Here is a 288,358-nt window from a genome sequence, read left to right on the forward strand (position 1 = left end):
AAAAGTAATCCCCTCTGGAAGCTGGATACATATTCCAAGGCTGCTGCCTTATCCATGTTTTATATAACACAGTAAAAAAGAGAGTTACACACTCTCAGGTCAAAACTGAGATGTGCTGGCTATTAGAAAACAAGACTGTTTTTTGTTTTGGCGGGGGCAGGCAGGGGGTAGGCTTATTAAAGGATGCCGATGGCATCTCAAAAGCAGGAATTTCCAACACATGTGACAGTGACACCTTGTTGAAATGAGGTATAACCTCCCAGGACCACAGCCCTTATTAAGGTCTATGGAAATTCCTTTATGTTTACAACCTGTACTTAGACGTCAGAAGCCTTCGTAGGGGAGTGGGTGGCGCTCAGTGGGAGCCCCTGCTCCGCATGCCCAAGGCCCTGGGTTCAACCCCAGCACCTCTTAAAGAATAAAAATAAACAGAAGCCTTCATAAATCTAAAGTGGCCAAGAGGAGTTTGGACTTACTGCTCGAGATTGCATTTCTGCTTACAGGAGTGTGAGGCTGATGTTCGAAGCACGCTCTCTTTTCTTTCTATTAAGAGGAGAATCAACATGTTTTCCAAAATCGACCACTTTGTTACTGAAAAATCTCTTGAAGCAGGTAACTCTGTGCTTTTAGTTGCGGTGTCTGAAGCCACCAGAGTTCACTCATTTAATGTTGTGACGGAAACGCCCATGACTTGCGCTGCCTGAAGCTGCGTCACTTGTGCCGTCCCGTAGCCCAGGAACCTCTCCGGTTCCCAGCCTCTTCCTGACTTAGCATCGGAAGGCATTGCACCCTGGGTGGATCTTCCGGGCACTTGCCCGAAAGGGTCGCCAGTTTTCAAGTCACCCTTTCTCCTCTTGGACAGCTGTTGTCTGTGGTTTAAGCAGTTTTTTGGGTCATATATCGTTCTATGACTTCTTAGTCCATTAGAATGATTCCTTTTTCAAATTTATTCCGAACACATGTGCAACTTGAATGACTTTCTAAGCCAATTCCATCTTATTTCTCCTTGAAGTGACTGTATTTCATAACTCCAGGAAGCACTGTTTGCATTGTAGCTTATTTTGTTTCCAGACAGCCCCTTTCCATTTCAGAATCATTTTAATGGCTAAAAAAAAATTTCTTAATTTTTACCAGAAATCAACCTTGATCATATTGCTAACTCATACTCTATATACCTAACTGTACCTACATGTATTTGAATATAGCCATGTCTCCCTTCTCTCCACCACCAGCCCTCTGTCTATAGCAGGGGTTTTTAACCTTTTTTGTTCCACAGACCCCCTTCCAGGTGAAAACCACAGACCCCTTACCCGGTGTGCACTATGCGGTGTATTATGTAGTAAATATTTCACACCGACACCAGCACATCACTACAAGAATACAGTATTGGTTTTTTTGAATTTCAGTTCAAGCTACTGGACCCCTTGTGAAGAACCCCTGGTCTACAGGCTAAGCCTCCCCAAGTTCCACCTTGGCTTTCCCAGTCCCCACTTGAGTTTATCAGTCACCTTTTTAAAAGGTGTCAGAACTGGTGCTCATTCTGGATGTGTTCTCACTCCGACAGGGATACTGCATCCCGTTGGAAGCGCCCGAGCGCCAGCGCAGCACGGCAGGCGTGGCCTCTGCCTTGTGATGCGTGTAGTCTAACTGGGGAGACCAACTTTGAACTAGCAGTTAAGTGGGAGAAATTTCTCTCTCAATCTTTCTTTCAGTCTTTCTCACCCTGAGGATGTCTTTGAGGGAGGTTGAGGGAAAAGCCTCTCTGTGCAAAGTGATAATTAACCTGGGAATGAGTAATAAGCTGGGCGAGGGGGGTGACTGCATGAACGCATGTCTGCTGGGGGAAGGGTGGAAGGTTCCAGGCCGAGACTGGCATGAAATAATGGTGGAACTGGACACAGCGTAGCACTGTCAGCAGAGGGACAGTGGTCCATGATGAGGCAAAGAAGGGTGGCAGGGATAGGCTTCAGGGCCTTTCCACTTTCCCAAAAGGCCTGGGCCAGTCTCTGGAGAGATCCGCATTTTCTCAAATTTGAGTCATTTTTTTCTCTTCTTGGTCAGCTGTGGTCTGTATGTAGTAAGCAAAGTTCTTTTCACATACCTGTAGGTGACTTCTTAGTCCATTAGAATCATTCCTGTTTCAAAGTGATTTATTCCAAACACGTGTGCAATGATTTTTCTAACCACCTGTTTTACATTAATTTTATTTTACCCAATGAGTTAAGCTGGGCCTTCTGATGGTAATAAGCATGTTCTTTATCAGTGTGATGTTCAGCCATCAATTTAAAAAAATGGAAGTGATTGCTACACAACCTGAGAGACCCAGGTTGACATTACAATCAATTTATCAGCCCTCTGTTCTCCTAGGTTAAAAATCTACTGTTCATCCAATCCATACATCCTAATCTTCTCTATAAGACTGGCATGGTTCTGTCAAACAACCTTGTGAACATTCACATTCCCAGTTCTGGTAAACCATTGGAAAAGGCAAATGTGGTCAGCCTAATGTCATTCTTAGGGCATCTTTGTTGCCTGTCTCCTATCCATGACTGCTTTCTTTTATGTAACCAACCATTTAATAATCTGGTGAATGGGTGTAGCTCAGTGGTTGAATACCTGCTTCACATGTATTTAGTCCCTGGTTTAATTCCTAAAAAAAAAAAAGGTTAATCATCCATTCCAGAATGTTGTTGCAAAGCAGTCTATAAAATTTAGTCATCTTCCTTCTTTAAACTGCTTCCTCAAAGATCATCTCCCGAGAGCAGGGATTTCTTAACAAGGGGTCCATGAGCTTGAATTGAAATTCCAAAAAAAACTATTATTCTTGGTGTGGGTGTGATGTATTTATTAAATAATACACAATATAATGTGGGCTTAGGAAGGGGTCTGCGGTTTTTACCTGACTGGCAAAGGGGTCCATGAAACAAAAAAGGTTAAGAACTCCTGCCCTCGTGGCTCTCAATAATCTCCTGAGCTCTGGGCAAGAGTTGATACAGGTGAGAGACAAGAATTCACTCGGAGCAACTCACTACCTAGCCTAACTGTGTTTTTCCACCCTTTCCCAATTTTAGACCTCTTTCTTGATAGACAAAAGCAAAGAGGAGTTGTCCATCTATTATTATCTATGTCTGAGGCCTGTGCCAGCCTTGTTCTTTTTCCCTCAGATGCCGCTAAAGGGGACTAGTCATGGGGCACCCAGGTCATTCTCGTTGTTAACGCCACTTTTGCCCCCATTCTTACAAGAAACAGGGTTCTGCAGTTTTGTGACATAATTTTATATACCACCCTTCACTAGCTCCTCAACTTTGTCAACAATCTCCGTTTTCTTCCTCATCGTTTGCAAAGAATGGCGTTTCTGAGATTCCATTGATAACTTTTCTGACTTTCCTAGAATGTTTTGTAAACATCGAGGTAAACCTAGCACTATGGAGTATAAGAGAAAGTGCCATTTACATAATTCAGTTCATTTTAGAAATCCCAAGGAATTATTAAACCCTAACTTTGTGTTCATACTACCTATGATCTCCTTAAAATTCAACAGAATATCTTGTTACTCCAAAATATAAAGCAAGGCTATGCCTTTGTATAAAATAATAATAGGGGTTAAGATTATATGAGTCTTACTCAATGAAAAACAGTATTAAAACAGCTGTAGGGAATATCTTTTAGATGACCAAGTAGGTGCTTCATTAATTCACATCCTTAATACTGTGAGACCACAGGGCTAGGGGATATCTGGTTTGGAATCAGGTGGTTTGGAGCTGTGTACCACAGAAAAACATGTTCCTACATTTAATCTGTTCCTGTGGGTGTGAACCCAGTCCAGGTGTGACTTTCTGATGGGATTATTCCAGTGTCCTCAGGGCCCACCTCAGTCAGGATGGGCCTTCGTCCTGTTAATGGAGTCCCTTATGAGCAGAAAGAAATTCAGACAGAGAGAAAGCCACAGGAAGCAGGGGCTGAAGCTCAGTGGAACCCAGAAGAGAAGGGAGAGGCCAGGAGAAGCCGCCATGTGCGTTGCCATGTGACCGAGGCGCCCAGGACCAGGTGCCGCAGCCAGCTCCACAACAGCGGTCCTCGGGAAGAAAGCATCTCCTTGCCGACGCCTTGACTGGGACTTGCCCCTCGCCCCAAAACCGTGAGCTAATCATTTCTATTGTTTCAGCAAAACTGTTGCATGGTAGTTGCTTGAGCTGCCAAGAGGGCGAAAACAGAATCACACATCCTCTGCTGGAGGGAAGCGTTGATCTTTCTCCCTGCTAACAAACTTCAAAGGGTTGACAGACTAAGAGGTACTCTATATTGGTCTAATTATACTCAAGAAAAGGTTCTTATTTTTACTTCAGGAAAGGTACTGAAAAGACAGTTGAATTCACTTATTTATTACGGCACCTTCTAATAAGCATCCCCTTCCTTTAGTCACTTTATTGAGTGCCCCGGAGGACTAGGCAGGGTTGTGGGCAGCAGGACACAGCAGGGAGCCTGGGAGCCCATCCCTGCCCTCATCACGGTGAGATCCAGGTAACTAGATTAGACTCACGGTACTCTCTTGATTTTGATCAAACTAATGGTAATTTCACATGGTTGAATATAAAAACAGATAATATGCCAGCTGGAGACAAATGCTATGAATGGCATCAAAGTGCCACAGGCTTGGGGGGACAGTAATACTTCCTCAAGCCTCTGCCCTCTCTCAGCCTGCACCCACTGCTTTGAGAAAGCATTCAGGCACAGGCTTTATGTCACCACCCACTGTAGGGGGTCATAGTACCTCTAAACATCCGAAGTGCTTCGTTTTCATGTTAATTTGCCTAAACTGCAGAAAGCTCAAAACACAAGCCAGGGATGCCGGAGTGTGAGCTGCTGATGTGCGTCAGAGGAGTCGGGACTCTCCATCCACGCAGGGGCCAGACCGGTGTTGCCAGGCGCTCTTCTGGCCCAGGGCGCTCCGCCAACCTCGAGGGAGCTGCGGTTTCAGTGGGAAGAGGGCCGAGCACTTGGAAAGATTGCTTAGCTTTCTCTCTTGACTAGCTTATCTTGATGTATATGAAAAGGAATCTAGAAAAGAGGGAGTGAAGCAGCTAGCCAAGGCCCCTAAACAATTGCTGGCCAGAGGCAAACCATTCTGTAGTCTGGGCCCTGGGCGAGGGGGTGGGATGGGGTGAATTACCTCACAGTCTAGTGTGTCCCATCCAAAATCAGTTGTTTTAAGAGTCACTGACATGTCTTTCCATTTCACAGTGTAAGTGGTTAAAAACCTAATAGGAAGCAAAAAAAGCATGGGGTATAACTAATCTGAGATTTAAGACGCCACATCTTCACAATAACCCTGCCTACTGTGTACTTCGAGGGTTGGTATCTGAAGATGCCTAGTTCTCACTGAGGTAGGAAAGCCACCAAAGCTCCCCAAGCCTATAAATATTTTGTCAGCGGATGCAGGTGCCGTTTCTCATTTAAACCGTGACCCTGATAACCTTTTTCTGTTTGGAGTACGAGCATATCCGTAAACCTGAGCCGGGAGTAGCTCCCGGGTGGCTGACCCTGGTCTTTTGCCCATCACAGCTCTGTTTCTTCTACCCACTGAGCGGCTCCACGACCGAGCCTGGTAGGAAGCGACGTAGTGCCGACATCACTGAACACCTTGCATTGAAGTTGTCTTTATTTTGTTCTCTGTGAACAAAACTTAAGATCTGTTTTAGTTAAGGCATTATAAAACACTGCTGCTGATGGAGGGAGAACACCGACACCAAACAGGGCAATGTGAGTGACGTACTACACAGCAAGTTTATGGACATTTACATTTTGGCGGGTGCCTTTTCTAGAAGCTCTGAGGGAAGGATGCGGTGGCGGACGGTCAGCTACAGATAAGCGGAACTGTGGCAGATCTTACATTCGTGTTTGTAAAACAAATAGCAGGCTATGGTGGCACTACATAATCCTCCAGACAGCCCATAGCCCCCCTGTAACCTGCTAAATCAAGACAGCATTTTTCCCCCACTTGTCTTTAACCTAGCAAATATGTGAAAAGTCTGGAGCAATGCCTTAGACTCACTCTCCTGTTCTGAGCAGGCACCCTAGAGAACTTTCACTGAGTACCTTTTTTCACCGTCTTGTCCACATTTACGGGTAAGTCCTAAGGTTTCCGCAAAAGCCTAGATATTTTGCTTGAGGACTAACAAGACCACTGTCCCTCTCCACTGGTAGAAGTAAACGGGAGCTGCCTGGCCCCTCTTTCTATCTGTCACACCAGTCATGTCTAAGTTTTGGCTAGACAGTTGTTGGATTTTGCATTTAGATCATTATCTTTCAGATCCATTTATGGATATTATAGAAGTACACTAACATTTCAAAAAATTTTAAACATTACCAGCTACTTTGACAAGGTCGTACATGCATTTAGAGAAGACAGCATCCAAGGGATATTCCGGTATTACTATGCGATTGATCATATGAAAAACTTGCTCGTTTCTCTAGAAAAGCAAGTGAGGCAAGACTAAATCACAAAGTACACTTGTTCTTCCGTGGTAATCCTCTTAAGAACACTTAGCCATCATGAGTCAGTCTGCCTTCCCCAGACGCGAAGCTGCATCTTCAGATGGTTCGCGTCTTGTGGTCTTGGCGTCCTAAGAAGGAGTGCGCCACGTTCCCTGCCTTGAAGCTGCAGTACTCTAAATGTGGCCCGTAACATCCAGAGATGGCCCTGCACTGCTTTCCAGATTTCAGTGACATTTTCTTTTTTTCTCTGCACATGGAATTTTAGAACAGGTTCTTGGCAGAGTTGACCTAAGGTGTGATGAGATGGAAATGTTAGGATGTGAAGTTCCTACTCCATGTTGCTCAGGGTAAAACAACAGCAACGACAACAAAGAGACAACAACAACAAAAATGGTGGCTTAAGCCTTACGGGTTTTTAATTCTTAAAAAAATAAATACCCTGGAAGCCAAAGCAGTTCTTTACTGAAGAGATTGTGGCACTTGTGAGACCCAAACAAAGGTTAGGAGACACAGGAGGGATTGTTCGATTCTTTCCAGGGGCCGCCCAGTGCTTGACGCTGTACATTAAGGTATTAAGATAAAAGGAGAACCAGGTCCCCACAGCACACAATGAAATTTTCCTTCATGGAGGGGTCAGACACCTGGTGGATAAAGATGCCAGGATCTTGCCCTTGCATATCACATTCTTTTTTCTTTTTCTAAGACAGTTTCAAAAAATAGTGCCCAGCTAGTTATTTCATAGAATTATTTTGCCTGTCCTCCTTCCAGCTAGCTCTCTGCAATCTGTTGAGCAACCTTCTTCATCTGTGTTCTTGCTTGTTAGGTTTTGGTACCAGAGCCAATGCAAGGAGAAAAATAAATGTCTGTGGGTTGCTTTTAAGTCCCAGGTAGAAGGAGAGGACATGCATATATATATTTTTTTAATTTAAATGCCCACTATATTGAATGGAAGAATGACAATGAGAAATATTTAACAGATACATTTTTAGATGCCAAAAGTTCATTTCTGAGCATTTTTGAGAAGAACATGGAGGCAGCTTTCTTTGTTTAGTGCTGCAGGAATATTAAAAGTGTGTTCACATCTAGAGTTTCATTTTACTGTTGAAACAACCTCAGAGGTAGGTGTTATCCCCATTTTACAAGCGGGGAAACCAGGACTCCGAGAGGCAGATGCGTGTCCACCGTGAACTGCAGTGCTGCGCAGCACAGCTCCCTGTGGTGCAGCAGCTGCGTGAACTGCGCAGCGCGGAACAGCACCGGCGTGTGGGCGGCCTTAGCCGGGCCCGCTGCCAGGTCCCTCTGACTGCCTCGCTCGGGTCCCTGGGGGTGCTAGGGGCTCCCGCCTGAACAGCACACCAGGGCCACGGACTCACACCTGCGCTTCGCAGAGGCCCGCTTCTAAGATCTGCGGTGTTTGTCCCAAGCTTTTGCCCACCCATCCCCACGCTTCGTGCAAGCTGAAAGGCTGCCTTTGAAATCGGGACGCCAGTGCCCTGGCTTGACCAGCCTGGCTTAGCAGGGCACCATGGGTGTAAATTCAGGCCCAAGGGGGAATCCTGGGCTCACTGGTGTGTTCTTGTGAATAACCCAGAATCTATCCCTTTTAACGTAGGTGCTAAGATTTTAATTGATTTGTATCCACTAAGTATTGTCCCTTAAGCAGAGTTCCCTGGCTTAACTAACTAGTTAGGTTGTGCTTGGCAAACATTTATTGACTAAACAAGCAAACATCTGAAAACATGACTCTGAAGAGAATATGCCGTTAAATGATATTGGTCAAATTTTGTATGAAACTGTTCATCCCTTCTCATATAACAGCTGCGGCAAAATACCAGGTTTGTACTATGCAGAGTGTGAGAATGTAGATGTACATGATGAGAAGACATCTACTTAATACTCATGCTGAGAAATACGATGACACAGCGTCCAGTATTTAACTGTTCTCCTTTAAAAATATTAAATATTACTGCTTTCTTTTCCCTGCTTCTGTTCACTCACAGAGGCCTGCACAAGGCCTCCCGTTGCATACTACTCCCAAGGCCACTCGAGCTCCTAAAGAGCAGAGTTCTTTATGGTTCACAACGGGAGCCAGACAGGAGCAGAACAGGAACAAAAGAACGGGCTCCTCGTCCAGTAGGTGTTTGTTCCAGTGTGATTCCAGTCGAAGGGAGGACCCTGGCAGCTCACTGGGCCGCAAATGAAGGGGGCCACTTTGACGAAGTGATACTGCATATGTTTTGAGGGAATAGATGAAAGCTGTCTCAAACCATTACCGAATGCCCAGGCTCTATTTTGACATTTCTTATGTTCAATTTCAGCATAAAAAATTTCAAGGCAGCGGGACGTGTCGCTTCAAGACTTCCGCCGCGGGGACCTCCATTGCCGCGAGCTTGGGAGAACCCAAGGCTGGGGCAGCTGGGGCTGCTGTGCAAAGGGCCACTTTCTTGTGTCGCACACAAGCGCTCACCTCGGCTCCGAAGCCTGCCACCTTTCCCTTCACAGGCTCCTCCGTGCCGCCTGCCGGGGAGCAGTGATGACTTCGGAACACCCGCTGCCGCCTGAAATGTCGCCTGGCCTACCCCCCCGGCGGCCCTCTCCTGGTGGGCACTGCCTGCTCGCTCTCACCACAGACACCAAGACACACGGAGAGATGGCGAAATGGGATGATGGAAGCGGGCTGGGCAAACACACACCACAGATGAGCCGGACAAACGCTTTAATGTTTTTTGTTTTTAGGCATAATTTAGTCTTCTTACCTAAAGCACTTTCTTCCTTCTGTCTCTGGCAATCAAGGATTACAAAAAACTCGGCACCAAAGGATGAACGGGAACCCTCTCCCCCTCCGCTCCCCGTCCCGTCCCTCCTGCTGCAGCCTGAACACCTTTGGGTTGCCCCCAACAAGGCTCACACACAAGGCCCATCCGTTCTTGCTCCCACACGCACGCACCCACGCCCCCACGTGAAGGAAAACTCAAACTCGACGACGGCTCTCCCTGCCTCACGAGGTCTTCCCAGCAAAGGCTCACCCAGCCCGGTCACTGTCCCACCAACAGAATCGTGTGCAGAGTCACCCCGGTTCCCGGGGCTTCCCCCGCATCAGTCACTCTGTCTGTGTTTGCTGTCGATGTTGCCGTAGGTGGAGCCCTTGTCGATTTCCGTCACGCCGATCATCCATCGAACCCCCATGGAAGCTGCAGAAACGGGAAGAGGGGAGGGTGAGTAGGAAGCCACAGAGACTCCAGGCTGGTGGGCCCACAGGGAGCCGACCGCAAGGAGGCAGCCGTCCGCAAGTCTCGGACACCAGCTGAGAGCCGGCGACTTTTTGGGTGCCAACTCCTAATCCCAGCTTTATTATCTTTGAGCGTGGACATCAGGAGTCTTACTAGGCTAAGTGACATGAAAATTAACAGAGCAAGGCAGGTTCGTTGGGAGTTTTTAATCCTTTGACACTTGGAGGTGAAAGGAATTTGGCAAGGTGTATACAGGGGCTTACAAAATTCCTCTGCTTCCTATGCCAACCCCCAAAGCGCAGAGGATTCTCTGGTGGATGCAGGGGAGGAATTTATAGGGCACCTCTCAGTGCAGCCTAATAAAGGACGCACAGGAGCTTGGACGTGCAAGCGCTCAAACGCCTATTTAGTGCCTGTGTGTTCCAACGTTGATTTTGGTGCAAACACTAGAGCAGTGAGCAAAGGCCCTACTTCACCGAAAATCTTTTCTCCAGCAGCAGGATTTGGCCCACGACAGAGGAAGCTTCAGAATGTCATGAAAGCCCAATTTTAACACTTGGAAACTCGAAAACAGAGCCTAAAACCCAGGGCTTGCAGTTTAAGCTGTTCCCTCTGGAGAGAGTAGACTTGGGGAGCTCCTTGGGTGCAGGGACTGTGTCTTAATTGTCTTGATGTGCCCAGCACTGAACACAATGCCTGGCAGATAATCAGATGATAATCAGTGTTTACGAATGGAGAGATGGATAAATCAAACTACATCTCCGAAAGCACGGTGCGCATGCTTACAGAACGTTAGCATTGTGGTCTGTCAACCGTTACCCCAACGCGAGAAGGAGCAGAAGGAGATGGGAGAGCCCAGCCAGTACAAGGCACATGTACCTGAGGTCATTTAAAAAGGGACAGACTGCTGCTTGGGACCAGCGCGAACGAGGCTTGGACATGAGCTATCCCTGGAGCCTGTCGTTAGCAGCAGAGATGATGACATTGTTGAGGATAAAGAGGCAAGTAAAACACGGACTGCAGTCCCCGCGGAAGGAATGGGACACATTCCCAGTAAGTCGGGGCAAAACGCAGCAAGTCCTGGGCTCAAGGGCAGTGAGACATAGATACTGGGGCAGGAGAAACAGCGCGGCCAGTTCCTCCGACGCTTCTGGAGACTCCCATCTTTGTCTCCCATACAGTGTTTCAGCCTCTTGTTTGGAGACACTCTTTACACGCCTGGGACATGCCCTGACCCCAGCCTGTAAGGAGCTTTAGATTTTCTCACAGAGAGCACTGATCTCTGCTTGCCTTCCTGCCAGGGGCTACCGGGGAGGACCCGCCACGGACGACAGGCTGGTCAAAGCAGAAGGACCAAGTCCACCTGCCTCATCCCAGGACCCATCTTTGGGGAATGAAATTCCTGGATGGAAGTGTCTTCTTCTCTTTTCTATTCTTTCTGTACTTTTTTTTCCCCCTTCTATAACTTGCTTCCCATGTATGAGGTCCTGGGTTCATTCGTTGGTACCTCCTAAAAAAAAAAAAAGTACTGGTTGTTTCAATACTTTAATTTTTTAACATTAAAAGCTATGTTAAATGTATTTTAAAATGTAAGGTCTATTTTCGGGACATGGGCCAGTTTGCAGCCATATAATCTAGAGTTGGCTGGCTTGATCCAAAAGAACGAGATAGGTTCATGTGTTGCGACATGTTTAGGTGAAAAAATGAAAAAAGTAAGTTTGGGGACTCTCATGACGTGACTTCAGACACAGCCATGTGTTTGAGATGGACAAATGGGCCCCAACCTGATAATGACAGTTATTGCTAGGTAGCAGGCTCAAAAGGGGAATTTTGTTCTGAGACACTAAATTTTTTTCACTTTTGTATGGTTCCAGTTCCCTACAAAGAGCTTATATCATGTTTATGTTTTGTAAAAACAAAATATGTCCATTTTAAAATAAGCACACATATAACTGCGCAACTTGGACTTTCTGGTAGTTCCTGGAGTAAGTGTAGACTCAGCCCACGCTTTGCAAAGCCTCAGGAGAGGATGCCTTCCTCCTCTAGGGAACCCCCCCCACAGATGTCCCACGGGCTCCCAACAACACTGGGTCCCCCATTTGTTGGTCAGGAAGCAGGTGCACGGACACCTAGCTGCCCCCCTTGAGGAAAGGGGGAGAGGCGCAGGGCGGCTTGTATGCTCTAAAGAAATAGCAGTATGTCCGAAACCACTAGCCCGTGTGAATTAATGGAAAAATCACTTTACTGAGCACCTCCATTCAGTTGTCCGTATGCCAACAGAGGGGACCGGTGCAAAGCTTTACAAGGGCCCTCCCCCTGCTCCGAATGTGAAAGGGGCGCTTACGAGCTCCTGTTTGCATTTGATGAAATGGGTTTTTTCCCTAGCAGAGGGCCGAATCTGCCTCACAGCAAGGGGGAAGTGACTGTACAGAGAAGCGCCGCCTGATGAGGCCCAGGAAGGAGGAGACCACCGCCCGGATGGGTGGAAGCAGCATGCGCGCGACCCCGCAGCCAGGGGCAGGAGGGGACTGGAGCCCTGGCCGAGAGGGCGGAAGGGTGGGCCATGAACCCCCGCAGCCCTGCGGCTCCGCGTGTCACCGAACACGCGTCCCGAAGCCCACTTCTCCCGTCTGTCTAGACCCTTCCCCTCCCCACGGCCGAGCCCCTCACTGCCGCCCGGGCCGGGCACCCTCGTCTCCTCCGGCCGGCCCCCCGCCCTCCACTTACCCACGAAGAAGACGAGGACGAAGCTGGCCAGCGTGAGGGAGGAGCCGCTGCTGACCATGCTCACGAGGAACCGGAGGAAGGGGTAGAGCAGCAGCGAGGCCCAGAAGAGCCAGTTGAGCAGCGTCCAGGGCCGCCGGGGGGGCACCATCGGTGTGTCGGGGAAGACGCCCGACCTGTGGTACTGCTCCTGAAAGGCGTCCTGGGGGACAGAGAAGGACCTGAAGCGCCCCCGGGCCCCACGCCACCCGCGTGGACCGGCCCCGTCCCCGCTTCCCCGCTCTGGAGGTCGGAGGCGGGTGGGACCACTCGAGACCCAGCGGAGCCGATGCCGTTTGCAGCTACGGTGGGGCCCATGGCACCAGGGTGGGTCTTAGCCCTGCTCCCGGAGAAGGTCGCCTGGAGTTGCCGGAAGCTGCGACCCGGATCCCGGAAGAGAAGCCGTGGCCGCGTCCCGGGAAAGCCAAGGAACCCGAGCACGGCCGGCCGGCCAGAACGACCTTGGGAGGAAGCCGGCCTCCCGGCCCCTGAACTCGTGAGCCGATCAACTCCTGTCGTTCCGCCACCACCGTGTGGCATGTGAGCAGCCTGGCAAGCTGAGTCACCTTCCCAAAGTGGCACGTGGAGAGGGCAGGGAAGCCGAGAACAGAGCGGCGAGCAGGGCTGTCAGGTCCAGCCGGCCTTTAGTCCTTACACGGCTGTCCCTGAGGCTCGGGTTCCTGATTTATAAAACGGCCAGCAGGACCTCTCCCAAAATGAAATGAAATACACATATAGGTCTTTCAGCACCACACCGGTCCAATGGTGAAGAGAAGCCTGACCCTCCATCAGGAGAGGAGCTGGGACAGCAGGCGAGCTCTCCCTCCCAGCCCTATCCCAGGGGCAGTGGAAGTTAATACGGTTCCCATCTGGTACCCCAACGCCAGGCACTACCCCGCCTGCCACCACTGAGGCACCTTGGGGCTGCGCTGGTTGCCCAAAGGCAAAACAATTCATGACTTCACTTTTTGGATCAGATTCTTAGTACGCTCTGACTCCCTGTGGTAGTTTGAGGCTTTTATGGAACCCAAAAAAATCATGTCCTTAGAGCTAATCCATTCCTGGGGGTGTGACCCTGTTGTACGTGGGACCTTTTGCTTAGGTCACTTCAGTTGGGCATGACCTGGGGTGGATCTTTATCCTCTTACTGGACTCCTTTATAAATATGGAGAGAAAAAGAGCGAGAAAGCCAAAGGAAGCCAGACGCCGAAGCGGCAAACGTGGAAGAGAAGGGAGACGAGCAGAAGCCGCCACGTGCCTTGCCATACGACAGAGGGATCCAGGATCGCCGGCAGCTGCTCTTTGGGGAGGAAAGCACCGCCCGGTGAAGCCTTGGTTTGGGCAATTTTGTGGCCTCAGAACTGTAAGCTTGTAAGTTAATAAATCCCTATGGTAAAAGCCACCCCATTTCTGGTATACTGCATTCCAGTAGCCTAGCTAACTAAAACACTTCCCATTTGAAATGAAATGCCAGAGTCTACTCATCCCACTCTAAGTCTCCCGATTTGTGCACACTGCCGAGTAGCTTACAGGAAAGGTACCAACGTCAAGAACGAGGAAAGCCCTCCAGGCGCAACGTAAATCCACGGCTAAATAAGTGTCTCTTCAGTAGACTTCTGATGCAGCAGAGCTCCCGTTAAACTTGGACAAGGGGCTGGGTGCAACCCTGAAATGCTGCGGGTGCTGGGCAGTGCATGCCGGAGAAGAGCGCCGGTGGCCCCTCGGAAGCCCCTGCGAAGGGCGAGGGTGGGCAGCAGCTGGCTGTCGCAAGGCGAGCGTGGAGGGCAAGCATGAAGCCCGCGGGCCGGGGAGGCGGGGGCCCTGCTGAAGGTGGGTCCCCACACGGGGCGGGGGCCGGGAGCAGCACCGAACCTTCCTCAGGGTGGGAGCCTGCATAGGACCATCATGTGAAATCGCCCGTATTTTTAAATATCAGCCACTAAGTCAAAGACATTTAAAATGCAATGTGGCGGCGGACTTGGCCCAGTGGTTAGGGCGTCCGTCTACCACATGGGAGGTCCGCGGTTCAAACCCCGGGCCTCCATGACCCGTGTGCAGCTCGCCCATGTGCAGTGCTGATGCGCTCAAGGAGTGCCGTGCCACACAGGGGTGTCCCCACGTAGGGGAGCCCCACGCGCAAGGAGTGCGCCCTTAAGGAGAGCCGCCCAGTGTGAAAGAAAGTGCAGCCTGCCCAGGAATGGCGCCGTACACACGAGAGCTGACACAGCAAGATGATGCAACAAAGAGAAACACAGATTCCTGTGCCACTAACAACAACAGAAGCGGACAAAGAAGACAATGCAGCAAGCAGACACAGAGAACAGACAACTGGGGTGTGGGGGGTGTGGGGGAGAAATAAATCTTTAAAAAAAAATAAAATAAAATGCGATGTGGACTGCTAACGTCCACGTTGAACAAAACGCAGCGAAGGGGGCTCCCGAGCCGGCAGGCTGGGGCCCAGCAGCCTCCCGGGGCGCGAAGGCGTTGCCATTTCTGTAAGATGAGCAACCGTGTAACTGAAACCCATACCTAAAGTGCTGAACATTTTTTTTCTTTTAACAACCTCAGACAGAAATGTCCAAACATATCATACTTGTTCTTCTTTCCCAGTCAGGGCGAACCGAATAATGTGTACTTTTAATCAGTCAGGGTCATTACTACAATTAGTTGGCAAACGGGCCGCTTGGGTAGAAAAACCTTCTTACCCTTTCGCTAGGTGTTTCCAAGTGCCTCTGCTCGCCCCACCTCCCATATCCCCACCCTCACACCCCCACCCCACCATCTCTGCACCCCGCCCGGCTCTGCACCGCACCCCCGTCCTCGGCCCTACGAGCCCCTCCCAGGCTGGTACTCATCCTGGGTGTCTTTGCTCTCCCACCATGGCCAGGAAGAGCTGTGAAGCTTCCCAGGGTACATCAAATAACCCAGCAGTTAGAGAACGAGCAGTCTATGTGCAAGGCTCCGAGAGAGTTGAGAAGGACAAGATACAAACAGACAAGTAGCATACCAGGCAGCGCGAACAGCGACAGAGAAACCACGGACTGGGGGACGCCCAAAGAGTCAGTCCCCAACTCTGCAGAGAAGAAGTGCCATTTGCCTCTGTGCCAAAAACTGCTTAAGTTTTCTTTGTCCCAAGTTGAGGCCACCAGGGCCCAATAAGGAGCTAAATGAGGTGATACTCTAATGGCTTTTTTTAAGACACAGCTCTGTTTAGGTGTCACTTACGTATCATAAAATTCTCCCATTTTAACAGCGGACAAGTTTTTCTCTTCCTCAGTCATCTTGATGGGGCTTGTCTGTTCTAACAGTGCAAAGGGCAACCGATGCTGCTTTTTCTGCCTCCTCTCCAGAAAGACATTTGTTTTGCCAAGATTTTTTATTTGTACCTCTACCGAGAAGGAAAACCATTCCCTTTTCTAGAAGTCGGCACAATTCACAACTTCTCGTTTGCTCCAGAGTTGTCTTTTTCTCTAGTTCATTTAAAAAAACTAAATCTCTTTTGAAGTTGAAATAAAGTTGTTTTTTACATTTTTCTGTAAAGAGGTACTGGGGATCGAACCCAGGACCTCGTACGTGGGAAGCAGGCGCTCAACCACTGAGCCACATCTGCTCCCCAGCGAGAGTTTTTCTTGTTGGTTTGTTTTTAGGAGGTACCTGAGACCAAACCCAGAACCTTGTGGGTGGGAAGCAGGAGCTCAACCACTCAAGCTACATCCGTTCCCCTGGAATAAATTAATTACAACAACAGCACCAAAAAACAACTCTCGCCCAGTCCCCCTCATGTCTTTCCACTGACAAGACCGCCCGGGGACGTGCGCTGACCGCCCCGGCCCTGCTGCTGGGCTTTCCCAGGGTAGATGATGGAACAGCGGGCAGGCCGGCCTCGGCTACCGCGGCAGAGCAGCTACCGACCGTGGTAAAGGCCACCCAGCAGACTTCGCGCTCGTGACGCTTCCGCTTTCTTGTTTCCACGTGTTGTCGCGTGGCCTATTATGAACTGGGGCCTGGAAAGATGTTAGATGAAAGCAGGAGCACTGGTTTGTTCCCACAAAGAAATCTTCAAAAAGTCTAACGGAGGAGAGAATACCACAGATAAAATGAGGCACTTTCCCTGAACGCACAATATCTGTAGCCTGTCGTCAAAGAAGCAAGGGAAGAATAAAACAAAAGCAAACGTGGCTCAATGGATAGGGTGTCCCCCTACCATATGGAGGGTCCAGGGTTCAAACCCAGGGCCTCCTTGACCGGTATGCAGCTGGCCCACGCGCAGTGCTGATGCGCGCAAGGAGTGCCCTGCCATGCAGGGGTGTCCCCCGCGTAGGGGAGCCCCACGCGCAAGGAGTGTGCCCCGTAAGGAGAGCCGCCCAGCGCGAAAGAAAGCGCAGCCTGCCCGGGAATGGCGATGCACACCCAGAGAGCTGACACAGCAAGATGACGCAACAAAAAGAAACACAGATTCCTGGTGCCACCTGATAACACAAGCGGACACAGTAGAACACACAGCACAATGGACACAGAGCAGACAATGGGGGGGAAGGAGAGAGAAATAAGTAAAATAAAATAAAATGAAAAAGCAAGCATGATGCATGCACACGGCCAGACTGACTTCCTCCCAACTACTCCGCTCAGAAAAACCAAACGTCTCCGGGTACACGGCGGGAGCTCCATAGCCGGGCCGCTGAAGATCCCTGCGCTGCCCCTAGGAACCTGCCTGCACGTCAGCGGGGCCCGGGCTGCGGGGCGCTGTACCTCTGAGCCATCGCTGCCCTTCAGCGAAGTGACCCCTTATCGTCTAAAGTCAGGCAGGGAACAAGCCGGAAAATCCCCGGGAAGGCCCGCGCTCGGCAGAGCAAGCCCCGTCCTTGCCTCCGCCCCAGACGGCGCGAATGGCATTTTCTTTCACGCTTTTAAGAACTTTGCACAATTAATAGCTCATCTCTAATCCTTTCAGCTAACTTCAATGCTAGCTACAATCCAGGCAAGTACTTTAAGCTAGAACATGAATAGTGAGGATTTGTTCCGACCCTACAGTTGAGAGGTTATAACCTCATGGGGAACGCTGGTTCTGGCATGAGAAATTCAATCTCAGACTGAGTTCATTGGGGAACTTAAAAAAAAAAATTACCACTTATTTCTTTATTTTTAGGAGGTACCAGGGATTGAACCAAGGACCTTGTACATGGGAAGCAGGCGCTCAACTACCGAGCTACAACCAATCCCCATTTGGGAACTTTCTTTTTCACAAAGGAGATCTCATGGGGGGTGTGAATGGTTTATCAAAAACCTGCAAAAGTTGCAGAAGTTGATGTGTAACAAATATTGAACATTTTCCCTGAATCTGAATTTGTTCAATTTCAACGACGGTGCCTTTTCTGGTGGTGGTAGAGGGTAGCTCTCTTTTTACTTACACACTTGCTTGGACAGAATAAAATAATGACAAATCTCTATTGGCTGCCCACCACCCACTCCACATTTTTGAGAAAGCCATGTGGAACTTTCTGGAACGTTGTCCATGAAACTGAGAAGTCTGCAAATTTTTGGCCTAAAATCCAAAGCTCAGAGTCATCAGAATTGTCTTTCAGTGTATACCATGACATCTCAAAAAGCGATGATTAAAACGGAATCCTATTTCAATGAGTTTAATGGGGCATCAATATTCTGGGCATGTAAAGCCCCAGATCCAGTTAAAACTAAGTGAACAAAGCAATGCTAATATGATGCAGATTGTCCCTTGACATCTATTTACCTTTCCTCGTTTGAGGCACTGTTTATACACTTACCACCCAGTGATTTTTCCTGAAGGGGAAAAAAGGTCAGCCTAGCAAGCCTGCTCTCAAACACACAGAGAACTGTACAGTCCTTCCCAGCCCCACGTGGAGGAGAGAAAGGCCTTGAGTTCTAAACCTGCCTTCGATTAATGAGCCTGGAGACCTGGGAAAATTACATCATCTCTGGACTTCAATCTCCTCATCAGTAGCATTTGAGTTGTGCACTAAATGTCCCTTTTGAGAGCCCCTTCATGTTAATAAATAACCCAGTTAAGAGAAAAACATCATTAGAGACTTTAACGAGAAGGAACGATGCCTTTTATCGAAGAGCCCAGGTTGGCTCTGGTTTGCACAATGACCCAAAGACCACAGTTCTTTCGGAACACAGGAAAGAAAGGGCCGCTGGGGCAACCTTTGCTTTGGTGGGTCGTGGGGCCCACATTTATTGTAGACTTAGACGTGTGGCCCTTTACGACAAGATGCATTTCGTAGCACGTGTTTCTTTTTGCTGAAAGAGACATCATTTTTATGTTGCTTAAATGATTTAACCAGAAAACAATACAAGGAACATACTGCCTTGTGCATGAAACCAGAGAGGAAAAATTAATAATGCTTTGCGTTTCTCTGTCAGGGCACAGCATCATCGCCGAACCTCGGGAACTTAAAATTCTTGTTAATGAGCAGCAGGCAGTGCATTTCCAAAACTGAGTCCGCATGGGTTAAGGGATTTGAATAGACATTTCTCCAAAGAAGACATGCAAATGCTCGATAAGCACGTTAAAAGATGCTCAGCATCATTAGCCATCAGGGAAATGCAAATCAAAACCACAATAAATGAGATAGCATTTTACACCCAGTAGAATAACTACTATTAAGAAATGGAAAATAGCAAGTGTTGGAAGGGTTGTGGGGAAATAGGAATACTCATTCATTGCTAGTGGGAATGAAAAATGATGTAGCAGGTATGGAAAACAGTTTGGCATTTCCTCAGAAAGTACAGTACAGAATTGCCAAATGACGGGCAATCCCATTACTAGGTATATACCCCAAAGAATTGAAAGCAGAGACTTGAACAGATATTTGCACTCCGACAATCTGTAAACCTACAACATGAAAGTCTCATTTGATTGTAGGGGAGATCCCTTAAAATCCTGTGTGATTATCTTGCCTTGAGGAATGGGGAAATAAAAAACAGCAAATGTCAGCAAGACTGCCCTTATGGAATTTGGGAAAAGGAAAATCAGAATCACACAAAATATAATTGGTTTCTAAGGAATGAGTTTGTTTGGGTTTAAAATGTCTGATGGGGGAAGCAGATTTGGCTCAACAGACAGAGCATCTGCCTACCACCTGGGACATCCAGGGTTCAAACCCCGGGCCTCCTGACCTGTGTGGAGCTGGCCCACGCGCAGTGCTGATGTGCTCAAGGATTGCCGTGCCACGCAGGGGTGTCCTCCGCATAGGAGAGCCCCTCAGGCAAGGAATGCACCCCGTAAGGAGAGCCACCCAGCGCGAAAAAAGTGCAGCCTGCCCAGGAGTGAAGCCGCACACTCGGAGAGCTGATGCAGCAAGATGACGCAACAAAAAGAGACACAGATTCCCAGTGCTGCTGACAAGAATATAAGTGGACACAGAAGAACACACACGTGAATGGACACAGAGCGCAGACAATGGGGGGGAAAAGGGGAGAGAAATAAATAAATCTTTAAAAAATAAATAAAGTGTCTGATGGGAGAAGGGGATGTGGCCCAAGCAGTTGGGCACCTGCCTACCACACGGGAGGTCCTGGGTTTGGTTCCCGGTGCCCCCTAAAGAAGGTGAGCAAGACAGTGCTAGCTGACGTGATGGACTGGCACCGTGAGCTGAGGCAACAAGATGACACAGTGAGATTATGCAACCAAAAGAACACAGCAAGGAAACACGATGAGAGACACAACAAGGGGGGAGCAGGGGCGGCTCAAGTGATTGGGAGCCTCCTTCCCACATGGGAGGTCCCAGGTTTGGTTCCTGGTGCCTCCTAAAAAGAAAGAAGATGAACAGAGAGCAGACGGCGAGCACAAACAACGAGGAGGTGGCAGACAGAAAGAAAACAAATCTTTAAAAAGTAAATAAATAAAACGGATGATGAATCAGAAATCATTTTTTCCTGGTCCGGGAGACACGGCCATCAAAAATGCCTTCCTCATCAGGCGTTGGCTAATCTGTTCTCCCTCTGTAAAAACACCTAGTTAAGCAATGATAATTTGACTCCCCCTTCCCTGCATGCATCTTCGAAGGAGAGAAGCCAATGAAAGCTAAGTCCATACTCAGAGGAAGGAAAGAGAGGCGGGGGCCGCTGGGGAGCTGGGTCACGGGCCGGAAGCGGGGGGGAGGGGCCACGGTGGCAGATTTGGACCTGGCCAAGGTGCACCGGTGTGGAGCTTTGTCCTGCTTATTCTGGTGATGGCTTGAGACCAGACAGACAACCCAAATGTTGACCCAAAGCAGTCAAGACCATATCCATTGCTAGAACGAACACTGAAACCACAAAAGCCTCTGCTTAAGAGCACAGGCAGGAAAAGGAGACAGGGGCTGTTAGCGCCATTACTTCCCTTTTTTGTCCTCTGCCTGCACACGTTCCATCCCTTTTGCTAAGCTCCTCTAACAATATTTTGCCACGTTCTTTTCCCTATGGCCAAGTGGAGACGTTAACTCCAGGACCACTGACCACCGGCAGTATGAGATTTCTCCCAATGGACGAAGGGTCCCCACCACCGTAAAACCCCCACGGTGCGTCTGTCCACACAGCATGTCCACCCTTACAAGCTGGATGACTCATTTAAACCATGCGCAGCCAGCGCCCGTCCAGCGGCCTCCGCGCCGCGCACTGACCTTCTCCTGGTAGAGCTTGTGGAGCCAGGCGGAGCACTGGTCCTCCTCTTCAGGAACTTCCTCGAGTGGGATCCGTCTGCGAAGGCAGAAAGCAGTCAGTGGGGAGAGGGCAAATGCCCCGTGCGCCAAACCACCTTCTCCAACAGCCATGCCTGCCATCTTTCAACGTCCATTTATGTGGCCTTGACAATGTGGAGGGTATTTCAACTGATAGAAGGGTTTCCCCCTTTCCACATGCATTTTTTTTTGGAAGAATACAGGCCCAGATGCAATCATGGCATTGAAGGAATGACCAAGGGCCCAGCTCAAATCCAATGAGGCAGACAGACCTGCTCTCAGAAGGCAGGGCAGCGGCCACTCTCCCTCCTCCCTCCCATCTCAAGGAAGGGCTCCCCAAGCCTGATGTTCTCCTCCCCAAGAGTGGACGATACGGTTTCCGTTTCCACAGAAGACCAGGCAATGCACACAGGATATAGTGACAGGAGATGATCTGCTGATAATTTTCTCCCCCAGGCAATGACTTAGTGCTAATGGCAAAGTGTCTCCCATCAAACGATTCCTTTGGCCTTTTAGGCAACATCAGTGATGACTTTCTGCAATGGTTTTGAGACAAATAAAAGGATGTGTATCTTGGGGAACTATTGCTTCCCAGGATGGGCGACACCAGGTCATCTTCCCTGAGCTCCGTCTCTCACAGGGACGCCTGAGCCGTGTTGCTGATTCTTGGTAGACCAGATGTTCAAGGAGGGGCTTTGCAGGCTGGTGGCAATATAAGTTTATACTTCATCCATGCACTTGCAAACAGCCCAACCTGAATCCAGGGAGCTTTCATTCCGTGACGCTTCCTGTCCCATATATATTTCTCTTTGTCCTCAGAATGCCGGCTTTGTGATCTCAAGGAATGTACATTTATACCTGCCTTTGTCCATGTAAAATTCTGCATCTGTCACGATTTCCCAAGGGTCATTTACTCCCCACTGTGCCCCAGGAATATCTTAGTGAGCAGATACATTTTTAGAACTTATCCATCATGCTATATCCTGTTGAGAATTGAACTGCAGGCTTTAGTCTTCTAATAGATTATAAGGCGCATCTCCACGTTAATAATGGTTTCCTCTTAGAGGCATTATGGAACGTAAGCTGCAAAGTCTCCTAAAATTAAAACTTACCCTGTAAGCACCTCTGGCTTTATCCCTCCCCCTTTCTGTCCCGGCCCTTTCGCGTACACTCACTTCTCTGCTCTTTTTGATCTACTCTGGTTTGGAAACCGGGTTTCTAAATGTGTTTCTTGAAAAGCGTTAGAGCACGCATGGACTATTTCCTTCTTTGGATAGTAAGATTTTAGGGCCTCTGCTAACAACTTCTCTTTCCAGCTCTTGAAGTTGTCACTTCTGCTCTTGAAGTTTTAATACTTTTTATTGATGAAAAATGCCTCGGTAATTTTAACGGGTAACTACAACAACAAAGTGTGTTAAATTGCATAAATAATCTTGGAGGCTGTAAGAGGGACCTCGCATCAGTGGGCCAACTTGGCCATATCGGTTTGGGTCTGGTTGCTACCTGCTCCCCATATGTGCTCCAGAGAGTTGAAGCTACCTGGTTAAGTGACCTTGCTCGCTGCTCAGGGCTTCCCCAAATAACTCAGACCCAGCCGGCCATACAATGGATCCACTGCCAGGTGTCAAAGGGACTTGGGGAAAAATCACTTTGTTTCTTAGGGAAGGTAGGTAATTTTCCTTCTCTCATATGCCAAGTAATTGAGTAACAAGGCAGACTGCACTGTTAGAAAACAAAACAAGGGAGGCAGACGTGGCTCAACTGATAGAGCATCCGTCTACCATATGGAGGGTCCAGGGTTCGATCCCCAGGGCCTCCTGACCTGTGTGGAGCTGGCCCACGCACGGTGCTGTCGCACAAGGAGTGCCGTGCCACACAGGGGTGCCCTCGTGTAGGCGTGCCCCAGGCACAAGGAGTGCACCCCGCAAGGAGAGCTGCCCCGCGTGAAAAGAGCGCAGCCCGCCTAGGAGTGATGCAGCGCACACGGAGAGCTGATGCAGCAAGACGGCACAAAAACAACAATAACAAACAAAAATGATAATGATGCTTCTTTCCTAAATTTTGCGGAAGAGCCAGAAAAGACCCAGGTAAGAAGCTATTTAATTGAGGCCGACAGTCCACCAAAACATCTCTACGGGACGCTTCAAGCATTTAGCACAGTTAGTGGGAATGATCCACCATTGGCTTTCCAACGTGCTCTCCTAGACTTTGGCATCGTAAGGTCTTTAAAAGCAATCAGAAAGTTATACGGCTAGTTCTCCAGTAGGAGGCATTTCAAATGGTGAGCTTTAGCATGTGAGTCACTGTTTCGGTGCATGAATCACCATCATGTTTTACTCACTACAGCATCTTTAAATTTCCTACTGAGCTTCACAGTTTCCCACAGGACCAGGTGTTCAGTCCATTCTATGTAAGCAGATAAACTTCCTTATCTAATATCTTAGGAAAGGGCTTTCAAATAAAATCATGGATAGCCTGTTCTATAACATACGACACACTGAAAATGTTCTCCATTCACTTCTACTTCTACAGCGCAGACCCATCTTCTAAGAAAAGCAGTCAAGAAAGAAAGAAGTCTCTTCACACATAACCTTAAAATGATTACAAAGTATTTTCTTCCATTTGTATTATAAGAATGAGCCGGTGAAAGAAGTTCAGGAAGTAGCTGAGAGGAAAGGAGGCTCCTTCCACTTGTTTATTCACAGTAGTGGGATCTGCCTCTTGGCTTCGTAATGTAAATGACTCAACCCAGACTGGAAACAAGAAAACATTCACCAGATTTCCCTGGAAAAAGGTCTGCAGGTCGCTTGTGATTTATTTACTTTGAAATGAGCACCCTTTTTTTCTGGAAAGGAAATGGAGCCAACTTACCTAACATATAAATCTGCATGATATTTCTTTCCATTTAGGACTCCCAGGAGTGTTGGATTTTCATTATTTCTGAAATTGAGTGTACAGTCATATACAGCTGAAACTACAAAAAATAAAACAAATATAAAGCAGTATATAGCATGTGAACCCAATTTTGTTTTGTAGATATACACATTGGAAAGCAATAATCAGATTGCTAACTGGTTATCTCACAGTGGTGGCATGACAGATTTCTCCTTCATGCTCTTCTGAATTGTTCAAATGTTCTACACTGGACACAAATTGCCTCTTATAATCAAAAAACCACACAATGACTTAGTTACAGAAAAGAGTTACTGATCAGTTTTAAAGCAACACTGTAATGTCTAATCTAGATATTCTAGAATACTGATTTGCAGTTTTCTAATATGCACGGTCTATCTCAACAAATATTTATATTTAAACCAGTATTGGTAGGAAGACAAAGTAACCCAAAGCATACTGTCAAAGGATGAGACCCAAGTACAGCAGCACAGCCATTCTATGAGCTTTTCCCCCAAAATAAAGGGGAAGATACTGACCGCAAATCCCGTAAGGAAGTGAACTATATTTAACTGGAGCATGGCTGAGAAGCAAGCAAGACTTTCTACTAAGGGCTGAATCAACCTGTGAGCCTATCAAAAGTTACGTTGAAATCGCTGTCAAAGCCCCGGGACCCAGCCCTTGGGTAAATTCGGCAAATGCTTACTGAATGCAAGGTTGAAAACGCACGGATGAACAAATGCATGACGAGCAGTACAGAAATAAGCCGCGTAAACAGCTGGGCACCTGAGGAAATGGTAGCAGGCTACGACGGCGGAGTAGACAGAGCAGGAGTGTAAAGGGGCTGGGTGCAGGGTCGCCATGTTTTCTGTGGGTGACGTGCTGCTTAGTCTCTGAGACTAGCTCCTGTCCTGGAAAATGGGACCAACGGTATCTTCTTCACGTGGCCGCTGAGATGACAGGAGTCCAGCTATGTAGGATGTGCCCAGCACATTGTTTTGTGCTCAGTAAATTAAGCCCCTGACCCTTTCTCAAGTGCAATGCCTCCATGGATGGAAAACCAAGACTCAAAGACAAGAGAAGCACCCACTGTCTTACACCTGCCGCCTCGACCACACTGTGCGCCCGCGGGGAGCATCGGGGCAGCCCGGGTGGCTCCGGGCCAACGGGACGAGCCCTCCTGTAGCCTTGCGGACTCGAGGGGGCTGCCGGCAACTCCTCCCCGTCCTTGGGGCTGGAGGCAGGAGGCACCGCGCAAGGCCTGTCCTCCCTCCTGGAGAAAGAGCTGCCCGGTAGGGGCTGTTGGAAAAGAGTCTCAGTGTTTATTATGTTTATAGGCCTTTTTGGGTTTTTTTTTTTAGGGGGTACCGGGGAGTGAACCCAGGACCTCGTACGTGGGAAGCAGGTGCTCAACCATGTGAGCCTCATCCGCGCTCCATGTTTATAGGCCTTTTTCAGCAAGATATTATGTGTAGAGTGAAGGCCATGCAGGCTGCAGATGGGATTCGAGGGCAAACCCACTCCCCCAGGGAGCACAGGGCACAAAGCTGAGCTCGTGGGGCTTCCCCAGAGACCAGCCTAAAAACCAGTGAGCGGCTCCATTCCCTGGTTTCCGGGGGAGAAAGCCCAAAGGCAAGAAGTCCCGAAGCCATGGGGCTGGGACTGCCACCAAACCCCAAAGAAACCGTGGAACCCCCGACGACCCAGGCCTGAATCCCAGCTCGCCACATCCGGAAGCGGTTTTGGGTATGGAGCCCCCGACTTCCTTATCAGGAAGCGGAAAGAAAAAAGTAAAAAAAAAAAAAAAAAAAGGAAATATACACATCCTTCATCGGATTTAGAGTGTATCTAAAGTGCTGACAGGGGAATGGAGGCAGCTCAAGTGGTTGAGCGCCTGCTTCCCATGTACGAGGTCCCGGGTTCGATTCCCAGTAACCTCCCCCCCAAAAAAAGAATGCTTCCAATGCCAGGTATATCCTGAGCTACTCTGTCTCTGGGAATTATTATTCCCTCGGTTAAGTGGCAGCAGGGAATGGGGGCAGTTTGCAGAGGCTGGGAAGCCTTGCCCCACTGCTGCCTGCGGGCAAAAATCAGTCCAAGTGTCTCATTTGTCAGAGCCAGGGAAGGGTGGTGGCATCTGAACCGGGAAAACTAGGACTGGAAGCTGGCGGTCCCATCAGGGTGAGAAGGTGAGATTCACCCAGTGCAGCCACGTGTCCGCTCCCAGTAACAGCTGGCCTTTCAGTAAGTGTTCGTTATGTTTCTGACATTACGCTACACTCTTTACACGTTCTCACTGAATCCTCATCACAACCCTAAGAGGTTTTCCTGAAGATCAGAGAGGTGAGGAAACTCGCCCAGGGCCACACAGTTAGTAAAGGGTGGAAGAAGGATTCAAGGCTAAGTCCTGGGAAGCCCCACGATTCCGGACTCCGCTCTGCAGCCCAGAACGGAGGCAGCAGGTGTCTGGAAAGCGCGAGGCGGGGCCGGCGGCAGGTGGACATGCTTGCCCTGGTGGGGGGTGCCAGGCAGGGGACAGCGGGGAGCTCGGCTCCGGAGCCGGGCTCCAGCCCTGGGTTAAACAGGCGTGCGGGCGACCAGAAGTGCCCCTTTGCGACGTCTTCCCGTTACGAGGCAGGTGCAGAGGAGAAACAGGTATAAAAGGCAGTTACCTTCCAGAACAAGACATACTCAATTTTTGAACTAAAACAAAACAGACAAAAGCTGTCCCCTGGAGCTCCTCTTCCCACCGCTTCCCGGCAGTGAGAGCTGAGGGGCAGGGTGTCGTGAGAAGCAAAAGTGGCCCCGTGTGTATGGGAAGCTCGCAGCCCCGTGACAGCAAGGCGCAGACGATGAGGAGGTGGGGTGGGGCCAGAGGCAAGGGACAGATCTGGGCAGGAGGAGAGCAGGCAGCCCGCGGGGAGCGGGCAGTGCAGGTGCACGCGGGGAGCGAGAGATGGGCCGCCCATGCAGGGAGCCGCGTCTGGCCCCTTCTCCTCTAAGACAGAGCTCAGCCTTGATCTTGCCAGGGGAACACGAGAGCAGCCACAGAACTGCCCTGTCCAGAGCTTTCTTCCTTCTCCGTAACTCGAGGGGCCAGAAGGGGTATAAAGTCCCTTCCAGGTGGAACAGGAATTCAAACCTGCTTTAGAGACGAGCAACAAGGGGCGTGGGATGTGGGGGACAGGGGCCGCCACATGGGAGGATCGAGAGCAGAGTTTCTAAACTGAAGAGACTAGCACTTAAAAATCAGACAAAGAAAGTCATGACAAGCGGTAGGAGGCAAGTTGTATGACTGTGATCATCACGACAATTTTCATTCTTACCTGGAGTAATTTAGGGCTTCAAACTCGGAGGGTAAGTCATGGACTATACAGTTAATAGTACAATTATGAAAATGTTCTTTCATTGACCATGAGGTGCAGCGGTGCTCAGAGATGTATTCACCAAATGCAATGAATGTCTCATGATGATGGAGGAGGTTGTTGCTATGGGGGGAGGAGTGGGGTGAGGGGGGTGGGGGGTACATGGGGACCTCATATTTTTTGAATGTAATATTTTTTTAAAATGAATTATAAAAAATAAAAATACATGTTCTTTCATCAATAGTAACAAATGGACCACATCAACGCAAGGTGTGAAAGTGGAGGGGAATATGGGAAGACTGTATTTTGTGCATATTGTTCTGTAAACCCACAACTTCTCTAATAAAAACGAAACTTAAAAACAAACTCTTATCACTGATGTAAAGGCAGTGGCCACCAGAGGTTCTGAGAGATGGGAGAGGGAAGAACAGGCATAACACGGGGGCATTTCGGGACACTGGAGTCGTCCTGCATGACACTGCAGTGGCGGATACAGGCCATTGTGTATTTTGTCATAACTTAAACACTTGCGCGGGCCAGAGTGTAAATGATAATGTAAACTGTAGTACGCGGTTAGTAGCCATGCTTCAGTACAGGTCACCAATTGTAACAAACGTACCACTCAACGAAGGATGTTGTCAACGTGGGAAAGTGTGGGAGGGAGTGGGGCATACGGGAATCACTTATATTTTTTATCTAACATGTATGTCACCTAAAGCTTCTTTTAAAAAAAAAATAAAAAAAACAAAAAAACCCTCAGCAGGTCAGCCGTCACAGGGTGAAAGAGTTCATCATCTGGTGCCAACAGATAAGCAAAAATTAAAAAAAAAAACAAAGCAAGCTCCATCTGGCCCGCAGGTGCGGGCAGAGCAGGTGAGCAGGCACCAGGGACTCGAGCATGTTCGCCCGCAGCAGGGGGCAGTGTCGTCCCGGACAAGCCACAGAAGAAGAAGAGCGCGCGGTCAGGGACGCCTCCCGCGCCAGGTGCCCAGAGGCCCCGAGCCGTGCGTGGGGGATAATTGGTCTCCTGGCTCCAAAGCGCCCCTGAGACCCTACTTCAGCAGCCTCCCCCGGCCAGGCGCCGCGGGTGGGAAACAGCCGAGGAGAGGAGCTGTGCAGGGCAGAGGAGGGCTGCGGGGGGCCCCCCCGGGCCGGGGCGGGGAGCGGGACCCTGGCGTTTTCCTTACCTACATTTCTCAAACTCCTCACGGCGACGGCGAAGCCCTTGGTGCGCGGCAGCAGGTGGTACTTGAGGCTGGGCAGGCCCTTGGCTTTGGCCACCTGCATGCTGATCTGGTGTTTCTTCTCCGTGAACCGAGTGCCCTCGCAGTGAATGAGGAACTGCAAGGAAGAGGGGGACAGTCACACGCCGTCCTATGGGAGCCAGCGGCTTCCTACGTGGGACGCCCGGAGGCCCGGATCGCCCCCAGCTCAGGCTCAGGTCGCCCTGCCTTGTCCCATAAGGGACGTGGCCACCATTCTTGGGAGCTTTGTAGGTGTGGCTGATGCTTAGGAAGGGTGGGAATGAGAGAAGGAGCGAGCCAAGGGCATCCTGGGGGGTTGATTTTTAAGCCAATGAGTTTAGGAAGGAAGGAGGAAGGAAGGGCAGGCTCGGGGCAGGCCAGTCAAGTTCAGGTTGGTGGGGAAGATGCCAGGAAGACGTGCAGGTGTGGGGAGCAGGGGAGGGTGGCTGGGGCGTGCCCGGGTTGCTCCTGCTCTCGTGCCTCACGTACAAAATACTTCTCGGGGTAATCCCGGAGATTCAGCAAGCTCTTCAAGACCGTCTTCCGGTCCTCCTCCCACTTGCGAGTGCAGAAGACCATTTCCAAGAAGTACCACATCCAGCCGATGATCGGCACGTACGCCAACTCCTTCTTGGCCAGCACCTTGGAAGCCTGAAACAGAGGAAGGGCACGGGCGGTCTGTCCATAGGTGAGATGAACGGGGTCCCCTCCCTTGACCACTGGAGATCTTGCTAGAGAAAGAAGAGCAAGCAGTCGCTCCAAAGATCTAGGGGGACAGGTCCAGAATACATGGAAGCAATGGTCCCTTCCCTGGAGCCCCACCGGGTCTGTCAGAGGTCAAGTTACAGCTAGCTCTGCCTGGGGAGGGGGCGGGGAGGCACAGGGGAGGCACGGGGGAGGCACGGGGGAAGGCACGGGGGAGCCCAGTTCTCAAGGCCACAGAGCAGGCGGCCAGCGGGGGCACCAGTCAAGAACAGCTGAGGATATATGGGGACCTCATATTTTTTGAATGCAATATTAAAAAAATAAATAAAGACCGAAAAAAAAGGAGTTAAAAGAGCAGAAAACTCTTGAAATAGATGTTGCGTGGACACAACCATTCCAGGGTCCACAGGATGGAGGAATAGAGTATGGATGAGAGTGGACTTATTGATATTCTATTCATGAACTATTGTGATTAGTAATCAAAGAAAATGTGGCCTTGGTGTGGAGAAAGTGGCCATGGTGGCTGCTGGGGGTAGGGAGTGGGAGGAAGAGATGTGATGTGGGGGCGTTTTCAGGACTTGGAGCTGTCCTGGGTGGTGCTGCAGGGACAATTAGCGGACATTGTATGTCCTCCCATGGCCCACTGGGTGGAACGTGGGAGAGTGTGGGCTATGGTGTGGACCATTGACCATGAGGCGCAGTGGTGCTCAGAGATGTACTCACCAAATGCAATGAATGTATCGTGATGATGGAGGAGGTTGTTATTATGGGGGGAGGAGTGGGGTGGGGAGTGTGGTGGGTATATGGGGACCTCATATTTTTTTAATGTAACATTAAAAAAATAAAGACAAAAAAAAAAAAGAGCAGGAAAAAAAAAAAGAATGGCTGAGGGTCTTGGGGTGGCTCAGATCATTGTCCAGAAAGGTTTTCCGATGATCGTCCTCATTCATTCTCACTAAACCCATCGTGCAATTGCTGGACACCTGGTTTGTGAACTCCTTCCCACAGATTCTGCTTGATCCTCAGCACAAGTTGCTGAGCTCTGCAGCAGGGCAAACGCTATTCTCCTTTTACAGATAAAGAAAGAGCCCCGAGGTTCTCCAGGTCATACGACTGGGCTGAGCCTGCAATTAAAGTCGGATCACCCAATTAAGCCCACGTGCTTCCACCCACCCCTGTGCCAGCTCATCCCTGAGGCTGAAAATGGTGCTTTGGGCCTCCCTAGAGCAGACCCAAGAATCGGGCCCATTGGCAGTCTGTTGCCCCCAGACTCTCAGCCTGGTCCAGAGTCCTCAGGGACTTTGAAGCAGAGCCCTTGGCCTGGGTCGCTCACCACTGAGCCAAGCCCTGCACACCTAAGCCGGGCTGGAGAAGACGAGGGCCAGGGAGGAGGGAGGAGGAGCTGTTGATCTAGTGGATTTGGTTCGCCCTTCCGTGTTTGGGAACTGGCCGAGCTGCTCCTTGACGTGGCTGTCAGCAAGTGCTCAACCGGGACAGAAGACTGAGTGGGTGACGTGGACAGTTTCCAGGGTGACGGCTGACCAGTGAGGCCCTCGAAGATCTGGAGCAAGGAGAGGCGCTGTGTCCCTCTCCCCTCTCCTCCCCGGTCATCACTCCCACCGCTTCTAGCTCGACGTGAGCCACACCCACACATGCCACTTCCTTCCATTAAAGCAAAACAAAAAAACCACGCAATCTTCTTCCCCAATGGGAAAAAGCCCATATACCTTTCACGTTTACTGTGTGCATTTTTGAGAGGTTTTGTTTTTTGCCACAAACGCAATGCAGAAATTCTCTCAACGAGAACCTGGAGCCTGCCCCCAGGGGGTAGAAAAACTGCTGGGGGTACGCAGGCCTCGGGATATTTGGGGTCCTGGGCTCACACAGGCACCCCTGGCTTCCCAGGGCCTCTAAGGCAAGGCCAAGTGAGGCCGGGAAAGCAAGATGTTTCCTGGCTGGAGAATTTCACGATTCATTCCAATGCCTGCCCGTACTGGAGCGGTAATAATGATATTATCACAATCACGACTGTTTTTTTTTTTTTGAGTGCTTACCATGCACTGGGCGTATTTTATATAACTTACATTTTAATTCTAAACAGACAGGAGTGACTACTGCATTTTTACAGATGATGAAACAGAGGTGCAGTGAGGTTAAGTGACTTGCCCGAAACAGAACTAAGAGCTGGGGAAGCTGAGAATTAGCCCAGGTTCTCTGTCTGAGGCCAGAGTCAACCCTAAGCTGATAATGACCAGCGAGGCCCATCGCCATTGGAGTCTTTCTCTGTCATTTACAGATAACTGCATTTTGCTCCCAAAGCCACATGCTCGGGGAAAGAGGCCCACAAACCATGTGGTAAACCAATTCAAGTGCCCTTGCTGGTGATTAGCCTAAGTGCGGGCAGGTGGCCCAGTACTGGCCAAGGGGACACCAATGAGCTGTGCCAGGGGCATGGACGTGGTGAAGATTCTGGGAAAGATTTCGCTGCCTGATAAAAGGAAAGATGAGGGAGCGGATGTAGCTCAAGTAGTTGAGCGCCTGCTTCCTGTGTGCAAGGTCCTTCATTCCAAGTACCTCCTGGAAAAAAAAAAAAAAAGGTGGCTGGGAAGCTGGTGCCATCTGCCTGCCTCGAACACAGCTGTGCGGACGTGCTGGAAATGCAGCCATCGGACTGCTGCTCACCCCAGCGGCACCTGCCTCCCGCCTTTTTATTGTTTGAGATAACTACCTGTCCTTGGGGTTCCTGTACCCCCTAATCAGCACGGGGCCTGGAGGAAAGCTAAGACTGAGCCAACTGGCACGTGGTTACTGCAACTCATTCCTATATTCCAGCTTTTCTCTTTCCAACAAGGGATTAAAGTCTGAAAAAGGTGAACTAATTATCCTGGCTCCTCGAATTATTCCGCTTTCTCATGCTGCAAATGAGCTGGAAATGCCTATCACTCAAAAGCATGACAACAAATTGCCCTCAGGATCACCCACCAGCCCAGCAGAGCGATCTAAAAGCCCTGTCAACTCGCGTGTCTGCGTGGGCTCCAGGCTGTGGGAGGCTCCCCTCTGTCCCTGCCCTTAGCCTTCCCACTTCCATCAGCAAGGGGTACACCCCATGTTCTCTGCCTTCTTTTATTTCTGTCACTGCTCTACTAGTGGCTTTTAGGATGAAAACAAAACAAACAAAAAACCTTCAACAATAAATGAAATGCACCTCTGCTAGGAGGATGAGAAGTTTTTGAGTGGGAAGCACATGAAACTTTGCAGTCATTTTGCATCTACTGAAAACTTGGTCCATAGCTGTTTTTGTATTGTTTCTTCTTAGAGAACCGAGAAGCATCCAGATTCATTGAAGGCTGGCCCATGAAAGTTGGCAGATGAATAAAAGAGGCTAGGGTATACAGACATCTATGTTTTCCATCAACCATCTCATGTCGTTTTTAAAGTTCCTTTGAAAAACAGGTACTCCACCTTCTGCGGTAGACCAGATACTTCTTGGCATTTATTTGTTCACACATCAGGGGCTATGTGTAGTGCTGGGATAAAATCCAGTCCCAGTCCCTGCCTTCAACAAGCTCAGAATCCAGGGGACAACACATTGCCAGAGACATGGAACTAAAACCTAGCATGGAAAAAATCAACCAGGAGGTGGGGAATCCATAAACAGAACACCCACCATAAAAAATCAACCTAACCTTATTACAAATGACTCACATAACTACACTGATGGGGGTGGGAAAGAAAAGAACTAACAAGTTATTTGGAACAGGATTTTGACTAGATAATGTGAAGTAAAAGACAAAAGAACTTGAAACAAATTTTTAAAATTAAAATAAAAAGAACTTTAAACAAATTCTGTGTTAATAGTGATTTGTTTCTCACAGGGCTATGGGTATACTAAGATTGAACAAGTAAGTAAACATATTGTAACTACTGAGAGTCACATTTCTCACAGGTAGAGAAAGAAGTTACAGATAAGGAAAGGGGTAAGGCAAGATGAATAGCGTTGTGTTTGATTAAAGTATCACTATGAACGTATGGTATGTATGTGTGTGTAACATACACACAGGTAGATACAGAAATAATTATAGAATTGTGTGTATAACACTGATATATTTGAGTACTCTGTTCTCTAAGAGAATCGAGGAGCAATGAGCCCTGCAGCGATGAGCCCACCTAGAGTTCAGATCTTGGTTTCTAAATACCATCCTCCAAATTACAGGAACCAAGGCCCCTTGGAGTACATGCTGACTGTAGGGCTGAGGTTGAGAAAATACAAGATGAGCATGAAAAAAGCACCTTCTGGTGCCAGGAAATAAGAAAGTGCCCCAAAAAGAATGGGAGCATGTCAGAAGGGCACAAAAGCCAACGAAAGAGATACTAATGGCCAAAGCTGAAAATATTTGAGAAACAAAATAATGATATTATTAGATTATAACTTATTACAATAAAATAAATACCTATGAGTATATAGTACTATAAATATTTGAATGAATAAATAAGTTGGTTCTCTTTCTTACAGGAGAATTGCAATTACTAAATGTAGGAAGAAGGTGGGAAATAGAAAATCATCATTAGAACACCACAGTTAATAACAGCAATATCCACTGATAGATGCGAAAATTTGTGGGCAAAAAGGAGGGTGAATCTCAGCAACATAGACGCTTTCTTCACCTGAGCCCATTTGTAGAGCTTCGTGGTTCATGCACACGTCTCTAGGGTGAGGACATGCAGCGAGGCCCTGCCTAAGGATGAGTGTTTCTTCTTAATTATGACCTCAGTCCCCTGGCCCTCTTCTTTCCCCTCTCTCTCTTCAAGTCTCAAGTTCCTCAACTCTTTTGCCTTGGGGTTTTTAGAAACCTAATCTTCTTGGTAGGTTAAGGCTATTTTACAAAATGACATAGACCTGACCCCATCCCCAAATTAATTTGTGGCAATATGCACAAAGACTTATAAAAGATTATCTGTTGTATAGCCAAGAAGGGGGCTAATAGACTATAAAGCAGCAGCCACTGGTTCTGGCAAGGCAACTGGTCCAAGGCCATCGACCATGACCACCTGGTGGGGAAAATAGTCTCAGGTGTGTTTCTTATTAATGGTTCTATCCCACAAGATCTAAATGAGTCTTAGTGGTTGTCTTTGATTATTCTGCTGCTAAAAGGAAGTGGCCTCTTTCACAGTGGTATGGGCATCTAAGAATAGACTCAAGGCAGGTCTACCCTTAGATCAAGGTCAAGAGCCTACATGTCATCACTGTGTTAGATCACTGAAAATAGTTTTAATGATCCACAGTGGAGAGTTTGATAAATTGTGATATATGCCATATGATATTACATATATATATATATATAATACTATCAAGCAGGAATCTGCAGACTACAACCTGTAGGCCAAATCTGGTCCACCACTTGTTTTTTGGTGTGTTTTTTTTTTAAGATTTAATTTTTATGTATTTCTCTACCCTTCCACCCCATCCCCCATCTGCTTTCTGTGTTCATTCCCTGTGTATGTTCTTCTATGTCCGCTTGGATTCTTGTCAGTGGCACCGGAAATCTGTATCTTTTTTTATTGCATCATCTTGCTGGGTCAGCTCTCCGTGTGTGCGGCACCACACTTGGGCAGGCTGCACTTCTTTCACATGGGGCAGCTCTCCTTATGGGGCTCACTCCTTGCATGTGGGGCTCCCCTACGCAGGGGACACCACTGCATGGCAGGGCACTCCTTGCACACATCAGCACTGCGCATGGGCCAGCTCTACACGGGTCAGGAGGCCTGGGTTTGAACCCTGGACCTCCCACGTGGTAGGCAGATGCTCTATCAGTTGAGCCAAATCTGCTTCCCACCACCTGTTTTGATAAACAAAGTTTTATTGGAACACAAGCTCTCTCTTTCCCTTCCACATTGTTTATGATTGCTTCATACTACAATACTGAATAACAGAGACCATATGCGTCCTGTAAAACTTTAACAATTTACTATCTGGCCCATTACAGGAAAAGTCTGTCAATCCCTGGTTTAGAGCCACTAAAATGTGCTTTCTATGAATGGTTGGGGAGATGCTTATTGTATAATGCTAAATATTTAAAAGATCTGGAATCAAAGGTGGGTCCATAGTGTGATTTTAACTATATGGCAAAACTTAAACAGAGGAAAAATTAACAGTAGCTATTTGTGTTGGTTTGAGCCTCTTGTACACCCCAGAAAATTATGTTCTTAATCTAATCCATTCCTGTGGGTGTGGCACCCTTTGACTGCTTCAGTGAGCCATGACCCGGGGTGGGTCTTGGTCCTCTTGCAGGAGTCCTTTATAAATGGAGGACTGAAGGCACTGGATAGAGAGATGCCAGAAGAGATGAGCCAATGCCGCCATCACGCCCTGCCATGTGCCTGGTCACCCACAGCTGCAGCGTGGTGAGACCGCATCTCTTTTTTTATTTCTCTCCCCTTCCCCGCCCTCCCCCCCCAACACACACACCATTGTCTGCTCTCTGTGTCCATTCTCTGTGTGTTCTTCTGTGTCTGCTTGTATTCTTGTGAGTGGCACCAGGAATCTGTGTCTCTTTGTTGTGTCATCTTGCTGCATCAGGTCTCTGTGTGTGCGGCGCCACTCCTAGGCAGGCTGCACTTTCTTTCATGCTGGGCGGCTCTCCTTATGGGGTGTACTCTTTGGGCATGGGGCTCCCCTATGCGGGACACCCCTGCGTGGCACGGCACTCCTTGCGCTCATCAGCACTGCGTGTGGGCCAGTTCACCACATGGGTCAGGAGGCCCTGGGTTTGAACCCTGGACCTCCCATGTGGTAGGGAGACACTCTATCCATTGAGCCAAATCCACTTTCCCACATCTCTTAATGATGCCTTGATTAGGAGATGGAGATACAATTTGCAAATGTTTACGTTTGGTGGACACCAACCAAGCTTTCTAGCCAGATCACCATGGAGAATTAGCACATCAACCAACAGTTCAGTCTTTAGTTTTATGAGTGATAAGGGAATGCACCTGATTGAAATCTTTAACCTCAAAATACTTCTGTCCGTGCAGCAGGTATTTATTAAATACCTACTGTATGCCAGGCACTGTTGCCAAGTGCTGGGAACAGAAGAATGGATATGATTATTCACAGCCTTGAGGTACTAAAAAGTGGAAAGAGACATACAAAACTAGCAATTTCTATCTTGAAAATCTCTGCCACATGGCAGACAACATGGCCGACAGACAACATGGCCGACAGATAACATGGCTGACAGACAACATGGCCGACAGACAACATGGCTGACAGACAACATGGCTGACAGACAACATGACTGCAAGACCTTGCTGAGACCTTGGGTTTAATCTTGAGGTCCCAGTTCCTCTTTCTGGGACCTCCCCTTGGCCCCAGATATTCCAAACATGCCTCACCATTGGCCCCCACCACTGGTGGGGTAGCCAGCAATAGCTGGGGCCCATCCCCTTAGCACTTGCAAGGGGGAGGGATAATGAACAGCTTAAACACGCAAGGCAGAGCTTGCTCTCTGCCTAAAGGAGCCCGCACCAACCTTGGTGTGTGTTTCCCTCTTTCTCTCCCATGTCTCAGCAAGCCCTATTCTTTCCCCCATTTCCCAATAAATTCCTTTTACTGGCCTAATTAAAATTTAAAAAAAAAAAATCTCTGCCTTCAAACTCGGCAAATAAGTACTTGAACAGACATACTGTCTAGCAAAGGAGAGACAAGTACAAGAAAGTTTAGGATGGGACTAAGAGTGTGCCTCTAAAATGGATATTGCTAGTTCTAGTAAAAGCAGGAAGCCTGGAGCTGAAGAAAATAAATCAGGTGTGTGTATGTGTGTGTACGTATGTGTGAAAAGGCGAGCAACCCAATTTGTGCCAACTAGGGTCATACAAAGGGGGTTGAATTCTGATTATACTGCCTTCTTTTCTTTTGCTTTCTCCCTTCTCTGGTGCTACAGAGAAGAAAAAAAATGCAGTGGACATTAAACTACCAGAAAAAATCTCCAGAGATTCCTCCAACAAAATGAACACTGCTCTACAATTAGTCACAGCCACTAGGGAAATGCATAAAACAAACAAGAAACCACAGCGCTGTCTAAGAATTCATCTCTTGGACTGGAAATAAGCAGATAACATTTATCAAAGTCTAGCAGAATGCCCGATGCTCTTGGGCTCTTCATTACTCCTTCCCCACCGGCCTGTGGCTCTTCCCTTATCAAGCCCCCAAATGTTCTTGGTTTCACTGGTGGGCAGATGTGGAGTGGAGGAAGAGCACTTAGGCGATAAACAAGGAAGGACTTGGAACAGTAGGATATTTATCAAGTCTGAATCTACTCCATGGAATCAGGGTGTCAAGGTGACACACATGGAAGAATAGTTCTCTGGCAGAATGCCCCAGGGTCCCCCTTCCTGAGCTCTATCCCTCACAGCCTCTTCCCAATTTCTGTCTGAGCAGCCTGAGTCCTTCCTGAGATAGTCTTAGCCCTGAGTGGACAGCAGGGGAGAAGGGTGTGGGAAAGAGGATGGCTACTGGGGGTGTGTGGTGGGTTTAAGATGTCTGTACCCCAGAAAAGCATGTTCTTAAATCTGACCCATTCCCGTGGATGTAAACCCATTGTAAGTAGGACCTTCTGATTGGGTGACTTGAGTAAGGTGAGACCCATCTCATTCAGGATGGGTCTTAATCTCTCACTGGTCCTTAATAGACGGAATGAGCTCAGACACAAGAGAGAGAAAGCCAGGGAAGCAAGAAGCTGAAATCAAGGAAACCTGCAGAAGAAGGGAGAGACCAGCAGGCACCTCCGTGCACCATGCCAGGTGGCAGAGGTGTCCAGGAGGCAACCTTTCCCTTGACGATGCTGTCATGGGACGCCTTGATTTGGACATTTTCCCAGCCTCAAAACCACGAGTGAATAAATTCCCACTGTGTGAGCCCACCTATTTCATGGCACCTGCTTTGAGCAGCCTACAACACTGAAACGGGGTGGGGTGGCAGTCGGTTTGCAAAGCAAACCCCACAGGCTGTGCGATTTGCTGAGGGTTGAATGAAGAGGAGGTGAGAAGCCTCGTAGCGATTTCGGCTTGAAGCAATCCTGGACTTTCAAATGGTCGGTGTGACCAGACTTTGGCTTCGTGAAGACCTGCCATGGGGTTACTTTCAATGAGGAAAGAAACCCCGGGATGTCTAATGCTTGACTGCGCTTACTGAAAACAAGACGTGCACACTGGCATTTCCAGGCATGTGTCCGGCTATGAACGGCAGGGGTATCTGTATTGCACGACAGCTACTGATTCTTTCCCCGGCCAGTGACTCACCTGGCTGCTTTGCTTGGTAAGGGATCTCTCCCCATCATCATTCTCCCAGGTTCCAGATTGTGGCACGCTATAGCCCCGCATGCCTGTCTAAAGTGATGAGTAATCAGAGGCCAAATGTGGCATCCACGCCCACTCCCCACATAACAGGGGGTCCCTGAAGAGAAAGGCGGACACGGCTGCTGAGAAACCCGACGACGGGGGAGAGTCCTGCTCCCAATGCGCCCAGGTGACCCCAGCTTTAGAAAGATCCAGAACCACCCTAACAGCCCTCAAAACCATCTGCAGAAAAGGAAAACATAAAAACCCTTCTCGGGGAGCGGACGTGGCTCCAAGAGGTTGAGCGCCTGCTTCCCATGTACAGGGTCCTGAGTTCAATCCCCGGTACCCCCTTGAAAAAAAAAAAAAAAAAAACTTCCCCACACTTAGAAGCGCCTCATTTCCCTGCAACATATATGACATGTATATATGAAGGAACTGGGGTGGAGGCAAACGTCAGCAAGTTTTGCGTTGCACAAAAACGACCGGAAACTTCAATTGTACCAAGGATCGGGCGCCAAAATGCCTGCCTGATCCCATTTAACCAAAGGCTGGCTCCCGCCTCTCTTCTCCACCTCACCCTACTTTCCTTAAGAAGCAAACACTGCACGAAGGGGAGCCCGCGAGGGCCAAGGAAACGGCGAAGAACGGCATCTCCGCTTTGCGCTGGGCATTTGAACTAGTACCGCAGCTGGAGTATTTCATTTAACTTCTGTATCACCACAGAAGGAGAATTACTAACTGAAGTTTTAAAAAAAAGTCAGCTAATCTCCCCAAAGTTATGGAGCTTGTTAAATGCCCGTGCCAGGATTCAAAACTATACTTCTGTGGCTCTGAAACTATGGTTGTGCTTTGTGGCATGTAAGACAATGTTTCTAGGGCATTTTTCGGTTTGCAGAAAAATTATACAGAAAGTACACAAAGATTCCATATACTCCGCTCTTCCCCACCTCCCCAACCCATTTTCCCCTATTATTGATACTTTGCACGCCCCCCCAGCCCCCCTCATGAGAGGTCTGCCCTGCAGCCATGGGGCTGAGGGAGGGCCCCGGGTCTGAGCCCCCCTCATGCCTGCCCTGGGGCCCTGCCTGGCTCACCCCCACCTGAATCAAGCCATGCCTCTGCCTACAGAAAAAAAAAAAACCTTGCCTTAGGGCGGCCCATTTGTTACAAATGAGGAACCCATATGGATACATTATTTTCACTGAAGACCCTGGCTTACAGTGGGATTCACTCTAGGCATTGCAGTCTTATGGGCTTTAACCAATGTGTAATGTCACGTATCCAACATTCCACTGTCATACAGAATAGTTTTACTGCCCTAAAAAAACGCCGCGGTGGAAGCCCTTGTATGATTCATATAGAGGCTGTGGCTGCTGGAGGTTCTGAGGGGAGGGGACGGAAGAGGTGGAACATGGGGACATTTTTTGGGGACATGGGAATTGTCCTGCATGACACTGCAATGATGGACAGAGGCCATTATACATTTTTTCAAAACCTATAAAATTGTACAGGGCAAAGCAGCAATGCCACTTTAGTTAGTAGCACTGCTTCAATATGTGTTCATCGATTGTAACTAGTGTACCACACTAATGAAAGATGTTAATGTGGGAAAGCAAGGGGGGTGGGGTATATGGGGATCCCCTATATTTTTGATGTCACATTTATATAATCTAAAGCTTCTTTAAAAATTAAAAAAAAAAGAAGCCCTGTGCCCCATCTGTTTGTCCCTTTTCCTCTTCCCCAAACCATGGGTCTTTTTACTGTCTTTATAATTTTGCCTTTTTCAGAATGTCCTATATTATAGTTGGCAGCATACAGTATGTAGCTTTTTCAAACTGGCCTCTTTCACGTAGAAATATGCCTTTAATGTGCCTCCATGTCTTTTTGTGGTTTGATAGCTCAATTCTTTTAATGGCTGAATACTATTCCATTGTATGGATGTACCACAGTTTGTTTATCCATCCTCCTATTGGGACATCTTGGCTACTTCCCACTTTGGGCAATAATGAATAGAGGTGCCATAAACATTCCCGTGCAAGTTTTTCTGTGTGGGCAAAACAGTTTTCAACTCATTTGGGTATATACCTAGAAACATGATTTGTTGGATCATATGCTAAGTCTATGTTTAACTTTGTAAGAAACTACCAAACTATTTTCCAAAGTGGTTGTTACCATTTTGCATTTGCAGTTTGTGAGGAGGGCTGTGTTAGTTCCAGGCTGCTACGACAAGTGCCATACAATGGGTTGGCTTAACAACAGGAATTTATTGGTTCATGGTTTGGAGGATAGGAGAAATCCATAATCAAGACGTTGGCGAGGTGATGTTTTCTCCTCCAAAGACTGCGGTGTTCTGGGGTTGGCTGTTGTTGATCCTTGGGTCCCTGGGTTCGCCATTTCATGGTGATGTCCTCTCCTATCTCTTCTGGGTTCCACTGACTTCCAGCTTCATGCCCCTCCTCATGGCTTTCTCTTCTTAATGCCTCCAGCAGTAGGATTAAGGCCCATTTAGTTTTTTATCTAAAAAAAAAATTCCTCAAAAAGTTCTATTTACAATGGGTTCACACACACAGCAATAGATTGTTTAAGATATGTTTTTTTTTTTTATTTTTCTGGTGTACATAATTCATTCTACCACAAGGATCTTCTAACGTCCTATTTACGTTGACCCAATGATGTAATCTGTATTACTGGAGGCCTTAAAAAGAGAAATCCAAAAGCAGTTTCCAGAAACCAGAAAATCAGAAAGAAGGAGAGAGAGAGAGCCATGTGATGGGAGGCAAAGATGAAGCCAGGGAGTCTCAAGGATTGTGGCAAAGCAGCACCAGTACGCTCTAGACTTTGGGAAGAACATGCCATGCTGATACCTTGATTTTGGACTTCTAGCTTCCAAAACTGTGAGCCACTGAATTCCTGTTCTTAAGTCAAACTACTATGTGGTATTTGTCACAGCAGCCTTGGTAAACTAAGACCTTAGAAACAACAGGGGATCTCCAGGCTGCCTCAGCACTGAGTGTTGTAGAGATAAACATGTTAGCTCTTGCCCCTGCCCACCACATCCCACTGGCTCAAGTGAAAACACACCACACTTTATGTGTAGCCTCTTCAAACCCCTGCTTTGTCTGGCAGGCATGGATGTCCATTCTTTACCTCTCTTCATAAATTATAAAGTCCTTACCAAGGGCTATATCTTTCAATCCATCTTTGTATCTCCATAGAACCCAGCATGCTGTCTTCTATAGAAAATATATGCCATAAACATTTATTGGATAAATATTTTGAAGACGTATCATTTGCTTTCATCATCACCAACAAAAATCCTGATGTTTAAAAGACAGTTCAGAACTCTGTGATGCCATCAAATAGAATATCCTCTGCTTAGAAATAAGAATTCCCCTCTCTTCTTACTGCTTTTCCCTGTCCAAAGAAAAGCAACAAAAATTCTCTCTGTTTTCAGACTGAGCAGAGCTGTATCTCATGAACAATATCTCCTAAATGAACCATGTGAAGGTCTCTGACTAATTTTCAGGTTGTGGTGTGGTCAGAAGGGATCTTCTAAGATGCATTGCCTGCTGGTATTTGTGATCTTGTGTAATACCTCCTTCCCTGGAGTGTGGGCTGGATGTTCTGACTCACCTCTATCAAATAGAATAAGACATAAATGGTGGGATGTCCCTTCCAAGATTAGGTTATAAAAAGGCTAAGGCTTCTGTTGTGTGGTATGATAGGCTAATGGGTAAACTTGGCCAGGTAATGATGCCCAGTTGTTTGGTCAAGCGAGCACTGGGCTCATTGTGATACAAGGGCATTTCATGGACTTGAATCATCAGTGAGTTGATTGCACAGATGGCTGATTATGTCTACAAGCAACTGAAGAGACTGCCTTCAGCAATGAGTGATGTATCATCCGATCAGATGAAGGCCTTAAAAGAAGAAGTGATTTCAGCATCTGGAGAGAGAATCCCCGGTCTCTGCTTCAGAAAGCCAGTGTCTTCTGGGGGACTCAACAAAGACCTTCATCTGAGTCCCTGACTTGCAGCCTGCCCTACGGAATTTGTACTTGTACATCCCATGGTCACATGAGAAAATCTCATACTATTTAGAGATATCTCCTGTTGGTTCTGTTTCCCTAGAGGACACTGAGTAATAAACAGAGCCATGGTTCATTTTTTGTGTCAATTTGTCTGGGTTATGGTGTCCAGTCATTTGGTTAAATGCTTGCCCTTGCATACGACAGGCCCTTGTCTCTTTTAACTACCTTTCATCCCATTCCTTCGTGGTATTATGTACCACTGTTGCACAGAGGCCTCAGAAAACCTAAGATGCATGATCAGATGTGATTTTTAAATAAATGGTTTAAAAGGAAAAAAAAAGAATTAACATCCATGCCACGATCTACTCAGGAGATAATATTATTATTATTGTCAATAGTAGCCACAGTTGGGGGAGCCCAAGGACTTGACAAACAGGATCCTGTGTGATCTCCCTTGGTCCACTGTTAAGGACCCAAGTTTATTCACTTTAGAAGCACATGCTGTCAACAGAACACAGGTCACGTCCATCCCTAGACTGCAAAAATAGTTTGTGCATCTCTCAGCCATCAGAACGGAAGGTTCTGGAGTGCTGGTCCCTGGGGCCAAAGGCCACCTCCAGGGGAGACCTGAGCATCCTGGGAAAGGACAGTGGAGTAATCATTGGCTACACAGGACCTCGGATATGTTCAAAAGGTTGAAAGTCTCTCTCTTTTTCAAAGGAATCCCACCCTTCTCCCCACAAAACCAATTGCAGGGAAGTAGCTGTGGCTCAAGCCACTGAGATTCCATTTACCACACAGAGGACCCGGGTTAGATCCCGGGGACCTCCTGGTAAAAAAAGAAAAAAGGGTGCCCCAGCCCTGCGCGGCGAGACGCAGGCCCCCACACAGCGAAGCGATGCGCCGAAAAAAGACAATGATGAAGTGAGACAGATTTAAAAAAAAACAACAACACAAAATTTCACATTTAATAACTCCACTCTCAAGAATTCCCGCAAACTTCATTTACTTCAATTTAAACTCATTTCCCCCTGGCCTGTTATACATGAAGACAAAAAAAAAAAGGTCTGGTCAGAAACCTTTTCTCTCTCTTCTCCTTTGAAAAGTAAAATGCAAGGGCTGCAGAAGATCCTCACTATCGGGAGTTAGTTGCAAAAGAAGCTGGTTGAGATATGAGCATGCGCGTGTGTTTGAAGATCATTTAAGACAAAAGATGCAGCTGATGCAATTAGTGAAACACCACACCGTTCCTTCTATTAATAATTCCAAGGGTAGTAAAAATCATTCAGTCACTTTGGAAAGGGGCCAGGCATCTCATCAGACGCGACATACTCTTAACTGAACCGCCGCTCCTTTGGGAGTGAGGTGTAGATGGCAGAACCATTCCCTGCTCCACCAGGGACCCATTCCCCGGGAGGACACAGTCTGGTAGCTTCCACCTGAGTTGGCCCAGCTTCCTCAGCACGGTTGACTCCCTCCCCTAACCCTCTCCCAGTATGACATTAATGGGCAGCCTCCTCTCTGCCAGTTCTGTACTGCTTTTTTTTTAAAAAAAGATTTATTTTTTATTTATTTCTCTCCCCTTCACCCCCACCCCCCACCCCAGTTGTCTGCTCTCTGTGTCCATTCGCCGTGTGTTCTTCTGTGACCGCTTCTGTCCTTAGCAGCGGCACCGGGAATCTGTGTCTCTTTTTTGTTGCGTCATCTTGCTGTGTCAGCTCTCCGTGTGTGCGGCACCATTCCTGGGCGGGCCGCACTTTCTTTCGCGCTGGGCGGCTCTCCTTATGGGGCACACTTCTTGCACGTGGGGGTCCCCTACATGGGGGCACACCTGTGTGGTAGGGCACTCCTTGCACGCATCAGCACTGCGCATGGGCCAGCTCCACACGGGTCAAGGAGGCCCAGAGTTTGAATCGCGGACCTCCCATGTGATTCACCTTCCTTCTTGCCCTCTCTGCCCTCCAGTTCTGATGGGAACTCAAGGAAGCACTTTAGCAAAAATCTAGAAAAACTGAGAGCCCCATTGAGCAGAAACTGTCCAAATTCCATGAGGATGGGAGCTGCATCATTCTGGTAAGTTCTTGAGACCTACCTATTTCCATCTCCAGGAAGAATTAAAGCATTCTCCAAAATAAATAGGAATAGGCACACCTCTTTCACACTCAACTTTATATTTGTTTGTTTTTTTAATAATAAAAAATGAAATCATACAAAGATAGTGTGACAGTTTGAAGTTCTTTTATGAATCCCCCTAAAATTAAAAGATTATGCTCTTGAACTAATCCATTTCTGTGGGTGTGGGGCCCTTTTGATTGGACTAGGTCAGTGAGGCATGACTTAGGTTGAGTCTCCACCCTCTCACCAGAGCTTTATATAAATGGAGACACATAGAGAAAAGAAAGCCACTGCCATTTTTACTTTGCCATATGTGAGAGAGGACTTGAAGATCGCTAGTAGCCAAAGCTGAAGCATGAAGATCCCAAGAAGCTGGACTCTGGGAGATGGTGAGCCTGGAGGGGAAGGCAGGAACCATGGCCGAGATGGCCCGCCATCTTGCTTCACCACGTGGCAGCACGCCAGGTTCACCAGCAGCTGACTCTTGTGAGAAAGCAATTCTGATGGTGCCTTGATTTGGACATTTCAGGGCCTCGAAACTGTAAGCTTTTACCTCACATAAAATTCCCATTATAAAAGCCAACCCAGTTCTGGTACTTTGTATGAGCAGCCCTATGGCAAACAAAGGCAGATGGTATTCATTTAAGAAACTAAGTTTGGGGATGGAAACTCTGTGTTGTAGGTTGGGTTGGCGTTCTATAGAATAACTTTCAGCTCAACAGCACAGTTATGACTTGCTCATATTTGTAAAATGACCTCAGATTTTAAAGTCTTTGGGAGTAAAGCTCTACAATGGATTTATACCCATAGGAATGGATTCAATTTAAGAATATGTTCTTCTGCAGTGCATATGGCTCCAAACCACCATGGAGGTAAAAAATCTCTGTGCTATAGGCTGAACCAGCCTGTTTAATAATTTTCAGTTCAGTGGCATGTTGCTGCATTGGGAAAATTATTTAATCAAACTGAGGCTCTGGGAGTTTATCAATAAAATGTGCATACTAATATGTTATGGACTGAAAATAGTATAAATAAGGTGAATGGCTTCTGAGAGGCATGGAGAACAAGTAGCTGGTATTACTGCTCACGGTCATAAAGCTACCAAGGGGGTAGAAGCAGTATTTGAAAGGGATTCCAAGTTCAATAACTTAAGAAAAATCTTATTAACTTGTCATATAGACAACTTAGTTTCCCATTTTAACCACTTTCAAGTACACAATTCAGTGATGTTAATTACATTCACATTACCATCACCACCATCCATTTCCAAAACTTTCCATCACCCCAAACAGAAACTTGGTACCTCAACCAGGCATTAACTCCCCATTCCCACCCCGACTATTGTCTGAGAAAACTGTATGCAAATTTCTAACTCCATGAATTTGCATATACTAATTGCTTCCTGTCAGTGAGAGCACACATATGACCTTTGGCGTCCGGCTTATTTCGCTCAACATGATGTCTTTAAGTTTCATCCAACAGACCCTTTGCTTTACCATAGGGACTTCTGGCCCACAGATTACAAATGTTTTCACACTGTAATAGGAAGACTCCCAAAAACCAACTGGAAAGCCATGGAAAATTCCTGCTACTTCTAAATCACACTTTGAATACCGGTGTTCCAGAAGACACTGACTTGTCAGAAAGTCTTAATTGTAAGGCAGTAAAACTAGTGTTCTAATAATCAAGACAAAAAGGCATCACATACCCTTTCTCCTGGAAGAGAAAAACAGTCTTTATCATGACTCACTGGTAGGATAATCTCATCTCATAGAATAAAATCACAAACCTTTCATTGAGATCTTTGCCCAAGATCTCTAAAACAAGGAAAAATAGACACTATGGTTATTAATTTTGTTCTTAAAATATATATTTGAATACACATATGTGTTCTGGAAGAATAAATTAGAAAAAAAGGAAGAAACTGTTGGCAGGAGAGCCTGCTGTTTTCCTGGAAATCCTTCTACACAAGTCAATATGGTTTTCCAGGAGCCTTAAGGTAGCAGCAGTGATTTAACTCACTATTTCTCTCTCTTGAAAAACTGTTAAAGACCTGAGTTGCCTTTTGGTAGTTTGCATAATAATGACCATCATTTATCTTATAGACATTAATTGTACTTTTCTCCTTCTGCACCAAATTAAATATTCTAGGCTTCTTCAGTTACCTGTGCAAGAAAAGAACTTCATCAAATCGCTAATTGGATTTTCAAATAAAGTGGTTGAAGTAAAAAAAAAAAAAAGTTTCTAAATCCATGTTTTAAGTAGCTACAGGAGCTGGTGATTTGAATCAAATGTTACATTTGCCTTCTCAGTTTCCTTCTGCCTCCTGCATTTTCTCCTGTAATGTAATATAAGGCCTCTACAGTAAGCAGTTTACTTTATTCCCTGGATTTTCTTATATAAACAGTTTTCAAGATATGATTTGGTTAAAAACAATTTGTTATAAAAATTCTGTTTGCAAAATAAACTGTAAAATTATCCAAAGTCTCATATATATATATATATATATATATATTATACATATATAATAGTACATGAAAATATGTCCCAAGGTCTTTTAGTCATTCTTGTCTATGTGGGATTGTTCCCAGGAGCCAAACAGGACCTCCGTTGTGATGGTTAATTTGGGGTGTCGGCTTTGCTACACAATGGTATCCATTTGTTTTGCCAAACACTAGCCTAGATGTTGCTGGGAAGGTATTTTGCAGATGTGATTAGCGTCTGGTATCAGTTGACTTTAGGAGATGACATCCATAATGTGGGTGGGCTTTATCCAAGCAGTTGGAGGTCTTAAGAGCAAACAACTAAGGTTTTCAGAGGAAGAAATTAAATTCTACCCCAAGACTACACCCTCTGCTCCTCTCTGAGTTTCTAGTCCCCGACCTTCCTGTGGATTTTGGACTCAAGACTTCAACAGAAACTCTTGGCATGTTTTCCGCCTGCTCCCTGCCCTATGGATTTCAGCCAGTCCACATAATTGCGTGAGCCAATTCCTTAACTAAATTTCTTTCTTTTTTCCTCTCTCTCTATATGCACATAATATCTTGTTGGTTCTGTTTCTCTGGAGAACCCTGACTGGTGTATCTACCTTTTAGTGGAAATTATCATGGCCTTTCTTTACCCTTGTCCAATACACCTTGTAATTCCCTTTGGAATTATAATTGGGGACTTTGCATATCTGATACAGCTTTCAACCAGTACACACCTGTACTTGTAGAGATGACAAAAGTCAAATTAAGAATCCCAATTCTAAAGGCTTGCAAGTGACAGGTAAGAAGAAGTCAAACTAGTTAGAGAAAAACAGAACTTCATATTTAACTCTAAATTCTGGAATTCAAACTCTTCTCATTCAGGGATTCAGTGTTCCTAAGGGGAGCACTCTGCCTATTGACCAGGGAAGTGGTAGGGCAAGGAAATTAATAAGAACTGGATTCAAGCTAGACATGAGTTCAAATCCCAATCGAATTAATAGCTGTGTGACCTGGAGAAAAATATTTAGACTCCCTGTAACTTAGCTTAACAAAAGCAGGCTTAATATTATCATAAGTGTTTCTGTAAGGATTAAGTAAACTAAATGAGACCGGTGTGACAAATAATTGTTGCATAACAATTATTATTGCTCAGAAAAAGCTATTTATTCTGATTCTAAGCGAAAATGAAAAGCAGTTTGGTTAAGAGCATTTCCTCAAGTAGAAATTCACTGATGCTCCCACAAAGTCTCAATGAAGGAGAGTGAAAAGGTCTTGAAGAAGAGAAACATGAATCCGGCTTACCCCTAAGACGCCGAAGCGCTCAGACAAGCTCCAGCCACAGAGAAAGTCGATCTCAAACTTGTGGTTGAGAACCACAATGGCATTCTCGTTCCCGTACTTGGGGTAGTCTCGGGGGTCCGTGTAGAGGGTACACTCGGTGCCAGACCACCACTCCAGCAGCATCACCAGCTCTGGAACAAACCACAAGAACAGACACATTCATTTCCTGCGAGCTTCGTCACGGCGATTAGGGTGTCCCCTCCCAGCTGCTAATTTGACAGGAGAGTAGGTCCAGTCTGTCCTTCAGCCCACACCCCAGTCCTTGTGAGGGTTTAAAAGGAGAGGACAAATGAGAAAGACTCCACAAGGGTCTCCAGAGACGGGGAGGAAGCTTGGAGAAGGCAAATGACTGGCATTCCTTGATCGAATACCTTGGCGGGGAAAGCAAGCCTGAACCCATGGAGAGCTGCTGACCTCCCGGTTACCGGGCTCTGAAAGGCAGCGGGAGATGATGTATGCACTTCCTGGTATCCTGGGAAATGACTAATTGGGACCCTTATAAGCTCCATCAAAGCACACTAAATACCCAATTTTTCTTTTCCTCTTACCACTCTTGAATACACTTAGGATAATGGTGCAAAGAACCAGAAGTTCCAGCACCTGAAGGGTAAGGAAAAATGAGAGTCATTAGACTATAGTCTTGAATAAAACAATTAAAAACCCTTTATAGGAGCCTGGGAGAGTATGAAAGTTCTTTTTTTTTTTTTTCAGGGAATAATGACCAATTTGAGTTTACTCCTCAGTGATGCCTCTAATCCCGGTGACTAATTCCCAAGTTGACAGCCTTGGGAAAAGCCTATATAATGGAAATTTCCCAGCAAAAAAATGCCTAAATGATGGCAATTAAAACTGTAATTATATACTGGCTTGGAAATGAAGTTTTAAAGCTGAAGATGGGCAGTAGGTGGATGGGGGGTGAGTGAGCCCCCTGGTAAGAACCTACCATTATCCCTAGTTACGGAACGCACAGCTGACAGAGGACTTGTTCACTCCACACTCCACACATGTGCATACACAAACACACAAAGTAAGCAGAAGTGACCCAGACTCCCACCAAACCCTAGGTTTTAAAGGCTTGAGTTGCTGCCCACTGGAAACCTTTCTCCTTAAGGCAAGATGCATCTGAAGTGGAGCACCAGAACTCTCTAGAAAGCCTTCTGGCTTGGTTGCTTGGCAGTCATTTTGGACAAGATAACTTTAGGCACCTGTAGCAGTTTGATATGATTATGAATTCCAAAAATAGATACTGGATTATGTTTGTAAACTGGTCTGTACCTGGGCATGATTAAGTTATGACTAGGGCTTTAATGGGCCATGTCATTAGGGCATTGAGTCCCCACCCACCAAAGGGCACAGATAAAAGGCATGCAAAGGACAGAGCTGGGGGTTTTTGATGTTGGAGTTTTGATGTTGGAGTTTGATGCTGAAGCCTTAAGCTGGAGCCCCAGGAAGTAAGCTCACAGAGGAAAGAGAAGCCAGCCCCAGGAAGAGAGGAATGCTGAGGCCAGGAAGAAGCAAACCCTGGGAGGAAGGAATCTTGAACCCAGAGAGAAGGAAGACCCTGGAAGGGAGGAACCCAGGAAGCCTGAACCCTCGCAGCCATCGGCAGCCATCTTGCCCCAAAACGTGGAAATAGACTTTGGTGAGGGAAGTAACTTATGCTTCATGGCCTGGGAACCTCCTACCCCAAATAAATGCCCTTTATCAAAACCAACCAATTTTTCTTATTTTGCATCAGCACCCCTTTGGTTGACTAATACGGCACCTCAGTGTCCTAATCTGTAAAGTGAGGGTAGCCCATTGGGCTCTCTGAGAATTAAAGTGCAACGCACACAGCAAGTGCTTAACCGATGCAGGTTATCAGCATCTCCCAGGATCATCAAATACAGAAACACTCCCCTTAGGTTCCCAGAAGGGAACAATCAGAAGTGCCTGCTTATTCCCAGGAGTTGAGAAGTTAACAAGCCCCCATTCAGCTGTCACACCATGACACTGATGGAAGTGACCAGCCAAGTGACGACAGCCAACATTGAGGAAGTACACGCAGGACGGAGCAGAGCAAAGGAACGGCTCTCCACTGTGGATTCGGCAGTGTCCATGGCTGCACCTGATCAGGAGGAGGAAGGGAAAAGCAAGGGGCTTTCGAGAAGTGATTCTTATTTTCTTCTAAGAGATAAGATGGTCAGGACCAATCTGATGCCATTACTGGTCAAAAAACTCAGATAAGCACCAAGATAGAGCTGTGCCATCAGTCAGCAAGGTAAGAGCTGAGAAGTTCCAGGGGACTCAAGTCTTGGAGGCGCTCTCTGGCCCTAAGGAGCTTTCGAATGCCTCTCCACGCGCCACTCCTCCCTGCCCAAGAACGCATGGTGCTCCCCTGATTTACACTGTCCCCGGCACCCTGGGAGGCACTTCTCACAGCCTGTGACTGCAGCGTGAGGTGCTCTCCCCTATCGCAGACCACATGCTCCCGAAGGCAAAAACTGTACTGCTTGGTTCTTCCTATCCCTAAATCCATCCCAGTACCCAGCCAGTGCTGGGACATCTCTGCTTTCACCCAATATGTGCAGGAGGTGAAACCCCACACACGCAGATCGGACGCCTCCTCTCCTACAGCTAACTGCCTAGAGGGAAGACAAACCATTGCAAAGCAGCGTGACCTAGGACAGGAGAAAGATTTCCAACAGGACAGCGACTGGAGACGGTGCTCAAAACCATGGGTTTGGGAATCCGACACATCCAGTCTCCAATCCTGGCCATGCCACCACTGACTGGTTAGGAGACTTTGGGCATGGTTCTCAGTTTCCCCTAAATCTCGGTGTCTCTGGTATAACAGGGATAGTGTAAGCTTTCACATAATCACAAAATGCATCCTGTTGAGCTGCTTTGGTAAAATTTCAGCACATTCCTGGTGGGAAATCTTTGAAGGTTTCTTGGGGCTAACACAGATGCCTCAACTTGTGGTGCTCCTTGGGTAATTTCTTGGTAACTTGAAATAAGTTTTAAATAAGCCACACCAACCTGAGGGGAGGGGTTTCCCATGTAACCCTCAGGAACAGAAGAAAAACAGCCAAGGAAGTCAGCTAGCGCTAGCTCGTTAGCTACGGGTAGCTCGTTCCCTAAAGCCCCTTCCAAGGAACGAAACACAGACTGTGGTCCTGGCAGCGGGTGACATGGGAGAAGGAAAGGAAGGTCGAATTTAACTTGGGGGGTAAGAGAAGTCTCTGCTGGTGAAGTGGCACTTCCACCGAGGCACAATCTCTGTGTGTGTGCACGCACGTGCATGCACAAAAGACCCAAAGTGGGAAAGAGCTGGGTGAATTAGCAAAAAAGAAAGGAGGCCACCAGCATCAGAGCTGCCAAGGAGAGCGGGGACGCCGTGTGGCCAGAGCGCCTTGCAAATGAGCCGTCTGGGCCAGGGCAAGCAGCTATGATTTATGATTTCATTCCAAAGGCAGTGAGAAGCCACCGGAGCATATTTAACAAGTAACAGGCCAGGATCTAATTTACCAAAGAAATCAGTCTGGCTGAAGTGGGTGCTGATTGGAGAAAGGCAAGGCTGAAGCAGGGAGGCCAGTCAGAGGCAACTGCGGTAGCCCAGGTGAGAAGGCATGGTGGCTGGGACCCGGTCGGGGGCAGCGGAGAAGGATCTAATTTCTCACTCATCTCCATAGGTTGTTGTTAACTAGACAATGGAACACTAAATCTCACTGGGTAGAATACTTTCCTTTTTTTTTTTTTTGCACCAAATGGTTTCAAAAATGCTTTTAACACATTCCTAGAGCTACATCATCAAAGGATTTCAAGCAATCCAGAAGTACATGGAGGAAAATGTAAAATTCCCCACGATGGCTTTGCTGTATGTCTAAAAGGCAGGAAGTTTGCTGTAGGAGAAGTGACAGATAAGCCTGTGGATGAGGCTCTGTGAGAAGCAACGCCCAAAGTCATGAAGTATGTGGAAGGTACCAGTGAGAGGGGATTTAGAATGGGGTGGCAGTCCCTGTTTCCTTTGCCATGTTCCCCAGTGAAGATGGTTTCCTGCAGAAGAAATTAAAAGTCTTGTTCCAGATTCCAAACCAGTTTCGGAGCAACCCTCTGGTTCCCAGTGATGAAAGTATTAAGATTGAGGAGAGGGAAGGCATCACTGTCTATCTGTGGCAGTTTGGTATTTTTTATGAATTCCAAAAATAGATACTGGATTTTGTTTGTAAACTGGTCTGTTCTTCTGGGCATAGTAGATTGTATTAGATTCAGAGGCTTCACTTTTACTTGATTAAAATATGATCAAGTCTTTGGTTTGGCACAGAGAAAATGGCAGGGCAGAGGACAGAGTTGGAGTTTAGATGCTGGAGTCCCAGTAAGTAAATACACAGGAGAGGAACACAGAGGAACAGAGATGGCTCTGTAGACACAGCAGAGGCCCCGGAAGAGAATGAGCCTGACATACTACAGCTGCAGCTGAGCCCGGAGAGAAACGAGCCCCAGGAGAGAGACGAGACTTATCCCAGCCTACAGTTGATACTGGAAGAAGCTGGGACCACGGAGCCTTCAGAGGAAGAGGAAGCCTGAGCCCTTGTAGATGGCGGCCGCCATCTTGCTCCAACACGTGGCAACAGACTTTGGTGAGGGAAGTACCTTACACTTTACGGTCTTGTGAATGTAAGCTTCTACCCCAAATAAATCCCCTTTATAACAGCCTGGTATTTTGCATCAGCACCCCTTCGGCTGACTAGCACACTTTTCCATGCAATCTGGTGGTTATGCCAAAGACGCTGACTCTGCAGCTCAAGCCACCCAGCTGTGCATGACCCTGGAGGGCGCAGCCACCTGTGGGGGTGATGTGAGCCTCTGCACTGGCTCCGATCCTCCCAAGAAGCCCTACAGGCATCACAACAAGGTCTGGCAGGTGACGATATGAGGGAGTGGCTGAGCCAGAACATCCTGGAAGTATGCTTCTGTGCCCCCTGCCTCCCGGGGCAGGGCTCTCAAGTTCCACCTGCAGCTCCTGTTTAACCTTCTTTCCTTTGAAGACTCTTACCGCCAGTTTTCTGAAATAAGTGTCACCATACATTGAAGCTCTTTTTCTCCTGGTCAGAAATCACAGGGCAAGAAAGGCAGCATCCTCCTGAGTGAGCTAGGAAATTCTGCGATAGACCCAGAAAATCCCAGCAGCATTTTCTCAGCAATCTGGGTCACTGAAGTCTGACTTAAATGAAAAATAAAATAATTGAATTTGTATTTTGTTATTAAGGGGAAAATGTGATTTGTGTGTGATTTTCATATGATTCCTCAGAGAGCTTTGTCGAAAAAGAAACTGACAATAAAGATCTTCAACTTGACAACAACAAAAACGGTGGTGGGATCTCCTGGCATGCTGGCTGGCCCCTCCTCTGGCCCTCTCCCCACCGTTCCCTGGCTCAGTGGAGCCAACCCACTTTCCCATTGTACACACCACTGTTGCTGGTGCCAGAGGAGAGTAACCCTTGCACACCTTCTGGGACCATGTAGTCTGGCCCAATCTGTCTGGTGGTGGCTGGAGGGACTTGCTGTCCCAGAACTGGGCAGCTCACCCAGTTCTCCTCCCGAGCACTCTAGCTGTGCTGCCTGGGCCAAGGAATTGCTGACAGTGGGACACACAGGCCAGTGCCTGGAACCTTGAGGAAACTGTTTCCTAGAGAAGAGGGGACATGCATATCTGTGTCGATACGGGAAATCCTAGGGCCACATGTGCATGTGCAAGACAAGAAGCTTGCACAGAAAGGACCAGGGAGGCCATTCTGTTTTGGCCTTGAGCTAGTCTCTAAATTCACCTAACGATAAGCCATAAGGACAGCACTGGCACAGATCAATGTGCAAAGACTGGGAAAGGTGTTTTCTTTTTTACTTTCTTTCTGCATGCATTTAAGGAAAGGTCTGCCGTAACACTAGCTGGACACAAGCTGAAGGAACAGATGCCTCGGATTTCTAAAGTTCAACAACAACACATTACATTATCAAAATGTCCAGGTGTCAACAACAAAAGATTACAGAGCACAAAAAGAAACAGGAAGTGATGGCTAAGTCAAAGGAGATTAAAGCATTAGAAACCATCAGTGAGGAGGACCAGACCTGGGAAATACCAGACAAAGATATTTTTAAAAATTGTCTTAAATAAGCTCAAAGAACTAAGGGAAAATATGGACAAAGAACTAAAGAAAATCTAGAAAAACAATAGATGCACATTAAAAAGAATATCAATAAAAAGATGCGATTATGAAAGATAATCAAATAAAGCTGAATTCCACAGTCACAGAAATAAAAAATTCTCTAGAGGGGTTCAACAGCAGATTGGAGCTGGCAGAAGAAAGAATCAGAATGTGAAGATTAGACAATTAAAATTATTCAGACTGAGGAGCAGAAGAAAGGATGGACAAAATTGAACAGAGTCTGAGAAACCAGTGAGACACCATCAGATATACCAATATACATACTGTGGAAGTCTCAGAAGACGAAAGAGAAATGAATATTCAAAGAAATAATGGCTAAATACTCCCAAATATAACAAAAGACATGAATCTACACTCACAAGATGTTCAATGAACTCCAAAGAGGATAGATCCACATCACAGCATATTATAATCAAACTGTCCAATGCCCAAAATAGAGAATTCTAAAAGGTTATAGAGAGAAGCAACATATCACATAGAAAAGAGCCTCAATAAGATTAAATGCCAACTTCTTATAGGAAACCATGGAGGCACGAAGGCAGTGGGATGACACATTTAATAGGATGAAAGAGGGAAGTGGACATGGCTCAACTGATAGAGCATCCGCCTATAGGTCCAGGGTTCAATACCCAGGGCCTCCTGACACATGTGGTGAGCTGGCCCACATGCAGCGCTGCTGTGCACAAGGAGTGCCGTGCTATGCAGGGGTGCGCTTGCGGAGGGATGCCCCACGCGCAAGGAGTGCACCCCGCAAGGAGAGCCAACCCACACAAAAAAAGCGCAGCCCACCCAGGAGTGGCACCACACACGGAGAGCTGACGCAGCAAGATAATGCAACAAAAAAAGAGACACAGTTTCCTGGTGCTGCTGACAAGAATGCAAGTGGATGCAGAACACACAGTGAATTGGCACAGAGAGCAGACAACAGGAGGGAAGGGGAGAGAAATAAATAAATCTTTAAAAAAATAAAACAAAATAAAGGGATGAAAGAGAACCACTGCCAACCAAGAATGATATATCTGGAGCAACTGTTTTTCAAAAATGAGGGAGATATTAAGATAGTCCCAGATACACCAAAGCTGCAGGAGTTTGTCCTCACTAGACTGGGCCCTACAAGAGATGCTATAGGGAATTATGCATATTAAAAGGAAAGGACAAAAGACAATAGATCGAAGCTGCATGAACAAATAAAGATCTCTGGAGAGGGTAACGACAGAGGTAAATAAAATGCCAATATTATTATATCCTACAGGATCCAAAAGGCAATTATATACAATTTAATAATTAATCAATGGTTTTGGACTCAATATATAAACATGTAGTTTGTAACAAGAACTACATAAAAGTGGAGGGACAGAGGAGTGTAAGAACATAGTTTAAATATGCTATTGAAGTTAAGTTAGTATCAAAGCAAACAAGACTCATATATTTAGGATGTAACATTTAAGCCCCATGATAACTACTAAGAAAGAAAATATTGGAGAACAGGTAAACTCATAGGGGCAGAAATTAGAGTACAGGTTGCCATGGGGTGGGGGGCAGGGGGAATGAGGAGTTAATCCCTAATGGGTATAGAGTTTCTGTTTGGGGAGACAGAAGAGTTTTAGTTATAGAAGGTGGTGAGGGCGCTGCAACAAAGCAAAGGTGATTAATTCCATTGAATGGTTGAGATGGGAAAGTATGTTGTATGTATGTTTCCAAAAAAATTTTTTTAAATAAGAGCAACTGAAGAGACAATGACAATTATTAATAAATGCAATATATGATTCTGGATAGGATCTAGCAGAGGAGGAGAAAATGCTCAAAAAACTTTATTGTGACACATGAAAAACTTGGAATATTGACTGTAAGCTTTATATCAATGTTAAAGAACTTGAGAACTGCACTTAAAGTGGTTTCCTAAGTGGGTATGTTGGTTGTATGGGGTTTGTATTATACTGGTAATCGTCATGTATGTTTGAAAATATTTCAAAATTAAAAGTGAACAAAGAAAGGCTAAAGTGGCAATTTCATAGGATTCGGCCCAATAGATACCCAGGTGTTCAGCGTATCAAGATGTATTTACCATTCTGTCATTCAAATCAGATGCCGTGCCCTACATCATGCAATGGATGTCAGAGCTGCATCACCGCCCCTGCCTCAGGGTCGGCGCCAGGGGCTGCCCTAGGTGCTCTGGGGTGACACGAGGTCCACTAATGGCGCCACAACGTCCCATTTGATCCCACCCGTCTCCATCACACCATCTGCCAAGTGTGGTGACACATCTCGGAGTTCTGAACAGCTTCGTGCCTGCTCCCTCCTCTCCCACAAACGTCTGTTGCTCTACACTCCCTCCATGGAAATGGCGTCCTCTTCTTTCAAAGGACACATTCCCTGGAACCTGAGGTTAAGTTTGCTTAAGTTACCGAAGGTCTCTGGGCAGTTGATCCAGGGCACACGGGGGTCTGTGAATCACTTGTCAAGAGGTTTGGGTCACAATCCTATCAGCCAGCATCACAATCTCAGGAGTCAACAAATGCTGGCAGGGTAAATAGGACAGAAGCAAAGATAGGGTCTTTGCCCCTAAAACATTTACCTTCTTGTTGGCGAGTCCAAACTAACATACAATGAAGCAACCAAAATAAGCAATCCGGGCTTTATACCTAACAAGAGACGGGGCCAATAGTTGAGGAGTTAATTTTGAAAAATATTAAAGCAATGCATCAAATCAAAACCAAAGCAGGACCAGGGAAAGAAAGAGACACCCCTTCCTATGCCCCCAGAGAAGGGTCCTGGGGCTGCAATTGACTTGCTCCGAGGTCACACACAGCAAGAGGGAGGCTGGAAAGAAGGAAATGGAGCTTTGGATCTGGAGGCTCTTCGGGCCATCTCAGTTAACCATGGCTCGGTGGGAAGATTTTCACCTTCAGAAGGTGTTAGGGCCCTCTGTCCAGGCCAGGCCAGTGGGGGGCATTACAGACCACAGAGAAGCAGAGACCTGGGACCACCAAGGTCACTGGGCCAGGAGGTCACATGGGACTGGGGGCTGGATGTGACCACTCCAGGCCAGACCTGCCACTGACCCCAGTGGTCATTGCCAAGTGAGCCAAAGGGCAGGAGACAACACAACCCTGAGGCGGGCCATCCACACGAGGCCCATGGGATCCTAAGATGCATGGAAAAGAAAAGCCGAGAGGAGAGTCAGAGAGACCCAGTGTAGCAGTGTGATATTACCAATGAATTCCAAAAAGAAATATTGGATTATGTTTGTAAACTGATCTTTTCCTCTGGGCACATTAGATTATATTGGATTCATAGATTTACTTGAGTAAGTAATTATGTAAACCTCTTGTGCCAATAGGGCATTGAGTCACCACCCTTTGGTGGGTGGGACCCCACAGATAAAAGGCATGGCAAAGGACAGAGTTAAGGGTTTTTGATGTTGGAGTTTTGATGTTGGAGTTTGATGCTGAAGCCTTAAGGTGGAGCCCTGGGAAGAAAGGAATCCGAAGCCTGGAAAGAAACAAGCCCTGAGAGGAGAGGAACCCAGGAAGCCTGAACCCTCGCAGACATCAGCAGCCATCTTGCTCCAACACGTGGAAATAGACTTTGGTGAGGAAAGTAACTTATGCTTTATGGCCTGGTATCTGCAAGCTCCTACCCCAAATAAATACCCTTTATAAAAAACCCACCCATTTTTGGTATTTTGCATCAGCACCCCTTTGGCTGACTAATACACCCACAGAGCATGGGAAAATAGCCGGTGGTTGCCTCAGAGCTAGCGCCGCGGATGCCTTGACTAACTTCAGCATAATACCGTAATTTTCTTCTCCAATCAGCCTGTAATCCCTGATCTTTGTGACTGACGCCAAATGCCATCCTATCCCCTGTGCCGGACGTGATTTGATCCCCTGGGCCCTTAGCCAGCCCAGCAGCGTGGGATGGGGATGTCAGTGGGTCCCACCCTCCCCATTCTCTGGCTTGGGCGTGAACTTCTAGCCTGGCCAAGGGGCGTCTCTCCTGGGAATATGATTCTTGGGGGGTGCACGCAGGGTCCAAGACGGGTGAAAGTGAGCCATGCACGGCCTCAGCCCAGCCTCCTGCGGTCCGAGGAGCCACCCTCTCTCCTGGCTCCTCCCAAGTCCCAACTACTGAGCCCTTGGCGGGAGCCACCCAACATCCTTCCAGTAAACCCTAATTTATTTTAGGTTAGAGTCAGAATCTCCTGGCAGCAAGGAAAGAAGTCTGTTCCCTTACCTGAGGAGGACTCGGAGACATCCTTCCACCTTCTCCACCCCTCCCCTCAGTAAACCACAACCCTACCACCACCACCAGCCAAGGCTCCTCTTCATTCTATTGCCCGAGATCATTCTCTTGCAGCAGCACAGCCTCACGTTAGGGTCTCCCGGGGCCTCACAGGGTGGACTCAGGACCCCAGGCCTGAACGCTGACCCTGCCCTGCCCACTCCGAGCCCCCGTCTCCCACCACAGTTCACCCAGCCTCAGCTTCTCTCCTTCAGTGTCAACAGAGGAGCTCACACGTTGGCCAAGTTTTCTCTCCTTGATGTATTTATTTTTTCTTTATTTTTTAAAGAAACTCTGGATTGCATAAATGTTACATCGAACTTATAGGGGATTCCCATATACCCCGTCCCTCCCCCTCCCACACTTTCCCCCATTAACACCTTTCGTTACTATGGTACGTTTGTAACAACTGATGAACACATAGTGAAGCATTGCTACCAACCGTGGCCTCTAGTTTACAAATAGTTTATACTGTGCACCACACAGTTTTACAGGTTTTGACAAAATGTATAATGGCCTGTGTCCATCATTACAATGTCAGGCAGGACAATTCCAATGTCCCCCAAATGCCACATGTGACACTGTTTCTTCCCCCTCCCTCCCCTCGGAACCTCTGGTGATGCCTGCCTTTGCATCAATGTTACAAGTTCTCCCCTTACTTCTGGAACTATCTTTTAAACAACTGTGTCTCAGTCAACCCGGACCTCTCCCACGTTCCCATGAAGACTCAGACCAGATGCCCTCCCCCACCCTGCCCCAGAGCCGTTGGCTTCCGAACTCAGGATCAGTCTCAACTGGAAGGTCCTTGTTCAGAGTGGAGAATGGAAAGACCTGCATGGGACACGGGAGAAAAGGGGAGTGCCGCCCTGTCCATACAGGGGCATCTGCTCTTTTAAAAAGGCTGGCGCAGGGGAGTGGCTGTGGCTCAAGTGGTTGAGCACCAGCTTCCCACACGGGAAGCCCCAGCTTTGGTCCCAGGTGCCTCCTAAAAACAAAACAGAACAACAAGCAAGCAAACAAAAAACAACCAGGGGAGCCGATGCGGCTCGGTGGTTGAGCAACAGCTTCCCACATACGAGGTCCAGGGTTCAATCCCTGGCCCCAATACCCAAAATAAAAACAACAAAAGCAAACAAAAAAACACAGGAGCTCTGCATTATCTCTTATAACTACATGGGAATCCACAGTTGTTTCCTAATGAAAAGTTTAATTAAAACAACAACAGGGGAGTGGATTTGGCTTAATGGATAGAGCATCCGCCTACCACACGGGAAGTCCACGGTTCAAACCCCGGGCCTCCTTGACCCGTGTGCAGCTGGCCCATGTGCAGTGCTGATGCGCGCAAGGAGTGCCGCGCCACGCAGGGGTGTCCCCACATAGGGGAGCCCCACACACAAGGAGTGCGCCGCATAAGGAGAGCCGCCCAGCGCGAAAGAAAGTGCAGCCTGCCCAGGAATGGCGCCGCACACACGGAGAGCTGATGCAGCAAGATGATGCAACAAAAAGAGACACAGATTCCCATGCCGCTGACAACAACAGAAGCCAGCAAAGAAGACGCACCAAATAGATACAGAGAACAGACAACCGGGGTGGGGGTGGGGGGGAGGGGAGAGAAATAAATAAATAAATAAATAAATAAATAAATAAATAAATAAATCTTTAAAAAACATAAACGACGATGGATACACAATCGATGGCCATATTGCATTCCCTCCACCCTCAGGCACCTTGAATCTGTGTGCTTATTCCTGTCGGTGCAGGCTGACCTCACCCTCAGACGGCAGGAGCTTCAGGGGCTTCTAGAAACTGAACCGGCCAGATCTGCTACCAGGCTTTCTTTAACGTAAAAAGGCAATTTTGGAGACCTGCCACATTTTTTTTTTTAATTCCATTTTGCTTCTTTTTGCCGTCTCGGCATCCCCTGCTGCTCTCTGGCGGCAGTGCTGGTCTGAGGACTGCCCGGCAGCCCCAAACGGGCGTCAGCCTGGCCTGGCTCCTGCCCTTCAGGCCGCTTCGGGGTCTACCCCGCTGTTCCTGCCAGTTTCGTCAACTCCACCAGGTGAGCTGGTGCGGCTGACGCCCAGTTATTTGAGGCGACAGCCGGGGGCCGTGGGATCACAGTAAGTGTCCTTCCTGGAAAATCTCAGATGAGCGTATCAGAGGTGGGATTCTGCTATGGTTATATCAGAGGTTATATCTGCTATGGGGCTTTTCATCAGATAATTACAAATAGGAAAGAAGAGGAGGTAGATGGACTCAAGGCAAGGGGTAAGGACAGGAGAAGCGATATTTTCCCATATGTAAAAGAGGAGGAAGTGTTGAGTGGAGTAGCTCAGGGGCTGAGCGCCTGCTTCGCACGTGTAAGGTCCTGGGTTCATGCCCCGGTATCTCCTTAAAAATAAAAAAATGAATAAATAAAGAGGAGGAAGAGGAAAGAGATAGCAACCAGCCTTGACTCATCACATCCCATGAGAGAGGCTATTATTATCCCATTTTACGGATGAAGACACTGGGGCCCAGGTTGGGGCAAGGAACCTGCCCACGTTCTCACAGGTGGGAAGGGGATGAGCTGGGATCTGAGCCAGGCAGAGTGGTACTAGAGCCTGGGGCTGACTCTCCGGAGCTGCCAAGGACACCAAAATCCATGATTATATGCCAGGGAGGAGAAATTGGGGTAGGGGAGAAATGAGAGGAAGGTGGAGTGGAAGGACCACGGGTTCTGGCCTCAGGCAGACCTGCAGTCAACTCCTTTGCTGTGAAAGAAATAAAAATCCCCAACTCCAAGGTCTGCCTTGGAGAATAAATATGCTAAAGGACCTAAAGCGCTGAACACCCTGGCTGGGACTAGTGAGTGCTTTTCTACGCCTTCTGTACAATAATGATATCAATAAGAACAGAATGAGAACAGCAAAATATGTCGTTAAGAGACAGAGACAAACAGACCAGAAAGAAACGAGGGACAGATCCCCGGCTGCGTGTCCGCTTCTGGGCAGTCCCAAACTTAGTCCTGTTCCCATGTGCCTTCACTATCCAGATACAGATGATGATCAAACAGCTGGAAGACTTGGTTTCATTCAGGTCCGGAGCTCAGCAGCCTATGCCCTCTTTTGAGAATCCCAATAATACTTCAAACCTCGAGACAACTGGCCTTTCCATGGTCCAAGTCGACAGAAGTGGCAAAAACTCCTGCCTTCTCCCCCAAACATTTTGCCAAGATTTCTGCTAAATCACATGTAGTGAAACAGTCATTTTATCCCTCTCGGTTGTGGAGGTGCCCAGGACAACTCTAATAAAACAAGGGAGGTAAAGAGCCTGCAGAAAGGACCTTGAAGGGCATACTCTGTTGATTATATTTCTAAAGAGTATAGAGTTCACTGCTCAAACATGCCTCAACAGCCACCATCTCCCACTTCTGTACAGATGGGAGAAATACAACAAAGGAAAATTCGTATGTATCAGGGATTGAACACAGGACTTGGACACGGGAAGCAAGTGCTCAACCACTGAGCTATATCTGCTCGCCAATGAGTTGGTTTTTGTTTGTTTTGTTTTTAGGAGGTACCAGGGATTGGACCCAGGATCTTGTACATGGGAAACAGGTGCTCAGCCACTGAGTTATATCTACTCCCTGAACTGTATGTCTCTTAGCAATTTTTAACTGATAATAACCCATCCTCAAATGCCTCCGACATACCAGAACAAAGTTATAAAGTGAGTGCCGTGTGTTTTGCATATAGCATCTCACCCAGGCATGGTTAGAAAAAGGCAGTCTTGCTCCTTGGCATCCTGTAACCTGCATCTGGAGGTCATTAATCAATTTCTATTCTGCCCACCTAGCACTCTTTGGATCTTGTGTAAAAGTTGAAATAAAAACATAGAATTAAAGCATGCGTTGGAGCTGAGTAAAGAGAATGGCTTCTTCCCCACTCTTCTTCCCAGCAGTTCTCTCTGCAGACACTCAGCTGCACAAACAAAAGCAGGCACATCCCCGAGTGAGCCCACAGAGATGTAAAAGGAAATAGAGCTCAATAACCAAAAGTTTGCAAGGCATCTTTATTTTCCAGTACTTGAATCGGGGTCTGGGTTTTCCAAGGCCAGCTGCCTTTCCTGGTCCCAAACCACCTGTAGATTCTATTTAATCAGAGCCTGCTCAACCGACGAATTCCGCCTCCACGCACCCAGACGCACCCATAATCCAGCCTCATCAGACCTTTCCAAACTTGGCTAAAGTTGGTTTCCTGTCTACCCACATTTATCACTTCCTCTCTTTCTCCAACTTCCGTCATTTCTGCTAAACTTGAGCCATCCTTTTAGGCTCAATACAGGTAGCATATTTCTAAGAAATTCCCTGGAAATCGTGGACCCTACAGAAACTGGATCTGCCTATTTGTTAGGGGGTTCTATTCATTTTGGCACTTGCTTGTATTCTGTTTTTTGAACAATTTCCAGCTAATACACTAAAATGCCTTTTTTGCTACAACCAGATTTCAGTGTTTACTTGCCATGGTGCCAAGCTGGGTAGACCAGTCGTCCTTTCAACCTTCCACTCCCCTTCTTGGAATCTTACCACTTTCTGTTTTTTCCACTTCAATTCCCAGGCCATTGAAAGATGTTGAAGCAAGAAACCCAAGTTCTTAACATTAACCTCATGCTGAGATGAAGGCAGAAAATAACTGAGAGGATACTTCCTGGGATCTTGGCTCTTGTTCTGGGGGGTGATTTAGTATTCCCAGGCTAATGTTTTGGACCATCCTTCTAACTACTCCTCGTTATTGTCCAACTCTCAGTGGTCTCCAGGCCATTAGGATTTCATTTGTTCCAGTACATGAAGCACTCTAGACATGGCAATGGTGTCCCCACGGGGACAAAACCTGGTTCTCGGCAGCTGAAAAATATCTTACTCTTCTTACGTATAAATCACAGATATACATATTGTGCATAAACAGATACACAGTATATCTTTGGTGTTAAAATTTCTCCGAGGTAAGGAATAGGGAGTTAAGGCTTAAAAGGCACACGGTTTCTGTTTCGGATAATGGAAACGTTTTGGTAACAGATGGTGGGAATGGTAGCACCATGCAGTGAACATAATTAACCACACTGAATTACATATTTGAATGTGGTTAAAAGAGGATTTTTAGGTTGTATACATGTTACAAGAATAAATTTTTTTTTTAAAAATCCATGGAACTGCACAATACAGTAAACTCTAAGTTAAACTGTGGGCTACAGTTAATAGCACAAGGATAGAATGTAACACAAATGTATCACACCAACGCAAGGTTTTAGTAATAAGGTGGTAGACGGGAATCCATATTTTATGTAGGATTGTTCTGTAAACCCACAACTTAAAAAAAATCATGGGGGGGGGGGAAGTGGGGAAATCGGGAAAAACATGTCTAGAAAGTCTCCTTAGAGGGAGAGATAATGAAAAAAATTTGAGAAGCACTGCACTCTGTCTCTGGTTGAGATTGATCTGCTATGAGCTAGCGTTTCTGAGAAGCCAGTTCCTCTGAATCACATGAGTGCTCAGTGCAGTTCATCACTGCCCTCCTCATTCAAAGGCCCCGTGCAGAATTAGCCAGTGCCGTGGTAGGGAAGGGATGGACTTGCTGCGGTATATTTTCTAGGAGTTCCAATCTTAAAGTGCCAATGCAGCTGCTGACAATTTATTCCTCACATTGCAACCCTTCTCCCAAAGCCTTGAGATGGCAGGGGGTGGGAGATGAGGAGTCATGACAAACATATGCCTGAAAGAGGAAGGAGGTTGGACAAGTGTTACTGGTCCTTTCCCCACATTCTAGCAAATGGAAGACAGGGGAGCTGAACAACAGATTTTGAGATAGAGATGGACTGGTATCTGGCAAAATAAACACTGTAAGCACTAATAGTGTGTATGAACACAGTGGTAAGTAATGACAGGGGACGGAAAGTGGATTTATGTCAACTGGAATCACTACTATGCCTCTAATTATTGGGTCAAGTTTTCCTGACGGGGCAAAACTTCTAGAAATACAACTGTAATGAGTATGTACAAGCCAGACAGGGAGAAGACCTAATGCCTCTTACCCTCAAACAAAATCTCATGTAGGAGGAGAGGGAAAGGAAAGCTCTAGAACCAATTCCTCACCCCACCATTCTGGTGCCCGACACTTTGGCTTCTCAAAGCTCACTTCCAATAAAATAGTTAAGAGATTACTGAGCCATGAAGTCTGTGGCAACTCCAGTTATCCAATCCTGGATAAATCAATTTTCTTATTCACCCAGTCATGAAATATTGACGCTAAGCGCTGTTGTTACGTGCTTGGAACTTAGACTGAAGGGTGACACAAAATTTGACTGAAATATGATCTCTTAGAATATAATCTTTACTAAGGAAGGGGTTTATTTTGTTTGCTGGTGTGTTCCCAGTGCCAAGAACTGTACCTGGAGCTTAATTAATATTTTCCAATAAATGGAATTTACACATCCTAAAGGATGAGTTTGGCTGCAGTGTAGAGAATAGAACACAAGAGAGTGGTGGAAAGTGGAGATGAGTGATGAGGCTACTGTGACTATCCAACAGAGAGATGATGGTGAACTCATGGTGCTGGAAATGTGGAGAAGTAATCAGATTCAGAGTATATGCTGAAAGTAGAGCTGACAGGATTTGATGTTGGGTCAGAAGCAAGGTGTAAGTGGTGTAAGAGTAGTTCTAAGACTGAGAGTGTCTACAATTGCAAGCAGGAGAATCACATCTATCAGCCATGTGGGATCTAAGCCCCCTCTCAATACAGAGGTGGAGTGGACATCACCACCCCAGGGTCCACAGGATGGAGGAAAAAATATGGATTAGAGTGGACTTACTGGTGTTCTACTATAGAACGATTGTGACTCTAGCAATGGAAGAAATTGTATCACTGATGTGGAGACAGTGGCCACGGGAGTTGCTGAGGGCAGGGAGAGGGAAGAAGAGGTGTGATGAGGGGGCATTTTTGGGACTTGGAGTTGTCCTGAATGATATTGCAGGGACAGATGCAGAGCATTATATATACTGTCATAACCCACTGAATATACTGGAGGAAAGTGTAAACTACAATATAAACTATAATCCATGCAGTGCAGCAGTGCTCCAAAATGTATTCATCAAATGCAATGACTGTGCCACATGATGAAAGAGGTTGTTGATGTGGGAGGTGGGTTGGTGTGTTGAGGTGGGGGTTGGGGAATGGGGTGTATGGGAACCTCTTATATTTTTTTAAAATTTTTTTAAAGTAACATTTTATGTGATCTATGTACTTTTTTTTTTTTTTTTTTTTAAAAGGACAATTTAAAAAAAGAGTGGTTCAAAGATATTTGTCCTGAACAGTTGGGAGAATGGACTTGCAATCAACTGACTTGGGAAGAATGGAGGTGTAGCAGATGTGGAGGAGATGGTCAGAGGATGGTGGAATGGGGCACTTGGATTTGGATGCATCACGTCTAGGAGGGGAATCTTGCAAAGTCTGACTGAGTGCTGGGCAGTGACACAAGGTGCAGCACAGCCTTGACCTTTCTCTGCCCCCTGTCTTTGATTCTCCTCTTCAACACACATCCTCTCTGGTCACACTCTAACCCCACTCTCTCCCTGTCTCCATGGCCTGCCTTTATTTATCTCTTAAATCCAGCTGATAATTCTTCTCTCAACACATTCCTAGTCAGTCATCTGTCAGAACTTTGTCGTGTAGCCACCCTATCTGGGGCACTGGACAAGCCTAGAAATCTGACTCCATTAAACTAATTTTACTACAAAAAGAAGTTTCTTCCCTATGAAACAATGTAATGCAGAAAAGGGAATTAAGAAAAGATTCCATATACAGTAGCAACAGAAAGAATAAGCTATCTTAGGATGTGAAGGATGTGCAAATGACAAAACACTGCTGAAAGAAACTGAAGACCTAAATAAACAGAAAGACATTCTGCGTTCATGGATTGGAAGACTAAATATTGTTAAGATGTCAACTCTGTCCAAAGTGAGTTACAGATTCAAGACAATTCCAGTCAAAGTTCTAACAGCCTTCTTCACAGAAATGATCATCCTGAAAAAGTTAAAAATTGGAGCACTCACATTTCCCAGTTTTAAAATGCATCACAGAACTACAGTAATCAAAATACTGTGCTACTGGAATGAGGACATACTGGGATATAGACCAACAGAATAGAATTGAGAGCTCAGAAACAAATCCTGACATCTATTGTCAATTGATTTTTGACAAGGGTGCCAATCTACTCAATACATAGAGAACAGTTTCATCAGCAAAGAGTACTGGGAAAACTGGATATCCATGTGCAAGAATGAAAGCAGACCTTTACTTCCTACCTTAAAAAAACTAACTCAAAATGGATCAAAGACCTAAATCCTGTTCAAGCACTAAAACTATAAATTGTGTAGAAGAAAACATAGGGGAATATCTTCAGGACTGTTTATTAGGCAATGGAATTTCAGACTTTAAATCAAAAGCACAAGCAGCAAAGGGAAAAAGTATGTAAGTAAATAGATAAATTGGACCTTTACTAACATGAAAAAAAAACCTTGTACATCAAGGGACATTATCAAAAAGTGATAAGACAGTCTATAAAATGAGAGAAAATATTTAGAAACCATATATCTAATAAGCATTCAATATCCAAAATATAGAAAGAAATCCTACAACTCAACAACAAAAAGACAAAAAACCGAATTTAAAAATGGGCCAAGGACCTGAATAGATATTTCTGCAAAGAAGATCTTCAAATAGGCACATGAAAAGATGTTCAACATCATTAGTCATTAGAGTAATGCAAATCAAAACCACAATGAGGGAAGCAGATTTGACTCAACTGATAGAGCATCCGCCTACCATATGGGAGGTGCGGGGTTCAAACCCAGGGCCTCCTTGACCCGTGTGCAGCTGGCCCACACACAGTGCTGATATGCGCAAGGAATGCTGTGCAACACAGGGGTGTCCCCTGCGTAGAGGAGCCCCATGCACAAGGAGTGTGCCCCGTAAGGAGAGCCACCCAGCGTGAAAAAAAGTGCAGCCTGCCCAGGAGTGGCGCCGCACTCACGGAGAACTGATGCAGCAAGATGCCACAACAAAAAGAGACACAGATTCCCGGTGCCGCTGACAAGAATACAAGCAGACACAGAAGAACACAAAGTGAATGGACATTGAGAGCAGACAATTGGGGGGGGAGGGGCAGGGGAGAGAAATTTTTCTAAAAACACAATGAGATGCCATTTCACACCCACTAGAATGGCTACTATTGAAATAAGGGAAAAATAAGTGTTGGCGAGGATGTGGGGAAACAGGAATCCTTAAACACTGTTGGTGGGAATATAAAATGGTACAACCACTATGGAAAACAGTTTAGCAGTTCCTCAGAAAGTATAGAATCACCATTTTACCAGGCAGTAGTCCCACTTCTAGGAATATACCCATATTTGAAAGCAGTGACTCAGATGTTTGCACACTGATGTTCATAGCGGCATTTTTCACAATTGCCAAAAGATGAATTTTGACAATTTCAAATTGTACATATATTACTAAAGTAAAGCTGTGAGGAGTGAACCCTAATGTAAACTATGGGCTACAGTTATAATGTTTCATCAATTGTAACAAAATTTTACTAACAGGGAAAAGAGTGTGTGTGGGGGGGAGGCTTGTAAGGGAACTCTGTAATTTCTGTCTGAGTTTTTTGTAAACTTACCATTTATCTAATAACACAAACACAGCAAAGCCTGTTACCTATGAGAGGAGGAAGAAAACAGCAAAGGATGGGGATGGAAGTAACATTTTACTAAATATAGGTTGTTATATGGTTTTGAGTTTGGAATCAAAGTTTTACATAGTCAAAAACAAATGAAAGGGGAGTGGATGTGGCTCAAGCAGTTGGGCACCTGCCTCCCACACGGGAGGTCCTGGATTCGGTTCCTGATGCCTCCTAAAGAAGATGAGTAGACAACGAGTAGACACAATGATAACAGACAATGAGCAGACAATGAGCAGAGAGATGAAGAAGCCACCTGGTTGGAGGGAGAGGGTATCAAGTCAAAGAAAAAAGATAATTCCTAAAAAATTGAAGTAATTTGAAACAAATAAACCCAACTTTTATTAAGCTGGTAACAAAATACCAGGGATAATTATTTCACTTGACTTCAGAATGTTATACTTTGACCATACATCCTTAGTGGGATAGATTCTCAGGACTAAGAAACTATCACTTAATTCAGTAATCTTATCTTTATTAATAATATTGGTTTTTTAAAATAATTTTATGTCTACTGTAGTCTAAAGTTTTAAAAAGTACATTAAGTAAAAGTAGGTTAATGTTTTTAGGGGTCCAAGGTTTTTAGATAGACATACAAGTATAAAATTAAAGAAGATTTGGAAAAATATTTCCTAACTCTGTCTGTTGAAAAAACCTAGAAGCAATAATGCCTTGGTATTAATAAGCACCAACAACCAGATTTGTTATCGAAATACTATTTTCCCCCTAAAAAGCACCAGGGCTTCTAGAACAATTATCTCACTTCAAGGACAGGGTAAGACCTGAAACAGCCTAATTTTTGCCAGGAAACAAGATGTTGAATAAGATCCTGTGAAGAAGAACAGAAGCCAGATTGAAGGGGATCTGCAGGGCCAAAGATGAGAAATTTGTATAACAGCAGAAAATTAATTGAAATACACTGAAAAAATAAAAGCTCATAATGATGCCTAAAAGAAAGGAGAAAAGTAAGCAAATATCCAATGATTGCAATTGTACTTACTGCATCAATTTCTTTTTTTTTCATAAAGAAGGTTTTTCTTTTTTTTTTCTCTCCCCTTCCCCATGCCCCCCTGCCCCCAGCTGTCTGCTTTCTGTGTCCAGTTGCTGTGTGTTCTTCTGTGTCCGCTTGTATTCTTGTCAGCAGCACTGGGAATCTGTGCCTCTTTTTGTTGCGTCATCTTGCTGTGTCAGCTCTTGGTGTGTGTGGCACCACTCCTGGGCAGGCTGCACTTTTTTCACACTGGGCGGCTCTCCTTACGGGGTGCACTCCTTGCGCGTGGGGCTCCCCTACGCGGGGGACACCCCTGCGTGGCACGGCACTCCTTGTGCACATCAGCACTGCGCGTGGGCCAGCTCCACACGGGTCAAGGAGGCCCGGGGTTTGAACCGTGGACCTCCCATGTGGTAGGCGAATGCCCTATCCGTTAAGCCAAATCGACTTCCCTCCACCAATTTCTTACTCTGAAAATCAGCCATTATTTTATTTTCCCCACCCAAAATGTTATTTGCCCATTCTATTTGAACCTATAGTTAATACTAGAGTTGATAGATGTATGTCCAAGAGACTTAAATCTTTGGTCCGTCCATATGCCTGTTGGGCCCTAAATCCCAAAAGAGTTGCAACACCTACTCTCCAGGTCATTGGACTCACCCAGGACAACTACCAAGGAGATGATGATGGACAATGACCAGCCCAAGGAAGAGGGAGTGTCTGCAACTGCAAGCATGATAGTCCCATCCATCAGCCCCACGGGATCTAAGCCCCCTCTCCATCAGAGGCGGAGCAGACATCACCATCCCAGAATCCTCAGGATTGGGGAATGACTGGTAGACTTATGGTTATTCTGCTAGAGACTTATTGTTATTCTAGCAATGGAGGAACTTTTATCATTGATGTGGAGGCAGTGGTCACCGAAGATTCTGAGGGGAGGGAGAGGGAAAAACAGGTGTAATATGGGGGCATTTTGGGGACATCGGGATTGTCCTGAATGACACTGCAGTGATGAAAGGCCATTATAGATTTTGTCATAACTCACAAAATTGTGTGTGACAGAGTGTAAACTACAATGTAAACTATAATCCACGCTTAGTGGCAATGCTCCAATATGTGTTCATCATTTGTAACAAATGTACCACACTAATGAAGGATGTTGTTAATGTGGGAAAGTGGGGGAGGGGTAGGGAGTAGGGAATATGGGAATCCCCTATATTTTTTATGTAACATTTATGTAATCTAAAGTATTTTATAAAAATTTTTTTTCAAGAATTAAAAGAAAAAAGTGTATTTCAGGTCCTCAAATAGTCCTAATTGGTCATAGGAACTTTCCTTTACAGAAGACTTCCAGCTAATACACGTAGACGGAATGATGGAATTAGAAACATCACCACTTTGCAACCCTAATGTAATTAATAATAGATTCAAGCAATGGACCTGCAATCAACAGACACTAAAACTTGGAAAAGGTGGATTGGAAGCAAGACATTTACATGGAGCCAAAGTCTCTCCATACAGCTTCCTTGCTGGTTGCAAGCGGGAAGAGCCAGGCTGTCTCCACCACTCCCCCAACGCTTCTAATCCTCACTGACACGGGACAACCAGACACGCGTGAGCCCCCTAGTAGGGAACATGGGGAGGAAAAGCAGCACTGCCCGCGGCGGGTTCTAGCAGAGATGTTGACTTTGAACGTATGAAGCGTTCCAGGTTACAGCGAGGCAGGGGAGGGAGACGCAAGTTCACCACCAAGGCAAACACTCAAACGCACCATCCAGGCTGCAGAACATTCTACAGGACAGGATGTTTTTTTTCAAAATATCAATGCCATTTAGAAAAAAGAGAGGGAGTGGATATAGCTCAAGTAGTGGAGCATCTGCTTCCCATGTACGAGGTCCTGGGTTCAATCCCTGGTACCTCCTGAAAAAAAGAGAGAGAGAGAATTCAGGGCCAGGGGCAAGATGGCTATACTAGATTAGACTTAAAAGGTATAACAAGCTAAATGCAACTTATGCACCCCCTATTTAAATCCTGATTTGAACACTCCAACTGATTTTTAAAAAAGGGATTTTGGAAACAATTACAGAAATCTGAATGCAGGTGGTATTACTTGATATTAAGAAATCCTTATCATTTTTGGCAGTTGTGACAATGACATCGTGGGTTCACTTGGATTGAACCCAGGCCCTTGTACATGGGAAGCAGGCGCTCAACCACTTAGCTACACCTGCTGCACTGTGGGTACACTTTCGAAATGTCCATAATCTTTATAAAACACATCTTGAGCTAATCTGGGGTAAATTTCATGACATACAATGTCTGAGATCTCTTTTATAAATTTTCAGCAGTGAATTGATCATTCAAAAAGTGCCAGTTGACAAATATTTAAAGTTAAATCTTGGTGTGTGACTATGTGGAACATACACTGTTTTCTCATCTCATATGTATTTAAATTCTTAACAATAAAAAAAGTTAATGAAAACATGTTCATCCTTCCACTAAAGAACGAGTCCGGGAAAACAATGTGTCCACAGGCAGGAGGCATTGCATAAAACACTTTTAGTTCTGGGTCAAGCATTCATTGCTCCTCCTCTAAGAACGGCAATGAGACAGAGAGAAAATGTTATATTCAGGTGTAAAATGTAAACCAAGACCATCCTTGAATTTCTGCTTTTTTAACTCCAGAAAGAGATGAAGATTAAAATGCAATTTGAAAAATGCTATACATTTCAACACTGCTATCACCGAAGCAATTGAAAGGTCTAAAGTTCCCAAAGTATACAAGTACTCACTTTTCTGCCCTGCATTGCTCACTGTGAGGACTGGAAAACATTCTCTGAATTTTCCATTGTTTCCACAGTCACCAAAAAAGTTCCAGTGCCTTGGCCAGGGCTAGGAAGGACTCAAACTACAGAAATCAAAACCTCACCCACCACTTCTTGGCAGAGTGACTTTGGGAAGCTCAGTCCTTCTGAGCTTTGGTCTCCTGATGCCTTAAGTGCATACGATATCCGCCTTCTAGACTACGGTGGAGTAAACGTCAAGTGACTGGCATATGGAAAAAGAAAGCTTGATGACTGTTCTGTAATGATGGTTGGCTCTGGGCGATTTTTCACATGAACAGGTACTTACAAAGAGCTTTCTCTGCCAGGTTCCTGGACATTGTCAAGGAGGAGAGAGCGGGACTCCAAATCTCCAGTCCCTTTTAAGAACTGAACTAAGTAACAATCCAAGTTCAATAAGAATTTATCAACACATCGTCAAGTGTCTGGCATAGAGCACTCAACAAAAATACATTCCATTCCTCTCACATACCCACCCCAATGCCTTATCTCCTTTTTATCTCATCCAAATTCCACTGCCCTCCAAATCTCCCCTCCTTTGGAAAACTATTCCAGACCCTAGATTGGTAAGTGACCTTAACTTGAGAACTGTCATTTTTGGTGCCATTTATCTCGCAGTGGCAAGTGCCTATCCCTGAGGTCCTCTTTCCTATTCTTGGGTTATGTGGCAGTTTGAGATTGTTTACAAATCCCAAAAAGATAAAGATTGCTTGTAAACTAATGTATTCCTCTGGGTGTGATACCCTTTGATTGCATTAAATTCAGCTCAGGTATCCTTGATTAAATTACCTAAGAGTCCAGTTTTTAAAATTTGACCACGTCAGTAAGGCGTGACTCAGATTGAGTCCCCACTTCTTGGTGGGTCTGATATAAACAGACACTCACACAGACAGACAGACAGACGGGAAGAGAATCAGCTCTGTTATTTTTTATCCTGAGGCCTGGGGAGAAATGAGCCATTCACCTGATAGTTTGCACCTGACCTTGGAAAAAGAGCAGACTAGAAAGAAACGAGCCCTATCCAGGAGAGAAAACCCAGAGGGGAAGGGGAGACGAGGCAGAGATCACCCGCCATCTTGCTGCAACGCGTGGCAACTGACTTTGGTGAGAATGCAATCTTGAGTTGGACTTTTCACAGCCTTTCAACTGTAAGCTTTTACCCTAAATAAATACCCTTAATAAAAGCCAACAGATTTCCAGTACTTTGCATCGGCACCCCTTTGGCTGGCTAATACAGGCTATTCCTTAGATGTTGTGCTATTTCAAATCCCATAGATTTCTAACAGTTGTGGAAATAGACTGGAAACTTAGCCTTCTGGTCTCCCTTTCCCAAGGGGGTAATCAGAGCGCTACTTTCAGGCATCCTTGCTAATTCATTTTAAGGAATTTGAAGCTAAGAAGCATGAAGGCAATGATTGGTTGCTGAGGTTTTTGCCCTCCCATATGCACAAAGATTTTAAGATCTTGTTAAACCTCAGGTTCAATTTTTTTACTTGAAGACTGAAGGTTTTTCCCTGAATCCTTTCAGAGAACTTACACTTCTGAAACTAGGACGTGCCCTAGAGTTATGTGCAGAACTCAAGTTCAACACTAAGCTTCCACCAAAAGACCCATGGATAGGGTCAAGTGATTCTCTCAAAGTTAAACTGTAAAACAAACACAAAGGAGACCAAATGGCCCTCAAGCCAGGACTCGGGCACTAACTTAATTTTTAAAAATGGACCCTCTGGGAAACAGATGTGGCTCAACCCCTTCAGTGCCTGCCTACCCCATGGGAGGTCCTGGGTTAGATGAGGAGATGCCGCACGTGCTGCAACCAGCTAGACCACAAGCCAGCAGACACAGCAGCCTGTGGGGAGCAGATGTGGCTCAGCAGGTGGGCACCTGCCTCCCGTGTGGGAGGTCCCGGATTCAGTTGGCAGTGCCTCCTAGAGAAGGTGAGCAAACAATGAGCAGACAGATGAGAGAACCATCTGGTGGGGAGCATTAAAAAAAGTACATAAATCTTTAAAAAAAAAGTGGACTCGTCTGTAGGAAGGTGGCATCAACTAGAAGACACGCTGGTCTTGCATGTGGAAAAGAACGGCAGGTCTGAACAGTGACTGCTGTGTCCTGATGGATGGCAGATACGAGTATGTCACTTGGTAACCAGTCCTTGGGATCCACCCAGCTCCCTTTGCTGAGACTGAGAATTTGCCCGTTGACCTGAATTACAAGTTGTTCCTGGAACGCCCTAGAATTCGCTGTTCTCTCCCCAAGCTTTGGTCTCTTTGCCCTTTCCTTACCACAGACTATCCAAACCTTATCTGTCTTCCAAGATCCAGCTCAAATGTAGTCACCTCTGTGAACTTTTCCTTGACCACCACCCCACAACCTCCGTTAGAAGCAATTTCTCTACTAAATCCCCCGTTAGCGGCACAGGATCATAGTGTGAAGTCAGACAGACCTGAATTTGGTATTTCCATTCCATCACTTACTATCATTATGACTTTGTTATGTTACTTAAACTCTGTGGCCATCAGATTTAGCTGTAAAAAAATAAAAAGGAATAAGGTACTACTGTTCACAGAATTATTATAAACACTAATTTTTGCAAAAGAACTGCAGGTAACAGCAGTGTGGGTTAGTGGCCGCCTTCCTTTGATCTGTCTCTATTTGTAATATTTCTTTTCTTCCTCATATTCTTGTTTGGGCATGTTTTGGTTTGGGTTTTCGTTCACCATCAAGTGTAAAGTCCTTGGGGGAGGGTCTTTATCTTGCTCATTTGGTCGTGGGTGCTGCCTACAGCTTGCACACCGTGGTTTGGAACTACACGTATCCCAGATAATCATGTTCTTAGATCTAATCCATTCCTACGGGTGTGAGTCTGTTGTAAGGAGGATCTTTTTAAAAATTCATTTTATTGAAGAAAAGCATTCATACATGAACATACGTAAATAATGACTACAAAGTAAAAACTGTGAGCTTACAGAACAAACATGCAGGGCTCCCATATATCACCCCGCCACCACCACCTTGTATTGTTGTGACACATTTGTTACAAACTATGGAAGAGCATCACCAAAATATTACTAACTACAGCACAAGTAGGACTTTTTGATGAGGCTCCCTCAGTCAAGGATAGATCTTAGTCCTCTTACTGGAGTCCTTCCTACACAGAATGAATATAGAGAGAAAGCCGCAGAAGCAAGCTCAACGCAACAAAACTTGGAAGAGAAGGGAGAGACAACAGAGCTGCCATATGCATTGCCACGTGGCAGGAGGGCCAAGGCTCAGTGGCAGCCAGTCTACGGCAAGAAAGCATCACCTCGATGCCTTGATTTGGGCATTTTCTCAGCCTCAAACCTAATAAATTCCCATGGTTTAAACCAACCCATTCTAACAAATACTTGCAGTTCAAAAGCTTGGGAAACAGCATGATCGCTTTAAGAGAAAATTCACAAAGGTCCAGGTCACGGCAGAGATCGCTTACGGATGGTTAAGTCTAAAGCCCTATCTATCTAGTTATCTATAAATAAATATTTTAAGCTGTTTTATTGAGATATTTTTATATACCATACAATCCATCCAAAGAGTACCGTCAAGGGCTTTTATTGTAATCAGTTGTGTATTCATCACAATTTTTATTACTCCATAAAGAAAAAGTCCATATCCCTTAGCGGTCACCTCTCAATCTCTCTATCATACTTTCCCAGCCCTACATTTTTAAAGCAACATTAAGAAATTGCTAATATCTTTAGGGAAATCTAAAGCAAATTTTAAAACCCATTTAATATAAATAAAAACTTGCATTAAAACTTCACCTTACGTCTTCTCTCGCCTACCCCTTATGGACATATAATTAGGTTTTTTCATAATTCAAATTCATTACTCACAGAGGAATATGTACATCGCGGTTTTGAAAAGGACAACAAAAGTAAGATGCTAAGATGTACGCAATTCCAAAAATATTCTTTAGGGTCAGAAATATGAAGGACAAACTATCCTGGAATTGTTTTTTAAAAACCATTTTTCTCACATATGAGAATTGGCTTCCTTCTTTCAGCCTAAGCAGTCACAAGATATTTAATTGCACTTCCCAACACAGGACCAACTTCTTAAGGAAAGCAAATTTTAATTATCAAGGATAAGTAGGTATTCTTTTTATCCTCCTATCAGATTTGTGATACATGAAAACACCAAATAGTTCTGACATCTTACCCTAATCAATTGTTTCAAGCAACTCTTCTCACTAGCATTTTTTTCTTTTTTCTTTTCTTTTTTTATTGTTTTTTTGGTCTCTTTTACATTTCCTTTCTTTTAAAAATTTTTAAAAATTGATAGATCACAAGAATGTTACATTAAGAAACATAAAAAAACAAAAACCATAAGAGGTTCCCATATAACCCACCCCCCACTCCCCACCAAACCATTTTTGTAAATTGTATTTTTTTGAAGATACATACATCACAAAAAAATATTACATTAAAAAATATAAGAGGTTCCTGTATACCCCCCACCCCCCCACCCCACTCCTCCCACTCTACCAACCTCCCTCTTCATTGCGGCACACTCATCGCACTCGGTGAACACATTTTGGGGCACTGCTGCTCTACACAGATAATAGTTTACCCTGTAGTTGGCACTCTCCCCAGTACATTCAGTGGGTTACGGCAGGATATAGAAAGTCCTCTCACTAGCATTTTCAACCCAGTCTCTATTAGGATTGCCAGATAAAATACAGGATGTGCAGTTAAATTTGAACTCAGGTAAACAGCCAATTATTTTTGTCCACGCATGTCTCATGCAGTATTAAATTAAAGACATACTAAAGTATGAGCTATAGCATACTGGGGACATACTTAGACTAAGAAATTATTTGTTGTTTATCTGAACTTCTGTTTTAACTGAGTGTCCTGAATTTTTATGTGTGAATCTGGCAACCTGTGTCTTTAACCCATGGTAACGAGCAGTCACCGTGGTAACAAGCACTGATGTGGCCGAAGGCAGGCGGCTGGGGGATGAACTGAAAAATAACGCTTTGCGTTTGAAGAGCCATTTCTAGGTCAGTGGGGCGCTCCCGAGCAGTACCCCTCCTAACCCCAACATCTGTGTGACGTGTGTTAATAGCCCACCTTAGGACTGATAAATGGGATGATGACTGGTTTTCTCACCGCCACCCAGAATCCGCGGGGCTGGAATTACAGGGCTCAGCCACATCGTGTTGGCAGAGGGTGGGACCCGCCTCTGCCCCTGCTGACCCCACGAGTATCCAGAACACACGTTTCTTGGCATAAGAAACCATTTTAAAATAATACGTGCTTTCCTGAGTTCCCAATCTTTGAAAGGTCCCTGAGAAGCCAGTGGCTTAGCTGAGCTTTTTCTTATCCAGTGGGTGGTGCAATCACCGTGTTACTAAACCCGAATTGCTTGGCAATCTGGGGAGCGCCAGGGCTGGGAATTAAGCGACTTTCCCATCTGCGAACAGCCGTAGGTATTCCCTGTCCAGCTCTTGTTAGGAAGACTAATTAAAACGTGAGTGAGCCGGAGGCTGACGCAACAGTTCTAACACTGACAGCGCTGCACCGTGCGGGGAGTCGGGGGGTGAGGCAACCCAGCTTGGCGAAGAGCATTTAATGGGGGGAGTGGATGTGGCTCAAGAGATTGGGCTCCTGCCTACCACACGAGAGGTCCGTGCCAGGGAGCTGGCACGACAGGCAGGCGTGGCAAGGTGACACAAGATGATGCAACAAGAGACACACGAAAAAAAACATAATGAGAGACAGAACAATACAGGGAGCAGAGGTGGCTCAAAAGGTTCGGTGCCTCCCTCGCACATAGGAGGTCCCTGGTGAAGTTCTAAAAGAAACAAAGAAGACGAACAAACACAGCAAGTGCAAACAACGAGGAGGCAGGGAGGACTAAATTTTAAAAAAATAATAAAAATTTAAAAAAAGCAAATGGGCTTGAGGAAGAGGGGAGGAGAGGAGGGCAGGAGAGGAACAAAGGGAGGGAGAAAGAGCCAATATTTATGGAGCACGTTCTCTATCCAGACAATGAGCTAGGCTCATTTACATGCAATAACTCATTTATGTAGCTTGTGATCACCTGTCAGCATGGTTACAACTGTGGACAGACGAAGAAACTGAGGGTCAGAGTGTCTAACTACCTGAACTTTTCTCTGGTGTGTATGCTCCTACCAGGATGAATCCAGGCAGCCCCTGGAGTAATCAGCTTCATGCAACAAGGAGCAGCCCACCCGTGGGGTCTCCCTTATTTGCCTCTCGCCCCCTCACTGCCATCCTCCTTGTCCTCCTTCTGCTTTAACTTTCCCCAGCTACCGCCCCGTCTCTCACCAGCACCCTACAAGAAGCCATAAATCTTAAGTGCAGTTCCTTTCGGCATCCGTTTTAATTTTCAGTAATGCACTTGTGCTTTGTGCTGACCCAGATCTATGCTGTTTTTTATCAATTCGGGGATGCAGACTGGTTCATACTCTAACGCACCAAAAATACAGACGCATCTTGCTGTCGATGATGCACCTTAGTTTATGTGGAACATTCTTCCCTCTTTCTTAACGACGTATAAACTAATGCTGCATTTTACATTCAACAGCATTGGAGATTCTATGAAAGATGGGAATTTTTTTAAAAAGAGTGAGTTGACTGTTTTGTAATTCTCCCACTTAAAAAAGCAACAGAAATCACATAATAGATTATTTTATGTTTCTGGCCTTAACAGATTCCTTTCCTTCTAGTCCCAGCTGGTTTCAGTTATCTATGACTTATCAATAGAAAGTTAACCTTTCCTTGGAAGAAAGCAAAAATGAGGAGCTATTGTGGGGTGAGGGAGGTGGGGGGTATATGGGGACCTCATATTTTTTAATGTAATATTAAAAAAATACATAAATAAAAGAAAAAAGAAAAAAAAATGAGGTGCTATCATTTAGACCCTAATATACTGATCAAGAGAAAAGAAAGCTTCTCATGTCACCTTAGCTTTTAAATCCCCCAAATCTCACTCTCCAATCATGTGGATGGTAAAGAATGCTCACAATATACCAAGTCCCGAAATGTCTGAAGGAAAAAGGAACAATTTCCATGTGATCCGAAATATCCATCTCGAGAGTAGAGATAAGTAGAAAGGAGGTAATTATTAGAAAAGTCAAGGGCTTTGACATTTGGCCTATAATTAGATCTATTTATCCAATAGACTATACTCAAAGGTTATAAGGAGAGTCAAGTTTCTTCCTGGCTCTTGACAAATTATATCCAGGTGTCCAGAGGAAGATTGTTTTCTCAATCCAGATTTCCAATGAATAGAGACGGTTAGACTGACTGCTCATCTTGGTATCACTATGTTGCCTTTTGAATACTTTGAGAATATGACGTTTAAAAGGCTAACAATTCGAATATAACATTTAGTGTTTATTAAGGGCTATGCATTGTAAAAAATATTTTTCATAAGTTATCCTTTATAATAAGGAACGTATCGTCCACTCTTTTTACAGATGAGATCATCAGAGTTTAGAGGACTTAAGTGAACTCCCCAAGGTCACAAGCCAGTAGCCATCAAATCCAGACTTGCCTCAGCCTGTCTGATACCAAATCCCACACTCTTAGCTCTACTGCAAATTAAGAACCAGCAATGTGTAAAATAGCTACTTAGGAACAGAACGAAACTATTAATAGGAAAATTATACCATTACACTATAAAATCAATTGTAGAGAAGTCAACTCTTGGATGCTGGCTCAGACCAAGGGGGCTGTGCCCCCCATGCCACTAAAGATAAGATGCCAAGCGGCAGAAAGAAAGAGGTCCAAACATCTTAGCTGCAAGTGGGTAAAATTTCCACTCCTTTCAGCTTTAGCAGATTGGTGAAAGTAAAGCCAGACTCCCTGAAACATGTTTATACTTCTTTTTTCCCCACCTGTCCTGGAGACACGGATTGAGTAACTAAAGAACACAATCAAGGTTAAACGGCAGCCATTTCACTTTGTAAATTGACTTTTAAAATATCAGTAACAAAATTTTGTCAGCCATAGATTACATGAGCGGGGAGGCTGCTTCTACTGTGTTCCGTTTGGTAAGGTTGTAGCTGCAGAAAAGAGTCGCAGCCTTGTAGCTAATGTGGACACAATTAAACTTCAAAATGGTTCCTGGTGCTTCACCAAGCTCAGATGCTGGAGCTGGTTAGATTATGGACTCCATCATATTCTAGCTGAATAACCTTGGACAGGTTCTTTAACTGGTTTTTTAAAAACCCTGCAGGCAGAATTGGGGTGGTCCCCTCCCCGCCAATTACAGCCGGAGCTGGGCAGCATACAGGGAGGGACACAGACTTAGCAGAAACAACTTATTTTGTGTACTCTAGTCATCCCACATCTTCCATGTTTCTTTTTTTTTTTAAAGATTTCCTTTTTATTTTCTCTCCCCTTCCCTCCCATTGTCTGCTCTCCATGTCCATTCACTGTGTGTTCTTCTGCATCCGCTTTGCATTACCCGGCAGCACTGGGAAACTGTGTCTCTTTTTTGTTGCGTCCTCTTGCTGCGTCAGCTCTCCGTGTGTGTAGCACCACTCCTGGGCTGGCTGCGCTTTTTTCATGCAGGGCGGCTCTCCATACGGGGCGCACTCCTTGCGCATGAGGTTCCCTTACACAGGGGACACCCCTGCGTGGCACGGCACTCATTGCACGCGGCAGCACCGTGCGTGGGCCAGCTCCACACGGGTCAGGAGGCTCTGGGGATCGAACCCTGGACCCTCCACATGGTAAACCGGTGCTCGATCAGTTGAGCCACGTCCACTTCCCTTCCCCGTTTCTTTCTATCTCCTTTCTTGCCTCCATTTGGAATAATTATTTTAAATCAGTGTTTGTATGCTACCAGTTAGAAGTGCAATTCACACACTCACCAACTTCAAAGGTTAATCATTCTCCTACCGTAAAATTTTAAAAACTTAAAATATTATCTCAGTTCATCCTTCCATATCTTTTATGATATGCCACTCTGGTGTTTTAATTTTATCCTTTTAGCTTAATCCCACAAGGTTTAATTTTTTTTAAGATTATTTATTACCCAACCCCCCCCCGTCCCCATTGTCTGCTCTCTGTGTGCCTTTGCATTGCGTTCCTCTGCATCTGCTGCTTGTCTTCTCTGTAGGTGGCACTGGGAACCGATCCTGGGACCTTCTGGGGTGGGCGAGAGGTGTTCAGTCTCCTACGCCACCTCAGCTCCCTGGTCTGTGGCTTCTCTTATTGTATCTCTTTTGGGTTTCTGTGGGTTTACTTTTGGTTGATCTTTATGTTGAGGATGCAGCTTTTCAGGCTCCAGCTTTGCAAGGGGAAGAATGTCATATAAGACTCCAGGACAGGCTCTGGGTTTTTACTTCTTTGTCACATGCTACTATAAAAATTGAAGCTCAAATTCACCTGGTTCAGCATATATCCTGAAAAGCACTCTTGGTCCCTTGATTAGCTCTCTGAACCCCTACAGTACCTTAGATTTCTTTTTGTAAGACCTTACCATCTTGACAGTTCCAGTTTTAAGATTAAAAAAAAACTTTATCCAGCAAAATTAAACACAATAACTTAAGCTGCCATATTATTGGAAATAGAAGTCAGTCCTGTTTTAATTTTTCTCAGCCTTAATTTGCCCATATGTAACCCAGGGCTACGAATCATTGTCTAATGCTGCACTGTCCAATATGGTAGCTATTGGACACCAGTAACTATTGACCATTTGAAAAGTGGCCAGTCTGAAAATCGATATGCTGTAAATGTAAAACATGCACCAGATTTCAAAGACTTGGTATGAAAAGAGAATGCAAAACATCTCATTAGCAATTTTTATAACAGTTACATTTTGAAATGATAACAATTCGGATATATTGGGTTATAAATGAAATATAGTGAAATTAACTTCACTTGTTTTTTTGAAATGGTTTTAATGTGGCTTCCAGAGAATCTACAATTACATATGTGGCACTCACCGTATTTCTATTGGACAGTGCTGACCTAAAAGATAAAGTTAACAATTCTTAGCACGTCATAAAGGCCGTTTGTGAGCCATTCCATCTGGTCGCAGCCTCACTGACAAACTTGGTCATCATTCCTTTGTATTTTTTGTGTGTGTAAGTATGTTTCTTCCACAAGACCATTACTTGAGAGAAAAACTTACTTTGTCCATCTTATTACTATCAGACATGGTACCCATTACATAGTAGGAACTCAATAAATATTTGAGTAATGACTGAATGAAATAGTTTCCATGGATTATCAAATGCACTTCTCTTTTAGAGAGGACTATCTCTCCCTACTTCTGGTGTCCAGGAAGAGGGACCTTTCCTTATGCATAGCCCACCCCTCCCTGCCCATTCACCAGCCCTTGGAGTGCTAGAGTAATTTACAGGACTGGAAATTTTGGCTTGGCTCTGCACCTCCATATCAAACGTGAATGTTACTTCTTCCTCAGGCACTGCCCTTTGGCTTAAGAAGCCTGCCCTGGGCTAGCACTACCTGGGACTTGTTGGGCAAATCTGCCTAATTCTGGGGTTCGATCAGCAGACCCACTCATCTCTCACACAAAGCTATACCCTCCACGTTAGGCTCTATCAGCGTGAAAGGTAACATTTTGGCTGGCATCTTCCATGCGTTTGCTTAATTTCTCAAGTTGTTCAGAAAATTTATTGAGAAGAGTGTTATTTCTTGGGATCCTCCTGGGTCCAAGGTACAAAACTGCATTATTGTCTTCTCTGCAAAAGAATATAGTACAATTTAACCGCATCCAGCTACATTACTCAGAAATGGAAGCCAGCTCCCCATTTAACTGAAAATCAAGTTGAAGTGTAACCTGAGACAAGAAATTGCCTACCATTCCCTGGGTAAAAGATTCCAGCTTTCCCTTTCCAACAGCAGGGTTTCCAGATGAAGGAGGGGGGCGCGGGAAACCATTACGCCGAGGAGACAAGCATTATAGAGCAACAACGGGACAGGAATACAGAATGGATGCTAGACACCTTGTAAACCAACATTCATTGTGCGGTGTGTCCTGTAAGTCATTCCAAACCTGAAAGGCCACCTAGAATTACAGTGATTTCATGACCATTAGTTAGCAGCTTGCACGACACCCCAGTCAGCTCTAACAGCCCAAGTAGCTTCTTAGAGTGCAATAATATAATCGTTCACTCAGCAGGTGATTGATGCATACAGCAAAAGCATACTTCAAAGAAATCTCATCACGTGGTCAGAGACCCAGGGGAGGACAGGAATCTTGAAGTATCCAATGCATCAGGCTGTGCCATGCCTCAGTCACTGATTGTCCCTTATTCTGTAAAGGAATGAATTCTGAGAAAGCCATTCTCTACCTCCTGGACCTAAACTTTACATGTGCATAGAAGCTTTGGCCACAGGAAGGCCCCAAAACTCCCGTAAGGTTCACTCAACACATGCAGTTGCCCGACCCTGTTCTCTCTGGCAACGTGGGGCCAACAGGTTAATTCTCTAGCATCTGACATTAAAGCAAGTTTTGCATATGACATTTCTCAAGGTCCTCTCCAACCACATTTTCCCCCCAAAGTATTCTGATCTTGTTACAGATCTCCCCTCTCTTTTACACAGTAGCCTGGGCCTGTCCCCCTCACCGGGTTCCACGATCGACAGCTGTGGCTACTACGTCTCGATATTCAGGACCCCTTAAAAGGGTTCAAACTTTAGACTGAACTAGCTTAATGGACCTTCATGATAAGAAAAATCACAAAATAGGAAGAGAACCCTGAGTACTTACTTCAATTACTTGCTTCATCGGTCAGAGGACTATCTTTCCAGATGCCTGGGAGAGGCAGCAGTTGGGAACAGATTAAGTTAAGACTTTGGAAATGGAGTGCTGAACTTTTACCAACATTTAAAGAAACATTAAGAAAAAAATCAGAAACTAGAGAGTGTGGAAGGCTGAAGGGGAAGCAGGAGGAGGGGCGTCCTGGAAATGAGGAGAAGGAAACGGTTCTTAAGGAAAGAAGGAGGCTGTGTCAAATGTACCAGAGACATCACATCAAATAACACGAAGTGATTGAGTTGGGGGGTGGCTCAGTGATGGGTGGGGCTGGGGGGGGCGGTAATCTAAGGGCCCAAATAAGTCTGATGCAACAGAGTTCGTAGAAAGAGTTAGGGTGAAGACCAGAGCTAAGGGTCATAGTTTAATTTAACGTGTGAAGCCCTAAAAACAAGGAAAGGAGACACTGGAAGAAATGAGCAGCTAATTGGATGGCAGGGACTTATTCATTCTGCAAATTCTTACGGAGCACTGACTAAGTGTCTGGCGTTAGTGCAGGTACTGGGGATTTGACTGTGAACAGGACGGAAAAAGGCTCTGTACTCTTGAAGTTTTAATCCATAGAGAAGACGGTGTACAGATATGGTGGGAGACCTGGCAGTGGTGTGCGCTTTACAGGGAAAGAACGTGGGTTAAAGGGAAGGAAAGGGTTGAGGGAGGATGACGGAGATGGAGTCAAGTTTAGACAGGGTGGTTGGGGTCCCCTGAGGAAGCAGTCCTTAAGGACCTCCTGATGTGCCTATCTTGGGGCAGAGTCTCCAGCGGAGGAGCAGAAAGCATGCACATCTTGAAATGGGGGCATGCCTGGTACATTTATGGCACTGCAGGAGGTTGACAGTGGTCGGCACACAGTGTGTGATGACGGGAGTATCGTAGAAAAAGGAAACTGAGATCACGGGAGGAATTTTGGATTTTATCATAAATGGGATGGGAAGGCACTGGAGGGTTTTCAAGAGTGGGTTGACATATTTAAGCATGTTTTTAAAGGTGGAAAAAAGTGGGGAAAGAGAAGGCTAGGTCTGAGTTGGAAAATACTGAGCGGAGTTGTGTATCTGGTGCTTATTTAAATGGCAGCTAGAGGATGAGTCAGAATTGGAGAAGGCTAGTTGGTGGCATGGATGAAGTCTTTTCTGGCCATGGCTGGGCAACTGCAGACTTTACCTAGAGCCCCTGAGCCGGTTTCCCAAACTCTCTTCCACAGAACCCTAACTCGGCAAGACATTATTAGGCAACGACAACGAAGCGTTTTGGAAGACTGACCATTTGGGAAACAAAAAAAGAGTAAAACTAGCACCTTCACCACCAGACTTCTCAGAACATTTAAGAGGCAAGTGGAGGTTTAGCCTAGCAGAAAGGTATAAATCAAGCTGGCCACGCCTCTGGGAAATAAGACACACAACTTTGAATGCAGCTCATGTGTGTGCCACACAATTAGCCCCCAGGGTAGCCTCCCCTTATCACGGAGCGGAGCCTCCGAGGTGTGTGCACATTCATGGCACATTCATGATTTCATGTACTGTGGGTTTTACCTCCCGAGCCTGTTAGAGAAAACTGCACTCACTGGGACAGGGAGACTGATGACAGCAGGCAGGAAGTTTATTGGGAAACTCTCCCAATGGAGTGGGTTGGAAGAATAGACTTCAGTTTCCCTGCTGGCAAGGCAGGGGTCTGAAGACAGCCTTCAGCCTGCGCCGGAAGGCAGTGGATATGACTTCACATCAATCGATGGGGAAACTGAGGGCAGCCCGGGGCCACATGGCTAGGGGCAGCGTCCTAGGAGGAAGGGTGTCCTTGGAATGCAGGAGGGCCGATGGTATCTGGGCCCAGAGAGGGTGCAGGCCCTATCTGCTCCACTTTGTTCATTCTTGGGAGGGGGTGGGCTGCCTCCATGCCTGGTAGGCTTCACGGCTGGGGGTTGCCTTTCTTCAATTTATGTCCCAGGAGAATTGAGCCACAGTTTTACCACCTATTAATCACTGTAAACCTTGTAGGGGGGCACCTCGAAGAGAACCGGATTTGAACGGTCCCCTGGCCCTTCCTGGACTTGTTCACATGCTCTGCTGTCCTTAACCTCAACTCACTGTGTCCATCTTATTATTAGCAGATATGGTGCCCGTTACATAGCAGTGGCTCAATAAATGTTTGAGTAATGACTGAATGACATCATCTCACCATCACTCCAATGGATGGGAAGGAGCAGGGGTAGTTAGGAGGGTGGGGAAGGAAATTCTACGAAGGAGGCCTGTTGCTCCCAACTTCTCAAGGAGTTTCTCCACAAAGGGCACTCAGCCAGGGAGGCTAAGTGCCTGTGAGCATTCAGGTTCTGGGAACGAAGCTACTTACCTGGGTTTTGGAGGAAATGTCACAATCAATATTCGCTGCTAACTGAATGACACAGTCTTGCCCTCACTACCAAAAGGAACAAATAGTCTGCGTTGTGTTTAATCAAACTTTTCGGGCTAAGCAACTTGCGAGTTCTATTTTCGTATTTCTCCTATTTGGCGGCTCTGCATGTTCTCTCCATCCCTCTCCCCCGAACCCCGCCACTCTTCTTTGACTTTATATCTTTCCCTTATCTATTCAGTAATAAACAACAGGAATTTGTTTTCATTTTAATTATTGATACACTTAGGGGAGACTTTGGTGTTTCTTGTTCTTAATTTTAAAAGTGGATAAGGAGGGGAGCGGATATAGCTCAAGTGGTTGAGCACCTGCTTCCCATGTACAAGGTCCTGGGTTCATTCCCCAGTAACCCCTAGAAAAAAAAAGTGGATTAGAGGAATGATGTATATATTCTTTCCAAAATATAATTTTTTTAAAAGATTTATTTTTTTATTCCCTCCCTCCCCGGTTGTCTGTTCTCTGTGTCTATTTGCTGCGTGTTCTTCTTTGTCCACTTCTGTTGTTGTCAGCGGCATGGGAATCTGTTTCTTTTTGTTGCGTCATCTTGTTGTGTCAGCCCTCCGTGTGTGCAGCACCATTCCTGGGCAGGCTGCACTTTCTTTCGTGCTGGGCGGCTCTCCTTATGGGGCGCACTCCTTGCACATGGGGCTCCCCTACGCGGGGGACACCCCTGCGTGGCAGGGCACTCCTTGCGTGCATCAGCACTGCTCATGGGCCAGCTCCACACGGGTCAAGGAGGCCCCGGGTTTGAACCGCGGACCTCCCATGTGGTAGACGGACGCCCTAACCACTGGGCCACGTCCGCTTCCCCAAAACATAATTTTAAAAACTTGTGAATTGTCCCTCTTACTTTATCCCTAAGGATAGCCTTCAGATAATTTTTCTCTCTAAGGCAGTGGTGGTTCTCAGCTGGGAGAAATTTTGACCTCGCGCCCCACCCAGGAGACGTCTGGAGTCACTTTTGGTTGTCACAAGGGGGGAGGGTGCCACGGGCGTGCAGGGGACAGAGGTCAGGGAGGCTGCTCACCTCCTCCTAGGCACAGGGCCGTCCCTCACAACCAAGAATTATCCAGCGCAAAAAGTCAATAGTGCTACTGTTGAGAAACCCTGCCCTATGGCCATCTGCAGTGGAAAAGGTAAGTTGGGTTTTTAAAAGCACTTTAAGAGTTTAATTTAGCATGTAGAGTTGCTCCGTCTGGATTTGAACCTTGGCTTCATCACTTACTAGCTGTGCGACCTTGGGCAAGTTGCCTAACCTTTCTGTTTCTCACTTTCCTCATCTCTAATAGCTGTGCTAAGGTTTAAATAAGCTAATACAGGTAGAGCATTCCAGCTGTAACTGGTTTTCTTTTCATTGGCGGACTGTGTGAGTGTTAAGAACTAACCTACAACTTTGATGGTTTTTCAATTGGTCACAAGCTCACAGAGCTTGTTAAGGGGGAAATATTTTGTTCATATTATCAAGAGTCTATATTTTAACTTCAGGAAAACCTAAAACCAGGCAAGATGAAAATGACTGCTAATTTTGATTCATTCTCTAAAGACCCAGGATTTGTTTTTTCCAATCCATGATGCAGTAAGCCTTCGGAACCGATTATCTACATCCTAAACATTTGTCACCAGCCTATTAGAGAACATCTGGAGAGAACAGACATCCCTAATCATGCAGGTTTTAAAAAGGATTCGAGTTGGGTAATTATCGAGAAATTACAAAAACCATTAATTGGCCTCTTCATCTCTTCTGCATAAATAACACAGCATAACACTGTGCGTCGGTCTTGCGGAAAATATACCCAAAACCTTTCGACACGGCGGCAAACCTCTTCAGCAGGCACTCATTTGCCATTTCATCTGTGTGTCTTCTCGGCATGCCCAGCTGTCCTATGCCTCTTTCCACAGGTCAAAGCACAGGGCTAACGAGGCCAAGGTGACGGGTTCAAATCCCACGTGGGTCCCTCGGCTTGCTTCCAGCCTTGGCTGGCCACAGCAGCCGCTTGTGGACCAGAGGGGCTGGCCAAGGGAATCGAGTGTGGCAGCCACAGGCAGGGGGCCAGGCCACTTGGTGCAGCCCAGCCTCCCGCACGAAGCAGCCACGGCATCTGTGCCCCTTGGAATGCCAGCTCACCCCTTCACAATCTCTCAGGGCCACACCCTCTCACGAGGCTGCCAGACTAACATGGGGGATGGAGAAAAGGGGCGAGCGAAAGGTACTAGAAAGTACTTCCTGGGATGGCACAGGGGGCACACAGGGGAAGAGAGAAAAAAAAAAGGAACAAAAATGGAGGGTGCATATGTGAGCGTGTGGGATTGGGGGGGTGGGGGTGAGAGCTAAGGAAAGAAGGGAGAAACAAACCTTTAAGAAATGCTGACGTTCACAGCTTATACCATATACTTACTGTTTATGGATGTTCATGCATGAATGATAGACTTCAATTAAAAAAAAAAAAGTCCCACTCCAAAAAAAAAAGTTCTGCCCTAGTCTTTGAACTAAGACCCAGCAAGGAAACTGCAAACCTGGGCATCATTGCAGTGAGAAAATCAGAGTAGAGAGCCCTAATGATAGCCAACTTTACATGTTCAGTACTCGCATGGAAAGCTTTTAATATGTTATTAATATTTTTAATAAAGGTCTATGTGCTAAGCACTAGAATGAGAGATTCACAGGCCAATAAGTAACTGAGTGATGGGGTGAGTTCTGCAACCCAATCTAGAGCCATTCTTGATCTTAATCTGCATTCCTGCCAATGCAGATTGACACTGTCAACAGGCCTCCTGAAGATGTTTTTCTTAATTAAGGTGTGGTCAACTAATGAAGGTCGGTCTTAATCCAGAGGCTCTATAAAGAGAACCTGCAAGTCACAGATAAGAGAGGACACCGCCACGTGACAATAAAGCCATCTGCATTAGTCAGCCAAAGGTGCTGATGCAAAATATCAGAAATGAGTTGGTTTTTATAAAGGGTATTTATTTGGGGTAGGAGTTTACAGATACCAGGCCATAGAGCATAAGTTATTTCCCTCACCAAAGTCTATTTCCACGTGTTGGGGCAAGATGGCTGCCGACGTCTGCCAGGGTTCAGGCTTCCTGGGTTCCTCTGGGCTCAGCTCTTCCATTTTCTCCACAAGGTCAACTGTAGACTAAGAGGTGAACAGCTCTGTCTCTCTCCCTGGGGTTTCTGCTGTGTCTAAGGAGCTGTCTCTATTCCTCTGTGTTCTTCTCCTGGCTCAGTTCCTCTCTTCCTGGGGCCTGCTTCTCTTTCTTCTGTGTGCTGACTTCCTGGGGCTCCAGCTTAACACTTCAGCATCAAACTCCAACATCAAAACTCCAACATCAGAAAACCCTCAACTCTGTTCCTTGTCATGCCTTTTATCTGTGAGTCCCCACCCACCAAGGAGTGGTGGGGACGCAACACCCTAATCATAAGTCAGCCATGCCCAGGTACAGACCAGATTACAAACGTAATCCAGTATCTATTTTGGAATTCATAGCCATGTCAAACTTGATACCATCAAACCCCAAGGACCACCAGCAGTGGGCCCCACGGTGCTACAGCCCTCAGGAAGACTGCAAAGCTTGCCAATCTCTGGATTTTGGGCTTCTCCTAGTCTTAAAACCATGAGCCAATGAATTCCCATCATTTAAGCCAGCCCATTATGAGGTATTCGTAAGAGCAGCTCTAGCTTGACAAGTGGGTTGTCTTATTTTACCTCTTGAATTCAGAGGCATTTCTCTTAAATAATATGTTGTTTTATCCCCAAGTAATAAAATCTGACTTTCCTCTTCTCTTTCTATCTTTGCCAATGTCTAACCCGAGCTGGGCTGGACACAGAGAAACAACAGATAAATGTGTGAGTCTGGGCACATACCACAGTCCAAAAGAATCTTACTTTTTTGTCCAGCATAATCTCACTATTTTTTTCTTTTTTTTCCCTCTCTTATTTTTTAATACGAGGCGCCAGGATTGAACCCAAGACCTCATATATGCAAAGCAGGCACTCAACAACTGAGTTACACCTGCACTCCATAATAGCTTTTTTTTTAAAGGAGGTGGGGATTGAACCCAGGATGTCATACATGGGAGGCAGTGCTCAACCACTGAGCTATATCTGCATCCAATAATTTCACTTTTTGACTGCTCAGGATTACTTTAGAGAGATTTATCTGTGCCTCTTCTCCCCTGCACCAATCACATTCTCTTTAAAGGATCAGGGACAAACTAGTTATGTATTTGAATTCAAATGAGGATCCATGAGTTCCTGGAGCAGAAACGAACTGTTTGGTACATTGAAATCTCATGCTCAAGTTTCAGAGAAGGTTATTCTACTTGGCCATCATTTCTGAACTATCCAAACTCAAACAGAGATCCTTGAGCACTGTATTTTGGGGTAACAAATCTATATTAGTTAGCCAAAGGGGTGCTGTTGTAAAGTACCAAAAACCTGCTGGCTTTTATAAAGGGTCTATATTTGGGGTAGAAGCTTACAGTCACAAGGGCCTAAAGAGTCCAACTCAAGGTACCATAAGGAGGTACTTTCTCACCCAAAGTCTGTTGCCACGTGTTAAGGCAAGATGGTGGGTGAAGTCTGCGAGGGTTCAGTCTTCCTCCTTCCTCTTAAGGCTCCAATGTTCCCAGCTTCTTCTGCTCTCAGCTGTAGGCTGGCATAAGGCTCGTCTCTCCCCAGGGCTCATTTCTTTCTGGGCTCAGCTGCTCTGGTCTCTCCACGAGGTAAGCTGTAGACTGTCAGGCTCATCTCTCTTCCCAGAGCTGCAGGATCCTCTGTGTATCTACTTCCGTGTGAGCATCTGGTTTATCAGCCCACCCAGGGGGCTGGGACTCAATGCTGAGTTGCAACTCTAATGACATGGTTGAATCAAAGCCCTAATCTTAATGTAATTTAATCAGACATCTCTCCGCTGAATCTCATACAATCAAAGGGTTATCACGCCCAGAGGAACAGACCAGTTTACAAACATAATCTCTCTTGTTGGAGTTCATAAATAATCCCAAACTGCTACAGGGTCTCTGTCACAGTTCAGGTTACTGCTCTGTCTAAAACAACATGTTTCTGCCTAGCTGGCTAGTAACTGCAAAGCTGAAATCCTTTCCATTAGCAATGACAAGAAGAACTACAGTTTCCTGTAAGTGGATCTTGTTGCTCTCTAGCCTCTGCCGAGATTATTGCTTAGCTAAGGAGATCATCACAAATCAAGTGCTTGTTACAAAGGAAAGCTCGTCCCACTGATGAACTCAAGTTCCTTTGCAATATTCTCTCCCCAGGTCCTTTTTAGAGAAAATGAGATGGCAGGGGTGTGGGGATTGGAGGCTTCTCAGGTAAGACTTAATTCTGCACCTACTCAGATAAGGCAAAGGTTAAAAAAGTCATGAATGAAAAGTGACAGTTTTCTTTGGGATTGAATTAATTAGCACTACACCTCCAAGGAAGATGTTAAAATATCAAAAGCAAAGGAAATTACAGTGATCAATGTTCCTTTTTCAAAGTTTCATTTTTATTCAAAGAGCACTTCAGGGTGAAGATAAAACACAGAAGTCAGAAAGTCATTTATAAAAATCAGGAATTTTTTGTTCTTCTTTTTTTTATCAGTCACTTCTAGTTTTCAAGGCTGTCATCTAAATTTCCCCTTTACCAGCTCATTCTGCAGGGCTCCAGGAACTCCACAGCTTATACAGAGCCTACATCTTCTCTAGCAGGGCTTCTCAACTTTCAGGCATTCGCATGCCCTACCTAGGGATTTTGTTACCATGCAGATTTCTGATTCATTAGGTCTGGGGTCCGAGGGCCTAAAACAAAGCATTTCTACTAATTCCCGACTGATGCTGATCCTGTGGCTTAAATCAGGGAAGGAGTAGAGATGTAGGAAAATTACTGTGCCCTGGCTAGGGCCACATCCTTTAAATAATTAGCTCCTTTAATTCTCTGAACAATCCAACAGTAAGCATTCCTTTATTCCCATTTTACAGATGACTCATTCAATTTTGGCCAGGATTCCTTTCCCATTTCTGGCTTCCTTACTTGGAATCGTTAAGTTCAAGTGCCCTAGGCCAGCCATTCCCAGAGCCTTTGATAACACAAGTATTTCCTCTTCCGGGAATCCTTCCACATCTAGCCACCCTGGATAAAGTGGCTTTCCTGTATATTCCCAATACACACGCTGATATACTTAGCAACTATATGTAGCAGGGATCTACTGCTGTCTAGCCCAGAAGGTAATGGCTTAACACCAATAAACGTTTATGATCTCTGATGTTTCGGTAGGTGAGAAACTCAGAACCGACATGGCTGGGCAGTTCTGGCTCAGGGTCTCTTGGGACGGGGTGGTGTAGACGTTGCTGGGGTTTGAACCAAGGCTGGAAGACTTGTCTCCCAGGTGGCTCAGTCACACGGCTGGCAGGTGGTCCTGGCTCTTGGTGGTGGATCTCAGCCTCTCTCCACGTGGGCCTCTTCGGGGCTGCCTGACTGGCCTCATGACATGTGGTTGGCTGTCCCCAGAGCAGGAGATCAAGGGAGTGGGCGCCCAGCAGAGCAGGACCTGAAGGACCTAGCCTTGGAGATCAGACAGCATCATTTCTGCTGCTCAGTTGAAAGAGAAGAGAGTCATGAGGTCCAGCCCACCTTTGAGGGGATTAGTTCCTACTTTTTGAAGCATTTGCAGACTTACTTTCAAATGACTGTCCTGCAGCAGATTGTCTTTTCCAAACGTGGTTGTGATAATATCTCCCATCTCTTCTTGAACACAGCCATTTCCCCATCAAGAGGCAGGATCTGGTTCCCCTTCCCTTGAGACTTGGAGGGGTGACTGACTTGCTCATAACCAAGAGAATGCAGCAGAAACAGGGTGCAAGACTTTCAAGGTCATAAAGGCAGAGCAGCTTCTGCCGTATAGCTGCGACACTTTCAGAGCCCTGAACCACCAGCTGAGAAATCCTACTTCCCTGAGGCTGCCACGCCACAAGGAAGCCCAGGTTATACGGATAAGGTGCTCCAGCTGACAGCCCCAGCTGAGGTCCTAGCCAACAGCCTGCATCAACTGCCAGACCTGTGAGTAAAGATGCCTTCGGGTGATTCCAGCCCTCAGCTCTGGAGTCTTGCCCCTGAGGCTTCAGACATCCTGGAGCAGAGTCTGACCATTGTCACTGGATCCAGAATCCTTGGGCATAATAAAATGGTTGTTTTATGCTACTAAGTTTTGGGGCAATTTGTTACACAGCATTTAGTAACTGCAACATACTGCATTATCATTTTCTATTTAGTGTCTCTTTCTCTCTCTCTCTGTCCTAGTAGTTTGTTAGGTTGTAAAGACCTTCTGAGGCAGAGGGCTGTGTCTTACTCATTGTTTTAAATCCAGCACCCAGCATAGTGCCTGGCATATAATATATGCTAAAGAAATGCTCATTGGATGAACAATGAGTGAACGGGGATCTGTGTAATTTTGCCTAGAGAGTTCTCTTTGGCTGGAATCCATGAGACACATGGCCTTGACTTCAGGTACTACAGTTAACCACTATGTACTTGTCCAACTTGGTTCTCTCACCTCCCTGTCCCTTGTGGGGTTTTTGGTTTGCTTGTTTGTTTTATTTTCATCCTGCCCTTCTTTTGACCTCCTAAATATACACGTACAGCATTTTATCTGGGACTATTTCTGCTGCTATGCAAAAACTTGCATACATTAGCACATGATAAACATTAACTGTGACCGTAAAAGTGGTTATGACCTCAAAGCCCAAAGACACGTAGGTTCAATTTTGATTCTAGAAGGTTAAATGTTTGGAAAACAATTTCAGACCCTTCAGTTGACTTTACTTTCTCAATCTTAAATATGTAGACAGGAAGATGTGTTTAAAATTTTTAAATTTTTCTCAACTGCATTCAAAAGAACGTCCTTTAGTTGGTCCAGTGCCTTTTTACTTATTAATTTTGTTGGATTTAATAACAAGGAATTCCCTCAATTTAATATTCAGATAACCAATTTTATAACCTCCTCCAGCTGTGAGAGTAAATATCTCAGTTACTACTTAATCTCCCCTTTTTTCTATATTTATCTTGCAGTCAAAGACAATTATCTAGTACCATCACTCAGTTCTCATTATCTCATTTTCTCATGATTAACTTTAACTCTCTCCAATTTTACAAATGCTAATTAAATATAAGAAAGCAAACAAAATGTCAATCAAAACTGATTTACAGTTGCTTGTCACCAACAGCTGTTAAAAAAAAAAATCAAGCATTCCCTCAAATTCAAAGAATTTAAGTGTTGTGGAGCCCAGCACTGTAGATATATATTCTGTGATGTGGTTGGTGAAAGAGGCAGGGATTATTTTCTTCCAGAAACAAACTCCTATTTGCAGTAAAGCAAAATTTTGAATGAATCTTCACCACCACCCCCACTGCACTTGTAGCTATTAAAGAGCCAGCTATGGGAATCATTTTAGCTGTACTTTTAAAAAAGAAAAAGGAAACAGAATTGCCCCCTGATGAGAAAAATTATCAAATTTAAAATAAACCTGGTGGGGAGCAGATGTAGCTCAGTGGTTGAGCGCCTGCCTCCCATGTGTGAGGTCCTGGGGTCAATTCCTGGTACCTCTTAAAAAATAAAAATAAAAGCAAATAAACCTGGTATGAATCCAACACTGCATTGTTCATTAAAGAGCACTGGAGAGGGAGAGAGATATGGCTCAAGCAATTGGGCTCCCATTTACCACATAGGAGGTCCAGGGCTCAATGCCCAGGGCCTCCTGGTGAGGGCAAGCTGGCCTGCATGGCGAGCTGGCCCATGCCAAGTGCTGGCCCATGTGTGGGTGCCACCCTGCATGGGAATGCCACCCCATGCAGGAGTGCTGCCCCGTGTGGGAGTGCTGCCCCACCGCAGGAACGCCAGCTGACATGGAGAGCTGGCACAGGAGGATGACGCAACAAGAGACACAGAGGAGAGACAATAAGAGATGTAGCAGAACAGGGAGCTGAGGTGGCACAAGAGAGTGATCTCCTCTCTCCCACTCCAGAAGGTCCCAGGATCAGTTCCTGGAGCCGCCTAATGAGAATACAAGCGGACACAGAAGAACACACAGCGAATGGACACAAAGAGCAGACAATGGGGGGGTGGTGAGGGGAAGAGAAAGAAATAAATGAATCTTAAAAAAAAAAGAAAGCACTGGAGAGAAACCAGCTGTGAGGGTGGGTCTCGATCTCCCCAAGGAGAGCCTTGCCAGTCTCTTGTGGAGAGTTGGGTGGAAGGAAAGTGTGAGTAGCACAGCAAGGCTGACTTGCCCGGAGCCAAACAGACAGTGGTTCACTGGAAAGAGGGAGCCTAAACTGTACACTGTACCTTTCATCTCAGTTCAACTTGCCTCCCGCCTGCTGCCCCAGACAGATGGCCCGCTGACCACGCGGCCCCGCTCCAGCCTCTTCCAGGCTCCGAGAAACTCAAGCCAGGAAGCCAAACGGCCAGAACCAAAGCAGAGAGAAAGCAAGGACAGCCAGAAGGCTCTTTCTACCTGTTTCCTGAGGTTAAAGCTTCCTGCCCTGCATCGATGTGGGGCAATAACGCAACCCCATGAGAAATGACTAAGAAGGACATTTAAGGTCAAAGTCTGAGAGAACACCACCACCGAGGCAGAGGAGCAGAGGCTCTGAAGCACATCTTATCGGGGAACTGAAGAAGCAGCCACCAGCCCAAGACCTGCAAAATCCCACGGACGAGCAACCGAATGAAAAACTGGTTCAAAGCCAGGGTTAGCGCTGAAATTACAAGGGCAACAACTGCAAACACAAAAACACAAATTCTTCTTTTCTGTTTTTTTTTTTTTTAATACTTTTCTTTTTTAAGAGTTATTTCCTCTCCTCTAGGACTTTCAAATAATCCACCTAGACTTCTAGGGCTGGGACAAGGTGGAGCAGACATGTTTCCCCCTGTTGCTCTCATGAAGACAGCTAAAACCCCTGGACAACAAACAAAAGAAGACGCTGGAAGGTGGAGAGCAGGCATTCCAGCTAGGGACTCTGGAACCTAAGGAACAGCAGATGGTGGGTTCCCTAGTACTCATTATAATATAGATATTATGTGTGGATATATGTATTCATATATATATTTTGGGGGACATACTGGGGATTGAACCCAGGACCTCATACACGGGGAGCAGGTGCTCAAGCACTGAGCTGTATCTGCTCCCTTCATACATATTTTTGCCTCACAAATCCCAGACTGAGTGCTTGAAACTTTTAGACAATAACTGCCCTACTCCAACCAAACATCATGGAACCCAGCAGAGGATCAGTGGACCCACCCCAAGCACTGGTCTCTCTCCAGTGCTTGTGAACTAACAGACTCTTTTTTTTTTTTGATACCAGTTGTCATTTTGAGCACTGAGCTGGGCTGTGAAGATGCCATAAAGCTGGATAAATACCTTAGTATTTTATACCCACTAGTCTTTTAAGTGGAGAGCTTAAACTTGCACCCTGGCCAGGTTGCTGTTGGAGAAGGCCAGCTTGGGTGCTGGAACTTTCACCTCTTCCAGTGGTAAGGAGTCCCCCTCCACCAATACCACAGTGGGGTCTCCCCTCCCAGCCAGACCTGTGCCAGGGGAGGCCTGGTGGGCAGCCTGATAGTAACTATCCACTCTACTTGGTGCCACGGCACTTCTCGCCCAGCAGTAAGGGGGCATCATTCTCCTTGCAGGGTGTCATTGTGGGCAGAGTGGGAAACCTGGCTTCCCCTTCTGGCAGTGACAGGCAGCACCCCTCTCCCCAAGTGGCACAGAGTCAGAGGAAGCCTGCGAAAACAGGCTTAGGGGAGCACGTGTAGATCTGCATAAGATCCAGAGTCTCATAACGTAATACCCAAAACGTCCAGGATAGAACTCTTCATACCAAGAACCAGGGAAATCTCAACTTGAATGAGAAAAGACAAGTAACAGATGCTAACACTGAGATCACAAAGAAGCTGAAATCACCTGACAAGAATTTCAACGCAACCATCACAAAAATCTTTCTTCAAGCAATTATGAACACACTCAAAACAAATGAGGGGAGTGGGTGTAGCTCAGTGGTTGAGTGCCTGTTTCCCATGTACGAGGTACCAGGTTCAATCCCTGGTACCTCCTGAAAAGAAAAAAAAAAAGAAAGTCTTGGCAAATAGACTGAAGACTTAAAAAGAATCAAATGGAAACTCTAGAATAGACAAAACAATAACTCAAAATAAGAAACTAAATGTAAGGATTCAACAGCAGAAGGAAGAGGAGAGAAGAAAGAATGAGTGAATTTGAAGATAGAAGAATAGAAATTATGCAATCTGAATAACAGAGAGAAAATGGTTCCTCTAGTTACTTAACAGACTCTCCCAAGAAATCCCTGGTTTCCTAGAAGGTGCAAAGTTATTATGGAGGCACTATTTCCAATGCAGGTATGAATTAAAGAATCTTATTCGCACAAAACCTTTATCGAGAGAATTGATATCTCTTCTGCAAAAGAAGAGTGTGCAATCAATTAGAGGCAGGAGAAATCCCCAGAGGTAAAATTTCTGGAATGTCTTTCATTGCTTAAGAGTAACAATGAAGGGAAGCAAATGTAGTTCAAGTGGTTGAGTGCTGCTTCCCATGTACAAGGTCCAGGGTTTGATCCCTGGTACCTCCTAAAAATAAACAAACAAATGAAATAACCAACTCTCATTGGGGAGTGGATATCACTCAGTGGTTGAGAGTCTGCTTCCCATGTATGAGGTCCTGGGTTCCATCCCTAGTACCTCCTGAAAAAAAAAGTAGCAATGAAATCAGTCACTGAACAGATAAGAACTCTTCTTGCTCCAGCACTGTTTTGTTTCTATATGTTTTCCAGTGAGTTCCAACCAGACCTTGCAACACTAAAGCCAGTTCTGCGTGATAACATACATCCCAGGTCATGTGACCAGTCTCCAGACTCTTTAGATATCAACTGTCATTCAGCGCACTGGGCTAGGTCTTGATGATGCTATAAAGCTGGGTAATGACATTAGGAGGGAGTAGAACAAGTATACTGCAAGGAGTCCGTTCTTTCAACCAATATTTATTAGCCCAACTCGGCATAACAGACACTGTTCTATACTCTTGGGATACATCTGGGAACCCTAGACATAGATCCCTATAATTTGTTCACATTCTCATGAGGTGGGGCATCTGAGAGGTTCAGGGGGATGGCAATAAATAAGCATAAAAATAATTCAGTAAATTAGAGTGTGATATGTTCTCTGGGGACAAAGAAATGACAGGCTAGTGTGAGAAGGGTGGGGACTGGATATGGGGTAAGGGAATTTGTAGCACTTTGATATGGTTGTGAATTCCAAAAATAGCTACTGGATTTTGCTTGTAATCTGATCTGTACCTGGGCATGACTGAGTTATGATTAGGGCATTGAGTCCTCACCCCTTGGTGGGTGGGGACTCACAGATAAAAGGCATGACGAAGGACAGAGTTGAGGGTTTCTTATGTTGGAGTTTTGATGTTGGAGTTTGATGCTGGAGCCCTGGGAAGTAAGCTTACAGAGGAAAGAGAAGCCAGCCCCAGGAAGAAGCAAACCCTGGCAAGAAAGGAACCTTGAACCCAGAGAGAAGCAGGACCCTGGAAGAGAGGAACCCAGGAAGCCTGAACCCTCACAGCCGTCGGCAGCCATCTTGCTCCAACACGTGGAAATAGACTTTGGTGAAGGAAGTAACTTATGCTTTAAGGCCTGGTATCTGTAAGTTCCTACCCCAAATAAATACCCTTTACAAAAACCAACCCATTTCTGGTATTTTGCATCAACACCCCTTTGGTTGACTAATACAGAAGTGAAAGTCATTGAGAATAAAAAAATGGTGGCCTGTTGGCAGAGGAAGGAAAACTTGACAAGAAGTAGGTTGGAGGAGTGGGAAAGAGCGGTGAGTTCTGAGAATCATGTGGCGTACAAGGTGACAGTTATACCCCAAGTAGAAAGGTCCAGCTCAGACTGAGAATTGCAGACCTGCAGCTAGAGGGGGAGGTCAGGACTTGGAGATTTGGCTTTATGGATGTTGTGGAGATTTTTCTCTTTTATATTCTTAGAAGAAGTTGAATAATGGAAACTGAAAGAGCTATCAGGTTTTTATTAATCTATCAAGGCTTTTGATTCCCACCCACCTCACAATCCTACTAGTCTTGTTTTAAACAAGGCTAAGCTGAGATCCAATTCTAATAAGAAAAATATCATGAGTTTAAAAATATGGATTTTCCTAAAACAGTGTACAGTTTAAATTTTTGTCCTTTTTATATACATATATATGAAAGTTAACTAACAAGAAAATCACTGTAGTACTGAAAAGTAAACTACCTCTGTATTCAGACAAATCTCTCAAGAGTTTGCTTTACAGAATTGCCCTCACAGCATGTTCTTGTATATTTACTGTCTTTCCATCTTTGGCTATGCTTCCCCTTTCCCCCCACCCTGAAGTCCTTTTGTTCTCACCAATTCAATGAAATACACATATACACACTCATGGAGAAAAATTCACACACACACCACCTGGCAGTAAGGACACCTACAGGCTTGTGTATTTTTCCCCCTATAACATTAACAGATTTTAAAACAAACCCCAATAAGGTACAGAGCAATCCTTATCTCCTTAGGTCAAATTTGAATTCACTTACAAGGACAGTGACAGTTTGAATTTGGTGAATCCCAGAAAGAGATTATGTGGGTGTGAGACCCTTTGATTGCATTAAACTCAGTTAAGGGGCCTTTGATTAGATTACTTGATAAGAGTGCATCAGGGCTTTTGATTGGACTATGTCAGTGAGGTGTGAGCCAAGCTGAGTCTTCGTCCTCTCTCTGGGTCTGATATAAATGGAGACACAGGGAAAGGAAGCTGCCATTTGATCCTGCCATATGGGAGGGGAGAAAGTAGGGAGAGGGTTCCAGGTTTGTCTATAGCTGCAGAAAGGCAGAGAAGCCCCGCGAGGCTGAGAAAGATTCCGGAGTCTGGAACCTGCAGAATCCAAAGGCATGGAAAGAGACGCCCGAGGGGCTGGGCCCACGGAGCAGCTCAAGGCTGAGGGGACAAGCCCTGCCAGATGGCCGACCGCCACGTGGTGGACGCCAGGATTATGAGGAGCTGACTTTGGAGAGAAATCATCTCTAATGGCGCCCTGATTTGGACATTTCATGGCCTCGGAACTGTAAGTTTTTACCCCAAATCAAATTGCCATTATAAAAGCCAACCCATTTCTGGTACTGGCAAATTAAGACAAGAACCAAAAAAAAAAAAAAAAAAAAGATGCTTAAAAGGCAAGAAGAAAAATCCATAGAACTGTGCACTACAAAGAGTGACCCCTAATGTAAACTATAGAAATGATAATGTTAGTTCATCAATTGTAAATTGCTAAATGCAAATAATAAGCTGTGTGTGTGTTTGGGGAGCTACATGGGAATTCTGAACTTTCTGCATGAGATTTCTGTAAACCTACAACCACTCTAAAAATGAAATTGCAAAAAAAAAAAAAAAAAAAAGCAATGAACGTTGGTTAAGTAAGCCACTTAGATCTTCAAGTTTCTTAGCTACAGACCAAAAGAAAATGAGAAGAAATGGAAAAGAACATTATGGGTTCAAATGAATAATATTAGGTATTGATTGATTTTAAAAAGAACTCCTTTCCAAGTATTTATACAAGGCATAGTCAAATTTAATAATTCCATCAATGCATAATTTGTAGCAATTCAAACAGGTGCCAGAATTAAACGTAAAGCTGCCCAAAGTGAAAGAATTGTTAATAATCAGCTACAACAATGTAATCAGAACCATATTAGAGGAACATAACCAACTCGGATGAATCCTCACTGGAAGGAATTCTGGCAAATACTACTGTGACCTCATGGCCAATTACTGAAAAACACATTCACGTCAAACAGGCAAGGAGACAGAAATGGAAAACACGAGGAAAAGGCTGGGCTTCCAATAAATCACCTTGAAACTCGGTGATAAGAGGTCAGACACTACCTCGGTACTAGAATGAAAGGCGTTTCTTATCAAATGGAAACCTGGTGGAGAGGGTGCAGCTCAGTAGTTGAGCGCCTGCTTCGCACGTACGAGGTCCTGGGTTCAATCCCAGATACCTCCTTAAAAAAAAAAAAATGGAAACCTGGCTTATGAAATAATCCCCTTTTCTCCGGGACCCTCTGGAGAAGAGCTGAGCAGACAGCCACCATGAGAAATCTCAAAGACTGACCCAAAGTGATTGGCTGATTCCCCCTCCCCTTGGGTTTTGAATTAATCTGTGAGCTCTTACAATTTTTCTAACATCTGTGATATAATAAGGACCAAGGGGCTGGATAACAGGGTTTACTTCCCACTCATGTATGAGAAAAGGGTGGCCAACCCACTAGAAAAAGTTTTAACAAATGTAACTATAGAATACGTTAATGGCGCTAACACAGGCAGAATGAGAGGGGAGGTTTTTTCCCTTTGTTACTCATCTTGATATCTGCACCACAGCCTTTGCCACAGTAAGAAGTTGGGCCCTGGGAAGGAGATTTGGCTCAACTGATACAGCGTCCGCCTACCACATGGGAGGTCCACGGTTCAAACCCAGGGCCTCCTGACCCACGTGGAGCTGGCCCACGCACAGTGCTGATGCATGCAAGGAGTGTCCTTACCACGTAGGGGTGTCCCCCACATAGGGGAGCCCCACATGCAAGGAGTGCGCCCCATAAGGAGATCTGCCCACACGAGAAAAGCATAGCCTGCCCAGGAATGGTGCCACACACACGGAGATTTGACACAAGATGTGACACAAGACGACACAACAAAGAGAAACACAGATTCCTGGTGCCGCTGATAAGGATAGAAGTGATCACAGAAGAACACACAGCGAATGGACACAGAGGGCAGACAACGGGGTGGGGAGGGAGAGGGGGGAGAGGGGAGAGAAGTAAATAAAAATAAATAAATCTTAAAAAAAAAAAATGGGCCCTGAGAACAGGGGAAGCCTGAAAGCACAGCTCAGCACAGCCCATGATCAAGCTGGAGAACCAGAGCTAGGCTTGGAAGCCACTTCGGTATCAAGACTCCATGTCCGTGCTTACACTACAACTGGAGGTCAGAAGCGAGACTGAATTTCCCACAGAGATGCAAACTCCAAGAGCAAGCAGTGTGTCCTAAACTGTCTCTCCAGCTCCTGCAGAGAGTGAGGCTTGAGCAGATGCTCAACAAACATTTCTCAAGAGAATGAATCAGGCACAAATGCAGGTGGCAGGTCAGGGTACTCAGTGACTCAGAGACTGGACATGACATGCAGAAGAACAGAAATACCAGGAAGCAGAACAAGGCAAGTAGAGCATTCAAAACCCTAAGACGATAGCAGGGTCCCAAGTACAGAGAAAGGATCCTAGAGACTGGGCTAAGGCAAGACTGATGGGAGTCCCTTCAGGATGACTTGATCTGGGCTTTCTGTGCAACCCTGGGGGGGCGGAAACCAAGCCTGGGTCCTGCAGGGTACACCTGCCTAACATGAGCTGAGCCTGGGGGATCACGTCTCCGCTGTGGTGGATTGAATTGTGTACTCCAGGTTTGGACATGCTCTAGGTCTTGGTCTGTATTCTGGAAGGTGTGGGCTCATTGTAAAAAGAATCTTCTGACGAGGATGCTTCACTTAAGCTGTGGACCGACTGAATCAAGACAGATCTTAGTCCTATCTCCTTAGAAAGAGGAGAAAGATGGGAGAGGCTGCCATGGGACATAAAAGAAGGACCAAGGATATCTGGCAGCCATCCCCAGAATGCCTCAGTCTTTGGGAAGAAAGTATTTTTGCCTTGTTCATACCTCAACTTTGTATTTCTCCTAGCCTCAAAAGAGTGAGCCAATAAATTCCCATTGTTAAGCAAAACACTGTATGGTATTTGTTTAGCAGCCGGAAAACTAAAACATCTGGTCGACCTGACTATTTGCTTTTCTATTTACGCTTTTGAAAAAAGTCCCTCGGCACCATTTCTGGCTAATCAAACCTCACTGAAGTTGCCAAAGACTTAATTATCAGGCCAGCAGTGATTTGCTTATTGCCTGCACTCAGCTATTAGAATCCTCCCTAGGAAAGCGCCTGCAAAAGCGCAGTACGGGTATTTCAGAACTATGCCTTTGTCAGCTTCCAAACTCGTTCTTCTGGAAGGCTTTCCTTAGAATAGGATTGAGAAATAGGCAACAAGACGGCCTGCAATTTCAAAAATTAGTCAGGTTCACACTCAGCTTGACAGTTGGTTTTTAGTGAAGCTATGAAATACATTCTTTACGAGATGTTTTACATATGGATTTAAATCCCCAAAGTGAATATCTAGATGCTTCTCATTTCTACAGACCTGAATATAATTTTAATGCTCATTGTTAAATGAGTCTTTGTAATTTAGCCAGAAACATATTTTAAATTCATAACTGCAGGCAAAAATAATAACAATAACAAACCAAAAAATAACAAAACACATATTTTAAATTTATAACAAGCTCTTTTTGAACCTCTAAAACTCCAATCTCTAGACATATAACCCATGAAATAATGACCATTGTAGCAGCTAAGGGGCTGGCAGAAAGAGGCAGACTCACTTGAACCACCCAGGGGAATAGTTCCCAAGCTGAAAAAAAAAAAGGGGGGAAAAACAAAAATTCCAATATTCCTACTTGTGGTTCAAACTCTGAAAGTTCCAGTCCACAGTACCTTCTCCTTTCTGGAAGTGCGTGCCCACTCCCTCACCTAACGTTATTCATACAGAACTACCACTCAGCACATACACCAAATTGGGTAATGTAAAGCTGTGGTACTCTCTGTTGGCAAGTACGTGTCCTTCCAGGGAAGAGCTGCCCACCTTCCGGCTCAGACGTGTTTGTCTCTCTATGGCTCGATGTCCTGTTGACAGGAATGCAGGAAGACAAACACCCCCAAAACTGACATTTGTCTCAAAGTCAAATTCGTGAAGCTCCCAAGAACTTGCCTCTCTCCTGACTTGACAAGGCTCGTTAATTGCCTGACAAAAGAGACGGCCGCATTTTCAGACTCAAATACCACTTGGTGAGTTCTCCGTTTCAAAAAGAGCTCTGGCCCCCTTCGCGGGTTGAGTGGGAGTAAACTAAGGGACGACTACAGCGAAGGGTTAAGGCTTCCAGGGCTGGAGATCCCAGCTGTCCAGGGGACAACGAGGAAGACCAACAACAGCCCCCATCTTTCCTGTCCTTAGGCAAATAGCTCCTGTGTAAGCAGCAAAGTAGACAACTCTGCAAACCTGACAACTCTGCAAACTGCCTTCTTTTATTTCTGAGGTCCACTAATCAGTAGGGTGAAGGGGCTTTCTGAAATTAGTTCCCTCCCAACAGTCTATGCTCCACTTGTAAAAGCACATACTAGGGTTTCTCTCTGTTCCCCCAAAGCAATCTTAATTAAGGTAATTTTCTTCAGTGACTTCAGCTTTCGGTCTTGATTTCCTCTTGGACTTCCATGTGTGTGAGAGAGAGCACAGAGGGAGTTACATCTGGAGATGGTGTAGAGTCACCTCCTTCCACCTGTGGGTTCTGTTCTCATGTGCCATGTGAATTTTCTGGCTTCAGGGTTCTAGTCACAATTTCCTTTTAGTCATTTCGTCCCTCTGGCCTGACGTGGTAGCAATTCAGCCCTGAAAGCTGAGCGGATAGAATGAGGAGGTACGCTGGGGAGAGAACAGGTGAGCACAGGTGGGGCAGGGATTACAGAAGGATGTGCTCATTCAGTTTGGAAGCTCAGTGTAAAGATAAGGCTGGGAGATGTGGCCCGAGAAGAGATGGGGGGTGAAAGTGCCTGTACCCCAGGCTCAGCAGGTGCTCCACAAATGTTCATTGAGTTGAATGGAATGGAATTATATTTGGGATTTTTAGAAATTTAGTGGGCATCAGGTGAAGGATGCATTGGGAGGGGGCTGTGGCAGAGACTCCCCATAAAAAGCCTACTATAGGGAGGCAGATGTGGCTCAGGTGATTGGGTTCCATCTACCATATGGGAGGCCCTGGGTTTGATTCACGGGGTCTCCTGGTAAAAGCAAGCTGGCCCACGCCACAGAGAGCTGGTGGCCTGCACCGCAAGATGATGCAACAAAGGGAGATGCAGAGGAGAGACAGTGAGTGACACAGCAGACCAGGGAGCTGAGGTGGTGCAAGAGTTTGAGTGCTTCTCTCCCACGTTGGAAGTCCCAGGGTAGGTTCCTGGTGCCTCCTAAAGAGAAGATGAGAAGAGAAGACAAGCGGGCACAGAAGAACACACAGCGAATGGACACAGAGAGCAGACAGCGAGCACAAGTGGTGGGGGAGAAGGGAATAAATAAATTAATCTTAAAAAAAAAACAAACTATTGCAACATTCCAAGTACTGTCCAAGTTTACATCCAAGTCCCAAATGGTGCTCTTCCATGCATCTATCTGAGGGTCCAGTCATGCTTCCATTAATCCAATATAAGCTGTCCACCTTCATGCCTACCTTTTCTCTCTCTATCCGTGTTTCCATCTGTTCTTTCCCACTTAAAGGAGTTGGCCATTGGTATGCAAACTGTACATGAGCAATCCCATATTTATGGGTGTCATCGTTATCCTGGTAAAAATGATTGACTGGGAGAGCCAACTACTGAACACAGCACGTTCACCTTTCTCATGAGAAATGGCTCACAGTCCTGGTACAGGATTGAAGAGTTGAGCCAGAGTCCCAAGCCTATCCCACCTAGACTACTCTCCACAGCGATCTAGTCTGGAATTGGGTGTAAGGACAGGGTTTTTCATTCATTTTGGTTTTTCCTTTCCTCCCAACTTACTTTGTACAGACACAGTGCTATATGGACACCTGTCAGAGCCAAGTGAATTGTCTTCATGTATCCCTCTGGAATGGCTGGTGTCTTTATGTGATCAGCTCAGTTCCACTTTCTTCTGATAACAGAGTCAGATGCTCAGGGGTGGACATGTACCTCCTTATTGGTGCATCTAGGAAACGTGATGGGTAGACTGAAGTGTCAACTCAGCCAGGTAATGGTGCCCAGCTGCCTGGCCAAGCAAGACCTGGGCTAATTGTAATACAAGGGCATTTCATGAACTTTAATCATCAGTGAGTTGATTGCATAGATGGCTGATTACATCTACAATCACCTAGGAGATTGCAATGAGTGACATCTCATCCAATCAGTCGAAGGCCTTAAAAGGGGAAGTGATTTTGGCATTCAGAGAGAAAATTTCTAGCTTTATGTCAGATAGTCAGTGTCCCCTGGGAACTCATCAAGGACCTTCATCAGAGCCCTTGTTTGCAGCCTGCCTTGCAGAATTTGGCCTTGTGATCCCCGCGGTCGCATGGGAGAATTTGATAAAATCTCATACTATTTACAGATATCTCCTGTTTGTTCTGTTTCTCTAGAGAACCCTGACCAATACAAGGGATTGCCAAATGGAGAGAACAAATAAGCAACGCTGGAAGTGGATGTGGCTCAAGCAGTTGAGCTCCCGTCTACCATATGGGAGGTCCAGGGTTCAATGACCAGGGCCTCCTGGTGAAGGCAAGTTGGCCCATGTAGTGAGCTGGCCCAAGCGGAATGCTGGGCTGCACAGAGTACTGCCCTGTACAAGAGTGCTGGCCCACGCAGAGAGCTGGCGCAGCAAGATGAAGCAATAACAAGACACAGAGGAGAGATAATGAGAGACACAGCAAATCAGGGAGCTGAGATGGCTCAAGAGAATGATCACCTCTTTCCCACTCCAGAAGGTCCCAGAGCTGCCTAATGAGAATGCAGGCAGACACAGAAGAACAACAGTGAATAGATACATAGAGCAGACAACGGGGATGGGGGGTGGGGGGAGAAATAAATAAATAAATCTTAAAAAAAAAAAAAGACACTTGGGTAGTATCTTACCAAAGTTTCCGATTTCTTACTCTGGTGAACTCCTGTCAGTCCCTCTAAAATATGGCCTAAATGAGTATATGGATAGTATGACAGTGAGAAAAGGATATTCCTAACTTCCAATTACAGTGCTTAGCCAAAAGTATTAGCCCTCTAAATAAATGTCTAACATTTTATTATTATTTTTGTTGCTGTGACTGTTGAATTTATATAGCTCTTTCCTTCTACCAAGAAATAACTACTAGGTGTAGCAACACACACAAGGGCAATATTAGAAAACACGTGATGATGAGCTGTGGCATTTGCTCAGAGAGGATTCAAACTAAAACGTCACATCGTAACGTCTGCCAAGAATTTTTTTATTTTTAAGTACCAGGGCCAGAGAATGAACCTGGGACCTAGGATGTGAGAAGCTGGCACTCCAACATTTGAGCCATATCTGCTCCCAAAGCACTTCTTTTAAAATGAGAAGTGATGGATTCTTATGATCAAACACAGGGCAAGTTATAAGATACCTGGATCAAACACAGGGCAAGTTATAATACCTGGGAAGATATAGTACCATAATATTTGTTGTCTTGGGTATAAGACGCTGCTTACCCCCTCTGAGCACATTAAGAAGAGTAGCTGGTTTTTCTAGTCCCAGAGAGGATTCAGGCCTCGGTATCATTACTTTGTTAAGGTGAACAACTTCTCCTGGTTTTAACACGGTATCCCCTCAGTCTGAGGCAAACTGGGACACTTGGTCACCCCAAAGTATCTCTGGGGGCAAACAGGACACAACAGTAAGAGGACACATTCAACAGTGAGAGGCAAATTGGGGAAGAATACTCATCACTGTGCTAAGCTCTCTTTTTTGCTTTCGTGTATTACCTTTTTGTAAGAACCATCATCACGCACAATAGTCTCTGCAGGAGGCCTTGTTTCTTGAAGTCGTGAGGCAATGACAACATGGATGAACCCAAAGGACCTTATGTTGAGTGAAGCAAGCCAGACACAAAAGGACAAATACTGTATGATGGCACTGTTACGAACTAAGTATATTGTGTAAACTCACGGAGTTAATAAAGGTCACCGGATAATAGAATGAGGCTAGAGAATGGAAAGCTGAGGTTTAATTTCTGCAGAATTGGTAAAAAGGTTGTTTGTAAATCTTTAGAAGTGAATAGAAATGGTGAAAGCATATCATGGTGTTTCCCTGTGTACCCAGCAGGGCTGATATGTGGGTATGACAGTGGTTGAAAGGGAAAGTCCAAGGTCCTGTGTATTACTAGAAGGAAAGCTAGAAAATGTAACGTGGGCCTGTAGAGTGCAGCGAAACCTCATGTGAAAGATGGCTATGGGTAATACTGCATGTATTGTTCTTTGAAACTGAACAATAGTATGTTAATGTTACAAGATGTTAATATCAGGCAAAAAATACAACCAAAGCAAAATATGGATAGCAGTGTATAGTGATATATTAAAAATCTTCCATTAAGGGTAAAAAAAACCAGGAAATATACTAAAACGAAAGGAACTAGACAAAAGGTACTATATATTGTTTGATTCCATCTATATAAAATATAAATACAAGTAAGTTAGAAAGATAAATAGGCCTCATTGCTAACTTGTATTTCCCAAATTTCTGGTTTGTTCAAAACATTCTTTTTTCTAGTGCAAAGTTTTAAATACTGTTGTTTTTAACCCTATTTGGGGATGCATTACTCTTCCTAACTAATGGATACCCATCCAGCATTCTCCTTCCAAATGCTTGACTTCCATCACCTCTTCATCTAGTCTTCACTTCATTTTTCTCTGATCTGCACATCTCAAACACTTTTGTTAAACACTTAGAGTTACCTCATTATAAACTCTACAAAGGGTCATGGAGTATTTTCAACAGACTCATCAGCACCCCATATGGGCACCCTGCAACCCTGTCTATCCCATCACTGTTCCATACACCGATTCTCAGGGCTGAGAGAGATTTTAAAGGCCATCTGAAGAACTCCTCCACCAGATCAGTTCCCCCAAATGGTCAATCACAATCTACTCAGAATTCATAGAGAAGGGAAATTCCTTGTCTCCTGAGGTCCTCTCTTCCATTTTTAGACCTTTCCAGAACCCTGCGTACGATTGCTGGTAGCTTTCTCCAGGTGCCCAACGCCTTCCATCTGAGGATATGAGAAGGTAATCTAACCCTTCTTCCACCTAATGTTCTTCAATTATCTGACTATGGCTGTGACACCCCTCTCAGGGTCATCTCCCCACATTCCCCCCAGCGTATCTCCTTCTATGCTCTTCCTCTTCAGACATTCCTGCTTCTCAGAACCGCCCCCCTCCCTTTTGTAGGAGGTATGAGGGATTGAACCCAGGACCTTGTCCGTGGGAAGCAGGCGCTCAACCACTGAGCTTCGTCTTCACCAAACCAATGAGAGTTGGCTTTTTCATTTGTTTGTTGTGTTTTTTAGGAGATACCAGAGATCAAACCCAGGACCTCGTACACGGGAAGCAGGTGTTCAACCACTTGAGCTACACCCACTCCCCACATGCGCAATCCAATGTGCCAGCATGATGGTCTAAGTTTCAAGAAAGAGCAGTAACACCATCAGTATTTTTGTAGCATGTTGAAACGTGTTTTCTTCCTTTTACAGACAAAAAATGCAAAGCCCCAGGGAAGTTGACTGAATCTCCAAGGTGGTAAGGCCGTGGGAAAGCCAGGACCTTGGGCTCCTAATGCACATTCCTGTCACACACCAGACAGGGGCACCTCCGCCACGGCCCTACGCACAGTATGTCCACATCAAATGTACCAAAGAAAAGCTTGGGAAGAATAGAAGGAGAGCCATAAGAACTTGCAAACATCACCATTCTACTTAATGTTTTCCAAGTAATATAACAACACATTTGTTCACTGTTGATCCAATATTTAATTGACTCTCATTCCAGTTAATATGCACATTTTACATTAAATTTTATGATTACGCAGTTTATTTTACGTAGTGTTTGTATTTCCATCTCCTTTTTAAAAAACTATCTTTTCATGACCAAAGTTGTGAACTTACAAAACAATCACGCACATGTGTAGAATTCCCATACAACTTCACACCATTGTGGAACATTTGTTGCAGATTATGAGATAGTATCATCAGACTATTATAACGATATATTTAAGAATTTTTTGATTACTAGTAAGATCAAGCATTAAAACAGCCATGTGTTGTTCATTAGTTCTTTTGAACCTTTCCAACTTTAAAAAAAAATTATATTCCAGTATGAAAGATACAACAAATAATATAACAAAAACATAAGAATGAAATACGTAGATTTTAAGCATTCAATCTGATGTGTTTTGATCATTGTATTTGCTATGTGAACACCATGTTAAAAAAAAGATAGGGGATATTTCTACCATCCTAAAACATTCCCACGTGCTGGGTTCTAGTCAACTTCCCTACCATATAATGACATATTTTGAAACGGGAGAGTAGTATAGTATATCTTGGTACAGGATGACAGACCACTGTATTTGCCAATGTATTTCTAGCATGTTTTCTTCAAAGTGTGGAGGCAAGGAACACTACTAGTTGTATCGCCCCTCCTCTCTAGAGACCTGGGGTAGGACCAGAGAAGGGGAACCTCAAAACATTTGTAAATGTATCACATCCCATCGGGGCCCAAGACACACTGAAAAAGAGGAAGACTATAAAGCTATTTTTGCCATTCATCTTCCCTTTGTTTTGGAACTCTTTTCCTAGGAAACCCTTTTCTCCCTTGCTTCAATTTGTGCTATTTAAATTCCATCCCCTGTATACTGAAACCTGAACCCATAGGCTACAGCAGCAGTACCTAATGTTTTTGAATGCTTAAGGTTTTAAAAAAATTAAATATGCACCACTGGCTCACTCAATTTTATTATTTATGTAGAGATTATGTATATGTATATAGGTATATACATAACTGCTTATGTGTATATACAAGATAAAAGAAATAGAAATAGAAGCTCTAAAGTTTTCTTTCTAAACCCCAATAGGTTGTCTTGTTTACCTCCTGGGGAATACTCACCCTACTTTGAAAGCCCCACACAATCATCTTAGGAAGTTACAAGACACCAAAATCAAACTTATAACCTAATTTGAAAGGAGTAACTTAAGTCATCAGTGAAATTTAATGCTTCCAAAAACAAATAGGCACCTTGGCTGAGCATTAATTTATTTATAAGCCACATCAACAGCTAAGACAAGTTGCTTTAAGGCAAGCATCTGCTCATACAATTCAATTTAGGAATCTGCATGCTAAATTGGCTGTTTCTTTAGTGCACCTATTTGAAATTTGTAGCAATTAAGCTCGGTATTTAAACTGTAAGGTCATTCCTTGCACCACAGACTCTTAGTAGAAGGACATATATAGACATACATACAAACACATATGTACAGGTATACATATATACAAACATAGATATATGGATACATGTGTGAACTATGTGTACATATGCTTTGCTTTCTTATTTTAAGATGTAGAAATATGTTATTACTTAAAATGAGCAAAGCATGCAATAAAATAGTTATTTTACTCTTTTTAAAAACTTAAAAGAGAAATCCAGTGCCCATACTTATCACACTTTCACTGAACAAATTTCATTAGCTCCAAAGAGTAAGACCCATGTGGATGTTTGCATCCAGTCACCAGGCATATCAGCCACATAGCCACGGATATTTCTTAAAGAACTGAACTAATAACACACTGACATAATCATCAAGTCTCAATCCTTTTATGAAATACCTCTTTATTTCCCCCCAAATAAACCAAAGGGCACTGCCATGAAGGGCTAATTTCATAAAAGGAATTGTGTAGAAAAGGTCATCCAAATGAAATAAATTCTAAATAAAAATTTTAAATAAAAATTATTTCACTAGGAATTGGGCCAGAGTGTAACACTAACTATTAAGGGGGAAAAAAATCACAACTGAATGGAATGAGATAGATACCTTCTTTGATAATTCAGAATAAAAAAATCAAGGAGAATCTGAAACAACAGACTGCTTTGGTGAGATTACTTCATTCCTTTTTTTTTTTTTTTTTTACACAAAGCAAGTTTTAGGGAAAAAAAACTTTTCTTTTTGAATGCATGTCACTATAGTTGACTGTTTTATATTTAGTTTTGTTCGACATTTGGGTTTTGGTTTCATATATCAGTTCATAAAACACATGCTCATTGTGTGTGACATATAAGACATGAAGAAAATATGAAGACAATTTTAAAAATCACTTTTGATTAAAATTCCTAAAAACAGCCATTAATACTCTAATAAATTTGCTTCCAGTCTATATTCACAAAATTACATTGTACAGTTTTGCATCATGTCCTTTATACTTAATATTATACATAAGACTTTTCCCCAAGCTATTAAGTCTCATCAAAACCATGATTTTTGTTGCCAGCATAACATTTCGGCTCTAAGATATGACAAAATTTGTTTTGCCAATGCAAGTTTGGTTGTTTCCAGCACGAGTGTCTAAGATAGGTTAATTTTGTCTTAGTCATCAAGTTGTGTGCTTTTCTCTCTCATTGTTTTTACTGTACAATTTTAATTTTTAAAATATGCAAGCCCTGCTCATACCTTCTTACAACTACAGGTTGTCAAATGGCTCCAGGAAATAATGACCCAGCTATGCCATTATATTTCTATAAAAAAGGATATGTGAATGGAGTTTTCAAAAGACAAATTAACCATTTTCTGAGGCGCATTTTGAAAAATGCCACTCAGGGCAATACACAAAATAAATCTTGAAGTAAACCGATGTTCACAATGCTTGGAATTTCCAAGTGCTCCCTCCACAGAGCACATCTAACCATGGAAGGCTGAAGCCAGCACCGGGGGCCATTGTGCGCCCATGGGACACCTTACTCATTCTCTCCACAATCTCATGTATAGCCAGAAGCAGGGTTTCTCCTCACAAAACGACGCCATTGGGCAGGTGGCACACTTACGGCCCATCTCCTTTGGATGCCTGGTCATGGCTTTCTAAACAAACCAGCCTGGCACATGGGAGGTGCTAGCATTGTCGTCCTCCCCCTGAATGGACCACCTTTTCCTCTTTGGCTGCTTCAGGGAACCCTGCTCTACCCCTACACAAGATGCTCTGCTCTCCTTTCTCAGCACGTGCAGTCCCCTTGCATACCCCAAATTCAGCACAATGATTTGTACCCACATGCCTTTTCCACTCGGCCGGAAGCCCCCTGCTGCCAGCAGCAGCTGTATCCCCTTCGTCTAGGCACTGCAAGTGCTGCCCAGTGCCTCGTCTCCAGAATGAACTCAAATGCACATTTGTTGAGAGAATGCGTACAGTGTAGTGAGGCCTCTTGCAAGGTCACCTGGCGCTACCGCGACAGCTAATTGACCTGCTCGCCTTTGATCCTAGCAGGTATTGGCTTAGCATCACCCATGGGTGTCAAAATAAAACGGCATATAGCATCCTATACTTGTTTCCTTCAAAATGCTAGGGTAGGGGAGTGGTGTAGCTCAAGTGGTTGGGCACCTGCTGCCATTGTACGAGGTCCCGGGTTCGATCCCCAGTACCAATTCTCTTTGGGGGGGTGTGGATGTACCTCAGTGGTTGAGCACCTGCTCCCATGTATGAGGGCCTGGGTTTAACCCCCAGTACCAAAAAGAAAAACAGAGGGGAAAAAATGCAAGGATAGTAGAAAAGAAAATGGTTGTGGAATCTTGGACAAGCTACCTGCTAATTGGACATAGTGCTTGACATCTCTGAGTCACAGTTAATCAATCTGCAAAATGGAGGATCACCTGTTCAAAGTAAGGGTCGTGTGATTAAACGAGGCAATGGACGTAAATGATTTTGCACAATGCCTGATAAGATTATTCTACCCTTTGCTCTCCTTAAGTGACACTGGCAGTGTCACATCAGAGGTCCCAGGTTTGATGGAGACTTGTCACTTATTACAGTGTCCAGGTGGACATTTAGTCTCATCTCAGCACTGGTTCCTGAGCAGTAAGGCAGTGCTAGGTGATGCTTATGACAGAGCTCTGCAGTCAGGTGTCCTGGCTCTGATCTAAGATTCCCCCCTCCCTATGTGACCGGGAGCAAGTCTCTTAAACTCTCTGTGTGAAAGTTTCTTCCCTTGGAAAAGAGCTATTTAAAGAATTCCAAGGGTGCCTGGAGCAGCAAATGCCCTCAACAAACTTGCAGTTCTGAAATGAAGGGGATAAATGCCAGCTAAATGTCTATGGAACAAAGGGGCAGCATTAGGAATTCTGATTCTTCTTAGCATGTGCATGTTATGACTCTAGTCTTTTCATTCTATCTTTTTACCATTCTGGTGTCATTTCAATTTGTACACACACGTTCTTTGAATATATACGGAATTTTAAATAAGATAGGTCAATTTTTTGTATTTTGTTTGGTATACTGACTTGCTAATATCAGAGGGTTTCGTTCTTTTTCAGTGTGTGCTTGTTTTATTAGAGAAGATGTAGGTTTATGGAAAAATCATGTAGAAAATTCAGAGTTCCCATATATTCCCCTCTCCCAAATGCAGTTTTCCCGATTATTAATACTTTGCATTTTGTGTGGTAACTTTATTACAATTGATGAGACAATATTAGTATAATTTTACAATTAACTATAGTCTATACATTAGGGTTCACTATGAACTCCTATGGTTTTTGAATATTTTTATTCTAGTAATCTATATACAACCTAAAATTTCCCCTTTAGCCACATTCAAATATACAAATCAGTCGTGTTAATTACATTCACAGCGTTATGCTACCATCACCACCATCCATTACCAAAACTGTTTCCATTATCCCAAACCGAAACTCTGTACCATTTAAGCATCAATTCAACTCCCCATTCCCCACCTCCACCTCGGCCCCCTGTGACCTGCATTCTGGTTTCTGACTCTATGAATTAGAGCAATTAAAATAATCGAGATCATCCTATATTTGTCCTTTTGTGCCTAACTTATTTCATGCAACAGGATGTCTTCAAGGTTCATCCATGTTACAGCATGTACCAGAACTCCATTCCTTTTTAAAGCTGAGTAGTATTCCATTGCATGTACATATCACATATTTCTCAACCATTCACCTCTTAAGAGAGACTTCGGTTGCTCCCATCTCTGGGCAATTGTGAATAATGTCGCTATGACACTGGAGAGCAAATATCTACTCAGATCCCTGCTTTTGATGGATGTAGGATGACCGAATACCTGAAAGTAACTTCTTGCTGTTGCTAGGACACAAAAGAAAGAATTGAATGTAAAGCAGGAGATGCAACCCTCTCTTTCTGCCAAATTCTGCTTTTGGTGGTCAAGAATATCCCATTGAAACAATGAAGTACGAAAACCAGCTTCAACCAGTTGGCTGGACCTGCGCAGAAGCAGCCCCTTGCTGTCCTGGCTTCAACTTACTTAATTAACATAGTAAATTTCCCACTCAGGGGTGGAGTTATCCTCCCCTTGCTTGATCATGCAATGTATCTGCAAACGTAACTTCCTAAACATACTATCATACAGTGATATAACCACCTATGTGTGGTCATCCATATGCATAAAAACTAATGCATAATCAAAGCAAATGCTAAGTGGTAACTTGGGTATTTAAGCAAGAGTGAAACTGCAGCACGGGAAGTCAGGTCTGAGTCACTGTAGACTGGCCTGGACTCCTTACCTCTGCAGATGTAATAAACGTGAGTTTGCCTAACTCTTGTCTTGAAGTTTTCTTCATGCTATCTCTGGTTATCCAAAAGGGCTCTGCCTTGAGGACTATCACTCTCAATTCTTTTGGGTATATACCTATACAAAGTGAGATGGCTGGGTCAGAGGGTGATTCTATACTCAACGTTCTGAGGAACCGCCAAACTGTTTTCCATACCAGCTACAACATTTTACATTCCTACCAGCAATACACAAGTGTTCCCATTTCTCTACATCCCATCAAATACTGGCAATTTGCCATTTTTTTCCATCTTGAGCATGGTGTATAATTCTTTTCATGTGCTGTTGGAATCAGTTTGGTATGGATTTGTTGAGGATTTTTGCATCTATCGCCATAAGGAGCATGGCTCTGTAATTTTCTTTTCTTGTATTTTTATCTGGCTTTGCTACGAGGGTGATGTTGGCCTCATAGAATGAGTGTTCCCTCCTCTTCAATTTTTTGGAAGACTTTGAGCATGACTGGTATTAATTCTTCTTGGAAGGTTTGCTAAAATTCACAAGTAAAGCCATCTGGTCTTGAGCTTTTCTTTGTTGGGAAGTTTTTGAAGACTGATTCACTCTTTTTACATACTATCGGTCTATTAATATTCTCTATTTCTTCCTGAATCAGTAGCGTGTATGTTTCTAGGAATTTCTCCATTTCCTACACGTTTTCTAATCTCTTGGCTCCTTCTTCCTTTTCCTCCCTACAAATCTGGGAAAGATCAAACGACTTCTCCAAACCCAGCCAGCTAGATTAAATGTTCTTTCAAATTATTTCATGAGGTTGGACCTGGCCATTAGACTAAACTTCTCTGCTCTGGGTGTTGTTCTGGCACCCTGTAGTCTTTGCTGTAATTTGTCTCTATTTGTCATTTAGATCACTGTGGCCTTTTGCACATAAGCTTCAATGCTCCAGGGCTAGCGAATGCCTGGATTTACTTGGCACAACACCAAGCTCTTAACAAATATTTAATGAAAAAACGATAATGAAAAACCTCTTATTAATAAAAAGTGAACAGGGTGACAGAAGCTGTCCTAAGAAACAATTTCTACTGCATTTTTAGTTAGAAAATCAGCTTTAAATGATGAATGCTACTGATTTTCTAAGACTTTGAGTGACTCATATGCCAGAAGACACAATTAAACCCCATGAAAACTGTTTTTACCTTAACTTAGCGGGAAGGGGAAAAGAATTAGACAAAACTGCATAATTATCTCTTATTCCCAACTGTTAGCCAGCCCCCAAACTGTAGCCCACGGATGATAAATGGGCCAGCAAAGCTTCTTAACCATCCACTCATTTTAAATGTCTTTTGTTGTTGTTGTGAAACACTGAAGTGCAGCAATTACAGAGAGCAAGTAAAGACACGCAGAAAGAGAACAGCTATCTAACTGGAATTGGGATTCCAGAAATAAGAATCCTGGATAGGAGTGGGGTAAGGTTTCCTCATTTGAACTGATACATTGATATAAGGTGTTGTAGAGCGGGTGTAGCTCAGTGGTTGAGGGCCTGCTTCGCACATATAAGGTCCCAGGTTCAATCCCTGGTACCTCCAGAAAATAAATAATAAAAAATTAAAAAACAAACCAAGACATTAAGCCCAGGAGGGATCACCCTTCTACTTCTAACTGTATTTTTCTTCCAGGAGCCAAGACAGCTCCTCTTCAGAGTGAAATCTTCCCTTCTCTCTTCATAGTCCAATAAAATGTCTGTTTCTGCTCAGCCAAAGCCCATGGGAGCTTTCCTTCAGGAAAGCAGGCACCCGGACGTTACTGGGTGGATGTGCTCCTGGTCTTTCAGTAAAATTGCATTGCCTGCCCTGCCCTGCACCACGTGTGGCTGGAATGCCAGTTGTCTTGGATAGTTAATTCTTGAGTTTCATTTGGAATGTGTTCTAAATCATTTAATTAATTTTTTCATGGGTAAGAAATCACCGTGCTTTCTGAAGCTGTTACCCATCTTAATTTCCACCGGAGATAAGTAGGCTAAAGCCCCCTCTGAAGAATAGCCATATGATGCCACCACAACCTTCTTATGCCCGCAGCAGAACACGGGGCTCCTGTTTGTCACTTATTATCTCCAAACGAGGATCCAGCTCCTAACCATCCACTTGAAATTGGGGTGGGGGTTAAGACAGTGCAAATACGCATGAGTTCAAACTGCAAACTGACAGAATGGATTTTGGAATCTTCACAGGTTTATGCAAATCACAGACATGCAGGCTTATGGAAAGTGCAATCATCATTGCTCTGTTAAATTTCCATTTTGTTTAAATAGAAACTTATAATTGTAAAAAGACATTTAAACTCATAAGGAAAAATTGCAGCCAAAGGTCTCCTCTCCCTCAATTATGTAAACGGTTCTCTCTTCAAACAGTTGCAATACAGTTCCCATGGTGGCACCACTAGGCCATCTCCCACTGTCTCTGCCCTTCTCTGGCAAGTTTTTCTTTTTTCTATACCACTGTAGAAGCATAAATACTGGCAGACCAATGTTAGAGTAAAGTAAATGACAAGGACATGTACATTATGCATGTCTTAGTTTGCCAAGGCTCCTATGACAAATACGGGAATTTTTTAGTCTCATAGTTTTGGAATCTAGAAATCCAAAATGAAGGTGTTAGCAGGACAAGTTTTCTCAAAACCTGTGGCATTTAGGTGATGGCATGCAGGCAATCAATCTCTCTCTGTCACATGGCCGCTGTCTCCTTTAATCTCTTCCTGGGGCTTCCACTCCTCCTACTCAATTGTCTGTATCTCTTTCTAGATTCTTCTTCTTATAAGAACTCCAGTATATAGATTAAAGCTACCCTAATTCAGCTTGGCCTCATCTCAGTAGGATCTTTGAAGATCTCAAGATCACACCCAGAAGACGGAGGTTTAGGACTTGAACATACCTTTGTAGGGGCTATGAGTCCATCTACAACAACGCATTATTGGATTAATTGGCTGCAACGGGCCATAGACACATGGATTCAATGTGTCTCTTTGCAGTTATAGCTAGGGCTTATGATCTTATGAACATTCAAGACATAGTTACACAAAACACTCTAATCCAAGATATAGTAGGTCTCACATTCAAACAATAGCAGAAATAGTATCAGACATAGTTTCCAGTTATGTTGTTGTGCAAGAAATCATCAATAACAAGGATGTTTCTATCTTTTTTCCTCACAAGTTGTATTTTGAGGTTTGAAAAATAAGAACTGATTGGATCAGCAGTGATGCATTTACATAATCGTCCACAGCTTGTATTGTTTTGATTAAAATTCAGTTTCGATTGCTTCATTTGGAGATTCAGAAAGCTATCCATAATTTTTGGACTCTTGGCATACTCTAAGGTAGCTGAGATTTTTAAATCCCTGCATTTGAAAGTGCTCTTATTTTGAAACATATCCATACCCATACGAGAAGTTGGTCATGATACACTGCATTCTCTGCCTTTAAGAATGGGTATAGGCCTAAAGTCAACAACAACAAAACAGAGCACAAATCTAGACTTCCCAATACCCTAACATTCACCCTTATCATCTCAATTTTTTAAATTCGGGCCAGTTGAATTAGTTGTGTTTAAAATAGCCTTGCATAAATAAATCCACACATGGTACGCAAGCAAATGCCAAAATCTGAAAGTGGTTGGTGGATGGTGTTGATGTCAGTTTCTTGGTTGGGATAATATGCTATAGTTATATAAGATGCTGCTACTGGGGGAAACTTGTTGAAGGATATAGGGGATTGTTCTGTATTATTTCTAAAACTGCATGTGAATCTAAAATTAACTCAAAATAAAAAGGTAAAGAAAACATGCAAGGATGAGAATAATATAGAATACTGATAGGTAGTGTTAAAAATATAGGTATGTATTATGTATCTATACATACACACAGAAAGACTCACATGCGTACACATATACACATAAAAGTCATATATGTATTTTCATACATAAACACACACTATTTCTGTTAGGAAAACTGTGAACCTGTTAACACTGATTGCTTCTGGGAACAAGATCCAAAGAAACCAGGATAGAATACATATTAACTTTTCACAGTATACCTTTCTGCGCCTGTTGAATTTTGTGCTTTTTGCACTACCATACAAAAAATAATTTTTAAGAGTAAGGACAAAATTAAGATATTTCAAATATAAGCCAAAGGAAAAAACAAAACAAGAAAAAACGTAAGATATATAAACATATGAACATATAAAGTCATGATTTCGATATTGGCATCAGCAATTCAGGTGAAAATATAGAAATATAAGTAAGTATCTTACGGCTTGAGATGCAATAAGACAGTCTGCAGTTGATCTTCCTGAAGAGTTGTTTGTTAATTGGCCAGAGAATAAGAGTAAAGAGCTGAATGGTGTTTATTATGAGCCCCGAGGCAATAAATACGTAGCAAAAGACAAGGTGGCACAGGAACTGAGACTTTAGAAATCCAATGAGGTCCATGGTGTGGAGTTGCTTTTCAATGATGAACAACTAACAGCAGCAGAATATTTCCAGAGGGGGAAAAATGGTCCAGGACTCAGGAAAGCACCTAAAACACAAACCAACGTTCAATGTTAGGAAAAATATCAAGAGCTGTTATAATCAAAATCAAAATCAAAATGCTCTTGAAAGAAACACATCCAACTTGAGAGTAAACACATTGTACATTAGTTGATTTACCTGTATTCATCAAGCATTTATATAATGCTTACATATAACCTAAGTCTCGGAATGCCCGATAAGATCCGTACTACTGATCCTCATTTTGTAGACAAGGAAATTGAGACGCTGAGAGGTTAGGCAATTTGCCCAAGATTCTCCAGCTTCCACAGCTAATTAGGGGCTGAGCTGCCTGTCAAGTCCACGTTCATAGCCACTTTGCTATGCTTTCATGCTTCCCCAGGGGCCACATTAGAGTACATGTCTCTGGGCCTTCGCTCTCCCCTTCTCTCCCCTTGTCCTTGGCCTCCAGATCTCAGCTTAAACCTCAGTTTTTCTGGCGAGACTGCCGTGAACGCAAACCTGCCCTGGGCTCAATTATCTCTGACCGGCCTTGGCCTCCAAAGCCCCCGTTCTAGCGTGGCGCTGGGTCCATTCTGCGGTAGCTCGTTTCATTTTTGCCTTGGTCTCCTGGACTTCCCCAGGGCGGGGACCACGATTATCTCAATTGTCATCACTGTCTCCCTAGCACCTCCAACCACTGCAGACCTGCTGTAGAACTGGTGTAGCTTAATGAGTATTTGTGGAATGATTTAATGAACTTTGAGGACACCAGGAAACACAAATGACCACTTGTGAAAGCAAAGAGAACTCACCCCCTGCACATGCACCCACACACTTAAGAGTGCGAAAGCCAGAAAGAAACTCAAAGCATACTTAGTAACCACACTTAAAAAAGTCCCGGGCTATGGGGCTGGGAGACTTCCAGCTCCAAAATGGAATAATGAAATGACTTCACAGTTTGGCAAATAAAGCCTTTGAGGCTAAAATTCATCTAATATTAATATTCATCTAAGATTAATATCTAATATTCATCTAAGATTAATATTAACATTCATCTAATATTCTGATGGAAAAAAACTGTGGAAGGATCATCCACAGCATCCTAGATTGCCCTGGAAACACAGTATCATTTCGTAAACTGTCTCAGGAAGAACTCAAAGTTTAGGACAAACTTTTCTAATAGTTGAAAGACCTTAAACTTTGTTATAATCTTTATTCAAGATAAAAATGGGGGAAAAAATCCCTTTAATAGTTTCACATACATTTTCTCACTGAAAGCCTCATGTGACCCCTGAAATGAGTATTATCTTATTTTTCAGAATAAGAAACTGAGGCAACCCACCCGTTGGGCAGCTACCATAAATGAAACTGATTTTATGACCGAGCCTTAACTTCCAGCTCTTTCTCCTACACCTTGCTGGGTGTTTTGCCTCCCCCCCGCGTGTGAGGTGGGGTTCTTATAAAACTCAGACTCTCAGCAGAGTTTAAAGACCAGCAGCCAGAATTTACCAGAAGGGCAAAAACAGTACAGCCTTCAGTGAAGGTCACAATCACAAACTACGTGAGTCACCTAGGTTGATTTTGAGAAGTCATGAGGTGCACCCTTCTAATGTGTTTACATTTGTTTAGACTCTCTGGAAGGTATTCTGAATTATTCCCTGTTATGGGTTGAATTGTGTTCTCCAAACAGATCTGTTGAAAGATGCTCAACACCATTAGCCATTAGCGAAATGCAAATCAAATCACCTCACACTCACTAGAATGGTTATTATTTAAAAAAAACAACAACAGAAAATAACAAGTGCTGCCAAGGGGTCCAAGAAATAAGAACCCCTGGCATTGTTAGCAGGAATGTAAAATGGTGCAGCTGCCTTGGAAAACAGTTTGATGGTTCTGCAGAAAGTTAAACATAGAATTGTATATGACCCAGCAATCCCACTTTGAGGTATATACCCAAAAGAAGTGGAAGCAGGAACTCAAACAGTACACCAATGTTCATAGCCGCATTATTTCCAATAGCAAAAAGTGGAAGCACCGAAAGTGTTCAGATGAATGGATAAACAAAATGTGGTATACGCATACAACACATACAATGGAATATTATTCCGCCACAGAAAGAAATGGCATTGGTACATACGAGACAACACAGTTGAACCTTGAATGCCTGTAAAGTGAAATAAGCAAAACACAAAAGGATGAATACTGTATGATCTCACTATATAAAATAACTAGAATATGGAAGTTCAGAGAGAGACAAAGTAGATTACAGGTTAGCAGGCACAGGGGTGGGGGTGGAGAAGAGGGAATTAATGCTTAAATTGTGCAGTTTTTACTTGGAGTGATGGGGAAGTTTTGGTAATGGCTGGTGGTGATCATGGCACAACATTGTGAGTATGATTAATCCCCACTGCTTTGTATATGCTACCACAATCGTTTTTCAAAAAATGTATGTTGAAGTCCTAACTCCTGGTACCCAGGAATGTGAACTTATTTGTAACTAGGATCTTTGAAGATGGACTTTCTTAAATTAAAATGGGGTCACACTGGAGTAGGTTTGACCTTTAATCCAATATGACTGTTGTCTTTACAGGAAGGGAAGAAGAGACACACAGAGAGAGAAGAAGGTCACATGTCAATGGGGGCAGAGACTGAAGTCACACTGCCACAAGCCAAGGAACGCGACAGTTGTTGGCCACCACCAGAAGCCAGGAGTGAGGCATGGACTGGATTCTTCCCTGCAGACTCCAGGGGCCCAGGCCTTGATTTGACTTGTAAATTCTAGTGAAGCAGGTTAGTACAGGAAACAGGGAAGGGAGCTGAAACCCGGCGGACAACATGGCGGGCGGACAACATGGCGGGCGGACAACATGGCGGGAGGACAACATGGCAGGCGGACAACATGGCGGGCGGACAACATGGCGACCATGTGGCCTTGAGGCTCTGCCTGGAAACCTCCTGAGGTGAAGGCTGCTGGAAAGATTCCATGAGACCCAGCCATAAGGTCCCATTTGGAACTCTTTCCAGGGTCAAGGGGAAGGCCGGGATAACCCCAAACAGGCCTTCCCACTGGTCCCCTGAGAGTAAACAGGTGGATGGTAAGGCAACCAATCAGAACAGCAAACAGCTGGGCCCCTCCCCAACATTAGGAAGGGGAAGGAGGAAAGGGCTTAAAAAGGCCTAACTTGGGGCTCCATGCCAGCGTCTGCCCTTGCAGCATGCCCAAATTGACGTCCCAGATTGTGGACAGTTCTTTTCTTGTTTCTCAGTAAACTCTTTACTCTCTTGCCTACCCTATGGCATGTCCTTAAATTCTTTTAAGCCAAGAACCTAGAAGCCCAGAACCCCAGAGGGTTCTGCAAACACTAAACAAGACAGGAGAGAGCTGATGCTTTCATCCACCCAGTTTGTGGTGCTCTGTTATGAGATCCCGAGGAAACAAAGGCATTTCTATATTATTTGTGATAGGAAGGAAATGGATAATAATCTTTGGCCCGACTGCTCTGAAATCACTAGCTGAGCTAACATACCCCATTTTCTAAATACCTCAGAAGCACGGTTCTCTGGTTCTGAATCCACAACCCAAAAGGGTCTGAAACATCGCGTCTCAGATGGAGAGAAGCTGGAACTTACACAGACGGTCTGTCCCACAGGCATCTCCAGGTTATAGAGCTCCTCGCTTACTTTCAGGTCTCTAAGCAATAGGTATTAGGCTGACGGGCTGCTCTCTTGTTGCACTTGACTTTTAGAAACCAGATAAATAGGAGTGATTTACATTGGCTTACAAATTGGCTGCAGCCCTGATTTGATGTTGAATATTCATGCAGCTTCTTCATTGTCCTTTGATTAGCCACAAATAGCTTCAACACAATCTGGCCAGAAGACATTTGACTTTTCACTGGGTTTGGGGGTGGGCTAGTGTCTGCATTTTGACAAATCTTTTGCTCTACCCATTTAAGGCTTAGTAAAAAGAAGTCAACTCTCACTGTTAATTGAGGGGATTGAGCACTGCCTTCTGACATTTCCAGTTCATTATGAAGGCATTATGAAGAAAAGTTAAGATTGTTATTCTTTGGGAAATTCCAGGGACCACCATGACCTCTAGTAAAACTCTCGTTAGTACTGCGTGAGCCAAGGATGTAACACAATATTGGTGATGTTTAAGTGGGGGAAATCACAGACAGACAAGCCTTATGGAGAATCAGACAGATAAGCCTTGATTTGTTTGGTTCTTGCATTTTGAATATGCACAATATTTCCTCAAGCCCTCCTCACTAGTCTATTGTGTTGGTAAAAAGTTGGAAGCTCACCTGCCTGGGTTCCAGTTCAACTGCCATCCTGCTTATTCGTCAGTATCTTTGGGTAAATTAACTTTTTTGAATCTCACTTTCTTTATCTATAAAAAGGGATAACAGATTCCAAACAAAATCCCAAGGAGGCTTTTGTGTTGATTTTTGTGGAACAGAAGCTGATTCCCAAATTTATACAGAAGAGCGAAAAAAAAAACAAGAATAGCCAAGAAATCGCCTGAGGAAGAATATGGTGGGACGTGCCAGGAGTTTGCTGAATAACTTAACTGACATTAATCCTAGGGCTGATTATTAAGAGAGAGAGACAGGATTAAATTATTTAGGGAGGGGTCTGTCTATTAGGTGAATAATAACATGCTGTACATCATAAGTTTATTCCAGCTAGAAATTTGGAGGGAACCATCTTTTCATCTTGAGTGAAGGAGAGTTTCCTAATGTGGCGATTAGAAATTTAGGGCCATACTGAGGAAAGATGGTATAAAAATCTAACCAGTGATGAAAACAGATAGAGGAAAACATATTACAATGCTTTCCTCCTTCAGCTTCCTAATTACCTAGAATATGAGAGAACCTTTCCAGTAAACCCATTATATTACAGTCATTTATATGAGGCAAGGAAATGACAAAGAATCTTATGCCATTTCTCAGAATATCAGCAGTAATTTATGGACTTCATACCTCAATTAACTATGATGCTATTTCTATGCCATATTTCTATAACTAAAGATAACCTATCGTCAAGGGCAACTATGAAGAACCCATGTGCTAGAAAAATAAACCAAGATACTGTCTCTTTTGTTAGTTGATTCTTGCCAAATGAAACAGGTGGTTTTCACATCAAAACATGTTTCAAGTGGCATTTAACCTTCATTACTCCTTTTTTCCTGAAATTCACCCACCTGACATTAAGAACCAATCCTAAGGAAATGAAGTGCAGGATTCAGGCCAAATCCCTCCGGATATTTCCTTCCAACATGCTCAAACCAATAAATTGGCTCCAGCAACCAAGAGAACCCAAATACAGGGGCTAAACAAAGATGACACATTTGTGGCTTGAGGAAGAAGGTGGATTATGGGGTGAAAAGCAGAGGGAGAATTCCTACCAGAGAGTTGATTCCAGGCGTATCACAACACAGCGAACTAAGGCAGCATGTAGAAGCGATCGCCAAAACATGAAGGTATTTTAAAGAGAGCTCGTGGAGAAATACAATAAGCACAAATTTTCTGAACTGGTCAAAAGTTGGAATCTGCACACGGAGTTCAATATACTTGAATACTTGAAGGAAAATTATTGAAAACAGTATTTTTTTTTTTTATCTTTTTTTTTTTTTATTTTATTGACTTTGTAATAATATTACCTTAAAAATATATATGTGAGGTCCCATTCATCCCCACCCCCCCCTCCCCCCCCAACAACACTCGTTCCCATCATCATGACATATCCATCGGATTTGGTAAGTACATCTTTGGGCACCTCTGCACCTCATAGACAATGGTCCACATCATGGTCCATACTCGCCTCCATTCCATCCAGTGGGCCCTGTGAGGATTTACAGTGTCCGGTGATTACCTCTGAGGCACCATCCAGGGCAGCTCCATGACCCAAAGATGCCTCCACCTCTCATCTCTTCCTGCCTTTCCCCACACCCATCGTCCACCATGTCCACTTTTCCCAATCCAATGCCACCTCTTCTTTGTGGACATTGGATTGGTTGTGTCCCTTGCACCTCTATGTCAAGAGGAGGCTCAGATTCCACCTGGATGCTGGATGCAATCCTCCCATGAAAACAGTATTTGAAACTTGGACAAAAATCAATTGTCACTAAGAATTGTAGTAGGTTCAATGAGAATAATTTACTCCAAACCACCTTTATTTCCCAGGGTATAAGTCTGACAGTTGAGTAGATTTCATTTTAATTTAGCGACCCACTTGACAAAATCTCTTGTAGTCCTTGTGGACACTGAAAAACCATTGACTATGTGAGTCTATGGTAAATGTTGAGCGCCATTGGAAAAACTGTCATTAATTTTGGGGCAAGCTTCTTCTCGAAAGCCAGGAGTCTACCTGTGTACCATTTAGGTGTAAAAAATAATTTGTTCATCTAGGGATGAGGGAGACAGAGGAAGGGACAAACGTAAAGGACACTGAGTGACAATGACTTACCATGAACAAAGGGGCTAGCTCAGCTAGTAGAGATCTTTAAAGAGAATTAGACTATATTAAGTAAAAAAGGTTCCAAGGAAGCATGATTCTGATTTGTAAAATAATAATGTGTGTATTTATAGCGTTCAGGTCTACATCTATTTCTATACCCATAGTTATCTATTAATAGTGGCTATTTCCTGGTGGAGGGATCATGAGTGATTTTTTAAAAATTCTTATCTGTGTTTTATTACTTTTTCTATAATGAGAATGAGATCTTCCCTCTTCCTGGGCACAGAACTGGATGAACCCCATTTCCTAACCACCCTTAGTTAGGTTGGCCAAGTGATATAGCACATGTGATGAAGCTGGGAAAACACCTGCAGGTCTCCAAAGGGGAGGAAATATTTTGATTGCAAATGTGATGAGAAAAGATTCTAGACTGGCATGTCCAGTTATAGGGAGGAGAAAGTTTGAGAATCCAGTCAGTGGCAAATCCGCGGACTAGATTCAAGGTTAAAATACAAGATATTGTTGAGGGAACAGAGTCAGGCAGCCCTGGCTACAAACAGATGCAGTTTCAGCACAAGCTGTGGGACCTTTGGAAGTTGTCTCACTTCATTAGCCCTCCGTTTTCTCATCTATAAAATGAGAACAATTCCATCAACCTAAGGTTGTTGCAAGGATCAAATATATTAATGTATTTGAATACCTAACAAAATGTCTGGAACACAGGGCACATCCAAGTCATGGGAGAATTTTCCATCGTTTGGAAGGAAAAAGGAGGCAAAGAGGGAGCAGGAAGATGTTACTTGACCATTTCTGGGACAGACAGTGAAATTTAAATGGGCTCAATGTGCTACATATTTAGATCCTGACGTTTGCTTTAATTTACCTTTAAGCATGTTAAAGCGTCCTCCCACATTTGTTTTAATTCTAACCTATACTTCTTTATCAGTGACCCGGATATGGGAAATGATGGGAAACTCACACATACTTTACCTTCCTAACTAAGTGATAAATCTTTCCAAAGCATGTATACAAAGGACTAGACTCCAGAATAAGTTCAAGTTAGCAGAATGCTTTTCAGTAGTGTCGTATTTCTAACATAAAACTGTCCAGGCACAGAGAGCAACACACACACCAGTGGAGCTTTTGACCTTGAAGTGAGTTATGTATGGTAAGAGCAGATGGCCCCATATATCTGCCAAGCCTCCATTAGCAGAAAAAACAAACAAACAAAAGAAAGCTCAGACTCTACCCAGGAGAGAATTCAAACCAAATCCTTCTCTAAATAGATACATAGAGCTGTCAGCTTAAAGCATTTAACTAGGCAAAAAATAAGAAAACCTTAGTTAAGACTCAAAGAGGCTGTCTTATTCAATATTCTGAAACTATTAAATAAGCACAAACTTTAGTCATACTCAGGAAAAGAGGCTAAATCTGAAAAGGAATGAACTCTTCCACTAGCTTGATTTTTAGAGTTATTTTTTAATATTCACATGACAGCACTAAACCAGGTGAGGATTTTAGAAGAAGCAAGAACTTTCTTTCTCCAAAGAAAACAAGCCAATTGGAAATTGCTAAAATAACACCAATATACAATTTATCATCATTGTTAAAACCTAAGCAAGATCTTATTTAGGCTCCTTTGACCTGAAAAAATCAAAACAGTTCCCAGAACAAAGATAAAAAGAGAGAAGAAATAAAAATTAAAATAATACTATTTTTCACCTTCCAAACCAATGTTTTTGTTGTTTTTAATGGTAATACTCTATTCTAGAGGGGAAGAGATAGAATTAAGACTTCTATCCCCATTGTGAGGACAGAGCAATATGACATACATAAAAGGACTTTAAGCGTGTTGATACCACTTTACAAAATGGCCACCTGCATTGGGCATTGCCAAGAGGAACACTTTCCAGTAAGGCTTGCCCAGAAGACAAAAACGATTGATCTGAGGGGGCTGTCTGAATAAATGGAATACCCACTACAGATCTGCAAAAAAAGAATACCAACTGGGAAATGGATGTGGTCAAGTGATAGGGCTTCTGCCTACCATATGGGAGGACCCGGGTTCAATCCCTGGGGCCTCCTGGTGTAGAAGAAGAGAAAGCGTGCCTGTGCAACGAGCCAGTACCCGCGTGGTGAGCCAATGCCAGTACAGCGAGCCAGCGCCCACGCAGCGACCTGAGTGCCCGCACGGTGAGCCAGTGCCCGAGCAAGCAAGTCACGCAGCAAGATGATGATGCAACCAAAGAGAGGTGAAGGGGAGAGTCAAGGTGAAGTGCAGCAGAAACCAGGAATTAAGGTGGCACAATTGACAGGGAATCTCTCTCTACATCAGAGGTCCCCAGACTCAAATCCTGGCTAATCCTAGAGGAGACAAAATGAGAAGACCAGACCAAAAAGAGAAATGATAACAGAAGATCACATAGCGAATAGATACAGACAGCAAAAACAGGAGGGCAGGGAGGGGGAGGGGAGAGATAAATAAATCTTAAAAAAAAAAAAAAGAATACCATCTGTTGAACCAGTTTCTGTCCAGGAAAGATACTTACCAGAATGGATAAGAATCCCATACTAATCAATGTCTATCTGCTGTCCACTGTGTAGGAATCATCTGGGTAAAATGGCAGCTTAATGTCAGTCAATCAGAACATTTCCTTGCTTGCTTCTGCATTCACCCTCCACGAATGCCCCCCTTTCCACCCCCTCTGTGGACTTCCCTTCTCTTTCTTAATGGGATGCTGCCCGATTCATGAATCGCTCAACAAAGCTGTGCAATTCTAATCTACATGAAAGATTTTCTTTTAACACACTTGATCTAGTAAACCAACTTCTGATAATCTTGTCCTCAGGACCTAATTAGCCTTTAAAAAATTCTCTCTGCACAAATACTCACATCTTCTTTACGAGCACCAAACATTACAAACATTCCTGACATGAGGAAACAGAGTGAAATATAGGAGACCCATGCTATTGAATGAATCAAGTATCATCATAATAGGTTTGTAGTAAAGTGAATAAATTTTTATGATGATACTGAGTGAAAAGGGACATTTTTATGATGATATTGAGTGAAATCATGTATAGGAGATGTACTGAAAGAATAGAAAACATACTAAACTCTAGCAGACTATCAGCAGTTACCTTGGTGCACGTGTGTGAGCACACTTAACGGAAACCAGCAGAACTGGAGTCTAGACCTGGCCCAAAGCTATCACAAGCAGCAAGTCCCTTCAGTGTCTTCCCCCTTAGCAAGAAATTGATAGGTGATCTCCAAGAGCCTTCCCAACCCAAGGTGATGATTCTAACATAGAGAACTGAGGCTCTCACAAGACAGCCTTTTTCTTTTATTTCAGTGCATCTTTCTCAATAGTGATTAAGGGGATGCAGCTCCACCTCTATCCTCAATTCCCATCTCCAGAGAAGGTTCTCAAACGGACTAAGTTAAACTGATGAATAAAAGAAGAGGGAGGGGAGTGGGTGTAGCTCAGAGGTTGAGTGCCTGCTTTGCATGTACGAGGTCCTGGGTTCAATCCTTGGTACCTACTAAAAATAAATTCTGAAGAAAAGAAAGAAGAGGGAAACTCTGCAGTGGTTAGTAAAGAAGATAGCAATTTTTTTGGTCAGGGGGGCAGAAAACATCCATGACTAATGACACCCCAAAGAAAAGGGACGTGGGTGCTAATACCCAAGAGTGAGGCAGTGTTGGGCTCCTAGACTTTTCAGCTCTTAGGTTCTACTCTAGGTGGCATGAATTTAGTGAAAATGTCCAGGAGGGTAGCAACTGATTTGTCATTTAGCACATAGCCTCGACAAGCAAAGTTTAGTTTCTGGATTCTTCTGGAATCAGGTGGAGCGACGGCCAGAAACAAAACAGGAGAGAAAGTATTCTAGACTGAATTTAACTGTCTATGGGATCATCTCTAATGAGGATATTACTCAATTATAAAATCATCGACATCTAATGGTTTGGCCAAAGCCGATGTAAAATGAGCTTATTTTAAAATTTTATAGAACCGTCCTCTATCCAATATCCCTGTACAGTACATGGTGTCCATTAAAACAAACCAAACTCTAAAGCCAGCCATAAATCATAGTGAACTCTCTCATTCTGTCCTGTAATAAATAACCCCACTTCTCTCCCCAAAGTCCAAGTTCAGAATGATCAAAACTGAAGTCGTAGAAACCTGATGCTTAAAACTTTATAGTTAACAGTTGGTTCCGAGTACCCTTCACGAGAAAAAACAAATACTAAAGAGCCTTTAATCTAATCCAAGGAAACCAGGACTCAAAGGCAATCACAGATGGATAAACATGATGGGTTTTTCTTTCATGAGGAAACACAAGATGGAAGGAAATTAGGTTAGGAATTATCCAAGGCCTTCTGTAGTTATATCTTCTGAGAAATTAAAATTATCTTTGGTTAACATCACAGGTTTTCTGGATAGTGATTAGCAGAAGCAGGAACAGTACCTAAATGTTTTACATACTCTTATCTCAGTAACCTTCAGGAAATACATTACAGAAGGAAAGTATTGTCATCCTCATTTTATTGGTGAGGAAGCTGAGTCTAATACCAAGCAAAGTAGGGGCTGGGACTAGACCAAGTTTCCCTGAACCCAATTTCATGCTATCAACCACCACGATGCCACCTACATGACGAGAAGCCCAAGGTAGCTAGACTTGATAATGAGCCATTCTGTATTTCAATTCATGGGATTCCTGCTTGTTGGGATGATCATGAGATTTTGAGCTATGGCACTTCTGCCAATCATTCCTTCAGATGCCTCAGTCAGTTTCCTTGTTTGAGGTAAGACGTCCACCATCTCCAAACCCAAATCCAGCTATACCCCATGGTCACAACGAGTTGTGACTACTGGGGGCTGCAGGACACTGGCCCTCACAGAGTTTGCAGGTAGTCTGAGGGACACAGCTCGTGGTTACATTTCCAGCTACCCAGTCTGTGGAAGCTACTGACAAAAATACTCTGGAAAACATATTTTCTAGTTATGTTCAATCTATGGAAATTTCTAAAAAATTTTTTCAAGACCTGATGAAAAATCCAGTATCTTGAAAGCAAACACTGACATGAAATGAGAAGGCTACCTTCTGGGGCAGCCCCTGGAGACAGACAAATGTTGCTGGGTTCTGGGCTTGTAGGTTCTTGGCTTATGTCACATAAAAGAATTTAAGGACATGCCATAGGGTAGGCAAGGGAGTAAAGAGTTTATTAAGAAACAAGAAAACGAGGAGAGTACGCAGTCCAAGGCACGGGCAGCAGGGCTGCTGCAGGATGAGGCGCCCGCATGGGGCCCCAGGTCAGGCTTTTAAGACCTCTCCTTCTCCCTCTTCATAATGTTGGGGAGGGGCCCCAGCTGTCGGCTGTTCCGATTGGCTGCCCCACCTGTCAGTTTGCAGGGAGCCAATGGTGAGGGCTTCTGAAGGTATCCCCTTGACCCCGAACGAGACTCTCATTCCAAATGGGATTCTCGTGGCCAGGGTCTCCCAGGGCCTTTCCGTCTTTATTCTTGGCAGTGACCTTCTCCTCAGGGGGTTTGTCAGTGGGGTTTTATGGCCACGTGTCTTGCAGCCATGTTTTCGGCTGTGGTCGAGCCTCCTTCCCTCTTTCACTATGTTAACCTCTCTCAGTGTGATCGTTAATATTTCAAAACAAAACAGAAGCGATAATGAAAAGTCTTGACAATGAAGACCAAACATGGTTGGAAATTTCCTTAAGCTTACTGTATAATTTACTATTTTTCTTTTTTAATACCCATTAGGGAAAAAGTGTACAAACATAATCTTTTCAGTACTTAGGGGCTCTGTAAGCTTTAATTGGGGGGCAATGGGACCAGATACCAGCAAACGATCCTTATGTACTGATGATTTGTGAATGGGGGGACTAGGAAACCCCAACAATTATAGTACTTAACCACCGAACAGAGACAGCAAAGCATTGTATGTCCAGGAAAGTCAACAGGACTATACATATCTTGCTTACTCTGGCTCAGCCCACTTAGCCTGCATCAGGAATGGATGATTTCCCCATTCTGCACGGAATAAAATACTGTCTTTGGTAGCGATGTAGCTCAAGTGGTTGAGTGCCTGCTTCCCACACAGGAGGTCCTGGGTTTGATCCCTGGGACCTCCTGAAAACAAACAACAAATAAACAAACGTAAAAACCAGCTTGGGGGAAGCAGGTGTGGCTCAAGCGACTGAGCACCCACCTACCACACGGGAGGTCCCAGGTTTGGTTCCCGGGGTCTCCTAAAAAAGATGAACAAGAAAGCAAGCTGATGTAATGGGCAAGTGCAGTGATCTGACACAATAAGATGATACAACAAGAGATATGAGGAAAACATAATGAGAGACAACAAAGCATGGAGAGGAGGTGGCTGAAGTGATTAGGCATTTCCCTCCCACATCAGAGGTCCCAGGTTCGGTTCCTGGTGCCTCCTAAAAAGAAGACCAGCACACAACAAACAGACACAGCAAATGCAAACAACAAGGGAGTGGGAAGAAATAAATAAAATAAATCTAAAAAAAAAAACCCAAAACTTAGGGGAGCTGGTGTAGCTCAGTGGTTGAGTACCAGTTTCCCACATATGAGGTCCCAGGTTCAATCTCTGGCCCCAGTACCTCAAAAAAAACAAAACAAAACAAAAAACACTGTCTTAGGCCACATGAGCAGGGCTCATAACTAACAGCAATCACCAGCCATAGATAAATGAGTCAAATAACTAGACCTGGAGAGGTCGAGATATGCTATTTCCTAAAGCCAGGAATCCATGAAGCAACAGTAACCAGAAGTTAAAGACCGCGTAACAAAACCACAGTGCCTTGAGAAGCTCTCCTACAAAGCTCTTGAGAAAACTTTCTACAAATACATGCTGGGAAGCATCACATTCATCAGAAACTCATTTTGCACTGTGGCATGTATCAGCTGGCTGGAAATTTCTTTGGGAATCTAAAAATGGTGACTCAATTAGTGGTCAAATAAATAAATGCAGAAGGGGAAGTACTCAGTGTTTAGAGTCAGGAGATTTGAGTTTGCATCTTGATCATCTAGGTGTCCTTCTCAGTCAATAGGAGATAGACTCCCCTGCCCCACCCCCAGGCTCCCAAGCCTCTGCTGGGCAGATGCTCAGGCATCTGTGATCAGTCACAATTTTATGGTCCAATGAAAGGGAAATGGGGTCTCTCAACCATAGGGCTTCTGATTCAAGGAAACTAAAACAGCGTTAATCCCCTGGGCTATTTATCCAGAAGTAGAACTTGGATCAAGAACTCCACTGGCTCTGCCATAATCTGGGAGCCCAGTTTAAGTGGGTGGTTCACTGAGGGTCTGCTCAGGAGACTGTTTGGTGGGGGAGGGAATACGCAAGTGGCCCTTTTTCCTCTTGGGTCACAGATCACCCTAACTGGGCCCTTTTCTCTCCAGCAGCTCCTTCTCTTTCCTGCTCATTGTTAGTTAAGCACTCTTCACCCTGGAGTCCCAGTCGTTGCCAACTCTTATTTTCTGGCAAGAAGTGTAGGGAAGGTGGGAGATCAATAAGGCTAGATTTTAAATTTTTTATTTCTTTGATTTTCTTTAAGAGATGCCAAATGAACCTAGGCAATTTCCCCAACTTGATTCATGCATAATGCGCCCGAAGAGAGACTCATTAGAAAAATGAACGCACTTAAATGCTTTCCTGACATGAATCATTTATTGAAGACAAGATTTCAATAATCTTTGAGTGCCCAAAATAAGTTGACTTACAGTACCCTTGTTTCTAGATAACTCTACATACGGCCACAAGAATATTGAAGTACTCATATTTGAACAAGGCTTTAGGGTCATTATGGTCTGGCTATACCTTGTAAAGTTTCATTAATAATAAGTGATATAACACAAAACTTGACCTTCTTTCTCCCTTTCTCTTTATACTGTGGTTCTAAAATTTAGGAACAAAGGACTGGTGAAAGCAGTGATGTGATGTTCTTTCCAACTTGTTTTAAGTAGAATCAGGGACAAGGATTCTTTAATCCACACACTCATCCATGCACCCACTGATACAACTATTCATTCATTAGGCTGTCATCCATTAAGCTCATCCCTTCATTCGTTAGGGTAAAAATTCATTAATTCATATTTCTTAAACCTCAGGTGTATATTTAATATTACATTTGACTTCTGAACGTAATCACAAGAAGCCCTCACCAGGATTTATAGGTGTAAGGAGCTCCCCGTTAAACTAAGGCACTTAGTGAGAAATATTTCCAGGCCCAGGGCCACTGCACTCCACCCCTTCCCTTTCTTATAGAGCAGATGGATGCTGCAATGGGTTAGGCTAATGTGTCAACTCGGCTGGGTAATTGTACCCAGTTGTTTGGTCAAGGAAGCACTGGGCTAACTGTAATACAAGGGCATTTACGGACTTTAGTCACAGTTGACTTGACTGCAGTGGTAAACCCTAGATAGCTGATTACAATACATTAATCAGGGAGACTGCCATCAGCAATGAGTGATGCTTTATCCAATCAGTTGAATGCCTTAAAAGGGGAAGTGATTCCAGCATTGAGTGAGAATTTCCCAGTTTGTCTTTGGACAGCCAACGTCTCCCAGGACTCATCAAGGACCTTCACTGGACTTTCACTGGAGCCCCTGCTTGCAGCCTGCCTGCGGAACCTGGACTCGTGCATCCCCACGGTCACGTGAGAGACTCTGATAAAATCTCTTACTATTGACAGATATCTCTTGTTGATTCTGTTTCCCTAGAGAACCCTGACTAATACAACTTGGTACCAAGAGTAGGGTAGTGCTTTTGCAATTACCGAAATGCTGGAACAGTTTCATAAATGGGTAAGGGGTATTTTTTGAAGTAATTTTGAGATGCTTGATGGAAAAGGCCTACATTGCTTTGAAGAGACTGCTGATAACAATATGGATGCTAAAGAGACTTTTTATGATATTTTAGAAGTAAATGATCAAACTATTATTGGAATCTGGAGGAAAGGTGATCCATGTTTTAAAGTTGCAGAGAACTTAGCAAGATTAACTCCTGGTGTTTTATGTAAGGCAGAATTTGAAAATGGCAAGCCTGGGCATTTAGTAGAAATTTCCAAAGTAAACCCAGAGAATGCGGCTTCGCTTCTGCTTGCAGCTTATAGCAAAATGCTAGATGAGAGAGCTATGCTGAGGACTGAACTGTCGGGCACAAAGAAAACAGAGACTGATTCTGGAAATTCCAAGTTTCCAGAAATCAAATCCCAGATGAAAGTGCCCCATTGGAGGACTTAACCAAACTTAGAACTGGTAAATCAAGATTGAAGGCACACTCCTCTTGACATAGAGGTGCAATGGACACAACCAATCCAATGTCCACATAGAAGAGGTGGCATTGGATTGGGAAAAGTGGACATGGTGGCTGATGGGTATGGGGAAGGGCAGGAAGAGATGAGAGGTGGAGGCGTCTTTGGGACATGGAGCTGCCCTGGATGGTGCTTCAGAGGCAATCACCAGACATTGTAAATCCTCACAGGGCCCACTGGATGGAATGGAGGAGAGTATGGGCCATGATGTGGACCATTGACTATGAGGTGCAGAGGTGACCAAAGATGTACTTACCAAATCCAATGGATGTGTCATGATGATGGGAACGAGTGTTGCTGGGGGGGGGGGGGTGGAGGGGTGGGGTGGGGGGGTGGGGTTGAATGGGACCTCACATATATATTTTTAATGTAATATTATTACAAAATCAATTAAAAAAAATAGAGAGAAAAAATAAATAAATAAAAACTGGAAAGGTAGGGAAAAAAAAAAAAAAGATTGAAGGCACAGTTGTTTAGGAAAGACTTGTGGAAAGTCTTACTGTTTGATGGTTTGGACCCCTGCTTCCTGCACGCTAAATCAACAAGGTTTTTGAGAGACCTGTATGAACCAAACCACTGTCAGCCTGGAATAAAAAGGACATGGAAAGGAGAGATTGAAGGAGAAACAGCTTTAAGAGGAAAACCATGGAAGCTGAGATCTGGAATTAGGACATCACCTTGGCCAAGAGAGGAATCCCACCCATGTGTACAGAGAGGGTGAGTTTGCCCCAGCAGTTGAAGAGGGTGGATGTTCCTGTCTGATGTTCTGGGAGAACTTTGCTGCCCCAGGGTGCAGAGAGGGTGGAGCACATTCCCTGAGGATTAGGGTAGTTAAGGGCAGCATCCCACAGGTCTGAGAGGAGTGGACCTATCTGCCAAAGGTCAGGGAAGGCGGATGGTCAACTCATTGCTCTGAGAGGGCTGAGCCTGGGTATGCCAAAGGTTAGGGAGAATGTTGTCTTCACATCATTGTCCTAGGGGGGTTAAGACTCTAACCCAATGATTGGGTGAGGTGTGGCAATCACCCCAACACTATTGGAGGGAGAGGTCTGGAACTTGGTCAACACCCAGATGCTTGATGAGGGTGGAACCAAGAAAATGGTTGTTGGGCAGGACTGTGGAAAGGGTGGGTCCCCATATGGCCCCAAGGAGAGGAAACCATCATCTTAAGAATGACTCTCAGACTGAAATCGAATGGAGGATGCCCTGCACATTTACCAAAATGTAGGGGACCCATGACTCATGTTTTTCTCTCAATTTCTCCTTATTGTAATGAAAATGTTTATCCTTTGTCCATTTGTGTATGGGAAGTAGACCAATTGTTCTGTGAGTTCCAGAGGTCTATAGTAGACAGGACTTTGCCCCAGCACAAACTGTATTTCCTTAAATTGATTGTGATATGATTTAGTACTTGCAATGAAACTGATTTAAAGATTTTTAAAAATATTATAATGTCTTTTTGGAATTCAGAGGTTTGAGTGTAGCAGCTTGATATTACTGATGAATTACAACAAGAAATATTGGATTATGTTTGCAAACTGATCTTTTCCTCTGGACATATTAGATTATATTGGATTCATAGGTTTATTTGATTAAATCGTTATGTAAAGCTCTTGTGCCAGTAGGGCATTGAGTCCCCAGCCTTTGGTAGGTGGGGACTCACAGATAAAAGGCATGGCAAAGGATGGATTTGGAGGATTTTGGATACTGGAGTTTTGATGTTGGAGTTTGATGCTGAAGCCTTAAGCTGGAGCCCCAGGAAGTAAGCACACAGAGGAAAGAGAAGCCAGCCCCAGGAAGGGAGGAACCCAGGAAGCCTGAACCCTCGCAGACGTCGCCAGCCATCTTGCTCCAACATGTGAAAATGGACTTTGGTGAGGGAAGTAACTTATGCTTTATGGCCTTGTATCTGTAAGCTCTTACCCCCAAATAAATACCCTTTATAAAAACCAACCAAATTCTGGTATTTTGCATCAGCACCCCTTTGGCTGACTAATACAGATGCTCAATAAATACTCAATCTGAATCTGCAGATAGGCTAATATAGTTTAATCTCTTTACCGATAGCTCTGAACTGTCAAAATCACAGTGTGCCAAAGTGATAGCATGAACTGATAAAGTCCTAGGTTTCTTTGCCATTACAATAAGCACATGGCAGATGACCCAACAGTTTATTCTCCCTGCAAAAACCATGCAGATAAATTCACATGATTGCCTTCTAAATTGTCACATCGTGTAACCAGCACAGAGTTCTCTTCCTACCAACACTGAAATTGCATGAGGCAATATATCAAACTGACATGAAAATAACTAAAATGAAAGCAAATTACCTACTTAAACTCCAGTAGGGGAGCTCATATGTTGGTTGAGGAACAGAATTGACTTTTTTTCTTTTTAAACCAAGAATGTTCTATTAAAATACACTTACTGTATAAGTAACTACCCGAAGTCATGGGCTTTTTAAAGGTAATTTCCCCATATTATAACAGCAATTCACATTCATTATGAAATGATTTTTAAAGTTCTAAAATGTAGGGAGAATTTTAGCATTTATAACAGCCACTGTCAACATTAAGTTTCTTTTAGTCTAGTCCTTGATGTATGCGTAAGATTTTTCTCTCTTTGCCAGATAAAATCATTGCATAAAACTTCATGTCTTAAATATAGTTGAGGTCTTATCTTAAATCAATTATTTATTCCATTTTTTAACCTTTATTGCAAGATCATATTTAATTTTCATATTAGAACTTCAATATCATTTTCCTAGTTACACAGCATGTATCATAATTATTACCTGATTTTCTCAATTTTGTGTTGCTTCCTTCCTACCTTCCTGCCTGCCTTCCTTCCTTCCTTCCTGCCTTCCTGCCTTCCATTCTACTCTCCCTCCCTCCCTCCCTCCCTCCCTCTAGTTTCTTTCTCTCTGTCTTTCTCTCTTCCTCTTTCCAATAATAAATAAGTCAGTGATTAACAATTTGGAGCATGAATTATTTTCTGAATTTTGGATTCTTTCTTTAGAACAAATTCCCAGGTTCATGATTTCTGGGTTCAAGGAACACACAATTTATGGCATCTGACATCCTTTCCAAATGTTTGTAGTTGTTTATATATTTACCAGCAATATACAAAAATACCTACTTCACATGTTTATTCGCAACAAGAATTCTCATTAAAAACAACTAAACTAAGTCTTCATATGGTAAAAGCTGTGTCGTTTTAATTTGCATCTTTTTGGATGACTAGTGAAGCAGAATATTTTCTAACATTTACTAAACACCTACTTGTTTCTTCAAGACTTATCTATTTTATCCATTGCCCATCTCACCTATTCCATTTAGAATGACCAATTTTTGCACTTTGTTTGGTTTTATTTTTAGCCTATTAAAAGGGCTTTACATTATTGTGAAGTTAAAACGGTAACTCAATGTGTCTAAAGCTCTGAAACATCTTCCTTCTACTCTCACTTCTCATCCTGCAGAAAAGTAGGAAACATTCACTTATTGCTTCTAATTTTTTCATGGATTAAACTTATATTTTTAACTGTTGGATCTATCTGGAATGCATTTTTGGCTATGATGCTGAGGCAGGTTAGTGTAGGGGAAGGGAAGGCTTGGGTCACAGCTGCAGACAACATGGCCGACAGACAACATGGCCGACAGACAACATGGTGGTGACACCCCGCCCCGAAACCTCCTGAGGAGAAGGATGCCGGAAAGATTCTTTGAGACCCTGATCATGAGATCCCATCTGGTACTCTTTCCAGAGTCAAGGGGAAGCTGAAGGGTGCTATGCACCAGGCCTGTGAAACACCAGAGCCTCCCTCCAAGGGCCAACAGTGCCACAGCATGCTGGCTGTGTGAAGGACATATAAAGTGAAGTAATAATTACCAGAGTAATGTGAGTAGAACCTAAGCAAACACAATTGGCATTATGGCCTGCTCCCATGTAGAGACAACACGTAATGTATTGAAAACCTGGAGCTTAAATCTACTAACTACAGCTCAAAGATGAACTTATGCATTGATTAGTATTAAGTTCTATACCTATATTCCTGATTAATATAATAGTATCTCTTCTATTCTAGATATGCAGAAGGCTACTGGACATATTACAAGTCCTGATAGATTTAATTCATTTTCTAAGTAGTTAAGGAATGTGCCTATAAGATAAAGGAATGGCTCTCTGAAGTACTGTCTTTATTTTGCCATATCCTCGTCTTGTTGTTGCCTATACTGTCTTTGGGAGTTCATGTCTAAGGCAGTGCCTCTCCATACCTCTCCTAGTTGTCCTAAGCATAACCACTGCTGTGGGAACTGGGGTTGGCACTTTATACCAAACCCAGCAGGTCTACCACAATCTCGCCCTAAAGTTAATCAACAGCATAGAAGAACTCAAGGAAGAATGCTGTTTCCATCAACTTTGGGAGGGTGCACCTTCTGAAGGCACTTGGCCTTTCTCATTCTCGTGGTCCAGTATGTCATAGCTGGTCCTCTTTATGGACCCACTTACCACGATCTTCTTTACCCTTTTAGTAGAACCATGTATCTTAAACTCTTATTAGTTTGTTGCAGAAGTAATTGTGGTTTTGCATTGTTGAAACTTGCCTTTTGATATTGGAATACAGTCTTAAATAAATGTGGTTTCGTTATACATCACTTTAATGTGCATTTCTTGCTTCATGCTTTTTTGCTAATGACTTATTACTTGCTGTTAATTTTATATTTATGTTTAACTATGGAAATGATGTTAGACAAAAAGCAAATTCGAGCAATTTTCTTATTTGAGTTCAAAATGGGTGATAAAGCAGTGGAGACAACTCGTAACATCAGCAACACATTTGGCCAGGAATTGCTAGTGAACGTACAGTGCAGTAGTGGTTTAAGAAGTTCTGCAAAGGAGACAAGAGCCTTGAAGATGAGCTGCACAGTGGCCGGCCATTGGAAGTTGACAATGACCAGTTGAGAGCAAGCATTGAACCAAGAAGCTCCAAAACTTCCCAAAGCCAAACTTGCACCAGAAAAAGGTCATGGTTACTATTTGGTGGTCTGCTGCTGGTCTGAGCCACTACCGCTTTCTTAATCCTGGCAAAACCATTACATCTGAGAAGTTTGCTCAGCAAATTGATGAGATGCACTGAAAACTGCAATGCCTGCAGCCAGCATTAGTCAATAGGAACAGCCCAATTCTTCTCCACGACAACACCTGACCATGTGTCACACAATCAATGCTTCAAAAGTTGAATGAATTGAGCTACTAAGTTTTGCTTCATCCGCCATATTCACCGGACCTCTCACCAACCAACTACCACTTCTTCAAGCATCTCGACAACTTTTTGCAGGGAAAAATGCTTCCACAATCAGCAGGATGCAGAAAATGATTTCCAAGAGTTCTTTGAACCCTGAAGCATGGATTTTTATGCTACAGGAATAAACAAACATTTCTCATTGGCAAAATGTGTTGATTATAACGGTTCCTGTTTTGATTAATAAAGATGAGTTTGAGCCTAGTTATAATGATTGAAAATTCATGGTCTGAAACCACAATTCCTTTTGTATCAACCTAATAACTAAGTTTATTTTCTTCTAAAATCAATGCCTTCCAGAACAAGGTATTGTCATGCAGGGATTTCATCCAATTCCAACTACAGTGATGGATCCATCTTCCCTCAACCTTAATAAAACAGCCAGAGGGTTTGACACCCTGTCAGGCAGGACCTACTCTCCCTAACTAGCAGGAAGCAGCTACAGAAGAATGACCATCACCCTTCAGCTCCCCCTTAAGAGGAAGGGTGTAAACTCTTTGAAGGGGGAGTTGAGGCAGGTTAGTATAGGAAAAGGGAAGCCTTGGGTCACAGCTGAAGACCCGGCAGAGAACATGGCCATGAGCCCTTGCCTAATAACCTCCTGAGAAGCCTGCCAGAAAGAGCCTGTGAGACTCTGGCCACAAGATCCCATTTGGAACTCTTTCCGGGGTCAAGAGGAAGCCCTGGATATCTTCCAACAGAAGGCCTCACCATTGGCCCCCTGAGAACTAACAGGTGGAGCAACCAATCAGAAAAGCCTCTCCCCAACATTTTGAAGGGGGAGGAGGAAAGACTTTTAAAAGGTCTGACCCGGGGCCGCAGGCATGCAACTCACCTTGCAGCACACCCGCGATCCATGTCTCAGACCGGGTACTTTTCTAGTTTTCTTGTTTCTTAATAAACTTTTTAGTCCCTTGCCTACCCTACGGCAAGTCCGTAAATTCTTTTACATGACATAAGCCAAGAACCTAGAAGCCAGAATCCCACAGCATTCCACTAGCAATGCTCTGAAGAGCTAAATGGATTTATTTCCCTATATTTCACCAGCTGCATACAAGGCATTTATTCACAAGATCCTTCTCTACTCCATTAATTCATACTGTGATTCCTTACATTAAATGCCAAGAAACAGAGACAAAATGCACCCCGGGGAGCGATACTCTAAACACGCATTTTATAGATGGGAGCACTGGTGTTTTAGTTTCTCAGGCTGCTTAAAGCAGACACCACGAAATGGGTTGTCTTAAACAATGGTAATTTATTAGCTTACAGTTTAGGCCAAGAAAATGTCCAAATCAAGCCATCATCAAGGCAATGCTTTCTTCCTGAAGATGAGCTCCTGGCAACACTTGGCTCCTCTGTCACATGGCAAGGCACATGGCAAGGTCAGCAGGTCTCTCCCTTCTGGTCTGGGTTTTGTTGATTTCAGCTTCCTGCTTCTGCGGCTTTCTCTCCCTCTCCTCATATATTCCCTTTAAAAAGGATTCTGGTAAGAGGTTAAGACCCAATGAGGTGGGTCACACCTAAACTAAAGTCATCTCGTCAAATGGTTCTACTTGCAATGGGTTCAAGCCCACAGGAATGGATTAGACTTCAGAACATGTTTTCCTGGGGTTATATACAGCCTCAAACCACCACAAGTGGCATTCAGAGTGGGGGATTAGCCCCATCCCTGGGTGGAGAGTGGTGGGAGAGGGGGCTTCACTCCACTGTGGATACACCCAGGCTACTTCTTCCCTTTACCTCATCCTGTTGGCTCTTCTACGTGGTGCAGTGTCCTACTGTTGGAGGTAGGGAAATGTGACCGTATATTACAGACCAGCCTTTTCCAATCACAGATTAAAGATTCACAAGGAAACCTGGAAGCTGTGCCTTAGAACTACTGCCAGCTAATTCATGCCAACATAATCCCAGATGGGCTCAAGGGAGAGCAGAGGGGCATATGGAAGCAACTTCCTGGGCGTTGGTGTTCCCATTCAAAGATAGGAGAATTGCTCTGGAGATAGGTTTGATTTTGTGCAATTCTACCTATCAGATGCTTTCTGCTGGACGTGGAAAAAAAACCACCAATCGGGAGAAGCAGTTTAGATATTTAAAAGGGACACTGTAGAGTAATCAATTTGGCCTCCACAACAGAGGTCTAGCCTTTGCTCCCTCTCCAGGGGAGGTAACCTCTAAATCTTTGGAATTTCCTGTGTGATTCTGACCATACTTGGTAATTTATGCTAAGGAGATGACTCAGGGTGGGGCTAGCCACCCCAGAAAGAAAGACCCACCATGTGATTAGGGGATTGGGGTTTTGAGTCCCACCAAATTGAGGCAGGTTAGATTAGGGAATCAAGAGACGGATCTGGAACCTGGCCGAAAGCCCACGTGGCCATGGGTTCCCCACGAGATGGCTGCTGGAAGAACCTTGTGAGAACCCAAATTTGGAACAGGATTGCCTTCAGAATCAAGGAGAAGCCCTGGCTATTCTCCAGGGGCCGTATCATTGGGCCCTGCCAGGGGATTGATGGGTGGGGTAATCAATCAAAACAGCAAACAACTGGAATTCCTCCCACGACATTAGCAAAGGGATGGAATAATTAATGGCTTAAAAAGCAAGCGTGGAATCCAAACCAGCCCTGCTCCTGCCCTTTCTCCCCCTGCCTGGATTAGCACCAGGTAAGCCTGGGGGTTTGTAATCTGTGAGGGGGACTTGGAGTCTATAAATCAGCCCTCTTCACCTCTTCTCAGCCCTTTTCCTTTCTCTGTTATTTTCTCCCATCTCTCCTCTCTCTTAATAATTTACTGGCCTAGCTAAATTGGCTTGCACTTAAAAATCATTTTTTGTAGCTTAGCCAAGAACCCAGAGAAAATCTGGCAACAATATCATACTGACCTCCAAGGAAGGAAAGGGGGCTTGAGGTTGAGTTCGACCATGTGGGCATGAATTCCATCAACCATAACTATGCAATAAAACCCCAATAAAAACTGTTGGGCACTAAGCTTAAGCCTCCAAGTGTATTACCTGATGGGTGATTCACACTGATGTTCCCAGAAGATGACGTGTCCTGACTCACTTCTGAGAGGACACAGAAGCTTTGGTTGGAGACCCTCCCAGAGCTTGCCCTTTGCTTCTCTTTTTATATGTATCCTTTTCTGCTATGGCAACACTATAATTGTAAGTATAGCACTAACAGAGAGTTTTGTGAGTCATTCTAGCAAATTATGGAACCTAATGGGGTAGTGGGAACCCCTGAATTTGTAACCAGTGGTCCGGGAACCCCCAAACTTTCGGTGGGTGTTTGAAGTGAAGGCAGGCATTGCTCATAAACTGTGGCGTCTCACTCCAGGTAGGAAGAGTCAGAGTTTTATTGTAGCTGGTGGCAGAAGTTTTTGAAGCCATCGCAGACACTTTACCAGTTACAGATTAGGAAATGGAGTCTCAACAAAAGCAAGGATTTTGAGCTGTTTTGTTTACTGATGTATGCCAAGCACCCAGAACAGAAATGGATATAGCAATAGGAAGCACCCCACAGTCCCAAGAGGTCTCTGGGCACATGCCTTTGAAGGACCTGTGGCTGACACCATTGAGAAAATGGAAGCAACAGTGGACAGCACCCAAAGGCTGGGTTTTTGCAGTGGGAAGGAAGGAATCCTTTTTCCAACCCAGATGTCTGTTTGACTCATGCTTATTTTTGGCAAAAGTAAATAAATGTTCCATATTGTGAATACCCAGGCTTTGGGGAATTCCCTAACAATCTTAAATGGATTCTGGATGTCTTGGCTAAACCAGACTTTAGGTTTTTGCCTCTGCTTTTAGGTTATGAGTTCCTCCCATGTCAGGAACCCAATGTTGGCAGAAAACAATTATAAAGGAATAAACAGAAAATAATTATGCATTTAAAAGGAAACCCCAGGAGTTTTGCTTCTAAACCTTTTTTTTTCTCTGAGAAAATAATCAAGGAGGAACAAAAAGACTTAGGGGACCAAGGAAAACAACAACACGGAAGTATATTTAGTGGCAGAAAAGAAGTTCACAACATATGAAGTCAACAGAACTATATGGTATGAGTCAACCCTTACTAGACAAAAAACAGCATATGTATCCTTAGGAAGAAGCCTGGATGGTAAGAGGTCAAACACTGACTTTTCACATTTCTAAAATAATTTAAATATAAAAACCTTGCAGTGTGTTTTAACATTTTCAGATCTTCCCATTTTTGCCTCATTTTTTCAAGGAAGAAAATATGATAGATATTGAAGCCACTTCCCAGGCGAAGTCGAAATTGGTGTAATTCCGTTTGTACTCTTTTGCTCTACGCATATGTAGTCACAGACAATAGTTTTTTAAATAATTGTTTTTAAAACGTGCCTAAATGTTCAAATGTATATATACTTTTGAGACTTCCTTTTAATACTCAACACTGTTTTTGAAAGGTTACGTATCTAGTTCTGTCATTTTAATTGCAGAAGAGTGTTCATTTGTATGACTACACCAAAAATTAATCTATTCCCATAAGTTGGCGGACATTAGGTTATTTCCAATTTTTTTCTCAACTGTGGACAACACAGCAGTGAAGATTGGATTTGGAATCACTTCATTGTTCAAAAATGCATACCTCCAAATTTCTTAGATACTAACAAATGGCTTTCCAAAATGGCTGGGCCAATTAACACCCTAAGAGTATGTTTTCGGATTGTGAGATTATGGGAACTATTCATTTTCTTCTTTGTGCTTCTACTTTCTAATTAGTCTACCATGAATATTTATCACTTGGGTAATATATTTAAGTTAAAAAAAAGTCCAAACTTTCACATGGCAATTTTCAGATTACAAAAGCATGTTAACACATATTCTATCATTTGATATATTTTTAAAACGCTGTGATTTACTAGTGCACTTATTTTACAAATAAGGAAATGGAGGCTCAGGGAAGTTCTATGACTTGTTTCAGTTTGGTCACTAACTTGTCAGGTACCCTGTCTTCTCCGGGCCTCAGTTTCCTCTTCTATACTGTCCAATCAATCTAACTCATAAAACTATTGAGGGCATAAAATAAGACGACTGATTGGAAATAGTGAAAAATACAAGTCATTTATATGACTATAATTCAGTCATTCAACTAATAGTTATGGAGGATCTTTTACATAATTACATTCTTCACATCTTCTTCATTCTTTTGTTCATAGTAAGAAATAACTCAGTACTGGGGGAAAAGGGAAAATATATTCTCTCAAAGCCTCAAGTTCTTGCTGGAAAATAGGAAGCATGGTTTAGTAAATGCTTGGTTCACTACAAGGCAACGTACTCCTTTAATCCTTGGGTTAAAGCTTCCCTATCTCAGGACTCAATTCTTCAAAATCAGTAAATGCTGGCTCATATGAGAGAACGGAAAATGGATTCAAAGGCAAGCACATTTTGGTTTCAGATAACGCTCTTCCAGGACTTCCTAGTTTCCAAGAAAGCAATTGCTGGCAGAGAGGAGGATTCTGGAAATACAATGCCTGGGCTCAAAAAGCTAATAGCCTAAAGCCTTTATGAAAAAGACAAACTACAGAACGTGCCTGGCAAGCCCCTTTTAAAAAACTGTAGTAAAATATATAACATGAAGTTTGCCCTTTTAACCGTTTTTTATTTTTATTTTTATTTTGGGGGGAAGTACCAGGCTCCGGGATTGAACTCAGGACCTCATGAGTAGGAAACCAGCGCTCAACTGCTGCGCGGCACTAGCTGCCCGCTGAACCATTTTTAAATGCATTAATTATTTTCACAACACTGTGCAACCATCACCAATATTTCCAAAACTCTTTCATCACTCCAAACTCTGTACTCATTAAGCAATAACTAGCCATTCCTGCTCCTGCTCCACCAGCCCCTGGGAACCTGTAATTTACTTTCTGTCCCTATGAATTTGCCAGTTCTAGAAATTTCGTAAGTGGAGTCATACAGTATTTGTCCTTTTCTGTCCGGTTTGGTTCATTTGGCATAATATTTGTAAGGTCGATTCCAGTTGTACCATGTATCAGAACTTACATTTACTGCTGAGTAACATTCCACTGCATATATATATATATATATATATATATATATATATATATATATATCACATTTTGCTTATGCCTTCATGTGTTGATGAATTACCTGGGTAGCTTCCATCTTTTAGATATAGTGAATAATGCTGCTATGAACACTTGCATACAAATATCTGTTCGAGTCCTTTTTTATTCTTTTGGGTATATACCTACAGTATTAATAGTTCGATGTTTAACAGTAAGAAACTGTCAAACCACACCAAACCATTTTTATTATTCTGAGGGTGGTACAGAGCCAGCTAATGTACTTCCAATCCAAAGGTACACTACACCTGAATGGAACTCAGCCTTGGTGCTCTGTAACAAAACGCTACGCAATCACCTCTATATGATTATCCGCCAAACCGGCAGCTCTTCTGACAGTTACTTCGTTCCTTTCCTGTGGTATCTCATGCATAAAATTCTTCATTAATTCTATAATAACATTTTGACATAGATATGAATAACAAAGGGACTTGGATTTGAAAGTCTTTGGCTCTTATGCAAAGTATCTCTGCTTCCTTAACCACAGAAAGGATTTGGGAAATGACTGAAAAACACCAGCTCTAGTTCCTCAAAATGTTGAACACAGAATTATCATATGACTCACCAATCCTGCTCCCAGTGAGAAATGAAAACAGACATCCACACAAAAATTTGTATATGAATGTGCATAGCAACATTATAACCAAAAAGTAGAAATAACCCAAGCAGCCATCAACAGATGAATGGATAAATATAGACAGTCAATGGATAGCCATGAAGATGATGTACTGATACACACAACATGGATGAACCTTGAGAATGTTAGGCTAACTGTAAGAAGCCAGTCACAGAAGACCATATATTGTATTATTTCATTTATGTGAAATGTCCAGAGTAGGCAACTCCATAGACAGAAAAGAGATTCGTGGCTGCTTAGAGCTATGCAGAGTAGGGTGTAGGAGTGGGTGGATGGGATGAGCATCAACTGCTAATTGGTACCAAGATTTTGGGAAGAGTGATAAAAAATGTTCCAAAAGTAGATTATGGTGTTGGTTGCACACCTTATGTTAAAAAGAATTGAACCGGGGAAGTGGATGTGGCTCAGGCGACTGGGTTCCCTCCTACCACATGGGTGGTTGCTGGTTCGGATCCCGATGCCTCCCAAGGAAGACAGCGAGCAGGCGCAACAGGTAGGCGTGGCGAGCAGACACAACAAGATGATGCAACAAGAGACACGAGGAGGAAAAACATCATGAGACACACAATAAAGCAGAGAGCGGAGGAGGCTTAAGTGATTAGGCACCTCCCTCCCACATCAGAGGTCCCTGGCTAGGCTCCCGGCACCTCTTAAAGAAACAAGGAAGACAGACAAAGCAAATGAAAAACAACAAGGGGATGGGGAGAAATAAATAAACGAAAGAAATCTTAAAAAAAAAAGTATAGAATTGGATACTTGACGTGGGCAAACTTATTAATGTGTAAATTCTATCTCAAGGTGTAGCAAATAATATAACCCGGACCAAAGAGAGATCTGGCCTATGACTTTGGCTCCTGGGAGATAACCTCTAAACCCTTGGAATGTCTTGCTTGGTAAGAGTGCCTTCACCTAGCTGGGGTCTTGGGCTATGCCAGAGGGTCTACAATGTGATTTATGGTGGGGGCTTTGGGTCATGCAATATCAGCCCACCCTGGGGAGGGCTGGAGGCCACTAAGTGCTCCACCGTGTATGAGACTGAACCTCAGTAAAAACTCTAGAGACTGAGGCTTGCCTGACCTTCCCGCCTAGCAACACGCCTTGCCGACTGTCACACATTTGGCTGGCGATGTCCAGGGCTTCACTGCGAGAGCACAGCTCGGAGCTCTGTGGTTGGAGTGCCCATGGACTCTGCCCCATGAGTCGCTTCCCTTGGCTGATTTTAATCTATATCCTTTCATGGAAAGAAACCATAACCAGGACCTTAGCAGTTTTCAGTGAGTTCTGTGATTCTGTCACGCCTTGCTGACTGTCACACATTTGGCTGGCGATGTCCAGGGCTTCACTGCGAGAGCACAGCTCGGAGCTCTGTGGTTGGAGTGCCCATGGACTCTGCCCCATGAGTCGCTTCCCTTGGCTGATATTAATCTGTATCCTTTCATGGAAAGAAACCATAACCAGGACCTTAGCAGTTTTCAGTGACTTCCGTGATTCTGTCTAGCAAATTATTAAACCCTGAACTCCCTGAACTTGCAACTTGTGCCAGAAGTGAAGGTGGGGGAGAGGCTGTAACTCATATGATTGAGTTCTGGGTGCCTGCTTCCCCTGTATAAGGTCCCGGGTTTAATACCCAGTACCTGCTAAAAACAATCAAACAAATGAAAATGTCAACTCTCATTGGGGAGCAGAGGTAGCTCATTAGCTGAGCACCTGCTTCCCATGTACGAGGTCCTGGGTTCAATCCCCAGTACCTCCTGAAGAAAAATTATTATTCTCAATAAAGAGAAGTGAAGGATGTCTTCACACTCAATACAGCTATTTAAAAAAATAAACACCCAGCCCAACAGAAGACAAGGCATTAAGTATAGTCAGCGTTCTGGGCCACATAATGAAGGCACATGTCCTGGCATCTTGTTGAAACCGAGGAAATGAATGGGCCATTAGAGTGGAAAGGACAACTAGATAACTGGGGGAGTTTTGGGGTGCAGGGAAAAGGCTGCTCTACCCTCACTCAGAGCATAAAGTGAGATGCCCAGCCCGAGAACTGCTGGTGTGACACTTCCTTGCCCTCAGCCCAGAGCACGTTAGGGATGTAGAATGACTCTTCTAAATTGGGTTGTTCTCGGTGAGACTTGACCATAAATAAAGGTAGGACTGGACCTCACCTTGGTCCCAAGGGTAGCCTGTGAGCAAAGCCGCTCAGAACATGCAGGACTGGCCAGCCACCCCCAGGCATTTCAGGCAGTCTCCGAGAGCAGAGGGAATCGGCCCCAGGCACGCATGCCAGCCCCCCTGACTGCCACCACCTGGAACAAGCGGCCCCTGTGCACAAGACCCAGAGAACATCCTCAGCGACTCTGAAGCCCCCCTCCTCTTCTTTTTCTCTTTTTTTAGAAGATTTATTTATTTCTCTCCCCTTGCTCCCCCCCACCACCCCGGCTATCTGTTCTCTGTGTCTACTTGCTGCGTCTTCTTTGTCCGCTTCTGTTGTCAGCCGCACGGGAATCTGTGACTCTTTTTGTTGCGTCATCTTGTTGTGTCAGCTCTCCGTGTGTGCAGCACCATTCCTGGGCAGGCTGCACTTTCTTTCATGCTGGGCAGCTCTCCTTACGGGGTGCACTCCTTGTGCATGGGGCTCCCCTACGCGGGGACACCCCTGTGTGGCAGGGCACTCCTTGCACGCATCAGCACTGCGCATGGGCCAGCTGCTCACGGGTCAAGGAGGCCCGGGGTTTGAACCGCAGACCTCCCATGTGGTAGACGGACGCCCTAACCATTGGGCCAAGTCCGCCGCCCCTCCCCTCCTCTCCTCTTCTTGTAAGGCTGTGTGAAGGCCTGAGACGGAGTACTTGGCTTACGCTCACTCTGCTCACCAAGGTATGTATGGGATGAACGCATTTTCTGAAGCTGACTCTCTGTAATTAAGTTCTAATGACATCTCAGGGCTCAGATATGCAAGAGAAATGGCTTTACCGGCCAACCAGAGAAGGGGTTCAGAAGCTGAACAACTCTTGCCCTGGGACAGGGTGGGAGCCTGACCCTGTACCTGAGCGCTCAGACCAGTACTTGCACAAAGGAGACACTTCCAAAACATAGTTCTTGAATGAAATTCAGGGAATTGACGAAAGCTTCATTTAGCTAATGAAAGCCGTAGGGAGATAAATAATTGAAAGAAAATAAATGGGTTCATTAAGTTGGCAATGTTGAAAATTTCACATTTTCTGGCTAGAAGACAAATGGTCGACAAGACAGAAGCTAAGAATTTAATCTCTATGCCTTCATTTATAGGTCTGAGAGACTTCCTCTTTTCTCCCAGGTCAGAGCTGTTTATTTGATCAACCGACATTAAATTAAAAACATTTGGGAAGCGGACGGGACTCAACTGATAGAGCGTCCACTTACCACATGGGAGGTCCAGGGTTCGATCCCCAGGGCCTCCTGACCCATGTGGTGAGCTGGCCCACGCGCAGTGCTGCCACGTGCAAGGAGTGCTGTGCCGTGCAGGGACGCCCCTGCCTAGGAGTGCCCCACGCCCAGGGAGAGCGCCCCGCAAGGAGAGCCGCCCTGTATGAAAAAAAGCACAGCCTGCCCAGGAGTGGCGCCGCACACACAGAGAACTGACGCAGCAAGAAGACGCAACAAAAAGAGATGCAGTTTCCTGGTGCCTCCTGACAATGCAAGCGGACACAGAAGAACACACAGCAAATGGACACTGAGCAGACAACAGGGGGAAGGGGAGAGAAATAAATAAGAATAAATTTTAAAAAATAAAAATAAAAACATTTGGGAAGCAGATTAGCTCAAGTGGTTGAGCACCTACTTCCCACATGGGAGGTCTTGGGTTTGGCTCCTGATGCCTCCTAAAATAAATAAACAAAAACAAACAAATAAATAAATAACAAAGCAAATGAAAAACCAACTCTGGGGAGCTGATGTGGCTCAGTGGCTGAGCACCAGCTTCCCACATATAAGGTCCCGGGTTCAATCCCTGGCCCCCGTTACCTCAAAAAAAATAAATTTTTGTTGCACTATTCTCCCAGATCAGCTACCTTAGCCAGAGGTCAGTGGAGGTAGCTGTTCTAGTTCTTCCTTAGAGTCTTTATTATGAAAATTTTTGCTCCCCAAAGGGGAATGTTCTAGAGTGTCATGGAATATGGCAATTTTTTCTGGGTCAGGAATAAAAATAGTAAACTTAGCTATCAACTGATGAATGAATAAACAAGATGTGGTATATCCATACAATGGAATGCAAAGGGACAAACTACTGATACATGCAAAACATGGGTGGACCACAAAAACAGTATATTAACTGAAAGAGTCTGGACACAAAAGGCTGCATTTTGAATTATTCCCATCAGTATGAAATTCCTAGACCAGCCCAAGACAAGGAGTAGATCACTGATTGCCTAAGCCTGGAGGTATAAGTGCAGATTAGCAAGAGAGTTGATACGAAAATGGATAAAATAGGCTTTAAGTAAAAAATTCTTATAAGGAACAAAGAGGATCACTATATACTGACAAAGGGGTCAGTTCAACAAAAAGACATAACAATTACAAATATATACATACCTAACAGCAGAGCCACAAAATTATATGAAGCAAAAACTGACAGATTTGAAGGGAGAAACTGATGGTTCTATATTAATAATTGGAGACTTTAATACACCACTTTCAGTAATGGATAGATCATCTAGACAGAAGATCAATAAGAACTGAACAACCCTCTAACTGAGGTAGAACCATCAGACACATAGAGACACAACAGTAGCAAAAAATACATTCTTCCCTCGTGCACACGGGTCATTCTCCAGAATAGACCATAACTCAGGTCAAAACACAAGTCTCAAAAAAACTTAAAAATATTGAAATCATGTGAATGTATATTCTCCAACCTCAGTAGAATGAAATTAGAAATCAACAACAGAGGGAGATATGGAAAATTCACAAATAATATGGAAATTGAACATGTACTCTTACCTTAAAACTAGAGGATCTAGAAAAGGAAAAACAGACTAAACCCAATGTGAGCAGAAGGAAGGAACTAACAAACATTAGACTGCAGATAAATGAGACAGAGGATAAAAATCAGTAAAGAGAATCAACAAAACCAAAAGTTGGTTCTTGGAAAATATCAATAAAATTGACAAACCCTTAGCTGGACTAACAAAGGAAAAAGAGAGAGGACACAAAATACTTAAATCAAAAAAGAAACGGACCCAACAGAAATAAAAAGAACTCTTATAAGATATTATGAACAACTATACATGAACAAATTGTATAACATAGATGAAATAGAGAAATTCCTAAAACACATAAACTACCTATACTGACTCAAGAAGAAATAGATCAACAAACCATTAACAAGTAAATAGATTGAATCAATAAGCAAAAACCCTCCCAACAAAGAAAAGCCCAAGACCAGATGGCTTCACAGATGAATTTTATCAAACATTCCAAGAATAATTAACACCTCTACTGCCAAAGTCTTCCTAAAAATTGAGGAAGGATCACTCCCTAATTCCATCTATGAGGACATAACCATTATATAAAATCCAGATAACGATGCCACAAGAAAAAAAAAGACTATAGACCAATCTTATTTATGATATCAATGCAGAAACCCTAAAAAAAATACTATCAAACAAAATCAGCTCATTAAAAGAATTATATACAACATGATCAAGTGCGATTTAATCCCGTTATGCTAGCATGGTTCAACATAAGAAAATCAATAAGTGTAATACACTGCATTAACAGAACAAAGGGAAAAGCTACATGATCATCTGAATTGCTGCAGAAAAGGCAACGGACAAAATCAAGCACCCTTCTTGATAAAAACACTTACAAAGCTAGGAATAGGAGCAAACTTCCTTAACATAATGAAAGGTATCTCTGGAAAACTCACAGCTAACATTATATGCAATGGTTAGAGATGACAGCTTTTCCTCTAAGATCAGATCAGAAATAAGACGAGAATGTCACGGCTGTTTTTCAGCATTGTACTGGAAGGTCTTGCTAGAGCAACAGGCAAGAAAAAGAAATAAAAGGCATCCAAATTGGAAAGGAAGAAATAAAATTTACCTATTTACAGATGACATGACCCAATAGACAGAAAATCCTGAAAAACCCACAACAAAACTTCTAAAGCTAATACATGAATTCAACAAAGTGGCAGGTTACGAGTTCAATATGTAAAAATCAGTAGTGTTTCTATATATTAGAAATGAACAATCTTTAGAAGAAATTTTTAAAAATCCATTTACAATAGCAATTAAGAGAATAAAATATCTAGGAATAAATCTAAACTAGGGTGCAAGCAGAAAATTACAAAGACATTGCTAAAAGAAATTAAAGAAGACCCAAATGGAAAGACACTCCATGTTCATGGATTGAATGACTATTGTTACGATGTCAATTCCACCCAAAGTGAATTACAGATTCAATACAATCAGTATCCCAACAGCCTTCTTGGCAGACATGGAGAAGCTAATCAACAAATGTATATGGAAGGTTAAGGGACCACAAACAGCCAAAGCCATCTTGAAAAAGAAGAATGAATTTCGAGGACTCACACTTTTTTATTTTAAAACTGATTACGGGGAGCAGATGTGGCTCGAGCAGCTGAGCACCCACCTCCCACACGGGAGGTCCTAGTCTGGTTCCCCTGTGCTTCCTGAGAAAATAAAAACAAACAACAAGCAACACAAATAATAAAACCAGCTCAGGGAAGCCGATGGGGCTCAGTGGTTGAGTGCCCGTTTCCTACATACAAGGTCCTGGGTTCAATCCCTGGCCCCCAGTGCCTCAAAAAAATAAAAAATAAATAAATAAAACTCATTACAAAGCCACAGTAATCCGAACAGCATGATATTGGCACAAGGACAGACATATAGACCAATGGAATGGAATTGAGAGTTCAGAAATGGACACTCACATTTATGGTTGGTAGATTTTTGACAAAGGTACCAAGTCCACACTCAATGCGGAAAGAATAGTCTCTTCAACAAATGATACTGGGAAAATGGAATGTCCATGTGCAAAAGAATGAAGGAGGACCCCATCTTACATCATGTCAAAAATTAATTCAAAATGGTCAAAGACCTAAATATAAGAACCAAAACTATAAAACTCCTAGGAGAAAACATAAGGAAGTATCTTCAAGACCTCATGTTAGGTGATAGTTCCTTAGACTTAACACCTAAAGCACAAGCAACAAAAGGAAATATAGGTAAGTAGGACCCCATCAAAATTGAAAGGCTTTTGTGCATCAAAGGACTTTATCATTAAAGTAAGAAGACAACCCACTCAATGGGAGAAAATATTTGGAAACCACATATCCAGTAAGGGTTTAATATGCACAGTATATAAACAAATGCTACAACTCAACAAGAGAAAGATAAAACAACTCATTTAAAAAATGGGCAGAAGACTGAATTTCTCCAAAAGACATACAAATGGCCAAAAGCACATGAAAAGATGTTCAACATTACTAGCTATTAGGATAATGCAAATCAAAACCACAGTGATTTATCATTTCACACCCACTAGAATGGCTACTATGGGAAAAAAAAAACCAGAAAATTTCAAGTATTGGAGATGATACAGAGACACAGAAACACTTGTTCACTGTTGGGAATGCAAAATGGGGTATCCACTATGGAAGGCAATTTGGCAGATCCTCAGAAAGCTCAGTATGGTGTTGTCACGTGACCTAGCAATCCCGCCTCTAGGCATACACCCAAAAGAATTGAAAGCAGGAGCTTGGACTGATATTTGTACATTGATATTCATCGCCACATTTTTCACATTTGCCACAAGATGGAAGCAACCCAAGTGTCCATTCACCATGAATGGATAAATAAAATGTGGTACATATATTCACTGGAATATTATTCAGCAGTTGAAAGGAATGGAGTTCCGACACATGCGACAACACAGATGAACCTTGAAGGCATCATTTTGAGTGAAATAAGCCAGATACAAAAGGACAAATATTGTATGACCGCGCTGATAACAAACAAGTAGAATAAGGAAACGCACAGAGTCAGATTCTTGGAATACAGGTTAGCAGGGAATGGGACAGGGTTTAGGGAATGAAGAGTTAACGCTTAAATTGGACAGTTTCTACTTGGATTGATCCTAAAGTTTTGGTAATAGATCATGGTGATGGTAGCACAGTATTGTAAACATAATTAGCAGCAGAGTTATATATTTGGATATGGTTAAAAGAAAAAATATTCGGTTGTATATATGCTGCAAGAATAAAAATTATAAAAACCAAAACAGGACTGTACAACACAGTGAACCCTATTGTAAATGATGGACTATGACTAAACTGCACTTTAGTCATACACAGCTCTTGTAGTTTCCTGAGCAGAGCTCCGTCTCCTACTTTTTTTTTTTTTTTTTATATATTATTAATTTATTTACAAATTTATGAAGCAACATCTAATAATTATGTAAAGAATATATGTATGTGATGTAGTCCAAGTTGCAATACTTCAGTTAAAAGATGAAGAGACCTAAATTAACACATGATCTAATAGAACGTCTCCTACTTTTGAGTCCCTGTGTATTCGGTGCCACCTGCTGAAAATCCTCTCTCGCATTGCTGAGTTGGCAAATGTATTTCCTCCTTCAAATATCTGTTTAAACCTGCAGCATCCTCCTGCCTCCTGTATCTTTCCCTGTCTCCTCACGGTCCTTTCCATATTCACTATTATGTTCAGTATTAAAGAATTTAACCGGGAAGCGGACTTGGCCCAATGGATAGGGCATCCACCTACGACATGGGAGGTCCGCGGTTCAAACCCCAGGCCTCCTTGACCCGTGTGCAGCTGGCCCACGCGCAGTGCTGATGTGCACAAGGAGTGCCCTGCCACGCAGGGGTGTCCCCCGCATAGGGGAGCCCCACACGCAAGGAGAGCTGCCCAGGAGTGGCGCCGCACACACGAAAAGTTGACGCAGAAAAAGACGCAACAAAAAGAAACACAGATTCCCACAGAAGAACACACAGCAAATGGACACAGAGAGCAGACAACTGCAGGGGGGGGGGCGAGAAATTATTTAAAAAAGAAGCATTTAACCATCGTATGGTAATGACTGTTTACTGCATAAAGGAATGAAATGGTGATAGAAAATGTCCAGCACAGTCGCTGGGCCATGTAACATCCACAACACGAAGAAATGCTGTTTCTCTTCAGGTTTCCCACAAGCCTGAATTCCTGAAGAGCTAAAATGTTTTTCATCCTTGGTTCCCAGTGTCCAGTTTGGACCTGGTTGATAAGTATTCATAAAGTGAATGGACTGAAGGTTCACCCCCCGCCATACTCTGCTCAAGCGAATGCCGATGTATGGCTTCTTGATAACTCGCCATAGCGACAGGGGAATACAGCTGCTGCGCCGCACACAGATGAGGCAGCCGCCGTACAAGCAAGGAATTCAGAAGGGTGGACTATTTTACCTTCAATAAATCTAACTAAAAATGCAATGTTACTAAGCTACATTTCATGCAGGAAAACTCAGTTATCTAAGTGTAGCTCTCTTGTAGGAATATACGTTGATTAGGGATGATAGAGCCTTCCAGAACAGAACGTTCCACCATTTTAAAAAGTCCAAGAGATAGTGGGGAGGGAGGTGGATGTGGATGAGGAGGAAACTGCCTGTAACTGGTTTTAACTTCTTTGTGACTCTCCTCTTTAGTTATGAGGCAGCCCTTCAGCTTCTTTTGACAGCAGGTAACCATCAACAATGAGCATCTTAAGAGATTGTAGAGAAGATATTAACTTTTACACTTGAGCAGGGACGCCAGAGCCAAAGAGCCTCGTTTGCCTTTATGGCTACAGGGTTCTGGGTTACTTACTTAACCTTAGTTTCCTCATCATTAAAACGGAGATAATACTAGTTTTTATCTCATGGGGTTGTTGTCAGGACCAGGTGGTCTTAAAACCTTGCCTGGCACATGAAAATCTTAAATGTAGCTATCATCTTCATCATCATCACCATCACCATCAACCTTGTTCTCGTTCCGGTTTTCTTTTTACCATGAGTCACTTTCTTGCTCATTGCTCTTTTATCTACAGGTTTCAGTCCACCTAGTACCTCAGAATCACTTTTTAAAAAATGAAGTATTCTTTTACGTAAAGACTCGGGCTTGAACCCGGGACCTCGTACATGCAAAGCAGGCGCTCAACCGCTGAGCTACACAGGCTCCCTGCCTCCCAGGGGATTCTGAAGCACAGCGGAGGCTGAGAACGCTGGGTTCGACTCACGCTGAGACCTGAGGACCGAACGTTAGGGGGATGGAATTCCCTGCTGACCGGGCAGCTCATCTCCCTTCCACACAAATCTGCGGTTGCTCCCCATTCGTGTCACCCCGTCCTTCCACGGGCAGCTCCGTTCCAGCTCACTGCTACTGCCTTTGGTCAACTTCCTTCCACTTGAGTGAGAAGCAGGAACTACACCGGTAAGACACTCCGGGAGACTCCATGTTTGGGACTCGAAGCCCGGCGCAGAGCTGGCTTCTGGGCGGGCAGCTCCTTCAGGCAGCAGGTATCCTCCCACCGTGGCTCCCACCTGCCGGCAGGTATCCTCCCACCATGGCTCCCACCTGCCGGCAAGTATCCTCCACCGTGGCTCCCACCTGCCTGCAGGTACCCTCCCACCGTGGCTCCCACCTGCCGGCAGGTACCCTCCCACCTTGGCTCCCACCTGCCGGCAGGTACCCTCCCACCGTGGCTCCCACCTGCCGGCAGGTATCCTCCACCGTGGCTCCCCCTGCCGGCAGGTACCCTCCACCGTGGCTCCCACCTGCCGGCAGGTACCCTCCCACCGTGGCTCCCACCTGCCGGCAGCTACCCTCCCACCGTGGCTCCCACCTGCCGGCAGGTACCCTCCCACCGTGGCTCCCACCTGCCGGCAGGTACCCTCCCACCGTGGCTCCCACCTGCCGGCAGGTATCCTCCCACCGTGGCTCCCACCTGCCGCACTCCCCAGCCTCATGTGGGTGAAGGACACACCGCTTGGAATGAGAGAATGTTCTGGAAAGTTAGAAAATCTGTCACTTAAATTGCTTAAAGACAAAGCGTACAAAACCTCTGTTTCTGAGGTCAGTCCTTCCAAATGTCATTACGGATGTTCTCGCCTTAGTAAATCGGGCGCACAGGATACCATTATCGCTGACTCAGAAGCAGCCTTTTGCCTTATGCCAGTGAGAGCCCCAGTGACTGCTGACTTTTTAGTTGATTTTTTTTCTTTTCTTTTCCTACCCTGCTAGTAATTATTACTTTCCCGCACTTTTTTGGAAAAAGAGAACACCAAGCTTGGTAAATCGGTACTTGTAGTATTACCTACAGTATGTAAATAGGTTCAGGGTGAAATTAGATAAGTATATAGGTTTTTTGAAGATTATTTTCCTCATTTTATACTTCAGGTGTGGGGCTTTGGTCCAAATGGTAGAGCTTATCTCCAACGAGATATTTTACTGTCTCTCTAAATGGATGATCTATTTCAGCATTGTTGGTTTAAATCTGAATTAGCTAATAATAAATTCCTTGTAGTCAGAGTACATTCTCTCCACTTTTAACTGGTCCCACCCCATCAAGACGATTCCACTACACTAATTACACAAATATTCTAATATGAATTTCATGGGAAGAGATCACAGTACTTCTTATGCACCGCTCCCATAGCACCCTAATTTGACAGTCCTATTTCCGTTTTCAGATGATCGACGTGAAACGTTGGGTCGAGTGACACTTCCAAGGTGATTTATGGAAGAGCATGGGTGCATGCACACACCCAACTGAAAGGAGCCTGCCCTACCTCCTTAATTAGATCTCCACTATATCAAAGGAAGTTTGGTTTGCTTGTCCCTGGGCAAAGTCCACAGCTTTCCTCCAATGCCTTAACGAAAAGCGGGGAGTGAGGGGTGCAAGAAAAGGCTTACCGAGGTGGGTAAGCATTGGGTTCTCTTTTCCTCTGTTACGGAAGGCACAATCCAATCTTGCCCAGCAGGTCTGGGTTGGGTTACTCTTCAATCCCACCAGAGAGCATGAGACTCTGAAAGTGGTGGGATTTCTGAGCCAGCTTTACGGAAGCTTGTACGGATCTGAACTGACAAATGTCACACACCTGGCTGTTTTGTTCTCTTTTCAAAGGACAGCACCAAGGAAAGAAGCCTTTAGAAAAACATGAAGATGACATGTCATAAATGCCGATGAGATGAAAAATATTATGAAGCAGGGAGAGCTAAGGTGGCAATTCCTTATCCAAGAGACAGCCAAGGTCATGGCCGGAAGAAAAGGATCAGAAAGGACAGAAGGGCACCGCCCTATCCAGAGACTGGTTCCTTCCAGAAGAAGTGAGAGATGGACCAAAAAAGGCAGGTGACCAGAAGACAACAAGGGAGGGAAGCGGATTTGGCTCAACAGATGGAGCATCCGCCTACCACATGGGAGGTCCAAGGTTGAAACCCCGGGCCTCCTTGACCCGTGTGGAGCTGGCCCATGCGCAGTGCTGATGCACGCAAGGAGTGCCGCGCCACATAGGGATGTCCCCCACGTAGGGGAGCCCCACGCACAAGGAGTGCGCCCCGTAAGGAGAGCCGCCCAGCGTGAAAGAAAGCACAGCCTGCCCAAGAATGGCGCTGCACACACGGAGAGCTGACACCACAAGATGACGCAACAAAAAGAGACACAGATTCCCGTGCCGCTGACAACAACAGAAGCGGACACAGAAGAACACGAAGCAAATAGACACAGAACAGACAACTGGGGGTGGGGGGAGGGGAGAGAAATAAATAAAAAATAAATCTTAAAAAAAAAAAAAAGAAGCAAGGGAAAGACCTGAACAGCTGCCCATCAATTGCACCACCAGTAGAGCAAAGGCAAGTCCTCAGGGATGACTCAACGCCCTGGCGCACCCCCAACCCCTCAGCCCCCCAAAACTGTGTCCACCATTTTTTACTCCATTAGAGATGGTGGGAAGGAAGCAGGGAGAGCAAGGCACGACGGCAAGCACTCTTCCTGGGAGCGGGGGTAGCTCGGCTGGCTGAGCGCCTGCTTCCCATGTGCGAGGTCCTAGGTTCAATCCCCAGTGCCTCCTAAATAGCAAAAACCAAACTACTCTTCCTTCCCTGAAAGAGTCACATAGACGTCCTCCAGCTCAGCTTTTCTGTTTTTGTTTCGAATGAAGCAAACGTTTTTATTTTCGATGCACAGGTGATTGGGAGGGTTATAGAAAGGCAGGGAGGGGCTGGGTCCCCAGGGGCAGGCGGACAAGGGGCGGGGGCAGGCGCCAAGCCTCACCCGTGCCCACCTGCCCTCCGTGCAGCGCGAAGGGCTCGGGGCTCCCCACGCCCGAGTTTGGGGGGTGCTGGGAAAAGGGGGAGCAGAGGGAGAAGGAAAAACGGCCTGTGTGGACACACGTTTCCTTGTCGGTCTCTCTGTGCTGTGTCTGGAGAGCGGGAGGGGGCAGCTCCTGCAAGGCCATCGCAAAGGCGTGAGGGACAGCCGTGTCTCCCGGGGGGACACGCAGGCTCGAGGCCAGCTCCGGGGACAGGGCCCTTCCAGACATGTCCCGGGGTCTCTGGGTCTGCCTGAGCCCGGACAGCCCCCTGTGGCCCCTGTGACGGGAGGGGGGCACGTGGAGATGGGCGCCTGCAGGGCGCAGGGCGGGACACACAGGCAGCGTGGGGGCGAGCAGCCTTCCCGGCGGCCGGGCCGTGTCCTGCATCCAGGGTGAGGCGAACCCCTTGGTGGGAGGGTGGCTGTGGGCGACCAGAGACCCCGTCCCCGCCCTGAGCCTTGGCAGGGGCGCCCTGTGGGAAGCTAGGCCACAGGGTCCGCCCTGCCGGGGGTCCAGAAGGGCCTGACACTGCTTTTCTTCCCGTCAGAAATGAAACATTTTTTTTAGGTATTTATTTCATTTATTTCTCTCCCCTTCCCCCTGTTGTCTGCTCTCTGTGTCCACTTGTTGTGTGCTCTTCTGCGTCCGCTTGCATTATCAGGTGGCATGGGAATCTGTGCTTCTTTTTGTTGCGTCATCTTGTTGTGTCAGCTCTCCGTGTGGGCGGTGCCATTCCTGGGCAGGCTGCTCTTTCTTTCTTTTGCTGGGCGGCTCTCCTTACGGGGTGCACTCCTTGCATGTGGGGCTCCCCTATGCGGGGGACACCCCTGCGTGGCAGGGCACTCCTTGCGTGCATCAGCACTGCGCATGGGCCAGCTCCACACGGGTCAGGAGGCCCTGGGGATGCAACCTTGGACCCTCCATATGGCAGTCGGACGCTCTATCATTTGAGCCACGTCCACTTCGCTGCTTTAGGATTTTAAACATACCTTTTAAGTTAGGGCCGGGACAGTTGCTAGAGCAGAATGATAAAGTGAATTATAAAGTGGCATTAAGGCAAGCGGTCGAGCGAGGGGCAGCGGCCTCCAAGTGTCGCTCCGGCTCGGCCTCCACCTCTCCCTCTTCCAAACCCAGGACCTCGAGTGCCCGCCGTGCCCCGGATCACAGTGCCAAGCCCTCGCCAGGCTGTGGGTGCAGCGGGCTTGAGGGCCGCAGCCCCGCTCCTGGCTGAGGCCCCAGGAAGGCTGTGTCACCTCGGCCACAAGCACAGCGCGCTGCAGCCAGCCCAGGGCCCGCTGACAGATGCACCTGCTGCCCCAGCGGCCTCCTCCCCTGTGGCCAAAGGCAAGCCGGGCCAGGACGCAGCCCCGGCTCTCAGCCCGCAGTAACTCTCCTCCACCTCCCTGCAGACTGGGCAGAGACAAACGAGAGGATCCAAGGGTCAGGGCGATCCCGCCCTCTGAGCGGGTGCAGTCCTGCAGGATGACCCGCTGGCCAGTGCCCGGCCCCACAAAGTCCCACGTCGTGTCCCGCTGCCGTGACAGGGGCCACAAACCTGTAAGGACTGGGGAGCGGATGGAGCTCACGTGGTTGAGCACCTGCTTCCCAGGTACGAGGTCCCGGGTTCGATCCCCAGTACTTCCTAAAAAACCCCAAAGGACTGCACGGCCCAGGACGCCTCCGCCCAGTGGGCTCCAGGGGTGCCCATGGCAGATCTTCAGGAACAGAAGTCACCAGGGGTGGCGGAGTGGATGGGGACACCTGCTACAGTCCAGAGTCCCGATGAAGGACTGCCTGCCCGGGCGTCTGCACTGCGTCCCCTTGGATGCTGTGCCCTTAACTCACCCATCGTCTGAACTGTTCGAGGGCGATGCCCGCTGCATCTGGGCTGGGGTGGCCTCGAGACACAGGGCCTGCCCCCTGCGCACCGCTGGGCCTCACCATCGATGGCGCCAACCGCGAAGAAGTGCCTTTTAAGGGTCCCTTCCATGGGCGGTGCTGCTGATAATTTCTGCCATCCCTTTGCAGATACTCCCAGTGTTATAGAGGTCTGTCATCGGCAGAAGCAGAAGTGGCACGAGTGATTGAGCTCCCACCTACCACATGGGAGGTTCCGGGTTTGGTTCCCGGTACCTCCTGGAGAAGATGAGCAAGACAGCGAGCTGGCACAACAGGCTGGCATGGTGAGCTGACGCAACAAGGAGACACAAAGAGGAAACACCATGAGAGATACAACAAAGCAGGTAGCAGAGGTGGCTGAAGTGATTGAACACCTTTCTTCCTCATAGGAGGTCCCAAGTTCAGTTCCCGGTGCCTCCTAAAGAGAAGATGAGCAGACGCAGCACACGATGAATGGACACAGAGAATAGAGGGCAAGCACAAGCAAAGAGGGAGGGGAATAAATAATTAAAAATAAATCTTTGAAAAAAAACAGTCTGGCAATGCTTCTTGCTGAGCAGAGAGAAAAGAGGGGTCTGACCTAAAAATGCGCAGCTCCTCTAGCAGGGCTTCTAGCCACAGCACCTCCCCCAGCAGCGCTAATGCCTGGCCGTCGTTTTGCCCCTTCTGCCAGGGCTCTCGTTTGTTTTTTTTGTTCCCTCAAAAAACTCCCACAGAAATACCCCCTCGGGCTGGATATTCTCCAGAGAATATGTGAACTCTGAAGGGACAGGAGCACTGGCCTAAAACTGCCCACACAACCAAGGGTGAAATCTTCTGCTTCGCCTTAAAGATTCACATAAATCTCTCCTATCACGTCAGGACATAGCCATGTCTGATTTAACAAAAGATTGTTCTTCATCTCTGGATCTTTTTTTTTCCCCCAGGAAGTACAGGGGATTGAACCCGGGACCTCGGACATGGGAAGCAGGCACTCAACCACTGAGTTCCAACCGTTCCCAATCCCCGGACCTTTTGGCAAAAACGGACACTCCGGCGAGGTGACCCGAGTGTGGCCCAAACGACTCGGGATGTGGGTGCCTGGGTGTAAGAAGTTTCTGGTGGGGAAGTGAGGGCCGCGCTTACTGACCCACGAGATGTTTCAGGCCGGCTCCTGGGGTCAGGGACAAAGCAGGACACGGCCCCCGGCTCAAGGAGCAAGAGCCCAAGGTCACACGGAGAAGAAGCGGCCGTGCTCCGAGCCCACGCCTGGGCGTCTGGGCCCCAGCCACGCTCTTCCGCTCTGCTGTGCCACTGTTCCTGTCCCTTACAAAGCCCCCGGGTTACCGCTGCCCACAGCAGAGTGCCTGGGAGGAGGCTTGGGCGCCGTCTCCAGCTTCTCTTTAGGGGAATGTTGGCGCTGGGCTTGCACCTTGCCCTGCGCTCACGGGGTCCAGCTGAACCCAGGCACTGCCAAGTGTGAAGAAAGGTATGTTTTCTTGGGAAAGTAAGCCCAGAGCGGGGCTGCTGAAGGCCAGGCAGGCTTAAACACGAATAACAGTTCAGAAGTTTGAGAAGACGGGTGGGGCGGGAAAAGGGAGAAATACATTTTAATCTGGCAAAAAGAAATTGGAGCCAGGATAAATAATTACAGTAATTGAGCACATTTTAAAAATCTTTATGCTCTCCTCTTCCCTCCTCCTGCTTTACTTTAAACGTTAAAGCCTATTGTTCCCCTAGGGATGGAAGCCAAATCAGGATTTTTTTTTTAGTGATAGGACAGCTCTTTCATAAGGTTACTTGGTTTGAGAAATTTCTTTAAATTTCCACATGATGTGGGGGTAGAGAGGTAAAATTTGGACACTGTGAAACTATAAGACGTCTTTTCACCCTAAAGGAAGAGCCAAGGCAAGAAAGAACGTGTAATACATGCACCTGCAATATGCTAAACTCACTGTTTTTGCTCCAGGGACAGGGAGCTCTGTGACCTTAGGAAAGCTAGTCAACCTCTCTGTGCCTCTGCTTCGAATCAAGCAAGGGAAAGTCCTTTAAAACCAGAAGACTGTGGAAAGGATCAGAGACTACGTACGACGTGTACAACCCACAGGTGAGTGTTGAATAAAGGGCGCTGATTATTAGTATAAAGTCATAAACGACGACATTATAAAGCATAAGAAGGTAAGCGACCCGTTTAGAGGAGAATGTTAGAGCAAATTCTTTTTTCCTGGATTTCGTATTTCACAGAGTGCCAAAGTGAGCCCCACACAAGCAGGGAGCGGCGCCTGAAGCGTCACCTCCTAGCGATTCTCAGCCGGCTCCCTCTTGCCTCCTTCCACCTGCCAGGGCCGCGCCGGCTGTCCTGGACAACTGCGCCCACCTCCCGGCTTCCTCTGCGCGCTTTCTGGCAGCCCCTGAGCAGCTCATTCCACCTCGCACAAATGCTCTAACCCAGCCCCTTCGGCCCTTCACGCCTGGGCCTCCTTCCCCTGAGCTCTGAACACCTCCCATTCCCCTTCTCCAGGAAAGCCTAGTGCCCCAGTGTTAGTACTTCCCGCTTCCCAGATCTACCTTAGGTGTTACGCGCTCCTCTAGGAAGCACTGCTGAGACCCCGGACTTGGAGCTGAGTGGTTGGACTCTCCGTGCTCCCAGCAGTGCTCTGGGCACGATCCTTACCACGCTGTTGAAGTAGGGGGGCGGATGTAGCTCAGTGGTTGAGCACCTGCTTCCCGTGCATGAGGTCCCGGGTTCAATCCCCACTACCTCCTAAAAACAAACAAAGGAAATAACCAGCTCCCATTGGATGTAGCTCAGTGGTTGAACACCTGCTTCCGTGCATGAGGTGCTGGGTTCGAGCCCTAGTACCTCCTAAAAACAAATAAATGAAATAACCAGCTCTCACTGGAGAGCAGATGTAGGTCAGTGGTTGAGCACCTGCTTCCCACGTAAGAGGCCATCGGTTCATACGCCAGTACCTCCTAAAAAAAAATCTATTTAGCTTTCTGTCTTGCCCACCAGGGAGTAGTTTCCTCAAAGGCAGTGAAGGACTTTACTTGGCTCTGTACCCCTGGGGCTTGGCAAATGGTGGGCTGAACGCAGGTTGTGGAGAAGGTTCTGGAATTGAGTGGGAATACGGAATAGCAGAATCATCCCCCTGACCCCTGACTCCAGTCGTTTTTCTTAATTAGAGAAGTTGTAGGGTTACAGAAAAACCATGCATAAAATACAATGTTCCCACATACCACCTGATTATGGACACCTTGCATTAGTGGGGTACTTTGGTTACAATTCAAGAAAGAACATGTTTATAATTGTACTATGAACGACAGTCCATCACTTCCAAGAGGGTTCACTGTTTGTGCTGAATAGTCTTATGCTGCTTTTTAAAATATATGTGTATATTCTTGTAATGAGGCAGGTTAGTATAAGAAAAAGGGAAGGCGAGTCACAGCTGAGACCCAGCAGAGAACAGGGCTGTGAGATCCTGCCCAGAAACCCCCCGCTACTAATGAACAAAGCTGGGAAGACCCCACGAGACCCTGGCCACCAGTCCCATTTGGAACTCTTACCTGGGTTGAGGCGAAGCCCCAGGTACCTCCATGCAGGCCTCCCATTGGCCCCCTGAGAGCTGGCAGGTGGGACTGTAAGGCAGCCAATCAGAACCGCGACAGCTGGGGTCCCGCCCAGCCTTCGGAAAGGGGCGGAGCGAAGGCTTGAGAAATCGGGGCTCCCCTTGCATGGCTCATCTTGTACCATGCTGGTTCGTTTTGTCCCCCTGCCCCTGCCCTGCTGTTTTTGCTGTCTCTGTCCATGCGCTCTGGGATCTTCTGTCTCGATTTCTCTTTTTGTCTTCTCCTTTTTTCCCTCTAGGATTCACCGGGATTCGATCCTGGGGACCTCTGATGTGGAGAGAGGTTCCCTGTCGATTGTGCCCTCAGCTCCTGGCCTTTGATGTGCTTCACCTTAACTCTCCCCTTCGTCTCTCTTTTGTTGCAGCTTCTTGCCGCGTGACTCACTTGCGCAGGCACTGGCTCAGCACACGGGCACTCGGCTTGCTACGTGGGTACCGGCTCACCACGCAGGCACGCTTTCTCCTTTTGTTTCTTACAGGAGGCCTCGGGTGTCGAACCAGGGTCCTCCCACATGGTAGGCGGAAGCCCTATCACCTGAGCCACATCCACGTCCCTATTCTTGGTTCTTAATAAACTCTTTACTCCCTTGCCTACCCTATGCCCTGTCCTTAAATTCTTTTATGCAACATAGGCAAGAACCCAGAGGCCCGAACTCAGAGCGTTCTGCTAACAGTTATGTACACGCGCCCTAAAAAGTCCCCCTTTGAACCACATTCAAATACATAATTCACTGCTGTTGATTATATTCCCAATGGGGTGATACCATCTTCCAGGTTCTGGAAGGGAGAAAGGAAAGACAGAAGGAAAGGACTCGATAGTGACTGAACACCTGCTGGCGCCTAGTGCACCCCAGGCCTTGGGCTGGGGATTTGAGGCATCAAACTGGAAGGAGGGGCAGGTTGGCTGGTATGGGGGAAAGCAGTGACAGTGCTCCCTTACAGCCAGGCTAAGTGAGAAGTCCAGGGAAGGCCTGAAATACCTGGCAGGGTAGGGGGTATGGGTGGGGAGGTGCAGAGAGGCGACGAAAGCCCTAAGTGGAACATTCCGTCACTGTGAAGAGAATTACATCAGCCCCTCAGAGCCAGGAATGCCAGCTACTGGAGAAATCCTCTAATCAGAGAGAAATCTGATAGGAGGTTCTTTCTTTAGACAAGTGAATTAATTTCCTGGGAGGGGAACTCTTCAACAGAGCAAACTAAGGAGAGTCTGCTGCCTGGCCTAGGAGGGCAGAGCCCCCAGCCCTGCCCCAGCCCCAGCTCGCTCACCTCCCACCTTCTGACTACATGGTAAGTCTTCACGGCCATTTGCCCAAAAGCGCATAAACAAAAAAGAGAAGACATGGAATTCCCAACACTTTACGATTACCTGCCTGCTTTCAAGTTACTGCATTATTCTTTTCCCATTCCTAGTCAAAGGATTCATGAATGTAAAACAGGCGTTTGACATTTGCTTTTGGACCCTGGTTCCTTCTTGCAAATACTCCTGAGAAACGGGTTCCGTTTGGATCCCAGAGCAGACGACCGGGTCTCCCAGCCTGATCTGAACCTGAGAGTCAGACACGGGGAGTTCCCTGAAGCAGGGGGAAATTCTGCTCCCCCAGGGGACATCTGAAACATTTTTGGTTGTCACAGCTCGGCAGGGAAGAGGGACAGGTGCTACCTGCACCCAGAGTAGAGGCCAGTGATGTTGCTAAACATTCTACAGCGCATTTGAAGCAGGCTAGTAAGACAGGGAATTAATAGATGGATCTGGAACTTGGCAGAGAGTCCACGTGGACATCAGTAAGTCCCAAGATTCTGCCATCCGGAATAAAGACTTCTGGGAGCAAGGAAAAGCCCCAGGTGCTCCCTGGGGACTTTATCATTGGGTCTTCACTAAGGGATTGATCAATTAAAACAGCAAACAGCTGGAACCCCCTTCCCTGCCATTAGCAGAGGGGCAGAATAATTAACAGTTTAAAAGCCAGGCACAAACCGGAGCTTGGGCTCTCTCGCCTTACTCTTTTGCCTATGGACCTGTCCTGCCCTCTGTACACTGCCGTCACCATTTTCCCTCTGCCATGTGGCCACACAAGTAACCCTGGGGATTTATCATCTATAATGAGGAGTTGTAGCTTGTAAATCAGCCCTCTTCATCCCTTTTCACCCTCTTCTTCTCTACCTGGGACCCCTGCTCTGTTATTTTCTCCCATTTCTCTTCCCTCCCTACTGACCTAACTCACCATCGTGCTCTCAACATTCATTTCTGCAGCATAGCCAAGAACCTAGATAGAATCCGGTAACACTGGCCAGCTGCCCCCAGCAAACGATTATTTGGCTTTAGCTGTCAATGGCGTGGAGCTGGTGGAACCCTGCCCTAAGGCAATGGCAGCCCGTGGAGGACCTGGCCACAGAGTGCCAGGCTGGGACACCCTCTCAGGGGCAGGTGCTCTGCTCTCTGGGCGAGAACTAGAGAGATTAAAACTCCACACCCTCGAGAAACTCCCAGTGCAATCATTAACACAGAACTGTAAAGCAATCCCCATCATAGCACGGAATTACCTGGAAAGAGCGTTCTGACAGTTTAAGGAAAAATGAATGGGTTGGAGAGAGACAGGGGCGAGGGGTGGGTGCCAAGAGTTACCCAGCCATTTGCACACCTGGGAAGCTGTTAACTGGTCACCTTTTCCCCACTAGACAAGAGAGGGAAGCCGGGCAATGAGCCAGGATTTCTTACAATTGGGAGCCAGTAAGCTCTAAGGTGACTGCATTGATCGTAGGCTGCTGAGAAGATGCCTCGGTACCAACGCACAGTTCTTTAAAATGTCATCAACCTCAGTCACCCTCTGCCCACGGAGAGCTGACGGCTCGCAAGGGAGCCAATGGAGAGGGAAAAGCTTCCAAAATTCACTCTTGGACCAATTCATCTCTCCCGTTCTCATTTCCCAATCTGTCTCAGATAAAGCACTGTCTGTGCCTTCGCAGATCGTAATCTGCCTTCCAACTCCGTGAGGATTTTGTTCAAAGTCAGCAAGAGAAAAGAAAGCCCCATGACCCCACCCACCCACAGGCTTGGGCACCTTTCAAAGCAGCCACCGCTGGGGTCCTTAGAAGCCGCTACCCAGTCAAGTCCAATCCTTGGTGAAACATGGGTTTTGAGACTAGTTCATATTTAATTCAATATACGTGCTGCAGTGCCACTCAGAGATTGTAATCACGGGGTCCCTTCCCCTGCCGGATCAAAGCTCTGATGAAACCACAACAAAAAACAAGTTCCTTTAAAGCCACGGTGGCTGGTCTGGAGGGGACTCTGCTGTGTCCTGGGCCCAGGGCTGGGTCAGACCCTAGAGGACAGCTGTCCAGGTTCAAATCTCAGCTCTGCTACTTATAATACTAGGTGAGCTGCCTTATCGCTTTATGTTTCTTTATCTATAAAATGGGGTGGGGGTGGTAGTTGTACCTGCCAGGCGTGAGATGAGGACAAAGTGAATGACTCAACATGAAGTCCATGCAATAGCTTCTGGCACAGAGGTAACTCAGGTGGATCAGTGTTGTTTTCACCTATCTCACAGTCACCTCAGTGTCCCTGATGGGTCACTGGTGGCTTTTGTAGGTTACCTGACTGATGGATAATGACCTATGGGAATTTTACTGTCCAGAACCTTACTACTGTGAAGCCCAAAGGGCTCCTCTCCTCTCTTAGGTTCCATGGAAGGAAATTACCTACTAGGCTTAACCCAAGCGAGAGGGGAGATGGGACAGCTCTATGCTGAAGGGAGATGATAATCTCCTTGAGATTAAAATAAGAGAACTTGCTGGATTTTTTTATCCCAAGGTCAGAGCAGCAGAGCTGTTGTGCTGTACCTATAATTTCCACCCCAAAGGTAGAAATTAAGAGTGTGTGTGGCGGGGAGGGGAACATTTCCACTAAGCAGAGCTCCATGACATCAGGAAATACAAACAGAAAGTGACACAACCAGGCTCTAACATTCCTTCTGTTGGGCATTTAGATTCTCCACTAACTTTCTGGGCAAATTTCTCTTTTAATAATAAGACCATCTGAAAGCTCTTGGTAATATGAGACCTAGATGTGGAATACCTTATGAGAAATCTAGCTCTGAATACTAGCGGGATATCCAGTAAATAGAGCAGATGATCTCACTCGGCTTCTGCTTTTCAGAATGAGCATGTACCAGCTTTCCGTGACTCTCTTTCTCTTTGTGCCGCGGTACAGAATCCCACTCCTCATTTCGTTAAGCAACAAATGTTTGCCGACAGCGGCCATATGCTCAACCAGGGTGGAAGATACAAGAACAGGACAAAATGGACAGTGGTCACTTGCTAACTACCTACTACAAGCACCGCATAAAGTTGTTCGATCATCACTGTGAGAGAGCAAATAATTGCCTTGATCAAAATTAATGCCCCCAGGTTCAAAGAACTGTATTCACATCTGTCTTCCCTGAACCTGCTATAACAATCAATAGGAAATAATTTTTCTCGATACTCGACACTGTTTGCTAAATAAATGGTTGGATGTATAGATGTACAAATATATAAATGCACAGATGAATTAATGAATGTGTGAATAAATGAATGAATGGATGGTGACTGAAAGGTAGAGATTAGCATCAAGGGAAGAAGTAGAACAAACCAGACTGGAAGACCAAAGTGAAGATAAAACAAAGCAGTTAGGAAATCTTTATGAAGCAATAGCACACCTGGGAAAATAGAGGAAGATAGGTTAGATAGATTGCTCCAAAAACTGCTCCTATTTTAAGATATTTCTTCTTATTCAGGCATTAGGAAAAAACACGGAGATCAGTCAGCCACGTGTCTCCCTTAAAAACTCTTCAGATATTTGGAACTGTCGCTATTTATACTGTGTCTAGTTTTGCTCACACCTGTGTCCACAGCACTTGGCACATAATAGGTGCACAAAAAAGATTTGTTCAGAGAATAAGTTCATATCTTTCAGCCTCCTCTTTCTCAGGGCCGTGGCAGTAATTACAGATCTTCCCTAGTCCACACATGAAGCCAAATTTCAGAGTTCCAAAGATTGCTTTCCAAAAAGATTCTGTCTTAGACCAGGGTGACGGGGTCCAAGTTGCCCTAGCCCTGGTGGTCGATGATTATTAAGTCAGCTTGATCATATACATTTTTCCAAACATTTAGATGTCAAACACCATTCGGAAATCTGAAGGTACTTTCCCTTTCCAGAACACAGCAGATTGCACACAATGTAACGAGTTTGCCAAACACTCATCTGAACATCCCACAACTTAAAGCGAAATGGCAGTGGCATGCGATTGGATGATGTGGATAAATGTAGGGTTCCCCTCTCCAAACGTCTTACTTTTTAAAGTCTGGCCTTTAGTGGTTGAGCTTCAGCTCCAACGTACTTGGTTTAGGAAGGATTCTGCCTCCTCTCACAGTCACCATTGTTCTGATGAAAACAACATCTGATTCTGTCCTTGACATCCTTATCTCATTGTTCTTTCCACCAGCACAGAGCACACTTGCCCCGTAGGGGGCTGTGGTACTAATCTACAGATATGGCCACCTTTTATTAGCGGATTTTAAACTTGAGAGCACAGGCTACAACTTCCACTTCTTTCGCCAACTACTGAGCCCAGGGGCCTTGAAGTGAGCTCCAGTAAAACGGTGATCCACTCAAACTTTTAAAGTTACTTCTTCGGCATCACCTTTATTCAGCCACGTTCATGGATCCCGGAATTTACTTGTCTTCTCTAGCTCCATTTACCTTCTCCAGGTCAAGGCCACTAACTGTTTTGTAACCTTTTTTCAGGGTCCCAATAGAGGAAAGCATTTTTTTTTTTTTTTGGCTGTGCTTCCAAACAAGTCTTGCTACTTTTCCTTTGAATTCCAACCCATCTGGCTTTTTGTTGTGAAGTTTCTAGATTTGGGAACTCTACTTAGACAGCCATGTCATCAACTTTGACCTATAAGCTATCAATCTTCTCTGGAAGATCGAGAAGTAAATTTACATCTGTCAGGGTCATTTTCAGACTAGGAAAAAAGCATGACTGAGTTCCAGAACTCTGGAAATTTGGAACACTTACAACCCACTTGTTTTCCCATGGGCACTATCATGTACTTTTAAAAAATGAGTGCATATCCTTGTTAATGACACTTTGCATCATGTCCTTTAAGTAATTCTTTTGTCTCTAATGCCATTTGGCTCTAGCTGGCTTTTTTTTTTTTTTTTTTTCTCGGAAGCATCGGAATGGAACTCAGCACCTCCCGTGTGGGAAGCAGGTGCTCAACCACTTGAGCCACACCTGCTCCATCTAGCTGGCTTTGTTCTATGCTGTTTAGTCCCCATTTTGGGGCCAACTTCTGCGTGTGAAATACTTACGCGCTCTTGCTCGATAAGTTTTATAAGTCATAGAAAACAGCACATTTAGATCAGGATCTCAACAGCCAGGGACCTCATTAAAACCTCCTCTTTCTACTTCCACACTTCCGGGTTACACTCAGGTTTGTAAGTGTTGCTTTTGGCTTCAGTAGCTGGAAGGTATTATGAGGGCTAAATGATCTTCACAAATTTTTATCTAAAATTATAAGCAATTTTTTTTTTTAGGTACTGGGAATCGAACCTGGGACCTTGTACAAAGGAAGCAGACACTCAACCACTGAGCTACATCCGCTCCCTAAAATTATAGGCAATTTTAAGACTCAAAGATGGCATGATTACTGACCTGTTTATTTATAAAGGCTAATTTGGTAATTCGGGGTGCTCTTCAAAGGAGTGGTATCCATTATCAAATATTTCCTCAGATGTGCTGAATAAAAGCTGGTGCAACTGGTACCTGGTGGTAGACCCATTTAGACTATCTCTAACAGACATGTTATTTGATCCTAATTACATTTAATTTCTACTAGAGAATTATTTTCTCTTATGTTTCCTATTTTTTTCAAAAAATCAATCCCTTTCCTCTCCATACTGAGAAGATCCAGTAGTTTTAACTCCAGAACTTTTCGGTTGCTCCCATTCTCCCCGCCCATCTCCCCATGTCATCATCACACACGCACACTGTGTCCCTTTCTCAAGACACTTTTCTTCCCAGCTGAGGCTCCTTCCTAGACCTGCAAGCACAGACGGGTTCATTCCTTCCCAGCTTGGAAGAAGAGAAGAGCTCTCAACCCTTCCCTCCATGAAACCAGCACGAATAATGGGTATACAGGACAAGGCACGAAAGGAAAAGGCTTGCTGGGGTAGTATCATCTGTCACTCGCTCACACTTGTTGAACTTAAATCTCGTGCTAAATAAGTTCCGATGAGAGCAAAGCCCCATCTTTTAAACTAACTGGACTTTCAGGCCAACCGGGGCAGACAAGAAGATACCTACTGATGTGAATTCTCAAAGCCCCTCTCAAACTTTCCTTCAAGGGTCTCGCCTCCCATAAAATCCTCTTTCCCCCTCAGCACGAACAGCACATCCCGAGGAGCGTTTCGGTTTTCTAAGAAGACCAGAAACTGCAGAATAAATAAGCACCAAAGTCGTCCTCTCCCCAAAATTCCTAGATATGACGGAGAAATTGACGGGAAGAAAATTAAGTCAATGAAGAGGGGGGATTGCACAGGCCTGTCTCCTTGACAACCCCCCTCCCCCACGCCTCCCTGGCTCGGGAAAAACCAAAATGAACGTGGGGTCGCCGGCTTTCCGCCACCCAGAGCCACCCCCGAGCGCCGGGAGCACCCAACGGCCAACGCAATGCAAATAAATCCGTGCCGACCGGGGCTGCGTTTCGCGTAGTAGTTGTTTTTTTTTTTTTTTTAAATTGGGTGGTTGCCATAGAAACACCCGAGACGGAAGAGCCTTTTGCATGACACAAAAGGCACCGATCGGTACCAGGACCGGGGGTCCCCGGCTGGGGCGGAGCCAAAGGCGCCCGCCCGAGGGGAGCGGGGTGGGGGGCACGAGCGCGGGGCACGGCCGGGGACCGCGGCGGGGCGAGGCTGAGCACAAAGAGGGGCGCCCCGGGGGCCGCCGAGCCTGCCCGCGCCCCCCCACCCCCCCGGCGCTCGGCCGGGTCCCCAGCGCCCGCCCACGCGCCGCCGCCCGCGCCCCTCCCGGGACCTCACCCCGCGGCGGAGGGTGCCACGAGGACGCGCGCCCCGGGCCGGGGGACGCGAGCCGGGGACGCGGCCACACCCCGGGGCCCGGCGCCGGCCGCGGCGGGCGCGCACCTACCTCGTGTCCCGGCGCCCGTGCGACCCCGAGAGCGCAGCGCGCACGGCAGGCGACCGGGCGCGGCCCCCGCCGCTGGCTTCCCCGGGCGCCGCGAGTCCCCGCGGCTGGCAGGAAAGCGCGAGGCTCCGCCCCCGGGGTGGGACCCTGTGCGAAGAAAGAAAAAAAAAGTGGTCCTCGGCTGATGTCCCTCCCCACCCATGTCACTTCCTTTTCAAGCTGCGGCCGGGGCGGGCGCGGGCCGGGGGAGCGCGGGTCCCACCCGCCCCTTCCAGTCGGTGCGGGGAAGGGCTGGCTGGGGGCCGCGTCGGGAACCTGCACGAGAGAAAACCAAGCCCCCCCCCCCCCGGGGCCTTCCTCCCTCTACCTCGTTCCCCCCAATCCTCTCGCACCCCCCAATCCTCTCGCACCCCCGACCCGAAATGGCTCCTGCGCCCTGGGCGCGCGGGGCTGCGCGCTCTGGGTCCCGACCTGGGGAGGGCTGTAAGGAACCCAGCAGGTGCCCGGCCTCGGCTTCTGTACCCCGCTGACAGCCGCCCCTCGCCCGCGGCCCGCTGGGCTGCGAGGAGATGGCACTTCCCCCCACCCGAGGAGCCCCAAAGTACCTTCGACGGAAGGACACTTAGAACTCCAGGAGCCTGCGCTGGTGAGGAACGGGCTGAGAGCAGCTGGGCGGTGGCTGGATTTGCTGCGCGCTGACCCGGGCTCCGAGGGCGGCTGGAACTGCAGAGCCACGTGGCGCTCACCTGCGGGCGGAGAGCGCTGCGCGCAAGGCCCTCACCCGGGGAGAGGCGGCTCGCCGTCGAAGAGTGTGGGCCATCGAATACCGAAGTGCCCGGCTGGTGGCATTCCTAGATGACTCTATCTCCGAAGAGTTAAACTGTGTTCCTTCAAATGTTCACTATAGAGACATGTTCACAAAGGGTATCTGAGAGTTTCCGTGTGACTCCCACGTTCACCTCGTTCCCCAAATGTTTACAGTCGATGGGGAAAAAGAAAATGCGCTCACAAACAGTTCTAACACGTTATAGAATTACCAAGAGCTCCCAGACCTGCTAAAAACAGTGTGTCATGAGAGAAGGGGGAAGAGATCTTTAGGTTAAGATAAGGGGAAATTCATAATTCAGGAAATAGGGTTTGCACTGGGTGCTTTTGTTTATATTTTACTAAAGCCAAATTTAATTGAAAAAACTGTAGCATGATATACCATGAAAGGGCATTTGACACATTTGTATATCTTTTTTAAAAATATATATGTTTTTGTCTAAAAGATTTATTTGTGTTTATTCCCAACCGCGGTGTTTTACACTCGCTGGCTGTCTGCGTCCGTTTGCCGTGTGCTGGTCTTATCTTAGAACCTAACCAGGATCTCCCGTGTCGTAGGCAGGAGCTCAATTGTTTGAGCCACATCCACTTCCCTAAATATAGTTTCATTAGAGAAGTTGTGAACTTACAAAACTATCATGCACATGTGCAGAATTCCCATGCCACCCCCCTCCACCAGCACACTACATTGTTGTGGAACATTTGTTGCAGATTATGGGATAATGTCATCAGGCTATTACCACCAACTGATCTTTTGATAGTCTGGGATGGGAGAGAAAGAAGGGTAAAGCAATGATGGTGATGAGGTTCAAGAATGTCTGAGGCATAAAAAAGGATTCGGACAAAAAATGTGTTTGTGGCAATGGCTTATTTTAATGAGCATGTAAAATACATTAGACCATATAGTAGTGCCTATAAAAGATGTTCGTAAGAAGGTTCTTGGGAAGCGGACTTGGCTCAATGGATAGGGCGTGCTTCTACCACAGGGGAGGTCTGTGGTTCAAACCCCAGGCCTCCTTGACCCGTGTGGAGCTGCACGCGCAGTGCTGATGCGCACAAGGAGTGCCCTGCCACACAGGGGTGTCCCCCACGTAGGGGAGCCCCACGCACAAGGAGTGTACCCATAAGGATTGCCGCCCAGCGCGAAAGAAAGTGCAGCCTGCCCAGGAATGGAGCCGCACACAGGGAGAGCTGACACAACAAGATGATGCAACCAAAAGAGGCACAGATTCCTGGTGCCACTGACAAGAATACAAGTGGACACAGAAGAACACACAACAAATAGACACAGAGAGCAGACAGCTGGGTTGGGGGGAAGGGGAGAGAAATGAATAAAATAAAAATAAAGCTTAATAAAAAAGTTTCTTGTAGCCAATGCCACTTTTTTTTAAAAGTTCTTTCTCATAATTTTTCAAATTATGTTTTAAAATCCAGTTTTTCCAAGGTTCCATGGAAACTTGCAGGGGGTTTCCAAAGTACTTCTCAAGTAGTCTTAGACTGATTGTTTCATATTTAAATTGTGAATGGGAAATTTTTTCAAAATCTACAAATCACACAAATCTGTGCTGTATTTAGCACAAGTAGAGTCAATGACTTCAATGGAAACAGTATGAAATAGAAAGGAGTTTTGGCGCCTGCAACTCTTTTTCCAATCTTGATACTTTAATATGTCTTTATTCCATTATTTTAATTATCATTGTTATTATGCTTATTATTGCTGCAGTAACAATTTGTCTATCAAGATGAGGTTGCTCATAGTCTCAATTATCCCAGAAATATAGCTGAGAAATATAGAAGAAAAAAATTACTGGCTCTAAAAATTTTAAAAGGACAGTACAACGTTCATTGATTAAATCCTATGTACTTTATTTGGAGCCCCATTTAGAGTCTTTTTTTTAGAGAGTGTTCTAACAGTTCAGCTTAGCCAATATTTATTAAGCATCTCTGCTAGTTGCTGAGGATTCAAATCAGGAAGAAGATGTGGACATTGTCCCAGAGGTGCACAAAGTCTTTAAAGGAAAAGCGACATGCAAACAATTAAGATACATTGTTGATTGTAAATACATGGTAATGGATAGCGTGATGGTAGCACATTATACTAAGTATAACGTTGCTGATTTACAAATATGATTGGGGCTGGAAGGGGTAGTCTAATGAGGTTAATGCTAATTGAAAAACATCTAGAGGATAACCTAGGGACTGTATAACATAGTGATTTTGGTGGTAGATGAGGATTGTGGTTAAAAATATAAATACAAGAATGTTCCTCTTCTATAGGATGTTAAGAATAAAGTGATACATAGGGAAAATACAACTAGTGTAACACATAGACTATAGTCATGTGTTACATATAGTTAGCAGTAATATTGTAATATTTTTGTAGCAAAGGCAAAGAAGTTACTGTATCAATGCTAGAGGTAAAAAAAAGAATAGGATTTAGTTTTATGAGATACGAATATGAGTAAGCATTTTTTTCTTCATTTTCTTCATTTAAAAGGAGACCTTGGCCATGTCATTTAACTAGTCTGTGCTCATTTATGTATCTTTCTGAACACTGGAGAAAAAATTGAATTTATTTTTATGATTTTTCTTTTTTACATACAGAATTGCTTTCATTTCTTTTTTTAACTTTTTCATATTATTTTATTTATTTTTAATAATAAATTGTCTTTTTTAAAATAGATACATAAATCACAAAAAATGTTACATTAAAAAATATAAGGGAAACGGACTTGGCCTAGTGGTTAGGGCGGCTGCCTACCACATGGGAGGTCCACGGTTCAAACCCCGGGCCTCCTTGACCCATGTGGAGCTGGCCCACGCGCAGTTCTGATGCGCGCAAGGAGTACCCTGCCACGCAGGGGTGTCCCCCGTGTAGGGGAGCCCCACGCGCAAGGAGTGCGCCCCCTAAGGAGAGCCACCCAGCGCAAAAGAAAGTGCAGCCTGCCCAGGAATGGCGCTGCCCACACGGAGAGCTGACACAACAAGATGATGCAGCAAAAAAGAAACACAGATTCCTGTGCCGCTGACAACAGAAGTGGACAAAGAAGATGATGCAGCAAATAGACACAGAGGACAGACAACCAGCGTGGAGGGGCGGGGGAGGGGAGAGAAATAAATAAATAGATAAATCTTAAATATATATATATATATATATAAGAGGTTCCCACATACCCAACTTCCCAACCCCAACTCCTCCCACATCAGCAACCTCTTTCATCATTATGGTCTATTCATTACATTTGGTGAATACGTCTTGGAGCACTGCTGCAGCACATGGATAATGGTTTACATTGTAGTTTACACTCTCCCCCAGTCCACCCAGTGAGCCATGGCAGAACATACAATGTCCAGCATCTGTCCCTGCAGTACCACCCAGGACAACTCCACGTCCTGAAAATGCCCCCACATCATATCTCTTCTTCCCTCTCCCTGCCCTCAGCAGCTACTGTGGCCACTTTCTCTAAATCAGTGCTACAATTTCTTCCATCACCAGTCACAATAGTTCTATAGTAGAAGACCAGTAAGTCCACTCTAATCCATATTTTATTCCTCCATCCTGTGGACCTTGGGTTGGTGATGTCCTCTCCACCTCTGTATCGAGAGGGAGCTGTGCCTGGACAGAATTTTTTTAAGTAATGATTCCATATTTTGTTCAGCTGCCTTTTGCCTATTATTTTATTCTTTTAAATTGAAATAAAATTTACTTAAAAATTTTTTTTAAATAAAAAAATGATCCAATGTAATGGAGGTCATAATTGAAATCTGTACAAGGTTCAGAAGTAGTCCAGAGAAGGAGAAAAGGGAAGTAGAGTTGTTGTGCCTTCTGACTACATAGTTGTTGTTTTTTTTTACCTTACAACAAATTGTGAAATGCATGGGAGTGAACACAACGAGATTGTCAGAAACAAATGCCGATCATCGGAGAGCAAAAATCAATTTTTAAAAGGAGATGCATGGCAAAAACTGGCAGCGCCAGAAAGAACACACAAAAAGCCAATAAACAAGATCCAACCTTACTAGGAAACATAAAAATACAAGTCCAAAGGAAAAGATATCATGTATTTGCCAATCAAATAGTCAAGCAGTCAAAAATTATACTGTATATTGTAAGCACTGATGCTATGAAATGAACAATTTCCTGCCTTGCTAGTGACTGTAAATTGGTACAGTCTTTCTGGAATTCAATTAAACAAAATAAGCCTTTAAAATGATAATACTCTTTGATCCAATAACTCAATTCCCAAGAATTTATGCCGAGTAAATGAGAAGAAATAACCTCAAAGATTTAGGTACATGTACATTCATCAGTCATTTATGATCTGGAAAACAGGAAACAAACTAAAGTCTGAAGTAGTGGGCTAATTATGTAAATCACATGATAGTCATACAATGGAACGTTCTGTGAAAATTAAAAACCATATAGTTGAAAAATATGGGGGAAATATTCGTGATACTTTGTTAAGTGAAAAGAGGACTAAACTATATATAAGAAATGATTCCCATTTATAATTGTGTGAATATTTAACTATCACACTAGATAGTTGTGTCATAAGCTATATAAAGTTATGTAAATATAAAACTATATAAACCATATATGTAAATAACTTTATGTAAATATAAAGATAGTATAGATTTGCAATGATATTTATCTTGTTTGCAAAATTAGGAATTGCAGCTGCTTAGGGGATACAGAAAAAAGTGCAAGTAATTTTTAAAATTAATTTTATATTTGGGATGTATAATCTCATGTTTAATAATTGGATATTTCAATGGCTTCCAATCTAGCCTTAAAAGGTATCATATATATGTTTTGGATGGCAGCAAGCTCTGAAGGCTATATTATTATTTTAAGTACATTCAACAGCTTTCACATTTCCTATCATCAGGGAAAATTCAGAGGAGCTCCACAGAATTTCCTCCTCGATCAACAATGTTGATGACAAATACATTCTTTTTTTTTTTTTAAAGATTTATTTTTATTTATTTAATTCCCCTCCCCTCCCCCGGTTGTCTGTTTTTTCTGTGTCTTTTTGCTGCGTCTTGTTTCTTTGTCCGCTTCTGTTGTCGTCAGCGGCACGGGAAGTGTGGGTGGCGCCATTCCTGGGCAGGCTGCTCCCTCCTTCACGCTGGGCGGCTCTCCTTACGGGGTGCACTCCTTGCGCGTGGGGCTCCCCTACGCGGGGGACACCCCTGCGTGGCACGGCACTCCTTGCGCGCATCAGCACTGCACATGGGCCAGCTCCACACGGGTCAAGGAGGCCCGGGGTTTGAACCGCGGACCTCCCATGTGGTAGACGGACGCCCTAACCACTGGGCCAAAGTCCGTTTCCCGACAAATACATTCTTGATAGATTAATGTATTTTCAGAACGCTCTGTTGATCAACTCTCAATGCAACTGTAACAGTCTGGTATTGTTTATGAATTCCAAAACACATTTGATTATGTTTATAAACTGGTCTGTTCCTCTGGGCATGACACCCTTTGAAGGTATTATTAATAGATTGCTGAGATGCCTTTGACAAAATTATGTTAACGATTAGAGCTTTGATTCCACCGTCATTAGGGCAACTCAGTTTGAGTCCCTGCCCTCTTGGAGGGATATATAAACAGGCACTCAATCCAGGAGACATACGGAAGCAAATACATAGAAAAGAGAGAGAATTCCACAGACACAGAAGACGATCCTGTGGCCCCAGGAAGAGAGATGAGCCACTCGCCTGATAGTTTGCAGCTGACCTTGTGAAGAGAGCACAGCAGCTGCGCCCAGAAAGAAAGAAGCCCCAGGGGAAGAGAGATGAGCCGTATGCCAGCCTGCAGCTGAGATCCGAAGAGGCTGGGACCCTGGAGCCTTAAGAGGAAGGAGAAGACTTAACCCTTGCAGATGTCACCACCCATCTTTCTTCAACACGTGGCAACAGTTTGGTAAGGAAGCAAACTTGAGTTGGGCTCTTTAGGGGCTTGTGACTTAAACTTTTAACCCACATAACTACCCTTTATGAAAGCCAACAGATTTCTGATACTTTACATCAGCAGCCCTTTGGCAGACTAATACAGCAACTTACCTCTGAGTTGTGTTTTAAACTCATAAAATTGCTCTCAGCATTCATTTCGCACCTGCCTCTTTCAGACTTCTTCAGGTCTCTTCAGCCTGGCCTGGGATGAAACCATTCATTCCCTCCTGCATTCAGGCAATAAGCAGCCTGAACTCCTACGGTACAGAAGCAATTCAACCGCAGTAGGAGGACCTGAATTCAAATCAATTAATGCCCAGCTGACTGGCAGCTAATTGAAAAAAGGTTCCAATGTCATGACCTGATTTGAAAAGACAAAGTAATGCAATATGAACACTGAAACATAACACTTGTATTCTTCCAAGTGAAAAGACAACACGTTACTTGGAAAGATATTGAGACCCTGAATGACTTTTACCATGCTTACAATTTTTGTGTGATTTCTTTTTCTTTTGATAAGGGTGATTTTTGAGGGGGATGGGCATTTATTACTCTTAGAAACAGAAAAATAAAACTGTTTTCATTTTGTAAAACAAACATTTATTATCACTTGTTAACATTGTATTTTTCTTTCTTTCTGTGACATTTAATCTTACAGCATAATGGCACTTGAGTCAGGGATTTCCAGAGATACAGAGCCAACAGAATATATAAACGAAGAGATTTATGGCAACTATTTGGCTCACGCAGTTGTGAGGGCTGGCAACTCCAAATTTGTAGGGCAGGGCAGAGGCTAGAAAGTCCAATAGTGGACTCTGAATTTCTTACACTGAGAACTCAGGAAACAGAGAAAAGTATAGCCTTTTTATTTGCTTCTTTGTTTCTTTATTCATTTTAAATTTGAGCAGTTGTAGGTTTACAGAAAAATCAGGCAGGTCGTGCAGAGGTGGGTATGGTCTTAAAGTAGAATTCCTTCTGATCTTCAGAACCCTGTTTTTGGCAGAAAGACCACCAGGGGAGGGTAGGAGCAGGTGCGGCTCAAGTGGTTGAGCACCTGCTTCCTCTGTATGAGGCCCCTGGTTTGATCCACGGTACCTCCTAATAACAAACAAACAAACAAACGAAAAAACCCACTCTCCTGGGGAGTGGATGCAGCTCAGTGGTTGAGCACCTCCTTCCCATGTATGAGGTCCTGGGGTCAATCCCTGATACTTCCTAAAAAGACCTGCAACTGATTGGATGAGGCCCACCCAAATGATGGCCTTCTCCTTCACTTGAGGTCACCTGGTGGTATCTGCTAATCTCATCTACAGAATACCTTCTTGGTGACTACTAGGTCAGTGTATGACCAAAGACCTGGACACCATAACCCAGCCAGTTTAACACATAAAATTAGCCTTTACAGAGGAACAGCTAATTAAGGTGTGAGCCCTGGACCAGTAGCATTGGAGTATTCGGGTCCCTATAAAAAACGTAGAATCTCAGGGTCTACCCCACACTTAGTGCATCAGAAACGGCACTGAATAACACCCCCAAGAGATCATACATACTTTAAAAACTGAAGGGTAATAGCCTTAGTCCAAAACCCTCATTTTACAGAAGGGGGAATAGAGCCCCGGAATCTGAGATTTGCTCATCCAAGGTCACACAATTAACAGGAAACAGCTGAAACAAGGGCCCAGTTTTTTAAAATGACTCCTACCTCAGAATTCTTTCTACTACATTTCCTAGGCTTTCAGATTAAAAGACAGTTCTGAAAAAAAATCCATTGGCATGAAAATGTTAAAAAGAGATTTTTACATAAACTCATGATTCTACAAACTGTGGTTATTAAAAGTCCATCTATACTCCATGCATTTTGAGTTTATACGTAGAGAGTCAGTTGTACCCAAAGAAAATTAGCCTTGCAATGTGGCAACTATTCAACCAAAGTTGGCAAAGGTTTAGGATAGGTTCTCTCCATGATGGCTCATTTTATCTTGGTTCCAAGTCAAAGCCAAGTCTACTTCTATGAAACTTAGCTTTGTGACTGATTTGCAAGAGAGGTGGCAAAAAAAGATTAGCCTCTCCACTGGCTCTCTTGCTTCCGTTCTTGACCTTCTCCAACATCTTTCTCTTCCGGGAGCCCATGTCAGCTTTGCAAAACACAAATGACAGCGTCCTCTTGGCTCTTTCACCTCTGCCCTTGCGGGGACCATGAGTGAATGTAGTGTCAACTGGGTGCTTAAATAAATTCCCCCATTTTCCTTGAGCTAGCTCAAGCTGCTTTTGTTATTTGCAACGAAGAGTCCTAATTTCTTACTTAACTTTGCAGAACCTTGGTTTTCTCATCATAAAATTCATGGGGTGGTTGTGATATTTATATGAGATCTATGTGTGAAGCATCTGAAACAGCACAGAGTCTCCAAAAATGACCACGCTTTTCTCTTTACCCATTAAAATATGGAGGACTCTCAGATGTATATTTCCAGTAGGAATCTCTCTCGTAAACCTTAAACCCATTTATCTGATAAGTTGACAGCGTTTCTCCATTTAGATATCCTAAAGGCATCTCAAATTCAACGAGTCCGAAAATTGATCTTTTGGCCCCAAATTTGCCAATGCTCTGGAGTCCCATCTCACAAGTTTCTGGTTCCCTGTTTTAGTGATAGGTTACTCCAAGGTCATCTTCAAATCTTCCCCTTTCCTCTCCTCTTTTCCCCCAAACCGTCTATCAATTTTCTCCTTAAATGATTGATAAACAGTCTTGCCCTCTCACTGCCAAGGCCACCACTTGAGACAACATCCTTGCCACTTTTCTCTTGGTAATTAATCATAAAACTTCTTCTTCAACTTTTCATTTCAGCATTAAACTCAAATGCTTTAAGATGACATCCATGACCCTTTATGATGTGACTCTATCTCTCCAGCTCCTCTTTTGCCTCTTTCCACACTTTCCCAACAGCCATTCTTCCCTGATTCCCTCACCAGCAGACTTTTTAAAAAAATCTATTTTATTGATACATATTAATAAAACATACAATTCATCCAAAGTGTACAATCAGTGGTATTTGGTATAATCACATAATTTTGTATTTATCACTTCAATCATTATTAAAGCATTTTCATTACTTCAGTAATAATAAGTAGAAAAACAGTAAAGCAAACAAGAAAATTCTTCACCTCTCAATCTCTCCATGCTTCCCCTGCTGTATATAGCTGCTATTTCTGGGAATTATTGCACAATTATTTATGTAATGAGCAGTTTTATTGAGATATATTCACATACCATACTGTTGGCAGAAGGCTCTTTGTTCTGGGCTCCTAGGTTCTTGGCTTATATTGCAAACAAGAATTTAAGGACATGCCATAGGGTAGGCAAGGAAGTAAAGAGTTTATTAAGAAATGAGAGGGAAGCGGATGTGGCTCAGTCAATTGGGCTCCTGTCTACCATATAGGAGGTCCAGGGTTTGATACCCTGGAGAGGGCAAGCTGGCCCATGTCGTGAGCTGGCCCATGCAGAGTGCTGGCCCACGTGGAGAGCTGACATAGCAAGATGATGCAACAAAAAGAGACACAGAGGAGAGACAATAAGAGACGCAGTAGACCAGGGAGCTGAGGTGGCACAAGAGAATTATCGCCTCTCTCCCACTCTGGAAGGTCCCGGGATCAGTTCCCAGAGCTGCCTGATGAGAACACAAGCAGACACAGAAGAACACACAGAGGGAGCTGACCTAGCTCAACTGATAGAGCGTCTGCCTACCATATAGGAGGTCCAGGTTTGGTACCCAGGGCCTCCTGGCCCGTTTGGTGAGCTGGCCCATGCGCAGTGCTGCCATGTGCAAGGAGTGCCGTGCCACACAGGGATGCCCCCCGTGTAGGGGAACCCGGTGCTCAAGGAGTGCGCCCCACAAGGAGAGCTGCCCCGTGCGAAAAATGCAGTCCACCCAGGAGTGGCACCACACACAAGGAAAGCTGATGCAGCAAGATGATGCAACAAAAAGAGACACAGATTCCCAGTGCCACCCAACAAGAATGCAAGTGGACACAGAAGAACACACAGTGAATGGACACAGAGAGCAGACAATGGGGGGGGGGGGGCGGTGGGAGAAATAAAATAAGTAAAAAAAAAAAAAAAGAACACGCAGAGAGCAGATAATGGAGGGAGGGATAGAAATAAATCAATCTTAAAAAAAAAAGAAAAGAGACTAGAAAAGAGTACACAGTCCTAGCCATGGACTGAGGGTGTGCTGCTGGGTAGGGCCCAGGTTAGGCCTTTCAAAACTTTATCTGGGGAAGCGGATTTGGCCCAATGGATAGAGCATCTGCCTACCACATGGGAGGTCCAAGGTTCAAACCCAGAACCCCACCCCCTGTAGGGGAGCCCCACGCACAAGGAGTGTGCCCCATAAGGAGAGCCACCCAGCGTGAAAGAAAATGCAGCCTGCCCAGGAATGGTGCAGCCCACAAGGAGAGCTGACACAACAAGATGACACAACAAAAAGAAATACAGATTCCCAGGCTGTGGACAAAGAAGAAGATACAGCAAATAGACACAGAGAAGAGACAACCGGGGCAGGGAGATGGGGGGGAAGGTGAGAGAAATAAATAAAAATAAATAAATCTTAAAAAAAAAAAAAAAAGCATCAATGTCTGCCAGAACAAGGCATTAGTCATGCAGGGATTTCATCCAGTTCCAACAATGGTGGACCGGTCTACCCTCAGCCTTAATAGAATAGCAGAGGGCTTTACACCCTGTCAACCTGCAGGAAGCAGCTACAGAAGAATGGCCATCACCATTCAGGGTGTAAATTCTCTGGAGGGACAGTCGAGGCAGGTTAGTATAGGGGAAAAGAAGGAAGACCTGGCAGATCTGGCAGAAAACACGGCCACAGGACCCTGCCCTGGAAACCTACTGAGGGACCCTGCAAGACGCTGGCCACAAGATCCCATTTGGAACTCTTTCCAGGGTCAAGGGTAAGCCCCTGATAAAGTGTTTTTTTGTTTTTTGTTTTTAAAAATGTATTTTTTATTTACACCCCCCCACCCCTGTTTGCTGTGTGATCTTGTGTCCACTTGTATTTTTGTCAGCAGCACCCAGAATCTGAGTTTCTTTTTGTTGTGTTATCTTGTTGTGTCAGCTCTCTGTGTGTGCGGCGCCACTCCTGGGCAGGCTGCATTTTTTTCATGCAGGGTGGCTCTCTTTACGGGGCGCACTCCTTGTGCGTGGGGCTCCTTTATGCGGGGGACACCCCTGCATGGCATGGCACTCCTTGTGCTCATCAGCACTGCACATGGGCCAGCTCCACACGGGTCAAGGAGGCCCGGGGCTTGAACCACGGACTTCCCATGTGGTAGACGGATGCCCTAACCACTGGACCAAGTCTTCTAATTTAAGATACATGGTCCTAATAAAAAGATAAAGAAGAAGGTGGTAAATGGGCCCAAAAAGAGGGCCAGCCATGACATACCGGACCATAAGGAAGAAAGGCCAGGTGGCTTCAGAGGCTGTGCCCTCCCAAAGTTGATGGGAAACAGCATTCTTCCTTGAGTTCTTTCATACTGTTGGTTAACTCCAGGGAGAGATTGTGATAGACCTGCAGACTTTGGGTGTAAATTGCCAACCGCAGTTCCCACGGTGATGGTTATGCCTAGGACAGCTAGGAGAGAGGCACTGTCTAGACATAAACTCACAAAGACCGAGGAGGCAACAACAAGACAGGCATACGGCAAGTAAAATAAGACAGGACTTAAGCGAGCCATTCCTTTATCTTATAGGCACGTTCCTTAACTACTTAGAAAATGAATTAAGTCTACCAGGACTTGTAATATGTTCAATATCCCTCCGCATATAATCTAGAATAGAAGCGATATTATCAAATTCATAAGAGATATTATCATATTCATTAGGTACAGTATTTGATGTGAATCAATGCATCAGTTGCCCTTTGAGCTGCAGGTAATAGATCTAAGCTCCCCATCTGCAATACCGTACATGTTATCTTTCCATGGGAGCAAGCCATAATGCCAACTGTGTTTAAGCTCTGCTCCCATCACTCTGGTAATTATCGCTCCACTTGGTATGTCCTTCATGCAGTCAGCTGATGCACAGCTGATCCTCGAGAGAAGCTGGGAAGGGAAGGCTCCAGTATTTCACCGGCCTGGTGCATAGCACCCTTCAGCACCCTGAAGCAGAGCCCGTCTGGAGGCAACGTCTATTGTACATCTGGCCATATCAAGGCATTGCTGGCTGCTGCAGGCGTCCAAAACTGCAATGGACTCTCCATCCACTTCAGGAGCCTATTCAGAGAGCAAGTAGGTACTTCCGTTATTTTAGGGGTCGTAGTGACAGCCTAGCCAGTAGCCCAAATGGAGAGGCATTGAGCAGAATACTGAGGCCTGGTTTGAATGTACAAGAGAGTTTGACAACAGTGACATCTATCTCTTTTAACTTTTATACACTTTTCATACTTCTGATGCGATGTGTAACATATCAAATGAACTTAACTATTTTTAGCATTTTACTTTTATCATGATTACATTAATTAAGAGGTATTTTACTTTAGCGGTACAGGAAAAACTACTTCCTCCATTATTTTATGAAAACCAAAGATTCCCAATGGAAGCAAGATTATTTTTTCTTTACCACCACTTTAATATGCAGATTAAGGTGGCCTCTGACAGATTTCCCTATTATGAAGTTAGTTTTTGTCATTGATATCAATTTAGGCTTCTAATTAATAATGACTTTCTGGAATTTGCCCGTTTAAGTTCTTCAGTTTAGACAATGCTTTTGCAAACTCCTTAAAATTAACCATAATCACGTAGAGGTAGAGGTCAGTCCTGAAGTAACCATAAACAAATGTAAATTTACATTTACCATTACTATAGCAAGCCTGTACAAGGGCAGGGTAGACCTGAAAGGAAGGTAAATTTTTCTAAGATTAACATCACAATAGTAGGTCTAGGGGATAAGCTAGTCTCAAAATTACCATAAGCAAAGGTAAGTTCAATTTATAATTACCGTTACTATAGCAAGCACAGGCTACATCTGAAGCAACCATAAACAGAGGTAAATTAGTCTAAGATTACCATCACAACAGTAGGTATAGGCTAAATCCACCCAGTTATTTCAGCTTTTGCTGTTTTGTAATAGAAAGACATCTATATAATGATCTTAACTCTTAGACACAGTTTCTAGTAAGTTTTCACTTCAAAATGAGTTGGGTACTTTTGTTTACTAACTAAGCAACTGAAACAATTTTATTAGTAACAACGTTGCTAAGCTTTTCTGCTTCCCTAGCAGTTGAACTACAAGGGAATAGGCAGGGAGCTAGGAATGGCCAGGAACCTTGAATCACAGGCTGGAGGCGGGGGAAGGTTAGTAAATGGCCTGGGTCTTGACTCTCCCTTCACTCCCCTTTTAGGCACAGCCAAGTTTAGAGAGATCTGGAGTGCAGGCCAGCACTGAGTAATTGGCTCCCATGTTAATTAATGGAACAGTTAAAAGGCGAGCCTGCCCTGGACCCTGCACCTGCCGCTCCTTACCTTCCCCACCTTGGCAGCATGGACTTGATTGTTGAACACTGAGGAGGCTGTTTCTAAAAGTGAAGTTTGGGAAGCGGACCTGGCCCAGTGGTTAGGGCGTCCGTCTACTACATGGCAGGTCTGCGGTTCAAACCCCGGGCCCCCTTGACCCGTGTGGAGCTGGCCCATGCGCAGTGCTGATGCGCGCAGGGAGTGCTGTGCCACGCAGGGGTGTCCCTGTGCAGGGGAGCCCCACGCGCAAGGAGTGCGCCCCACCCCGTAAGGAGAGCCACCCAGCGGGAAAGAAAGTGCAGCCTGCCCAGGAATGGTGCCACACTCACGGAGAGCTGACACAACAAGATGACGCAGAAAAAAAGAAACACAGATTTCCATGCTGCTGACAACAACAGAAGCGGACAAAGAAGATGCAGCAAATAGACACAGAGAACAGACAACCGGGGTGGGGCGGGATAAATAAATAAAAAATATATCTTTAAAAATAAATAAATAAAATAAAAGAGAAGTTTGGGGGCGCAGGTGAACTTTCTGCAGCTCCCTGTGGATTTCTGAGGCAGACTGGCCTCTGTCAGCTTTCTGAGCCTTTGTCTTGCCTCTGAATGATGTCCCTGAGCTTATAATTGAGGGCGTTTCCTCATCCCTTTAGGGAGACATAACCACGTGGTCTCTGACCCTGAGGTCTGTCTGTGTTCTCCTTCTCTCTTCCACAGGTTTAACTGGAATTTGGGGTCCCATGCAGAGGCCGTCCCTGGCTGTACTGTGGCCGCATAGTGTGGAGGAAATGATTAGCCTTTTCCTTTTTAGACCATCAGTAGCCAGGTTATCCTGATTCCCGAGAAGATGCCCCAATGGCAGTCTGCTGGAATGCTAGAGAACCCACCCACCGTCCTAGGGACAAGTGGATCGAAAGCCTGTCAGCCGATCTGGTGTCCCAGATCCCGACCTGGCTGAACTTTTACCTTCCAAACGGAAGCGCCCAAGCAGCTTAAGTCTTGGGGAACATTTAAAGTTGCTTCTCTGGTTCCCAGAGTCCTAGAAATCAAAGAGACCATGTCCTCAGTTGTCTCCAGGGCAAACCCACCTACACCTGTCCTCACCTACACCTGTCCTCACCTACACCTGTCCTCACCTACACCTGCACCAGAGCTACCACAGCATGGCTCTTCCTACAAAGGGTGCTTGAAAGCTTTCTTTTGGTCTCCTATCTCAGAGTTCTTAGAAAGGTTGTTCATAAGAGAAACCACTGCCAGGGACCAAATTTTTAGTTAACCTGGACATAAAAGGCACATTAAAAATAGAGACTGATCTGTGGTTTACCTAGTATATTAATCAGCTAAAGGGGTGCTGACACAAAATACCAGAAATTGGTTGGTTTTTAGAAAGGGTATTTATTTGGGGTAGAAGCTTACAGTTACCAGGCCATAAAGCACAAGTTACTTCCCTCACCAAAGCCTATTGTCACGTGTTGGGGCAAGATGGCTGCCAACGTCTGCCAGGGCTCAGGCTTCCTGGGTTCCTCCCTTCCAGGGTCTTGCTTTTCTCTGGGTTCAAGGTTCCTTTCTTCCCAGGGCTTGCTTCTTCCTGGGCTCAGGGTTCCTCTCTTCCTGGGGCTGGCTTCTCTTTCCTCTGTGAACTTACTTCCCGGGGCTCCAGCTTAAGGCTTCAGCATCAAACTCTAACATAAAACTCCAACATCAAAAAACCTTAACTCTGTCCGTTGCCATGGCTTTTATCTGCCATGCCTTTTAACGCCCTACTGATGTGGCCCAATCAAAGCCCTAATCATAACTTAATCACTCCCAGATACAGACCAGATTACAAACGTAATCCAATATCTATTTTTGGAACTCAGAAATAATGCCGAACTGCTACAAAGCCTTCCTAAATTCACTGTTTCTCACCATCTCACAATCCCTTGTTGATGTCTTAAAAATGCTGTGCAGGTGGCGGACTTGGCCCAGTGGTTAGGGCATCCATCTACCACATGGGAGGTCCATGGTTCAAACCCCGGGCCTCTTTGACCCGTGTGGAGCTGGCCCACGTACAGTGCTGATGGGCGCAAGGAGTGCCATGCCACGCAGGGGGGTCCCCTGCGTAGGGGAGCTTCATGTGCAAGGAGTGCACCCCGTAAGGAGAGCCACCCAGTGCGAAAGAAAGTGCAGCCTGCCCAGGAATGGCTCTGCACACATGGAGAGTTCACATAGCAAGATGACACAGCAAGATGGCACAGATTCCCATGCCACTGACAACAACAGAAGAGGACAAAGAAGACGACGCAGCAAATAGACACAGAGAACAGAAAACTGGGGTGGGAGGGGAGGGGAGAGAAATAAATAAATACATCTTTTTAAAAAAATGCTGTGCAAGTTTCACATTTTGAATAATACCAATTTCAATTTTTATTTGGGTACATTACTTGTGAAAGTTCCTGATCTTTCAAAGTGTGTTTGCTTATGCTTTGTATATATTCTTGTGTGAGACCTGTTCTTGTTCACTGACTATTTATACATGTGTTCTTGATGTTGATCATTTGCCTATAAATTTGTTTTTCTTACTCACACGGGGTCCCACTGTTCACAGGACAAGTGAGTGGAGGTCACACCTGAGGGGACAGGGTGTGGCGTCTGGGTCCCCAGAGGCCTGTGGTTGCTTCTGAATATGTTATGGGCATCGTCCCCCTCAGGGCAGGGCCGGTGGGCTCCTGGCATCTGGTCGACCAACAGAGGCTCAGCAGCACAGCCTGCAGTGTTTTCCCCTGGGCTCCATGCACACCTGTTTGCCCTCTTCTGCTCTGCTGCCTCCACCACCTCCCTCTGGTTTCTTACCTTGTGGGTGATGAAGAGGTGGTGGCTGGGGAAGCAGAAGTCACAGAGGAGGCCCTGCAATGTGGCTCTGAGCTGGAGCCCTGAGTCTGTGGTAGAGCTACTGAGTGCAAACTGGAGCGGGAACTTGTGTCTTTTGCTGGAAGGCACAGCTGTGCCACTAATGGTGCCCGGAGCATCCCTGGCTCGGCTGTCTTTTTTTTTTTTTTAGAGATTTGTTTTATTTATTTCTCTCCCCTTCCACCTGTTATCTGCTCTCTGTGTCCATTCGCTGTGTGTTCTTCTGTGTCCGCTTGCATTCTTGTTGGCGGCACCGGGAATCTGTGTCTCTTGTCATCTTGCTGAGTCAGCTCTCCGCTCCTGGGCAGACTGCATTTTTTCGCACTGGGTGGCTCTCCTTGCAGGGAACATTCCCTGCGCGGGGCTTCCCTATGTGGGGGCACCCGTGCGTGGCACAGCACTCCTTGCGCGCATCAGTACCGCTCTTGGGCCAGCTTCACACGGGTCAGGAGGCCCGGGGTTTGAACCCTGCACCCTCCACATGGTAGGCGGACGCTCTACCAGTTGAGCCACGTCCGCTTCCCACGCTGACTGTTTAGAGGTCGGCCTGAGGAGAGGCTCCACCTGGAGGCCGGATTCTGACACCTGACACCACACCTGATGTGGCTCTCCAGGAGGGAGGATCAAGGGACCTGAGCTGTCCTCTGAACAATGCCCACAAGCACAGAACTCTGCCGCTGAATTAAATGTAAATTGCAATTTGTCACTCTGTTTCTTCTTCCATTCCAGCCTCTTCAAATGCACAAACTTAGTTGAAGTACTTGATACTCAATTCCATTTAACTCCTTCTTTGAACTTATTTTTGTACATGGGATTAGGGTTTTTTTTCCTCTCTTTTTTGTTTGTTTCCTTGAGTCCTTTTAACAAATCACTTTTATTGATACACATTAATAAAGCATACAATCTACTCCAAGTGTACAATCAATGGTATTTGGTATAATCACATAGTTGTGCATTCGCTTTGATCATTATTTGAGCATTTTCATTATTTCAATAATTATGATAGAAACCAGACAAACAAAAAAAAATTCATCACATCTCAATCTCTTTCTGCTTCCTCTGCTGCACATAGCTGCTAATTCTGGCTATCCCTGAATATTTATTTATTTACTTGTTTTGAAGCAGTTTTATTGAGATCGAGTCGTACACTGCACAGTCCACCCAAAGTGTACTAACAGCAGCTGTCAGTGTAATCACAGAGTCGTGCCTTCATCACGGCAATCAATTACATTTTATACAAAAGGAAGACGACCATCTGTAGTAATTTATGTCTGGTTTCTTTCACTTAGCATAAGGTGTTTTTAGAATTATTGTAATTTATTTTTTCTAATTAGAGAAGTTGTAGGTTTATAAAGAGTCATGTAAAAAATAAAACATCCCCCTATACCCCTCCTGTTGTCGACACTTGACATTGGTGTGGTGTCTTTGTCACACTAATGAAAAAAATGTATTTTTTTCTTTTCTTTAGTCCATAATTTGCATTAGGTGTATTTTCCCCCATACCTATTTTTTTTTCTTCTTTATTTTCTTTTAAATGTTACATTAAAAAAATACGAGGTCTCCATATACCCCCCACTCTACCCACGCCACCCCTCCCATGTCAACAACCCCTTCCATCATCACTACACATCCACTGCACCTGGCGAGTACATTCTGGGGCACCGCTGTACCACATGGACAGTGGTCCACATTGGAGTCCACACTCTCCCCCAGTCCACCCAGTGGGCCACGACAGGACACACAACATCCAGCATCCGTCCCTGCAGCACCACCCAGGACAACTCCAAATCCCGACAATGCCCCCACACCATATCTCTTCTTCCCTCTCCCGACCATCAGCAACAACCGTGGCCACCCTCTCCACATCACTACTACAATTTCTTCCCTTACTAACCACAATAGTTCCCCAGCAGAACACCAGTAAGTCCACTCTAATCCATACTCTATTCCTCCTTCTTCCCCTATACCTATTGACATCTTATAATAGTGACGTACATTTGTATATAGTTCCTGAAAGAACACACTTATGTTTTAAAAACCATTTTAAAAATGATTACTGAATTGCTGACCTGCTGTGCCCATGCCACTGAGGAATTAACTCTTCCATTGTTTCGCGTGTGCTGACATAGAAAGAATGCGGGCTTTCGGGGAGAGCAGATCTGGATTAGAATTCTGGCTGTGGCGAGCAATCCCCTTGGAGTTTGAGAACTGCCTTTTCCCAAGAGGGAGCTAAGATTCTTGTCCGCTCCTCCTCCAGGGCTCAGGAATGTAGCACAGAATGTAATGAAGAGGACGAAACCCCCCGCCCCTCCCCGCATGGGCCCACAGGGGAGGAATCCGGGACTTGAGCCGCCATCCCAGGTAGAGCCGCAGGATGTGGGAATGCCAGTCAGACATATTTCCCCAAAGGGTCTGGGGGGCCCAGGGCGACGGGACATGAGCCAGAAACCAGAAGGCAGACCTGGAGGAGCCGACAGAGCAGGACCTTCGTCTTGTCTAAATTGCCGACCCGCAGAAGCCGTGTGCATTGTGAAAGTCTGGGCTGATTTGTTACACGGCGTTTTCATTTTAGCAAGATCAGCAAAACATATGCTGAGAGTGGAGGTGGCTCGAGCAGTTGAGTGCCCACCTCCCACCCGGGAAGTCCCAGGTTTGATTCCTGGCGCCTCTTAAAGAAAACAAACAAACAGCAAGCAAACAATGAGAAAACAGACAAGGGAGCCAACACAGGGGAACAGATATGGCTTAGTGGTTGATCACCAGCCTCCCGCACACGAGGTCCCGGGTTCAATACCTGGTCCTGGTACTTCAAAGAAAAAAAAAAGTGAAGCGGATTTGGCTCAATGGATAGAGCATCCGCCTACCACATGGGAGGTCCAGGGTTCAAACCCTGGGCCTCCTTGACCCATGTGGAGCTGGCCCATGTGCAGTGCTGATGCACACAAGGAGTGCCCTGCCATGCAGGGGTGTCCCCTGCAAAGGGGAGCTCCACGTGCAAGGAGTACACCCTGTAAGGAGAGCTGCTCTGTGTGAAAAAAGTGCAGCCTGCCCAGGAATGGCGCCACACACACAGAGAGCTGATGCAGCAAGATGATGCAACAAGAGACACAGATTCGTGGTGCCACTGACAAGAATACAAGCGGACACAGAAGAACACACAGCGAATGGACACAGAGAGCAGACAACTGGGAGGAGGGGGGGAAGGGGAGAGAAAAAAAGAAATGCCAACAACAGAAACTGAAAATCCCTTGAAGGTGCTACTTTTGGCTCAAGTGAGGCTCAACTGATGAGTGTGGGTCTTACTTCGGATTACTGGAGTCTCATAAGCAGAAGAAATTCAGATATAGTGAGAGAGAGCCGCAAGGAAAAGTCAGAAGCCAGAAGTCGATGGAGGCCAGAAAAGAAATGGGAGAACATCGCCACGTGCTGTGAGGCAGGGATGCAGCCATGGAACCACAAGGAGCTCTGGCGGAATGTGACATGCTCTGGGGAGAAAGCATCGCCTTGCTGAGGCTTTCGTTCTGGACTTCTCCTCGTCAACTTGTTTCGTGGTATTTGTCATAGCAGCCTGGAAAACTAAGACAATACGCAGACCCAATGAACCAGCCATTCCACGTTTTGGGACATGCCCAGTAGAAAGGTGTGCACGTGGCAGCAAAACACGTACACTAATCTTCATAGCAGCATTCCATATGATGGTGAATAATTGAAAACAACCTGCTAGTCATCCACAGCAGAAGGAATAAAAATGTTATGGTTATTTTTGCAATGAAATGGTATTTGACAACAGAAAGCAGTGAAATTCAGCTCAAGGTAATGTGTGGATCTCACAAATAAAAATCTGACCCAAAGAAGCCAAACATCAAAGAATACCTACTCTGCTACTCTAGTACTAAGTTCAAAACTGAGAAACTAGTCTATGTGTTACAAGTTAGGAGAGGGGTCCTTGGAGGTGCAGGCCAGCGAGTGGGAGAGGGTGAGGGGTTTCTGGTCATTTTGTATCGCTCGTTTTAGGTTATCATTACTTGCGTGCATTCACTTTGGGGAAACTCATTGAGATGTACACACTTAGGATTTGTGCCCCTCTCTCTATGCATGTTTTTTCAATAAAAAAGTGAAAATGAAAAACTACTCATCCCACTTTTTCCACCTATTACTCAAGATAGAATTCTACCTCTCTTCTCCAAAACAACAGATTTTAGTCTTTCCCAACCCAAGGGTAGATATTATTTCAAAGTTAGTTTCTCTGTTGTTCAGGCTACCCGGGAATGGAACTGATTATAGCTTTAGTTTATGAAAAAGGTTTCAGAAAGAATTTCATAGGCAATCATTGTCCAATATGACCTGCCTGAGCTATAGTAACAGATTGCAGAGAGATTCTTCGTAATTATTCTGTTTTTCTCCCCATCTGTTTCCGTTTTGACTCTTTCCTGTATTACAAGGATGTATTTTTTTAAAAAGATTTATTTTCTGTATTTTATTTATTCCCCCTGCTCCTTGCCACCTGGGCTTGCTGTCTGTTCTCTGTGTCCATTCCCGGTGTGTTCTTCTGTGTCTGCTTGTCTTCTCTTTAGGGAGAGAGACATTCATCTCTTGAGCCACCTCAGCTCCCTGGTTTATTGTGCTTCTCACTGTCTCCCCTCTGTGTCTCCTCGTTGGGTCATCTTGCGGCGCAGGCCACCAGCTCTCCACAGCACGGGCCATGTGGACCAGCTCACCGGGAGGTGCTTGGGAATTGACCCCATGTGGTAGACAGGAGCCCAGTCGCTTGAGCCCCATCCGCTTCCCACAAGGATACATTACATCCTATAGCTTATTAGTCTTTATAACAAAGAAACAATATATCTTATCATACTTTTACTACTAAATACTATCTCTTTGAAGCTGTGTTTGATCAATATTGCCCAAGAACCAATTACATAACCCAGAATGATTCTGGGAAGAATTTGTACACATAACTTGGACTAAAAAGACCATTGTCCAGAGAGCTGTTGCAAGATAACTTGGACTAAAAAGTCCTTTGTCCGGAGAGCTGCTTTAAGACAACAGGCTATTTCTACATTATTATTGCAGGAACAGTAAAGAATCTGGCCAAGGCAGAGACTTTTCATGTTTCCTCTTCAGTCTGACTTCTAAGCATTTCCAATGTTAAGTAACATTGATTAAAGCCAAATCATACCCTCAAAAGGAAAATGAGTTTCATCTTTCCTTGCAAGTCATACTATGAGTTAAATTGCTTTCTTAGAACAGCAGCCAGCATCTGTCACTTACTTCCCAAAGAATGAAAATAGCGATAATTTATTTTGTACTCTTTTCAGGGGTTTATGCTAAATACATTACATACATGTTTCGATTGTGCTTCACAATGATGCTTTGACACAGCACCCCTATTTTATAGAAGAAACCAAGGCTCTGTATTAGGGTCCTCCAAAGAAACAGAACCAACCAGATATATGTGTGCATATCTATATATGTATATGTATCTTTATATCTTAATCTACCTATACCTTAATATATATCTACAACTTAATCTATATGTATAGTTGTATCTATATATAAAGAGATTTATCATAAGGAATTGGCTCACAAGATCATGGGAACTGGCACATGTGAATTCCATAGGGCAACCTGCAGGCTGGAAACTCTGATAAAGGTGATACTGAAATCCTAGTCCAAATTCCCCAGGGAAAGATGCCTGGCTGGAAATTGCAGCAGGAGCCCATGCTGAAGTTGAGTTCAAATTCCTCTTCTGACCTCAGAAATTCTCAGTTCTGACTTCTAAGACCTCCAAGTGATGGGATGAGGTGACTCTCCACAACAAAGGACAATCTCTTTGTTGAACCTAGAAGCACTCAGCTGATTATAGATGCAAATACCCACACAGGAACAAGCTGGCAGGCGCTTGACCAAACAACTGATCTCCATCCCCTAGACATGTTGACATGTGAAATTAACCATCACAGAGACTTTGAGAACTTCTCAAGTTCACTAAGGGAAGTGGAGATGGACCTAAATCCAAGTCAGATGCCTTCTCAAGCCTGTCCCCTCAGGCACTGTGACACCTGCCCACTAATACACATTTTGGAAGTGCAGTTGGTCCTGAGCTGTATGGGTAGACTCCCAGGGACTGGTACCTCTCTTCTTATTTTTGTCAGGATTATGAAATCGCTTCTACAAAGCAATCTTAATAATTTCTTGCTTCATCTCATGCACCAAAACATGGCATTGCAAGGATCCTCCAAAGAAAATAACTCTTGTGACCCAAGTAAATTGCTTTTAACCCTAATTGCTGCCAGAGTCCTTTCAATACATACCGTTGGTAGCAGGTGGCTCTCTATCAGTTCCCTGACCTCTTAGATGGGAATATAAAGCTGTGGCGCCCAAGAACAAATAGTACTTTGCATGCCATAAAATTAATGATGGGTCTAGAGAAAGTTTGTCTCTGGAGAGGGCTAAGGAGGCTCTGTGGCAAAATGGCAATATGTCATTGTTCCTTCCGGTTTCATCCACCTGGAGCTACAGGACAACTGCATCTTACATACAGGGACCCTACCTGAATTTAAATGTGAGGAACGGAGGAGGGAGAGGGGGAATGAGTAGGAAGGAGTCAAAGAGAAATTTAAGTTCTACACGTGATTTCCTTCCCATTTCACTCAATGAATGCTCCCTGGAAGGATCATAAGCTGACCTGAACCTGTATTTCCTCCAATCACCTCAGTTTGCACAATCTTCATTCATTCATTCATTCATTCATTTGTTCGTTCAGTCAGTCAGTCATTCCATCACCCATTCATTCCACAAATGTTTACACCTACTGTGAGACAAGCTGCCTTCTGGGTGCCTGGGATAACTTAGGAAACTGAGCAAAGTGTGCTGGGGTTGTGGTGTTTTCTACTGGAAGGAGCTTGAAAACAGGTGATAGTGGTAATAAATGAGTTATAGGCTGCATTAAGAGCTAATATTTGTGGAAAAACAAAGGGTCGGGGAAGGAGTATCTGGAGTGCCAGGGGTGCTGAGTGGCTTGAACTGTGAATTGGGGGGTCAGTGTAAGCCTCGTTGAGAGGGTGATGTTTGAGCCCAGATTTGGGGTGGTACAAGAGTTATCCTTGCAGATATATATCTGAATGTAGAGCATTCTGGGAGGAAGAAATTCCAAGGCAGAGGCTCTGAGGCAGGGGTGTGCTAGCTTGTTTGAGGAACAAGGAGGTAGCAGGGGTGAGGGAGAGCAGGAGGAGGTAAGGTGAGGGGGACACAGGGCACCGGGTCATGGGGGACCCAGCAGGACAGGGTAAGGCCCTCTTTTTTTTTTTTTAGGAGGTATTGGGGATATATGGGAAGCAGGTGCTCAGCTACTGAGCTGCATCTGCTCCCCAGTGAGAGTTGGGTTTTTTTGGTTGTTGTTGTTTTGTTTTTAGGAAGTCCTGGGGATTGAACCCAGGGCTTCCTACGTGGGAAGCAGGTGCTCAACAACTTGAGCTACTTTTTTTTTTTTTGAGGTACCAGGGGCCAGAGATTGAACCCAGGACCTTGTAGGTGGGAAGCTGGTGCTCAGCTACTGAGCCACATCCCTTCCCCTGATTTGGTTTTTTCATTTGCTTATTGTTGGTTTTTATTTTTTTAGGAGGCACCAGGGACCAAACCTGGGACTGTCCATGTGAGAAGCAGGTGCTCAACCACTTGAGCCACATCTGCTCCCCACTTTTTCTTCTATACATGTCAGGGCTTTGGCTGAGGACTGACATGACATAACTAAATGCAGTCAAAGCACCACTCTGGCTGATATGTTGAGAACAAACTGGGGCATAGGGCAAAGCAGGGAAATGAGTAGAAGGAGGCAGGTAAACGGTATTTTATTTTATTTATTTATATTTTATTTTACTCCCCCCTGTCCGAGATGCCTCCCTCGTTTGTCTGCTCATTGCCTGCTTGCTGTGTCTGCTTGTTGTGTCTGCTCATCTTCTGTAGGAGGCACCAGGAACCAAACCGAACCTCCCATTTGAGAGGTGGGTGCCCAACTGCTTGAGCCACATCCACTCCTTGCTCCTTGTGACTATTCGTTGTGTCTGCTCATTTGTTAGCCCATTGCATCTGCTCGTCTTCTTAAGGTGCCACTGGGAAATGAACTCTCATGTGAGAGGTGGGTGCCCAACTGCTTGAGACACATCTGTTTGCAGAGAATGATAATTTAAAGATGGGACTGAAAGGGATTTCCTGACAGATTCGATGCTGGGCATGACACAAAGAAGGAACTCAAGGTTGACTCCAAGTCTTTCTGGTGAGCAAATGGGAGGAGAAAATAGAGCAAGTATTTAGGGGAAAGATGAGCATTGTTGTGGTTTTCTTTTTCTTTTTTTTTAAGAGGCACCTGGGATTGAACCTAGGACCTTGTACACAAGTAGCTGGCACTCAACCACTGAGATACATCCACTCCCGGATGAGCTTTGTTTTTGATGTCTTGAGGTTGAGACATCTATTAATTCCCCCAAATGATAGTGTGGCATGGGCAATGGGAGGCTGAAGTTCTAGGAGAGAGAGAGATGTAGTATGGAGATGGAAGTTTTTGTAGGAGTTAGCACACAGGAGACATTTCCAGCCATGAGACTAGATGATATCATCTTAGGGTGGCTGGATAAAATGCAGGACTCTCGCTTAAATTTGAATTTCCAATAAACAATGAAAAATTTTTTAATGGAAGGATGTTTCATGCAACATCATCAGCCAAGTTAGTATTTGGGATTTTTGCAATATTTGGGACATACTTGTGCCAAAAAAAATTCATTGTTTATCTAAAATTCAAATTTAATTGGGAGTTCTCTATTTTTATTTGTTAAACCCAGAGACCCTACTTTGAGAAGAGGAGGGGTTGGAGGACCGAAACCTGGGTCCTGCAGCAAGAAGAGGTTGAAGAGAAGAGAAGGAATAAGCAAAGAAGACTGAGTGAGACATAAAGCAGGAGGTGGACAATCTAAGAATATGTGTGTCTTTGCAGGGGAAGAAAGCACATCAAAGAGGAGGGAGAGATAGTTTATGAAACTAGCAAGACAAGGATTGAGAATTGACCATTGACTTTTTAAATATCTATTTGTTTATTTATTTCTCCCCACCCCCTTGTTGTTTTGCACTTGCTGTGTCTTTTCATCTTCCTTGTTTCTTTAGGAGGTGCCAGGAACCGAACCCAGGACTTCTGATGTGAGAGGGAAGATGCCTAATCGCTTGAGCCACCTCCACTCCCTGCTTTGCTGTGTCTCTCATTAGGTTTTTCTTCTTGTGTCTCTTGTTGCGTCATCTTGTTGCATCAACTTGCTGCTCCTGCCCGTCGTGCCAGCTCGCCATCTTCTCCAGGAGGCACTGGGAACTGAACTCCCATGTGGTAGGCAGGAGCTCAGTGGCTTGAGCCACATCCACTTCCCCCACCTTTGGCTTTGGCAACGGGGAAGGTGTTGGCGACCCTGACAAGACCAGCTGTCTCCCAAGGGTGTATCTTGCAACGCCAAATGTGATTCTGGTCTTTGATTATTTAGGACCTTTCCTGCCACAGGGTCCTGAAATGCAGGCTGATTCGTTCGTGGGGACTCGATTGATAAAGCGGTCAAGGTGATTCTCGCCTTTGTGCTCACTTAGAATTTGTCTAACTTGCAGATGCCCTGGAAGAGGGCAATCGGCAGAGTTTTAAATTGGTTGACGGGTATCGTTCCTCAGGAAAGGACGGCCCTGAGTGTTGTTGCAGGATTTAAGTAGATGAACTGTAATGTGTGCTGATTAAGATGGGGAAACTGATGGACGAGAAGAGGCAATGGAGAGGTTAGCTGGCGCCCTGGGCTCCATTTTCTGGCACCTGTGGATTATTCGTGGAGGATCAGAAGGCAAGCCTGCTGCCACCCTAAACAGCCAAGAGGGAGGACCAGCTGGAATTGTTCTACCTGCCCCAGAGCAAACCGAGCTGCTTTCCAAAGCTGGAATTTCAAAACCCTTCCCTTGAAAAAGATAGTAAGGATGGTGCCACTTCGATCTTTAAATCTATTAAGACGTGCCTGTTACCATAAATCCTTGAATCAATAAAAAACGTCCCCCTTTATGTACCTGAAAGGAGTCAGATGGAGGCACTATGCCATGTCCCCCGAGCAAGACTTATTTTTTAGAGTTCAAAGCCAAAACAAACAAAAATAAAACTTTTTGAAAGTAGCGTGGCCTCTCACAATGTGGAAATATAAAAATGGGAGTGAATGTGGGAGGTGAGTGATTTTCATACAGTGGTGATATCACCTTTGATTTTGACATTCTTGCAATTTGAATGCAATCCAGCGCTGCAGTTCAAAAGAACATTCTGCCTGACATTTGACAACACAGAGCTCCTCTATTTTCTATCTAAATAATATGACTGGAAACCTTTGTCAGTCTTAGTATTAGAAAATGAGCTAGAGAACACAACTGCGCTCAACTGCAAATCGTTAGGGGTATTCTATTTGTCTTTTTTTTTTTTAAACAATCATGTTCAGTGTTCGAACATTGCACAAAATATCTAATCCATATATTTAAAATATAAATGTTTTGTGTTTACAAGTTATCCCCTGAAAAAAAAAATTGATAACATTGCTTTGAAAAATAATTGCACGCATCTTGACAAGTTAATTATTATGACTTCCTTATTTACGGAAAGCTTTTTCTTTTGTATTGTGCATTTAATGACACAGGAATGTTGGTTAACCATACTTTAATTGCTTAAAAAATCCACATCATTTAATTGCATTAAAATAAATGGAAAACACTGCATAGTTATAATTTGTGAAAATTTAGTTATTTTGGTATAGCCTCGTATGGAATCTAATGTGTATAATCTATAAAATGTTGATTTGGGAATGAATGCATTCACTTTTTATCGTATTTCCAGAAGAGAAGAGTGAGGCTCTATTCTACATGTCCTGCCAACTTCCTTTGTTATATATATAAAACTGAATGGAGCAGGGGTAGCTCAGTGGTTGAGTGCCAGCTTTGAAAGTACAAGGTCCTGGGTTCAACCCCTGGTACCTCCTTAAAAAAAAAAAAAGAAGTTTTCAGACTTTAGGATACATCTGGATTGCTTGAAGGGCTTGTTAAAACACATACTGCTGGGTGCCCTCCCAGAGTCTCTGATTCAATAGGTCTGGGGCAGTGCCTAAGAATTTACATTTCTAACTAGCTTCCAGGTGATGCTGTGTGTGCTGTTGGTGAGGGGACCACACTCTGAGAATGACTGGACTAGAGCATATTTATAAAAAAATCTCCCCTCGAAGCAGGAGCAGCTCTGTGGTTGAGCACCTGCCTCACATATATGAGGTCCTGGGTTCAATCCCCGGTATCTCCTGAAAAAAAAAAAAGATGCCATACAAAGAGCATCTGACCCCAAACCTCACTTTACAGATGAGAAAACTATGCTCCAGATGTGTAAATGTCAGCACTGATCCAGGGCCACAGCCCAGGGTTCATGTCAAATCCCAGAGAATTCCAGAGTGACTCATCATCATCTCCATCTCCTGACATTTTCTTGTATCTGCTCTGGAGATGGAGGTGCTAATTAATTTTCCCCCACTAAGTAAAAAAAAATAATAATAAAAAAGGAGAGAACCTATTCTTATAAAATACTTTTAAATTATGCAAGTTCTTTCCTCCTTTTGCTGACAGACAAGAAAAGCTCAAATTGGAAATAAAGGACTGAAATTGTCTCTGCGAACCTCAAGACTTTTCACATTTCTTGTTAGATATCTTCCACCTTGAGCCTTCAGTGCTGCTTCTTGGTCTGTAACAGCCAGACCACCTCATGATACCCACAGTCCTTTGGGGAAATTTCTCTCCATGGTCCCTTGCTGAGATACTCTGAGAAAATCCTAGCTGTTGTCACACACAGCTGTCTATGCCCTGGGCCCCAGGACTCTGATACTGTGACCAGAACCAAGGCTCATGGTCAGGCATCACGGAAGACCTTTGGCTGCTCCTGAACCATTTCAGGAGAGCAAGGGAATTCTCTGCACCTGTCCTGAGCCTTTTGGTGTGTCCTGCACAGGTACTCCTACCGTCAGTGCCATGTCCTGGTGCTTAGAAGAAATTGGGAGGCCCAATGGCCCTAGATGGAAGCGGGACTCTCATTTCCTCTACACTTGTTTGCTAAAGCTGCTCAAGCAGACACCATAAAATGGGTTGGCTTTTAACAATGGAAATCTGTTAACTCACAAGCCTACAGTTTTGAGGCTGAGAAAAATGTTAACACATCAAGGAGACGCTTTCTCCCCAAAGACCGGCTGTGAGCGATCCTGGATGCCTCTGTCACATGGCAAGGCACATGGCTGTGTCTGCTGCTCTCTCTTCTCTTCTCTTTTTTTTTTTTTTAAAGATTTATTTTTATTTATTTAATTCCCCTCTCCTCCCCCGGTTGTCTGTTTTCTGTGTCTTTTTGCTGCGTCTTGTTTCTGTGCCCGCTGCTGTTGTCGTCAGCGGCAAGGGAAGTGTGGGCGGCGCCATTCCTTGGCAGGCTGCTCCCTCCTTCGCGCTGGGCGGCTCTCCTTACGGGTGCACTCCTTCGCGTGGGGCTCCCCTACGCGGGGGACACCCCTGTGTAGCAGGGCACTCCTTGTGCGCATCAGCGCTGCACATGGGCCAGCTCCACACGGGTCAAGGAGGCCCGGGGTTTGAACCGCGGACCTCCCATGTGGTAGACGGACGCCCTAACCACTGGGCCAAAGTCCGTTTTCCTCTTCTCTTCTCTTTCTTTGCTTTCAGCTTCTTGCTTGCATGGCTTTCTCTCCCTATCTGCATTTCATTCTCTCATAAAGGACTCCAGTGAGAGGATTAAGATCCACCCTGAATGAGGCAGGTCGCATCTTAAGTTCAGATCCTACTCACCAAAAGATCCTACTTACAATAAGTCCATACCCACTGGAATGGATTAACTTTATTTTATTTTATCTTTTTAAAGATTTATTTTTTATTTATTTCTCTCCCCTTCCCCTCCCCCCATTGTCTGCTCTCTTGTGTCCATTCACTGTGTGTTCTTTTACGTCCACTTGTATTATCAGGTGGCACTGGGAAACTGCGTCTCTTTTTTGTTGTGTCATCTTGCTGCGTTAGCTGCCTGTGGGTGTGGCACCACTCCTGGCGGGCTGGGCTTTTTCACACCCCCGGGGTGGCTCTCCTTGCAGGGCACACTCCTTGCATATGGGGCTCCCCTACATGGGGGACACCCCTGCGTGGCAGGGCACTCCTTGCGCGCATCAGCACTGCGCATGGCCAGCTCCACACGGATCAAGGAGGCCCTGGGTATAGAGCCCTGGACCCTCCATATGGTAGGTGGATGCTCTGTCAGTTGAGCCACATCTGCTTCCCTGGATTAAGTTTAAAAACATATTTTTTCTGGGGCGCATACAGCTTCAAACCATCTGCTTTGGCTACCTGGGTCTCTCCTGGGACTTCTACTGCTCCACACTCAGGCTCACCCCAGGCTTAAGTGGTGAGTGCCTCAGGCAGTCACTTCCATCTGTCCATCAGTCCAGAGAGAGAAAACAGGCTCTTACAGCACAACACATTTTTAAAATTCTTCTGTTTAGGGGCATACACTCTGGGCTTTTGAGATTCCAAGGCTCTTTCTCTCAAACTATTGTCTTGGCTTATTTTGAAAATGAAAAGCTAAGAAATTGATTCTCTCTGCCTCTGGTTCTATGGGACGGCTTGGCCTGCTGGGCTGGAGGAAAGACCAAAATTAAAGGAAAGGACAAAAATGAAAATACCCTCTGGCCTCTCTGCATTTAGTGCTTACATGCTGCAAAAGAGCAAAACTGCATCCATTGGAGAAGGCTATGGAGTGCCAGCATTGGAGCTACTAACTCCTGAGGGCCTTGGATGGGGAAATTATCTTTCCAGTAGGGGACAGCATGTGTGCCGAGTCATGGAGCATCACAGCATCTCCTGACCCGTTCCTGAAGCAATGGGCAGCAGCAGAAGCAGCCGACCAAACACGCGGAGGCCAGGATTCCAGTCCTGCTCCTTGACTATCACAATTCCTAAATGCTGCATTGGGCAAGCATCGAGCGTTGGTTTCACTGGCTGCAAAATGTGGAACCAGATGATTTTTAAAGTTCCTTTCAACTCCAACATTCTAGAGTCTATCTAAACATCATAGGCTGCCTAATGCTTGTTGAATGAGTGAATGCAAACCTAAGTTTTTGTGTTCCCTTGGGAGAAAGCTGAGAGAGGCTCTTCGGTTCCTCTAAGGCAGAGAGGAATTGGCTTAACTCCTGGGCACCCATCTCTACTGCCAACATGATGTCTGAGCTTGTTACCTGACGACAGGAAACCAGAAAATCACAGAGCAAAATGTACGGTTCAAGGGTTCCAGCCAATTTATATGAAGATGATTATTATTTTCCTTTAAGTAAGAATGAAAAGAAAAAGGAATGTCTGAACCAAAACAAACGTATGAAAGGCAAAAAATCGAGAGTCCAGAAAAGTCATGGCAAATGAGGTATACGATTAAAGCAGACGTAGAGACAAGACTATTTCCTCAGTGAAGACAAATTCTCTGATAACAACTGCCCCTCGTTCTGCCGTTGTAGAATGAGCAGGCAATCATCCGCAGGCTCTGTGAAGTTGTTCTTTTCTAACTTGGGGGGTAAACATTAAAAAAATAGCGGTTAATGTGTCTTCAACAAAGAGAATTTTGAAGCCAGAATGAAATCATTGAACTTTAAAAAATAATTTTAAGTTGGCGATAGAAGATTGTGTACAGATCTTTGATATTTGGATACCAATGAGTTTCGGGTAGGGAAGATGCTAACTGCATTATAAATATCCAAGTTTTTGTTTTGTTGGATGAAATAAAACTTGGAATTAGATCTGGCAGGTCAAGCTTAAATGCTATTATGCACACTAATAGAATATGTTGTCTTAGACTGTGGAACTTTCTGACCTTGAAAATGTACAATACGCATCCTCATTGGGCTCAGAAGGTTTTGAAGAAGTAATTCTCCAGGGGCAAGTACAGCTGGTGCTCATTCAGCATCAGATGCGCATGAGAGTGGGTGGGTGGGGTGAAGGGGTAATGAGAAGCTCCACTAAAAAAAGTAATTTTCTCAATATCTGAACAGTGTGTCTTTACACAAAATTGTTTTTGAATTCCAATAAATCTGACGGAAACGTTTATACAAAAGAATACATCCTTGCCTGTTTTTTTGACTAGAAGATTCAGAACACAATTTAACCTTTTTCTTGTTGACTCACTATGAATCATCCTTATGAATCAAAATCATAGAAGTTTAGCACAAAAAGAGACTTTAGAAATTGGCTAGTTCCATTTCTTCATTTTGCAGTTGCACAAACCGAGGCCCAATAGGAGTGAGGTAGAAAGGAAGGGACACCCTGCCAGTTTGGAGGGAGCTGGGCTCGAACCCACAAGTTAAGTCTTGGTCTTTGACTCTGCACACTACACCCGAGGCCTCAGGGCGCCATTACAGACGGCCGAAGGCAGCGATGCCCTCATAACCCTGTAAATGCTGCCGAGATCAGTTGCCCCTTTGCAAAATGAGCTGAAATTCTTCCCCTCTTTGCCCATTTTCGCCTGCTTTTCGTGGTCTTTCATGGTCAGTATGTATAACAGTTGATTTCACCTGCATTAATTTTCCTTTAAAAATAATTTATTCACTTCTCCAGACGCAGAAGTAGCTCAAGTGATTGAGTGCCTGCTTCCCAGGTACAAGGTCCTGGGTTCTATCCCCGGTACCTCCTGAAATAAAAAACAAACCAACAAATAAAAATAACCAACTCTCCTTGGGGAGAGGATGTAGCTCAGTGGTTGAGCACCTGCTTCCCACGTACGAAGTCCTGGGGTCAATCCCCAGTACCTCCTAAAACAAAAACATACAAAAATAATTTAATCATTTCTGGTCACAGAGTACAGGGAAGCAAGGGTGATGTCTGTGGGCCCTTGGGTGGTATGTCTTTGCAGCCCGTGCCTAGAAATACCTTCTGTACAAACCCAAGTCAGCCTTGTACACATATGTGTTCTCAAACATGCTGCAGCAGTTTGATATAATTGATGAATTCCAAAAAGAAATATTGGATTATGCTTGTAATCTGATCTGTACCTGGGCATGACTGAGCTATGATTAGGGCGTTGAGTCCCCACCCACCACGGATAAAAGGCTTGGCAAAGAGCAGAGCTGGAGCTTTTGATGCAGGGACTGCTGATGTTGGAGTTTGATGCTGAAGACCTGGGGAAGTCAGCATTGAGAGGAAAGAGAAGCAAGTCCCAGGAAGGAAGGAACCTTGAACCCACAGAAAAGCAAGCCCCAGGAACGTGGGAACCCAGGAAGCCTGAAGCCTCGCAGACGTCAGCAGCCATCTTGCTCCAAATAGACTTTGGCGAGGGAAGTAACTTATGCTTATGGCCTGGGATCTGTAAGCTCCTACCCCAAATAAATACCCTTGATAAAAACCAACCAGTTTCTGGCATTCGGAACAGCACCCCTTTGGCTGACTAATACACATTCTAACAGCTGCAGAGTATCCTGTGGAACCGCATGGGGCCCCCCATTCACAATTTAGGGCAACCCCACGTTTCCCGGCTGACTTTTGCAAACGTTGACACCCACCTGATAGGTTCTTCCTATTCTCTGCCTTTGTAAAATTCTCACGCCAGCAAGCAGGCCGCAGACCACCGGTGCCTGCGTAGCTCTCGGCTGCTCATCCCCTGAGCCCTAAGGAACTCAGAAGCCACGGGGCCCTCCCGGCTCCCTGTACCTTGTCAGCCCCGGGCTGCCTGGAGCTCGGGGACGGTGGGCAGGGCTGCTGCCCTGGGGCCGCGCTGGGGGAGGAAGGGCAGGCCTGGAGCAGGAGCCCAGGGGCCTCGAGGGCCTCTGTGTGTTCGCCAGTTCCCCTCCCCACGTTCTTCTCAGCCTGTTTCCGTGGCCTCGCGCGCAGCCGCTTCCTCTAATGGATCTTGGTCTTCTCCTTCCTCTTCTCCTCCAGGGTGGCCGTCACTGCCTGGCACTTGCAGCCAACCTCACGGGCCAGGCGCCTCGGGTGGGCAGACTGTCCCGTGGGCCTCAGATGCACACCCTCGAGGGCAGCAGGATCCAGCACCTGCCTTTTCTTATCACAGCGGAGTGGGATCGCATCAAACACCTTGAACCCAGGTCTTCCTGGGTCCTTTTTTTTTTTTGAGGCCCGGGGGGGGGGGGGACAGGGATCGAACCCCCGACCTTGTACGTGGGAAGCCACTGCTGGAGCCACATCTGCTACTCCCTTTTGGTCTTTCTTTTTTTTTTTCTTTTAAGATTTATTTTATTTATTTATCTCTCCTTCCCCCCTGCCCGGCGCCAGTTGTCTGTTCTCTGTGTTTATTTGCTGCGTGTTCTTCTTTGTCCGCTTCTGTTGTTGTCAGCGGCACGGGAATCTGTGTTTCTTTTTGTTGTGTCATTTTGTGTGTCAGCTCTCCGTGTGTGCGGCGCCATTCCTGGGCAGGCTGCACTTTCCTTCGCGCTGGGCGGCTCTCCTTACGGGGCGCACTCCTTGCACGTGGGGCTCCCCTACATGGGGGACACCCCAGTGTGGCAGGGCACTCCTTGCGCGCATCAGCACTGCGCATGGGCCAGCTCCACACAGGTCAAGGAGGCCCGGGGTTTGAACCGCCGACCTCCCACGTGGTAGACAGACGCCCTAACCACTGGGCCAAGTCCGCTTCCCTCCCATTTGGTCTTGTGGGATGTCAAGTCTTGCCTGTCTCCCAAAAGATGAGACCGGGGGCCGGGAGGCGTAGGGCCGGCGGGATGGACTGCTGCCCACACCCTTGCAGACGAAGGCCAGGCACGTCCGCTTATTTCTGTAGAAGTTGCCAGAAATGTCCATGCCCTTGTGGCAGACGCCCATGACCTCCAGCCCTGCGGTACTTGCTTGGCCACGACGGCTGCCCGGTGGCGTAGGAGATGGCCTGGCCTTGGGGTGCCCGACCTGCCCCTCCGCCATCTTTGGCAGCAGCCTAGGAAAAAGCTCACCGTCCACTCGTACCCATGTGCATGGAGGCATGTGGGGTCGGCGTTGTTCCTTTTAAAGGTCACCCCACTTCCCTCCATCGGGGCAACTAATGTGCTATAAAATATCAGAAATCACACAGGGGTCTTTCCGTCGTGGGTCATTTTCAGGGCTGGTCGCTCTCAGGCCCCATGCTCCTCCTTGTCTCCTTTCCCAGTGAGTGGCTGCCTCGTTTCCTCTAAACGCTAATCCCAGACCTGGAGGCCAAGTGGAGAAAGCCTCCTCTGTAAGGAATAAGTATGGAGGCCCATTTAACTTTCCTTTTTTAAAAAAGAGTACCAGGGGGAAGCGCACTTGGCCCAGTGGTTAGGGCGTCCGTCTACCATATGGGAGGTCGGCGGTTCAAACCCTGGGCCTCCTTGACCTGTGTGGAGCTGGCCCATGCGCAGTGCTGATGCGCGCAAGGAGTGCCCTGCCACGCAGGGGTGTCCCCCACATAGGGGAGCCCCACGCGCAAGGAGTGCACCCCATAAGGAGAGCCACCCAGTGCAAAAGAAAGTGCAATCTGCCCAGGAATGGTGCCACCCACATGGAGAGCTGACACAGCAAGATGACGCAACAGAAAGAAACACAGATTCCCACAGAAGAACACACAGCGAATGGACACAGAGAGCAGACAACTGGGGGGTGGTTAGGGAAGGGGAGAGAAATAAATAAAAAATAAATCTTAAAAAAAAAAAGAGAGTATTGGGGCTTGAACCCAGGACCTTGTACATGGGAGCAGTGGCTCAGCCACGTGCGCTACATGCCCTCCTCCCATTAAACTTTGGAACTTTCCACAGATCCCTCTGCGGAAACAGACAGGGGGATGTTGTCATGGTTCCAGAATTTTATAAAATGTTTCTAGTCAAGGCCCTGGGACGATAGTTACAGACTAACTTCTAGGATGGCAGCTGGCCTGATGACTGATGATTGATTCATTCATTCCCCCCAACATTCCAGCAAACCGCTAAGAGGCATGGCAAGTCCGAGGCCTTGAGGTTACAGGGGAGGAACGGTCCACTGCCTGCAGTTACGCCTCTGGGCTGCCAAGTAGAGGGCAGGAGCCCTGGTGGGGACGCCCCAGGCATTCAGAGATGGCGGCTCCAGAGGCCAGGACGTGGAGGGTGGCTTTTAGAGCTGGAAGCGAAGGGAGAGGGCGGGAGAGGCCGCCATATGCATTGCCATGTGATGGAGGCGCCCAGGACCGAGGACCACCCGCAGCCGGACCCCGGACGCCACAGCCTTTGGGCAGAAACCATCACCTTGATGGTGCCTTGATTTGGGCTTTCTTTTAGCCTCGAAGCTGGGAGCAAATCCCTTCCCCTTGCTTAACCCAACCCATTTCAAGGGATTTGCTTGAGCAACTGATCCTTGGAAAATGTGCTTCCTAAAACTCTCTTTACTTAAGCAGCTCTGGGAATTCTAATATACTAATAGAGCTGGTTCTCTAGGAATCTAATTTTAGAAGTTTAGTCTTTGCACTTGTTGCCTGAAGGATATTAACCAGGCCTTCTCAGTTTTGCTTTCAGGAATAAGATAAGGTCTCAAAGCAAAACCAGACAGAATGGTGTCAGGATCGCCTTATGACCCAGGAGCTTTTTTCAGAGGGGAAATGGAAAAGCTTGCTATTCTTGAGTAGGCAGCTGAGAAAGGAGTCATGCAGACCTTCCACTTGCACAGTGATCCCTAAATGAGCTTCATTAGCCACCAAAACCAAGGACAGGCTGGAGACAACGTAGGGCAGAGAAATTACACGTACCTTCCTCACAAGACCCCTGAAGCATCACTTGGTTTTTTCTGTTTTTTTCCCCCTTATTTTATTTTTCTCCCCTACCCCTCTCCACTGCCTGTCAAAACCCTAGCTCCCCTTCTCACTTTGAACTGGTTTGGGGAAGATTCCCCCAGTTCCTTGCTCGTGCACTCGCAATAAATCACTTCCGTGAGAGGCGTGTTTCTCTTCTGCAGCGCTGGATCGGGCGGGCCCTGCTGTTGGAAATCGCCACAACCTGGGAACCGAAAACACACCCAGAGCAGCTTGGGGCTGCCAGGTGCTGGCGGGAGGGGGGAGTGAGGAGAAACTGCTGCGTGTGTATGGGGTTCCCTTTTGGGGTAACGAAGATAGTTTGGAACTTGATAGAAATGATGGTCGTACAATGTTGTGAATGTACTAAATAAGACCAAATTGTTCACTCTGGGAAAAAAAAGTATCTGTCAGGCTTCATAGGACAACCTGTCCTAATTCCAGAGAATGGACATGGGTGATGTGAAAATGCCTTCTCTGTGACTTCCTTATTCTCCTCTGGATCTTTCCTAATTTCGAAAGATGATGTATGAGAAGAAAAAAATAAAAAGGATACCTTTTTAGAAATTCTGCTATAAAGAGATACCAAGGGAAAAATCATTTAGAAATCTACATTACCTCGTCTATGTAATTATCTACTGAGTGCAGAGTTAAATAACAAAGACTGGGGAATATGTGGATTAGACAGAGGCTTTGCAATTCTTGAAAGACCATTTAGTCCACATAAAGATGCTTGGTATGATGATCAGTGAATTTTTATTTTGCGTGGGCCATTTTCTGGTAAACTGACTCTTTCTCTCCATACCCAGAAAGAAAGTTCCTTCTGGGAGCCACAGATGAAAAATTCCATGGCGCAGCAGGGAGGCCTATGCCATTGTCCTAAATTTGTTCTGGTCTTATCTTGTAAATTGGAGCTTGTCCATCTTAGGGCCTGTCTCTGGCCAGAATCCCATTCAGAAGAATGTAACATTAACTGAAAGTAACTTAAGCCTTTAGTGTAGTCTCTCTAAAAGGAGTACATTCTTAACACATGAAGGAAAAAAAACACCATAAAACCCTCTTGCCCCATTCCCTCTCACTCCAGATTCAACCCCAAGGAGCAGCTGCTCCCAACCCCTGCTCTCTCCCCAGCTCCACACACTCTAAAACCCAAGCTTGCATGCCACTTGTCTTTCTCACCTTATTTTCCTCCACTCCCCACCTCTCTAAATATATTTTTCTCTCCCATGAGAAGTTGCTCAACCTTTAAGGTCAATCCGGTCTAAGTTGCCTTCCCAGCTTTGCTGTTTGTTTTTCTTTTCTCATTTCACCATTAGCCTCATACTCCTTACGTCAACCAAGGACATCCAACTGCGCCCAAGTAGCAGCTTCACCTCCAGCCAAAGGAAAGAACACTCAGGTTAATTTGGTCTGTAATTTTAAAAAGTTATTTAACAAACATTTTTAGGGGAAGCAGATGTGGTTTGAGTAGTTGAGCACTCGCCTACCACCCAGGAGGTCCTGGGTTCGGTTCCCATTGCCTCCTAAAGAAGACGAGCAGGACAGTGAGCTGAGGTGATGGGGTGGCACGACAAACTGACACAACAAGATGATGCAATGAGATGATGCAGTGAAGAGCCACAACAAAGAAACATAATGAGAGACACAACGAGTGGGGAGGGGAAGTGACTGGAGCCATTGGGCAGCTCCCTCCCTCGTGGGAGATCTCCAGTTTGGTTCCTGGTGCCTCCTAAAGAGGAGATGAGTATACAACGAACGGACACAGAGAGGAGACAGCGAGCCCTGCGAGAGGGGCCAAGAAATAAATTTTAAAAAAATTTTGTAGAGCAGTTGTAGATTTACAAAAACATTATGCAGAACGTACAGAATTCCCATATATCCCCCGTCCCCCAACACAGTTTTCTCAATTATTAACGTTTTGCATTAGTGTGGTACTTTTGTTACAGTTATTGAACCAATATTAGTCCAATTATATTATTAACTAAAGTCCATAGTTTACATTAGGTCTTACTCTTAGTATGCTGTAGAGTTCTGCTTTTTAAAGATATTTTTTGTAGTAACATAAATACAACGTAAAATTTCCGATGATCTACTTTCAAGCATATAATTCAGTAGGGTTAATTGTGCTACCATCAACACCACTAATTCTGTTCTTTTTTTTCTTTTTGGCAAAACTTGAGATAATCCCTTTCTAAATGTTAAATGAGAATCAAAGCTAAAAAAACCACTCATCTGAATTGGATGACAAAGAGATTGTTCGTGGGGTTTTCCCCAGCCATGCTCTGTGGTCAGAGAACTGGTCTTAGCAGTCAGGTTTCCAGAACTTCTCACCACCTATTCTTTTATTTTAATTAAAAAAACCCCAAAACTTTCTTATTTTAAAACAACTTCAAATTTATAGGAAAATTGCAAAAATAATACAAAAAACAACACACAGAGCTCCAATATACATCCTGATATCCAGGTTTACTAGCCTTTAGCATTTTACTACATTTATGATATCATTCTGTCATCTAATCTCTCTGTGTCTATCCCTCTATCTTATCTAAACATTTGAGAGTAAGTTGCATACATCATGCTCCTCCAACACTTAACACTTCCAGGTACATTTCCTGAGAACCAGTATACTCTTTATGCTACCACCCTAAGTACAGACGTCACGCTCGAGGCGAACACTGACAAAAGCACACAGACCATATTCCAACTTCATTCATTCTTAAAATTAATTTAAAAAAATTTTAATTTTAGTAACATATATACTGCCCCAAATTTCCCCTTTTAGCCACATTCAGACGTATAATTCAGTACTTTAATTACAGTTGCAATGTTATACTACCATCGCCTCCATCCATTACAGAAACCAAAACGTTTCCATCATCTTAAGTTCATTTTACTTTTTATCTTATCACATAATGTCAGTCATCAACTGATTATAACTTATGCAAAAGTCTAAGAAAGGATAATGATAATAAGAGATAATAATATTATTAACATATAACTTAACTTTATGTTATATACTCATAGAATAATAAGAGAATAATTTAAAAATCCCTTTTGAAATACTCTACTCACTGTGATATGAGCATTTTAGAAACCCAGGATTGAAAATGTCCAGATCTTAAAGAGTCACCTTAGGAAGCCAGCACCTTTGTTTAGAAAATGGAGGAAAAAATAATTTGTTTTGTCCTCATCGTTGAATGCGATTACAGATACATTAGAATTCTGTCCCAGCCAAGGAGCCTGTGCTTTCCTACATGTTGGTGTGGGCAGCCTGAGGTGTAAAATCCGAGAGAGAACATCAAACAAAGGGTGTGTGGGCTGAAAATGGGGAGAGTAGGAGCCCTCGGCGAGTGGCAAGGCTGGCTCTGGCCCAGGCTCCTGGCTCTGCGCGCGGATGTGTCTCTGATTCATTTATTCCTTTGGAACCCCGATTCCGTTTCCTTGCTCTTCTGTACAGGAACTCTGGGTTGTTTCTGCCAAGAGCGTCGATTTTCCTGTTCAGCCCCCTGGGACGTAGCGGGCAGTTTTCTGGACCTGGGGAGGAAAGAGACCTTCTCTCCGTTGCTTCCACAGGAAAATCACGGGGCTCAGAAGCAGCCCAGCTCCCCTGGCCTGTTCCTAACCGGGACGATGACTGCCAAGTTGGAGAATTGGGCCACATAACCTCTAAGAGTTTTAAAATCTCAAGCACTTCCATGAGCCAAAGAACGATGGTTCTGAGACCTCTTCATAGCAATTGTATTTTATGAATTATGTAGGATGGATTGGAGGGGGAGAGTACGGGGTTTGAAAATCCAATTAGGAGCCTCATGGGAGTGACAGCAAGAATGGAAAGGTGGGGACAAATTTAAGAGACTCTGTGACAGTTTGAAGCTGGGTAGGTCCCAGAAAATCCTGTTCTTAAAACCAGTCAATCCCTGTATGTGTAAATGTAATGTGTGTATGTATTTTTAATTATTAGATTCAGTTAAGGAAACTTCCTTTTGATTATTTGATTTGATTTTGAAAGAAGCTTAAGATTACATAAATGTTATACGAAAAATACAGGGGGATCCCCATCTACCCCCCCCTTTCCCCCCCCCACCTCCCCCCATTAACAGCATCTTTCATTAGGGCAGCACATTTGTTACAATTGAAGAACACACATTGAAGCACTGCTGCTAATCACAATCTATAGTTTACATTATGGTTGACACTTTGCACCACACCATTTTATAGGTTTCGACAGAATGTACAGTGGCCTGTGTCTGTCATTGCAATGTGATGCAGAATAATTCCAATTCCCAAAAATGCCCCACGTCACACCCAAGGTGAGTCTTAATCTTCTTGCTGGAGTCCTTTATAAATGGAGGTATAAAAAAAAACCCACAGACACAGGAAAACTCCACAGACAGAGAGGAATCCACTAAGCAGAGAGAACACCATGAGAGCAAGAAGCTGACAGCCACCCGGCCCGGGGGAGAAGGCGGGGACCGGCAGAGCTGCCATTGCGCCAGCCACGTAGCCGGAGTCCAGGATGGCCGGCGGCTAGCCTTCGGGGAAAGGGCTCTGCCTGATGCCTCGATGTGAACATTTCTCTCAGCCTCAGAACTGTACACTTTTCAGCTAATAAATTCTATTGTAAAAGCCAACTCATTTCTGGTATGTTGCACTGGCAGTCTTTAGCAAACTCAAATGGACCCCATAGAAACTGAAATGAGAGCATTTAATCCCCCGCTACAGGGAAAGGAAGTAGTGAAAAGTCTTTGTGAAAACACGAAGCAGGGTGGCACGGAAGTGGCGGTACCATTAGGAGACACTCAGAAAGAAGAGGAGACGGCTGCAGCCCCAACTCTGCCCTGAGTTCCGATGATGTGTTTGGTGCTGAGGAAACAGTGTGGCCTGTGTGAAGAGCTGGGGTGGAGCCAGAGTGTGGTCTCAGGACTGCCTCCTACAACCCCCCAGCTTCACTGCGGGGAGGTGGACGGTGGAAGGAAGAGGACAGGCGGAGCAGGAAGATGAGAGGGTGCAGAACCGAGGGAAAGAGAAGGACATGTTTGATGTGCATTTTGGTTTAAAGTATGCTAGGTTCTTTTTTTTTTTAATTAATTAACTTATCTCTCCCCCTTCCCTCCTTTGTCTGCTCTCTGTGTCCATTTGCTGTGTGTTCTTCTGTGTCTGCTTGTATTCTCACTAGGCAGCTCTGGGAACTGATCTTGGGACCTTCTGGAGGGGGAAAGAAGTGATCATTCTCATGCACTATCTCAGCTCCCTGATATGCTGCATCTCTTATTATTTCTCTTCTGTGTCTCTTTTGGTTGCGTCATCTTGCTGCACCAGCTCTCTGCGTGGGCCAGCACTCCGCGTGGGCCGGCACTCCGCGTGGGCCGGCACTCCGCGTGGGCCGGCACTCTGCGTGGGCTGGCACTCCATGTGGGCCAGCACTCCGCGTGGGCCAGCGCCACACGGGCCAGCTTTCCTTCACCGGGAGGGCCTGGGCATCGATCCCTGGACCTCCTATATGGTAGATGGGGGCCCAATTGCTTGAGCCACATCTACTTCCCTGCTAGGGTCTTTTAAGTTGTGGAAAATGACTCACCTCCGATTATCTTAAGGGATGAGGCTTAATGCAAGGTGACTTGGTGAACCGAAGAAGGGCTTTCAGCACCGAAGTACCCACCAGTGTTAGTAGTGAACAACTTGAAAATATACCCCACTCAGTTCAGGATCCAACTGGTGAATGCCCTTCTTCTGAGACAGGATCTGACTGGAACACCTCTGTCTGTCACGTTTATTTCCTATAATAAATGTGTATTATTTTTATAAGTAAAAAATACATACCTTTTGAGCAATAGCAACAATTTGAAAAGGCTATGATATGAAATTTTATTTTTTAAAACATTGCAAACAAGAAGGAACACCCCTGCCTTGGCTATACTCAGGGCCCAATAGTTCTTTTTAAAAAATATATTTATTATTATGTGGATTGAACCAAGGACCGCATATGTGGGAAGTGGGTGCTCAGCTACGGAGCTGCGTCCACTCCCCAGTGAGAGTTGGGATTTTTTATTGTGTGTTTGTTTTTAGGAGGTCCTGGGGATCGAACCCCAGACCTTGTACATGGGAAGCCGGTGCTCACCCACTGAGCTACATCTGCTCCTCACACCATAGTTCTTTTTTTATTTTTAAAGACTTATTTATTTTTCCCTCTCCCCCCTTGTTTCGTGCTTGCTGTCTGCTCTCTGTGTCTGTTCGCTGTGTGTTCTTCTGGGTCTGCCTATCTTCTCTTTAGGTGGCAGGAACCGATCCCAGTAACTTCCAGGTGGGAGACAGGCACTCAATCTCTTGCACCACTGCAGGTCCCTGGTCTGCTGTGTCTCTTATTATCTCTCCTCTGTGTCTCTTCCTATTCTGTCATCTTGCTGGGCCAGCAACCTGCATGGGCCACTCTCTACTCGGGCCAGCTCGCCTTCACCAGGAGGCCCCAGGAATCGAACCCTGGACCTCCTATATGGTAGACGGGAGCCCAGTCACTTGAGCCACATCTGCTTCCCCCTATCATCTTTTAAAGTACAGTATTAAGATGCTTTAAAGAGAGATCCTAAATTAGCCGATACCTGGTAACTCTGATGTTTATTGCTCACAGCCCCCTCATAGCTCTTGATTTTATGATCAAACCAGATGGAATATAAAATGATAGGCAGTATTTAAAATAACAGCATCAATGTAATAACACATGTTTAAAACCTTCAAAAGTAGGGCAGTTACAACCGATTGTCCTACATTACAGTAGCCATTTGAAACTAGTCTTATACAATTAGTGTGACCTACCCCTGATCTGCCTTGGGCAGGTCTGGGTTGTGCCCACTGTCCAGGCATGTTAGCTTGCCCCTTTCCACTCTCAAAGCCCTGGTTAACTGTGGTTATTCTATGTAATTAATTGCAGAATAGTTATGTCAAAGAACTTTTATATATTTGATGTACAATCTAGTGAAGGAAATACCGCCAGTCACTAAAATCTGGAAAATGTGGTTATCACAGTACATAATATTAAATTATTTAAATAATTTTCTTTCACTGGGAATTAATGTAAATTTTGTTAACAAATTGAGAGTATCAAGAATAACCCAAAGCAACTTTAGGTGATTTTGAAAACACCCAAGAATGAACATTTAAAAATTTCTTCAAATACGGTTAAGGTTATACAAAGGAAAGTGATAATACACCTAGAATTCTAAAATGGATCATACTAGGTTTCAAGAATGCAGAAATAAATGTTCATGAGTTCATCAACCTATTCTGGAAGATGTATGTTCTAGACAATTTCTAGATGAGATAATAATTCCAAAGACATTCCTTTCGCATTATAAAACAACATAGAAAATTTAACAAATGGCTTAGGTTTTAGGATAGTGGTTAGTAAAACCAGTTTGGTCAGCTAAAATTTTTTTTTATCCATAACACAGAATATAATGATACACTGGCTTATGGTATTACCTCTCTTTAAAACAAGAAAATCCGTAATTTTTAAGAGTTATCAAAGTGACATTTAAAAAAGAGAACAAAAGATTTTCTAGGCAATTGTCAAAGAAGAGGGGCATTCTGAATAAATCTGGTAAATTCAGACTGGCCACATAGGATCAGTTTGTGAAACACAATACCTATTGTACCCCAAATAAATAAACTTTATAAAAACCAACCAATTTCTGGTATTTTGTATCAGCACCCCTTTGGCTGACTAATACAGAATTTGGTAAGGAGGAGTGGGGAAGTGCTTTTGCAATTACTGAAATGCTGGAACAGTTTTATAAATGGGTAAGGGGTATTTTCTGGACGAATTTTGAGATGCTTGGAAGAAAAGACGTACAGTGCTTTGAAGAGACTGTTGATAGCAATATGGATGCTAAAGAGACTTTTTATGATGACTTAGAAGAAAATGATGTAACTATTATTGGAAACCGGAGGAAAGGCAATCTGTGTTTTAAAGTTGCAGAGAACTTAGCAAGACTAACTCCTGGTGTATTTTATGGAAGGCAGCATTTGAAAATGGCGAGCCTGGGCATTTAGCTGAAGAACTAGCCAAAGGAAACTTGGAGAACGTAGCTTGTCTTCTCCTTGCAGCTTACAGCAAAATGCTAGATAAGCGAGATAAGCTAAGAACTGGATTGTTGGGTACAAAGAAAACAGAAACTGATTCTGGAAATTCCAAACCTCTGGAAATCAGGCTTCCAGATGAAAGTGTCCCTTTGGAGGACTTAACAAAACTTGGAACATGTAAATCGGGATGGAAAGTGTAGTTTTGTCGGAAAGACTTGTGGAAAGTCTTACTGTCTGACGGCTTGGACCCTTGATTCCTGCGTGCTAAACCAACAGACTTTTTGAGCTGTGTAAACAAAACCACTGTCCACCTGGAATAAAAAGGACATGGAAAGGAGAGATTGAAGGAGAAACAGCTTGAAGAGGAAAACCATGGAAGCTGAGATCTGGAATTAGGACATCACCTTGGGCCAAGAGAGGAACCCCACCCATGTGTACAGAGAGGGTGAGTTTGCCCCAGCAGTTGAAGAGGTTGGATGTTCCTGTCCAATGTTCTGGGAGAATTTTGCTGCCTCAGGGTGCAGAGAGGGTGGAGCACATTCCCCAAGGATTAGGGAGGTTAAGATCAGCACCCCACAGGTCTGAGAGGGATGGGCCTGTCCCCCAAAGGTTAGAGAAGGCCAGGTGGTCAACTCGTTGCTCTGAGAGGGTTGAGCTTGTTTGCCAAAGGTTAGGGGGAATGTTGTCTTCACATCACTGTACAGGAGAGGTTAGGACTCTAACCCAGGTGGTGGACTTGGTCCAGTGGATAGGGCGTCCGTCTACCACATGGGAGGTCTGCGGTTCAAACCCCGGGCCTCCTTGACCCGTGTGGAGCTGGCCCATGCACAGTGCTGATGCGCGCAAGGAGTGTCGTGCCACGCAGGGGTGTCCACACGTAGGGGAGCCCCACACGCAAGGAGTGCGCCCCGTAAGGAGAGCTGCCCAGCGTGAAAGAAAGTGCAGCCTGCCGAAGAATAGCGCTGCACACACAGAGAGCTGACACAACAAGATGACACAACAAAAAGAAACACAGATTCCCGTGCCGCTGATAACAGAAGCAGACAAAGAACATGCAGCAAATAGAAACAGAGCACAGACAACCGGGGTGGGGTGGGGGGAGAGAAATAAATAAATACACAAATCTTAAAAAAACAAAAAACTCTAACCCAAAGTTTTGGTGAGGTGTGGCAATCACCCCAACACTCTTGGAGGGAGAGGTCTGGAGCTTGGTGGACACCTAGATGCTTGAAGAGGGTGGAATAAAAAAAAATGGCTGTTGGGCAAGCCAATGGATAGGGCGGGTCCCCATACTGCCCCAAGGAGAAGAAACCATCATCTTAAGAATGGCTCTCAGACTGAAATTGAATGGAGGATTCCCTGCAGGTTTACTGAACTCTAGAGGACCCGTTACTCATGTTTTTCTCCCAATTTCTCCTTATTGTTATGAAAATGGTTATCCTATGTTTGTCCATTTGTGTATTGGTAACAGATAAATTGTTTCTTAAGTTTCAGAGGTCTGTAGCAGACAGGATTTTGCCCCAAGACAAACTGTATTTCTTTACATTGATTGTAATATGATTTAGAACTTCATTGGTACTGATTTAATGTTTTAGTTTTTTCCCCAATATTATAATGTCTTTTTGGAATTCAGAGGGTGGAGTGTAGCACTTTGATATGGTTATGAATTCCAAAAATAGATATTGGATTATGCTTGTAATCTGATCTGTACCTGGGCATGACTGAGCTATGATTAGGGTGTTGAGTCCTCATACCTTGGTGGGTGGGGACTCGTTGAGGGTTTTCTGATGTTGGAGTTTTGATATTGGAGTTTGATGCTGAAGACTTAAACTGGAGCCCTGGGAAGTCAGCACACAGAAGAAAGAAAAGCCAGCCCCAGGAAGAAAGGAACCTTGAGCCCAAAGAAAAGCAAGCCCCAGGAATGTAGGAACCCAGGAAGCCTGAACCCTTGCAGACGTCGGCAGCCATCTTGTTCCAAATAGACTTCAGTGAGGGAAGGAACTTATGCCTTATGGCCTAACCCAAATAAATACCCTTTATAAAAACCAACCAAGTTCTGGTATTTTGCATCAGCACCCCTTTAGCTGACTAATACTCCTATATCATCTCTACTAAACATTACAGAAAATGAAAACAGAACGAGATAGTAGAAGGGTGCTTTAAAAGAACATTTTCAGAGAACCGGATTTCTTAATTATTTTTCCTATTCACTTCAGTATATTTCTAATTCATTCATGACATAGTACATGTTTATATTTTAAAGTAACAAGACTACTAGTAAAACTGAATGTCAAGGCATCAATACATCTGCATCCTTTGAGACTAATCTTTGGATTTCTGTTCTTCTGATTCTTGTGACCATTTCCAGGATTTCAATGAAGTTTCTGTTGACAATGATCATGCAGTAGCAACAAAAGCATCTCTAAATGCTAGAGGTGACTTGAAACCATCCTGTGGAGTCCTTCTGGCTTGGTGATTTATACAACATTGCCATCCTCTGCTTTCCATCCCAGTGAAAGATTAGCCTTACTGTAGCGGCATGTCCCCAGCTTTCCCCTGAAGCAGGAACCAGTGAGGCCTGGTTTCTATCAAACTCTGCTGTCATCTGATTGGTTAAAATGACAGCTAATCTGTGGTTATTTGCAAGATGGATCATTCGCTGGGCTAGGCCATTTAGCAATGGAGTACCAAGGAATGGGCCATTTAGGTCATGACCAAAAGGAAAAGCAGTATTACCCACTCCCACTAATTGAAACTTTGAGTGTTTTGTAAGGAAACCCAGAAGGAGATAAATTTGAGCCAAAAGTTCTGTGTGCTCATGACAACGAAGATAAGAAATATGGGAAAGAATATTTTCAAGAGTGAAATCCTCCAAAGCTTTTCGGGGCTCCTCTCCCCTATATGTTCCTGCTATGAGATGAAGATGCCGAGTGCAGGCAGTAGGAAGCTCTACCAATCTGTCCACCATAAAACATCCCTCTGTATCAATAAAAATGGCTTCAGGGGAGCGGGCAAAGCTCAGTGATGGAGCATCTGCTTCCCATGTAGGAGGTCCTGGGTTCAAGCCCCGGTACCTTCTAAAATAAACAAACAAAAAATGGCATCCCCTGCCACTCCTCCAAAACATTATGGTGTCTGCACTCGATGGCCAGTTGTACACTTTGCTGAGCTCTGAGGGTTTCACCTCCAGGGGCTCCTTGGCATCTGGAAATCCGTAGAGACTAATTTTGCCCACACCACCGTGGACAATGGCCAACTCCCTAAATCCCGCTGCCCAAATCCCATTTCAACGTGGGATTCTTGATCTCGGCCGCCATTGGCCCAACTCTGCCCCCCACCAGGTGCGAATCAGTGTTGTAGAGCCATTTTGTGAAGCTCCAATACTTCATCAGCCAGTGAGCCCATGGCCTGCCTAAGTGGGGGGAGACTTTTCTAAGTCTAAAGCTACCTTGTCTAATACCATATGCAATTTTATAGAGTATCTTCCAGCACAGGGGATACCTGCCACGGTGCCAAAGGGAACTATACCAAGAGTTTAGCCTGGGTTATGGGTTTTCCCATGATCTGTTTAGAGCTGATTCTAGTCTGACAATAGTTCCTCCATGGGTCTGTAGAGTATGGGAAGAGGTCATGAAAACCTTGATGCTTCTAATTTCCCCTTTTGGAAGCTTATCCTAAATTGCTATTTCAGGAACAGCAGAAGCTATATAATCAGGAACTAATGCAATTTATGAGGAGTACTCTGCATGTCTTGTATCCACGTACAAAATTATGTCCTTAAAGCACTTAAGAAGGGTATCTATTGCCTTTAAGGAATGGGGTATTGGTGTGTAAAGTTAACTGGGTGTAAACTCCAGAAGGAATATCATAATCATCCTATCTTCCTTGTTATTTGATATTTTAGTATTCCCATTTAACCAACACTTTCCTTTGCCTGACCTTTCAGTCAAGCAGAAATTTGTGCTTTTAGTGGAATAAGTTACATTATTAAAACCTTGGGGTGCTTCAAGAAAAAGGGTGTCTCTACAGGGTAGCTGACCCCTAGAGCGTGTCCTGTCTATGAAAGTAAACGGAGTCTTGCCATGTAGAAACTGAACATGTACTATGTCTTACAGGGTGAGCATTGTTACCTGTCTGGTTTCTAGTAACAATACCACATTTCCTGCGTTAGAGAGGCCACTTCATATTTCCAGTCTCAGGGGGGCTATTAAGGCACAGGCCAATATCATTCCAAAAAGGGGATCTGGTTGCATATTTGATGTTTCCCATCAGGGCTAAGCCTACAGGAGTAAGGAGGATGGTAATTAGGGGAAAATCTATTTAAGGGCTAAACGAGGGATGGACATAGATCCAGCTGTGACTCTGATTGATTTCGTTTGCTAGGAAGTGTGCTAGAAGGACAAAGGAATTGTATTTAAGGCAGAAGTATACAGGGCCGAGATAGGGTAAAGTGGAGATAAAAGAAAATCATGGGAAAGGTTGGGTATTCTTGAGGATGCCATTATAAAGGGTACAGGATGAATAAAAGAATGTTTAGACAGACAGTGAGATGGAAAGTAAAAAGAATAAGATAAGGAAATTTGGGTAAGTCTTGGTCTGTGGTCTTGGGCATCATCTACTTGTACTTTGGTCTTGAGCAGAATTGTCTACCTGAGATGCTGTCTGCTTGTGGAATCCTTGTGTGAATTTTAGCTTGAGATCCAACATGGGGGTAATGTTTCATGGGCTTGGAGCACGTTTCCATTGTGACAGATGAACCCGCGAGCCAATCTCCTGTTGCTTCACTGCCATAGTGGTGGTCAAGACTTGATAATGTCCTTCCCATCTAGGTTCTAGAACAGTCTTTCCTTGATGTCTTTTCCAGTACATCAATTCGTGGGTTGAAGGTCATGTACAGTTAGCTGTGGAGGAATCTTGGGAAAGGCGGTCTAGATCTGTGAATGGGGGATGTGGGAGTGTGCGTTAGTCCCTCACGATAATCAGCAACTTCCTGTTCTAATAGGTCAGAGTTCAATAAAGTGGGAGAAATAATGAGGCTCTGCTTTCATAGGGGATTAGCTGGCATTTTCCCAATGGACTGGATCTTACAGCTGTCAAGGCAAAGAGAAGAACCTTAGGCAAAGGCAGAGAGAGGGATTCAAATAATTGCGTTAATTTTGTTCATTCTACCTTTCTTTTTTAAAGATTTATTTTTTTTATTAATCCCCCCACCCATTGTTTACAGTCGCTGTCTTCTCTCTCTGTCCATTCGCTGTGTGCTTTCTGTCTGCTCATCATCTCTTTAGGAGGCACCGGGAACCGAACCTGGGACCTCCCATGTAGGAGAGAGGCCTTCAATCGCTCGAGCCACCTCAGCTCCCTGATTTGTTGTGTTTCTCATTGTCTTCCCTCTTTGTGTCTTGTTGTTGCCTCATTTTGTTGCATCATCTTGCCAGGCCTGCCCATTGTGCCTGCTCTCTGTCTTGCTTGTCTTCTCCAGGAGGCACTGGGAACCGAACCTGGGACCTCCCATGTGGTAAGTGGGAGCTTAGTCACCTGAGCCACATCTGCTTCCCTCTACCTTTCTTTTCAATGAAGATGGTGGGGACAGTGAACTTTGGGTTGATGGATAAGGCCTTGCAAATTTCCTTGATTACAGTTCTAGTAAACTGGGAGCCTCTACCACTTGAGAGAATAGCAGGAATTCCCCAGGAGGGAAAACAAAGTCTAATCATTTTTTATCTACTGTGGGGGCAATAGTCTTTTGACAAGAGAAAGCCTCTACCATCCAGAAGATAGGCATATGACAGCAAGGACATATTCATATTCCAAAGAAGGGGGTAGCTGTTTAAAGTCCATTTGAAGAGGTCCAAAGAGACCCTTATTAGTTGACATATTTGACCCCATTCCACCCTTAAAATTTGACCAGGGTTATGTTAATTGCCAGGTGGAACATAATTACATACTCGTCTTGTTTCTTATATAAAGTTCTTTCTTCTTTTATTGTCAGAGATGAATCTCTGGCCTGAAACTGTTAAGAAGCATCAGAGTAAAACAATTTACACAAGAAAATTTGGTTCCTTTTGTGTCATGTAGCATTTTTTTAAAAGAATAACTAAAAATATGACCAATAACACTATCTTCTATCACGCAGATCAGTAACAGGACATATTGTGGCCAATGAAAAATATTTTCAAATATCCAGGAATTTTATATGATCTCTAAATATTTATATGAATAACATTTTACACATACAAATTTAACCAGCAAAGTGTTAGAAAATTCCTTTTAATTTGACAACACTTCCCAAGCAACTCATACCATACCAAATGAACCTAACTATCTCTAGCCCCTCTTTTTTTATGAGGTGAAAGAACAAATCCTTTGCATTTTTCCAGGGCCCTCTGGAAAATCCCGAAGACACTCTGAAATACAAAAGAATGTCATTTAGGGTTTGATTTTTTAAAAATCTTTTATCAATTTTATTGATACACATTATAATAAAGCATACAGCCATCCAAAGTGTAAATAAATGGTATTTGGTATAATCACATAGTTACGCATTTTCATCATTTCAATCATTATTAGAGCATTTTCATTAATCCAATAATAATAATAAACAAAAAACAAAGAAAGCTCTACCCCTTAATAATTATCTCTCAGTCTCTCTCTGCTCCCCTTGCCATACACAGCTGCTATTCTGTTTCTGACATTCTAATTTATTTGTACTTATATTTTATATGAGTGGAGTCAAAAATACATAGTACCTTTTGTCTAGTTTCTTTCACTTTGTTTATCTCCTTGTCTTTTTACCCTTAATGGGAGATTATTAATATATTACCATATACCACTGTCCATATTTTGCTTTAAGGTTTTGATTTTGAGAAGGCAAAAGATCCAAAGTTGTTTGGAGTTTGAACATTTGGCTAAATAGGATCATACGTCACTGATAAACAATAGTTGGTTACCTACCTAACCAAAGTGACAACAGAAGATTATAAATATACATTATATATAAATATAGGCAGTAACATGATCATAAAAAGAAAGTTATTTTATAAGTGAGAAGACTTGTTCACTTAAACAAGTGCCTTTAGGATGATAAAGTCAATATCAGTATCAATGATGATATTATTCTGATAAGTCATAGACTCTTTGCCTTCTAGGCAGATTCCTACGATGATTAAGAAAAATCTTTTAGTACCTCTCACAAAGAACAGAACAATACTCCAAGAAAATGTCACTTCAACAGAGAGAAAAACAAATTCTAGTTTTGCATGAATATACTGTCTGATTTGAAAGTTCTTTAAAAATCTCATAAATAAAGCCTACCAACTCTTAGTCAGCATTCACCATGACAAACACAGTTCATTTCCACAAAACTCCTACAACTTTATGTATCCATTTAAAAGTTTTGGCCTACGCTTTCCTGTTTCTCATTCTGCAATATCCAGTCAATTTACTTTAGAACAAAACTACTCTTTTCCCTTAACAAAAATGTATCCTGCATACCTTACAAACCTAAGTTTCAAAAATGATCTTGGAAATCATTTTCTTTTTTTTTTTTTTGATTGTCATTTTACTGGTAATTGTTTTCATGATAACACCCTACAAAACACAACTACTGAATAACGTTTGTCAGAATAATAGATCAAATTGGTTAAACAGAAGTTTACGTTTTTCCTCATTTTAAATATCTAGGAGAGAGAATGGTAGCATATCTGATCGGTAAGCCTGTATAAATTTAGGAAGAACATACCCAAGTCTAATCAAATTGCATACTTGAACTGTATTTAAATGATAATGCAAAAGGCATAGATGTTTTTACTTAACTACCAATATTAAACTAGTCCTGTTTGCCAAAGGTTCACCTAGATTAGGTTGCGCTGGAGTTTCAGAACATTTGGATTTGGAGGAGTGAGTTATCCATAGGGTGACCTCAGAGATCCCCTGGAGAAGTCTCCCCCCAGGAGCAACTAGTAAAAGGACACTTGCTGGGAACTCTGGAGTAAGTTAGAGCCCAGATAATGATGCCAGAAATGCTGAATTTAAGTAAAACACCAAAGTCAGGTAGGAGATGTATGATCTCGACCACCACCAAGATCCCTCCCACCTGGTCCCGAGCAGCGCCTGCTGTGGGTGCAGACAGCAAAGCCGCGCACAGCAGCATGTGGGAACCCTCTGCCTATCCAGGCACAGGGCCCACGTCTGCAGAGACCCATAGTGGAACCCAAGAGCTGAGGAGCGCTGCCTACAGAAGGCTCCAGGGAAAAAGGGGCCTGCAGCAGGACTGTTGGCCAGAGATGCACACACGCAACCCAGCCTGTTTGCTGCACCAGCTACCTGCAGAATGGACCTTTCTGGACTGATGCCTTCTGGAGCAAGATGCCCTAACGGAGAAGAAACCACCGGCAGAAAGCCTCCTGGAAAACGAAAGGCGGGCGGGGCGAACTGCTGTAAGATGGGATGGGTCCCAGAACTGAAAAGTGTAATGAAAAGAGGGCACAGAGTGAGGGAGAGAATTTAGACAAATCATAGGAGCTGGGGAGAAAATTTTGTACAATAATAAACAGAATAGATCAAGATTTATGGAGAAGGGAAGGAGGATTTCTCCCAGAGGTAAAAAAAAAATTGCATACAAGAGGGCAATTTTTAAAATGTGGGGGCAAATGTGGCTCAAGCTGTTGGGCACCCGCCTCCCACATGGTAGGTCCTGGGTTCAGTTCCCAGTGCCTCCTAAAGTAGACGAGCAGATGCCACAACGAGGAGATGCTGCAATGAGCAGATGCTGCAATGAGCAGATGCTGCAACAAGCAGACACCACAACCAGCAGATGCCACAACCAGCAGACAGCACAGCCAGCAGTGAGCAGATGTGGTTCAGGTAGTTGGGCACTTGCTTCTGACATGGGAAGTTTCAGTTTTGTTCCCGGTGCCCCCTTGAGAAGATGAGCAGACAATGAGTAGACAGACAAAGGAGCCATCTCAGGGGGTAATAAAAAAAAGATTAAAAAAGATTGTACCTAGGGGAGTGGGGGTAGCTCAGTGGCTGAGCACTGCTTTGCACGTATGAGGTCCTAAGTTAAATCCCTGGTATGTCCTAAAAAAAATTGTACCGAATATCCAGAGCAAGAATCAGAGGCAGAAGAGCTGAGAAAATGTGAACCATTAAACAGGGACTACTCTAAAGGTCCAGTATAAGGTAGGTCAAATGTCCAAGAGGAGACAAGACAAAGCTAATCAGCAGTAAAACTCTAGGCAAGGAAGAGAAACTGACCCTCAGAGTTAACACATCAAAATAATCAGATGGCCAGACATTACCAGCCAGGAAAACAGATGTGACTCAACCAATTGGGCTCCCATCTACCATATAGGAGGTCCAGGGTTCGATACCCAGGGCCTCCTCGTGAGGGCAAGCTGGCCCATGTGGTGAGCTGGCCCACGTGGGGTGCTGGTCAACCCAGGAATGCAGTGCTGTGCAGGAGTGCTGGCCGACACAGATTGCTGGAGCAGCAAGATGATGCAACAAGAGACACAGAGGAGAGAAAATAACAAGACATAGCATTACAGGGGGTTGAGGTGGTGCAAGAGAGTGATCACTTCTCTCCCATTCCAGAAGGTCCCAGGATCAGTTCCTGGAGCGGCTTAATGAGAATACAAGCAGACACAGAAGAACACACAGCGAATGGACACTGAGGGCAGACCACAGGGGGGAAGGGGATAGGGGGAGAAATAAATAAAATAAATCTCTAAAAGAAAAAAAAAATTACAAGCCATACAAGAAACAGGAAGACATGGCTCAGTCAAGGGAACAGAAGGGAACATCAGAGGAGACACAGGATTGGGAAGAACTAATCAAAGAATTTCAAACAAATTAAATCAAAGTGAAAGAAAACATGGATGGAAATAAACTAATGGTGGATGTAGAGCTAAAGGATATTGTAACAGGGAAGCGGACTTGGCCCAGTGGCTAGGGCGTCCGTCTACCACATGGGAGGTCCGCGGTTCAAACCCCGGGCCTCCTTGACCTGTGTGGAGCTGGCCCATGTGCAGTGCCAATGTGCGCAAGGAGTGCCCTGCCACTCAGGGGTGTCCCCCGTGTAGGGGAGCCCCACACACAAGGAGTGCACCCCGTAAGGAGAGCCGCCTAGTGCGAAAGAAAGTGCAGCCTGCCCAGGAATGGCACCGCACACACGGAGAGCTGACACAACAAGATGATGCAACAAAAAGAAACACAGATTCCCGTGCCGCTGACAACAGAAGTGGACAAAGAAGAACATGCAGCAAATAGACACAGAGAACAGACAACTGGGTGGGGGGGGGGCGGGAAGGGGAGAGAAATAAATAAATAAATCTTTTTTTAAAAATTAAAAAAAAATAAAAGATATTGTGACAGTTTGAGATTGTTTTATGACTCCCCAAAAGAAAGTTTGTGTTTGTAAACTAATCTGTTCCTCTGGGTGTGGTATCCTTTGATTGTATTAAGTTCAGTGAGGGGCTTCTAATTAAGTGAACTTGATAAAATCAGTTTAGGGCTCCTAACTGGGCTGTCAGTAAGGCGTGACTCAGGTTGAGTCCCTGCCCCCTTGGTGGGTCAATGTAAATGGACACTCACTCAAGAAGACACACCAGAAGAGAGAGAGCTCTGTCATTTTTTATCCTGGGGTCCCAGCCATTCACCTGATAGTTTGCAGCTCACCTTTGGAAGAGAGCCAAGACTGATACAGAAGGCCAGGAAAGAAACGTGCCCTAAGCCAGGAGAGAGAGGAAGCCCTGAGATGCAAGCCCTATTCCAAACTGCAGCTGAAAGGAAGCCCGGAGGGGAAGACCAAACCCTTGCAGAGATCAGCGGCCATCTCGCTTCAACACATGACAATGACCTTGGTGAGAAACCAACCCTGAGTTGGACTCTTTAGGCCTTGTAACCTTAAGTTTTTACCCCAAATAAATATCCCTTATAAAAGCCAATGTGTTTCTGGTACTTTGCATCAGCACCCCTTTAGCAGACTAATATAGATATTAAGACAATATGTGACCAAAAGAAGAATTATAAAGTTTGAAAAGAAACATAACTGAAAATCATGGGGATGCAAGGCACAATAATGGAGATTAAAAATACATTAGAGGGGCAAGCAGATGTGGCTCCCGCCTACCATATGGGAGGCCCTGGGTTTGCTTCCCAGGGCCTCCTGGTGAAGGCTGGCTCGCCCGGCCCACAGAGAGCCAATGGCCCATGCCCAGCTGATGGCCTGTGCCCACGAAGAGCTGGTGCAGCAAGATGATGCAATAAAGGGAGACAAGCAGACATAGAAGAACGTGCAGCAAATGGACATAGAGAGCAGACAGCAAGCAAGCGGCTGGGTGGGGGATAAATTTTAAAAAATACATTAGATGGAGTGGATGTGGCTTAAGCGGTGGAGCTTCCACCTCCCACATGGGAGGGCCTGAGTTCAGTTCCTGGTGCCTCTGGAAAGAACAAAAACAACAAGCAAAACAAATGAAAAGACCAACTCAGGGAAGCTGATGTGGTTCAGTGGTTGAGCACTGTCTTCCCATATACGAGGTCCCAGGTTCAATCTCCCCATCCCCAGTACATCAAAAAAAATTATATTAGAAGGAGCAAATGTAGCTCAAATGGTGCAGCACCTGCTCTGCATGTATGAGGTCCTGGGTTCATTCCCTGGTACCTCCTGAAAGAAATGCATTAGAGGCCTGCAATATCAGATTTGAACACGCAGAAGAAAGAATCAGCAAAATATAAGCTAGGATAATAGAAAGCATACAGTCAGAAAAACAAATAGAAAAAAGAATAGAAAAAATTGAGCAGTGTGTCATTTGAGTGACAGCATGAAGCTTACCAAAACACATCATGGGTATGAGAAGGAGAAGAGAAGGAAAGAGGATTAGAAAGAATATTTGAGGAGGCGTGTGAGAGAGGCAGGTGGAGAAGATCACTGGAAAGATCCAGAAGTGAGGCTAGCGTCCACCCTTGCCCTGGCCCCCAGTGCCCACCCAACTGACCCACCCCAGCCATGAACAAGATCGTTCTCGCCTTCAACAAGTTCTACCAGCCCTACGATGAAGATCCACAACTACAGAGCATCAGGCAGACTCTTCATCTTGTATCTAAGAGATGAAAATGTTTGCAGTTTCCTCTGAGGATTGTTTACAGGAGCAACTGATGATGGACGTTAAGCCACAGTATACTTTGACTTCTGTGTGGATTCTTCAGAAAGTGAGGCTGGCTCTTTAGATCTAATTCAAGTGTTTTAGAAACATTAGACAAGTGTTTTGAAAATGTGAACTGGATTTAATTTTCCATGTGGATTACATACACATTCATTCTTGCAGAAATAGTGAAGGAGGGAGTAGATATCCATATTCACAAGAAATAAAGAGGGCCTCTTTCTAGCACCAGATATAAAAATTAATTCAAGATGGATCAAAGGTCTCAATATAAGAACCAGGAATATAAAACTCCTGGGGAAAAAAAATGTAGGGACTCATCTTCAGGATCTTGTGTTAGGGATGGTTTCTTTAGACTTTATATCCAAAATAGAAGCAATGAAAAAAAAATAGGTAAATGGGACTGCCTCACAATTAAAAACTTTTGTGCCATTAAAGGACTTTGCCATAAAAGTGAAGACAACATACTCAATGGGAGAAAATATTTGGAAACCACAAACCCATAAGGGTGTTTTTTTTTAAGAATTATTTTATTTCTTTCTTTCTCCTCAGCCCTCATTGTTTGCATTTGCTGTGTCTGTTTGCTGGTTGCTGGTCTTCTTTTTAGGAGGTCCTGAGAACAGAACCTGGAGCCTCCGATGTGAGCAGGAGGCACCTAATCGATTGAGCCACTTCCACTCCTTGCTTCATTGTGTTTTGTCATTACTTTTCCTTGTGTTTCTTGTTGCATCATCTCATTGCATCAGCTTGCCGTGCCTGCCCGTTGTGTCAGCCCGCTGTCTTGTTCACTGTCTTCTTTAGGAGGCACCAGGAACCAAACGTGGGGCCTCCCATGTGGCAGGTGGGAGCTCAATCACTTGACACACCCACTTCCCTCCAATAAGGGTTTAATGTCTAGAACATATAAAGAAATCAACAACTCAACAACAGAGAGACAAACAACCCAATTTAAAAACAGGAAAAGACTTGCATAAACGTTTCTCCAAAGAGGATATACAAATGGCGAAAAAGTACATGAAAAGATGCTCAACATCACTAGCTATTAGGAAAATGCAAATTAAAAAAACCACAATGAGATACCATTTCACTCACATTAGAATGGCTTCTATTAAAAAACAAACCAGAAAACTACAAGAGCTAAGTGCTGCAAAGGATGTGCTGGTGAGAATGTAAAAGAGTGCAGCCACCAAGCCAGTTTGCCAGTTCCTCAGAAATTCCAAGTATAGAATTACCATATGATCTGTCAATTCCACTACCAGCTATATAAGCAAAACAATTGAAAACTGGGCCTTGAGCAGATATTTACACAACGATGCTCATAGCACAATTGCCAAAAGGTAGAAGCAACCTAAGTTGCTAAGCCCATGAGCTGATGAATGGGTAAACAAATTATGGTATAAACACGCAATGGAATATTATTTAGCCATAAAAAGGGTTGAAGTTGTGATTCATGTGTAAACATGGATGAAGCTTGAAGACATCATGTTGCGTGAAATAAGCCAGACACAAAAGGACAACAGGATTTCTATTTGGGTTGATTGTCAAGTTTTGGAAATGGATGGTGGTGATGGTAGCACAACATTGTGGGTTTAGTCTAAAGCACTGAATTATATATGTGTTTGTCACGGAAAGGGGAAATTCTGTGTTGCATGTATTATCAGAATAAAATTTAAAGGAAGGAAGCGGCTGTGGCTCAATCAGTTGAGCTCCCGTCTACCACCTGGCAGGCCCTGGGTTCGTGTCCTGGGGCCTCCTTGTGACGCAGTGGAGAGCCACCCAGCCCGCAAGCACCGCGGAGAGCCGACTCAGCAAGGTGACACAAGAAAAAGGGAGACGAGCAAAAACGCAGAAGGGTGCGCAGCAAACGGACACAGAGAGCAGGCAGCAAGCAAAGAAGCTGCAAGAGTGGGGAGGGGGATACAAGAAATTAAAAGAAAAAACATAGGACTGTACAACACAGTGAACACTATTGTAAATGATGGATTATAGTTAATAGTATATTTATAATCATGTTCTTTCATGAATTGCAACAAATGTATGACACTAATATAAGGTGTTAATAAGAGAGTGGTTTAGGAACTCTGTATTTTACATATTTTATGCATGATATTTCTGTAAACATTACTGCTCTGACAGAAAAGGTACTAATTTAAGTTATTAAAAAGTTGGATTTAATTGTATGAATACTCTTTTTACATTGGAAGGATTAGAATTTTGGTCTCCTTAATTTCTGGGAATTTAGGATTATTAATTTATATATAAGTTCTTTAAGCAATTTGAGTAGAGCTCTTTTAAGGATTTTTATTTGTTAATTTGGTATTACCATCTGGAGGTGGAAAAATATACAGCAATGAAATGGACAGACAGAAATAGAAAGCTTATAGCTTCAATTAAAAAATTTTCGGCCATGAGTCAGACATAAAAAACCAAAAATCAGAAACACAGAAACACAAACCTCACCAGTGTATATTAAAGAGATGCCTTTCTCTCCTTGCTCCACTCATAAATTTTTATGACAAATTTTGTTCTTGGCAGATGGGACAAGTTAAAATATTTTTTAAAATATGAGGGCTAAAGCTTTCCTATCGTATTTTATGGAGGAGATGTTTCCGATTTTCTTTGCTCTGATGTAAATTCTGAGAAATTTGTCCTATTTCTCAGACCTATTCGTCTCTCAGATTTACTGCAGAAAAAGGAATCTTGTAGTTGCCTTTCCGCATTAATCCAACCAGGTTTTGCCATCCAGGATTTAGCACCTGAGTTTTTTGCTTCTTTCCTTTTTTAGGAGATATGGGGATTGAACCCAGGACATCTACAGGGGAAGCAGTGCCCAAGCACTTGATTTACACCACCCCACACCATCTGAGGTTTTTACCAATATGTGTACAGGTGGATATCGGCCAGGTAGTCCTGGATCATATGCACCCAAAATAATTCTAAATTTTTTAAATGAATGTTTGATGGTCTTATTTTGGGAAATCTTAATTATAACTCTAATTCAGCTCTGGTCCAATGTTTAAATTCTTTTCTAGCAGGCAGCCAGTTTCCATAGAAGGCTTTATCTCTAATGGAGCCTAGACTAGATAATTTCCCTCAGGGTTCAAGAGGAACTGGTTTGGGCAGCTATGGGGGAAAGGCTGGGTACAGGACTGTGGAGGAGGTGTAGGTTTGGTTTGGTTTGGAATTCTTTCCCATTTGTTTTTGGCCCTTTCTTTTTCCAATGAACCTTTACATGAAGCTACGGTGGAGGCAGATGGTTCTCTAGCAGCCTCCAAGAATTTTGGAACCACCCCCCTTTTTTAAGTGCATGATTTTGTTCCAGTGGGATTTCTCAAAGTGGTCACTACAAAGACAAACCATCCTCAGTCAGAGCCACCCACGAGCAGAACGTCACAGATCCACAGAGCGAGTGTATGTAAGAGCAGGAGTTCTGGCAGGAGGAGAGGGAGATTTAGAGCAATTTAGAGCAAAACCCCCCCGTTATGCTGCGGTCAGATGAAATGTCTCTGCACAAAGCCTTTAGACTCAGCCCCCGGGACACTGTTTTAAGCTCAGCGGAATCCCCTGGTGAGTTGGGAGCCCCAGGTGGGTTTCTGGAACAGTGAATATGGAAGGAAGCTCACTACAAACCAGGACCCAAGCTGAGAGTCGGCTTGTCAGGACTCATGGATTCCTAAACCCTGTGTCTCTTAGACTGACAGAAAATTAGAAAGCTGGGGGTGAGGCAGGATGGTGGAGGGAAAGAGATGACTTGAGTCACAGCTGAACACCCAGCAGACAACATGGCCAACAGACAATATGGCAGACAGACAACATGGCTGACAGACAACATGGCTGACAGCTAACATGGCCGACAGCCCACATGGGCATGAGACCTGGCCCCGGAACCTCCCAGAGGGGAGGCTGCCAGAAAGATCCCAGGAGACCCTGTCCATGAGATCCCATTGGGAACATTTTCCGGGGTCAAGAGGAAGCCCTAGATAACTCTGAACAAAAGGCCTCCCCATTGGTCTCCTGAGTGTTAACAGGCAGGGGTTGTAAGGCAGCCAATCAGAGCAGCAAACAGCTGGGGACCCGCCCAACATTCAGAAGGGGGAGGAGCAAAGGTTTTAAAAAGGGCTGACCCGGGCCCCACCCACGTCTCACCCTGTAGTAGGCCCGCACCGGGGTCTGGGGTTGTGTCCTATCTCTTAGCTCCCTTGTCTACCCTATGGCTTGTCCTCAAGTTCTTTTATGTGACATTAGACAAGAACCTAGAACCCCAGAACCCAGTGCTTTCTGCTAACAAAGTCAGAGTGGAGTTTGCAGACTGCAGCATTGTATTCCAGACACCAGAGTTTCCCTGCAGCAAAGGAAGCCAGATCATGGGCAAGAACGGAAGTAGCTTTCGGGTTCTAGGGATGGTGAACGATTTTTATGGACATCAAAAGGAGGTCAGGGGAAGCGGCTGCAGCTCAATCGATTGGGCTCCCATCTACCATATGGGAGGCCCTGGGTTCGCGTCCCAGGACCTCCTGTGGAGGCAGGCTTGCCCCTGCGCCTCAGAGAGCTGACACAGCAAGATGATGCAACAAAGGGAGACAAGCAGACCCAGAAGAACACACAGCGAATGGACACAGAGCAGACAGCAAAACAAGCCGCAAGGCCGGTGGGGAGGGGGGGGAGGACAAACAAACAAATAAATAAATAAAATTAAAATATGAAAAAGGAGGTTAGCTTGACTCCTACTGATTGGTTGAGAGTCTGTCTGTCTTACGGGGGAAGGGGGTTTGTGCAGGTGGGTTCTATGTTGTACTGGGTCCAACGTAATGAACTAGGAGCTCAATTATCTATCTGGGTCATCTCCCTTGAAGTGGATTTCAAATTTCAAAGAGGGAATTCAAAGAGGAAGTAGGGCATAGGGTTTTTGTTTTTGTTTTGGTTCTGAGGGCCCAGAGGAGGGCTTTCTCTACACAATTATGCTGCAAAACTATGGCTCAAAAAGAAACAGACTGCTGTGGTAAATAGTTCAGCAGTTCCTGCCGAAGTTAAACGTAAAATTGCCTTATGATTCAGCAACTTCACTTCTACCTGTATACCTGAAGAATTGACAACAAAGACTCAATCAACTGCTGTGTGCCAATGTTTATGGCAGCGTTATTCACTATTGCCAAAAGGTTGGAATAACCCAAGTGCCCATCAACCGATGAATGAATAAACAAAATGAGGTATATACATGCAGTGGAATATTATCTAGTTTAATAAAAGAATGACTTTCTGATACATGCAACAATATGGGTGAACCTCGAAGACATTTTGCTAAATGAAATAAGCCAGACGCTAAAGGACATAGATTATGTGATTCCATTTACATGAAATATCTAAAATACGCAAATTCAGAGATAGTAGATTAGAAATAATCAGGGCCTGGGGGGGAGAGCAATAGGGAATTTTTGCTTAATGAGTACAGAGGTTTCGTTTAGGGTGGTGAAAGTGTCTTGGAAATAGGAAGTAGTGGTGGTTGCATGACATTATGAATGTAGTGTCACTGAATTGTACTTTTTCAACCGCATATTTTATGTCATGTATTCTTTATCACAATATATAAAAAGAAAAAGAACAAAAATAATATGCCAATTTTGAGGAACTGAGAAAAAAAAAAAGGAACAATAAATTTCAGGTACAAGTGAGGCCCAGGTTGGAGTTTTATAGCGTGCATGTGCAGCAGACCAAATCGGGCCAAGCACAGCATTCTGGGATTGGGAGCCAAGATGGCAGCCGGGGGTGGGGGAGGGGGAGGCCACTGTCTTGGACGGCTGGTTGACGTGACTCCTGGATGGAAGCCACTAGAAGGTCAAGGAACTACGAAGCGATGGTGTTAGAAATGCCACAATGGCCGATGTCCAAGCACTGGGCATGACTGGTTGAGTCAGGAAACCTTCCTTTCAGGGTCTGATAGTGGAGGAGGGTCTCGTGATTCTGCAAATTCATGGAGATACGGGATAAGACCTGGGGTTCAAGGGTAGAACAGACCTAAATCGGAGTCCCGGATCTGCACTTTGCCTGAACTTGCTCTGCTCCACTCCCAGAGCCTCACTTTTCTGATCCTGTTATTTTTCTATTTTTTTTTTTTTTAAGAAGATAACAGAGATTGAGTCAGGGACCTTGTACACAGGAGGTGGATGTTCAACCACTGAGCTAGATCTGCTCCTCCTATATGTATTTAAATATATATATATATTTTTTTTTTTTAATTTATTTTTAAAATTTATTTCTCCCCATCCTCTTGTGGCTTTTCACTTGCTGAGTCTGCTCATCTTCCTTGTTCTTTAAGAGGCACCAGGAGACGAACCCCGGACCTCCAATATGGGAGGGAGGTGCCCAATAGCCTAAGCCACCTCTTCTCCCTGCTTTGTTGGGCCTCTCATGCTGTCTATCCCCCCCACGTCTCTTGTTGCGTCATCTCGTTGCATCAGCTCACTGCGCCTGCCCGCAGCATCAGCTCGCTGTCTTCTTTAGGAGGCACTGGGAACCTCTGCTCCCTGCTTTGTTGTGTCTCCCATTATGTTCTTTTTCTTCTTGCGTCGATCGTTGTGTCAGCTTGCAGCGCCTGCCTGTCGCCCCAGCTTGCTGTCTTCTTGAAGAAGCACCAGGATCTGAACCAGTGACCTCCTATGTGGTAGGCGGGAGCCCAGTTGCCTGAGCCACATCTGCTTCCCTACATGGTTTTTTTTTTAAATATATTTTTTACCTATATGTATTTTTAAGCATAAGAGACGATGTTCCCAGTGGCTGCTGCTGGCCTAATTGTACCATCTTCCCGGCAGTGATAAGAACGTGAAGGAAGAGTCGGGCAGGTTAATCCTTAGAGCTTTGCCCAGTTAATCCTTAGAGCTTCAGTGCTGCAGGAGGACCTCAGTTTCCTGGGCCAAATCAGCTGCGGCTTGTCTGTTAGTCCACTGGAATCTCAATCTCAGCTTCGCTCACCAGCTCGGGGGGCTCCCCTCCCCGTGGCCCTTCTCCTACAGCCACTGTTGCTGCTCTTCTCACTTCCTCCTCTTGTGCTAAGTTCATTAACAAAGAACCCTTGGTTTCTCTTGGTCTCACAGGAGGTCCAAGCATTCCGTGGCCCTGAGGCCTCGTCCAGTGAAGCCGGGTTGGTCAGCTGCATCCCCTTGCCCGTTTCCCAGTGCCTTCTGTTATCCAGTCTTCTTTTTTATTCATGTTCAAAAACTTAAAAGCGGAACAGTCCAGTCTCTATTGCCCCCACTTCCAAATGCCCCCCCCCCAAGTGCTGTTTGCCAGCAGCTGCTGCCCTGAGGCGTTTGTAGGATGAAGCACTTGGTTTGGGCTAATACTTTGTCTCTGTTGTCTTTTCTGATGATTGGACTCCTGCCCCAGGCTTCCCTTTCTGGCCCCAGGTCATCCGCTTCCTGTCCAGATGCGGGCCTTGGGTCTTGGAGGATCCCGCAGTGTGTGGTCGCCTGGTGGCATCCACCACGGGCTGAAGAGCCTGCCCTGTGCCTGCCCGGGGAGGAGAGTGGGGTTCAGCTGGACCAGCCACCTCTGCCGTAGCAGTTTGATACAATCGATGAATTCCAAAAAGAAATATTGGATTATGCTTGTAATCTGATCTGTACCTGGGCATGACTGAGTTAGGATTAGGGCATTAATTGGGCCATGTCTTTAGGGCGTTGAGTCCCCACCCACCAAGGGATGGCAAAGGACAGGGTTGGGAGTTTTGATGTTGGAGTTTGATGCTGAAGACTTAAGCTGGAGCCGGGGGAAGTCAGCATGCCGAGGAAAGAGAAGCCAGCCCCAGGAAGAAAGGAACCTTGAAGCCAGAGTAAAGCCAGCCCCAGGAACGTAGGAACCCAGGAAGCCTGAACCTTGCAGATGTCGGCAGCCATCTTGCTCCAAATAGACTTTGGTGAGGGAAGTAATATATGCTTTATGGCCTGGTATCTGTGAGCTCCTCCCCCAAATAAATTCCCTTTATAAACACCAACCCATTTCTGGTATTTTGCATCAGCACCCCTTTGGCTGACTAAGACATCTGCCATGGGACTTCCTCCTCTGCAGTTAGAGCTTGTGGTGCCACCACATCCATCCTCACCGAAAGGTTTCTGGCCTTGATTTAGTAGATCAACATCCTTTGAATGACAGTGGAGGCACTGTTTTCAACCTGATCCTCTTCTTTCAGAAAAAAAATATGATCTCTAATTCTACTTCCTTGAGGACAGAGAGGATTTCTTTTCCTCCGACTTTTTATTTTGAAAAAATTTTAAACTGCAGAAAAGTTATAAATAGAATGGACACCTCTACACACTTCACCTAGATTCATCAATTGTTACTATTGTGCAACATTTGCTCCTTTCTTTATATAGGCATATATATGCATACTTAACATGTATGCAATCTATACACTAATGTATACATATATTACTATACATACTACATAACTATACACAGACACACATTTTTTTTGCCAAACTATTTGATAGCGTTATGACACATCACGCATACAGGTCAACAGGCACACCTCATTTTTTTGCACTTTCGTTCATCGTGGTTTGCTGACATTGTGTTTGTCAACGCATTGGAAGTTTGTGGCAATCCTACTTCCAGCCAGTCTATCAGGGCTATTTTTTCCAAAAGATTATGCTCACTTTGGGTCTCTGTGTCACATTTCAGTGAAGGTATGTGCCTTGTTTTTTCAGACATAATGCTACTGCACGTTTATTAGACTACAGTATTGTGGAAACATAACTTTATATCACTGGGAAACCACAGGATTCCTGTGACTTGCTTTATTGTGGTGTTCTAGAACCGAGCCTGCCGTATCTCTAACGTAGATCTCTTAAGATCAAGGGCATTCTCCTAGGTCATTACATATAATTATAATCTTCAGAATGTTAGTGTTGTTTTACTATTATGATCCTAATATAATGCTCTTAATAGCTCTTTTTTTTTTTCCAGAGACAAGGTGATTTTCCACTTTGAATCTACTTTTCTACCTTCCCCTGTTAATCGCCTCAACCCAGGATTGAGCACAAGAGGGCATGTATGAAAGAAAGAATAGAAAAGTTCTTTTCGATGTGTCTTCAAACTTGAAAAGATGTGAACAGTTCACAAGCCCCATGTGGGAATTTCACGACCATCAAGCCCTTCTCCTCGGTCTTGACAGAAGCTTTATGCCTGACAGGATATGTATTTTGCAACAGTGACTTTGTGTCATTAATTCGATGGTATGTAAGTTACTAGTGGTTAGATACATCATCAGGAAACTTGGCAAACCTGCTCAAAAGTAAAACAAACTGGAGTTCCTGCTCATCATCCAGCACATATCTTAACAACACCCAAGCTACACACTATTTTAAAGTATTCAGAAGACAAACCGATTATTACAAAAAAAAAAAAAGAATGCAGGGCGATGGAGCAGTGTACAGTAGGAATTCACAGTCAGCAACAGAGTATCACAGAGTCTGCTGTGATTGCCTTCATTGTGGCAGCCGAGATCCTGGTACAAAGAGGCTTTGTGGAAACTGACAGCACTCGTTGCCACAGGGGTGTACCATTGAAATCAGGCAGACTTTGTTTTCCCTCTTATATTTGGGAAGAAAATTTTCCTCTCGTATTTGGTACCAAATGGCTCCAGCAGAAAATTCTTCTTAAAGGTTCCTCTTTAAATGAGAGAGGGTAGAGAGCAAAGCTGTACATGCAGGACATGCCCAGAGCTGCACCTCTCTTTCAGCACATACAGCAGAGCCATCCTAAGTATGGTAGTAGGGCATTTTTAAAGTTAGGGCGTAAAAGAAATAGATTCCATAATCATGAGGACTTTCTAGTAGAACTCCAAAGATCTGTCTGACTTCTGGTTTCTTTTTCCCTTCTGACAGTTTTAACGTTTTCCTTCCCACTTTTCCTAGGTGTTTTTTCAAGACGTGTGCACCCCGAGTTCTAGCATAAAATTATCAGTTGCTGGAATCTCTGTGTTCTCTTCAACAGATACCTCCTGAAAGCATGAAAGGTGCTGGGTTCTGACATGAAGTGACTCAAGAAGTTGAGAGTCTAATGGGAGACAGGGAAGTAAAGAACAAATGGATGGCAGAGGAGTACGTGCTAAGGTAAGCACTGAGGAAGTGAGAGCGCTGGGAGAGGGTGTGCGCTCCTTTCTCTGCACCTTCCTGAAGGAGAAGTCTGAATTGCTGCATTAAAGTGAGACACGATTAGCCTAAAAGCCCTGATTTGAATCTTCGTTTAATCGCTGTGGTCCCAGAAATAAAGGTAAACGATAGACTGAATCACTTGAGCTACATGGATTTCGAATTAGAATAAAACACAGAGGTCTGGTTTCATCAATTTTTATTTTTAAAAAAAGAGAGAGAATTGAAAATTCTGAACAGGGTGCTTTTCTTCTCTGAGGTCCATAGAATGTCATAGAAAAATGTCTAAATCTTCATCACAACGTAAAGTGGGAGGAGTGGGAAGCACTTAGATTTCAGCACAATAAGAGCCTTTCACCGTATTTTGTGACTCTCGTAATCAATAATAAGAAAACTCCTTCACCACATCCTAGGTTAAGACTGAAGGCAAAATTATTGCATTTTCATTATGAGTGACATCATTTCAAATACATGAATTATAAGCATGTGCGTCCCCAGAGAAGCTGGGAGTAGAACTAACCTGAAGAAATCTATATATGTTTACCTCCGGTCATTATGGTGGTTTGGAGCTGTGTGTACCCCAGAAAGCATATTCTTCTTTTTTTTTTAAAGACTTATTTTATTTTATTTCTTTTCCCCTTTCCCCACCTCCGTTGTCTGCTCTCTTGTGTCTGTTCGCTGCTTGCATTCTTGGCAGCACCGGGAATCTGTGTCTCTTTTTGTTGCGACATCTTGCTGAGCCAGCTCTCCGTGTGTGCGGTGCCACTCTTGGGCGGGCTGTACTTTTTTCAAGTGGGGTGGCTCTCCTTGTGGGGCACACTCCTTGCACGTGGGGCTCCCCTACTTTGGGGACACCCCTGCATGGCATGGCACTCTTTGCGCGCATCAGCGCTGTGTGTGGGCCAGCTCACCACACGGGCCAGGAGGCCCTGGGTTTGAACCCAGGACCTCCTGTATGGTAGGCGGATGCTCTATCAGTTGAGCCACATCTGCTTCCCAAGAAAAGCATGATCTTAAACTTAACCCATTCCTGCGGATGTAAGAAGGCTCTTTGGATGCGGTTACTTAACTTAAGGTGGGGCCCTCCTCATTCAGGATGGGTCTTAATCTTACTGGAGTCCTTTATTATGAGATTCAGACACAGAGAGAGAAAGCCACATGAGCAGAGGAGCTGTAGGTCACCAGAACCCAGAAGAGAAGAGAGCGGCCAGGAGAGGCCGCCATGTGCGTTGCCATGTGACAGAGGAGCCCAGGACCAAGGGTCACGGGCAGCCAGCCCCAGGCTGCCCATTCAGGAGGACAGCATGGCCTTGAAGACGCCTTGATGTGGACTTGTTTAAGCCAGCCCATTGCACGGTATTTGCCTGAGCAGCCCAAGGGTACTAAAACCATAGTAAAACCCCATTAATTCAGACATCAGTACCCGTAGTAATTTGGATGGTTAGCTGACGATTGTCTTTGTAATATAAAAGAAAATTCCAGAGAGGATTCAGAACTGCATAAAGACAAGCTGGTATCAAAACCCTTAAATGCCTCAGACCACTGCATTAGCAAAATACATTTCTTAATTATGCTATTGGCAAATAAGTTCTATGCAACGATCTTAAAAGGATTCTATCAAATGTATTAGTTTATTTCTAATTATACTGTAGACTTGACATTAATTTGATTAAGTTAGATATGAATTAATTATTAATTTTCTCTTTGGTCTTCTCTCCTAACCAATTGGTTTGAAAATATGAGATTTGATTCTTTAGGCTGGAGGGTGGATTTTTTTTTCAATCCTTCCCCAGCTCTCAACCCTAATCCCCACCTCTCATCCAACTTTCCCTTTCTTTGAGTTCTGTTTAGTGGTCCCTGTATATTTGGTCCTAACAAAAGCCTCATTGTTGCACATCTGAAACAAATCTGCGGTGTCACGGTGGATGCATCCTGTCTCGGTAGTCTAGGAACAAACAGATCTCTAGCACTTTGACAACTGCCTATTGTCCAGTCACAAGACTGCTTTCTTTTCCTGAAAAAATGTGTTCCAGAGGACATTTGAAATTAGATAATCACTGTTCCTTAATTAGGGGAAAGTCATCTGGCAGCTTCGGACAGGTGTACTATGATCTGCATCAAATGCTATTTGTTTTGTAAGCTATAGTTTTCCTTTACTGTATGTTTCCCTCATCATCATAAATCTTTGTGGTCAGCTTCTCTTTGTCTGGATTCACAGCATTTCCTCCTGCACAATGATCCCTTCAAATAAGATTCAAAACATAAAGTAAAAACAAAAAATCCCAAGTAGTTCCATTTCATCACATTAGGGACTTATTTCTTATAGGATAGAATAAAAGGCACTGTTATAAGATCAAGTTGTATCTCCCCAAAAGATATATGTAAGTCCTAACCCCTGACCTTGTGAATTGACCCTATTTGGAAATGGGACCTTTGAAGATGTTTCTTGTTAAGATGAGGTCAAACTGAGTTAGGGTGGGCCTTTAATCCAACGTGACTGGTGACCTTGTAAGCACAGGAAATTAGGATGTAGTCAGTGAGGGGGTGGGGGGGGAGAGAGAGAGAGAGAGAGCCATTTCCCAGAAGCAGAGATTGGAAAGTAACAACATGGCTGGCTGGCAACCCACTGGAAGCTGCAGAGAAGCACGAAATGGATTTTCCCCTTTAAGAAGAAGCATGAGGAAGAGGATGTGGCTCAGACGCCTGGGCTCCAGCCTACCACATGGGCTGTCGCTGGTTCAATCCCTGGTACATCCTGGGGAAAAAAAAAGTTTTTTTAAAATTAAAACGCCAGCAGGGTCATGTTTCTTCTTCTTTTTGAAAGATTTATTTCTCCCTACCCCCTTGTTGTTTTTCACTTGCTGTGTCTTCTCATCTTCCTTGTTTCTTTAGGAGGCCCTGGAAACAGAACTCGGGACCTCTGATGTAGGAGGGAGGTACGTAATCTCTTGAGCCACCTCTGCTCCCTGCTGTGCTGTGTCTCTCATTGTGTTTTTCCTCCCTGTGTCTCTTGTTGCATCACCTTGTTGCGTCAGCTCGCCATGCCTGCCCTTCACATCCGCTCGCTGTCTTCTCTAGGAGGCACTGGGAATCTCTGCTCCCTGCTTTGTTGTGTCTCTCATTGTGTTTTGTTTCTTGTGTCTCTTGTTGTGTCAGCTTGCCGTGCCTGCCTGTCATGCCAGCTTGCTGTCTTTTCTAGGAGGCGCCAGAATAATGTTGGTGATGGTAGCACCTCATTGTGAATGTAATTAATAACATTGAAATATATATCTCAATGTGTTTAGCAGGGAAAATGTTAGATTTCATATACGGTAACAGAACCAATATTTTTTAAACATTCCATGGAACTATGCTACACAAACAGTGAACTACAGTTAATGGTACAATTATAAAATTGGGCTGCCAATCAATTGTAGCAAATGTTCCACACCAAAGCAATTTGTTAATATTAGGGTGGCATAGGGGACTCCGGTACTTTATGCATGCTTGTTCTGTAAACCAACAACTGCTCTAATAAAGAAAAAAATTAATTAATGAAAATGTCCAGGTAATTAACAATTGCAAGCTTGTTCATGGGAAGCAGACACTCACCCACTGAGCTTCACCCACTCCCTTCATTTTAGACTTCTAACCTCCAGAACTGTGAGGTAATAATTTCTGTTGTTTAGGCCAACTCATCTGTGGTACTTTGTTACAGCAGCAGAATGAAATAAACACTGGTAACAAGGATATTATTATCTGTCATTTAGGTAGCAGAGATACTGCTACAATAGTGGAATTTTGGTTCTTTCACAAGCTAGTTACTCTTTCCTTTATCTTGTAAACCCAGTGATAGATGGTTTGAAGGAAATGATAAAACATTAGTCAGAACAATCACAATCTTTGATAAGAAACCAGTGAAACTGCCAACACTTGGAGGAAAAGAGGACTGTCCTTTCCTGCTGTGAAGGAGGAGGCTGCGCTTACATGAAAATTAGGAAGTGAAATTGCTGGCAAAACCAGCCTGTGTCTTTATGAAATTCTGTCTTCGGTCGTCTTGCTTTGTCATTATCTCTTCAACGACCCACACATTTGTTTCAGTTCACTCATGAATTAAGAGGCTACACGATTAAAAAAAAAAAAAGAAAAGAAAAGAGGCTACATGAAAAGTCAGAATGTTTGATGCTGGTGGAGGTTTAAAAATTTGAATCAAAGCCAACTGGCTGTACTTGATCAGCTGAGTGGGTAAATACTCCCTGTAGAACAAACTCTTGTCCATTGGGCAGCCATGCACTCGTTCTGAGGTTAGGGTGTAGGTAAAAAACATCTCTGTCCTTGAATGCTAACATCAGGCAAAAGTACAACCAAAGCAAACGATGGACAGCAGTGTAATCAAAATAAACTAACAATTTTCCATTGTGGGTAAAAAAAAAAAAAAAAAAAAAGCAACTATAACCATTAAAAGAAACTAGATAAAAGATGCTACATATTGTTTGACTCCCATCTATACAAAATTTAAGTACAAGGAAATTAGAGAGATGGAAACAGAATTGCAGTTCTGTACCACACGGGGAAGATAAAGAGATTGCGAGCTGCTTATTAAAGGGTAGAGTTTTTTTGTTTGTCCATTTTATTGTTTATTGTTTATTATTATAGTTGGAGTAATGAAAATGTTCTACTATTGACTGAAGTGATGAATGCACAACTATGTGATTATACCAAATACCATTACTGGTATACTTTGAATGGACTATATGCTTGGTGAATATGTATCAATAAAGTTGATTAAAAAACCCCGACTCTGTCATTGGATTCAGTGCCTTGCCAGTGGGCTTTACTTTGAAATTAGTGCCCCTAATGTGATGGATTTGAACTCAGATGTGACCTTTCTACACATGCCTCTTTTGTCACTTCTACTGAAACTGGGTGGCGCTGGGGTTGGTGTATATCCAGGAGGCTTGAATCTCTGGACTGGCCATGTGCCAGCTGGGTCCTGAGCCTCAGCGGAGTTGTAGCTTCTACTCTCGGGTTCATTGGACTTACCCAGGTCAGCTACCAGGGAGGTGAGGATGGTCAACCACCCCACCAGGGAACCGAGAGTGCCTACAACTCAAGCAGGAGAATTGCATCCACCATCCATGTGGCATCTAAGCCCCCTCTTGATTTAGAGGTGGAGTGGACATCACCATCCCAGGGTCCACAGGATGAAGGAATAAAATATGGATTAGAGTGGACTTGCTGGTATTCTACTATAGAACTATTGTGACTCTAGCAATGGAAGAAATTGTATCACTGATGTGGAGACAGTGGCTACGGGAGTTGCTGAGGGCAGGGAGAGGGAAGAAGAGGTGTGATGTGGGGGTATTTTTGGGACTTGGAGTTGTCCTGAATGATATTGCAGGGACAGATGCTGGACATTATATATCCTGCCATAACCCACTGAATGGACTGGGGGAGAGTGTAAACTACAACGTAAACTATTTTCCATGTGGTGCAGCAGTGCTCCAAAATATATTCACCAAATGCAGTGAATGTGCCCCGATGATGAAAATGGTTGTTGATGTGGGAGAAGTGGGGGACATAGAGTGTGAGGTATATGGAAACCTCTTATATTTTTTAATGTAACATTTTTTTTTGTGATCTATGTATCATTTACAAAAAAGACAATTTAAAAAATTATTCAAGAACAACAACAACAAAAATGTACTGTGTAGAGAAGTGGTTAAGAAACCAGATCCTAGAATCCAAGGGAACAGGACTTGGCTTCTTAGCTGGGTGACCTTGAGGAAGTCAGCCTTTTCAAGAATCTGTTGCTTCTTGTGTCAAATGGAGCCAACCATTTCGGAGGGGGAAGAAAAGCAAAATGAGAGTGTACTTATGAAATTCTTGGCTCAATGCCTAAAACATGATAACTACTTGATACATGATTGCCCTTAGTAATAGAATTCTAACTACGTGCTTGATTGCTTGTTTGCTTTCACAGGAGATACACTCACAAAGGCATATTTAGATCTTACCATTAAAAACAAACACAATAGCCAAGGATATTCTCAGTGCCTCTTTCCTCAAAGCGAAGCAAGGGATTTTCCACATCTCATTATCTGTGTTTAGTTTAAGAACTGGGACTTAGAGCTTATTATCTGAGATTAGTCTGAGAATGCGGACTTGGAGTTGATGTATAGTATTCATTTTCAGGTCTGCCTAAATTGGAATGAGCAATAAGAATAGAAGGAGAGGACTTAAGATAAATAGGTATTTCTTTTCATTTTAAGGGAAAAATTCTATTTCATTTGCTTTTCATTTACCCATGCATTCATTCAAGACACATTTATTAAACACCTAAAATGTGACAAGTATGAACATACTATTAATAAAACCATTTTTTCTCTCAGAAAGCCATTTACTCTATTTTGAGAGTTTTTTTTTTCTTTTTAATGCTTATTTGAGTCTTACGAATTTCCATGTCACCTTCTGGCTGGAGCAATCTTCTGCTCATGTCTGAAAAGCAAGTCTCCATCACTGTGCTCATTTTACATCAAGTCAAACTTACCCAATGCTTGTGAACACCCTTAAACTGTGGCAAATTTCATGCTAACCCTCATTGCATTTGCGGGCATCCTAAAGGCACCCCTAGAGTGGAAAATTCTTGTATGTTTTCCATTTGACCTTGGATTCTGTGGATTTGAGCATCTCATTCCCTGCTCTTACCTTTGTGCTCCTTGGCCTATGGCTGAAAGTGAGTTGACGTAAAGTTGAATTACGGAAATTTTAAAAAGAAGGCAAAAATGAAAAGGGGGTAAAGAGATGGGGTAGCAAGAAGAAGAGGAAAGAAAGGGGGCAAGAATTTTACTTATGGATTTGGCTGTTATATTAGAGAAAACAGAAAAAAATAGTCTATGTAGAGGATATTTCTCTTTTTCATAGACTCAAGAGGTAGAAGCCAGAAGGAACAGGCTTAGGGCAGTCCAAGAGGGAAGTGTGAGCATGTGTGAGCCTGTTGGGCTTCTTTCCCCACTGTCCCCCCCACCCCCACCCCGATGGCTCCTTTGTCTGTTTGCTCATTGTTTTTGCTTGTTGTCTGCTCATTGTGTATTTGTTTTTCCTTTGGGAGGTGCCGGGAACTGAACCCGGTACCTCCCATGTGGGAGGCGGGTGCTCATCTGCTTTAGCCACATCCATTCCTTGCTTGTTTGTTTTTGCTCACTATCTGCTTGTCATCTGCTCACTATTTTCGCTTGTTGCCTGTTTGTTGTTTTTGCTCAGTATTTGCTTGTTGTTTGTTTGTCCTCTTTAGAAGCCACCAGGAACCAAAACCTGGGACCTCCCATGAGGGAGGCAGGCACTCAACTATTTGAGCCACATCTGCTCCCCTGATGGGCCTCTTTTAACGAGGCAGTGACATCACACTTCCCAAAATAAGAGAACAATAGAGGAATGGTTGCTTATACCTTGATAAGTTCCCAGCTCAGAGAATATAACTATATAAATAGTTAATATTATCTTGAAGACTTCTTAGGGGGATGGCTATTTTGGGGACTGACATAATATTTTTCAGTGAACCCAACACAATTTTTCTTCCGGGGCTGAAGCAAATCACTGTTGCTCAGGCTGAGTGCAAGCTCAAGAGGTCAATGTGTGTTTTTAGGGCCTTGCTGTATAAACACGGTACATTAGCATCACACTAGAGGCCAGATCAGTAGGTGAGGCGACAGCAGGCTTGCACAGCCCCTGTCCAGCTGACTCCAGGGACACACGTACACTTTCTGAGTATAGGGGCAGAGGGACTTGCCTGCACTACTTTTTATTTTTTATTTTTTTGGCTTTTCATCTTTTCCTCTCAAGCTTCTGATTACCAACCCAAAGAATCCAGTAAGCCAAGTTTTGGCTTAGGTCCAAAGCAGCACTATAGCTTTTTCTAGCAAATCAGGGTGGCTATAGGGGAATGGTATTGGGAATGAAATGAGTTATATATCTGAATGTGGTTAAAAGGGGAAATTTTAGATTGTATATATGTCAGTAGCATAACACTAAAAATAAAAAACAGGACTGCACAACACAAAGAGAGAACCCTAATGTAAATGATGGACTAGAGTTAATGGTACAATTATAATAATATTTTCATCAATTGTAACAAAGGTACCCCACTAATAGAGTTAATAATAGGGAAAACCCTGAGTGTGTGTGTGGAGGGAATATATAGGAACTGTATTTTCTGCCAACCTACAAATTCTCTAATAAAATAATTTAAAAATTAAAATGGAAGATGTTGCTGGTTAAGAGGGGAGAGTGACAATAGCAAATTAAATTCTGTAGGTTATTTGTCAAATATCTAAAATGAGAAACACTTTTTTTTTTGTCTTTTTAAAAAAAATTACATTAAAAAAATATGAGGTCCCCATATACCCCCCACCCCCCTCACCCCACTCCTCCCCCCATAACAACAACCTCCTCCATCATCATGAGACATTCATTGCACTTGGTGAATACATCTCTGAGCACCACTGCACCTCATGATCAATGGTCCACACCATCGCCCACACTCTCCCACAGCCCACCCAGTGGGCCATGGGAGGACACACAATGTCCAGTAACTGTCCCTGCAGCATCACCCAGGACAACTCCAAGTCCCCAGAAACATGTTTAAGTCATAGAAACTGCAGACCCGTTAGTACTGTGAAAATAATGTGGGATGAGCGGGTATGTGGATAAATTTCATACTTGAGACACGATGTTGTTCAAGGAAAAGGGATTTGATCTATAAAAATAATGACATATCTGACAGCATGTTTTTCAGCGTAATTTTAATTCACTCAAGTACTGCACACAGTCCTTTTCTAGTTTGCAGAACATTTTAATAACACTTAGAAATTTCCCAAGTGAGTTGGACAAGGTTTGGAAAAGGAAGGCTTTGTTGAGGAAAGCAGAAATCCAGGTTTGGTTAGTTTATTTTGGGGAAATGGAGCTTTTATTTTAAGTGAAGTCAAACATCTTTGACAGGCCCTGCACAGGAACTCATGGGTACTTAAGTACAGCCTTTACTTATCCTCAGGCCAAGTATAATGTGTGGGGTTCAAGGTTTTAACGGTACGTTTCACCTCTGGTCTGAGGCCATCTCTCCTAGGGATGAAAGAGCAGGTCACAACTGGCTCCAGAATCACCTTGACCTTTCCCTAAAAATGGTCATGCCAGAGAACGTCTTCTCGCAGGAATTGCGCTGCTAGTACCAGAAAATTTCAGCCACACAGGAAAATAGTCTGCAGCCAACAAATTTAGGTAAAAAAAAACTACCTCTAGACAAATGAGGGATTTGAAAAGGTTTCCAAATGAAATGACGTTATTGAAACATACAATATGGTAGCCTTGTGGTGGGCAGCATTTCTCCATTGGTGAAGGATTTTACGCTGCAGGGACATTTGGCAATCTCTGAACATTGTTTAGTTGAGCCCATTGTGTGGTATTTGCTTGAACAGCCGAGGAAACGAAAACGCTGTGTTAGAGGAAGAATGGGCTTCAGTTCACGGGACCAATAAGCCAACAACAGTTTGCATGGATTTTTTTTACACAATTTGTTTATCCCTTCACCTATCGAGGGGCATCTTGGTTGATTCCAGTGTTTGACAATTATAAATAAAGCTGCTGGAACATTCATAGGCAGGATTTTGTGTGGACATAAGTTTTCCAGTCATTTGGGTGAATAACCTGAGAGAGCAAATGCTGGCATGCACGGTAAAGGTATATTTAGCTTTGTAAGGAGCTGCCAAACTGTTTCCAAAGTGGCTGATGAGATTTATTGTAGGAATTGGCCCATGCGACTATGGGGTTGGACAAGTCTGAATTCCGCAGGGCAGGCTGCAAACTGGAAACTCCAGTGCAGGTTTTCAGTGAATTCCCTAGGAGAAGCGAGCTGGCTGAAGTTGCGATGGGAATTCTTCCTTCCGATTGCTGAAATGATCAGATTTCATTTTAAGTCTAATTGGATGAGACTTCTCTCATTGTTGAATGTAATCTCCTTAATTGATTGTAGACGTAATCAACCATAGAGGTAATCAACATACTGATGATTAAAATACAGGAAATATCCTCACGATAACAATTAGGTCAGTGCTTGCTTGACCCTTGACCAATCAACTGGACACCATAACCAAGCCAAGTTGATACACAAACTTAACCAGCACAATGGTTGAAATCACTTAATGAAATCCATCACATCAACAGGCTTAATGAGAAAACATATGATCGTATCAACAGAGGCAGAAAAAGCATTTGACAAAATATAGCACGCATCCATGATAAAAAGAAAAACTCTCAACAAACTGAGAATAGAGGGAAATTCTTTTCCATCACAAAAGTGGTAAGAGGGACATCCTTACCTTGTTCTCAATCCAAGAAGGAAAGTGTCTAGTTTTCACCATTAAATAAGATGTTGGCTGCAGTTTTAGGTAGATGTTCTTTACCAAGCTGAGGATGTTTCCCTAATTTCTCTCTAAATTTACATATTCTAATTATTCATATAAGTGAAATCATACAATACCTATCCTTTCCATTCTGGTATAGTTCACTCAACATGATGTCCTCAAGGTTCAGAACTTCCTATGCTCTTTATGGCAGAAAAATATTCCATTGTGTGTAGATGCACATTTTTAAAAACCCGTTCAGCTTTTATAGACACTTGGGTTGCTTCAACCTTCTGGCTACTGTGAATAATACTTCTATGAGCCTTGGTGTCCAATATTATCTGATCAAGCCCTTGCTTTCAATTCTTTTGTGTATATACCTAGAAATGGAATTGCTGAGTAATATGGCAATTCTGAGTTTACTTATTTGAGGAATTACCCAGAAGTTTCTTACAGTGGTTGCACCATTTTATATTTCTTTTAGAGTACCTATTTCTGTTCATCTTTGCTAACTCTTGTTGTTTTCCTTTTTAAAAAAAGTTTGTGGGTGTAAGTGTAACTCAAGTAGTTGAGTTTCTGCTTTCTAAATATAGGTCCCAGGTTCAATTCCCAGTACCTCCTAAAAACAAATAAATAAATGAAAAAAAACCCAACTTATTGGGGAGCAAGTGTAGTGATGGTTAAAAGCCTGCTTCCCATGTATGAAGTCGTGGGTTCAAACTCTTATACTGCTTTAAAAAAAAAAAAAATATATATATATATATATATATATTTACATCTTTTATTTTTATTTTTTTCCAATGTTTAAATTCCCATTTTATTTTACTTTTTATTCATTTTTTAATATTACATTCAAAAAATATAAGGTCCCCATATACCCCCCATCCCCCTCACCCCACTACTCCCCCCATAACAACATTCTCCTCCATCATCATGAGACATTCATTGCATTTGGTGAATACATCTCTGAGCATCACTGTACCTCATGGTCAATGGTCCACATCATAGCCCACACTCTTCCACGTTCCATCCAGTGGGCCATGGGAGGACATACAATGTCCAGTAATTGTCCCTGCAACACCACCCAGGACAACTCCAAATCCTGAAAACGCCTCCACATCTCATCTCTTCCTCCCATTCCCCACACCCAGCAGCCACCATGGCCACTTTCTCCATACCAGTGTCACATTTTCTTTGATTACTAATCACAATAGTTCATGAATAGAGTATCAGTAAGTCCACTCTAATCCATATTCTATTCCTCCATCCTGTGGACCTTGGATTGGTTGTGTCCATTCCAGATCTATATCAAGAGGGGGCTTAGATTCCACTTGGATGCTGGATGCAATCCTCCTGCTTTCCGTTGTGGGCACTCTTGGCTCCATGGTGTGGTGGTTGACCTTCTTCAACTCCATGTTAGCTGAGTGGGGTAAGTCCAATAAACCAGACTGTAGGAGATGAAGTCTGTTGAGGCTCAGGGCCTGGCTATCAAATGGTCAGTCCAGAGATTCAGATCCCCTGGATATATATTAAACCCCAGCACCAACTATAATTCTGGTAAAGTAACAGGAAAGGCTTGTGAAAAGAGATCACATCTGAGTCCAGCTCCATCACACAGAAACACCATCTCAAAAGTAGGGCCAACTGACATGGCACTGAACTCCATCTGCCATGACCATAGAACCTGTGGGTCTCTGTAGCCCTCAGAAGAACCAACACCCGGGGTTGTATCTACTTTATCTGTCTCTGGGACTCTGCTGAGGTGTGCATAAGGGCAACCCCTCTGATAACCTCCTGGCTCTTTTTTGGAGACTCATAACCATATAAACTCATTTGTCCTTTCCATTTCCCCCTTGGTTTAGGTCAAAAAGCATTTTAAACTTCTGTTATTATATGTAGACAGAGATATTCTGCTGGGCCAAGTTGAACCTTTTATTCAAAGTCATTTTCTAGTTACATCATCAGCTGGCACTTGGCTCATCCCCAGGAGTCATGTCCCATGCTGGGGGGAGGCAACGAATTTACATGCAGAGTTTGGCTTCGAGACTGGTCATATTTGAGCAACACGGAGGCTCTCAGGAGGTAACTCTTAGGCACACTGCTGCTCTAGGCCTTGTTCTTATTTCAGGTGCACAGGCTCACAAGCATAGTCATTAGTATCAGGCTCATTGTTGGACCTTCATTCTTTTTTGGTCTTTGCCGTTGCACTTGGGGGATTGTTGCTGTTCCTTCAGGGACTGTGATAGAGCTCCCCTGGCTAGGAACTCAGCACTCCCTCAGTTCTTGTTTTCAATTGTTTCCACTATGAAAATATCCAAACATTTTTATGTACCCTGGATCTATGCCCTGTAGAACTCCCTGCCAACCATGTGTCCCCTGTCAATAACATCCCACACCAGTATTCCTCTGCTACCATTGTTGAACCTCTCTGTGATCCAAAACTTCCTGAAAAGTGAAGCCTAATATATTGCCAGGTTCCCTTAATAGTAAAATGGAATATAGTGATGAGTTTAAAGGTTAGATATAGAATACATATTAATTTGGAAAAATTCTATATCCTATCTTTTTCTTTTCTTTTTTCTAATTATTAAGCTTATATTCACAAGAGTCTTAGATCACAGTAATTCATATATACAATATACAGTACTCCAACATATCCAACATAAAACCTTTTCCTTTCCACAGCAATAATCTTTTTACGTATTCATACCATATTTTCCGAAACAGATGTACAGATATTGAGACAATAGCTTTCAAACAAGGTAACATTTGTGTTTACATTGTGGTTTATATTTTAGACTATACAATTTTCTAAATTTTTAGTTATCTTATGTTTTACTTTATGATTTACATTTTAGCCTATCAGCCCCTATATATTTTTGGTGTAATTTTACATGCCTTATATCCATCCTTGTGTACTCTTTTGAAACACTTCCATTGCCCACACAGTTACATTGGTTCCATCTATTCAATACCTATTTCCCCCTCCCCTTAGGGCCCACAGTGACAGTCAATCTTCATTTCTTGAAGAGCCATGTTCAGAGATACTTGCAACAGTGTTGAGGGCTTGACATGCTCAACTGCCCTAAGGCCCTGGGAGCCACCATTTCTCTTGAGAGATACAGTGTCCTCTATTTGATGGCATGTGGGTCTACCTTCACTCTCATTATATGGGTCTGTACCCAATGATATAACCCACTCTGGCAAAATGAGCATTCACATATTCCCTAGGAGTCTGTCCTGCGTCAGATTATCCCCTTTAAGTATCTTAAACAGGTAACTTTCATTATTAGATTTTTGAAAAGGTTTTCTCAGCATTATACTCTCAACGAACACCTGACAATCTCCTATGTTCGTATGTTGCCCCACCCTCACCCCAATTTCTTGGGCAATATTACCCATCCTACCATCTCTAGCCCCCCTCAAGTCCACAAAGCCCCACCTAAAAGTAACCCTATGCCCCCATTTTATCCCTTCCTTGTACACATACTTACCTCCAGCTTATCATAGATTTCACCCATGTAGATGTCAGCTTACATCCTTCCTCTACCCCCCGATTTCCTGTAAGCCTATCATCCAGTCTCTAGCTCTCTGAGGCAGCTTGGTTTACTTATTTCATATCATTGAGGTCATGTAGTATTTGTCCTTCAATGCCTGGGTTGCTTCACTCAACATAAGGTTCTCAAGATTCATCCATGTTATCACGTGTGCTTGTAATGTATTTGTTCTTAAAGCTGAGTAGTATTCCATTGTATGTATATACCACATTTTGATGGGCATTTGGGTTGATTCCAACTTTTGGCGATAGTGAACAATGCTGCTATGGACATTGGTGTGCATATATAGGTTTGTGTCCTTGTTTTCAGTTCTGCTGGGTATATACTCAGCAGTGGAATTGCTGGGTCATATGGCAAATCTATGGTTAGTTTTTTGAGAAACTGCCAAACTGTCCTCCAGAATGGTTGGATCCTTCTGCATTCCCACCAGCAGTGGATGAGTGTTCCCATTCCTCCACATCCTCTCCAGCATTTGTAGTCTTCTGTTTTTTTCATAGCTGCCAATCTTACGGGAGTAAGGTGGTATCTCATTGTAGTTTTGATTTGTATTTCCCTGATAGCTAGAGATTTGGAGCATTTTTTTCATGTGCTTTTTAGCCATTTGTATTTCTTCTTGGAGAAGTGTCTGTTTAAATCTTTTTCCCATTTTTTAAATGGATTGTTTATCTTTTTATTTTCAAGATATAAGAGTTCTTTATATATGCAAGTTATAAGTCTCCTATCCGACATATGGTTACCAAATATTTTCTCCCATTGTGTAGGCTCTCTTTTCACTTTCATGAGAAACTCCTTTGAGGTGCAGAAAGCTTTAATTTTGAGAAGGTCCCATTTATCTATTTGTTCTTTTGCTGCTTGTGCTTTTGGTGTGAAGTTCATGAAGCCATTTCCTATTACAAGGTCTTGTATATGCTTCCCTACACTGCTTTCTAAAGTCTTCATGGTCTTGGCTCTTATATTTAGTTTTTGATCCATCTTGAGTTGATCTTTGTATAAGGTGTGAGATGGTAATCCTCTTTCATTCTTTTTCATATGGATATCCAGTTCTCCAGGCACCATTTGTTGAATAGGCCATTCTCTCCCAGTTGAGAGGGTTTGGTGGCTTTATCGAACACTATATGGCTATATATATGAGGATCTATATCAGAACTCTCAATTCGGTTCCATTGATCTGTGTGTCTCTCCTTATGCCAATACCATGCTGTTTTCACTACTGTAGCTTTGTAGTATGTTTTGAAGTCAGGTAGTGTGATTCTTCCAATTTCATTTTTGTGTTTCAATATGTCTTTGGCTATTCAGGGCCACTTTCCTTTCCAAATAAATTTCATAGTTAGTTTTTCTAGTTCCTTAAAGAAGGGTGTGTTGATTTTTATTGGGATTGCATTGAATGTGTAGATCAGTTTTGGTAGGATAGACATCTTAATAATATTTAGACTTCCTATCCATGAACAGGGAATATTCTTCCATTTATTTAGGTTTTCTTTGATTTCCTTGAACAGTCTTGTGTAGTTCTCTGTGTGTAAGTTTTTTACATCTTTAGTTAAATTTATTCCTAGGTATTTGATTTTTTTGTTTACTATTATAAATGGTATTTGTTTCTTGATTTCTTCCTGAGCTTGCTCATTGTTGGTGTACAGAAATGCTACTGATTTTTGCGCATTGATCTTATAACCTGCGACTTTACTAAACTCATTTATGAGTTCTAGAAGCTTTGTTGTAGACCTCTCAGGGTTTTCTATGTATAGGATCATGTCATCTGCAAATAATGAAATTTTGACTTCTTCCTTTCCAAACTGAATGCCTTTTATATCTGGTTCTTGCCTCAGTGCTCGAGCAAGTACTTCTAAGACGTTAAATAGAAGGGGAGAGAATGAGCATCCTTGTCTTGTTCCTGATCTTAGAGGGAAGGATTTTAGGATTTCACCATTGTAAACGATGTTGGCTGTGGGTTTTTCATATATACTCTTTATCATGTTCAAAAAATTTCCTTGTATTTCAATCTTTTGGAGTGTTTTTATCAAGAAAGGGTGCTGTATTTTGTCAAATGCTTTTTCTGCATCTATAGATATAATCATGTGATTTTTTGTCCTTCAATCTGTTTATATGGTGTATTACATTAATTGATTTTCTTATGTTGAGCCATCCTTGCATACTCGGAATGAATCCCACTTAGTCATGGTGTATAATTTGTTTAATGTGTTGTTGAATATGGTTAGCAAGTATTTTGTTGAGGATTTTTGCATCTAGGTTCATTAGAGAAATTGGTCTGTAATTTTCCTTTCTTGTGGTGTCTTTGTTTGGCTTTGGTACTAGGGTAATGTTGGCATCATAGAATGAGTTCGGTAATGGTCCTTCTGTTTTGATTTTTTGGAAGAGTTTCAGCAGGATTGGTGTTAGTTCTTTCCGGAATGTTTTGTAGAATTCACCTGTGAAGCCATCTGCCCCTGGGCTCTTCTTAGTTGGGAGGTTTTTAATGACTGATTCTATCTCTTTACTTGTGATTGGTTTGTTGAGATAATCAATTTCTTCTTTTGTCAATATAGGCTGCTTATGTGTTTCTAGAAATTTGTCCAATTCCTCTGAATTGTCATTTTTGTTGGAATATAGTTTTTCAAAGTATCCTCTTATGATAGTCTTTATTTCTGTGGGGTCAATGGTGATATCTCCTTTCTCATTTCTTATTTTGTGTATTTGCATCTTCTCTATTTTTTTCTTTGTTAGCCTCACTAAGGGTTTGTCAATTTTATTGATCTTCTCAAAGAACCAGCTCTTGGTCTTGTTTATCTTTTCAAGTGCTTTCTTATTTTCTATTTCATTTAGTTCTGCTCTTATCTTTGTTATTTATTTCTTTCTTCTTCCTGTGGGTTACTTTTTTTTTTTTACTAATTCCTCCAAATGTGTAGTTAGTTCTTCAATTTTTGCTCTTTCTTCTTTTTTGATATATGAATTTATGGATATAAATTTCCCTCTCAGTACTGCTTTTGCTGCATCCCATAAGTTTTGGTATGTTTTGTTATCATTTTCATTAGTTTCAAGGTAGTTATTAATTTCTTTTGAGATTTCCTGTTTGACCCACTGTTTTTCTAAGAGTGTACTGTTTCATTTCCATATCTTGGTGTGAAATCTGGGCCTCTGGCCCTTGCAGATTTCCAGCTTCACTCCACTGTGGTCAGAGATATTATTTTGTATGATTTCTATCTTTCTGAATTCATTGAGTCTTTCTCTGTGGCCTAGCATATGGTCTATCTTGGAGAATGATCCATGTGCACTTGAGAAAAATGTATATCCTGCTGTATTCGGGTGTAATGATCTGTATATGTTTATTAGATCCAGCTCCTCTAAAATACTGTTCAATTATTTTGCTTCTTTAGTGATTCTCTTTTGAGATGTTCTGTCCAAAGTTGAGAGTGGTGTATTAAAATCTCCCACTGTAATTGTAGAGGCATCTATTCTTTCACTTCATTTTTCCAGTGTTTGTCTCACATATTTGGAGGTGTCCTTGTTAGGAGCATAAATATTTATGATTGTTCGATCCTCTTGACAGATTGTCCCTTTCACTAATATGTAGTATCCTTCTTTGTCTCTCACAATTGTTTTGCATTTAAAGTCTATTTTGTCTGATATTAATATAGCTACTCCTGCCTTTTTTTGGTTATTGTTTGCTTGTAAGATTGTTTTCCAACCATTCACTTTCAGCCTCCATGAATCCCTGGGCCTAAGATGTGTTTTTTTGTAGACAGCATATATAGATGGTTCATATTTCCTTATCCAATGTCCCAGTCTGAATTTTTTGATAGGTGAGTTTAATCCATTAACATTCAGTGTTATTACTTTCAAGGAATTATTTATGTTAGCCATATTTTGATTGGACTTGTGTTTGTCATATTTTGTTGTTTTTTTTTTTCCTTCTCTTTTTGTCTTTTTTGTTGCTCTTACACTCTCCTCCAACTCTGCCTCTCCTGTTTTTCCCTTTCTTCCTGCAGAACTCCCTTTAGTATTTCTTGAAAGGGAGGTTTCTTGTTGGCATACTCTTTCAATTTCTGTTTATCTGTGAATATTTTGAGCTCTCCATCATTTTTGAATGCTAGTTTAGCTGGGTAGAGTATTCTTGGTTGGAAATTTTTTTCTTTTAGTACCTTGACTATATCATACCACTGCCTTCTTCCCTCCATGGTTTCAGATGAGAAATCACTACTTATCTTATGGAGCCTCCCTTGTATGTGATGGTTTTCTTTTCTTTTGCTACTTTTAGAATTTTCTCTTTGTCTTGAGCATTGGATAATTTGACAAGTATATGTCTTGGGGTAGACCTGTTGGGGTTTATGATGTTTGGGGTGCATTGTGCTTCCTGGACATGTACATCTGTCTCTATCAGTAGATTTGGGAAGTTTTCAGCCATTATTTCCTGCAACACTCCTTCTGTCCCCTTTCCCTTCTCTTCTCCTTCGGGATGCCTATAATACATAAGTTGGTGCATTTTGCATTGTCATTCAGGTCCCTAAGTCCTAGATGGATTTTTTTCTATCTTTTTATTGATCAATTCTACTATCTGTTTGATTTCAGATGTACTGTCTTCCATGTTGCTAATTCTCTCCTCTGCCTCTTCTAATCTGCTGCTATTTGCTGAGAGTGTACTTTTGATATCTTGAACTGTGGTGTTCATTCCCATCATATCTGTTATCTTTTTGCGTATGTCTGCAATTTGCCCTCCAAGTGTTGTCTTCATATTGTTAACCTCTTCCTTTACTTCATTAAGTTGTTTTCTAATCCATGGTTTGAGATCTTTAATTACTTGTCCATTGTTCTGCTCCCCTTCCTGGTTTTTAGTTTGCTCATTGGATTCAGCCATGTATTCCTGATTATTAGTTTAGTTTGTAGTTTTTTGTTGCTGTCTGGTCATCATTTTATCTTGACGGGTTTAATCAGTTCCTTAGTATTGTCTAGTCTTGGGGATTAATTAGTCATTTTTCTTGCATAAGTGTTATGTCTTCTCTTTGTCACTTTGTTCTTCTTACTCTAATTTCTTGTTGCTGACTAAGTTCACTTTGAAGGAAAATATTAGGGCCAGGGAAAGGAAATTGTGTAAGAAAAGAAAATGTATAAAGTAGTATTGGTAATAAATGTTAACAGAACAACAATGTGAGATCTGGGAGAATGGATATTAGACTCATGTAAGTTGTGTAGAGTTATAGCAGTAAGCAGTAAGTAGTACCTATATGAGATAGTCAACTGAATATGGGGAGGAATATAGTATGAATTAAAAAGCCAGTGTTTTCATTGGAGAGGGAAAGAGAAAAGAAAGACAATAATATCAAGAGTGGATAAAAGACAGAAAACAAAACAAAGGTATTAGAAATTAAAAGTTAGACAATTTGGGGACCGAAGAAAGGGAGGTAGAATGTAAGAGAGACAGTAGGTGATGGAGGATAGCAAGATGTGGGGGAAAGGGGATAGTGTAGGTGGCCAAAATCAATTCACACAGAAATGAGGAAATTGAAGATGAGGAAACACAGCAAATGTGAGGTGCTCCCTGCAGCACCTATTGTATAAATAAAATAAAATAAGAAGAAAAAGAGAGAAAAGGAAAAAAAAGAGAAGAAAAGAAGGGGGTGGGCAAAGAAAAGGGAGGGAAACAAGCAAGAAAAAGAAAAGAAGAAAAAAACACCTAAATAAATGAAAAAGGACCTTGGGGGATACAATGGTAGAAAAGAACAGGAGATAATGCAATATTAGCAACCCAGACAATAAAAAAAGAAAAAAGATAAAAAGAAAAAAAAAGCCACAAACGCCAAGTGCTAGGACAATCACGGACTTCAGATGGACCTCAGGGTGTGGTGGACTCAGGGATGGAAAGTCTGTGATATTGCAGAGTCAAGAGGTGTGAGTCTCTGGGGTGTGGGCCACCAGGGTTTAGGGGGCACAGACCTTGGTACCACGCATCTTGTTAACAGGGAGCCTGGGAGCACCGCAGTGCAACACAGCCTTCAGGGATCCCTGCAGCTGGGTGCTAGCCCTAGGGGGAGGTGTCATGCCTGCAAACTCTGACCTCTGTGTCAGAAACCCAAAATTCCACCTCTCACAAGAGTCTCTTCTGTCACTGTCTCAACTAATCGACTTCAGGACACCTCCCGCCCTGCAAACCCCCAAATAGCCTGCTCAGTGCTTGGGAGCTCCCCAGCACAGCAAAGCCTCCAGGAATCACTGCCACTGGGCTGCCAGCCCCAGGGGTAAGCGTCCACGTGCAGCCTCGATCTCTGTAAAAGAGACCCAAAATTCTACCTTTTACAAGAATCTTCTCTGTCACCATCCCACTAAATCAACGTTCAGACACCTCCTGCCCTGCAAACACCTGAAACAGCCTAGTCCAGCAGGACTCCAACCCTACTCAGGCGTTTTGCAGGAGAGATTATAAGGTGCACTCACTCATATGCCACCTTGTCCCGCCTCTCTCTCTCTCTCTCTCTTTCTCTCTCTCTCTCTCTCTCTCTCTCTCTCTCTCTCTCTATATATATATATATATATATATATATATATATATATATATGTATGTGTATGTATATATATATATATACACACACAACATAGTCATTCTAGTGGATGTGAAGTGGTGTCTCCTTGAGGTTTTCATCTGCATTTCCTTAATGGCTAACAGTGCTGAGCATCTTTTCATGTGCTTATTGGCTGTTTGTATATCTTTTTTGGAGAAATGGTTATTTTTTAAGTTGGGTTGTTTGCCTTTTTGTTGTTGAGTTGTGAGATTTCTTTCCATATTCTGGATATTAAACCCTCATAAGATATACGGTTTCCTAGTATTTTCTACCGTTCAATAGCTGTCTTTTCACTCTCTTGATAATGTCTTTTTTTTTTTTTAATTTTTATTAAGTAAGCTGTGGGTTTACAAAACAAATATGCATAAAATACAGGATTCCCAATACCACCCCACCACCGACACCTTACACTGGTGAGGAACGTTTATTGCAATTGATCATAACATTTTTTTAATACTTGAACCATTTTTTTTAAAAACAGTAGTTACCTTTGTTACAAGTGATGAAAAATCATTAAAATGGCACTATTAACTGTCATCCATAGTTTACATTGGGTGTATTTTCCCCCATATACTACCCTAGTTTTTACAACTGGTATTAACATTGTCCATTTGTTATAACTCATGAAAGAGCACTCTCATAATTGTACCATCCATCATCTACAGTAGGTTCACTGTGTTGTACCATCCTATGTTTTATTTTTAATTTTTATTCTAACAATATATATGACCAAGTTTCCCTTTTAACCACATTCTCCTATATAATTTAGTGCTATAGATTATACTCACAATAATGTGTTATCATCACTACCAGCCATTTTCAAACCTTTGCAATCAATCTAAATAGAAATTCTGTACGAAGTAAGCATCAACTCCCCATTCTCTAATCCCAATCTATCCCCTCATAACCTATATTCGAGATTCTAATGTTTATGAGTTTTCTCATTATACTTAGTTCATATCAGTGACATCACACACTATATACCCTTTGTGTCTGTCTTATTTCACTCAACATAATGTCCTCAAGATTCACCCACGTTGATGCATGTATCAGGATTTCATATCTTTTTTTGGCTGAATAATATTCCATTGTACATATAGACCATGTTTTGCTCATTCATTCATCAATTGATCGACCTTTGGGTTGTTTCCATCTTTTTTTTAAAACCAGTTTTATTGAAATATATTCACATACTATACAATCTATCTAAAGTGTACAATCAATGGCTCTCTGTATAATCACAGAGTTGTGTATTCATCACCACAATCAATTTCAGAACATTTTAATTACTCTAAAAAGAAAATTGCCACACTCCTTAGCAGTAACCTCTCAATCCCTCTATCCTTCCCCAGTCCTACATAACCAGTCATCTAATTCTGTCTCTATAGATTTATTTATATTTACATTTTATACAAATGGAATCATATCATCTATAGTTCTTATGTCTGGCTTCTTTCACTTAGCATAATGTTTTCCTTTTTTAAAATAGGGTTTATTATATACCCTGTTTTTGCTTTTTTTTTTAGGCAGTGTTGGGGATTGCACCTGGGACCTTATATGTGGGAAGCAGGTGTTCAACCACTGGTCTATATCTGCTCCCCTAGCATAATGGTTTTTTAAAATAATGTAATTATTTTTTAAAAATTAGAGATGTTGTAGTTTACATAAAAGTTATGTAAAAAATACAACATTCTCATATACACCCCTAATGTTGTCACTCAGCATTGGTGTGGGTACTTTTGTTACAATTGAGGAAAGAATATTAAAATATATGTGTTATCCACTGTCATTAGTGTGTACAGGTGTATTTTCCCCATATACCACCCTATTACTAACACCTTGTAATAGTGACTTACATTTGTTTTAGTTCATGAAAGAACGTCTTTATATTTGTACTATTAACCACCGACATCATCCGTGACAGGGTTCACTGTGTTATACATTCCCATGGTATCCTCTAGCTTTCCTTCTAGTAACATACACAACCCCAAACTTCCCCTTTCAACCACACTCACACACATAATTCAATGCTGTTAATTTCACTCACAATAATGTACTACCACCACTTCTGTCCATTTCCAAACTGCTTCCATCTTTTGGCAATTGTGAATAATGTTCCTATGAACATCGGTTGTTCAAGTCCCTGCTTTCAATTCTTCTGGGTATATACTTACTAGTGGAATTGTGGGTCATACATTCATTCTATACTTAGCTTCTTGAAGAACTGCCAAACTATCTTTCAGAGTGGCTGCAGCATTTTACATTCCCACCAGCAGTGAATGAGTGTTCCTATTTCTCCACATCCTCTGCAACACTTGAAAATTTGTTGTTTTTTTTTAAAAATAGTAGCCATTCTAATGAATGTCCTATGATTTTCCTGCTACATGGTTATGTTATACCGTTTGAAATTGTCCCACAGTTCTTGACTTTTCTGTTCCATTTCTAAAAACTGCTTTACCCTCTTTGCTTTTCTGTTTTGGATATTTCTATGGACTTATCTTCAAGCTCACTGATTCTTTCTTTGGCTGTTTCCAGTCTACTTATGAGCTCCTCTATGACATCCTTCATTTCTTTTACAGTTCTTTTGATTTCTAGCCTTTCCTTTGAGTCTTTCTTAGAGTTTCCATCTCTCTGATTAGATTACATATTTGTTCTTGCATTTTGTCCATTTTTTCCAATAGAGCCCTTAGAATATTAATCTTAGTTATTTTTAGTTCCTGGTCTGATAGTTCCAACATCTGTGGAACATCTCCATTCTGATGTTGTTTTAATTTTTTAGACTGTGTTCTTGCCTTTTAGTTTCCTGATTGCCAAAACAAATACCATGCTTGGGTTGCCTCAAACAAAGGGAATTTATTGGCTTACAATGTTGAGGCTAGTTAGAGTGCAAAATCAAGGTATTGTGAAGGTGCTGCTCTCTTTTAGAAGGCTGGCATTCTGGGGCTGCCAGTGACACTTGGTCCCTGGCCTTTCGGTCACATGGCAAGGCAAGAGTGGCAGCTCCTGGTTTCTCTGCATTCTATTGACTTCCAGCTCTTCCTTCGGCTTTACTTCTATACGCCTGAATTTCATTCTGCTTATAAAGGACTCCAGTAATAAGACTGAAACCCATCCTGACTCAGTTGGGCTGTACCTTTACTGAAGTGACCTCATCAAAAGATCTTATTTACAATGAGCTCGCATCAATAGGAATGGATGAAGATTCAGGACATATTTTCCTGGTGGATGGGTAGCGCCAATCCACCACAGCATGCTTTGTAATGTTTTGTTGAAAGTAGGACGTGATATATTAGGTAACAGAATGGAGGTCAATAGGTTTTAGTGTGAGATTTTATATTTGTCTAGCTAAGATGTTTACTGTTTGCTGTATCTGTAGGTGTGAGAGGCTAAAATTTTCTCTAGTGTCCTTATTTTTGTTTCCCTTCTTGTTTTTAGGTTTCCCTAAAGACTCCTTTAATAGGTCTGAGCCTTGCCTTTCTTTCAGCTGTAATCCCCTGTTCTTGCCCTCAGACCCTATTACGTGGTGGTGAGGTGTGGGGGAAGAGCCCTCTATAAGCCCGTGGTTACATCCCAGGTTTTTAAGGAGAGCACCCCTTGTCAGAGACCTTCCTGTTTGTTTCTCAGTATTTTTCATGCCTTAGGTGAAACAGGAAAGCAAGGGGGAACTAAAGTTAGGTATTTTCCTCCCCCTAGGTTGGTTAGGTTCTAGCAAAACCCAGGTCGTATAGGTTCTGGTGAAAGAATTTTCCTTGAGGGCAGGTCTTTGTGAAGCACAACAGAGTGCTCTGAGTATGTTTCAAAATGGGTGCTTTTAACCTCCCTCTGCTGGGAGCAGAAAAGGATTGTTCTCCCCATCTTCACCCGGTGTACTGTGGGGCATCTGAAGGTATGACTCACAGAAGTGTGAGGCAGCTCCTAAGCCTGGGTCCCCAGGAGTTTCTCCCCCTCCCAGAGATGACTCCCTCATCTGGTCTGTCTGCTTGCTGTATCTGCTCGTTGTTTTGCTCATTGTCTCTGCTCATTGTGTCCACTTATGTTCTTTAGGATGGACCAGGAACTGAACCCAGAACTCCCACGTAGGAGGTGGGTGGCCAAGCATTTGAGCCACATTCTTTCCCTGCTTGTGGTGTCTGCTCATTCATCAATTAATTGTATCTGCTTGTCTTCTTTAGGAGGCACCTGGAACCGAAACTGGGACCTCCCACATGGGAGGCGGGTGCCCAATTGCTTGAGCCATATCTGCTCCCAGGAGTTTTTAATCTCTCAAACAGCCCATGGCCAGTCTCCAGAAATTAGTCAAGTACCCTTTAAGTGCTCCTGCCAGTTTCTGCCTCCAGCACTGTTTTGTGCTCTCAGTAAGGTCTGCTTCTCTGCATCCTCTCTTTCCTGTGGTGGAGGGTTTGTGCTGTGGCCTCAATTCTCTCCTGGATGTAAGAATTTATGTTGATTTCAGTTTGTTTAGACTTTTTATTGGGACTTCTAATCTCTTCACATGTTGGACCAGAAACCAGAAGTCCTTGATTTTGAAATAAAATAGATCTGTAAATTTGCAAGTTACTTTAAGAGCAGTTTCTGATGGATATTTTTGCAGCGAGTCCATGATATTTTCACCTGAATCTATGGTGAAGATAAGAGAGGAGGTTTGACCAAGGGAAGCACTCTCTGGGTTAAGACCCTGAGGTTTTTAATAACGGAATATTCTGGAATCCAAGAGAAATCAACAACAGTGGTGGCAGCTCCAGTCCTTTGAATAGACCTGCGTTCAGGGACAGAAGGGACATGGCTAAGAATATTCTGGAATCTTGTGAAGATTTCAGAATGTTTGTATCAGAGTGTGCCATGCATTTGCTTGTTTTAAGACAGTAGAACGTACTTCTTTTCACAACTTTCTTGGGTATTTGCAAGATCTAGTTGTATCTTTAGAAAACATGAAGGTGTGGCAGGTATCATTGTGTCCATTTTTAAAATGAAGAATTGAGTCACTTGCCCAGATGAAGACTCCGGCAAAATCGGTAAGTAATTACGATTACACTACGCACAATGGCTGCAGTGAAAACAAAAATTTATTTAGCACGTTTTTGTGGGGCAGGCACTGTTCTAAGTACTTTGTACATATGCTTCATTTTACATTCACGGGGACGGATACTATTACCAGCCTCATTGGCTTTCAGATGAGAATTCAGGGCCAGGGAGTTTACATCCCACCACGGTCCAACACTTGGCAAATGGAAAACCTGGGATATGAATCCAACTCCCTGTTCCTTACCAGTACTGCCTCCCTTGAATGCAGATGCAAAATCCTTGGACTTGTAACTAGGAAACTTTAGTTAAACACAGGGAAGAGTTTTCCAATTTAATTGTGGCTGTATACCTAAATCACGGAAATTGTATAATCTCATTTTGTAATTTTTAAAAAACAATATTTTCTCATTCATTTAAAAATTTTGTTTTGTAATAATTTCAAACTTACACAAAAGCTGAAAAAGTAACATGGGAAACTCCCATATACCCTCTACTCAGATATCCAGAATGACCAACTTTTATCATTTTGACCCTCCCTTCCTACCCCCTTCTGTTCTCCTCCTTTCTACTTTCTCTCTTGTCTATCTCTATTTTCTATCATCTATCAATCATCATCATCTCATCTACCTGTTTTCTGAACATGTGAGAGTAGATTGCACACATCGTGCTCTTTTACCACCTAATACTTCCATGTATGTATTCACTTATATAACCACAGTAAGTAAAATTACCAAGTTCAAGAAATTTGCCCATTTTTCATTCACTTTTACTAAGTGGTATAGATATAGCAGCTTGATAAGGACACTGAACAAGATCCAGTCATTCTCTCACTCACTTATGAAACATTTAGTGCCTCTTGTGTACTGGGAATTGTTCTAGGCTCTGTGTGGGTTGAGGAAGTGGTGGTCAAGCCACCCTATGAGATGGAATATGGTGTGAGTCAAAAAAGAAGGGCAAGGTGCTGTGATATTTCAAAGACGGGAAAAGAACAAGTCTGGCTGAGAAAGGAGAGGGAGGGCTTCCTGGATGAGGGTATTTGAATTGATCATTGAGGGTCGGTGTGGCAGTTTGATATTATTTATGGATTCCAAAAGAGATTTCGATTATGTTTGTAAACTGGTCTGTTTCTCTGGGCATGATACCCTTTGATTGTGTTAGATTCAGTTGAGACATATGATGGAATTATTTTAATATCAGGCCGTTGATTCAACCATGTCATTAGAGTGCGACTCAGTGTTGTGTCCCAGCCCCTCGGGCTGTTGATAAAACAGATTCTCACAAGGAAGTAGATACATTGAGAAGATACACAGAGGAATAGAGACAGCTCATTAGACATGGTGGAGGTCCTGGGAAGAGAGATGAGCCTGATTGTCTACAGCTGACCTTGTGAAGAGAACAGAACAGCTGAACCTAGAAAGAAATGAGCCCCGGGGAGATGAGCCTTATGCTCTGAAAGAAGTTGGGACCATGTAGCCTTAAGAGGAAGAAGGAAGGTGGAACCCTTGCAAACATTGCCCGCCATCTTGCTTCAACATGTGGCAAATGACTTTTGGTGAGAATGTACCTCTTATGGTGTTTTGAGTTGGACTCTTTAGGACCTTGTGACTCTAAGCTTCTACTCTAAATAAGTACCCCTTTTAAAAGCCAACAGACTTCTTGTACTTTGCACCCCTTTGGCTGACTAATAGAGATGGGGAGGAGGATTTCAATTGGGAGACCATTGCACCCACTGGGCATCCCATGGGCACTGGACAGGCCTGTGTGGGGAGCAGGGAATAGGCTGATGTGCCTGGTGTCTAGAGTGTATGGAGAGTTTGCTGGGAGATATACCTGGAAAGGGAGCTTGGGATCAATCTTATAGAACCCTGATACTCTGTTGAGGACTTGGGTTTGTATTTGAGCGAGATGAGGTACTGTCTTGCTTTCCTCAGCCATCTGCTTTGTGACAGTGATGCTTATTTTCATAACTGAGGGACCGTCTTTGTCACCCATGTCTGTTTGGTTACCAAACTTTGCCATTTTTTTTCTTCCTTCTAAATGCCTCCCACATAGGATGACCTGGAGTCAATCGTTTATCTCTGTGACATCATTCCCCTGACCTTTGAAATTGGAATAATAAATACGATCTGTACAGGGATGTTGAAAAGCTTTATGGGAACACTCAGATAAAGAACTTAGGGTACCGTAGGGGTGTCAGTGTGTGACCTGTTCTGAAGGACTCGTCTTTACTTCCTTCATATCCCCTTGCCCTTCTTCAAGCACTTAATGTGTCACATCCAAACAACCTCGACACCCTTCTGGTTTGTTTCTTCACTGCTAATCTCTCCTTTTTTCAAATATACCTGTCACAACTTTCTGGTATGAACCCACTCTTTCATCTAGTGAGTTTAAGCAAGTGAGATTGTTGTTGTTGTTTTTTAAGATTTATTTACTTATTTATTTATTTCTCTCCCCTTCCCCCCCACCCCCACCCCGGTTGTCTGTTCTTTGTGTCTACTTGCTGCCTCTTCTTTGCCCACTTCTGTTGTTGTCAGCCGCATGGGAATCTGTGTTTCTTTTTGTTGCGTCATCTTGCTGTGTCAGCTCTCTGTGTGTGTGGCGCCATTCCTGGGCAGGCTGCACTTTCTTTCACGCTGGGCAGCTCTCCTTACGGGGTGCACTCCTTGCACATGGGGTTCCCCTATGCAGGGGACACCCCTGCATGGCAGGGCACTCCTTGAGCACATCAGCACTGCGTGTGGACCAGCTCCACACAGGTCAAGGAGGCCCAGGGTTTGAACCGCAGACCTCCCATGTGGCAGGCGGATGCCTTATCCATTGGGCCAAGCCCACTTCCCTCTGCAAGTTCTTGCGGTGGCAGATACAGGTCATTATACATTTTTTCAGAACTTATAAAAGTGTATGATGCAAAAGGTAAACCATAATGTAGACCATTGACCACTGTTAGTAGTAATGCTTCGATATTTGTTCATCAATTGTAACAAATGTAACATAATCATGTAGAATGTTACTGGTAGGGGAGGATATGTGGGAGAGGGGGATATATAATAACCCCTTATATTTTCTGTGTGACTTTTCTGTAACCTAAAGCTTTTGGAAAATAAAGTGAAAAAGAAAAAAGACACTGGGGGAACATACAGAAGAAATTGTCACTCTACATAACAAGATAACAGATCTTACAGTGATGAAAGACACAATGTATAAAATTTTTTTATTTCAAATATTTTTCTATTTTATTTTATTTGTTTTTTTAATTATTATTTTTATTTTAATTGTATTTGGTTACTTTTTTGGCTTGATTTTTTTTAGAGGTTTTGGATCACAGAAGGGTCACAACTGTGGCAGGGGAGGATCATTGGTGTGGGGTATCGATGCTGGGGGGATGTGTCGAGAGGGGTGTACTTGGGACATGTCCCTAAAGCATATAAATATGTTCAAGGTTCATGGGGCATTGTCTTGGTGGTTGGAGACCCACAAAATAACCAAAAGAATATTGAATTCCCATCCTATGTTGGGAGTCCCACTACATTCTCTAATAGAACGTCAAGAATCTTCTGAGTACATGGGTGGTGCCTAGTGAAGGAAGACAGACCATTACGCCAGGACCTTGATATTGATGATTTTACTTAGGAACCTTTTCTTGCAAAATTGAAACTTAGCCTAGGATCATATTTTGCCTAAGCATTACCTCCTGAAAGCCTCCGTGTTGCTCAAATGTGGCCTCTCTCTAAGCCAGGGGTTCTTAACCTTTTTTGTTCCGCAGACCCCTTTGCCAGTCAGGTGAAATGAATACTACAATACTTTATTTATTGCATACATTCATAAATGAAGGAAATGCTACCTTTCAGTTAGAGGTCAGAGAAAATAAAGATAAAAAGTTAATTTTTTTCAATTCAAGCTCCCAGATCTGAAATCTTGCTTAAGAACCCCTGCTCTAAGCCAAACTCAGCATATAAATGCACTGCCTCCCCCCTGACATGGGACATGACTCCCACGGATGAGCCTCCCTGGCCCCGAGGGATTATTACCAAACGCCTATTACCAATGCATTTGGAAAAAGACCTTGACCAAAAGGGGGGAAATTTTAAATACAAATGAGTTTTTTATGTCTAAGAGATTTCAAAGTAAGTCAGGAGGTCATTCCAGAGGTTACATTGATGTATGTCTCAGCAGGATTTCACTGACTATCACAGTAAACAGTACCTCAAGCAGGGATACTCTTGAGGGCTCTAGAGACTTCTACACACTCTAGGCAGGGAAGCTAACCCCAGGAAATCAGAGCTCTGTTGGAGGGTCTTACTTTGGAATATATAATAACCCATCTTCCCAATGCATCAGAGTTAGAATCTTTTATAATTTTTGTACACATGGTTCTTCTGCTCCATTTATTTGACCCTATAACTAGCACTATGCCTATGAAATATATGTCCCAGTGCCTTAAGTCTCCCAGCTGTGTGAGATTTAAGGTTGGTTGAGTCCTGAATCTCAGCAGCGTTGCAGCCAACACCTACTCTCCAGTTCATCAGACTCACCCAGGACAACTAACCAAAGGATGATGATGGACATTGCCCATCCCCAAAACACAAGACTATTTACAAGTGCAAGCAAGACAGTTCCATCCATCTGCCCCATGGGATCTAAGCCCTCTCTCAATCGGAAGTAGAGTGGGCATCACCATCCCCAAATCCTCAAGATTGAGGAATGAACAAACATAAGGGGGGGTCAACTATGGACTAAAGTAGACTTATTATTATTCTAGTAATAGAAGAAGTTATAACATTGCTATAAAGGCAGTTGTCTCCAGAGGTTCTGAGGGGAGAGAAAGGGAAGAATTGGTGTAACATGGGGCATTTTTGGGACATCTGAATGTTCCGCAGGACATAGCAATGACAGATACAAGTGTTATACATTTTGTCAAAATCTATAATATTATGTGTCGCAAAGTGTAAATCATAATGTAAACTATAGACCATGCTTAGTAGCAATGCTTCCATATGTGTTCATCAATCGCAACAATGTACCACACTAATAGAAATGTTGTTAATGGGGGAATGTGGTGGGGTATAAGAGAATACACTATATTTTCAATGTAGAAGTTATGTATTCTAAAGCTCCTTTAAAAAGAAATTTTAAAAATCATTTTTAAAAGAGAAGTAAATGAAACCCTGAGTAAATGTAATGATAGGATTAATTAGTTCAGTCTTAAAAACAGTATATTTCTATTTTGGTAAGTTTGACCATAGTCTTAGGGCAAAATATAATTTGCGATGCATAATGATTCTTCCCAAGAAGAACAAAATTATATTTTAAAACAAAATTAGGAAGCCTCCATATCAGTGGTCTCCTAATCTTTATGACTTTACATCCCATCACTAAAAAATTTTGTGCAACTCAAAAAAATAAAACCCACAGCTATCTAACATTTAACTCTGATAATATACATTTAAAGGAAATGGAAATCTTTGATTTCCTAATACTTTTTTCTTTAATCAGTTGGTATTCAGAGGAAAATGAGGTGACACTTACATGGCTGAACTCAGAACCCCCATGTCTTTTACCCATTAGGTAGTCAACAAATATACCTTGACTTTATTTCACTATATTTAAGAAATACATGATCTAGTTATGGTTTTCAATGTTCTCTAGTTAAGGTGGTTGGATTTTTCAGAAGTTTTAATAAGGTACTCTGCCTTTGCAAATGGCAAAAAGGACCTATCTGACTACAAGGAAATATAGTTGATTCAGGACCTTCACGTCACTGAAATACATTTTTAAAATCAACTTTTTGTATGGTCAGGCCATACCGGGAATTGAACCCAGGACTTTGTATGTGTAAGGCAGGTGCTTAAACTTTGAGCAACACTCACTCCACCAAAATCACTTTTAATGATGTGGAAAGCAGTCAATTCATAAGTAAATAGACGATATCTTGTTCAACAATCTCACTTGGCAGCAGACTTGGCCCAGTGGTTAGGGCGTCCGTCTACCACATGGGAGGTCCACAGTTCAAACCCCAGGCCTCCTTGACCCGTGTGGAGCTGGCCTATGCGCAGTGCTGATGAGCACAAGGAGTGCCTTGCCACGCAGGGGTGTCCCCCGCATAGGGGAGCCCCACGTGCAAGGAGTGCGCCCCATAAGGAGAACCCCCCTTTTGGTCAAGGTCTTTTTCCAAATGCATTGGTAATAGGCGTTTGGTAATAATCCCTCGGGGCCAGGGAGGCTCATCCGTGGGAGTCATGTCCCATGTCAGGGGGGAGGCAGTGCATTTATATGCTGAGTTTGGCTTAGAGCAGGGGTTCTTAAGCAAGATTTCAGATCTGGGAGCTTGAATTGAAAAAAATTAACTTTTTATCTTTATTTTCTCTGACCTCTAACTGAAAGGTAGCATTTCCTTCATTTATGAATGTATGCAATAAATAAAGTATTGTAGTATTCATTTCACCTGACTGGCAAAGGGGTCCGCGGAACAAAAAAGGTTAAGAACCCCTGGCTTAGAGAGAGGCCACATTTGAGCAACACGGAGGCTTTCAGGAGGTAATGCTTAGGCAAAATATGATCCTAGGCTAAGTTTCAATTTTGCAAGAAAAGGTTCCTAAGTAAAATCATCAATATCAAGGTCCTGGCGTAATGGTCTGTCTTCCTTCACTAGGCACCACCCATGTACTCAGAAGATTCTTGACGTTCTATTAGAGAATGTAGTGGGACTCCCAACATAGGATGGGAATTCAATATTCTTTTGGTTATTTTGTGGGTCTCCAACCACCAAGACAATGCCCCATGAACCTTGAACATATTTATATGCTTTAGGGACATGTCCCAAGTACACCCCTCTCGACACATCCCCCCAGCATCGATACCCCACACCAATGATCCTCCCCTGCCACAGTTGTGACCCTTCTGTGATCCAAAACCTCTAAAAAAAATCAAGCCAAAAAAGTAACCAAATACAATTAAAATAAAAATAATAATTAAAAAAACAAATAAAATAAAATAGAAAAATATTTGAAATAAAAAAATTTTATACATTGTGTCTTTCATCACTGTAAGATCTGTTATCTTGTTATGTAGAGTGACAATTTCTTCTGTATGTTCCCCCAGTGTCTTTTTTCTTTTTCACTTTATTTTCCAAAAGCTTTAGGTTACAGAAAAGTCACACAGAAAATATAAGGGGTTATTATATATCCCCCTCTCCCACATATCCTCCCCTACCAGTAACATTCTACATGATTATGTTACATTTGTTACAATTGATGAACAAATATCGAAGCATTACTACTAACAGTGGTCAATGGTCTACATTATGGTTTACCTTTTGCATCATACACTTTTATAAGTTCTGAAAAAATGTATAATGACCTGTATCTGCCACCGCAAGAACTTGCAGAGGGAAGTGGGCTTGGCCCAATGGATAAGGCATCCGCCTGCCACATGGGAGGTCTGCGGTTCAAACCCTGGGCCTCCTTGACCTGTGTGGAGCTGGTCCACACGCAGTGCTGATGTGCTCAAGGAGTGCCCTGCCATGCAGGGGTGTCCCCTGCATAGGGGAACCCCATGTGCAAGGAGTGCACCCCGTAAGGAGAGCTGCCCAGCGTGAAAGAAAGTGCAGCCTGCCCAGGAATGGTGCCACACACACGGAGAGCTGACACTCAAGATGATGCAACAAAAAGAAACACAGATTCCCATGCCTCTGATAAGGATAGAAGCTATCCTTATCGCACACACAGCAAATGAACACAGAGAGCAGACATCTGGGGTGGAGGGAGAGAAATAAATACAAAATAAACCTTTAAAAAACAACTTGCAGAACAATTCCAATGCTCCCAAAATGCCCTATGTTCCACCCATTCTTCCTTTCCCTCCCCTCAGATCTATGGTAACCACTAAGTTTCAAGTTTTGAAGAATCAGGCTCATAGCTACATGCATTAATATTGAGTGCTTGACATACTGGTCTGTTTTCTTTTATTAGGCACTGCCTATGTACTCGAGATGTTCTTGCCTCTCCCAGGATGGGAGCTCAATATTTTCTTGTTTATTGTGTGGGTCTGCATCCACTGAGATAAATCCCTATGCCACATTCATATCCGTAGAATCATGCCCCTGATGCACCCTTTCCCATGTATCCCCCCAGCACTGACGCCCTGTACAGTGACCCTCCACTGCCATATTTGCCTAATTTTTTTTTACCATTGTACTTTCAACCACAGACCTACAAATCCTCAGAGTTGACCTGTTTCTTCCTTCAGTTCAAGCCTCAGTTCCATGGATAGTTTATTCAACAGCCCCCTGCCCTGTTCACCCTCACATTCCAGCTCTATGACGGGACTCACGTCCCTGCACCACCATCACTCCCCCCACTGCCCAACCACCCCCTTCCACCTTATTATGGGTTTTGCCCATATTGAGCATTGGCTCACCACACTCGACTCCCTTTCTCTTTCCTAATAACCTATATACCAGACTCTAGATCTGTGATCTGCTCAACAGGCTAGGTCATATCAGTGAAGGTATGCAAAATTTGTCCTTTAGTGACTTACTTCACTCAACATAAGGTCTTCAAGATGCATCCATGTTGTCATGTGTCAACATGCCAAATCTTCATTCCCTCTTACAGCTGAACAGTATTGCATTTTACGGATATACCACATTTTACTTATCCATTCATCTGTTGATAGATACTTGGTTTGCTTCCAACTTTTGGTGTAATGAATAATACCATTATGAAAATTGATGTACCTGTATATGTTCACGTCTCTGCTTTCAGTTCTTCTGGGTATAAACCCAGCAGTGGGATTGCTGGATCATATGGCAGTTCTCTACTTAGCTTCCTCCAAACCATCCTCCATTCCACATTCCCACCAGCAGTGGATGAGGGTTCCTATTCCTCCAAATCATTTCCAACACTTGCAGTTTTTTTTTTAAATAGTTGTCAGTCTAATGGGTGTAACCATCTTATTGTAGTTTTGATTTGCATTTCCCTAATTGTTAGTGATGTCGAACATCTTCTCATGTGGTTTTTAGTCATTTGTGTTTCCTCTTTGGAAAAGTGTTTATTCAAATCTCTTGCCCATTTTCAAAACAGATTGTTTGTCTTTTTGTTTTTGAGATGTAGGATTTCTTTATATATGCCAGATATTAGGCCCTTATTGGATAATGGTTCCTAAATATTTTCTCCTATTGAGTAGGCTGCCTTTTCACTTTTTGACCAACACCTTTGAAGTGCAAAAGTTTTTAATTTTGAGGAGGTCCAATTTATCTGTTTTTCCTTTAGTTGCTCACACTTTAGGTGTAAAGTTTATGAAACCATTTCCTACTACAAGATCTCATAGATGCTTCCCTACATTATCTTCTAAGAGTTCTATAGTCTTGGCTCTTATATTTAGTCTTTGAGCCATCTTGAGTTAATTTTGTATAGGGCATGAGATGGTGATCCTCCCTCATTCTTTTGGATATGGATACCCAGTTCTCCTAGCACCATTTGTTGAAGAAGCCATTCTGTCCCAGTTGAATGGGGCTGGTGACTTTGTTGAATATCAGTTGACTATGTATGTTAGGATCTATATCAGATCTCTCACTTTAGTTCATTGGTCAGTATGTCTCTCCTTGTGCCAATGCCATGCAGTTTGACCACTGTAGCTTTGTAGTATGCTTTAAAGTCAGGCAGCGTGATTCTCCCAATTCATTTTTCTTTTTCAATATGTTTTGGCTATTCAGGGATGCTTGCCCTTCCAAATAAATTTCATAATTGGCTCTTCTAATTCAATAAAAAAATGCTGTTGTAATTTTTATTGGGATTGCATTAAATTTGTGAATCAATTTGGGTAGGACAGATATCTTTTTTTAAAAAAAGATTTATTTTATTTATTTATATATCCTCATCTTTTGTTGTTTGCACTTGTTCTGTCTGTTCATCTTCCTTGTTTCTTTAGGAGGCACTAGAAACCAAACCCAGGACCTCTGATGTGGGAGGGAGGCACCTAATCACTTGAGCCACCTCTGTGTCCTGCTTTGTTGTGTGTCTCATTATGTTTTCCTTCTCGTATCTCTTGTTCCATCATCTTGTTGTGTCAGCTTGCTTCAATGTGCCAATTTGCTGTTTTCTTTAGGAGACACCAGGAACTGAATCAGGGACCTCCCATATAGTAGAAGGGGACTCAATTGGCTTGAGCCACATCTGCTTCTCAGGACAGATATCTCAATGATGTTTTTTCCCCCCAATCCATGAACATGGGATATTTTTCCATTTATTTAAGTTTCCTTTGATTTCCTTTAACAATGTTGTCAAGTGTTCTGTGTACAAGTCTTTTATATCATTGGAGGTAACTCTTTTAAAGGTGACTGTTTAAGCCCTGAAAAAATGAAACCAGCTTCATTTTGATATCAGGAAGCCAGGTTCACTTGATATTCCTACCACACACCACCAGAGGAAGGGAAAAGACCACGTTGGAGTTATCTCGGAGACTAGCAATGTCTATATAAGATGCGTAATTCATCGATGTGTGAATTGCCGTTCCTCCTGTGAAAGTCTGTTCAGTGCTTTGCAACCATCAGCAGAGATCTATGGAAATGGACTAGTCCCCAAAGTCCTGATCTGCTGCTTTCATTTCTTGCTGCTCCCATTTCTGGGTTTGGAGGAAAGTGAGGGAGAAGGAAAGGGAAGACTCTGCTGGGCGGCTTTCTCGAGAATTCAGGAACTGCCCTGCCCCAGTGCTTTCTGGGCTTCCCCTAGAATTCCTCACTGAGTCACCCATCTCTCTCAGCCCGCCTGCCTCAGTCTCCCCAGCAGGGCACCCACTTTCCTCTTTTACTGGTCAGGGGCAGACTCAGGCACTGTCTCTGCTCCTTTCCACTCGTGCTCAGGTAGCAGGACTGGCTCCCTTCAGAAGACAAACTGTTTTTCTTAGAAAGGGACAGGAGAGAGCACTGCAAGGGAAAGGGCTTTGAAATCAGCCTTCATGCCTTCTCTCTTCTAGAACTTTCAGAAGCTTGTCTGTATTTTCAACTTTGCCCTATCTGATGGCTCTGCAGTCAGTAAATGTGCTCAGGGTTTTCTTACCTTAAGACAGTTTACCTCAACATTTTATCTCTCCTTCTACCATCAAGTCCCTCAAAGATTAATGTCAGGTTTGCTCTGTTTCCATATCTCCCATTCACGCTTTTTAAAAAACACCTTTAGGGGTGGGGGCGGTGGGGTTGAATGGGACCTCATATTTTTTGAATGTAATATTTAAAAAAATAATAAAATAAAATAAAAAACAAACAAACAAAAAACACCTTTACAGAGATGTCATTCACATATAAAGTGTACAACTCAATCACTTTCAGTATTTTCACTGAATTGTGCATCAATCACCCCAATCAATTTTAGAATATTTGCATCACCCTAAAAAGAAGCCCAGATCCCTTAGCTGACATCCTACAATATCCACATGCTAACCCCTCCCCAGCCTTAGGTCACGACTAATCTACTTTCTGTTGCTCTAGATTTGCCTATTCTGGACATTTCATCTAAAGGAATCATACAATAGGTGGTCCTTTGTGGCTGGCTTCTTTTTCGTAGTATAATATTTTCAAGGTTCATCCATGTTATAACAAGTATCAATACTTCATTTCTTTATATGGCCAAACAATATTTCACTGTGTGTGTAAACCACATTTTAAAAATTCATTCCTCAGTTGATGGACACGTGGGTAGCTTCCATCTTTTGGCAATTGTGAATAATCCGTTATGAACATCAGTATACAAGTATCTGTTTGAGTTCCTGCTTCCAATTCTTTTGGGAATATGCCTAGCAGGGGGATTGCAGATCATAGGGCACCTCTATGTTTAATAGCCAGACTGTTTTCCCAAAGCAACTGCACCATTTTATCTTCCCATCAGCAGTGAATGAGAGTTTCAATTTCTGCACATCTTCCACCACACTCACTAATATCTATCCTTTTGATGATTCCCATTAACTCTTCAATCCACTCTAGTTAAGTTTCTCTCCTACCAAGCCAATGGAACTTCTCCGACAAAATTTGCCCGTAGTCTCCTAGTTGCCAAGTATAAAGGGCTAGTTAGAATTGGCAACTTTGACAGTCCCCTCTTCTCCCTTGCTTTCCATGACAACGTTCTCTCCCTATCCTCCAAAATCCTTCTGGGCACTCTTTCTCAGATCCCTTCACCCTCTCTTCTGCCTCTGCTTGCCTCCCAGATCATACTGTTTCTCAGAGGTCTGTCCTGCCTGTCTTTTCTTCTCACCCTACTCACCCTATCTGGGCCATTCATTCATCTCCCGGCTTCGGTGATCACCTTTATGCTGATGATGCTCCAATCTTCACCTCTCAGGAGCTTTAGATTCACAGATTTGTCTACTAGACATTTCCACTTGAAACTTCTACAGGCCTCTCAAATTCCACATATCCAATACTAAATTCACTTAACTTTCCCTCAAATATCCCCCTTCCCCTCTCCTCCTTCCTAAAGTCCATGCCAGGAATGGTAGGAGGTGATATCATCCTCCAAGTACCCAAATCAGAAAGCTGCAAGTTGACCCCGCTCATCACCCCTCTCTCTCTCTCATGCTCCATGGACGTCATCACCACGTCATGCGACTTGACTTCTTCATATGATTTCTTGTCATTTTTCTCTTCTCTGTCCCTACTTCTACAGCCTTCGTTCGGCTTCTCATCATTTCTTGACAAATATATTGCAGTAGTTTCCATTGGGTTTGACTGGGATTTTCTTCAAACTAGAAATTAATTTCAGAAGAAATATCAACTTTATTACAGTCAGCCTTTTAAGTTAGATTTTAGCATATCTTTCCAAGTATTTAACTTTTACAAGTATGTTGTGAAGTAATTTTTTTTATAGCTTTATATGTGTAGATTCTGCACATTTTAGTTAAGATATCCACCAGGTACTCTATATTTTTCTTGTGCTGGGAATGAGATATGTTTCCACAACATTTTCAAATGGATTATTATTATTATTTTATAGGGGGCACTTTTTGATCCTTCTTCAAGCCACCTAGTCATCCACTTGGTAACATCGCCCTTTTTTCCATTTAACTGCTATATTTCTTCCCTTTAGATACCGAGGCTGTTTCCCATTAATTCTAACAATTCCTGATGCTGAATGTGTGTGTGTGTGTGTGTGTGTGAAAACGTTCAATGGAGAAATTTCTCATTAGAATTGTCTACTTTTCTTTCCATGCTGCTAACTTAGTTTACCCATTTTTTTTTTTTTGTATATCATAGAGCAATTCCTGTAGAGGTTCTTTTATTATTTTTTTTTAATTAGAGAAGTTTCAGGTTTACAAAAAAAAAAAATCATGAAAAAGCAGAGTTCCCGTATACTCCCCTTCACACACAATGTTTTCCATATTATTGGCGCTAGGCATTAGTGGGGTACCTTTGTTACAAATGATGAAACAACATTATTAACCTTAGTTTAGGGTTAATTGTGTTACACAGTTCTATGGTTTTTTTAAAAAAGTTATTCTATTAACATATATACAACCTAAAGTTTCCCCTTTTAACCACATTCAAATACACAATTCAGACCTGTTAATGACATCCACAATGTTGTGTTATCATCACCACCATCCAGTACCAAAACCTTTTCAACTGTATTATTTTTGACACAGGGGATTGCTATTAGTTTTTACACATTTATTTTGTCCCCTTACTGAATTTTTATTCTAAGGGTTGAAAAGACAGTGCTCTTGTTCTTTTTGTTGTTGTTTAAGTTATACAATATATTATTTGCCAACGGTAAGCCCCCTAGTTCCTGCCTTCTAGTAGTTTCATCTTTAATTTCTATATCAGATCTTGTTTACCCAGAATTTCAAGAGGACTATGTGGCTAAAAGAATAACAATGGTTCTAAGTGAGTATATATTTGGATGACTGTGGTGCAGGAAACTGCAACTGCAAATCAAACTAACTTAAGCAACACATAAATTAACTAGCTCTGGTAAGTGGAGATTCAAACGTGGTATAAGTGTCAGGGTTGGCCAATACAGCAGCTCAGAGATCTCATCAAGGATGTGAATTCTTGTCCCGTTCTCTTTTTTGTGGTCCACCATGCTAACTCCATTCCTTCATGGTCAAGGTGTGAGTGCCTGTGGCATCTGCTCCCCCATGCTTGTCCAATAGTAGAGACAGCACTTGCCTCCCAAAGGGCTCCAGACACCCCAACGGTTCCCCTTTCCCAGCATCCCTCCTTGCATATCATTAGCTCAGCTTGTTCTCAGGCTGCTCTTTGGAAGAGAGGTGGAGAATTCTTTGGCCTACCCTGATTCGCATCCTGCCTCTAGACCTGGGAGGTGTCACCTTACCCTGAGGCCTGTGGCTGAACGCCAGGAGTGGATAACTGAACACAATTAACATTCTGTTGGGAAAAAGTGGGGAAGGGATTCTGAGCGAATGCCTCACCAGGGGCACCATGAAGTTTCTGATGTTGACGAGATTTATTATAAATTTAATGAGAGTGCCTAGATAATTTTACCAATAAGCTTTTTTCCCCCCTTTATCAAGCCTGGAAAGCATTCTTCAGTTTCTAGTTTTTAAAACGTTTGTTGTTCTACAAGAATGGATGTTGAATTTGATCAAATGTCTTTTTTCTTTTTTTGCTAGCAGATGAGATTATCTTGTGTTACTTAGAAGACTAAGTGTGTGTGAGGCCCACGTGCTCGTTAACTCTCTAGAAAGACCTATGCGGACACATTTGACCCAACAGGTACACTTACCATTTTAACAGAACCCTCCTGAACACATTCAACTTCTCTATTTTTGGGTACTGTTCCTATGAACTGCACTACGAACCCACCACCTTCAATTATATTCATAAATGAGGCTGGTCTATAGATTTCTGTTGGCCCCGTCTCTTTCAAGTAATGACATTTTTTCCCTATGAAGATGATGCAGCCTTACTATGAAAAAATTCAAGGAATGTAGAAAAGAAAGAAGAAAATAAAAATCACCCCCAATTTCATCACCCCAAAAAGTCAGCATTGCTTTTGGTAAGCATCATTCCAGTTATCCATCTTGGAAAGATGGATGGATGGTAGATTTATACCAACAGGGGATGAATCAATTTAGGATTAGCTTTGTAAGATACAGATTGGATTATGTGCCTTCCCTTCTGCCTTGTCACCCACAAGTGAGAGTTGAAACTTTCTAGCAGGGCTTATAACCTCCTTCAGGATCTGCTCCACGTCTGCTTCTCCTGTCTTATCTCCCTTTATTTCTCTCAATAAAAGACTGAGCCGTGTGAGGGTGGCGGTGCTCTTGGATGCCACTAGGAATGCAGTGTCTCTCCCCTGACACTGGCCACTTGATAGTCTCTCATTCATCCTTTCGCAATCTGCCTCTGCAAAGCTTCTCCTGAGCCTTTCCCACACTAAACCTTGACCTAGTACATCTGTTAGAGTGCTGATCCAACTGCTTAGTAATCATATATTTGATTTATATGCTAGTTTGTGAGCATGTTGGGCAGAGAAGCCATGTCTTTATTTTTGTACCTCTGTCCTCCAACATATTCAGGGCTCACTAAATATTTGATAGCTTGGTCATATAACTTAAAAAAAATTATTGTGTCCTGCTTGACTTCCATATGTGAATCTGTAAGTTTCTCAATCATTGTAATGTGAGTTACACATGTGATATGAGTTTTTCAGTTACACAATATGAGCAGACTCCCAAGATAAAATGAATGAAAAAAAACCTACTGATAGGAAAACTGTACCTATAACATTAAGCATGAAATGCAAGACAATATAAATAACTATTTTTGACTTTTCAATTATACCTAAATTAAGAGGAAGTGACTTTTTCTAAATAATCATTTATGAAGACGCACTTGACATTTGTGGTTCTAAGATTCAAAGATTTAACTGTACTTGTACAATTCTGAAGGTTCAGTTGATTTTGGTGGGAGGTATAGATTTGGGGTGGGGTAGTAGCGAGGGTGGAACGTGGGACTGAGCTCTCTAGCTGATGACCAAGCCTAGTCAACCTCCAGCAATTTCTTCTTGTTCTTTAATCATTCATTGATCAACAAATACAGAAATGAACGTCGTTCACAGAGCTAGCATTCTCCTGTACGTGGGGAAAGGTATACTCTGTTTAGAACTGGTGAGTGTGGTGGAGAAAAATCAAGCAAAGCTGGGGGAAAGAAAGCAAGATAGGGTGACTGGAAAGAGGTGACAAATGAGTTAAGACCTGCAGGAAGTGAGGGAGCAGGCCAATTTGGAGAGAACATGCCAACAGCTACAGAACCAGGGGTTATTGCAGAAAAATAGTAGACTCTCAGAACTCTTGTGAAGTTGTGATATCTGTCTTCACAAGAAATGAAAATACAGCGTACCACAAAAGGAGAGGGGTATTTTAGAATTTAGGCATCCTCAAATGTCATGTGATGGATCACTTTTGAGTATCAAGTGCTTGCTGTGATTTCAGTTGATACATTCTTTGTGGGATAAACTCCTTTGGGAAGTATTCAATACCAGAGATGTCAGCTTCTTATAAATTTGGCTTGAGGAAGGAGCAGGGGAGATTTCACAGAGGCAGGTTGCAAAAAAATGGTAGGAGCTTGTCCTGTAGCCAACACTAGCGAAAGCACACTGTGCGTACAAGAAGGGACCCGTATTGAATGCTGCTTGGGGCCATGGATAGGGCCACTTAATTTGTTCTGGTTTGCTTAGGACTGTCCTGGTTTTAAAACTGAAAGTCCTATGTTCTAGGTACCTTCATAATCCTGGACAAACTGAGAAGGTTGGTCTTTATTGGGAACTGAATCGTATCTTCCACAAAAGAATTGCTCAAATCTCAATCTGCATTCCTGTGGGTATAAACCCTTTCTAAATAGGATCTTTTGAAGATATTATTAGTCAAGGTGTGGCCAAATTGAATCAGGTTGGGTCTTAGCTCCATATGACTAAAGGTCTTATAAAGAGATGTAGTTTGGACACAGAAGAAGCCAGAGAGGAGAGAGCGAGCCATGTGTTAGAGGACTGTCATCACCAGAATGCTACTGACCAAGAGAAAGCATGGCCTTACAGATACCTTGATTTTGGGCTTCTCACCTTTGAAACTGTCAAAAAATAAGTGCTTGCTGTTTAAGTCAAAGCTTTGTGTGGTATTTGTCTTAGCAACACTGGCAAACTGAGACTGCCGTTCAACTACAAGCTGAGCAGGAACCCATGAGAAACTCAAAGGTCGTGTTCATACTGGGGGTGGAAGCAGAATTGCATCTTCCCAGAGACTTAATCCAATTTGTTCTCTCCCACCCCACCGGTAGCAGTTTGATATAAATGATGAATTCCAAAAAGAAATATTGGATTATGCTTGTAATCTGATTGGTACCTGTGCACGATTGAGTTATGATTAGGGTGTTGAGTCCCCACCCTTTAGTAGCTGGGGACTCACAGATAAAAGGCATGTTGAAGAACAGAGTTGAGGGCTTTTAATGTTGGAGTTTTGACGTTGGAGTTTGATGCTGAAGCCTTAAGCTGGAGCCCTGGGAAGTCAGCATGCAGAGGAAAGAGAAGCCAGCCCCAGGAAGAAAGGAACTTTGAACTCAGAGTAAAGCAAGCCCCAGGAACGTAGGAACCCAGGAAGCCTGAACCCTTGCAGACGTCGGCAGCCATCTTGCTCCAAATAGACTTTGGTGAGGGAAGCAACTTATGCTTTATGGCCTGGCATCTGTAAGCTCCTACCCAAAAGAAATATCCTTTGTAAAAACCAACCAATTTATGGCATTTTGCAGCAGCACCCCTTTGGCTGACTAATACATCACCTTTCCTTTGAAAGAAGTAATGGATACGTATGATGGAATACTATGCCGCTGTAAGAAGAAATGAAATTGGGACACATGATAACACGGATGAACCTTGAGGACATTATGCTGAGTGAAATAAGCGAGACACAAAAGGACAAATATTGTGTGGTCTCACTAATATGAGCTAAAGAAAAGACTAAGCACATGGAGTTAAAACCTAGAGGATAGGTTACTAGGAGATGGGATGAGGGCTGAGAAGGGGTACTGATGTTTAATGTACGTAGAATTTTATTTAGCTTGACTAAAAGTGTGGAAATGGATAGAGTTGATGTTAGCACATTAAGGTGAGTGTAACTAACAGGGCTGATTTATAAATGGGATTGTGGCTGGAAGGGGTAGTTAGGGATGCCAATGTCAATAGAAAAAAAGCTAGAGAATAATCTAGGGACTGAATAACATAGTGAACCTGGAAGTGGATGAGGATTGTGATGAACAAATACAAGAATGTTCTTCTACGAACTAGAACAAATGTATGTCACTGCCACAAGGTGGTAGAATGCGGTGATGCATGGGAAAAATACAATTAATGTGAGGTATGGACTATAGCAAACAGTGATATCGTAATATTCTTGCATCAATGTCAAAGAAGGTACTATGTCAACGCTCAGGGTCAATAATAAGGGGCATAGGATTTTTTCTTTCGGACTAGGGAATATGTTCAAAAATGTACTGAGGCAATGATTGCACAATGCTGTGATGAAAGTGAGAGCCACTGAGTGTGTGCCCTTTGGACAGACTGCACATGGCATGGAACCAAGATGGTGGAAGACTGACTGGTTAACAGTGCAAATATGAGGGTTCTTTCATGGACTGTAACAAATGTACAAAACGAATACATTGTGCTAGTAATAGGAGGAGAATGGGAAAATATTATTAAATATAAGTTATGGGTTGTAGTTAGTGGTAATCGTCTGATGATGTTCTTTCATAAGTTGCAACAAATGTTCCACAACATTGGAAGGTGTTGGTGGAGGAGTTCTGCACATTACACATGATTGTTTTGTAAGTTCACAACCTCTCTAATAAAAACTGCATCTTGAAAAAGAGAAGTAAAGGAATGTCTTTACTATGTTTTATTTATCATGTTAGAAAAGTTCAGGTAAAGAACAGAATTATCAATTGGAAAATCTTTGTTATTTGGCTGCATGCAAAATGTTTAGCTTAAAATGTCATGGGAAATTTTGAAAAAATATTTTTTCATTACAAAGTGATATTATCACACTGCCCCAAAAGGAGCAAGTAGAGACAAGTAAAAAGTGACATATAATTACTATGTCTCTCAATTTTTTTCTTAGAATTTCTTTTTATAAATTGTAATCATAGTGTACACATAATTTTTGTAAACTGCTTTTCACTGAACATTAGGCTGTGAACACTTATTCATGATGCAAAATAGTTTTTATTTATAAACTGGTTAATGATTACATTGAAAGCATACTTTTTTAAATTAGATCGGGAATTTTAAAAGAAATACTTAAGTTAATTAAAACAGAGCATGGCATTATAGTAGATAAAGAGGAAGCCCTGAAGAGTTGTCATTTTAGAAATCTAATGACATGGGAAGATTCTGATCACATGCTTAAAGAAAATAATTTTATTGTGGTCATGTATATATATATATATATATATATATATATATATATATATCACAATTTCCCACTTTAACAA

The 288,358-nt window shown here is 44.0% G+C and overlaps 1 protein-coding gene and 1 pseudogene across 1 annotated transcript; both read right to left on the minus strand.

Moving 5' to 3' along the window:
- Window positions 1-5,641: 5,641 nt before the first annotated feature.
- On the minus strand, window positions 5,642-176,683 carry AGPAT4 (1-acylglycerol-3-phosphate O-acyltransferase 4). The gene is made up of 10 exons (XM_058289648.1): window positions 176,570-176,683; window positions 175,968-176,111; window positions 120,844-121,109; window positions 48,645-48,814; window positions 29,175-29,336; window positions 28,629-28,782; window positions 24,056-24,158; window positions 21,128-21,203; window positions 12,453-12,651; window positions 5,642-9,686 (listed from the first exon to the last, which is right to left on the minus strand). The coding sequence occupies exons 3-10, from the start codon at window positions 121,019-121,021 to the stop codon at window positions 9,592-9,594; spliced, it is 1,137 nt and encodes a 378-aa protein (XP_058145631.1). The 5' UTR covers window positions 121,022-121,109; window positions 175,968-176,111; window positions 176,570-176,683; the 3' UTR covers window positions 5,642-9,591.
- A 46,699-nt stretch (window positions 176,684-223,382) lies between these two features.
- Window positions 223,383-224,377, minus strand: LOC101440359 (DNA repair protein RAD51 homolog 3 pseudogene; annotated as a pseudogene).
- Between the last annotated feature and the right edge of the window lie 63,981 nt (window positions 224,378-288,358).

The sequence above is a fragment of the Dasypus novemcinctus genome, chromosome 28 (assembly GCF_030445035.2).
Source record: "Dasypus novemcinctus isolate mDasNov1 chromosome 28, mDasNov1.1.hap2, whole genome shotgun sequence".
Lineage (NCBI taxonomy): Eukaryota > Metazoa > Chordata > Mammalia > Cingulata > Dasypodidae > Dasypus > Dasypus novemcinctus.

Excerpts from the sequence above, each read along its gene's own strand:
- AGPAT4 (XM_058289648.1), bottom strand. The coding sequence starts at position 121,021 with ATGGACCTCATTGGATTTCTAAAGTCTCAGTTCCTGTGCCACCTTGTC. Across the intron at positions 48,815-120,843 it reads GTCTTATTGCATCTCAAGCC|AGCTGGTGATGCTGCTGGAG; the intron begins GTAAGATACTTA and ends GGTTTGTTCCAG. Across the intron at positions 29,337-48,644 it reads AGCGCTTCGGCGTCTTAGGG|GCTTCCAAGGTGCTGGCCAA; the intron begins GTAAGCCGGATT and ends CCTCTGTTTCAG.